Genomic DNA, 276,720 nt, shown 5'->3' with positions numbered 1-276,720 from the left:
TTCTACCTACACAAGTGTGTCAGGGAATAGTCTGGGGATTCTTTGGATGGGGTGTTCAGGAAGATAAAAAGCTGTTTCTATATTTTTAGAAATATCAGTGAAAACAAAGTTACACAAATGAATACCAGCAAGAATGTTCTGCAGGAATGTACAGGTGGTTCAGAAGAGCTGTTTCTCTGTGTGGTGGTGTGAGAGCACTAATTCAGTGAAAGCCAAGGTGTGCAGGAGCTGTCAAAGGCTGAAGGACAGAAAATCGGGACCAGGATCCCATGGGGGCAACATTTTTATCATCAATCTGCATTAAAGCTGCTTTTGCCACGCTATTCCTTAAAATCTGCAAGGGGACAGTGGTCCTTAGGCCCCAAGGATAAGATTCTTGATGTGCCTCCACACAGTAAGGATAATTCTGTCAGCTCCAGATTGAAAAAGAACTTAACTTTTTCGTAGGTAGAAGCCCCCAGCTTTGTTCCAATGCTTCACCCACTGCAGAGCTGCAATGCAAGGGTGCCTTTTAATGAGATTAGCTGAGAGAATTTCAGAGCTCCCTGCAGCCAAAAGGAAGAGGCTGTGCCTGCCCTTCCCCAGGGCCCTGCCAGCCGTCCCCTTTTGCTTCACCTTGCCCTGGAGTTTGCAGAGCCCCCCTGAGCTGATGGAGCATAGGGCTCATGCAGAAAGCTGCTTTTCCATTCCCTCTCCTTTCAACTGTGGGTTTTGGCTGAAGCAGTGGTTGTATGAATTCATGTGAAAGTTCAGGGGGCAAAGGGCAAGCAAGGATTGCATCAGCAAATTGTGCTGTATTTCCTTGGATTAGGCTGTTTATTCCTCATGCTTTGCTAAATCCGTGAACAATTCCCAAATATCTGAATGCCATCTGTAATGAGTGCATTCAGAAGAATTTAAAGTATTTAGACAATATGCTATTATTCAGCAAGGGTACCAAGAATGCACTTCACTTCTGGCAGCTAAATCTGCTTGAAGTGTCCTGATTTACTGATACTGTTGAACTCTCTGCAACCTGAGTGCATGCTGAACACAAGGATCACAGAAAAATTCCTAAATTGAGCCAAATCTAATTTACTGTGCACAGCTCTCCAAGTCTCTGCTGCAATATAGACTTTTATGGTCAATGAAGTGCAGAAATTATTTGCAAGTCTTAAAAATTTGCAAAGAGATAGTGACTGTGCACTACTGGGACCTTTTGAGTGCCTAACTTTGTATCATGTATTTACCAGCAATTCAGAAGTGAAGGTTTACAATTTACAAGAAGCAAATTATTCCAGATTTCAGAAAAAACATCATTTTCTGATCTTATTTCAAATAAATAAAGCAAATTATTTTTCTGGGCTTGTTACCTAATTTTCACTTTAGTTACTGATGTCTTTGTGTTTAATAAATCCTGATTAGATGATCCTGATATGTGAAAATATCCCTTGAAAACAAAGTACTGATTTTCTGAGCAAGTGATACAAAAATAATTCTGTCAGATTTTTAGACTTATTTTAAGAAAACCATAAGGTTATGTTGATCTTGCAGACTGTGAAACTCTTGTTCATCAACTGAAAAACCTAAGGCCAGCAATAAACCATTGAAAAGATGTGCTTTGAATGGTGTTTAAGGTGTGTGCCTTCAGTCACCCATCAGGAGCCCATTTCAGTGGGCACAATACAATAAACGGGATACCTGACTGTGTGTCCAGGAGGTGCCAGGGCCAGCTCTGTCTCTGCTGTCAAAACTTGCAAACGTCTCTGTGCACTTCTCCCATCACAAGGGGCTGAGCATCCATAGCCTGCACTTCCAAGGAGACACTGGGAAAAGAGACAAGACTTCAGTCCCAGCTACCCTGAGCAAATCACAGAATCGTGGGATGGTTTTGGGTTAGAAGGGACCTTAAAGCTCATCTCAATCCAGTTCCTCTGCCATGGGCAGAGAGAATTCCATGAGACCAGGTTGCACCAAGCCCCATCCAACCTGGCCTTGAACACTTCCAGGGGTTGGGATCTTTGAAGACCAAGCTCATGCCAGCTGCACATAATCCCTTTTTAGTTTTCTAAAACCATTCTGATTTCAGAAATCAAGGCGTTATCTGAGTTATTTAAGTGAATGCTACTTTTGTTTTTTCAGAAGTACTTTGTCAGGAACTCGTAGAGCATTCAATTTTACTTTCTAGATTTTCTAGCCTCTTGAAACTGAAACTACCACGTGCTATGCACTGGAGGTGATACTTTGAGCAAACACCCTGGAGAGGCTGCAGAAACCTGTATCTGACCGTCTGCCTTTTGGTCACAGATCCACCCTTCCAGGTGAAGCACACCCGGTGATTTGTACCAAAATACCGAGAGAGGGTAATTCAAACAGTGCTGTCAGCGTCTGAGGGCAGCACAAACACGGAGAGAATGAGCCGCACTGAGGGAAGCACCACCGGCAGCCGGGCCCGCAGCCATGTCCCGGTCATGGCCCCGCCAGAGCCAGCCGGGGCAACGGCGGATCCATCCCCGCCATTGCCGGGCCGCCTCATCCCTCACCCCGCGTTCTTCCTCATCCCGCCTCACACCGCTCCATCCATCCCGCCTCACCCCTCACACCGCTCCATCCATCCCGCCTCACCCCTCACACCGCTCCATCCATCCCGCCTCACACCGCTTCATCCCTCATCCCGTCTCATTCCGCTTTGTCTCTCATACTGCTTCCTCCCTCATCTCTCACAACCCTCTTCCCGCCTCATCCCGCTTTACTCCTCACACTCCTCACGCCGCCTCACCCCGCCCCCCGCCCGTTGCCATGGAGCCACCGTTGCCATGGGAGGCGGCGGCGCGCATGCGCCCGCCCGCGGGAGTGCCCGGATGCAGCGGGAGGAGGCGCTGCCGCCATATTTGCCCGGAGAGCAGCGAGCTGGTAGCTGCCGAGCCCCCCGGACCCATCGGCTGCCATCCGCCCCGCGCAGTCCCCGCTGCCGCCCCGCCCGTAGGACATGGACGATCGGGAAGACCTCGTCTATCAGGCCAAGTTGGCTGAGCAGGCTGAGCGCTACGATGGTGAGCGCGCGGGCTCGGGAGGCCGTGCACGGCCAAAGGGAGAGGGAGGGAGGGAGGGAGCGGCCACAAAATGGCGGCTGGGCGGGGGAGGGGGGCAGGGGCGGAGGAGGGGGCGCACACAAAATGGCGACGGGGAGCGCCTTGAGGGACCTCTGGAAGCGGGGATGGGGGGCCTGGGCGAGGGGGTGTCTCGGGCCGGGGCGGGGCCCGGGGCGGGGGGCGGTGGCGGCAGGAGCCGGGAATAAAATGGCGGCCGCGAAGGGCGAGTCCTGGAGGGGGGGCAGGGGAGCCGCCCCCGCCTCAGGGAGCCCCACAAAGAGACCCCGCTGCCCCTCACGGCGCCGCGAGGTCCGGCTGGTCCCGGCCCCGGCCCCGCGCTTCCTCCGGCTGCGAGGCGCGGGCGGCTCGCCGCAGACAACGCCCATGCCCAGCGCTCCGGAGGGGGGGCCCGGCCCTCGGCCCCTCGCCGGCCGTGCTCGTGGGGGCTCCCCGGGGACGGGGCTGCGCCTCTTTCTCTGCCTCTACTCCCGGCTGGAGATCCTTGCTTCTGGCAAAACCAGAGAGGGCGAGTTCTCACCCTGCAGGGAGCGAGTACATGATTCACTGCCCAAAGAAAACGCGTACGCTTTCATTATGTGGTAGAAATTATTACAGGTAGTTTTATTTTCCCAGCGTCTTCTTTTCATCCTTTTTCTCCTTTAAGTTTGTGTGTTATCCCTGAGTAATATCCGTGATAATTTAATATCTGGGGGAGAAATGGTAGAGGGGAGGAACTGGCAACCCGGGGTGGTGTCTCTTGCCCCAAAAATGTCTGTCTTGCAACTGTTCCTTTTAAACATGGTTCCCCTGCATATAATAGAAAGGGCCTTTAATTTTCTCGACTCTTCTGAGACTGTTACTTTGCCCTGAGAACTGTGATTACTCATTTGAAGTGAAATAAATATATGTATGTGGAATGTATGAATGCAGTAACACTTCATTTAGAGAGGTAAGAAGATACTCTGAATAATTTCTCTTTGTAGATTTTTATAGACACCATGACCAGGTTCTCACCAAATGACCAATTTTTACTGAGTTGTGTTAAAAAACATCCGATGGCACCATTGCAGAACATCTGAAAAATGCACGTCTTGGGGAGGAAAAGAGAAACTAAAACAAAAAGAAGGTCTAAGTAAGACTCCATTCAATTAAAGTTCTGATGGGAAAATAGTTTAGAATTAATAGTACCACTAAAGGAAGGCAGTCAGGCAGTTTCTACAATAACTGAAGGACTTGGATAAAGAAAAATGCCCCCCAGAAATCAGGTATTTGGGTACAATAATTACCTTGGCCAGAGGGACACATCCATATTCCACAGTAAGTTGCAACTTCTGCTGAGGAGAGAAGGGTTCTCCACCTGGTACGGATGACTCAGTGCCACTGAAAGTGTTGGCTTTGGTTTGAGTGGAAACCCAACATCCTGGAGGAATCATCCTTGGGAGCTCTTGAGGCATGACTGTCTCTGGGGTTTTCTGGAGTCAGCAGTAAATCACTTTGTTAGAAGGTAATAGGACTCTACCCCATGGCACAGATCTGCAATACAAACTTCCTGTCAACTAATAAAAATTGATTGGGAGGGATTATTGCCTTCGTGCAGCATTCCCCTTGGGTGGACTTTTGGTTCTCCCAGTATCATGAATGTTTGTAAGCAGCCCAGAGCAAAATGTGGAAGACTTGTGTTGCATTGCTTCTGAATGGGCATGAGACTTAATACAGTTTAGGAGGAAGCACTGAACCTAAAGTTGTCTTGTTTAAATCAGTGCTGTAGGTTTTGGACTTCCAGAACTTTTAGGAATCAAGTTGGGGGAACATAATTTAAGATGCATCCTCTAATTCTGCCATCTGCTCTAAATGCATCTTCACTTCTCTTGTGTCCATGGCCTGGAAGAAAATGTACTGTAGATACTGTTTTATCATTTAATTCTGTGTTCTTGTTTAGCTGAAACAATTAAAAATGATTGGCATAATTTGTTCTTGTTTATGTGAAATAATGCAGTTCTGCCAAGATCATAGCTGAGATTGCTGAATAATTCTGTGAACAAAGTGATTTGAGAAGCAATATAAGGAAAGAAAGAGTAAGCTAATCCTAATGTTGCTCCTCAGTTTGATCTTTGAGGTGCACAATTATAAGGCCACAGTTATTAATTGGCACATATAAAATGGGGTGATGGTAAGTACTGGCTACAAGATATGTTGGAATACAAGACCCTTGGGTAATTCAAATATAAGTTTGACAATTTTTTGTGTTTAACATTAGGATAAGTGTAAACTTCTGTCCCATCTTTCTCCTGGAGACTGGAAGAGTGGTGGGTTGCTATTTATGTATGGCTCATGGCATTTATAGCAGCACTTATGGTGGGCATCCAACTGTGGCTTCTTTGGTGTTACTTAGCTGACCCACTTAGGGAATTTCTGAAGTCTTGGGAGCTGCATTTGTGAGTGGTTGGGAATCTAGTCCTGTGTCTGTACTGTCCTCAGGATGATGGCCCAGATTAAGAGGACAACTTTCTAGGTACTTTTGCAGTGTAAGTAGCACTTAAACCCTGATCTCCAGAGATACTAAGAGATTTGGGTGTCTGGCTATCTTCACAGATCTGCTTAGGCATGTTATGGCAAATCTCAAAATGCCAGGAACTTACTGGCAGTACAGGAAGCTTGGTGAGAAATCTCACTTGCTGTTCCTTATTGGTAGAATAATACATGATTAAATGGACTCCTTTTTTTGGAAAACAATTGGAGTAAGTGATACTGTGGAGCTCTTTATATCAAGAGGATGTAGAGAATTCCTGTAAACTGCTGCTGAATATTGAAACCAATTCCTCTTTGTAGAAGCTGGGAACATCTTTGTTTCAGGTGGAGAACAAGCTATGTATGGTTCAAGGCAGACTGTGAGCAGATACTTCCAACAGCTGCTTTGTACAAGTCTTGATTTACATTACTTGGGTGAGGTGAAATAGGTGCAGTATTCTGTTTTTTGTGGGGTTTTCCCTCCCTAAACCAGAGAACAGGGGAAGGTACAGGTAAGGAGAACAAGAGCCCACCCACCACAGGTCTGTGCCTCCCAGTACAGCAAGCTAACAGCTGGCTCCCTTTGTCTTTAGAAATTGTCTGTCAGGGAAATGTGTCTTTATCATGAAGGCAGGAACGGGTGCAGCAGTGGGTTCAGTTCAAGATTTGAACCCTTTTTAGGAAGAACTGTCTCCTAGTAACAGGTCTTCAGCTTAGAGCCTGATGAGGAGTCAATAAGTCACAAATCAGAATTGAGGTTGCGTATTAATTTTGGTTTGCAGAGGATTGGTCTCTTTCAAGCAGATGTCAAGCATGCTTCAGTTTTTTTGGGTTCCTCTCCCCAGTAATGGCTACCACTTTACCTTGTCTAAGGTCTTACTGGTGTAGTAATACGGGGTGTGGCTGCTGTCTCTGAGCTCAAAGGCAGAAACATCTCAGCATATCCCTAGGAATTGGAGGAATCCAAGGGTTAAAATACTGGCAGGACGGTGCTAAAGGAGTAAGACTGTACATTTTTAAGTGGGAGTTGTACATACTGGGACATAAATTGGCTTGTGATTATAAGGAATTGAGTGGGAGACGTCCTTTGTCTGTAATGGCCTTCTTGAATTTCCTGAGGTACCAGGAGCAGACAAAGGAGGCAGAGTTCTACAATTGGATGGTGAGGTCCTCTGTAAGGAGCCAAGAAGCTGAACTGGTGTCCAGTATTAGAGGATTGCTCAGTAGCAGATCTCAGTTAAGGGGAGAGCTTTATGATGAGGCCTAGGCTTGAGATGTTTGCTTTCAAACTGAAATGTGTGTTAGAAGTAGTGGGGAAATCGTCTTGATTTAGAAAATTAAATGTCCACAGCTTGAAGAAATCACAGGAACTATTCAAAATGTTGCAAGAAGGGCTTGTGGTAGACCATACAATTGGTTATGCAGAAAATCCCACTGTTGCTTGGATAACTTGGCCCTAACCTGTGTTTCTCCAAGTGTGCAGAGGTACAGGACTGTTGATTGCAGAGTCATGCTGTCAGGTTTGGAAGGGTTTTGACTGCACCAACTGTTACAAACCTTACACAAGGAGTAGCAGTGTAACCCTCTGCTTTGTCCACAAAATCATCATCAAGCCACTGTGCAGCTTATTTGGTGGTTTTTTTTTCCTTCCTCTACCTGTTGGTTGTCTTAACTGGGATTCCACCTGTTTGGTTCTTTTATGCTCGTTTGTGTAAAACATACATCGTGGTAAGTGTGGGATGCTTCTCATTTGTGCTTGAATTCTGGTCTGACCCTTAGAATCAGTTCAGTTCTCTAAATTAGAAGCAAGATTAATTTTTTTTCCCTGTGGATTGTTGTCTGAGCTGGTGACCTGAATGAGCCAGTTGAGAGGTCAGAGGCAGGAGGGAATCCATGGGGGTGGGTTCAGCCATCCATGGAGTCCTCATTGCCAAATACAGGATTCCCTAAGAGAACAGTAAAACCTCATGCAGGCAGTGTCATAGTGTGTTCAGAGGAGTTCCTAATGGATGGAAAGAAGAGCTGAACTTCCACTTGGTTGAACTTGGAGCTCATCAGGGTAGTGAGTAGGGTGGTGCCCACTGATGCTAGGTGGAGGTCTGTAGCTGTGGGCATTAATCTGCACAGTTACTTTCATCTCTTCCTGAAGAAAATACACTGGCTCCCATTTCTTCAGTTTTTCCCATGTTTGTTCCTAGGAGTTTGCTGCTACTAAGCAAACTTTTGCTCTTTCTTTTTTACTTCTGCTCTCTCAATAATGTTAGCCTGCTTCTCAGCACCGATCCTTTGTGATTCCACTGGTGGGCTTTCTCTGTTCTCAACACTGGAGTCTCATTCATACCCTGTTTACTGTCTTTCAGCCAAGTGTTTATCCATGTGAGGACTTCCCTTCCTATCCCATGGCAGTTGAGTTCCTTAAAGAACCTTGGGTGAGGGACCTTGTCAAATGCCTTTGGGAAATCCAGGTAGACTATTCCAATTACGTCTTCCTTGTCCACGTGCTTCACTTGTTCAAAGCATTCCAGTAGATTTGTGAGGCATAATGGAAGGCCATGCTCTACAATATAATGTGTGTGTATATACCCACTCATTCCAGGGATTTTTTTAAATGTAATTGCCATTAACTTGACCACTAGTGGGTATTAGGTTCATGGCTTTGTAGGTCCCCTTGAGTGTCTGCTGGAACCCTTCTCAAATGAACAGTGTAAACCACTTTGTGTTTGCTGCTGCTGTTGAAGTCCTGACTGAGAGATTACAACAGTTTAGGGTCAGATACTTCAAGTTCTTGTGACCTGTTCCTGATCTTGTGTTCATTGCAAGAATGAGCAAGTACAAGACTTAACACTTGTACTGAGTCTTTGAATACTGTTATTGGTGTGTGATCATCTGTGGTGGACACAAGGAAAGACTTGTTTTTTCTTCTGTGTCCTCTACCCCCTCACAGCTCGCAGGATGCTCATTTGCATCTTTCAGCTCCTGAAACACTGAAGTAGGTATTGAGTAGCAGCTCAGAAGCTCGAAGATCTTGGTTTGCTTTATTGCCCTTATCTAAGGGCAATAGAAAAGATTAAACTTAAAGCACAACTTCGGTTTGCTGATGTTCTGCTGCTGCTAAACGGAGAGTTAAGACAGTGCTTCTGCTCTTCATTACATAATATGTAAGAATTCAACTTACTGGGTTCTCTTAAGGTTCATTTTGATTTGAGTATGATGACCATTTCATCATCTTCATCCCCCCTTTACTCAGTAAGTTCTTTTTCTGTTCTTAATTAGCTTTCCTTCTTAAGTAGTTCCCCTTTTGGAAGGGAGGCACACCACTGAGGGGTTTTCTAGCTCTTGTTTTTTCCTGTGGTAGCATTGAAATTCTTACAGTTTATGTATGTGTGTGGAGGCAAGGGGGAGTTACTTCAGCATTAAGGTTGAAGTAGATCCTGTGTATTGCTTAAAGTCACCAAAAAATCTGACCCTGTAGCATCCTGGTTAGTGAGACTCAGGCAGTGAACTACAAGTTCAGACGCTGTAGATTTCCCTTAACAAGCTTTCTTTAGTGCACCAACCTTTGTTTGTAACAGAAACCACTTGGCCTAATCACAAATTTTGACAGAACTGCCAGATACTGGCTATTCTCTTGCTAGGGTCTAATTTTTTTTTTTTCTTCTTTTGTAAACCTATATTGGGAAGGTTTTTAATATTTCCACTGAATTTGCTGTACATCACCCACTTCCTTATTTCCTTACCTAGGGATATTGCAGTTCCTCTGGGTTTTCTGGATTTCTAGAGTTTAAGAAGCAACAAATAACTAGCTTCTCATTTGTCTCTGGTCAAGAGGCAGTAATTATTTTGTGGCCTTGGCAGCTCTGACCTTTGTTCCGTGGCTTGGCTCCTAAGGATGCTTATCAAGCATGTTTCTCAACACTTGTAAACTTCCCCATGACTTCTTAGCTTAGACTAAGGTTTATTCTGTCTTTCACTTTAAACCCCAATCCCAACCATGCACCTTGCTGTTCCACAAACCTTTTGTAGGTGGCCACCTCTGTACCAGCCCTTTGTGCTTTCCAGTCTGTGCCTGTGTGTCCCTCCTGGTGGCTGGAGGTGACTCAGCAGGGTTTGCAATGGGGAACCAGCATTTTAATTGTAGTAGTAGAATATAGGAACCTAAAAAACAGTCTGGGCATCATTACAGATTTGTAGTATCTTAGGCAGTTGTTTGGAGTCTCAGCATTTCCTTAAGAATATACAAACCTGATCAGACAGTGGCTGTGTGTTGAGGTATTTCTTAACCAACAGCAGGTGCTTGGGAAGGATCCAAATCTAGGGCAAGCATGTCATTCTCCAGAATATTCCCCTCTCCATCCACAATTTACATTTTTGGGATTTCCTGCTCTGATAGTGGCATGATCTGACAGTAGCATAAGGTGACAGCCACAATCAGCTGAGAGGCTGGAACTTAACCACTTAAATACAGCCTGTGTGTCTCTGAATCTGCATGACACTGCTTTTTCCATAATGCAGTGAGCATCTCTAGGTTTTGTATGCAATGAGTTGTCATTACTGCAATAATCCTTCTTAATAAAGTGTAATCTCAGACTTGTGTTTCGTTTTGAGTGGTCTCTGACTGAACTTTCCACTTCCTTGTGGAAACTTCTAGTTAGGTCAGACTGCATTCAGAATAAAAAAATATTTGTTCTGTTGACAGGGAAAGATAGTTTTATTTTTGTTTTCTACTGGAGGAGATACAGATATGTTGTCCCCTTGCTTTTGTACTTAAGATTTTGCGTTCTTAAGATTTTTCATCAGGCTTCAGTTTTCAGGGCTGGATTATGGCTTTACCATGGAAGACCAAGGTAAGTGCATAATATTTTGTCTTGTTGAAGTACCAGCCCAGATTTTTGTATTTGTAAGTAAAACTGATTTCTTTAATAAACTAGAAAGCTTTTTCTCCAACAGCTTTGTGGATAGACTGATAAATGTTTTCTCTTTGGGTAAGACAGTTGTTTATGGGTGGGATTCTAATCTGTGGTTGTATGGTTACTCAGTGACAGGATGAGGATTTTGCAGAGGAGACCTTTCAGTTCCTGTTGTCAGGGTGTTGGGAGATTGTGTACCCGGTGTGAGGGGTGGTGAGGCTGAGGGTTTTGTGCTTCAGAACAAATGCAGGAACCTGAGGTGCTCCCCCATCCCCCAGCATCCTGTTCCCAGGGGCTGACACTTGTCAGGGAGTCTGTTTAACTTACTAACAACTCAGCCATAAAAATGTTGTGTGATAAGGGCTGTTTGCTGATGGGAGCAGTTGTGAGCAGGTGCCTGTTCTCCTTTGGCTCACTTGTTTCTGTGGTTGTGGCTCTGCAGGAGGGTGGTTAATGAGCTCCTTTGCCAGCAGACTGAAGAGATGCAACAAGGCTAAAAGACTGACAGAGGAGCTCCTTGTAGGGCAGGGTTTTGGGTTTGGCTTGGTACCAGCTATTGCGAAGCTAAATTGGGTTTATCCTCCAGTGCACAGAGGTGTTGAAACCTCTGTTTCAAGGGCTTGTAGCTCTTCAGACTGGTAATAGATAGATCAAGTCCTGCAGAAGCCAAGCAACTGATTAAATTGGTAATGATGTTTTTGAATGTACACTAAAAACAGCTACTCATTTACAGGGAACAGCAAGTCTTGTGTGTAGTTTATTTTAAATTGTCACACTAGACAGATGTGCTTCTAGGGAAGAGATGGTAAAGGAGACCTGTAGAACAGTTGGTAAAAGGTGCCCTTTTTGCCCCAGTTGTTGCAATTTCCTGATACAGGGCAGAAATCTTGGAAGCTGTTACTTTTTATGTTCCTCAACCTCCACACTTCTGGACTAATTATTCCATGTAGATCATTGTTCTGTGAGATAAGTGTGAATAGATTTCTGTTGTCTTCATTAAGAGGCAGGTTTTCTATAAAAGCGTTGCTTACATCCAGAAGTGTGGCTGAAGTGCTGTGTTCTTAATCCAGTGGATAAAGAAAAATAATACAAATTGTTAAAAAAAAAAGGCAGCATCTTCTGTAACCTGTGGGTTGCTGCTCTGAAGGCAATCAAATACTAGGCTTAAAAACAAGACCTGCGTTTTTTGCTGGAGCTTGACAAAGAGACCCAGGTCATAGAGACTGAAAGTCTCAATTCTTAATTGTCATTTTTGTCCACAAGAAATGTTAGAATATCTTATCTTGAGTGTAGCTCTGTTTTAATAAATTTAAAAATACTAGATGGTTTAATTTGCATGATTTTAAAAATTCACAGCTTTTAAGTAGATTCTTTGGGATGGTAGGGTCATTCTTCAGGAAATAAGTAACAGTACTTGATTTATTTAAGTAGTAAATTGTACCTCTGATTATATTGCCTGTAACTTAGGTGGCTTAAATGACTTAATTTTGTTTATGTTAATATTAATTGTGTGAACAGGGAGTGTTCTAGGGCAGCTCTCAGATTCTTGAGCAAAAGCTGCTCACCATTTTGCAGTTGCAGAGTGGTGTTTTCAATAAGTTTTTTATCAAATCCTTGGTGGATTTTTTTTGTTGCTTTCTGTGATTCGGAGAAGCAAAACCTGCTGATAAAAATAAAGCCACCCTAAAATTTTGGCCTCCACATATGGAGACCTGTTGGAAACTGATAAAACACTGTTCCTGCCAGGGAGCCTACAGTCTCCCTTGCTGAAGTAGCTGTTAAGGTTGTGATTTTGACATCTAAAGGGGAAGAAAAAGATAGGTGAGCTTCATTTGTATATTTAACACTGTTCTTCTAATGTGTCCTGAACAATCCCAGTGTGGTGGTTAGGTAATGAAAGGGTTATAGCCTCCCTTGAGTAGTTCAGTCTTTGCTTCCAGTGGAGTGTAGGAAAGCTGGTAATGGTTGTTTTAACCTCAGGTTTAGAAATACTTTTAAGTAAGCTTCAAATACAAATATACATTAATTCATATTTCATGTGTTACTTTTCAGTGTAAATGGTTGCTTGGCATGGTGTATGTGGTTGCTGTGGGTACACTCAGGATGACTTTTTTTGTTACTGCTCCAAGAACCAAATTTTTCTTTTGGCAGTTCATCTTGCAGCTTTGACTCAGTTTCCTAGTAACAGTACTCATACATCTCTACATGTACTCAAATCTGGATTTTGTATTTTTCCTAATTACCATATTACACTGTGTTCCAGTTGACAGATCAGTGGAGCATCCTTTAATTCCTCATTTTTATCCTGACTATGCCAAGAGCCACATCACGCTTGCTCATGTTTTCTCACTGTTCTCTGCCTTCTCCAAAGCACTCTGGAGAGCACACACTGCTGTAGGATTGTGCTCATAGCTGTTACCCACTGTAGGAGAATGTTCTTGCTGCTACATCCTTTTTGTCTGTTTAAAAAAAAAAAAAAACAAACAAACCAAAACCCAAAGCGAAAGCTAAAATACCTTCGAAGAATTTCTGGAATCCTTGTAAAAGACCAGATGAACATCAGATACTTTGTTTGTGTGTGTGCTGATTGATCTGTTTGGAACACTCCAGGGTGAAAGTGAGGAGTAGCTGGATTGAAGGAGGAGGGAGCCTAATTTCCTAAGCTCTCATTAGTGTACAGTTGTACTGAATTATTTGAAAGATGCTTCAGGTGTGAGAATAATTGCCTGACCTTTTCCTCCTAGAAATGGTTGAATCAATGAAGAAAGTGGCTGGAATGGATGTGGAGTTGACAGTGGAAGAAAGAAACCTGCTTTCTGTTGCATATAAAAACGTGATTGGAGCCAGGAGAGCTTCCTGGAGAATAATCAGCAGCATTGAACAGAAAGAAGAAAACAAAGGTGGAGAAGACAAATTAAAAATGATTCGGGAATATCGGCAAATGGTAAGGTGGAGTTGGTCTTGCAGCAAAATGTCATTTAGTCCTGGTCCCCTTGCCATAAACTGCCCTGGTGTTCCAGAGTGCCTGTGCTGTGCTGACCTGGCGTAGGGTGACAGCCTTGGAGGGCTGGAGCTTGTTCCTTATCTGGAGAGTAAATCTCTGGGTGAAGGGGAGGGCTGTGGTGTTGCTGTAAACACTCAGAAGGGCAGCAGGCTCAGGAGGGGGAAGGCTTTTCCCTCAGTGCATCAACAGCTCTGCCAAGCATTTGAACTGCACTGCCACTTCCCTGCTTACTCAGGTGTGAGGCTGCAGCTGCTCAGGAGGTCTCATTCCTTCCCCTCCAGCCTTCCTGACCCCAAGCAACTTCTTTTTTAATTAACCCTTTCAAAGGAGGTGTTTGGCTGTTAAGCTTCCACTTCCCATAGAAGTTGCTTTGTGTCATACAGTGACACTTTGTGTGATTCCTGTTCTCTGTCCTAGAGAGTTCAAAACGTGAACACTTGAAATGTCCCTGAGGGAGGCTCTTCTTGGCTCCTTGTCTTTTGTCACTCCATTTTCCTGGGCATGTCATGGTCATCCCAGCTGTGAAACTTGAGTGTGCAGCAACCTTGTTTTCTCTCTGAAGAGAGAGGGAAAAATTGATCCACATAACTTCATGCTGACTTAGTGTGGGCAGCTTTACCTAAAATGGAGAACTTGCAGCAAGCTCTGACTTTCATTGGTAAGGGCTAATGAAACCTCCAGCCCTTGGTGAGTTGTTGTTCCCCCTGCCCTAAATGATGGTTTAGCACAGAGCAGGCATGCTTCCATACTATTTAAATCCCACACATTTCTTCAGACACTTCATCTCCATTATTTGAGGACAAGTGACTCCACATGGCTCACATCTTCACTTCCAGAGAAACAGTGGAGTCAGTTATATCACCTGGCACTGATTCATATACCAGCAATGGAAATGATGTTGGCTTGGAAATCTTCTCCCAGGAATGGCTCTGGACTACTTTCAGTTGACTCGCAGGGTTTCTGTTGCTCCATGGAATTGTTAAAGTTGTGAGTTTCTAATTTTATGCTGGCATGCTGATGGGATGAGACTCTGCCAGTTACATACAGTCCCAAATAACCTATTATTGATGGGTGTCTACAATCTCCTAACAGAACATAGAAAACAAGACAACAGCCATGCAGTGATTAAATTTGCTTTATATTGTGTGCTTCCAGGTTCTTTTGTGGGTGGTTATCATCTTCTGCCAGAACATTTTTAATGATGAAAAGACTCTTTTCCTGATTTTGAAAGGACTCTAGAAATAGCCTTTATTCTGCATCTCTCTTTGTAAAGGACATGTGCCATTCTGGATGGACTGGGGTGCAAGAAGTACAAGTTTGAGTTGTGTGAAGACATGGAGAGGCCACATGAAGTCAGTGCCATGCCAAGAGGGTGCTCAGCTGTTAAATGCTGAGAGGAAGCAGTGCACTGAGTGCTGTCATTGGTTCCACACAGGAGGAAGGGTGGCTGTGTCTGCCCAGCTCCACAGGGAGTGTTAGCAGAGGTTCCTGAGCATCACCTGTAGCTGAAAGCCAGATCTGTTAGTAGCTGCTAGGAGACTTAAATATGGGTTGGCCTCTGCTCTGGAAGTGTGAATGGGTTTGGCAGGATGGCCTGGGAGCAGGAAGGGCCTGAGGAACATGGCAAAGGTTTGGATGCTGCTGCTCACTGTCACTGCTGAACAGTAGCACTCCTGCCCTGTTGTGCTCAGTGCTGCCCTGAAGAAACAGCTTCCAGCAGAATTCTGGTCATTATGATTCCCTTGTCAGCAAATTCTGCCTATTGTGGCATTTTCCAGAGTTGGGTTTTCCCAACACTGAACTTTGCTCAGTTGTGAAAGGGTCTGAAGAAGGAAGGAAAAAACCCTAACCAGACAAACCTTCTCCCTCAACCCCCAAACCATATATGGGACCAGCAAGGCCAAGTTTATAGCCCTGAGGAGTTGTAGAGAGCCAGCATCTCTAAAAGATAGATCTCTCACCTACCACCAGAAGCAGCTGTGACCTTGCTCAGCTGTGGAGTGCTGCTCCAGTAGAAATAGAAATTTTCTGTAGCAGTTTCTGTGAAAGTAATTCTTTGTTGGGTTTGGTGTATGTCAGTATTGACTATAGTTCAGCTCATGGCTCACGTTGGGTGTTTTGAGCTAGTGGCCAGCATGGCTTGGGGCAGAGCTCGAGGGATAGAGGCGTTTGGAGGGCAGGGCTGGGCTGGCTTTGTCTCAAGTGTGCACTGGGCAGTAGTGAGAGATGAAAGACACCAGACTGTGCCTCTTCCCAAACCACTTCAGCTGAATGGAGCCAAACACATCCATAGCCAAGAGGGAAAATGCCACTTGCGTGCTTCCTTTGTAGACAGGCTGCTCTCCTGGCTCCTGTGGCCATTTGGATACACAAAAGGCCCTGAATTTCTCATCTGGCTGCATCCCTGATGAGAGCACAGTGAGGCTTGTGCTGTGCACCCTTGAGAGGCTGAAGTGGTGTGTGGCTGCACACACAGTGCAGTTCCCTCCCTTGCAGTCAAACCAAATCATTTCCACAGCATAGCACAGGTATTGACCTTCCCCTTCCTGCTGTGCAGGTGTGGCACATGGAATGTGTGTTTCCAGGGCTCTGACTTCCAACCTGGGCTGTATTTTGGGGCAGCTGCCAGGCTCTCCTCCATCCTCCCTTCTTAGAAAGTGCTCACTGAGCCGCTCTGTCTGGAACAGATCTGTTTTGTACAAGAGCTTTTAGTTTAGTTGTGGGTTTTTTGTTTGTTTGTTTTAATCACCTTAATTTATATTAAATCTTTTTAAGCTAAGCTTGCTCAGGGCATTTCCATTGCCCCGGACAGCAGCTGATCTCTGATAACTGTGACTGATCCTTTAAGCAAGGCTGGAAAAGGTCTGTCTGAGATGAAATAAAAGTTTGTACATGTGTGGTTATTTAACTAAAGAGGATTAGAAACTGATTTAATTCTTTGCAGTTTTGCTGAAGATCTCTCTGCAAAAGAAGTCATTGAAAAAGAGGATCAAGAGGAAAGAAGTTTGCAGGAACTGACTGCTGGCCAAAGGTTTTATAGCTCTTGTAGCCCGAGAATATATCAAGTAGATTCTTCTCAAGTGACCATATTTCAGCACCTTTCTTAAGCATTTGTCACATAATTAAGTACAGCATCTTACTCTTCCTGTGAATGTCAGGGCATTCTGACATTTTACATGAAATTTGCTGTCAGTTAATTTCGCTAAAGGAATTTTTGCAAATCTGTTACTTTGTACAAGTCAGTATGTGTATGTATGTGCCAGTTTTATTTTGGATCTGTAATTTTAACACCTTTTGGGTATAACTGCTGTTGGTTACAAACCCTGATAGTTTGGGAGCATTGTGGTGATAAAAGGATTACATGGCAAGGAAAATGCTTAAAGAAAGGAGGAAAGCACATGCTTGGGTGGGAGGATAGCAAGGGATGGACTGAGTGGGGCTGCTCCTGTGATCCAACACCTGCAGTTCCTGCTTAGTTTCTTTAATGCCTTTGCTTGAAATCTCTTTCTGTGAAATTGGCTTGAGCCAGAGTTCTCTTCAGCTGTAGCTGTGCAAGTTCCTGTGAAATCATGAAAAAGCAGCTATGGATGGGTGACTGTGTGCATTAAACCAACCACTCCTGCTGCAGTGAGCTGGGAGGCTGAGAGCCAGTGTGGTTTGGGCAGTGCTGATGTCAGAGGAGGGGGTTCAGCTTTTCTGGGTGTGCTCAGTTTCTGTGCTTGCTGGTGTGAAACTCTTCTGTGGTAAACCCTGACCTCATAGACCTTGCTTTATGTTTGGAACTGTTAAAAATGAAGGTTCATGTGACTGTTTTCAGTTCAGATTATTCAAATGCAGTATCTGTTTTTAGATGAGGTTTTTCTATACTGTATTTTGGCCACGGATTTCACTGCTGGTGTTGATGGTTTCTCTTTTTTTGCTGAGTTGATGTGCTTTGTCTTTTTCACCTGCTTCTGGAGCTTGTGTTCATCTTGCATCTGACCTTTGTGTGGCACATTTTGATTCTGTTCTGATACTCCATGATATTTGTCTTAAGGCCTTATTTCTAGAGCTTTGCCTCCAAGGACTCACTAGAAACTGTTGTGAAGGTGCCATTTAACTCGGGGGTATAATGGAGTTGAGCTGATTTTTGTGTTAATTACCTTCAAATTGTCCCCTTTGCTGTTGCCACTTTTAAGGCAGCCTTCCAGGATCAAAAATTGAAGGAATTGAGTTGTGCAAGCCTTGCAGTAAGGAATTACATCCTGAGTCAAACTTATCTGTCAAGTTGTCTTCTAAGGAATTTACAGTTCCACTGTTCAGTTCCACATTTCATCATCCATCAGTCCCTGCCTCTTGTGTGTGCCAGCTAAATGTGCAGAGCTGTTTTGCTTAATGCACCTGTGGAGCAGCTGAATTTTGTTTATTTTTCCTCTGTCCTACCCCTCTTTAGAATTTCATTATGTTACCTGTTTGATATTTTGGAACAGCTTTTAGTCTTTTAAGTGCTCACCTCACTCCCTCTTCTATTTTTGTTTTTTTTTTCCTAGGTTGAGACTGAACTGAAGTTAATCTGTTGTGACATTCTGGATGTACTGGACAAACACCTCATTCCAGCAGCTAACACTGGCGAGTCCAAGGTTTTCTATTACAAAATGTAAGTACCTTCTTGAGAGGAAAGGCCTGAAATAGAAACAGAAGTTAAGTAGCTGTAATGAGAACTTAATATATTCTGTTGTGCAGCTCTTAGATGTAAGAAACAACAACTTAAATTGGGTTGCTGATGTAGAAATCCCAATCCCTGCTTGGGTTTTTTTTTATTTTGCATGAGCTGAGTAAAGAGAAGAAAGTAAGGTGCGTCCTGTAGTGCTGGTGTAAAATTCCCTCAGCTCCTGGTGCAGTGTTGTGTAGACAGTAACTGAGCAGCAGAGTGCTTAGTCTGTGAATGTCTAAACCCACTTTAATTGTATTTTTAATTTAATGGCTGGTGGGCAAACAAGGATTACTGACTGGCTACTGTTTCTGTTCTCAGGAAGGGGGACTACCATAGGTATCTGGCTGAGTTTGCCACAGGAAATGACAGGAAGGAGGCTGCAGAGAACAGCTTGGTGGCTTACAAAGCTGCTAGTGATATTGCAATGACAGAACTCCCACCAACACATCCCATCCGCTTAGGACTTGCGCTCAACTTCTCTGTATTCTACTATGAAATTCTTAATTCTCCTGATCGTGCCTGCAGGTAGGTGGTGACTGGCACAGTGGGAATATGGGAATGTTGTGTGAATACCAGACAAGCCAGAAGTCTTGCTCCTTGGGTAACTGCTTCTCCTGCTTTCTTCCTGCTGTTGTTTGCTCTGGTTGATGTCAAATTCACTGGGAAGATTTTCAGCATCACTGTTTTCTTTGGAGTCCAGAGCCATGTGTGGGGAGTAATGGTGGGAGAAGCAGGACAGTGATAACTTGAATTATCTAATGGTAGTTCAGCAGCTTGCCAGGTTAACTGTGTAAACTGCCCAAGGTGTGAGGTGATTTCACATCTCCTGCACAAGCTGGAAGGGATGGTGGCACTGATTTCTATGACATGTGAGCATTTACAGAGTGGCAGTGATTGAAGCAAATAGCATTTATCTTCTGTCACTGCAGGTTACACTTTAGTTTTTAGCAGCCCTTAATCAAGATGTAGAAATGTTTTTCATGAAATCAATATTCTTGAGTAAAAGATATCTTCAAGCACAAAATGACTGGTGTTAAATTATGCTTCTGGATTGTGTCAGCAATATTTGTTAAATATTTGTTGTGTCATTGCAGGTTGGCAAAAGCAGCTTTCGATGATGCTATTGCAGAACTGGATACACTGAGTGAAGAAAGCTATAAGGACTCTACACTTATCATGCAGTTGTTACGTGATAACCTGACACTATGGACTTCAGACATGCAGGGTGATGGTAAGTGAGTCCTGCTGGGAAAGCTCATCCTGATCCAGGGAACAGAGCGTGCAGATGGAGAGGCTTTGATGGTTTGCTTCTGTCTCTCTTGGTAATGACCCTCCTGTCCTACCTTAACACTGGGTCAGGTGATAAGGGTGCCACTGGTACCTTTTGAGCAGCCTCTCAGCAATCACTTGAAGGAAGGAGGTGTGGAATTAGCAGCACTTGGTTGTTCTTCCCTCCCCACGTGGCAGCTGTAATTGCTTTAAAAGCAGTGACTTAATTTATTTCATCTTTTCTTTCTTGCTGCTTGTCATGCTCTTCTCTGGCTCTCATTCCAACCAGATGTGAACCTCCAGTGCAGGAGGAAGCATTGCAAATGCTTTAGTTCCCTTTCATTCCGGGTCACTCCATGTTCTCATTGCCAGAGCAAATGCCAGATAAGTCCCCTGGTAGTGCCAGAGGGTGGGGCATGGATTGCTTCTGTTCACTAGCAAGGGAAAGTACAAATTTTTGAAGTGGTTTTGGCACACTGAATGGAGTTTACCAGCACTTAACTTTGACATACATATGAATCTACTCATTCTAGGGTTTCTCTTTTGGAGAGACAAGTGAAAAGAGCTGACTTTCTTTACTTTTAACTTGGAAAGGAAGAACTAATTCCTGTTCAGATTATTTTGGGTACCTACAAATGCCCAGAGTTTAGAAACAATACTGCTGAACTTCATATAAATCTGTGTGTGTGTTAAGTTTTTGGTAAGCTGTTTCTTGTAGTCACACAGCATTCCTGAGGATGCTTCATTGGTGGTGTGTCCATTTGAAAGTAAATGCAGAATCTTAACTTTTCCCCAGTTCCCTGTTTTTATGCAGGATCATGGGCTTATTTTGAGGTGGTGTTACTCCATAGCTTCTCACTCTGATCTTTGGGCTGCTGAGACTGGGAATGCTGTAAATGGGTGGGTCTTGGCTCCTGGTTTATTCCACATCCAAATGTTTAAAGCTCTTGCAACTCCCTTTTCAAGGATTATAATCTTGTGCAGGATGGACCCTGGATGGATGTGTAAACACTGCAGGTGTTGAATGCCTTTCCTTGCCATGGGTGGTAGGCATTGGAGAAGAGAAATGTGTTTCAAATTCCCACAATTTAGATACAACCTTTACTTTTTTTTGTTGGAGCCCAGTACTCTGGTGCTCTGTGGAAGGCATTTTAGTGGAGTAAAAAGATTGGGTCAGTGTGGGGTAGTACAAGTATGTTCTCAACATTGTCTTGTAAAAGTTCCTGATTTGCCCATAGCTGATGTCACTCATGGATCTTGTAGAAGTTCCACAGGATTATTTACAGGCTCTTTAGATTTTGAAAAAAGAAATGGAGATCTATAAATTTCTTGCTCCACAGCATGGAAAATAGACATTTTGATTCCTGAAGTATTTGAGATTATTGTGGTTACTGGTGCCAGAAAGATAATTATTACAGAATGGAAAATCCTGTAGGACTGCCTAAAACCGTGGTGGAATTCTTCAGATCCAGGAAGAAAAAGTGTTTATTTAGAATGTTTAGACACAGGTGCAAAGTTGAGTTTCCTCATACTTTGCCAATACTCTGAGTGCATTTCCAGCTGATGTGTCCAGAGCTCCATATTCCCAAATGAGCAAAGCCTTTGAACAAAAAGTCAGTAGTGGCACAATTAGCAGTTTCCAAGGGGTGGGAGAGGCTTGGAAAGGGCTTTTCTTTGGCACTCAGCTTTTCCCTGTTTCCAGTTCAGCCATGTAGGGGTGTAAAGCCAGCCATGAGCCAGCTGCTGCTCTTCCATCCCAATCCCTGTAGCTTTCCCATGGCCCAGACAAGTGCTGAGTTTTATTTCCACGCTTGTAATGTCATCTCTATATGATTCCTGTTCTCCCCTTCTTTCCTGCTGTATAGATTCCTAAAGGAAATCCAACTGTTCATTTCCTAAAAACTCTACTTTGTAAGTCTCTTGTGGCTCACTGGAGTTTTCAGTGTCAGTTTTCCTGTCACTAACAGTGCCTGCCTCTGTCACCTGCTGCTGACAAACGCTTGTGTCCCTGCTGCCACTCCTGTGGCACCTGTCCCTGCCCAGGGATGATGTGCTTGACTAAGATTCAGAGTAACTCACATGTTGGGGAGTTGAGCTGCAAACCTGGATGGAGAGAAGAATATTTGGGCATGGGAAGTACTTCACAGTAGCCTGGTAGAGGAGTATTTGCTTAAGTGTGTTGGTTAGAGCATGCTCAGATCTAATCTGGGTTAGGGCCTCTACTTTTCTCTCTTAAATAATCTGATCTGGAATTCTATCTATAAACTTCAGTTTTGTTGAATGTCCTGTGTTCCTAGGCCCCTCTTCTAAAATCTACTTCTGTTGAACCTGGTGGTCATCCTGAATCTGGATATGCTCTGAGCAGACATTCTGGTTATCTGCTGGAAGTTATCAATCTCATTTTGCAAATCCAGTTTTTACTTAGTTTATTACCCTTAAGAGAGTCCCATCTGATGTGGTTACAGATAATTGTAAGCAATTTTTTTAGCCTCAATTAAGTGACTTGTGCATGTGTGATGGCATCAGCTGAGGTACCTGGAATTTGGCCAATTGCAGCAGAATTTTGGAAAGCCTTGCAGAAGGTGTTGCATGGGGTTCTGTGGGGCAGCTGGAATGGAGCCAAAGTGCAGGAGTCCCATGGACAGACCCCATTCCACTGCATGGCACAGCCTGGTTGAACAGAGACATCAGTTTCCACAAGATGGTTTTTCTTTAATAACCTCAAGCCCAGGGTTTCCTGTCAGGTTGGAGTTGGAGTAGGTTGTTTTTCATACCTGTGGTAATTCCTGCCATCAGTGTAACTATATAAAATTGCCTGAAGTACTGTGCTGTTGAGGCTTGAGTGGGCTTGGACAGAAAAAGAGAGAACAGGGTTTGGGGAAGGGATTTCCTGATCCAAGGATGTTGATCCACAGCAGTTCCCATGGTTTCTGCCTGGGCTGTCCAACCCTGGCTCAGCAGACTGCTCACCTGTGTGGTGGCAGTTCTCAGGGCTGGGGTTGTTTGTGTCCTCACTGTTCTAATGGCCTGGCTTCAGTTGTGTGTGAGGGTGCAGGTGATTCCAAGACTTGATTTCCATGGGAACGCCTCACTCCGGAGCTGGCAGTGTGGAGTAGGAGAGTGAGCGTGTGTTGCATGAAAATATTAATCTCTAGGGGCTTGTGAAGCTGTTCTGCAGCTCTCAGTTTTTAATGGTAACGTTTTCCTTCCTTCTTCCCACTTCCACAGGTGAAGAACAGAATAAAGAAGCGTTGCAGGATGTGGAAGATGAAAACCAGTGAGACACAAAGGCCAACAAGAGAACCCATCTCTGACCACCCTCCCCCTTCCCCACAAAAACCCTCAGTGTCACTCTGAGAACCACCAAATCTGACTTTTACATTGGGTCTCAGAATTTAGGTTCCTGCCCTGTTGGGTTTCTTTATTTTTATTTTTTTTTACACAGTTTAAAAGTTCTTAAAGGCAAGAGTGAATTTCTGTGGATTTTACTGGTGCCAGCTTTTAGGTTCTTTAAGACACTAACAGGACTGCATAAAGGCTCTTTCAGCATTACTGTATTGTCTCTGCCAGCTGTGGTGACATTGCCATCAGACCTGGATGTGACACCTGAAGGCCGCGTAGGGAGAGATTGGTCCTGGCCAGGTAGTGCTCATGTGGTGGCATCTTTCTTTTTTTTTTTTTTTTTTTTTTTTTAATAACTGTTTAAACTGAATTTTATACCAATGTTTCAACTTAATTGGGTGTTTAGCTCGAAGTTGTGAGGTTGCATTTGGGACATTTATTGTAGTGGTTTTACTGTATAAAAACAAAAAGTTTCCAAACTGCTGAAATGTTGCTGAAAATCATGGTGCTGGTAACAGTTCAACAATCCGTGGCTGCTCATTCTTGCCTGTTCTTTACTTTCCCTCCAAGCAGGTTAGCATTGAAGGTGGCATTGATAAGCCTGCATGCGTGTTCAATATTTTTTCTTTTCTCCCTCCCCTCTCCCCATCTCCCTACGCTCGCTCAACCTCTTTTGTTCAGTATGTGTAACTTGAAGCTAATTTGTACTACTGGATATCTGACTGGAGCCACAGATACAGAATCTGTATTGTTCTTACTGAAACACAGCATGGAATTAACATTAAACTTAAATAAAACAAACCTAAATTAAAAATGCCAACCATCACTATGAGTTTCTGTTAGAAGAATAACTTTGCTTTGTTGCTTGTACTAGGAACAGTTGGAGGGGGAGAGAGCAGCAGGAACAGCCTTGTTCTTCAGACAGGAGCTAAGGAAGATTTGGTCTGAGCGTGAGTTGTGCTGCTGGGAGCAGCCCTTTTATCCTGTAGTCTTTTCATATATAAACCCCTGGGAAATGGTTGGTGAATCCTCTCACCTGCTGTTCCAGCACTTCTCATCCAGTGCAGTTCCCTAGGAGAGAAGGGACACAGGTTATCTGCTCTGCTGGGAATAACCTGCTCCTTGGAATGGACACCAGGCTGGGGCTGGGCTCAGCCTCCCCCTAAACCACGTAAAGAAACTGCACCAAAGACAAGGGGGGGGTTGTTTTTTTTTTTTTTTTTTTTTGTAAAAATTTATTCAGCGTAGTCTGGCAGAGGTTATACACCAACATCTGCAACGTGCTCTGCACACACTGAGCACATCTGGGGGATGCCTGCAGTTTATCCCACATTCCAGCCCAGAGCAGGGCTGGACAATGGCATCATGTCAGGAAACGGAGCAGAGGGTGAGAGGCAGCAGTGGGTGAGAATCATTCAGGGCTGGCTGTGGCTGCAGCAGGAGGGAGGGGAAGGATGTCTAAGGCAAGTAGAGCAGGATGCACAGGCTGGGCTGTGCAGCTGTGCCATGGATGCAGCAGCAATTCCCCATGGAGCCCTGCACCCTGCAGCTGTTGGGGTTAAAGGAAGGTGCCGAGGAAGAACCTGTGCTGCAGCCAGCACCCAAGCCCTGTGTCTCTGTGGGGCAGCAGCAGTGCCCAGCCCTCCCTGGAAAGGCAGCACAGAGGCACTGGTATAAATACTGTGGGAATCAGACTTCCAGTTATGCCTAGGAACAAGAGGAAAAGCCATTTTTTCTGAAGGTGCTGCTCTGAGCCTGCGGAGCTGTGTGAGGAAGGGGCAGTGGGGACTCCCAGACAGAGAAAGAAAGGTGGAGGGAGAAGCTCATGTTCATCCCATGGCCAGCCCAGAGCAGTAGTAACCTCTGCAGTTTGTATTACATTGTGTTTGTGTGGATATGAAAAAGTCCTAAGGTATAAAAATAGCAAGAAATGGGACAGCTGACTTTAAAAAAAGATAAAAGTCTCTGGCTCTGGATCAGTGAAGTTACATGATAGGTTTTTCAGTTTATACCTTGTAACCATAAACTAAAAACAACAAAAATTCCAAATCTAAAACAGAAGTTTCCACATCAACTCCATCTCTAGTAGTGCATCTCGTCCTTGGCTATAAAGTATTTACAGGTTTTACTCATTTACACGATATGGCTTCACTATATTTGTAACACAAAGCATTAAAACATCTCCGAGCAAAATTCTTCATAAAACATTCTGAATACAAAGTTTGGCATTTCAGTGATTTGGCTGAGAAAGCAGCAGAGTTACTTGTTTTCTGAATGTGCTTTTTTTTTTTTTGGTGATGATAAGCACAAGTTTTGGTCATTTCCATGAGGGCTTAAACTCTTCCCTCAAAGCCCAGCTGAAGGTCCTGAGCTGTGGTTGCAGGGATGCTGTGCTGGACCCCATGTTCAGTCAGGTAAGGAGGAGAGGAGAAGGCCTTTGTTTGGGACTTGGAGAGTAAGACAAGAGAGCAAGGATGTATTTTGTGGTGGTTCTGAAAGTGCAGGTCTTTGGTAATAACAGAAAAAGCAAAGCGAGGAGGGTGGGGTTGCTGGGAACAACGTTCAGCCAATTCCGTGGAGGGAAAGGTCCTGGAGCAGGGAATTTGTCATCATCGGGAATTCAACCGAGGAGCCACCTGCAGGAGAAGGACAGGTCTGAAATTGTGTTCAAAATGCTGCAAAAGTTTAAATTCCTGAACAGGCAGAGGCTGGGCAGCCTCTGGTCCTAATGGGAGCTCTGAGCTCTGCTGGAAGGGGAGTCAGTGCAGTCTGGATTTGTTCTGGATTTATTTCTGAATAAGCTGGGTGTGATAGTGCATAAATCAGCTGTGGGGCTGATCTTAACTGCCAGGATCACCTCAAACAAGCTGAGAAGGGGAGAGGATTTTGTCTTGGGTTTTTAAATGCATTTAAAATTTGATACACTATGGAGTACATGAATCTTAGGGGGTAGAAAAAAAAACAGGTGAGTGCTAGGACAGGCCCTTGGTGGGTGTGAGTTTGGCAGCCCCTCAGGGTTGCAGGAGCCTGGTGCCCAGCTCCAACTGGGGGAAAGGCTGGGATAGCAGGGCACTGCTGTTGGCAGGAACGTCCCATGGCATGTGTCCCATGTCAGAATGCTGGGTTGGATCCAGGGTAAGTGATCCCAGCCCACACTCACCACTGTTAGATGCCCGTTCTTGGCTTTGGCTATGAGCAGTTCTGATCCCGAGATGAAGTCAATGATCCCTTCTTTGCCTTGTCCCACTGTGAACTTTATGCTGTGAAGAGCAAAGGGTGAGAACAGTCCTGGTGACTCTCCAGGAGCTGGGAGGTACCAGAGCTGCAGATCTGCTCTGGAGCCTTGTTTGAGGTGGATTTGGTACATTGTGACGGGGTACAGAAGGAGCAGGGCCCTGGTGTCACTCACCTGCCCTGGTTGATGTTGACATTGTTGATTTTGTTGGCCAGAATGGCTGTTTTTGTCAGTGTCTCAATCACGTGGTCACTCTGCAGGACAACGTCTCCCTGGGAGGAGAGTCCATGCTTTAGGGTCATGGCTTTGGTGTCACTGTACCAAAACTGCCCTGCTGTAAGGGACAGGGACAGCACCAGAGGGGGCAAACAAGCACTGCTGATCCCCCTGTTCTCTGAGCTGAGAACACAGTGAAGAGCTGGCACAAAGTCGCATCCCTGTCACCTTGTCCCCCCCCTCCTCCCAGCTGGATGTGTTCCCTGTGCCTTTCACCCTTTCTCCAGAGAGGGCTGCAGGAGGATGGGCTGAGCCTCGGTACCTTCTGCTTGTTGTCCTCACAGTGCACGTGCAGCACAAACAAGTTGTCACTCAGGCTGCTGGCCGAGATGCCTGGGGGAGAGACCTGAGCGTCACTGGCACTGCCCCGACCTGGGGAGGGCTCAGCCTCTCCCAGGAATGCAGCAACTGTTCCACACAGCACAGCTGAGAGGCTGCAGGGGGCTCGGGGGAGAGGCTTCAGCCCAAGGCTCCCCTGACCCCACTGCAGGCTCGGCAGTTTCCCCCTCCCCAAGAATCTGGTCCCTGTCAGATGTTCCGAGGGCCAAAAGCTGCAGCAGTGGCCCAGGCAGCTGCTGTGCAGGAATGGTGCAACTCCCCTGTTGCCCTGCAACTGGGAAATCACTCTGGGAGGGTTGAGGCAGATGAATTGAGTCAGTTAGGTGACATTTTATACAGATTCATTTGAGAAAAATGCAATTTCACTAAACTGCTTGCCAGGATCAGCTCCTCCCCTTCTTGTCCAGGACAAAGTGCAGTGTGTAGTGGAACATATTACAGGGCAGCTGAGGTGCAGGGTGAGGGGGGTGCCCAGTCCCACCCCTGTGCCATTCCCACCTGTCAGGTTGGAGTAGTCGATGCGCTGCTTGATCTTGGACTCCTCCACGACGATGGCCGAGCTCTGGGTGAGCAGCAGCTGCCGAGCCCTCGCCTTGTAGCCCTTCCTGTCGTACTTGACCACAGGCACTGCATACTGAAACACGAGTGAGCAGGGCCAGATCCCACCTGGGGCACTGCCAGCCCCCAGCAGGCACCAACCAGGGCTTGGGAAACCAGGAATGTAGCAAATTCTCTGTGCCAGAACTTCCTCTGGACACAGCCTGGTGGCTGCACTGCCTAGGGACTGGGAAACCCAGGTTTGCTGTCAGTCTGGGGGTTTTCCCCTTCCCCTTTAGCTGTAACACATTCAGTTCTTAACTTTCTAATCCATCAACTCTTCCCAGACTGTCCTCAGAAGTATTACAAGCTTAATACAATGTAAAATTCTTGCTGTACTTTCTCCAGAAATCTACTCTTCCCCTCTGCTGAATAACTGGGAGCTTGACGAAAGTGTTGTGACACATCTCTCACCTTAAGTGCTTCATTTTCTAATGCCTGAAGGACTTTAGTATTTATTTCTTCTCTACCTGTATTAAAACCAAAGAGGTGGGGGGTCAGAAAGGAATTTCCAGCAAGAAAAGAGTTCATTAATTCCCCCCCTTCCTTCCTGCTGTTAAACTTGGCAACCCCCACTCACCCAGTCGAGTATTGATGAAGAGCCTGGGAACACTCTGAGGATAATTGTCTTTTTTACCCTTGAAAATCTCACTGGCAATTACTTTTTGTTCCAACTGCAAGGACAAAAGAAGTTCTCTTGTTTAGTATAAAATTTCTCCTTATTAAAAAGATACATTTCTGTTAGAAGAGATACTCCCTTCGTGGTTTTATTAGCACTCATCATTTAGTTCCTGTTTGGATGAGGAGTTACCCTAAACTTTCAGTCCCTGGAGGTGTTCCAGCCTCTGTCAGTGACCTGAGCCTTGGGCTCCTCTGCTCCACGAACAAAACAGGGACTGGGAAAGTGGGAAATCCTCATTGCTGTACTTGGGGCCAAGGCTATGACACAGGACAAGGCACCTGGGATGATTTACAAGGAAAAATGGGGATAAAAGAGGCTCCTTATCAGTGAGTCTGGTTTGCTGAGCTAATCCCATGTCCTTAATCACAGGCTCAGCCCCAGCCTTTCATTCCAGGTGTCCATGCACTGCAGGAGGTGAGAGATTGTGCAAAGAAAAACCTTCATGGCAGTTACAGCCAACGTCCCCTAATTATGTCTCTTTACTGAGTTTTTTTTAAATACAAAAACTCCCTCCCCCTACCTCAGTATAATTTTTATTATTTTTAGCTACAACAGAGCAGCTGAAACTGCTCCTGTAACTTCTCTGTTTGGAAAATGACTGGGTTTGTGTCTGCAGGATTCTTACTCCCTATTTTACATGGTACAGGCAGAATAAAGCAGCTTCTTATATTTTTAACTTCCATGGGCAGAGTAGCAGGGCCTTTCAATAGAGAAATTATGTGGGGGCTTGGCTCCACAGCCTGTCTAAATAGTACCTATTGAAATATGTATAGAATGGGGTCTCTTCTTATGCACATTCCAGGCTTTTAGTGTTTTGTGTCTAACCTAAACCCAAACCAGTGACGCTGTTCCTGTGGCACCCCAGAAAGCAGCAATTCACACCCTGAATGCCCTGAGTCCCTCCCATCCAGCTGCTCCTTTCCCCCATTCCCTGTGAGTTCTGTCCTTGGGAATGTCAGGGAAACCCTGCAGAGGTGCCCTGTACCTGCTGCTTCCACTCGGGGCTGATCCTCTTGCAGTAGGTCCAGACCATGTTCTGCATGCAGAGCCTGCGCAGGAGCTGCGACGCCTGCAGGGAGCCCAGGGGAGAGGGGATGGGTCAGAGCTGGGGACAAAAACCCACAGGGACAAAAACCCAACAGCCCAGAACCAGGGGCAAACCCACAGGGATAAAAACCCAACGACCCAGAATCACCAACAAACCCAACAGAGCAGCAGAAAATGCACTGCTGGGTTTAAAAAGCTGTTTCCTGAGCAAGAATTAAATAATAAGTAGTTTGTTTTTTTTTTTTTTGCCTTTCTCTCTGAGGGTTTGCCCTGGGACTTCTCTAGCTGCTTTAGAATGGGGAATAAACACCATATAATCCCTCCTCTGCACTGTTGTGCCCTTCCTTCCTTCCAGCTGTACCTTCAATCCAAACAATTCTTTGGATAGGGTAACTGGTTTTTTTTGCAATATTTTGTTTTGAGCAGATAAACCAAGCAGATGCAGAATAATAACAGCAAGAGAGGGAATTAAATTTGTTAAGAGAAAAATGGAAGGGAATTTCAGAACTGGATGAAAAGACAAAATGGTGCTGTAACAGCACCACGCTCCAAGAAGCTACAATCCTCTAGGCCTGGATTCCCCTCCCACATCCCAGGGCTCATTCCCACCTCACAGAGTGATGGGGGAGGAGTTGGCCACGATTTGTCCAAGACATTTTTTGGCAAGTTCCTTTTGAGGTTCATCAGGAAGGAGAATCGGATGTAATCCAGGAAATACTCGTTCTCTGGGCACCGCGGGTGGTTCCGGTAAATAAAACCTTTAATGAACCTGTGGGCATGGAAAATACTGTTAAAAAATTTAAAAAGTCATCAAAATTGCTGGTATTTAAAGGTTCTGTTTCCTGGGTTTTCTTAAATAGTTTTAATTTATTAAAACCCCCCCCCCCCCTTTGTCGTGACAAGAAAGTTTATTTTTAGCATCTTATTGTTAAGGAATGTGATGTTTGAGGGCTTGGGCTACTCTTCACACACCTCCTGATTGTCTCCACTGCCCATTTCCTCTTGGCAGCTTTTCGGCGTCCCAGGGTTCCCCTCCACCAGGACTGAATGGTGATGGCTAAAAACAACATAAAAATTTTTCATTAAGGGAGCTTCTTCATCCCCAAACTGACTCCACACAAAACTGGCACCAAAAACGCTCAGGAAAACCCATTCTGGAAATAACCAGCTTTCAGTTAGGCATGGGGGAAAGAATATGAGTTTTTAATAATATGATAGATTGGATAAATGTCAGTAAAAGGATGGGAATTGCTGTGGGAGCTGCTGAGGGAACATCTCTCCTCCCTCCTTTCTGTGTCTCTCATACCTGCATGTTTCATGGTCAGGAATTTCTTCCGGCGGTAGAAACCTCTCCACGTCGCCTGCATTTTTGTGGCTGGAATTGCAAGAAAAGCCAGCAATTTACAACTGTGACCAAGCACATTTTGGTAGAAAAAGACTCAACTTTTAAAATAGAAATCCACTGCAAGTGTGAGTGCCTCACCCAGACTCTGCTTCCTCACTTCCAGAGCATCTTCTGTCGCAAACAAGGTCTTGGGAAAGCGGATAAAAATCTTCGTTCTGGAAGTAGAAATAGAGAATTACATTTTACATGCTGGAGCAACTTGCTTTTGGCATCCCCTTTGGGCTCTGTAATCTTCCCCCATTAACTAGAGCAGCTTTATTTTATTTCAAAGGGACAACAGGGACATGCAGCAATTCACAACCTTAAATTGAGACCACAGAACTGACCGTCCCATTTTGTATTCTTCTGGTTTGTATCCAAGATGTTTCACCAGCACAGCCACCCCATCGTAGGGCCGCCCATCCCACGTGGGCCACGTCTCTGGACACAGGGATTTGTACCTGGGGAGTGGCAGGAGAGGAAATCTTAGGGAGAGAAGTGCAATCCAAGGAGGGAGAGAGGCCACGGGAAGGCCCAAGCTTCCCACCCCTCCAGGTGGGGTAAAGCTGCCCCTGTGCTGTTCAAAACAGCTCCCAGGCTCAACATCAATGGGAGGAAGCTCAGGGACAGGGAGCAGCAGAGGGAAGAATTCCAAAGTAGCTTCACCTCTGCAGGAAAACCTCGTATTTTCTGCGGTAGGCGAAGCCGGCCCTGCGCACCCGGAGGTTCTCCATCAGCCCCAGGTATTTGACCTGGTGTCGGATCAGGACTTCATCAAATCGATCTTGGCAGGGCATGGAAATGGAGAAACACAATCAGTGCACAGCTGCCCCCTGCTCCAGGGAAGGGCAGTGTTCAGCTCTTACTGTATCTCACACAATTCTCTTTAACCTCCAGTGAATCCTCACAGCACAAGTCCCACACAGCTTTGTGTCTCTTGCCTCCCATCCCTTTTTAATTATTCATATTTAGCTCCAAAATGAAGTTTTCCTTTGGGATGTTTATGCACAGAGGAACCAAAACGGAGGGAGAATGAGGACATTGTAATGAATTTACACAGGTCAGTAATTCTTGACTTTCACCATGTCCTTCCTCTAGCCAAGAGCAGTGCTCCCGTTGTGAATCCTGGCTACTGGCACTGCCACCCCCCTCCCTACAGGAGCTCAGGCACAGACCCAAAATGAACCCAGAATCGTGCAGGGCTTCATGTGGCTCCTCCCTGTGCCTCCCTGACTGGGATCAGTGCTCTGCCTCTGTCCCCAGGGCCATACCAGCCTGTTTGGCATCGTTGGGTTTCATGCAGCGGATGTAGGAGGGTTCTTTGGACATTAGGATTTCCATGAGTTTGGAAAGGCTGTTTTTGAACTGAGTTGCTGCCTAGGAGGAAAAAAAAAAAGAAAACTACACATAAAAGGATGACTTGGATCTGGCTATAAACCAGCAGAATACAATATGAGGGGTTTGCATTCAGATCATGTCAGAGATTTCATGTTTTAAAAAGAGGGAACAGCCACAGCCCCCTCCAGCTCTTGAGTTCTCACCGTTTCAGGTCTCTTTTTGTCTGTCAGCTCTGTCCTATCAAAGCACTGGTTTATGATGGGGTTCTCTGAGTTGCACATGGTCTGCAAAGAGAGAGATGTTTTCAGAGATGAAGTACAGAGAGCTACCAGAGAAACCTGAGGACAAAACTATTTAAAATAACCAAATGAACACTGGGATCTCAATCAGTCTTGCCAGAGCACAGCCCTATGGACACACAGCCTCCAGGTGGAGTCCAGAAGAATCCTTTCCCTCAGGTGCCACCTCATTTTAAACCCAACTCCTCATTCTCTCCTGGAAACCTCCTCTCTCCACACTCACCTCCTTCAGGTTCCGGAAGAGAAGGTCGTTGTTTTTATCTAGAAAACCTGCAAGAAAAACAAACCACTCAGGCTGCTCCACTGGAACTTCAAGGCAGGGATTTGAGATTTGAAATTCATCTGGTTGATCAAATGATGTGGGGATGTATTTTAGGCCCAGATTTTTGTTTTTTCTGTGTTACCTGCTACACTGTAGGTGACATCCCCAGCGTAGTGTGAGAGCCGGAACTCCTCCCGCCCCAGCGACTTGCGCGTCTTTTGGTCAGCGAGTTTGTGCCTGGGCAGGGAGCAAAAAACCTTCAGGAGAAACAAAATCCTGCAGGATTCACTTCTAAAAGCACCAGGACATTCAGTCCTGGAGTGGGACGGTACAAAGGTCAGCAAGGAATGTAAACTGAACTTGGTGATTTTCAGGTAAATAAAATTCCCAACCAGCACATCATAGAAGTGTCACTAAATGTATTTATTTTTAATTAAAAGGGGAGTTTCAGTGTTCCTTGCAGAGTGGTTCCGTGTGCACATAAGATTAGACATCCTAAACTGAGCATTCAGAATAAAAGCAGAACATTCAGAAGACACAGATACATGGAGCTCCAAAACTGAACTAAATAATCTGCAAGGTGAGAGGTGAATCAGTAACAAGAGTTTTGTTGCCACTATGGCATTCTGAAGCTCAGTCAGGCACTTAGTGTGGACAACCTATTTATTTTATATTATCTTAAATATCAATCAAATCTCTCTGCAAAAGAAACTTATCATCTTTTATGTGGGACCCAGCATGGTGAGGATGTTATTCACACACTGTAATCCCTCAGCTCAGGGAACACTCACGTGAGAAAATGAGGGTGGTTCTTCACAGTCTCCTCCAGTTTCTCCAAGAATGTCGTGTCTGTGGCATCCCCGGGTCTCAGACACTCCTCATCCTACAAACACACAAATTCCAGAGATTTCTGACTGGGTTCTGCTTCACTGAAACTCTGCCTCAGTTTGGCCCTTTGGCCTTTCCACTGGTGGCTCAATAAATGAAGAATTCTTGAGCTGGAAAAGATTTCCCTCCTTCCAGACTGCCTGGATTGGGAGCTGCTTTCCCCAGAGCCCATGGAGGTGATGCAATGACTTTTCATGGTGTCACTATTCAGTATATTATTGCTTTTCCCACCTACTCAAACACTTCCAACATTAACTGATTTTTTCCCATGTTTCCCTCCTTGTTTTCCACTACACTGCCCAAAATTTTTCATTCAAAAAGATGTCTTTAACTCACCAAAATAGAAATGATGCCTTTGAATTTCTCTTCCACCAAATCACAAATTATTTTGTTATTGAAATACTGAACTGGTTCCCACTGCAAAGACAAGAAACCACACTTAGGTGAAAACAACTCTAGACTGGAAAAGAAAATTTCACAACATTTCAGAGAGCACCTGATTTAATCTTTCTGTCAAAGGTTTTTCACTCATCACATTTGTTTTCCTAACATCTCCTATATTAAAATCAGGGTAAAAGCTTGAGATGGCATTACTCACTTCCAGCTGTCTCACACAGCTACCAGGGTTTCAAAAAGAAGGGAGAAAGGAAAGTTCTATAATTCCTTGACTGGGAGATGGTGCCAGGATCTCTGGGAGGAGAGGGAAGGGGGGATTTGGGCTCTTACCGCGATGCCCTCGGACTCGTACTCCTCCTGCTCTGACTTCAGGGTGAGCTCTATGAAGAGCTGCTGCAACTTTTCATTGCAATAGTTAATACAAAACTGCTCAAAGCTGCAAAGAAAAATCAGAAAAATAATCACTGTTTGTACAGAAGGAGGTACAAACAGTGGGAGCAGCTGGGATACAGTAAATCAAGAGAAACAGATTTTTGTGAAGTGTTTATTTACTGACTGTATTTATTATTTAGGGAAACTCAAAGAGTTCCAGAAGGAGGGAAAAATGAACATGAAGGATGGAACATGGAGGAACACAAAAACTTTGAATAAAGGCCCAATAACACTGCAAATCTGAGAGTCTTGGTTCAGTGCTACCTGCCTGGGAGGTTCCAGACTCTGCCAGTCCCATCCCCTGGTCCATCACCACCATGGGAAGATGCCACAACAGCCACCCCTGGGCTGGAGAGCTGGACAAAGGCACAGCTCAAGGTAAGGCATGAATACACCCAAAAAACACACTTTATTTAAAATACCAGGACCATTAATAGCTGTAAATGATAATTATTAGCTGGATGTCCTAAGTGTTAGATGCCCTGTGATTGTCAGTTTTTCACCTGATGTCCTGACACTTAAATGCCACCTCTTTTACTAAGAAATGGAATAAAACCTTGTTTCACAAGGGACAGAAAACACCATAATTGAATGATGTAATTCAGAATTTATCAAAACAAACCTGTTGTGCTGGAAAACCTCAAACCCATAGATATCCAGCAATCCTAGAACTGTTGTACTTCTCCAGCCTGGAAACTTCTCTTCCTGCAACAGAGCAAAAAACAAATGTAGGTATTTACTCACAGCTATGATCCACCCCTGGATCTCCATCACTGAATCACAGCGTTCAGTGCACAATTTGGAAAACAAATTAATTTAGAAATGACTAAAGGCACAGAACTCGCTTTGCAGCTGAAAGATTTGGGAATTGCTCTTCCATTAGGCTGGAAATGAACAAACAGAAGGTTCACTTGCCTTGTAAGCCAGGGATTTGTTGACCTTGTTGACCAGCCAGGAGAAGGTGCGGCCGTAGACGGCCTTGGCGAGGGCGTCCCTGGCGTAGGCTGCCTGCTCCAGGTTCAGGGGACTCACCAGCTGCAGGCAGGAGCACACAAAAAACCACTCAGCAGCCCCCCCAAACCAAGGGGTCCCCTTTTCCTGCTTCATCATCACTAAACAGCCACCCAAAAACAGAACAGTCACCAGTGGGACCCCTGCAGTGACAACCTCCTGTGAGAGGTGATGAGCTCTGCTGCCAGAGCTGATTCATCTCACCCCTTCTGCCCCCCCAAATCCCCAGGGATGTTCTTACCTCCTCCCCTTTTGCTATGATCTTCTTGTGGATCAGTGCCTCCCGAAGAACAGAGCCATCCACTGCCAGCAGCTGCAAGCAGGACATTCAATTCATTTATGGAGCTGTACATTCCTTTTTCCTAAAATGCCATCCCAGTGAAACAACCCTTCATTTCCTACTCACACTGAACAACTCTGCAGCATCGATCTCTCCCTCCCCTCCTTTCTGGCAGGGATATGAGCTAACAAATTAATTGGCTGAAAACTTCCAGAGTCCATTCCTACCTCACTGCCTAAAGGTGGAAACCTTAAGGCAGTGGTGGGTGAGGTGGTAAATACAGAAGTTGTCAATTAAATGGGTTTGATGACAACAATTGCATTCTATTTAGGTCAAATAAAAGTGAAATTTATGAGAACTTCTAAATCACAGTCTAAAATTACACAATGATATCAAGCTCAAAGTAAGGAATCCTCTACATTCACCTTCCCTGTAATATCTCCCCCATTGGTGATACTCACCCTGGCCAGGTATTTAATCTGATTCTCTGTAGTGACCTGAGCATTCCCCTGCTCATCAGCAGCAAACTGGACATTCCCCAGGTGTAGGACACTGGCTACAATGCTCAGCAAATCCTGCCAGGGAAGCAACAAACAAAAATCAGGATGATGGAATGAACACACGACAAGGTTTTTGTGTTAATTCACTTTTTAAGAGAATATTTTGTATCTTTTTCAGGATTTTTGTAGGGAATACATTCACTCTGAATTGATTCACTGATTTCAATCAGAAATCTTAAATCAAAGCAGAAAAGATCCTTAAAAGTAGAAAAATCTGTGCTGCTAAACCTCACCTCCACTTCACTGTCATTGAAGCCAATAACAGTCAGGGCTCTCCTCATCATCTTCCACTCATTTTTGTCATTTATGGAACTGACCCTTGCACAGTGACCCTAAAAAGACACAGTTTGATATAAATAAACAAATGATCATCAAAGATACATTATCCACGCTCAATGCATCATGTTTCTTTTTATAGCAGTCACCTCAGAGTTATTTCTGAAGTGAGGGAAAGAAATTACAAAGACAACTGGAGATATCCCAGTCCTGTAATATAGTATTTTAAGAATTATAATTAATGTTCACCTTTACTAAATAGTGATACTGCTGTGGGTTCTTCTCAAGGCCCAGCCTCCTCAGCAGATCCTCCTCCCCTCCTTCCAGCAGCTGGTAGAAGATGTGGAAGTTCCTCTCGCCGTGGTTCTGGTGCACAACTCGGGATTTCTCCAGGAGGTAGTTCAAGATGTGGCCCCCAACAGGAGCCCCCTAAACCAAACCAGACACGTGGAAAGAGTTCATCACCACAGAGGAAAATGTGTCCTGCTTCTCGGTTGTCTGTTCAAAGGCAAGATCTGAAGGAAAAGCCCACAAAACCACAGAAAATGATCTGTCATTGTGTGCCACAAACTCCATGTCAGCTCCAGCACGGGGGTGATTTGAGTGCTAAAATCCCTTCCAGGAATTCACCACAAAGAGAAAGCACCAAAATGGAGTGTGGAGGGATTAAAGGAGACCTAAAAGCCTGGAGGATGGCAGTGCTGAGCTCCCCAGCTCCTATACTGTGTCCACCTTGGGATCAGAGTGGACACAAACACTGTGCAAAGTTACACAGGACAGGGATTATCTTCAGATCTCCCAGCTGGTTTATGTGGATTTACTTGGGGAGTATCCATTGGCACAGAGCACTAGAAATAAAATACCCTGGAAATAAAAGGGTTTGATCTCTGTGTCCCCTTATAGAGAGAAATAAGGGAGCAATGGAAGGAAGGAGAGTGAATCCCATAAAACCCTCTGGACCCAAACTTTGCTACCACAGGCTCTGCTTATGCTGTCACCAAGGAAATGCAAATCACTCACTACACACAGAATAATACAAGAACACAGAGAACTCCTATAACTGGGACCAGTCCTGAAATATAAAGCAGATTCCAAGTTACCCTGTAATCAAACTGCACATCCATGTACTTCCCAAACCGACTGGAGTTGTCATTCCGAAGGGTTTTTGCATTTCCAAAGGCCTGAAATGAAAACAATCACGGAAAAATAAAATATTACCAAATCAGATTATTTATAAACACTTGGGTGAAGCTGCCAGTTACTTATTTACAGCCTAGGATTTTCCTTCCTGGAAACCCAGAAGGAAACAGATTGCTCCCTGAATTCTAATACTGATCTTCACAGCCCGTGCAGGCAGGGCAGATGGAGAATCCTCAGAAAACACTTCCCATCCCCCCTGCAAGCTGATTTGAATGCCACTCCACTGCTGACAGCATATGTCATGTCTGACAGCCTTTTCCTTCTCCTCTGGCACCACAGCTCCCTGCCAGAGGGGTTGCAGGGCTCTCCTGCTGCTGGGAACTCACCTTTCCTGGGATACAGGGCGTAGGGATATGGGGCACAGGGATACGGGGCACAGGGATACACAGGGAACAGGGATATGGGATACAAGACACAGGGATCTCTCTCTCAGGACACAGGGATCTCTCTCTCAGGACACAGGGATCTCTCTCAGGACACAGAGATCCCTCTCAGGACACAGGGATCTCTCTCTCAGGACACAGGGATCTCTCTCTCAGGACACAGGGATCTCTCTCTCAGGACACAGGGATCTCTCTCTCAGGGCCCAGGGATCCCTCTCAGGACACAGGGATCCCTCTCTCAGGACACAGGGATCTCTCTCAGGGACACAGGGATCTCTCTCTCAGGACACAGGGATCCCTCTCTCAGGACACAGGGATCCCTCTCTCAGGACACAGGGATCTCTCTCTCAGGGACACAGGGATCCCTCTCAGGGCACAGGGATCCCTCTCAGGACACAGGGATCCCTCTCAGGACACAGGGATCTCTCTCAGGGACACAGGGATCTCTCTCTCAGGACACAGGGATCTCTCTCTCAGGACACAGGGATCTCTCTCTCAGGACACAGGGATCTCTCTCTCAGGACACAGGGATCCCTCTCTCAGGACACAGGGATCCCTCTCTCAGGACACAGGGATCTCTCTCAGGGACACAGGGATCTCTCTCTCAGGACACAGGGATCCCTCTCTCAGGACACAGGGATCCCTCTCTCAGGACACAGGGATCTCTCTCTCAGGGACACAGGGATCCCTCTCAGGGCACAGGGATCCCTCTCAGGACACAGGGATCCCTCTCAGGACACAGGGATCTCTCTCAGGGACACAGGGATCTCTCTCTCAGGACACAGGGATCTCTCTCTCAGGACACAGGGATCTCTCTCTCAGGACACAGGGATCTCTCTCTCAGGACACAGGGATCTCTCTCTCAGGACACAGGGATCCCTCTCTCAGGACACAGGGATCCCTCTCTCAGGACACAGGGATCCCTCTCTCAGGACACAGGGATCCCTCTCTCAGGACACAGGGATCTCTCTCAGGACACAGGGATCCCTCTCAGGACACAGGGATCCCTCTCTCAGGACACAGGGATCCCTCTCTCAGGACACTGCACACAGCTGGGGCTGGACACTAGAGGACACCACAGCACCATAAAACGAGCCCAGCCTCACTGAGCTGCCCACTGGGACGTGCCCCATGGCAGAGCCCTGCAGTGATCCACAGCTCTTCCCACGCCAAATCCCCTCTTTCCCCGCACCCCCTCCATGCCCCAGCTGCTCCTGGCGGGCTGGAAAGGGCCAGGATCGCTTTGGCCGGGAATCAGAGCGGGATTCCCGGAGATGTGCCCACGCAGCATTCCCAGGACGCGCTGGGAAATGGAACCATCCCCGTGACTCGTGGGCAGGATCCCGTGGGAATTACCTCCAGGACGGGGTTGGACTGCAGCAGGCGGTCCTTGACGGTCTCGACCTGCTGGCTGGCAGGGCAGGTGACAGCGTAGTACTGCAGGATCTTCTTGGTGGCCTCGGTTTTGCCGGCGCCGCTCTCGCCGGAGATGAGGATGCACTGATCCTTCCTCTCGGTGCGCAGAGAGCGGTAGGAATTGTCTGCGATGGCATAGCTGGGAAGGGACAGCCGGGATCAGGTGGTTTGCCTGGGAAATCCCGGCAGAGACATCCCCTAAAACAGCCCCGGGCCGTGGGCTGGGTGAGATCACACACTGCTGACAACAAAGGACAGCCCTGGCACCTCTGGTCACACCTCAACCACCCAGCCAAGCTTCTGCAGGGTCAGGACACAAATCCTCAAATTCGTTGAGACTTTGAGACTCTTCTTCTGCCCCCTTTTTTTTTTTTTTCTGACGAAATTGTGCAGATCAATTGGCTTTTCTAAATATAAACGTCCTCTCAGCACTGGTCCCGTGGGACAGAAATGTTTTACACTCAGGAAACACCTTGTCCTCCACCGGTATTTTTTCACGCTTATCTTCTAAGTGATGACACATTCAGAAGGTCACAACAGAATTTTGCTGTCTGGGTGGCTCCAGAGCTTCTCTTGGGTGGTGGGAAGAGCTGGAAAAGCCACCAGAGATTAGGGAGCATCCTGCAGGTGCCCTCTGTCCCGAACACCAGGCACTTCCCCTGCCTGCACAGAGCCTGGCCCTGCCCTTCTGCTTCCTCCTTTGCTGCTTTTTCTTTCATTTCTGAGCCGTGAGCAGACAGGATCTCACACCCAGAGTCACACACACTCCTACAACTTCAGAGAGCTGCAGGGGATGAGTGACAATGGTGACAACTGCTCAGGGGGAGAGGAAAAGGACAACTCACATCAGACAGCCTCTCTAACATTTCCACCATACATGTGGTGAGCAACCAGGTATCCAATCTTTATACACCTGACAGCCCTTTAGAAGATTGGCTTTTTGAATTTTCATTTTTTTCTTTTTTTTTTTCCCTACTCTCCTGCTGTGCTATTAATTAGAAATAATCACACCAAAACAACATCCGTGGCCTTCTCAAGTCTATTAATACTTGGTGCTAAGGCAACACCAGTGAGCTCCCTTGGCAACACAACTCACCCCACAAAATACATCATGTCCCTCTTTTCCCATCCAGCTTCTGCCTCTGGAGTCTTTTGGAAAACAGCTGAATACATGCAAATTTAATTTGGATTTGAAGAAGTGCCTCTGGCCCCTGTGCCTCTGTGGGGTGGTTTATGGCCCCCAGAGCTCCAGGCAGGCACAGACAGAATCGCTGTAAATAAAGATGTTTATGGTCCCATTTGCAGGCCATAAACAGGACAGGATGTGACAGATTTCTGGGAATATGCTGGGTTCCAAGCCCATAGGGATAACTTTCCTCCTCTGAGTGTGATGCACTCCCCAGAAAACCCAGTGCTCAGGCCTACACTTGAACTACCTGACACTGGAATAGAGATCTTGAAGTGTTTTTGCTTTCTAGAGTTAGTTTAGAAGAGGAGAAAGAGGAAAAAAGACACCTGAGTTACTGGAAAAGGAGAAGCCCAGAGCACTACACTGCAGATGGAGCATTTTGATGCTCCTCAGAGGATTTTTAAATGCATATATAATCAAATAATGCAATAAAATAATCAAATAATGCAACGGAACAGCAAAAACAGTTAACAAAATTCTGTTTTCCCAGTGGGAGCAGCAGTACCCAGGATCACATTTCTCCAGGGGTCACTTATGAGCTGCACATTTTACAGCTTCTGAAGGGACTTGTTAAAAGGAGAAAGAAAGCCTAAGAAATAATCAGCTACACTGTGATTTAAGTGGAATTAAAGCACACCTGCTCAGTGCTTCATGCTATCCACGTGCATTGTCATCACCCTGTACCCACTGCACACTTAAAACCAGAGCCACAGTCCCAAGGATTTTCCACAGAGTCCCAAAATTCACATCAAAGGGCACAGAGGCCCCTCCCTGACCACAGGCAAAGTGATCTGAGCATGTTTGAATGCAGAGTTTTGCAGGTTTAATTCTGCCCCATCTGGATTCACAAAGTAAAAATCACATTTTTGTCCTAACAAATGCAAATTCAAGAGCTGAGACTTTCCCAACTAATGGTGTTTCTCCCTCTCTCTGTGCTTGCAGCACATTCTGGTTTGTTTACTCTCCTGGGCTATGTGCCAGCAATAAGAAACAACCCAAATCATTTGCTCATAAATAATATCATTTACTCTTCCAAGATCTCTTAAAAAAAAAAACCAACAAAAAAAACCAAAACACAACACAACATAAAAAACCCTCCAAGAGGTGCTCAGAATTTGGCTCTCAGTCCTGAGAAAAAAAAATAAAAATTGAAGCCTTGTGGCCTCAAGTCTCAGTCATCTTTTTCTTTCAGCCTGACAAAAAAAAAAAAAAAAATTCAATCACTTTCAAAAATAACTTTAAACCTCAAACTGTATTTTTTTTTAAATGGGAAATTGGGAATGCTCACCAAGCCAGACCATGTAAATAAATACATTCCTTGTTCCAACAGGCTGATGGTATCTTAGCAACAAGGGAAATACCAGATAAATATTGGTCAGGCAGGAACAGCAGAGGTAGGAAAGAAACCCCCACACACCAAAAGCTCTTTCCCCTACTTAGCCCCGGACACAGAGACCCCAAATAACCCTGGAACAATGAACTCCTGTCCTGCCAGGGCTGGGTAAGCAATTCTGTTCCTGCAGCCAGGAAGGAACCAACTCCCTTTCCAAATACTGCTCTTGCAAAGGCAACTCATCCTCTTTGGAGAGAGGAACAGGAATAGAAAGAGCCTCACACCACACCCTCCAGAGGATCCTCTCCAGACCTAGGATTCCCAGGGCTGCAACTGGGACAGGGAAAAGTCCTGTTTGCCTCTTTTCATGTGTCCCAGCTGTGTGGGAGTGACAAAACCTGCACTGGCACCCACTCACAGGTGAGGAGAAACTTCATAGAAGCTGACGCCACGGTACCGCTCCATGTTCTGCTTTGTGTAGATTTCCAGCTCCTTGTAGGGATTCACAGACACCAGCACCGAGCCTATGTAGGTCTGGAAAACAACAAAAAGCAGGAAGGTTACAGCAGGTCTGGAGGCAGAGTTCAGGTGTCTCTGGAGGCTGGACACCCATCCTGCTGTGCTGAGGATGCTGCTGAGGGGTGCAAACAGGCCGAGGGTGCTGAGGAAGAGACCTCAGCTCTGGGAGAGTGACACTGCTGGAGCTGTGCCAGCCATGTTATCCTTGCTGGGTAAAAAGCACCTCAAATGGTTTTAGGGTTCCCAACAAGCCACAATGCTAGGTTATTTCTGATACACATTTAGGATCGAGTTCAAGTCTGGCGGTGGTGGGAGTTCAGGGGATGGAAGAATGTGCTGAGAGCTGGATTTTCAGTGCTGTCAGTGCCACCAGATCTCTCAACAGGAGCTCTGCAGTGAGTCCCCACACCCACCAAATGACAGCACCCCAGAGTGGTGCTGGCACAAGCACCCATGGCTTGTGTGGCTGCCACCAGCACCTGCAAAGCCCAGTGCAGAACAAAGCCAGGTTTGTCCCGTGCAGCAGACACGCTCCAGGTCACCAAGGGACACCATGGTGGCTGTCCCCGAGCTACTCACATAGATCAGGTTCTCCTTGAAGCGTTTCCTCAGGTTTTCAATGAATGCAGCCTCACTGGTGAAGTTCTCCAGCAGGACAAAGTCCTGCACCCCCACACGGTCCCGCGCTGTCAGAGCGCTCTCCATGGTCAGCCGGATGCCGTTGGCTCCCAATCCCTGCAGCCAAAAGCACAGGGATGTTGGGGTGGCTGTGGGTCTGCAGGAACACTGGGATGTTGGAGTGGCTGTGGGTCTGCAGGAACACTGGGATCTTGGGGTGGCTGTGGGTCTGCAGGAACACTGGGATGTTGGGGTGGCTGTGGGTCTGCAGGAACACTGGGATGTTGGGGTGGCTGTGGGTCTGCAGGCATTTCCCCGAGTCCACAAGAACAACAGTTACCCTTGGATAACCATATTAAAATGAGATATTATAGTGGGATATTAAAATAATCCCGCTGCTGCCGAAAACTGATCACAACACTCCATCAGTTGTCTGCTCTAATTGCTTTGAGGGAAGACAAGCCATCATTGGGAAAAAATTACTGCTAAATTTCTAATAACCTCAAATCAAAGAAACAAACATTTGATAAAGAGAATAGAACTTGGATTTCCTTTCCCAGGCATCCATTAGGAGGGACACTGAAATGTGTTCTCTCCTCTCTCTCTGATTTCACAACGGGAAGCTGTTTCGAGGTAAGGCACCATTTATGACTAATGATGATTCATCCCAGAAGCAAACAGCTTCACACTGCTGACCAATTTAAAAGCTTTAGCAAGGCACCCAATGGGAAAATCCTGAGAAAATTGAGAAGAAATGAGAAATAGGCATTTCTGCATCCCACGCCACTGACTTCAGACCTGACACCGACGTGCATCGAGAGACTCCTACCCCTGCCCCTCTTTTAAAGGTTACATTTGCAACCTGACGTGGGTGAGACTCAACCATCTGTGGAAAGCACTGATCTGCTGACTCCTGACTTCATGGTAAAGCAGGGAGGGGAAATCTGCACCCAGGGGTGACTCAGTGGCTGCTGGCTGGGGAAATCTCTACTCAGGGGACAGAGATGGAGAAGATGAGAGGCACCATAGGAACTGGAGAAACAACATGTGAAGCCTTCTGCCTCACTCCTGAGTGCATTTTCTGTCTTCCTCAACCCTTCTTACCTTGCAAACTGTGCACAGCAGCACCCTTCCCATAAACCATCTCCCTAAAGCAATGAATGATATATTGGGATGTTGCACAAACACCAGAGGGGTCTGCTCCTAAAGCAGGCTCATGCACCACCAGCAATCCCAGACAGCCATCCCAAACTGGGAATGCCCTGCACAACGATGTAGATGACTTTTACTGACTCACAGAGTTCCTTTCTGCACCCTCCTGAGATATTGAAGTTGTCAAACCACAGGGACTGGTGATGTGCAGGGAGAAAATTAAACCCAGCCTTGGTCAGGAAGAAAATTTACCTGAAGTTCTGTTGAAGAGTAATAAAAGCAAGAGTCACTGAAGTATCAATCTGGGTCAAAACAGGTGCAAACCTCTTCAGTCTGCTGTTGTTTTGACTCACAGATTTCTTGGTAAATGGTTTTTTTTTTAATTTGGTAAATGATTAGTAAATGCAGTTTTGCCTATTTCTGCAAGTTCTAATTGGCTTCCTCCCTGTAAGCCAGGGCAGAGGTGATTGCCTGAACCCAGCAGTTTTCAGATAAGAAAATCAGTTCCTTCTGGAAATCTCAAATCCAGACCCACTCTAATGGCTCAAACACCACAGAGAAACATCATTTGATTTCCTGTTTTATTTTTTCCAATTAGTCTCATGGTCTGGAAGGCCTGAGTTCTAAGCTTGAAAAGACCCAGCCTGGGAGGAATTCTGCAGATACCATCATGAAGTAATCGTTCTAAAATGGCCAAAATTTTCCAAGCCAAGTCCTTCACAGCTTCAGCAAAATGCTCTGTTGTCTTCTACCTCCTTTTCCAGGGTGAGGAGAAAAGGGATAACCCTTGGAGAAAGAAGGTGGTGAGATAAGAAAAGGAAAACAAGAGATAAATCACAAAGAAATAAACTCTGCCTAGAAACTGGAATCTTTCTATCAGAGCAGTTCAATCCCAGAGCAGGTTTTGGCCAAGGTGATGAGAAAAAAGGCAAAACCAAAGGTAAAAGAACTCCTTTTCAAGTGGGTAAACAACTACAGTCCTAAAAACACAGCTGCCTCAACAAGGACGGAGGAGAAACTTCCACCCTCGCTCACTTAATCCCAGTTTATAGAATCCTGAAAACTTGCACAGAAAACGTCACTTCAGCAGCTCTTTCATCAGCCCCTCCCTGCAGGCCAGGACAAAGTGATCCCAGCTGTGCACATCCAGGAGAGGGAAGAGCCAATCCATCCTCCTCACAACACAGAAAATTCCACTCCCGCCGCCTCCTCTGGGACAGGCATTTAAGGCCAAGAACTTTCGGTTTCCTCCAGATTTTGTCTCCTCATTCAACTCCAACCTCTTGCAGTGAGAACAGAATAACAACCTCAAATCTGCAGTCATCTTGAAACAAAACAAAAGCCAAACCAACGTGACTGAAAGTGGCTTTTTGGAGATAATTAAATGTGCCCAGGGGATGTGATGCAGTCAGAGCCTCCAGAATATAAACTTCACTCAGTCTTTTAGCCTCCCAAGCCTAAGTTCAGCCCAAATATAAGCCAGAGCTGAGCAATAGGCACTGCTCCGTGCCAGCATTTTGCTTTATTGCATGTGTCCAAGTCTACCAGCAACTTCAAATGTCAGTGTTAACTGTTTCACTGCCACTGACATCAACAGACGGGCCATAAAAGGAGGTGAAAATAAACCCTTTTTGCAAAAATGGAAACAGAACAGTCCTGCAGAAGGAAGTGGGGAGGGAATACACTACTTAAGAAAAAATAACCACAGTGATGACCATATGCTCCTACTGAATGATGAATGTGACAGTAAGGCACTGAATAAATTAAAACAACCAAAATGTTGGTGATTTTCTGTCAGCAGGCAGACACCAGATCTGATGGCTGTAAATCAGTGCTAGAAAACCCAGTCTGGTACAGTGGAGCTAAGTAACCATTAAAGCAGTTTGTCTATGGACAACACTGACTCCCTTGTTGCCTTAGCAGGGGATGAATTTCTTTGTGCCAATCCACCTCTGACTGATACACATATACAACACCCTCTGCTCCAGGCAAGGGATCAGCTTGGACCACTCCAAAAGCCCTGTGGCAGGGAGAGTATTCCAAATAATTGGGAGAACACAGGCTGTGAGGGTCTGATCAGAGCCTTCCTTGTGGAAATGAGTTTTTCTGGAAGCTGCTCGGAGAGCACAGTGGGAGAAGAGCTGCTGTGACACTGAGGAAGGACCTCTGTGCAGCTGCACCCTAAAAAAGATTTGTTTAATAATGCAGATACTGCTGTTTTGAGAAGTATGGTGTGCCCTTTAACCTTAGGAACAAATTGGATATATATGAAATATTTAATCCTTTTCATAAAATCCTGAAAAGGATATATACTTAAAGGGTGTGATGAACTATTCAGTTCAGTTGCTAAAACTGATTTAAACTGTAAACTGCTGATACTGGTGGTCATGGTCTTATTGTAGGTGCAAATTTTTGGAAAATTATTTTTAAAATATTATTTTTTTCAAAATCTTTGGCTTTCCTAATGGCTTGTGCCATTACTGTGCTTGCAGAACACAAACCCGAAAGTTTGCACTGGCCCAGGACTTGGGCAATAAACCAGGCTGGAAATCTGACAGGGATTAAAGCTAACTCAGACTCTTTGACTGTTTTAATCCAGGTCATTTTCCCACCCTGGTCCCACGTGCAATGACGACAGCCAAGGACAGGGTAATGGGGAACCACAGCAGGCTCAGGGAGGAGCCAGGATTCAGCAGCAGGGCCAGTTCCTGCTGCCTTTAAATGCTTGGGAAACTTCTACCTAAGAGGCAAATTGGGTTTAGCCTAAAGCTCAGCATCAAATCCCTCCTCCAGGCTTTGCTGCCTCCCTGGCACTGGGTAACACCTCCAAACCAAACCAGTGCAACCCAATCAGCAAAACAAAGACCAGGAAAAAAGAGAATCTGGTGGTTTTCTCTCCAGGTTTTGAGCTAAATCAACTCCCTGTGGGAGCAGGAGAGTGCCAGAGCCAAGGAAATGAGAGAAGGGAGCACACTGAGCCAGGGATTTAGGGCTGCTCCACCACATCTACCTTATATCAAAAGGAGGACCTGGATGAGGATCATGACCTTGGTAGGATGGAGGCACCTAAACCCACACCCAGCACAGGCTGCAAACAGGGAATGGCAGAAATGTGAGCAACCTCCATGTGATGTTGGTGCCTGTGCCTCCCCCAGGCTCCCCTTCCACCCCAGGCTGCACCCCCTGTCCTGAGGGTCACTCCTCACTCCAGAGGGCCCAGAGTGACTTCTCATTTCCCAAAGCCACCCCACGGTGCAGCTTCCAGGGATTCATTCCCACACTTTCAACCCACTCTTTGCTTTTAATGTCTTCTCCAGAGCTGGGAGCACAACAGTGGCTCGAGGCCAGGAAGGGAGAAGTCCCTCTGGCATGGTGGGGACCAGGCCAGTGCAGTCACCACCGCTGCACTGCTTCCACACGGCTTTTTCTGCCCTGGGATTCAATCTGGGGAAAGACTTTCCACTGGTGTAAATTGGTTGCTGAATGCAGCCTGCAGAGCCAGGTTTACATTGGCTGGGGTTCCAGCTTTTCTTTGTGTTCATACAAGAGTCAACAAGACCAGAAAATACCTCCAAGCTCCTGGGAGTACAAAACCACTCAAGACTGTACCAAGGAGTTTCCTAAACTGGACTGGGAAATCGCTGACATGGGATTGTGAAGGTGTAAACACATATTTTTCCTTTAAACTCTGCTTAATGCCAAAGCATGATAAAGTTTTTCTTCTGCTTAGGACACAGAGAACTAACACACCTCAGCAATGAAAAACAGAACCTTTTGCTCCGCGCAGCAAAATCCAAAGGATTCGAGTCATCCAGGCTGAGCACTTGGGGCAATTTGTGCTGGAAGATGGGAAGGCAGCTCTGCCATGAGCACAGGGCTTTGGGGCTGATGTGAGCAGAGCAAGAAACTCCCCCTGGCTTTGTCCAGCAGCTGCTCCGTAACCATGGAACACCCAACATGGAGCAAGGACTCGTTCCCAGGCTTGGTTTTCCCAGAGGGGTAATGGAATGGTTTAGAACTCCATTCCAGACACACTGAGGGAACAGGCAGCACCAGCAACTTCCCACTCCTTTCCATGAGAAAACACCTGGAATTCTCAAAGTGAATGGTCTTGTATGGAGCAGGGAAAATCCACAACTGATTGAGAAAGGGAAGTCACAACATAAATAGAATTTCTGTTTCAACACCTAAAAATATATCTTGCAATATTTTCTCCTGGCAATGTATTTTTACAGATTGGGTTTTATCCGCTCAGGAGACTCACTGGAACAGCCCCAGGAAGTGGCTCCATCTGGGAAGAGGCAGGCACCTTTATCTTGGTATCAAGTGCAAGATGATTGATCTGCAGGCTCCAGAAATAGTTACAGAGCCGGGAACGGAAGAACAAGCCAGAACCAAATGTGAGTGGGAAGGGAAATTCAGATTAGATTCTGAAAGACAATGCAAGCCTGAACCAAGAACAAACTTCTCTCTGGTGGGTGGCAGCTAAAAAACATTTGTCTCATGGATAGTTGGACATTCTTCACTGTCATGCCAAAGATGCAGGAAAGAAAAAAGAATTCCTTTGATTTCTGTTTCATTCTACAGCCTGGGAAAGGGCTTGGACACAACGTGAGCCAGACAGCAGAGCAGACAAAAATCAAGTGTTGCATCCAAGGCCTTAATTCCCAAGGTGCAGAATGGGAAAGCTCCTCTTTCCTTCTGCATAGAGAGAGAAGTAATGAAGATGATGGAAGTGGACCAGAATCAGGGACTCTGCCAGCAAATCCCTGACAGACTGATGTGCAGCCACCCAGGATCCTCCTCCCTCCTGCTACACTGAAAATCAGCTGCTCATTTTGGACACAACTCTCTCTGTTAGTCAACAGCTGGATGGGAAAGAAGGTTCCCTGAGAGGCAGCTGTGTCTTCTATAAAAACCCCAGGAAGGAACCACGTGGATTTGTGTGCTCTTTCTGAAGCCACCTGAGCTGAGATAGTAATTGATAAGAGACACATTTGGCTTGTTTAGTTAAAAAATTAAATAATGAAAGGAAATGTTTTATATTTTGCTTTTAATTATGTAAGGCCAGTTAAGTGGTTTCCCAAGAGACAACTTGGGAAAATCAGAGCTGTCAGATGGATTGGGATCAGAACCAGGTAACAACTCTGGTGACCCAGACCAGTAGAATTAGAGGGAACAACTTGAACTTGCAGCTGCCACTCAAGGACCATTTCTTAAATTACTTTTTATTCTTGCTTCTTTTAGACCAATACATCACCAGCAATGGAATGTCTGGATTCAGGGAACTCAGAACTTGGTTGCCCCTCTGATACTTCCCATCCTAAGCAGATGGAGGGATGGAACTCCAGGATACACTACTAAAAAAATTATGTTAAAGAGATAGAAATCTACATCCTTGAACTAATTCTTGTAAAGTAATTGTTTTGAAATTTTCCACACTTTGCTTAGGGATAAGTTGAAATAATTAGTAGGCAATATTATTTGTTCAGTATTTATAATATAATAATACCTTCCAGATTTTACTTTGTGGGGGATGACTAAGGAAATAAGCAATTAGCAGTGAAAAGGAAAAGGCAGTTTTAAGAGCTGATTTGAAGGACAGGAAAAATGTTTACCCTTAAGAGGGGTAATGATATTTCAATCAACAGGCTAAATATAAAAGAGCACTAAGAAAAATGAACAAGGCAAACCAGAAAGATCACCAGGGTTGGAAAAGTAAATACACAGAATTTCTATATTTAGGGAGCTGACATTTTTGCTCCTGAACAGATGGCACAAGCTGCTGCTGGTTCAAAGATGCTGCTGGTGGCTCAGAAGACCTGTGCCCACAGGGCTGGGCATCCCACAGCAGCTTCAGAGGACAAACAGATTTTTAAAAGGCATTTAAAAAAAGGTGAGAAACATCAGCTTGCTGCCCCTTCAGGTGAGTTTTGCTGCTGATTTCCAGATCAGCTGAGCAGGTGAAGGGTGGCAGAAGCTCAAACACGAAGAGGCAGAGCCTGCCCTGTGCCTCATTCCCTGCTGCAGTGCCCTGGGAATGTCCCACTGGTGTCCCACTTCCAACCCTTCCCCACTGCATTCCACACTCCCCTCTCCCACCAGGAGAGAGTCAAACTTTCCAAAGAGGCCTCCAGAGCATTCCCGGGCCATGCCAAGGGCTCTTCCACACCCACAGCTCCCTCGGAGAACACTGGGCACACCCCAGACCCTTCCTGTGCTGTCACACTGCCACTGCCAACCTGTCCCCAGCTGTGCAGGGCTGCTGGCCCCAGCACACCAGGTGCCAGCACAAACACCCTGGCACCTCCACTTCCACAGGGAAGGGCTCAGCAGGTCCTCCAAAAGCTCTGCCCTTCCCTTCATCACTTTCTCAGTGGTCAGCACCAGAGTATTTGGGAAAACAGGCAAGGATCTCTGGAATGAGCAGGTATGGGATAACACCAGCCCCATGCTAACTCTTCTTTAACAGACAATTGCTCAAATCTACAGAAGTGACGTTTCCAAGCCTTCTCTTCCTAAATTTGGTCACTTTACCAATTAAAGCCTTAAGCATTCTTACCCAAGCAAAAGCCCACACACTTTTTTATAACACTCCCTCATTCTTGACCTCAGCATCTTCCAGACTCAGTCAATTCCACTGCCCAATTATTCATTGTATGAAAATAATCTTTGCATCTTTTTGGCAACTTCTAGCTTAACTCAGGGTCCCTATTCCCGTGCTACAACACAGGAAAAGGAGCTCTGTGTTCTCTATGGCACTATTACTTTTTTGCACCCCCCTCTCCTCCTCATCTCTTTTTCCAGGTAACAATCCCAGTGCTCTCAATGTTTTGCCACCAAACTCCTTTTCCCAGGCTCGGGGTTGTCCCATGAAGGATGCAGGGCCAGGCGTTCTGGCAGCTGCTAAAACATGGACCAAGTTTTCCTAAACTAAAACAGCCTAGAGGAACTGAGTGGTGATGAATCCTTAAGCAGGTAATTCCTGCCATTCCCTAGGAAGTTCCAGGATGGTCCCTTCATATCCTTGTGCCCAAGTGAAAGAAAGCTCCACCCTTTCTCCCCTCCTAAAGCAGAGCTCAGCTTTCCCTCTCTTTTCCCACTTTCTCAACTCCCACCTTGCCTTCCTCCTCCAAACAGCCATTCCCTGGGTTTTTAGCTGATTTCCCCCCTCTTCACATCGCTCTCCCATGAAGGGATCCTTCTCAAAGCGTTTTACTTCCCTACTGAAACCCTGAAAATGTTTCTTCTCTCTTCTTCTGAGAACAGCCACGCATCTGAGAGCTGCAGAGCCACCAAAGGAGTTAAATAAACCTTACCCCGCCTCTGAACTTCATCTCTGCCTCCCGGAGCCCTTGCAGAGCCTTCGCTTACGCTGCTGCTTTTTGCAGCAATCTCAGGACAAGTTCTCTCTTCTGTCAGTTGCCTTATTTTTTTTTTTTTTTATTTTTTTTCATGGCATTTTCAGTGCAGTCAGAACTCCCTCCCTCCCACCAGCTCCTACTGGAGCATCTGGAGAGGGCGTTTTTCAAGGAGAAGGAGAATTCTCCTCCCAAGGAGGAGCAGCCCAGGAGAGGCAGTCCCAGGGAAATCAGCTGCGCTCTGCCTGTGGAGTTCCCGCTGCCCAATGACAGGGAAAAACAGAAAGAAAAGTAATCCCAGGCACTGGAAAACCTGGGGCTGAGCCCAGCACACAAAGCACAGCCATCAGACAGGAAGAGATGAGCTCTGGGACAGTGAGTTATTGTCCTGGGATGGCAGCGTGGACAGGGCTCCCCAAACCTGCTCCCAACTCACCCCAAACACACAATCCCAACCCTGGGATTGGCGTTACACTTGGAATCACCCCCTCAGAAAACCAGAGGGCAAGAAAAGAGTCCAGGGCTGGATGAAGTTTGCCTTCATGAGGATTTAGAATCAGAGAATGGTTCGGACTGGAAGGGACCTTAAATTTCACCTGTTTCCAATTCCACCAAGTCCTGTCCAACGTCGCTCAGCAGTATTTTATTCCAGATTCCTTTGGGGTCATCCAGCACCAAAACACCCACTTCACCTGTAAGTTCTGAAGTCCTTATTACAAAATCACCTGCACTGCCAAGTAAGAGCCTTCTGGAGCACACAGTCAAGGCACTGCTGCCCTCAGACCCCAGCCCTTGCAAACACAAGTTGCACATTTTGCTGTCTCTGAGCTCATCAGTGCTCTGGACTCACACGGAATTATTTATGACCACAGCTACACCAAGAGTGTGAAAATCCCACCTCGTTTCCCACCCACCTGCCTGAGAGAAGAGCATTCTGACAAAAATACTGCACAGCCTTCACTAGCACTAGGGGAAAGTGAAAGAACAAGAGAAAATGGACACAAAATGGAAGAAGGGAAATTCCAACGAGTTATTGGGAAATTTTTTTCCCACTGAATGCTGTCAAATACTGGAACAGGGGTCCCAGAAAGTTGTGAAACTCCATCCTTGGAGATATTTAAAACTCAACCAGACAATGTCTGAGCAACTTTATCTAAATTTGTCCTGCCTGGAAGTGAGGTTGGACCAGAGATCTCCACAAGTTCTTTCCAATCTAAAATTATTCTATGATTTTATGAATTATTTTGTTCCTCAGTGGACTAAGCTGTGTATCCGTCCTAAAAGGAGTTATAGGTGGTCCAAGTAAAGATATAAATCTGCTAGAGAGGATGCCATTCCTCAGGTTTTTCAGGCAATTCATATTGTGAGCTGTCAAGCAGAGTCTCTAATCATTGTATATGCAGAGCCATGGAATGATTCCCAAGCTCAACTGCTGATGTTTCATGACTGGCACTATCTGCACTCAGCTCTGCTTAAAGGGTTTTTGTTTGTTTTGTTTTTTCCTTTCTTATCAAAATGAATGCTTCACAAATTCTGCTACATGAAGGGAAAAGTCAAGCTCTGAAGTACAAAGATTTGAAGCAAAAAGCTAAAAAGCTTCAACCTCCTCAGAGAAGAGGCTATTTAAAAGCAAACACACGTAGCAGATGCTGTCAGTGGTTGGGTGCAGCACTCCCCTGTAATTAGCTGTGCCCAAGGCAGCGATCCCAGAGATCCTGACTGGGGTGGATGTCAGAGGCAGAGTGTACCAAGGATTTGGGATGGAGCCTGGCTGCTGGGAGCACTGCAGTGCCACAGCTCCTGTGCCCTCTCACACTCCATTTTGAACACTATTCGTGGTTCTTGCACAACTCTGTTTGGCAGGACTGTCACTTGCTTCTTATCTCACTTGGGTGAATTTTTAACGGCAGCAGCTTCAGGATGTGGCTCAGAGGAGGGTTTAGCTTTGGGCTTTTTTAGCTTTTGGCACTGAAGGAAATGGACACGACTCCAAGCACCTCTCCTGTGCACAGGTAAGATCAGAGGTGATATAAACTCCATTTCCCAAACTGAAGCCACATTAGCCATTACTAAAACACAACAGTGAGCCCTGAGCCAGGAGTTTTCCAAGCATAATTAAAGCTGTGGCCTGGCAGCTCTAATTCTTCAGGAGGAAAATGTCAGAGCTCCACGAGCACTCCTCAAACCAGTCTAATTGTCACCAGACACAGCAAAACTCCTGTTACAATTCTAAGTATTACCAGACCTCACCTTTTCCCCAGTTTACGCCTCCGAACACTTCTCAGATCACATCTCATCACTGAAAATGTCACATAAGCACATAAACCCAACAATTACAAGTATATTTTTTTACACATTTCTCTTGGCTTTTTTTTTTGTTTTATTTTTTTTCATGCAGGAGAACCCTTTGATTTGTTTATTCACTGGAAAGACCTTTGTTCAAAATGCTTTTTATTCTGCAGCCAAACTACTGCCCAACATCTGCTGGCAAGGAAAACACTCCTGCATGTGGGTTACCCTAAATTAGGAGGGGAAAAAAAAAAAAAAAAGTTGGAAAGCAGAGATAATTTTTACTTTATAAGATCTTGATCCTGGATTATGAAGGTGATAAAACCAGACTCTTCCTTTCCAGCAGCAGAGCCCAGCCCTTGTCTGTGATTTCTGCTGAGGATGCCTGGCAAGGTCTGGCTCACTCCAACAGGCAACTACAGGCCAAGGGATGAATCAAGTTTTCCAGGCCTCACCAGTTAGAAGTGACTCATTTAAACCCTGGATTAGAGCACTGGGATTGCTCTGCTCGTTGCAGATAAGCAGCTGATTCCCTGCATACAAATTCACATTCAAAGCAAGGGGACTGGAAACCTTTCCTGTCAGCCCTGCTCCGGCAGGGCTCGCAGAGCCGAGCGTGACTTGCTAAGCTACACCCACAAGCAGTGGCTCTGCTGAAGAAATAAAAAGTTTGGCCCCATGAAAACATCCATCAGTGTTCCACTCTGCAGTGCAGATTCCACTGCAAAGTATAAATCTGGAGGTATGAGATGCTGCCTCGGGTTTATGCTGCTCAAAAAAAAATCAACGTGGATCACATCTATGTTGTTCCAAAAGGTGTCAAGTTTTATCTATCAGTGCTGGGTTTTTACAATAATCGTTATTTCTGCCTTGCAAAAGAGCCACAGAATAAGATACATTCCATAATTAGAAAGCACTTGGCAAAAATACCATGGGAAAGAAACCACCCTAAACAGGCCAGGAATTTGAGAGCCCTTCCTCTCACAGGTCAGAAGAACGTCTTAATCAAAAAATAGAAATGTCTTTAACCTGTCACATGTGTCCTGCTGTCCAAATCATCCTGATCTAAAACTGATTAAAATGCCTCACATTCCTAAAACACCCTATAGCAGAAAGGTTCTGCTGGTTCTAAGGGACATTTGTCCCACTGCTTAAGAAAAACACCTTGAGTCCAACAGAGGATGAGCTGCAGGATAAGGATAAATCAACACCCTTGCAAAGAACCAGTGCTAAGTATCATAACAGGCTTAATAAAAAGGCAAAACCTCCTCCCTATATTATTAGTTCTGCGATGATTTGTCTCTTTTCTACCCAGTCTTTGGATTAAAGCATCTCCTCTTCCCCTCTCTTGAGTGCTCCAAACAAGTAGTCAGGAACAGAGGTTTGAACACAGGACTTTGGCCCCTGGAGACACAACATTCCTGCTCAGTTATGAAACTGCACATCTAGAAAGGTTAAAGCAAAATCTCATTATACTCACTCAAAATGTGCCTCAGGATGATGAGAGTTCCTTCATTTTACTGCAAACTTCATGACATCACAAGCTGACTGAATTCCCCGATTCTTTGTAAAGGTGTTTGCAGGGTCACAGAAAAAAATCTTAAAAATAGTGAGGTGGGGCCAAAAGGGGTCAAAAACCAGAAGACAAAGAATATTTAGATCATTATTTTGGATTCTAATTTATGCTTTGTAATGCCTAAAACTGTCAATACTGGTTTTGTTTGCTCCCAGAAAGCTTCATCAGTGAGAACACCAAACTTCTTTTCTTCCCAAGCTCAGTCTTTCACAAATAAATACGAAAAAATAAAGAGTATTACTAAAAACGGAGATGCACACATCTCCTTGGATTCCTACACTTTCCCTACCAGTGCTGTTCCCTGTTTTGATGCCCCTGGTGATGGATTAAAAAGCACATATGACAGGCTTGTATTTAGTTATGGCTCCTGCACACACACAATAATTCTGGGTCTATGACGTGAGCGAAAACAGAAACTGGGTTAATCTAACAAATTAAGATAAATTTTCCTTGTTGTTGCTTTCTGCTGAAGCACTGAAACAGAAATGGCTGGCTGGTTTTGACAGTGGCCATCAGAACAAAGTCCCACTTTATAATTACCAGATGCCCTTCATGTGATGCCAGTTTGTCTCATGCCCGTGGCCGCTCCCGCTCACTGCCCTGTCAGGGTTTCCCTGATTTTACAAACACACTCAGATCCCAGCAGCAACTGTTGCACTGACTTCAACAACCAAGTTTAAACGCAGCAGTTAATTCCCTGTGATTGCTCTGACAGCATCACTGTCAGCAGCGGCCGTGGCAGGGATGGGGTTCGGAGGGAGCTGGGAACACAAACAGCCTGACTCAGTTCAGCTGATGCACATTCCTCCCGACTGACTTTCCAAACAGTCACTCCCAGTGGCAGGACCTACATCTTCCTTTTAAGGGGAAAAAATGTTTTCACAGGAAAAATTAAGTGTTCAAAGCCTGTGCATATCTCCGTGCTTCCAGTGACGAGTCTCGCCTTTAAAAACACGTTCTTGTCGCACGCAGAACAAAAACTTCTCCTTCCTTAATTTAAAGTTGTTCCTCTTTTTTAACACAGCCATTGGCTGTCTGCCCATCCCTGGCACTCTCAGGTGAAATATCCTAGCACACTATTTTTCACACCCAATCCAGCATTGAACAGAGGGTTGGTTTTCCAAAGGAAGGATTAAATCTGAGTGAGGAAAACACGATGAAAAATATACAGGCTGCAGACAAAACTTTACAGCTCACACTGCTGACTGACAATTCCTATTCCTTCACATTTCTTTTCCTGCATTTCTGAAAAGAGGCTCAGTGTTAGAAAGGGCTTAAGGCTGGAAAGCAGATCACAACAAAAACTTCTTGTTCCATCCACACGAGATAAGGAAAGAGTGAGCACTGGTGCTTCGCCTGCAAGTTAGATGAAGGAAACAGGATTTCCCTCTGCTACTCCCTGAGCAAGATCCCAAGGAAATGTTTCTAATAATAGGAAATTACTATATAAGGCCAGATCAGCACTAAACTGTTTGCAGTCTGGAGGAGAAGGATGGACAGGAATCCTGAGGAGGGACACACCAGGCTGCTCACACATCAGGGGAAGGCAGCACATCCAAGGCTCCCCTCCACTCACAGGGACAGAGTTTAACCTGGGACTCCTCTGTCGAGCAGGGTCCTGTCCTAAAGCCAGAAATAACAACTCAGTGGACAAATTAGAGCTGCTCTGTCCTTCTGTAACGCCCTTGCTTTTCTTCGTGGCAGGAAAAAGATAGAGTTTTAAATCCACAAAATAACACTTGCAAAGCAAAGCTGAGCAGGTCTCTGATTGGGAAAGGGCAGGAAAAAACACAACCGTGTCCTAAAGCATGACATGGGCAGTGCTGATGAGAGGGCAGGCTGAGAGCTCCCCTTCCTGGGCTGCAGATCTATGGAGCACAAATGTTTTATGAACTGGACACTTCTCTCACTCATCTTGGTTTAAACAGCAAAGGCACTGGGCACCATTTAAGTTCATTTTTGCAGCGTTCTCACAAAATTGCAGGAATTAATGTCTCCTAGGCCAAGAGTTTCAGCAGCTACAGGCAGCTGTGAACATCCCTGGAGCTCCAACCCCAACTTTTCACCATCCCTTCAGCAGACACCAGACCTGCAAGCCCAGTTAAAAGGACAGAATTTCCTCCTTCTTATACAAATGGAAGGGAGTTCCTACAACAATGCTCACAGAGGCCTCGTTGGGGTAAAGTGATAGAACTGGAAGGTTTCCCTGTGATTCCCATCTTTCCATCTCTGCTTTGTCTTTGGATAAGGCCAGGAGCTCCCAGTGCAGGGCAGCTTGCTGAGCAAACACAGAAATGAGCACAATAAAAACTGCTTGACAGATTTATCACCCAGAGTTTTGGTGTTTTGTTTGTTTGTTTTTCTCCCTGACAGCAAGAGATGTTTGTGACAAAATGTACAAACAATTCTGTATCTGCAGCCCTGCCACATCCTATGTCTCTTCTCTGCAAAATGACACAGCTTCCAGGGGAACACGAGGCTAAATCCCAGCCAACATTTTCCTGTCAGCTGGTGAGACCTCCTTGAGCTGCAGGGCCCAGTTTGCCACAGAAAATTAAAAAAAAAAAAAATTAAAGAGAGAGCCTTAAAAAAAAAAAAAAAAAAAAAAAAAACAACAAACAAAAAAACCCAACCATAACACAGGCCACCCCTGTGAAAGAGTCACTGATGAGAGATTAGAGTTTGACAGCAAAGTTCTCTCCCCATCACAGCATCAGGAGCTTCACAGTCCCCAGGAAAACAAGGCTGACATTCCCAATTATTCCCAATTCCCTACAGTGTTCCACAGGATTCCTCCAGTGTCACCAGGACTTCAGCAGCTGCTTGTACCTGGCCCTTGTCCCCACAACACCTGGCCAGAAAAGGGTGTGCACTCAAAGCCTTCCAGGGCATGCAGCAGTTCTGTGCCAAGAGGATGTTTCATATTGGGCTTTATCTCTAGGGACATCTTGATTTCTGAGGATTTTTAGACTGACCTTTAATTTTTGTCCTGTTAAATACTTCACATCCTTGACTGCACAGCAAGGGGGAAAAGGAGTGCAGGCAACGGGCAGGTTTTACAGAGCTGGGAAACACAAGTGGTTATGACTCAGAGAAAAACAGCGACAGAAAAGCTCTCATTTTAAATGCTCTTATGCCTCTTTTCCCATGTAAAACTTGCTCCATAACAATTATAAAGCAATTCAGCAAGATGGCCTCTGCTGGTATGGCTTGTGGTCAGTGGTATCTGAGAGTTAAATTTGGAAAAAAACATTTTTGGGAAGGAGCTCCCCTGTGGATTTGAGTCAGTACAAAGCCTCAGCTGTAAGGCTGGACCCTAACACTGTTGTATTCCCTGTTTGTTTTTCATACCAGCTCCAAGGATGCAGGCACTAAGTTGTTTGCTCAGTTTCAAAGTCAAGTCCTGGAGAAATAAGATATTTGTCTTGGCTCTAAAAAGTGAGAAGAATCACAGGTATGAGACTGGGAGTCTGAAAGCAGAGTTCATCCACCCCTATTAATGTTGTATTGACAAGGATTCTAAGCCTCCCCTGTGCCCCGAAAGATTGCAAAATTCTTCTCTAAATACAGGAATTGCCTGTTTAGAGCTGCCAGCACTAAAACAGAAAGTTTAAGTTGCTTTATTTTCTTTAGTAGGTTAAATCTGAAACTTAAGGAAGGCTACCTGAAAGACATCATTCTTAACTGTGTCAACACACATCATTTTACAGAAATCCAAATACCACATTTACCTACTATATCAGACTGCTTTATAGGAAACAAATGAACTTCACTGACCTCTCCTGTCCTTTTCTCTTTTAATTAACAATTTTCACCAATGTAGCTTTACATTAAAACAAACCACACCCAAAATCAGATCACTGGAACTGTGAAAAACAGTTTAAAAAGGAAATACCTCCTTCCAAAAGAGCCAAATGAATTTGTTTCTTTTAAGGCAGCATGGAGCTTTTTCCTTTTAATAAAGCTTGAATAAAGCCATAGTGGAATTCCTAATTTGTTTTCAAAGCCATGAACTTTTCTGTTATGTGGAAACTGAAGCACAGGTAATATCTACATTTTATGAGTATATTCAAGCTTCCAAAGTCAGAAGAATAAAGGTCAAATGACTAAAATTTTCCTGAAAAGCACAGGAGAGAGGCTCACATATGGAACATATTTGCTTAAATTTCGATTTTTTAAATAAAATAGTTTGCACATGAGTGATGCCCCCAACAAATAACTAACCTTACTCCTCTCTACTGTTACTGGAACAGCAAAATCCCTTCATAAGGACAGTTTATAGTAGGATAAAGATGTTTATATCAGTGTAATATCTGAGGATCTCAGTATCATTTATACCCAAAATAAGGGGATATGTTGCTGTGAGCAACATTTGGCATTGGTACAACTGCATTTGCCATAGGTTGGTTTCATGGCATATCCACAGGTTCCTTGGGGAAAAATAAACAAAAGTCAGCAACCTGCAAGTTTTGGGTGATACCTGGGAGCAACAAGTCCTTATTTTGCTTCTGAGTGTGACCCACCTTTAAAGCAAACCTAACAATTCTGTAGCAAACTCCAGGTTCCCAAGTGGAGTTAAATTCCGTGAGCACATTGGATGCTTTGGACATTCAAACAAGTGGAGCAGTTTTTAATCTGAAGATTTGTAAGTGAAGAGTTTACAGGCACGATTTGTACTTCCACCACTTCTTTATTTTTCCTCTCTCTCCTTTGTTCCAAACTGACTTTGTTGGCCTAAGGCAGGCAGTTATTTTGGGGCAGTGAAAAGCTATAAATAAGTTCTAATAAAACTATTAGTGACACACATGAGACTGAACTTCTTTCAAGCCCTTCTTTGTAAGGGAAACAAAGAGCACTTCAAGCTGATTGTGATGGCACAAGCCCCCTAAGAAAAGTTTAAGGAAAAGAGTTTCAACAACTAGATCATGAACCCAAAATAAGACTAGTGGATGAGCTGCAGGAATTCCTGATTGTGCTCAAAGGAAGGGCCTGAGCAAAGGCAGACAGGAGAGGAGCCAGGCAGTGAGGCTGGCCCTGGCAGAGTGTCAGGCTCAGGGCTGGCACTGAGCTGAGCACATGGACAGATGATATTGCAGCTGATGTCTGAGCTGCTTCCCTTTCCCCTGCCTGCCCTGCCCCTGCTGAAAATCAGGGGAAAAGCCACCAGATGAAGGGTATTGTCTGAGGTCATCTCCTCTGACTGCTCTGCCAGCACCCCAAGGAGCCTTGTGGTGAACAGGCTTTAATGCTTTGGTGAATCTTATTTTTTGTCCCAAAATAGATTTAGCATCACTTAACATCCACAGGGAATGGTGAGTTGCCATTAGTGTTCCTGGAAAATACAGCCATTATTTCAGAAGGATATCCCACATCCACCTGCATCAGCTTGCACTCAAACAATTCAGAATACTGTTTTCCAAGAGTTTAAAAACTGACATTCCTATTGGATCAAACCACCTTAAATCAAAATTATTATTTTTAATGCAAAAGAACCAGTGGTTACATTGATGTTAAAAAAGGAAATAAATTACTGGCCTGCAATTTAGCCCCCTTTGGATTGTAAGGAATATCTCATCTCTAAAGCAGTTTCAACTCCTTCCTAAGGAGAACTACACAGGCCTGCTCTCTGCATTTTCAAAACTTTCTGCATTATCAGAGACATCAGTTTAATCAGAAACAGAGACACTAAAGAACAATGAAGGAGTCCATCCCTTTGTGGTTCTCAGGAATGCATGTTGCACATCTGGATAAACATGGGTCTCTGCAGAGAATGGAAACATTCATTCCCCAGCTGTGGTTAGGTCCAAACCCTTTTTCTTTCTCTGTCTTATTTACTCCTAATCCTGCATTTGATGGCTGCAAAACTGCACAAATCCTGCTGAGGCTGACACAACAGGCCCAGGAATCTTCCTCACGACCCCTAACACCTCCTTGGTAAACAAAACCTTCTTCTGGGCTGTGAGCTCCAGCTGAAAGGAGAGATCCTGAAGGAACTGACAGTTGTGACATTAACAGAAATGCCAACTGTCCCACAGCATCTTGTTCTCCAGCAGGAGATGAGGACTGGCACGCCTCAGAGTAAGAGAGAGGAAAGGGATGCATCCCTTCTTTATTTTTCATGCCAAGTCCAAGGATGCAGGCACTAAGTCTGCTCAGTTTCAAAGGCAGGTCCAGGAGAAATAAGATATTTGTCTTGGCTCTAAAAAAGTGAGAAGAACCACAGGTATGAGACTGGGAGTCTGAAAGCAGAGTTCATCATCCTGCTAGAAATAAAAGGATTTGGGGATCTCATGGAAGTTGGGTGTCTTTAGATCTGTTCTGATGCTGAACCCCACGGTGCAGGACAGCCAGCACAACAGGAACTGTCTGAAGGCTCATCCCACTGGGAAGGAAACACCTTTTTCCCTCTGATTTGACAGGAATAGATCCTGTAGCTCCTCTTGGACAGATCAAGAACCTCCCCTTGGGGAGGTGCTGCAGGACCATGAGGGAATCTGAGCTCTAACCTGACAGAAGGATCCAACAGATTCCAGAACAGGCAATTCACATCGAAAAATCAACATTTGTTACCAAACCCCATCATGTAAGAAATACATGTAAACCACAGGCAGCACCTTTGCTTCATCAGCCCACATTTTCTGTTTTAACAACTCTCTAAAGCCAGGGCAGCAGCATCCACTGGTATGGCAACAACAGGAGCCCAGCCTTCATCACTCCAACAATGAGAGGAGGCTGCAAAAAGCTGAGAGCTGATACAAACATGCAGGGCAAGCCCTAAATTAACCCTGCCTTGCCAAGGTCAGTGCTCTGCCCTCAGCTTTAGCAGTGTTGGAGTGCACCTGTGGCAGGAAAAAAGGTTAAGTTCTTTTATATCACCTAAAGGAAAGCATCAATATTTGAGGGTTTGTTTCAGGAGCTGTTGTTTGCATGGCTGAAGCAGAAAAACAGACACACAGGGAAGTTCATCACTGTAAATTATTGATCTGCTGCTTTCTAGACACTGAAACTGGTAATTAAACAAATGGTAAAAAGATACCTCATCAATTATAGAGGTGCCACTTTAAATTACACTTGCTCCAGGATGAATAAAACACAGAGGTTAAATGCTTTGGGTACTTCATGTCTGCTCCTTGCTCAAAATCCTCACTGCAACAACAATTTTAATTCTCATATCCTGCTGCTCCAGAGCTGTGTGCTCTGTATCAAGCTTCACAAAGGGAAATTAGAGCTTTTGTTTCACAAGTCTTACTTCACACAATATCCAGGAAGCACAGTCCCATGGTCAGGAGAGAGCATTTGGAGCAGACGTGGGATCCCCTTTCTGCTCAGCAGGGTTGGTTATATGTCAATACACGGCCATAAGTCAAAGCCCTGTGATAACAGCCCTCCCTCAAAAATCAGACCAAAAAGAAGAGAGTTTTGTCTGCTGACAGCCACTTGTGCACTCTGTGAAGCACTGGGCAGACTTTTGACACTGGCCTGATGGTTTTTAGAAACCACAGACACATGCACACTCTCCCCAACCTAAAATAACACTAGCAAGCTGCTTCTGAAGCAATATGGTGATGACATCAAAGATGCCCTTTTAATCAGAAAACATGTCACAACCATGATGATGACTCAAATTTGATTTATGATAAATTTTTATATGAGGATGCACACCTTACTGCATCAAGCTTCAGGTTATCTCACTCCACATGTTAAACCTGTGAATGTAAAAGTACCCTTTCTCCAACAGTAATTTTGAAACAGAAACAGCAATCAAAGATGAGTCTGGCCATCTTGCAGAGGTTTCTCTAGAACCATTATTACATCTCAAATAGATTTCACCCTGGGAAAGCATTTAGTGGAGGCTGAGTTCATCAATTGATTGAGACAGGGAATATGAATATTGCAGGTTCCAGTTTGCAAATGCAGCAGAAGCAGCTGTCTTAAAGGCACATGGAAAACAACCCTAACAGGTGGACACAGCTGGCATCCCTCATGGAGCTGGGAGACAAGAGCAGGGAAACAGCGGCTGCTGCTGGAGCCAGAACAATCCTGGAAGTCAAAGAACTCATCGTGGAGCAGTGGGGCAGGAGTGAAGTGGGAGTTCAGAGAGGAAAGAGAGGGTGAAGTGGGAAACCATCAGAATATGGTGTGGAAGCTGGAGAAGATGGAAAGCTGCCAGCTTTCAGCTGATGGAAACAGTCCAAGTGGGAGATGGAGGCCGCACTGTAGGATTTTTGTGGGGGAAAGAACAGCAGTGCTTGGTAGGGGGACAGGGGAATCAAAGACTGAGCTGATTCTTCCTGCTGCTCCCCAGATAATGAGGCTGAAGCACAAGGAGAGTGAGCTCTGCCACGGGCCCAGTGCCAAGTGCTTGGTGAAGTGTTCCTTGCCTGTTCTGAGCAGAGTTACACAAGGTAAGGCTTTATTCATAAGTGCCTGATGGATCCTGTGTGTGCAACAGCTCCTGCCAGCAGAGCAGTGTTTGTGGGAAATGTTAGGAAGAGTGTCTAAGAGAGAGATAAAGCCTTTGAGCTGCAGACGAAGCTGCCAGCCCTCATTTCCAGCTTGTCAGAGCAAGTCCTCCTTGAAGTCAGCAGCCTGGAATGAAGAGAATCTGGCATTTGTGCATGGATGTATGGCTCAGACAGCCAGGGCGGAGCGGCTGGCTTTAATCAGACTTTCCACAAAGGAGGGGGAGTGGGAGTGGAAAGTGCAGTGAGTGATGGGTGTTATCTGCTGCACAGCCACCAATTCCTCTCCAACTCTGCATTTCAAGCCTGACCTTTCCTGCTTCCACTAGCCCCTAGAGCAGGAGGGGAAGGGCTGTACAGGGCTGGAATCTGAGAGTCCTTCTCATTCTCAGAATTCCGGGTGTGTGTGAGAGGCAGCACACACTTGTCTGGTGAGCTGACAAATTCCACAACAGCTGATGGGTCCCAGCAGTAGCTGCATGCAGGTAGCTGCAGGGCTAAACCCCACTATTCCAAAATTCATTTTTCCAAGTGCTAACCCACTCCAGCTCACCTGCTGGGTGACAGCTGGTTGTGAAGCCTCTTCACACACACTGCATCAAAAAGGAGCAAAGCTCCAAAACATTTTAATCCAGCTGCCCACTACAGCGTAAAGAATTCCAGTGCAAACCACTTTTGGTGTTTTTGTTTTCTACCCTCACAATGAGGCTACAGTGCACTACATCACACAGAGCTTCAATTCCATCTAGAAATAGCCTCTTGAGGTCTCTGTTGCAGGACGGCATTCTTAAATTTTGTTTCCTTATGTGCCACTGCTGGTGGTGACAGCAACAAATTGCAGGAACCTGCACGTCTGCCCGGAGTGGGCACAGAGCCAGATCCAACCTCTCGCACGGAAGGTTTTGGCAGCAAAATTAATTCCTTCTCCCTTACCCTTTCTGTGTCAGTCACATCATGCTCAGACACTACAACACAGTAATCTTGTCCTACAACACACCACAAATGCCTTGCTGGAGTCCCAAAGGTCTTAAAGGTTCTTTGGACCTTTATACCTGGTGAAAAGTAGGGCAAAAGTGGGAATCCCTGCATCCTCACCTGGATGGAGTAAGGTATCCCCCATCCTGACGCTCAGGGCACCAGCTCTCCCAAACTCCACCCATGGAAAGCAATGCTGTGGGAAGGGGAAGAGAGCAAAATATTCTGGATACCAATGCCCAACTGGACCCGTGTGCCTTGGGCTCTTCTCATTTTGGATCCCAGCCACTCTAAGATGCTTTGGCAAGAGGCAGAACAGACACCAGCTTTTCCTGGCTCTGTGTCCAAACGTGTGCAGCCTGGAAGGATTTATCAGTGCCTCTCTCTTCCTGATGTGACAGAACATTAAAGGGCACCAGCAGGGCAGGCAGAACTCCATGGGCAGGTGCTCCTGCACTGCTCAGGAGCTGGGACTGCTGGAGATTGGGAATGCTCATTATGAGCACTGGAGTGGAGATCGCCTGTTCTGTTTGTAAACCTTGATAAAAGCCAACACTTAGAAAACAACTAATTACCATTTATGTTCCAAACATCTGGCTTAGCTCCACATCCACATGCTGGGAGGTTTTAGTGCCTATCAGCCCACACATCAGAGCACAAAAGTCCCCCAGTGTGACTGCAGAACCTTCTAGCAAACAAACTTCTCACTAGCACTGACTTCAAGGATCAAAACATAGCAGTGTAAGAACAGAACAGCCACACAAGCCATCGTTCCCACATCATTACATTACAGACACCTTTCCAAGGTGAAAAGGGCACAGAAAGTGTCCTCTGAGAGGGCAGTCTCAGGCTGCTGTCAGCTGGCTTGGACAGCTGATGTTACTGTCACACATCCTCTGTCCCAGATGTGCCTGTCCTGGCCCTCTCCCCCTCTGCACTGGGACTAAGATCCATTCAGCTCTGACCAGACAGTTCAGGGACTTAAACAAATAGAAAATGTTGTTTTCTTCATCACTGCCCTCCCAACTTTGTTTCAAAGGGTTAATCAAAAGGTCAAATGGACGCAAGGACAAGGCAGGGAGTGGAGAACAACAGTGAAACCAGTTTAAATGGGTTTAGTGAAAGGTGGAACAAGATGATCTTTAAGGTCCCTTCCAACCCAGACCATTCTATGATTCTAAACAGAACTGGTATCAGGAGAAGCTTATCTTAGATCCTGGGAGAATACAAAAGAAAGGGCATTTCATGGAAGTGACGTGGATGAAGCTCCAAGACTCTCTGGCTGCTTGTTCATCCCCTCCCCTCTGCACACCCTCATGCCTTGAGCACTGAAATCCTGGGGAAGTGATGCAAGGACAGTATCACCCCCAGCAGCCCTGGGAACAAGCCCAGGAATGTCACCAGGGGTGCAGCCTGTCAGCTGCGGTGCTCCAGGAGCAGGGGAGCAGCACCATAAATCACCTAACCTGACAGGTGGGGATCCTGTCCCAGCACTGCTCTGCTACCCCAAAAAATTGCAAAAACTGACACTTCTTTTACCTTAGAAATGAGAGCTGGTGCTGGTGTGTTTTGGTTGCCAGCACACAGGAGAGGAGCAGCTCACTCCACATACTCATCACTGAGCCATTTATCGACCCAAATGAACCTCCCCATCCCCTATCAATCCAGAAATGTCAATCCAGTCCACACTAAACACTGATTGATTTTCTACTCTAACGAGCACAGTGTCACATTTGTGTTAACTACTCATCAGTTAAGATAAGTGGTTTGCAATTAAGATCATTTGAGACCAGTGGAAGTGTGGCCTGAAAAGCACTTTCAGGAGTTCAGCACAGAGAAACTCACTATTCAGAAGAGGCAGCCAGGTACCAAGCTGACAGCTACTTTCAGACCTTTATACCAGAATTTACCTTTCCAAAGGTAAATTAGGTTGTGACAAAAAGCTTTTTTTCACAACCTAATTCTTCCTTGGAAGGCAATAACTGGCTCATACAAATATTTCTTCCCAGAGGTGCACACTCACCCTGCAGCAACACTGCTTTCCTTCCTCTCAGGTGACACCACAATCCTTTCACAGGTGCTCCCTATTCTGATGGCAGGCAAGCAGCATTCCAGCAAAGCTGCACTCAGTGACAAACAGCCAACTTCACTGAAGCCTCCACTAAAAAACAAACAGTTACAGGAGCAGAGCTTGTGAGCTCCATGGCTGTGAGCCTGGACATTGCTCACATTCTCATCCTACACGGAGCCACTTGGTGGAATTTTCCTCCCAGTGCTCTGGACACCAGCAGCTGCCAGTTGAACACGTTCAGGTTTGCAGTTGGAACTCCCCTGTCCCCACCTAGATCCGGAAATTTCAGAGCAGACATTTGGCAACCGCTCAGGTTTCAGTTTGAAGAGAGAGAGATCAAACATCCTGCACAAGGCGAGGGTTCTTTTGCATAAAGAGAACACCACATCTCTTGCAACATTTCCTCTTCACATGGAGCCCTCATGACCAGTCTGCCAGAGCAGCAGGGAAATCCTCACTCCCTCCCAGAACTCACTACCTGCACCAGCCATGCCCTGCTTTTCTCCCCAGGAAATGCAGCTCATCATTCTTTTTTTTTTTTTTTTTTTTTTTTTTTACTCTCCTTTCTGCTACTTCCTTGTTTCAAGACACAAATACCTCAAATCGGATTAGTTTATATTTGAGTCAAATAATGCCTGAAAGCTTTATCCTAATATGTAAAAGGCTCATAACCATCAGCCCTTCTATTCTTTAATTACATCAGGCAAAGAGAAAAAGACACTGTGCTTCTTCATTATGTTGTTTTTCTTAAAAGTTCCAAGGGATTTTAACACACCTGGTTTGGAAATTCCTCTTGAATGTGTATAAATGATCCCAAATTCCTCCTAGCTTTCTGAAATCCCTGCAAAAGCAGTCATGAGAGTGCTGTTTCTTCTGTGGCTTGAGGAAACACCTCTCTGGTGATCTTAAAGGACAATATTTTAAGGTATTGAACTGACAGCACCAGAGCTCACCTGCACTACTCTTACAATCAAGACTCAATTTACAGAGCTGCTTTCTGCTGGAAACCAAATTTTTAAGTGCTGAAACTAAGCTCCAACTGAAGTAAAACAAGAGCCAAGACAATGGGCATTTGTCCCCAAGTTATTCCATAAAGATGAGCTTTCATTTTCTCCAGCTGAACGGTCTGTGAGTCCCCTTTTTCAGGAGGATGTGGAGGCCAACAGAGCAAAATGAGACTGATCAGATCTCTGATATGGGCTTATTTTAGCCTCACCACCTTTTCTGCCTCCCACACATCTTTATCTCTATCAAACTTTTCCAGCCTCCACTTTTTGGCCTCTACTTTCCCTGCTGACCTCCCACACCACTTGGGCCTCCCACTCCTTTTCAGTTTCTGCTTTTCTTATTGGTCTCCCACCCTTTCTCAGCCTCCACTTTTCCTTCTGGGTTTTCAGCCTCTGGTTTTCTCTCAGACTCCCATCCCTTCAGCCAGCACAAAATATTTAAACCCCCCTGAAGGTTATGAAATTGTAAATTCCCTTTCCAAACAACCACGTTTCACCTTGATATGTGCATCCATACTTTTTCTACACCCCAGCTGACCAGAAATAACCTGTGTCCATCCTGACACCTTGCAGTCAGAACAACTTGGGTTTATGCCCAAGGAAACCTGGGGGCTCTCTCAGTAATTCCAGCCATGCTAGGATTATCACAGCACTGCACAGATGTTTCAATGGAAGTATAAAAGTAAAACATGAGAATTTTTAGGATGGTAAAAGCAGATGCTCTAAGCTGATGGCTCCATAAACTGCTTTTCTCAGGTCCTATCCACCTGGACAGAAGATCAGCAAAATTAAATATAATCTGTGGTCCCACAGAGTGCTGTAGTTGGGCACACACAAAAACACACTCTTTACTTCTCTGCAGAACTTGCTTTTGATCCCCTCCCCCACTTATAAGAGCAAACAAATCCATGCACAAATAAAATGAGGATTTTGCAAGTCACGTATTTTGTACTCACCTTCATTTTCACATGAGACAAAGTTTTCCTTTCTAATTTCCAACTAATTGTGTCCAAAAAAGTTTGGGATTTGGGAAAAATCAAACTTTTTGAATACACTATTTAAAATGAAGCACTTGCTTTACTTGAGAAATGTAGTGGGTGCTCTGCTTGTTGTTTATTCAGAACCCAAAACCAACCAGGGACACAAACCCTGGCTGTTGTTAAAACCTTTACAGGTGTAATGGGTAGAGAGGGAAATTTCCTGTAATATCTGTGGGAGAGCCCCATGCTAACACAGAACAGCAGATAATGAATCAGGAAGAGGCAGAAAAGCTCACAACTGAACTCCAGTGCTCACTCAAGCAAAAGAAACATCTGTTTTGCTGTCTGAGTTCCAGTTCTGTCAGAGAGAGAATTCTTGGCTTTCTGGTACAAAGGTGTGGCTTTCCCTCCCAAGAAGCACAAGAAGTTCAAACAGACTCCAAAAGTCCTAAGAGTGGAAGACAACCTGTTATTTCAAACAACAAGATGTGTGGACACAGAACAAGGCTTCCTGGTCTCTAATTTGGAAGGTTCAATAAAACTCTAGAGAAGCCCAGCACTAATTTGTGCAATAAACTTCTGTCCCTCCAAACCACACTGCTGGACTCACCAGCTTTTACTGCAGATCAAAACCTGAGCTGCAGCAGCACCATCTGTAATGCAGTGCTGTGTGGTGTTGCAAATATGCACCAGGTTTTGTTCTCTCCAAAATGTAGGTTATAGTGTGCAGCCTTGTAAAGCACAGAACTGCATATTTTAGTTATTAAACTTTGCAAACAAGTCTGGCTGTTGAAAGTCATTTCCCTGAGTAAACAATGACTCAGTGTGGGCTGTATAATGTACAAGTTATTAGTTACTGTTAGTGAGTTTAAAAAAACTCAACTCTATACAAAGGCCTGCTTCAGGATGGAAAATAGTTTTCCTCCTACTTCTATAGTCCCAGTTATATTGTTTCAGTGGAATTTAATTTTCTAAAAAGCTAAACAGATCACTATCTCTCATTATATAATTGGACATTGACTTAACTGGACCCTTCAGCCATGAACAATATGTGCAGTGAGAATGCTGACTTTACCCTTTTTTCTGTTCTCAGTCATTATAATGCTGAAGTGAAGCTGATTCTTTCCTGGATAGGAATATCCCATCTAGACCAGGCAGCAGGTGGCAATGAAAACAGACATAAAGACAACCATAAAATATTGAGTATATGGTAACGAAGAAAAATGCAATTGCAAGCTCAATAAAATCCTCTGACAAACACTGCTCCCTAGTTGAATTACAGCTCCTTCCATAATCCTGCTCTTCATTAGCAAATTGGCCAAACACACCTGGTGATTGTCAGCTGGCAGAAGGCACTGGGATCACTCTGCCTAATGAAACTCAGCTGCTAAGGCACCAGGGTTCCCCTGCAGCCTCAAAGCCTCTCCAAAGGCTGTTTCTGTTCCAGGTTAGGAGCACATCTCTGAGTTACCTTTTGTAAGGGTGAAATCTCTGGTCAGACACCAGAACACTAAAAGAAAATATAGAGAATATCACAGAATACACTGAGCAGGAAGGGATCCACAAGGATCATCCCTTCCAGCTCCTGGCCCTGCACAAACACCCCAACAATCCCACCCTGTGCATCCCTGGGAGTGTTGTCCAAATTCTCCTGGAGCTCTGGCAGCCTTGGGGCAGTGCCCATTCCCTGGAGAGCCTGGGCAGTGCCCAGCACCCTCTGGGGAAGAACCTTTTCCTAAAATCCAACTTAACTCTCCCCTGGCACAGCTCCTGCTGTCACAGAGCAGAGGTTGGTGCTGCTGCTCAGGAGGAAGCTGCAGCCCCCAGTGTGATCTGACCTCAGTCTCTTCTTCTCCAGGCTGAACAAGCCAAGTGACCTCATCTGCTCTTTATAGGACTTCCCCTCTAGACTTTCCATCATCTTCGTGGCAAACTGTGGTGAAATTTTACTAGAAAAATGCCTTTAAAAGTAATTACCAAAATAAATTTGAAGGTGCAACTCCAGCTTATAGAGCCCAGCCTGCAGGCTGAGTGCCATCCCAGCTGTGTCACAGAGGACTTTTTAGTCATTCATGGACTCTCCATTTCCTGGCAAATATCACAACGCATTTTGACACGACATTCATCACCGCCAACAATGACACTGCCCGTTCAGTGACAAAGCTTTCAGTGACTGCAGCCTGCTGTACCTCCCAGCCCTGGGACCTCACTGCCCAGAAGGCAAACACTGCAGCACTCCAAAGGTACTGCCAAAATGTCAAATTCTACGTCCATTTATTATCAGCTGCTGAACTGAATCACAGGAAGGGCGGTGGCCAGGCTGGCCCAAGGTCACTGTACTGGTTAAAGGTCTGAGAGTATCCCAGGAAAGCTGGACATTGGCACACGACCAAATGTTTTCCTAAAGAAACAAAGCTGCCAGGGAAAGCTATCCAAGCATGCATGAATGCCACAGGAGTTCTAAATACTAACCTTTACTGCCTTGCAGTACAGGAATTTAATATAGAACAGACTACACTGGAGAGAAATAGCAACAGTAAAGGTACTGGCCCTGCTGCTCCTTGCTGTATTTAAATGTTTAAATATTTAAATAAGGCAGGGCAGGGCTGTAAGGAACACTTCCACCCCCACAGAATATGACTCAGTTACAACAAATTACTTGAGATTTGTCCACTCCAAACCTTCTGCCATAACAAGCTTTGTTAGCCTTTCACAATGACTTGTGCTGCCTGCTTACATCTTTATTAATGATTCCTGGGAAGAGCTGGCCACCCACCCCACTGATACATCAACAAGAAATATGCAGAGGAGGGCACAAAATACAGAGCAGGATATTTTCCAGCAAAGAGATCCCTGAATCCAGGCACAGAAAGGCACAGCACAAGTGGCTCCCTCCGGGCAGGAAAAGAACTGCGCTACAATCTCAGAGGAAGACAAGGCATGCAAACCTCACCCACTAGAGCTGACAGCAGGTTGGATGGATGGTTTCTGCAGAAGCCAGGGATAGCAATCCTAGGCAGAGACAACCACATCACTCAGGAGCTGGTTCCACAGCAGTAAAGCAGCATTTAACACAGGAAAAGCCCTGACAGGAGACACACACGCATGCCATAATTGCAATCACTTTATGCCAGCACAAAGGGCCCACCTGATCCCAGCCTTTCCTGCCTCTGTGCAATGTTGCTGTGCTCACACAGAGCACAGGGGCTGGGAGACTGCTCCTCACAAATCACCTGTTTGACCTGCTCACTTCTGATTTGGATCACACATTAACCACTTTTGGCTGCTGCTGATAGAGGTAACCCAAAGCATAACACAGATGGTATTCCCCACAGTAACACTTTAGAAGCACACAAATCAGCCTTTATAAATGGTTCTTTAGCTTGTGTGAAAGGACAAGTGATTGAGTTACACTCACATCTCTTACAAAGGGCTGTGGGATAGACCAGCCCCAGGAAAATCTGCTGCACTTTGAGTTCCCTCCACCTGCTTTTCTGCAGCACCTGTAACACATCAGCTTTTCCCAAACACACATCCCAAACACTCCAGAAGGCACTACTGGTTATCTGAGAACAGTGCTCACTCATCAGTCCTTTGAACCGGGAGGCAAAGTGCTGCAGCCCAGTGCTCCTCAATATTTTTCATGCTGGAACCATTCACACCTGCCAGGTAAAAGCCAAGGGAAGGGGCAGTGAGAGCTCTATTTTATACACTGCCCTGGGACTGTGGCAGCTGCTGCAGTTTGTTTTTCCTGCATTTGGAGCAGACTGTTCCTTTGGACAAGGGTAGAGGAATTTGTCCAGTTCCTAGAAAGCATGTGGTTCCCAATGCAGTAATAAACAACATGACACTACAAACAGAAAAACCCCAAATATCTGAACAAGACTATCTTAGATTTTCATAAAGGCATCCATAGAGTTTGAGCTTATTCATAGAAAGAAACACCATATTTAATGTTATAAAGAATTCTTAGCCTCCAGTTTTTTACCAGCCTTCCTTCAGTGGGTTTGGATCAAATAAAAAAAAATAAATTATTTGACTCATTTTGTCAGCAGCTATATAAGTTCTCTTACAGTTATTACAAATCCTGACAATGTACTGTAAATCACAAGTTTTTTCACTATTAATTATGAAGAAGAGAACAGAAATTACACACTGTGGATCCTGACTCACACGGGATCTCTCACTCAGCGTGTTATGATTCACACCTTTTTTTTTTCTCACTTTAAAAATAATTCTATCATTTATACCATGATAAATTAGGACAACATGTGTTCAGTGTAGCACTCCATTGGTCCTTGCCAGGCAGAACACAAAATTCACATTTACACAGCCCCTCCCTAAAACACATTATCAAAACTAAAACCCCTGAAGTGTTATGACAGTGGTTGCCCTATCAGGCCTTTCTGTGAAAATTAAGAACTCATCAGTTCCATAAGCCTTAGGCAGTTTCTAAAACTTTTGAAAAGGTGCTGACAACTGGCAATTGCCTACTGCTCCAAAAGGGGATGAAAGAAAAATGCCTTTCTTCCCAAGTACTCTAAGATGTGGTTCTGTTTTCATGGCTTGTCCCACCAACCAAGCAGATTCACTCATTTGTCACTTTTAAAACCTAAGCAGCTGCCATCCACAAGTAGTTATGGAGGAGCCTTCTGCCCCAAGCAACTGTCAGAGAGAGATTAAATACCAGAATAATCTCCGTATTGTATCTCAGAATCACTTTTCCGATGTAATCCTCCCAACGACAAGAATGCAGCTCAAACCATCTTATTTGGAAAATTCAAGTTACTAGAATGAGGTGCTCATTCAGGCAGAGTCAGATTCCTCCCATGAGTCACTGTCACTTAAAGCAATTAACTCCAAGTATATTAAAACTGAGCTAAAACTGGCATGGAAAGCAGCACAAGAAATGAGGTCCCCTGAGTCTCAATGGGGACGCAGACGTGTGGTTTAAATTGGAGAAGTTAAGGAGTTTGACCACCTCCACCTGTGAGAGAGGGCTAAACACAGCGTGCTCTGAGGCACCTGTGCAAGCACCGGCAAAGAAAGGAAGAATTCCTCCCAGGTGAACGTCGGTGCTGTGCACAGCAGGGCGGATCACACGCAGCAGCGCTCGGAGCCGTAACACAAGTTCGGGATGTACATACAGGAAACCTGTCTTGACAAGGGCAAACCAAGCCAAGCCGCCTGCAGCCCCGGCCGTGCCACGGCCACGTCTACGAGCCGGGAGCAGCCCCGCCACACCACACCCCGCCCGGCTCCGGCTGCGGCTCCGCTGGGGCTCCCCGCGAGCAGCCCGGCCCCGGGCAGGGCAGGGCGTGCGGGATGCGCGCACGGGATCGTTACCGGAGAGCAGCCCCGGGACCCGGGCGGCGAGAAACTGCTCCGGACAGCCACGGCCACGCCGGGATGCCGCCCGCTCTACCCCGCTCACTCGTTTGTTCCGTGGAGAACGTTTCGAGTTTCCGGCGAGGTCGGCGGCCGCGGGAGAACGGCCGAGCCTCGGCCGCCCGGGGCGCTGCCCCCGCGTACCCCGCGGCCATGTGCCCGAGCCCCGCCGGGCGGGCAGGAGGCGGCCGCGCACACCGACCTCTCATTCACTCGTTCGCCCCGCACCCCCTCCCCGGCCCCGCTCACCTGCGCTCGGTGCCCGGGGACGCGCGGCTCGGGGCCCTGCGGCGGCTCCGCGAGCGCCTCGGTACCGACCGCCGGCCCGCACCGACCGCCGGCCCGCGGGAGCCCGCGCCGCGCCGCTAGTGAGCATGTCCGAGCGCCGGGCATGCGGGCTGCGGGCCGCTGCTCCGCCCTCACCTGCACCGGCACCGGAGCTCCGCCGGCACCGCGCCTCGCCCCTCGACCCGACCCAACCCGACCCGACCCGGCCCGCGGTGGTTACGCTGTCCGCGGCAGCAGCATCCTGCCCAGCAGCTTCTGCACACGGCTATCGCTGTTGCCTCCGAGGGCAGACGCACCTGGCTGCTCCAGACGGGCGATATCAATTAAACTTCGAGCGCTGATGGTAATTCTACCGGCCCCTCTTGGCTGTGAGAGTCATCAAAAGTGCATGTTCCTGGGAAGGACGCTGGGTGAAGCTCGCTCGGGAGTGATTGCACGGAGCTCGGGTAACCATCCGCTGTGAGCAGCAGGTTGGTTCATCCCACGCAGGTGTGAAATACCCGAGGCAGTCTCGTCAGGACCCACGGGAAATTCTACACATTGAACTCTAACAGCCTGAACTACACTGAGCTGAAGCAGTAAAGCTCTGCTCTTGCCACTCCTGCAGCAGTTTAAAACATCTTAAAGTTTTTCTAAAACCACCCCTCTCTGATCATTCCTGCAGCGCCAACACTGCTTGACACACGCTTCTCCAAGTAGAAAGTTCATTGAATGTTTAAAACTTTAAGAAAAGTTGAACCCGTACATTTTCTTTCTTTGATGTCACATGCTCAGGTTTAAAGGAAAGTTTCCCCCGGGAACAACAATTCAGTCCTGCCTGCGTCCCCTGCTCTCACTACAAATAAATCAGTAACACTACTGCAAACCAAACACCGGAATTGCCACTGTCTCCTCTCCCAACAAGGCAGAGGGAGCTCTCGGTTTTTTTTCTTAAGTAAAATGACTCTACCTGACAATTGTGTAACCACACAGTAAATGTCTCAACTCATTTTCAGATTGAGTTTCAGATTAGTCACTAGAAAGACAATGCTAGGAAACGGCAGCAATGTGCACAGATGTGCACTTTAGTACAAGATGGCTCTACCAGAGCTGAAGATCTGTTAAACAGGTTTTAAATAGCTATGACAGAGAGAGAGAAATTCACAGTTTCATTTAGGTACTTCCAAACATTTTAAATTTTACAGTTAATTTTCTTTAGACTCCTTTAATTAAAAAATATACCAATGCAGATAGAAAATATTCTGAAGCAAAACACACAGAACTGCCATTCATTCCAAGAAAACTGAAATTATTCTCAGAGAAGTAGCATCTTTCTCAGCTGTGTCAAACCAGATAATATCAGCTCATGGATTTCTATTTATTTACACACAAACCCTGAACACAAGTCAATAAAATCCCAAGTCAACAGAATAGTCAGTTCCCTGAGATATTAATAAGTTTGTTATAATTTTCCATATGTGAACCTTCCTGTAACATTCAGGGCATGAACCCCATGACAGCACAATCAACACAAGAGGAACAAAATAACTGTTTTAAAGCTCTTCCCCTTCCTCTGCAGTCTCAAAGTGCTCCCAGAATTCTTAAAACACCTGACAGAATTCATACAGCCAGGCCAAACACCAACTTCGGTTCACTGCAGTATTTCTGGAAATAAAGTTTAACGATTTTCTAAACTCCCACTCACTTCACTACTACTAATTCCATCCCAGAAAGAAAAAAAAATGCTCCCAACAAGCTCCAGTCACTCCAGTGACCAACCAGCTCTGCAAACCCTCCAGTTCTTGCCCTGGCGTTGCTCAGCTCAGATCTAAGGTGGTTATTGTGTAACAAACAGTACCAGAGGGGATGGAGAACAATAAAAGCCAGGCTTACAGTCCTACGCTCTGCCTTGCGCCCGACCACGCGGATGATTTCTCCTGTAGGAACACGTTCAATGTGCAGTTCCATTTTCTCAAGGAAAGTCAGTAAATCCCTCTATTCTTTATGGACAGCTCTGATTTCAGTGTGCAGCAGCCAACTTCGACTGAGTGCAGTCTTTGGTTCCGAGCCCTGTTGCGAGAGGAAAAGATGAACCTCGGTATTTATAACAAGTGTTAGGTGGGAGCTGAAACAATGAAGTTCAAGACTGGTTTCCACTCATTCCAGCATGCCACGACAGTTCCAAGAAGCCTAAATTTATGTTTGTGTTTATTGCCTCCAACTTTGTTGCTGTTCCATTTCTGTCCCCCCGGGCTCAGTAAAGTCAGGTCGCTGCGGATGCTGTTTCAGAGGTGCTGGCACGAAACAATCCCATGGTGGACTTCAAAAACCTACCAAGAGATTTTGTGCAGAAAAAAATCCTTCATCTTTGCCTCCAAGAGCAAGCAATAGAAAACCCTGATTGCTCCCATGGTAACTACAGGAAGTTCTGCAAAATGCTGCAGAATGGAATCATTATTAATTGAGTCCTTGAGTAGCTAACTAATCATGGCAAAGGAAACTAATTGGCACGTTACAGCATGAAAATTCCGACAAATAGGAGAAAAATAATCTGGTGAATGCTGGTTTAAGTGCAATTACAGAGCTTTACAATGATCATGCCATACATTAATGGAGTGGCTGGACCTATCACCCTTCAAAAAAGATATCAGATATCCTGCCTGTGACTGGGGGAGAAAAAGAAATCAGTCTAAATTTCAGGTATTTTAAAATTTGCTGAGGAGATAAATTCCTATCTCCTTGGAAGAGCCAAATTTGAATTTTCAACTCCACTACAAACCAACTGCAGTTGATAATGCTTGCCAAGAAAGCATTAACAAGACTACTTAATGGGATTAACAAGCACTGGCCACACCAGAGCAGATACAGGTAACACAGTTCTGTTCAGCAACTACAAAGAAAAGGCCTGTGACTGTTCTGTGGTTTTGGAATTATTATTATGCTTCCTTAGCTGTTATACACAAGATTGCTCCAGTTCAACAATTTGTTTCCTTGAGCACTTCCCAATATGGAGTTCTACTAAAAAAAACTATTTTATCACATTTAAAAACCCAACACTGTCACCTCCCCAAAGAAACCCACCCTATTCTCAGTAATAAGGAGCAATACCCAGCTTGATTTATCTCCCCTTTCTATGGAGAGAAATCACAAAGGTCAGAACACCAAAGCTGTGTCAGTGGAATGGCTCCTGTGATGCAGATACCAGAATTATGTGCAAAAAAACCTTCTGAAAATGGGCTACAAGTGAGTGGTAAGATAGGAAAACGGGTAAAGACAGCATAAAGAAGTTGGAAAAAAATTTTAAAGATAGAACAAAATAAAGAAGGTCACAGAGCATAGTGTGGTCTCTCTTTTGAGCCTGGGCTGAAAATCACAGTTACAGTGCAATTGGAATTGGACAAATGATGCTGAAACATTCCCTACCAGAGCAGATGTCTGTACTTGAGAACTGGCAGTTTCAAAGCATGGCTAGCAGGCTAAAACATTTGTTCTATTTTCATCCTTTTGTGGTGCCTATATTCATATTTGCTATTCTATTTTCCATCCTTTTGTGGTGCCTATATTCATATTTTCTGATTTTTCCTGCACCTCTGCATTTCCTCTCATCAGTTTGCATCCCCAGATCTCCCACTTCACTGTTTACCTTGAGTAATTCTCCCAACAACTACTCAGATTCTACACAGATTTCTCCTGCTGCTTTCTAGGCTGCACAATGTTCTTTTTAATTTCAGAGACCCTGTAAGTGGAAGATGACAGTTCCACTGCAATAGAGGGAGGTGGGATGTACAAATCATGTACATCACACAGATCCATGATGTTCCTCAAATTGAAGCAATTAAACAAGTTCAGGGCAGTCCCTGAGCAGATAATTTTCCAGAGTAACTGTGTATTAAATAGAAATTGCTTTGTCAATCACATTCGAACAACAATCCCTAAATCCAGGGACAGAAAGGGCCACAGGAAACTTCCTGTTAGCAGCACAGAGCTCTCAAAAAAGGTATCATTTCCTCTCTCAAGGAAAACCTAATTCCAGCTTTGTTCAACTGGCCTTTCCACTGCAGTATATTAATTCAGACAAGTTCATCTGAGTGTCACTCAGTGTCCAAGAGCAGAGAAGGAAGCAGTGGTAGTAGAAACAATGGTCTTTATCAGAAGGTATTTTTAGGGTCTCACAAACACGCAAGACATCTTAGAAATATTTCCTGTTTACACAGAGCTGTACTATCTGTGTGCAATGATACACTGCACATCCTGAGGTTAGCCAGCAATCAGAAATATATGGAAGTTCAATGAGGCTGGACTGGACAACATTTCTTGGGATATACAGTTCCCATTTGAAAATTAATTCTCCAACAGCAGAGAGTTACGAAGAGTTATCCTTAGATGGAAATCGAGTGCAAATTTATATGAAAATGTACTAAATTTAAAACACGAAGCATAATTTAGCAGATCGTTCATAAAGGCAAGAGAGACACTTCAAATCACACCATAAAAAATTCACTGTGAAAAAGTGAAAGTAGAAGAACCTGTTCTCAAAAATTAGGAAACAATGTCAAGTGGTCTGGGCGTTTTTACAAGGAAATGTCGAAACCTCCTCAGTGGGGAAGAGGGACAGAAAATGCAAAACCACAAGAGCATTTAATACTGGATTCATTGAAATAGGGAAAAAAGTAAGATGAATCTGCTGTGTCCAAAGGAAAAACAGCCTTTGTACTTGCCCTTCTTTTGCAGCCCAAGTCCTGCCATAGGTTGTTACTGATTTCCTTCTAAAATGCTTTTATCTGTGCATTAAACATAACCAAACCAAGCTCCTTGAAGAAAAATTACAAACCAAATCCTCCCCACCCAAACCAATCTGTACCTTCTCAAATAAACAGAGGCCATGCACAATACTTCACTGCCAGGATTTATTTCAGAGGTACGTGAAAAGAAAAACACATGAGTATAAAAACATTTCCAGTGATTATAACATCCAATTAAAGGCGTTTTAAGAAAAGATAAATTTCATCAGAAATTACATCATTACAGGTCATGGAATAGTTTGAAAAGCTACCATAGGTAACAGTAGTAAACAAAAGTGCCTCTGTGTGCATAATACTGAGGAAAGAAGTGCAGAGTTCTGTGCAGCATCCTCCTTACACACAAGCAGTTCCAATCCCAGCTGCTGGGGGCATTTTCTGGGAAGTCCCGTGGTTCAAAGGATCAGTTTACAAAATGCAGCTTCTGTGTCCAGTGACAGAGGGTTCTCAGCTCCCACAAGCACAAAGGATCTCGAGTGTCTCGCCCCTGCAAAGAGGCTGCATGGCACCCTGCTTAGAAGAAACTGGATCTTGGTCCACAGTAAATCTCCAGCTGTGGTCCAGAATTCAAAGCCCACTGTTCTTTGGGCTCTCCACAGAATATCCTTGCATGGAGAATGGTCAGAGTTATACGAGTGAAACCAGAGACAGAGCACAACTCAGGAACTGCAGAAGGTACTGCAGTTCAGAGCAGGGATTTGTCTGATGCCCTAAGTGCCATGAGAAGTCACATATCTGGAAGACTCAGTGCAAAACAAATCCTTGGGGGACCAGTATAAATGGGAAAACTGTTTCTAATATGGTTCCAAAGTGTATCAGGAATGTACAAACTGTAAACCTCAAGGCAGTGTTAACCCATGCAATGAACACAGTATCCTCTGAACCTGCCCTCACTACTCACAACTGGGAACAACACCAAGCATCAAGTTGAGATACGACTAAGACCCACAGAGGCCAAGTGCTCCTAAAGCCCACTGCAACTACCTAACCAGAAACCTATGTCAGAGCTTCAACAGGACACAAAGACACCTGGACCTCAAAAGATTTTATACAGTGAATGATAAAAGCAAAACAAATATCCTATCAAGCTGTTAACTTTCTATCTCAAAACGACCCTGAAAAAAATAAGGCTTCAAGAAAAAGAGCAAAAAGGAATCCACTCAGTTCATAAGCAGAATTCCAGCATGAACATCCCAACACCCCTTGCTCTTCCACTTGATCCAAATCTGCTCTTTTCTGTCCCTGTGCCAGTGAGGAGTGACTAACTCTGCTCACCACACCTGGGAGGGAGCTGTGGATACAGAGCATGGGAGACTCAAAGTGCTCTGTCCCAGCACTGCAGCCTGAGATTCTGTGGAATGTTGGTGCCCTTGCCCATCCTTTCCACAGATCTCTATTTTTCCTCACCAAGAAACAAGACCCTTTCAGAAGCTAACTACCTTTCAGGTTCCTAAAGGTACAGGAAATTTCTTATTCCGTCTCCACCCTCAAGTGCACAGGATACAGAAAGGTCTGAGTGCTTCCAGAAAAAAACAGAAAGTTTGCAGACTGATTGCTATCAACTGAAGAGATTTTAAATTTTCAAGTATTATGCCAAGTCATCAACCATGGGCTGCTCATCTATGCTAAAGCATTTCTCTGCAACTTCCCTCAGAAGCTGTGGGATCCTGGCTCACTCCAAGCCAGGGAGTGGTATAAAAATGGGTTTATTTTACATTTTTTAATGAGGGGGAGAAAGGCAATAAGCAAATTGCTTATTCTTTTTTTATAAAAGAAGAATTTAAAAAATCAGGAATAGTGCATTTTGATAAATATATTTCAATTTGGAAGAATAAGAAATGGAAAATCCTACAAGGAGTTCTTAGTAAGGCATGAAAGATCTACCAAAGGAGACTTGACACACGCCAAAGATTTTGTTTTTCATGTGACCTGTTGTCACTGGTATTTCCCAAAAGGTAATTAGCTTACATTTGAAAGTCAAATAAAATTTCAAAACAAGCTAACTAGCTGTATCTAATAAATAATTTCTTTAAAATAACTTCATTTAAACTCAAAATTTGGAAATCAGTTATTAAGTGGTTATAGTATAGTAAATATCGCATCTTAAATAAAATATCCTCTACAAAAAAAAGGAACAGACCTAAAAATCTATTAAACACTGCAACTTCCTTAGCTTAAATCGTTGCATTAGAAATGTCTACCACCTTAAAACACACAGCATTCCTTAAGTGCTATTTTACAGTTCTCATCCAGTGCAAGAGAGTTACTCTCCCCAGAATAAAAATATCTATTTCCACAATAAATTATCCTCTACGAGCCTCCAAAGTTTCTGAACAATCCTACCTGTCTTACTCCATCCTCTAAGAGCAAAAGCTTACAATCACTAAGACAAAAAGAACATCTGACTGCTGAACCAGGACCATTATGTGCCCCTTCTTTTTTCAGAAGCACCACCTCATTCTGCGTTGTCATGTTTCTGCAGCCAAGTGCTCTCTTCCTCTGGCAGATCCTTTTCTACTGGTGCTTGACTAGGCTGAATCTAGGAGAAAAACAGGATAAAAAACAAATTAACAATTCAAAAGCACTGTGTTGCTCTGTATTATTCAAACCATTATATAAAATAGTCTGTCATGCTTGCTAAAAACTGAGAAGATTAAAAAAAATCTATTAAAAATCCATTACAGTGATATCAAAACATTAAATGTCATGCAAGAAGAAAGGCAACAATCCTGCAGAATCTCTGATAGACACTGAGCTCAGAGAAAACACAAATATTCCACTCTGCCATTTTTCTCACTCCTACAAAGAAAAACAGGAACAGAACACCTAAAAATGATATAATAGTATAAAACAGGAATGAGATACCAGCCAGCCCAGGAACTTTAATTATTATATCCCCTAAAGCACTGAGGTTTCAGTCTTCTACAACCCCTTCATCCTCATCATGAAAAATGCAGAACTGCTATTTCAGTGATTCCCCAGCACAAGAGCACAGCCATGGCAGCATGGAAAATTATGCACAAACAAAATTATTCTGGGAAAAAAACAGTGCTTGTGTAGAAGCAGCAATGCTTGGTCACTTCATCTTGTTTGGGCAGGTTAAGTCATCCTTGCAGAAATTAAACAAAGCCTGTTAATCAAATAACTTGAGTCCAGCTGTCTCATCCTTCACAAATTCAAGTGACAATTTACAGGAAACATTTGGGTGCAAATCACAGAATGGAGGACAAAGAGCTCACTTACAATCTGCCAGAAATTTGGTATCACTTGATTTGTCATCTTTACAGAAACTGGGGACCTAACTGGGAGCCTGAAGTTCCAAAGGTGAACAGTGAGGGAGAGAAACCTGTCTTGTTTCACTGCTCTGTAATCCTGTAACAGTTACTCAGAGTCTTTCAGCACATTAGCAAATTCTTTTTAGTCAGGACATATCCTCATATCCTTTGTAAAATTCCTTCTGCTGCCACCTTGCCAAGGATTTAACACAGCTGTGTTCAGATGCATCTTAAAACAAAAGAATAATAAAAAAAAAAAATCACATCAACATTAATGAATGCTTTCTAATATATTACCTGAAAAGGTTCACTGATGCCAACTATTGACTGCAAGTTATTGCTATAATAACAAAGCAAAAATTCTCCTCCCATCCTAGGTATTTCTGAAGCACTCATGTAAACCTGGCAAGAATAAGAACAGCAATGAGCAATTTCCACAGAAAAAAAAAAATTACAAAAAAGCCACTCAGAAATACCATCAAAATCAGTATTTGCTACTTATAAGCACGTTTCAAAAAGTAAGCTAAAACAGATGGGGACAGAAATAACTCAGGAAACCATCTGAAAATTAAATCAGGGAGGAGAAGGAAGATCCTTTACCATGTCAGCAAGCTGACTTGGTTCAGTGACAAGGGAGGAGAGACCCAGAGTGGTTGGAAGAGAAGGGACAAACCACAGAACAGCAAAGGGAGTGGAGCTGCCTCCTGGTGGCAACAGCAGAGCAATCCACAAGCTTGGTTTGCTCCTGCCACAAGGAGCCACCTTTCCCAATTTCTATTTGTTCAGATCAGTATCTTTGGATATTTATCATTTGCACCAAAATAAGTTTTATTTGTTTGGCTTAAATCACTTAGGTAATCACTACTACAAAGCTTTGTAGCAGACAGTGGTTTTTAAAGAGGGACCAAAACATTCAACAGGAAGAACTAGGAAGAGGCATTTTAAACAGTAATATTGTTCCCAATTAGCTTCAACTGGGAAGAGGATACAGAACCCCTGAGGGGATATGGAACAGAACTCCAGTGCTACTCTATAGGGAACTACATTATAAAGAAATACATCTGATTTACTTGTTTGCTGTCTCTGTTGGAAGAAATTTCAGCATCTTCCACCCAAGCATAAGTAACATAATCCTTCACATGCCTGAAAGTCACCTGCACAGAAAGATATAAACTTTCAGCTTCCTGATGGAAACAAAAAACATACTACATGAAAAACATACTACATGAAAAACATACTACATGAAAAACAAAGCTGTGAGAGATGTTTACTGTTTCACTGAAGTAATTAAAACACTCTTAGGATCAAAACATTTTGGGAGCCTGCACCGCATCTTTTGTTTCTGAGAGGGTGGGACTGCTCTGTTCTTTCACCCTTCTATTGCCTTTAACTTTTGGTTTTTTTTGTAGCATAAACTCCTTTCCACAGCTTCTGCAGCATTTTACTTCAATAAACACCCAGATTATTTTAGCAGAGAATTTAAGGGGTGTGGAAGAGCTCTCATGCTCTAGAGCTGAACTGTCAGCACAAAGAAACTAATGGCAAGCAAGGACACAACTACTTCCCAGAGTTCTGCACTAGCAGGAATCAGCAATCTAAAATTCTCAACGACCTCCTGGAGTCACATTCCCCATCTTTGCTGAAGGGCCATGATGAGGTAGCATTACCTGGAAGAGCCCAATCCAGTCCCAAGCACTGCTGGGGAAGTCAGGCACCGCAGAGTAGCGGATGAGAACATCGTGCTCTGCACTCCACTCACCCTCAGGATTCAGCACCACCAAGGGATCTGAGACAAGAGGCTTCATCTACACAAAAAAAAACAAACGGAGTTTAAGCCCAGTCAAGCCTGTTATTCTTACAGTTATTCTTTACAAGTTATTCTCTGCTACAACTGCCCACCTGTGGGACTCTTTAACTGCAAATAACCTGAAAGCAATTTGCTGCCTTCACTATGACCAGAATGAAACAGAGATTATGCTTTAGGAAATCAGCTGTTCTAAGGCAACACTGAGTAAAACAAAACTTTTTTTTAACAACATAACTGGGGCACCACCTCAAGCTTGAAAGTTGCTGTGACAGGTTTGTGATCACTGATGCCATAGCTCATGTGACTGACATAGTTATTCAGAGTAACAGAAATCAGGTTCTCTTCTTCAGGGAATTCGCCTTCTTTTGATGCAACCTCACTGAGATTTTTCACTTTCCATAGAATTCTATCAGTCCACGCTGGCTTTCTTTTCTTCTCACTGCAAAAATGTAAGATAAAAAGTGAAATGAGCAGAGAAGCAAGTTGCCAAAAGCAAAGAATGCTGTGCAAAATCTACTGAGAGTTCAAAGACTGTGAGATACATATTAATAAAAGAAGGCAATCATATCCAAGCTTCATTTTACAGCTCTGTTTGATGTGTTTTACTACCAACGTTTCCTTAATTTGGACTCCATTCAGCACAGATCAGTTTCATGGCTTTCTGAAAGAGGAGTAAAATGAAGGGGAGAAGGATGTTTCAGTGGGTTAGTTGGCTTCATACAGGAAATGATACTTTCTCCTAAAACCCTGTAAAAACATGCATGAACACTGAGATAATACGGCAACTGCCCCATGCTCCAAATGTAGAGATATTCTGAGAAATGAGGCCATAAACATAAGGATTATGTAGGAAGAGTCTGAATGACATTTGAAATTATTCAGAATATTTGAGAGCAAGTTTCTCTTAACAACAAAAGCCAGGACAAAATTGGGTAGTTTATGGTAATCACAGGTACCACAGCAATGCTTTATTTACAAGTTCCTATAAACAAGTTCCAGCCTGCATTTCAGATCTGCAAGCTACTGCTGTCTCATACCAACAGGCTTTCAAAATTCCATAATCAAGGAAATTGTGCCTGCAACTATGCTACACATCAAACTGTTATCAGAATGCAGAGTTTCCTTTTATACCATATAAATTACACCAGAAGACATGAGCCCTCTCTGGTTCTCTCTGTAGTGGGAGGAAGGCTTAACAACAACTTTCAGGATGGGTGGATCACTTCAAACTGAAATGGAGAAAAGATCATACCCTATGGAAGAGGAATTAAAATGGATTGGATTGGATTATAGAAGTTAAAAGTAGGATGTGTAAGGAAAACTGTCAGTTTATTAACTTTAAATATTGAAACCAAGGCCATTCTGTTCAATACTCAACATCATTTTGTTTTACCCCTTCCCACCTTTAATAAAGTGGAAAGATTTGAAATGACCAAGGGCCATTATCCCACTTAGTGCAGCAATTCTACAGACAAAAATCTTTAGGAGGTGCCAGATGTCTGCTCTGCTGTGCAGGAAAATACCAAAAGAACAGCTTAAGGTAAATCACTCACTGTTTTAGGGAAAATGGAGTACTAGATGGGAAACAAACCCTCAGAATGCACATTGAAGGTGTATCAAATATAAAATCCTGTGGGTTTCAGTAAAAGCAAGTTCTGCAGGGTGCTTGCCTTGAGGTCTGCTGGTCACCCCCATGTGAGCAAAGTCTGGTAGCTTGAACAGCAGCAGGATGCACACAGAATGTGCAGCCACACTTTTTGTTCTCAACATCAGCCAATACAGACAAGCAGGCTATGAACTGTTTGTAAAATATTCAGGTTTGGATTACTTTAAGTCTTTTTTGTTAGATGGATTTACTGCTGGTCCCATCACATCTCTTTATATTCAGTTAGGAAGCAAAATGTCTTTGGGTCCACATGATGAAACTTCCTATATTAAGTGCAACAGCAGAGTAGATAACATTGCAGCTTTTAGACAGGTTAAGAAAATCCCTGGAGAAAATCAGCTGTCATCTGATTTTCAAATATTTCACAAAAACCAAAGCAAAAGCTCAGATGGAGCCTTGTTTTGATTATGAAATATTAAAAAAAAAAAAATCTACAAAATTCAGAAAGTTCTCTTCTTACTTAAACCAAAACAGGGACTTCTGTTCTCTGGAAGTAAAGAAAAAGATCAGTACAAAACCCTATTTGGACAGGAACTTATCCTTCTGTGGAAACATAAGACTAGTACTTAACAAACAGACTTTAATATCACAGAAAAACTTCGAAAATTTAAGATACTCCAACTTAAAATAATCGATAAAGACAAATATATATTAATTTGCAAATACCAGCATATCAAATTAAATGCTTATACAGAGAAGGGAAGCAAAAAGGACAGACCATTATTCTTTTGCTCCTTTTTGACAACCAGTGAGCACTTTTAGTAGGAAAGAACAAAACAAAAGCATCTTAAAAAGTGCCCATTTATTTTGTTAATCTGGTCTTTGCAAAAAGGCAGCTGGGCTGTTTCATTACTTCCCTCATACAATCAGCAGAACCCAGCTTCTTCAGCCAAAAATATTCATTTATTCAGATTTGATCAACCCAAGCCAAACACAACAGCTCAACAGCCCCAGTACACCCAGGAAATTCATGTTTGCTGATTACTAAAGAGATATTTAACCAAACACCACATTCACTCTCATATTCCATGTCTAAATTCATTTTATCTTTTACCTTGTGTCATAGACCTCAGAGTAAAGGTCAAACTTGTAGGTGGGCTTAAACTGCAGAGGGCCCTCTTTGAATTCTTTCAGAAATGCTTCCTTCTTTTTTGCCATATTTAACTGCAGAAATAGAAAGTAACTTTAAAAGATTATGTTTAAAAAATCAGAGATTAAAGGTTTATTGGGAAAGCATCTTCCAAGAATTCAACACTGGAATCAGTACAACATTGGAAAGGTAAATTCAGAAGAGCCTCTTTGTTATACCCCGAACTCTTGACATGATCCATCTAAAAGTTGAGAGGCAATTCTACTTAAAATCCAGGATAAGGTTATCTTAAAAAGAATTCTTGGGAGAAGAGGAGAGATAAAGGCGAGGAACAACTGACAAGACATGAAGTTCAAAGAAATTTCCAGTCAAACATGAGAATTGTAAATGAGCAAGAAACTGCATAAAACCACAAAAAGTTTGCAACTAACTGGGGCTTATGACCACCTCATGTTCCACCTCGTGACTGAGTTTGTGTTCTTTAACAGAAATGAGAAGCTCAAGGTGTAATTTAACTACCACGTCGTGTTTGCGTGCTTTAAAACCAAAACCCAGCTCCCAAAGAAACTGAGCCAACCAACCTGATCCTTTTCCCAGAGCAGATTGAAACGCTTGTTATTGATTGATTCTCTGACAAAGTGTATCCCATAATCTGCTATCCGGAAGTTCAGATCTCCAAACCAGAAGAGAACCCTTAAAACCAAACCAAAATGCATCAAACAAGGAAGATTTATATGAAACTATTAATTCAAGGGAAGAATTTGACAGATTATTAGCCATTACACTAATTAGGTGCTCTAATCACTTTTATTACTTAATGCAAACAGCTTAAACACAAACATTAAGCAGTTATAGATAAGCTTACACAGGGACAACCTGCTGCTAAACAAAAAAACCCCTGAAGTAATTGAAACAGTAAATTAAGTCCCTTGCATTCTTTCTGCTTGCTTATTACTGCCTCAATATTAACTTCTCCTGAGTCTTACATCTCTGAATATTTAACAGTAACCTAAAGGATTTTTGGTATAAACAGGCTTTAGCTTCTAAAGCTTTTCTGTATGACATGTACAGTCTATATGCTATCAAATGAATGTAATTAGAGACTGGAAGAAAACAGACATCTGTCTTTCAGGTTATCTTCTCCTCCCAGGGTTCAGGGTCAAGGCTGAAGAGACACTTAAAATAAAAACGATGGATGAAAAATCCAAACCCAAAATTCTTCAGTGCAACAGTTCATTCTATAATAGATAAAAACAACACAGAACTGAGTGAACAACTCACTCATGATCCAAGGGACTTGGAATATCCTCTCCTTCAAACTGCATTTCCAGAATTTTCTCAAAGTCATCCAGTCGCTGCTCTGTGTTCTCCATGTGAGCTGGCAAGTGGCAGTTCATGAAACAGAGCGTGTGCCCGAAGAGGGACATGCGGACGCTGACTCCTCCTTTGTTCCCCTGGCATGGAAGGTGAACAACATTCCCTGAAACTGCAGTCAATGCCTGCAAATGTAACTAACAGCATCTGTGACTTTTTAAATCTTGCAATTAAGATTTAAACCAGTATAATTTCTTCCTACACAACTTGTTGTATATCAGCAAATCAACTGAAATCTGAAATCACGGTCTGTGCTGCACAAGAGGTTCAAATAAATGAGTTTTTCTGCTTGTCAGGTTATGAATTTTTAATTAAACCACATCTCCTGGAGCCATGGAGAGGCATAGAGCAGCATCAGTAAGCAGCTGAGCACAGCTGAGGCAGTCCTTACCCAGTAGCCATAGAGGCCTGTGCGGGTGTAGTGGGTGTGGATGTCCCGGATGAAGGGAAGGTGCACGTGCTTCACAAAGATCAGAAGTAGCAAACCCTGCATGCGAACTGAGGAGAGCTGGAGGAGATAGAAAAGAAGGAATGGTCGTTTCCAGGAGCTCCTTGGATTTGTTTCACAGGAGCTCTTAAGTGAAGAAGGTCACAGCACAAGTCATGCAACTCCCTCGCCAAGCCTGGCCTCAGTACCGTGACACAATAAGTGTACACTCATTTCAGTGCTGTGAAAAACATATTCCATATTAACACATCTGATCAATTCCTCAGCTAATTAACACAGTTCTAACATAATATTTGAATCTGCAGTCGACCTCAAAACATGCACCTGCCCAAACCTCTTTAAAGACTTTTCTTCTGCCTCACTAGCCTCTTGTTTCTGTCTTTAAGAATCCTGTTCATGAAGGACCAAATCCTTCACTTTTCACCTAAAAGCTTTATAACTCACACCTAAAAGTCCTTCAAGAGCAGCAGGTTTTTCAAACTGAAGCATCCTTGAGCAGATCATCAAATATTCTAAATGCCATTAAATGCCTGAAAAGCACAGCAGGCAATTCCAGGCATCTGCAAAAACAATGAGCTGCAAACAGCAGAAACTCCTGCCTGCAGTGCCTGTAAAAACTGATTTACCAAACACTTACAGAGCACATAAGACATGGGGGTTTTGTGGCTTGGGCTTTTTTTTTCGGTTTGTGTGTGTGGAAATAGTGCAATAAAGATGTCCTTCACTGAATATTTATGGACTTTACAATGTTCCTAGCATGAAACACAAAATTCATTGTGTTTGTTTTAATGATATTGATTCCATTTAAAATACAGACATTAAAATACAATAACTGCAGTTGAAATTTATGCTGGATTAATTTAGAAACAGACTACATTAGAATAAAATTGACTATACAACTGCTGGAGAAGCACAAGAATTCAGCCCAAAATTTAAAAGAAAATTCCTCCGTTCATGACCTCCACATCCATAAAATTAAATTACTTCAGAATATATATTTTAATGTTTTCATTGTCTTTGAACCCAACAGAACACCAAAACAATGGACTGCAATTACTAATGATGCATAAATACTCTAGTAGTCAGCATTCTCCTTTCCATAATTACATTCATAAGGTACCAAGATCTTCCAGTCCTTTTGTTATTTGTTTGCTTTATTTCACTCTGCTGTGGCCAGTCCCCAGACATTTCTCAAGATCATCCACAGGTCCTGAACACCACAAGGCACTGAGCCCTCCCCTGCTGGAACCAGCACCAGTCCTCAGAGCCAAATCAAGCAAAGCTCTTCCAAAAGAGGGAATACAATCCTCTGGATGGTGGAAGAATTGACTGTCACCAGTTGAACACCCTGAAAACAGACCCTGTCGCTGAGGGGACAGAATGTCCCAAGGATGACACCTCTCCATCTACACCCAACTTCATCACAGGTCAGCCAAGGGGTAACTGCTCCTCTCCTGCTCAGCCAAATTCCTAAGTCCTGGGATAACCTTTCCTTGCTGCCTGGTTTGATTTTGACCCCGCCTGACAGCTCCCCGTTATTATTAGAGCTAATCAAGTCCTGCTGAAAGCCATTAGGTGGCAGCATCCATTCATTAGTGTGCTCCAAACTGCCTCAGTTATAAATTAGAATTCAAAATCAGCCAGGCATACCAGCAGGAATTCTTTTAACTGTGTGTATACAGGGCCTGAATGTCAGCCCACGGCCAGATTTTGAATTTTTATCAGCAATGACTTAGGCCAGAGTGAACGAACAATGTGGTATTTTTCCTTTTTGTAATTCCCAATGGGTCCTTTGTTTTGTTTAATTACAATTAAAAGAACAGTACAACTACTGATTAGCATGCAGACAATGCAAACACATCAGCAAAATCAGTCTAAAATTGTGCCTGGTTTAGAAAATCACTACAAAAAGCTTTTAATTTCTCTTTACTAGAGAAATTCAGGATACCTTCCTACATTTATTGCTGGCATTATTAAAACAGCCAATACTTTAGCTGATCTTATGTCCCTGTTATTACCCCAAAATCTTATCATTTAAATTCCCATATAATGTTATAGGTCTTCAACCAAAAATTAAGTCCTCACATAAATATATACATCCATTAAAATCCTGTTTTACACATACGCAATTTATTTTCACCTGCAAAAAAACTGGGAAAAAAAAAACAAGATAAAGGAGCCTTACCAATCTTAACAAAAATCACTGCCATTGCTTGGGATATTTATAGTGCAAGGTACATTAGAAGCATCACAATACAGTTTCCCAATACTACACAGAGAAAAAAAAAAACCAACAAAACTTTTCTACAAACAAGGGAGAGATAACGATATGGTGGCCACAAGAACGATGTTGTTCAGTATGAGTTCACATCACATAAAACCAGGAAAACACAGGTATGAGGAAGAATCACTTCTAACATATGTGTCACTATGGAAGTGACAGACCTACAGAAACACCATCAACTTATCTTTTATGGGTATCTGAGGGGAAAAAAAAAAGATACTTTCCTTCAGTGCTGTGACACTTAAGAGAGAGGTAAATAATTACCTTCATATATCCCAAGGGAGACAAGACAGTCATGAAAAAAATGCTCCATGGATCATCAAATGCCAAGTCAGACAGAAAATTTGGGATTCTTGAATTCACCTCCTGTAAACTGAACAGATCACAATTATTCACATTGCACCAGTTGGTTTGGAAACAAGTCATAGGAACTTTGCAGAACACGGACCCCAGAAATTTCTTGCTGTTCAATTTCTTATTCAAGCAGTTTAACCCACACACAGATCTAACATACCCGACACTGAGGAAAACAAAATTAAAGGAGGTTATATACACCTGAAGATAGAGTTTAAGACAATGCCAGACTCATGATGTGTTATAATAAATAACCTGAGTGTCAGGACTTCAAAACTTCAGCACAGTTTGGAAAACACAGTGGCAGATTGTGCCTACCAAACTTGCACTAATTCCCTTAAAACACTCTGAATTTCCAATAACTTTCATATCAAAATGAACACACCAACAAAGAAAACAGCAGCCTAAACTTTTTGTGTGTTTAGAAAAAAAGATATTCTGCTTTCTGTCACCACACAGCAGCAGCTAACTGCTATAAATAATCTCTGTTCTAAGTTAGTCCTCTGCTAATTACGACTGTTAGTCTTCACCCTCTGGTAACAATAGTGTTTAACTACCTCACATCACACAGTCCTCCCAAAACAGACCATGCTGAGATCCAGGAGTTTTGCAATAAACTCACAGAGCAAGTTCTTTGATATCACTCACCCTATAATGTACATATCCGTGGTCGGGCCCAGCGAGTTGAGCTGAAGTAAACTTGTGACATCGGGAGGGGGAGAAGCTGTGCCCACATTCCAGGTAACTAAATGTAATCTGAAAACAAACAGAAACCACACAAAACCAATGCTAAAACTGAAACGTGGACAGGCAACCAACTCTAAGAACATTCTAATTTCCCCACAAAATTTCCTATCAGAAATCTATTCGCCAGCCCCAAAATCAAGCAAGCGGAGGGAGCATAAACCTGAATTCTTGCCACTTATCCTTCATCTTTTTCCCCCAGATGAGGAAAGCTTCATCCAGAGTGCGAGACACTTCTTCGTGGATCTCATCATCCGAGCTGATGTCCTCCACACACGCCATCAGCTGGGCCACCCTGTTCCGGAGCTGTACGCGGCCGCTGGAGCCGGTGCTGCTGATGCTGGCGGAGCGGCTGCGAAGGCTGCCCTGGCTCTCCAAATCGTTCAGCGACAACCCCTCGGAATGCTGAAACGCATCCTCGCCGCTCAGCGATGCCATCTGCTCCAAATTAAAGCTATACCCTGAAGGACTGGCCCGTTATAATCAAAAGATTGATAAGGGTCTTCCAGACCCTGTGGAATTCAGCATTGCTCCCAACACAAAAGGATAAATGCAGGTGCAGCAATGCTGGGGGGGGGGGGGGGGGGGGGGGAAAAACAATCTGTGCCGTTCCCAATGCACTCGCTGGGTTGTTACAAAAGCTGCAGTCACGTCCTACCACACACAGTGAATTGTTTTTTTCATAATAGATTTAACGTGGTTAATTCGACGAGCTCAAGGTTTAAAAGAATTTATTGTTGATCGGAATCGATCATGTGCCTGTCTGCAGGCAAGGAGAAATATAATCTCCAGCTCCCAAACATTCGAAGTTCTGATCAGAACCAAGCAAAGCCACTGCTCCTCTCAACATTCACATCATAGCATTCATCTGCTGCTACTTTACAAAATGGTAACTTCAGCACCAGAGCTTCTAAAAAGAGATTCACTTTACTGTCAGTTTTGTTACATGACAGATAGGCTTAAAAAATAAGAAATTGTTAAAATTCCACCCATCTTAGGGTTCTATAATATCCTTCTAAACACTGATAATTAGTGAATCCCACCAATACACCCATTATTAAGGCTGTGCTTTTATCCCACAGTCAACTGCCTGCTCAAGGTGACACCCAATGTATGTAGAAAATCTGGAAAATTACCTTAGCAACAAATTAAAATGATCCCTCATTTCCCTCACTAATAGTGTATCTTTGTAAGACTATGCTGAAGTCACCCAAAAGCTGCTCCAAAACAAATTTATAGGGGAAAAAAAAAAAAGTAGGTAGGCTCCAGATCTAACTCTGCCACGGGAGATGTATCACTGGGGAACCCAGTTACTAATTTTGTAAGACAATTACCTGATTAAACAAAACTGAAATAATGTTGAAACCATCAGTCATTACTGACAGAAACTCGATTCCTCAAGGTGCCCAGTGACCACAGTACTGATAAAAACACTGACTTCAGTGCTAGAAACAAACACTGTCCTAAACACAAGCAACCTACTGAGGCCATTATTTAGCATCACCGCTGCTAATCCTCAAATGACTCAACAGCAGAGAATTTCTCAGGGTCACAGCGCTCATAATAAATCCTTCGAAGGATTTTTGAGTTATTTAAGCTCCTGACAGCTTGCTGGTTTGTTTTTAAAAATTTTCCTGTCACAGGCTGTTACCCAAATCCCTTCTAAGCAGGTTTCTGTAGGGAACCGAGCCAAGACAGGACATAGACACAGAGTGAGGACACTTGTCAAAACACCGTAAAAGCAGAAGCTCAATATTTACTTAAGCTTCTTCTTCCTCCCAGAAAATGACAGGTTCGAGACACCCGGTCTATTAAAAGCTGCAGATGCTCGTGCCTTCATTACACATTAACAGATCTCCGGGAATTCCCAAGCACCCAGAACTGCCCCGTAAACCTCCCTGAACCCCCTCCAATACCGACTTTCCAAACCACAAAATCAGCTTTTCTCCTCTATTTCATATAACTACGCAACACCGCCAATTAGTGTAACCCCCCCCCCCCCCCCTTCGCTAATGAGCGCACCAAGTTTCGCTGATTCTCGCCGATTTACGTAACCGCCCGGGGCCGCTTTTCGGATCCGCCCTCAGACCCGCGCCCACCGCTCACCTCAAGTCCTTGGTGGGATGGCTCGCGGTCTCCATGCCCGGCGTTCCCGCAGGGAAGCGCTGCCCGAGGGGCGGGAAAGGGCCCGGCGGAGCCCCCCGAGCTCCCCTCACTCGGCCCGGTCCGGCCCGGCCCGGCCGCGGCCTCCGCGCCGCCCTCAGCGCTCCACCTTACGGGGGCGGGAACGGCCCCCCGCGCTGTAGCGCCCCCTGGCGGCCGGGAGGACCCACAGCAGCCCCAAGAACGCCCCGTCCTCAAAAAGGAGAAAAAAACCCCTCAAAAACAAAGGAGGCGGAGGCGAAAGGCTCTGTCTAGTATTTTATTAGATTTCGTTTCCAATATGCCTGTATTGGAAGATTTGGGAGACAAAAAAGGCACAAACTCACATTGAAAGAAACGACGAGATAATCTAACCCATTCTACAAAGTGTGTGTCGCCAAAGGAAAGAGCACGGAGAACGCGCCGGGACGCGGCGGGTTCCAGCGGGAGGAACCCAGAGGGCTGTGGGATAACGAGGGGCGAGCAAACCCATCACCAAACCAGCCTGAAGCAGGCTGGGGCGAGGGGGTTGCCCCCAGACCCCCAAACCCACGCGGCGTGGGCGGGAGTGGCGATCCCAGCGCATCCCGCTCCTCTGGATGGAGCCGATCCCGCCGGGAGCCCGCAGGTCCAGGGGGTCTCGCCAAAGCTGATGGAAGATACGGCACGGGAACGCTGCGTGATCTTTGCTATGCTCACTAGCGGGAACCAAGCGTCGAGACTGAAGGGTCTTTACAGGATTTGTCCATCCAAAGGCTGAGGGATGCTTTCACTTAGGATCAAATTGGAAGGACAGAAAACAAAGGGCAGGGAGCAGAGGGGGAATATTCAGGCTGAAGTTCCTGCAGGTTCCCCCCCTCCAAGTTTTTCCACTAATCAGGAAAGCTTTGTGTAAAAGCTCTTACTCTGAAATCAGAGGATCAAAAAAGGATTGCAATGGTGGAATGTTACAATCTGCTTCCACGGCGATTAGTGTCATCAGATGGAAAGCCTCTTGGATAACACAAACTGAAAGAACAAGTGTGCTGTGTGTATTCTCAGGTCGCCCTCAAGTGTAAGAATCCCTCAAAACGTAACCAACGAACATGAAGTCAGTGCATAAATTCTCTGTTAAAAATACTTCAAACTGAAAGAACTCTAACTGGGGCCTACACTCCTAGAATATTTCTGGAACAGCTATACAACATGTCATGAGACAGCCTGGTCCCAAATAGCCTCAAAGATTAAAATTCAGTTTCTTTACTATTTTACAATAAACTTGTTTTATTTCTGCCTGGTGAGATTGCTAAAACCCCTCAAACCCCACCCCAACCCCACAGAACCATCTGAGGTCACTAAGAAGAGCCTGCCAGAGTTACTGGTACAATTCAGAGCTTATTGCACTTAGACATGAGTAAGGCAAAATAACAAACTAATAATAAAGGGATAAACTGCCCCCTCCCCACAAACCAAATGCCATCCTCTCCCTCCAGAGCATTCCCATCTTCCTTCACACTGAAAACAGCTTTGATCCCAGCACAGCCTTGTTCAGCAGGGCATGCAATCATTTCAGGATCTCCTGCTTGCAGGAGTGGGAAGGGCTGGAGGAGTCAGTGTAGTACAGAATGCTAAAATCACTCCTCAAAAGTAGTGATACACCCACAACTGTTTGGCATACAAGATTTCATGTTAGTGCTGCCAAACACAGAAGTGGAAAATAAAGTTATTACTACTAGGTAAGGGGAAAAAAAAAAATCAAACATTGGGCCTTAGGGATAAGCAAAGTAGGATTTTTTTTTCTCATATGTATTGAAGAAAGCAGCATTTCCTTGATTCTGTTCTGCTGAGTTGATTGTCTAAAGCTGATATCAACATAAGGACAGTTACAGTAAATATTTGAGTTCATCAAATAATAAGAGCTCTTTACATTAACAGTATCCTCTATGATTTATAATAACCAACAGATATCCTAGACAACTGCAGGTCTTTAAGTTGCTTTTCTTACAGCACAAAAAGAGATATTTTAGTCAGTCTTGCAATGGGAAGAATATTATTGCTGAGCAGAACCATCACTCCAGGCACCTGGATGTAACCAGATGCCAAGACCTCACTTGCACACCAGCCTTTGCAACATTCCAATTTGTCCAGGGAGAATTACATTGTCATTAGTCAAAACCATTCCAGCTTTGTAAGTTATGGGAAGTCTTAATGAATAAAGAACCAGGAAGTTGCAACATATGTCAAGAAAGATTTTGTAAGACTGATGTGTACAGCTGGAGGACAACAGAGATACAAGGGCCAGAGAGACCCTAAAATGGAAACTCAACAGGTAAGTGCTGAAGGTCCCAGTACAGGGCCTGGCTGCAGCTTCTGGGCAGTCTTTAATTCATGTTTGTTAAGACAGAACAAAGTAATGCCCTGCAGAAGCCACAAATCACAACTCATCTCAAACCAAGAACTCTCTGGCTGTTCTTCATTTTGTACTCTGGTTACCTGCCATTAAATATCTCCCTGCGGGAGCAAGGGTGAGAACAGAACATTTTCAGAAAAATTTTACACTTTTAAATATGGACAATTTCCCTCTCCAAACAGACATTTAAAGAACAGTGAAGGGCTGGGCATAAACAAAGGTGGCAGTTTATCCCACTTGGGAAAAAAAAAACAAAACAAAAAACTAAAACAAAACAAAAAAACTCTAAGTCACCACATCACAAGACTATTTGAGCTAAAAATGTCACTTGGAAATCAAACAGGGCCACATGGAAATTGGTCTGAACACAATGAAAAAAAGAGAAGGGAGGAGTCATAAATACAGCGATCTCTAAGTCACACGGCTCCCAGGAGGAAACTCCTGGGGACACACGTGCTAACACTGGAGTGCTTAGTACCAGACTGTCTATTTGCTCACAATATTAAGGGGCATCTAGAATTAGCTATGGGAGGTTTAAAATCGCCTGCCGGTGTGACAGAGAAAGGCTTGATCCAGAGATGGTCCGTCAGTCAAGGGTGTGGATTCCCTGGGCCTTCCCGACGACTGTCTTGCAAACTGAAACAAAGAGACAACAGGGAAACGTTTCAGGATGACTTTGGAAGAGCAGCGTGCCAAGGGAAGTGTCAGACAACCTTGAGAACAAATGTGAGGCACTCTGTCGCCAGGCAGACAATGCACTGTTACACTGCAGCACTGATCCACAGGAAATGGGACAGCAGAAAATCAAGTGGTTGAAGCTTCATTCAAAAATTAAAATATTTCTATCAAAAACAGCCCTTCGGATACTTCGTCACCTGTGTTACCCACTTAAAGCAAGCAACCAGCAGATAACAGAGGACAAACAGAGGTCAACAGTCAGTACTCCAGGAGGATGTGGCTCTGCCCCACCCTGTTCCTTCCAAGGATAACTAGGATGGCATTTTACTGCCCTAATTAACGTGCTCTTCCCAACATAAATTAATTTCTCATTGCCTTCTTACTTCTCTAACACCATACCACATTTTTGCAGTGTCTAAGAAAAATCTGGCAAAACCAGCCCCCAAATTGATGACATATTTAACAGAATAGAAAGAAAACAAGTCAAAAGCTTTAAAACTGTAATTGCTGCTTCTCCTGAAATGCCCGAGTGTTACTCCAAACCTTGGCCCATTAGTAAATACTGCTAACAAGCAATTGAAAAAATAAATTCGTCACAAATATGCTTGTAATGTTCAATTTCCAACTGTATTCTAAGCATTTGCATGTCTAACTTACTTTGAGACTGACAAAAGTTTCTCTGCAAGTCATAGAAAGTAACATAAGCATTACAGAAATAACAATAGCAGTAAAATCCACAGAATATTCTAACACATTTTTCTTACACTTTTCACTCAGACTTTTCTTTAGAATAGTTCTGAAAGGAAGGCAGCAAACCTCGCTCATCAACCTGTCAGTGAAATGGGTTCACTATAAAAACAATCAATAGCACAGATCTGCCTGTCAGAAACTATGAACAAGATCATTTCTCACACAAATGTTGGGGTTTTTAAACCAAATAGAGCAATACAGAGTATTGTCAAATCTCTTGATACCTACAGTGCACAAGGAAGGAGTCATATTAGTCATCTGCAGCTGACATTCCTTTCACTGGATCTTTTTCTCTCATCTGAAAGAGGAAACAAGTGTTCAAGTACTGATTCTCACGTGTTTTATCTAAAAATTTATCAGTATGGAACACCTCCTGGGTGTAAGACATCGATTATATCTCAGCACCTCAAATCAATGATTGTGAAATGCACATGCAGGCATCATTTCTGGTTAAGCTGTGGGTTGGCAACAGATTTGGAACCATTATCCAAGGGGCAAGAGTGTACATGCAACTATAATGAAATATCCTGAGACATTAAGGGAGAGAAGGGTGCAGGGCAGGACACAAACCATGGAACAAGGTTCTCTTTATTACCAAACTTGTGTTTCTCAGAGTAAGAATCCTGTTATATACCCCCACTACCTGCTTATGGTACTTAGAGCTAAAAAACCTTTTACTCAACAGGTTTCTGGCAACTAATGAGGACAAAATCGACCATTCAACTTTGAGTAAAAGCAAACAGAAGATATTGAGGCAGTAAATGAATCACTGCCACTCAGCCCCTCATTACCTGTAGTTCAATACATTTACTGGCTCAACAACAAACAGAAGGAGAATTCCATAACGATTAGGAGGAGATGCCAGCATGATGGACTCATGGCCAATCATTCAAAGCACACACAGCATGACCTAAATAGCACAATTCACACCATGCCCTGACAAAGAAACAGCCTTTCCTCTCGGCTGTGCAGAACAGCAGCTTCTCACACAACCCACACCTGCCCTGCTTTGCCACCGACCTCATCCAGCTGTCTCTTGGTCTCCTCCTCCATCCTACGGATGTCCTCCATAGTCAGATCAACCCACTTATCAAGCCAGCAAAAGAGCTGCCGGTGGAAGTTTGTGAAGAGCCGCCTTTCTTGCTGCAAAAGGAGGAATAAAATACAAACCAGCTTAGTCACAGGGCAATTATCACGGAGCCCACAGCATTGTAACAATTTTCAGAGATGTGTACACTGAAAGATCAGCTCCTTCGCCCACATTTCCATCTAGCTGCCACAATTGGAAACTGGAGATAGCTAATTTTTATTCTTTTATCAGAATATCTTATCTACAGCCCTCAATCCCCAGAGAAATGCCTTTTTTTCCCCCCCTCAAACCTAGACAGCAGTCTGCACACTGCACTGAAAGAATTAGTGAATTTCCTTTGATTTGACAGTATTGTTCTGACTAAATAAAGTGCTCCAAGTTGGGTTTACTTAGAGCATGAAAGTTGGCCTGGAAGTGCAGAAAAAAGGAGAAACAGGTATTTTTAAAAACCTTAACTTGCTAAAAACTGGAAGTTATGAAGTATAAAGGGCTGACATACACCTATCTTGCTTTGTTTTTTTCTTTTGTAGTGACCTAAAAAAATGCCTGAACTTGTTTTCCACAGCTAAAAACCCTCCAGCAGAGGTGACTAATGTGCACAAGCTACTCCAGGTTTGGAGCAATTTATTTCCTTTTTATAAGGGATAAGCTAGGCAAAACCATTATATTAAACAGGGATATACAATGCCTCTTGGAAAGACCTCATTAAAGAAGGACACTTCACTTTTACCAATTATGGTTTCATATCTCATCAAAAGCAGCTTGAATGCAATCCTGTGGATACTCATAAACAGAAAGGGATTGAAGACACTGTTTATTCAGGGCTTTTGTTGAGGTATTTGAAATCCTGACCATGGTCATTCCCCCTTGGAGCAGTCTTCAGATTGCATCACCAGAGAATTGCTTTTGCAGAAGCAGCTCTGTGGTTTATCAATATTAACCACTGAGAAGTCTCTGTGATCTGAAGGCACAGGAGTTTTATGAACACAGCACTGCCTGGAAAACCATATACAACCATTCTCAGGTGTAGCATCCTGCTGCAGCTCATGGGTTATAGACTCTGCCACAAAAAAAAGCTCTTTTCAATATACCATTTGTGTTTTAAATTAATCAACTTTCCCACCATCTGCTTATTTTTTAACACAAGTTTTTCAAGCAGCAGACTAAGAGAAGAAAATGTGACTGAAGCTCTAGGACTTGTCAGAAAGATCCTTAGCTGATCAGGATCAAATAGCTGGAGCCATCTCACCACAAAATGTTTTACCCCTACACAGTGTAATTCCAGTATAAATGTATCATCTCATCACTCACATACCAACAACCAAGCGACTGCAATTCTGATCTACTAAACAACACAAAACAGCCAATTTACCTTCACACATTAGAGTGAAAACGTTCAACAGCCAATTCACAGAACAATCAGCCAGCCCTGCCCTTGCATTAGCAGCAAATTGAACCCAGCTTTGACTGAAGAATTTCAGGCAGAGGCATTGCCTGTACAGCAGGTGGGTGATGAAACGTGCCCCACTCCCATCTCTCCCCATCACAGAACTTACCTTCTGTATAAAGTTCTCCACTTTATTTTGCAGACCCCACCACTTGAACTTGACTGTTACCAGCTTGTAAGCACACATGTATGGACAATCTGACTGCTTCCCCAGGTCCTTCTGCAAAAACATAAAGATACTCACATTAAGCCTCTAGCCACGTTTCTCCAGGAAAGCAGTTCCTTCAGTCCTAACTATGAAATCTTGCCCCAATTCCCCATAATCCTCCTGCGTCCTTACACCTTTCTTATATTTTACTGACAAGTTTTGTCCCACCTTTGCTCACCCTTTTTTCAAGGCATGATGAAACTAGACCCTGGTTTCCTTCACAGGTGGCTTTCCCTCCGTTCTGAAAACAGACTATTCCTTCCTCTGCTCTGTTGTCCACTTTTTCTTCCAGTAAAATTGTCTTTCAGTATCTTCACTGTTATATCACGGCTACTTTGCTTCCTCAAAGTCTCTTGGTAAAGTCTCTATCTAAAACATTTTGGAATTAGATTATATCATCTGACTAGATCATTGGTTATACATGATACGTGATTAGAAAGCTTCCATATTATAAAGAAAACTCCATAACGTTTCCTATTCCCTATTACAGGAGCCATAACCACTCTTCCCAAGTGAATCATATCTGCCTCAGTTTCTGCCAAGTTTGCCTGCTAGAAATCAGACCTGCACACCAGTAGTTCCCCAAATCCCACTCAGAATCCCCTTCAAAGACTGGTATTGTATCTGCACTTGTAATGTCTTCAGATTCCAAGAATTTCAGTGAAAGGTTACACACTGCTGGTCATTACTCAGCTATCTCATATTTGAATTCTCTTGAGTGAACCCTTGGGCTGAGCACCAGACAGCTCTGGAGATTTCCTGGAACTCATTCTCTTTGTACCAAGCTCTTTCATTTCTTTTAAAATTAGAACAGACTCAGTGCTGAGTTTTGCATTTCCTTCTGCAGAAGGGATTCCAGTGTTTTCCAGATGTATCTTTGGCTCCAAACCCCAGTATCTGTCCTGATCCAGTTACTGAACTCATCAATACAAACCTTCCAGTTGGGACCCAGAGGTCCACGGCCAGTCTTGACAGATCTAAACCTTGCTGGATCTTCTTCTGCCTTGTAATCCTATTGGACAGACACAAAGATTGAACACAAGTTATCTTACTGTTATCCAGCTGTTCTCTCACAAAAAGATTTATTTTCCTGGGCCAAGACTAACCTCTGCCTTCTCAAGAGCTACTGTGTTCAGACCTTAACATAAGGTCAGACACTCTTCAAGGAAATATTTCTCCCCACTATGCTGTATTCTAGACCTATGAAGAAGTGGGAACAAACTGATATGACCTTTGTAAGGCTATCAGAAGGTCTGTAGGGTATGTTTCCTGTTGCTCTTCAGAGCTCAACACTGCTGTTACAGAGAACAGCTGCACTATTTAGGATTTTTCACAGCACTGTACCAGTGTGATGCTCACATGCTGCTCTCTAGAAGAAAAGTACAGTCAGACTCACAGTACGACCATGAAAATTATATCAAATATTGTTTGAAAGTCAGGAAACTCAATCAACATTCCATTTTTATACAGTTGATTCTTCTTCCCAGTAAAGAAACACCCCTTTCTTTCTCACAGTAACTGGAGTGATTCTTAGAACCAAGTGTTGGCTCCATCATTTCCAGATACACTTGTGAAACCATGGGTCAGTATAAAAAGGGGGAAGTTTAGGAGAGATCCTGTATGGGAAGGGGAGTGCCACTTCCTGCTATTCAAGCACTTCGGTCAGCTGCACTGCTGCAGAAATACACTGTTACATGAACAGGCAACATTTTACAGGCAGTGCTGACACAGTTTTTAAAAGAGCTTTTCCTCTGGCTTGCATGAGCAGTTTTAAGGAATTTCTTTCCTCCTCTGTCCATCCTCTCAATGCCCTGCTGCTTGTGACCATCCCTGGAAGCACAGTTTGTCCATGACCCCCTCTTTTAGCACAAGGCCACCCCCCCAGGGAGCTGTTACCCACCTACCATACCTTGGGGAGTACTTGGCTCCGATCAGCAATGTCTATATAAATGGCTTCTACACTCTTCCATACCTCTGGCTCCAGTTTATGGACCTGCAGAGAAACAACACTCAAGGAGCTGCTTCACTGGCAGAACACTCCCAAGTCTAAGAAAATACAAAGCCAGATGGAAATGCAGACACCCAGTGCTCTCCTTCCCACCTACAGAGAGATAAAGGCACAACGGGAGAGTTTCTAAAGAAGCAAAGGTGCTCACGCAGAACAAGTGTTTGGGGGTCAATTTTATTCCATTTATGTGAGAAGCCAAGAGAAGGCAGCCTGCCTTGGTAGTGAGACAAACATCTGAAATGCAGGAACACAGTGCATAGACATCTCCACACAGCACTTCTCTAACCCAGCACAGAAAGCAGCACTGTGACATTAAAGAGATGAGTAAAACACACGACACAAGTACTTACATTCTCTTGCGTTCCAAGATCTGATTTATGCCAGGTTTCAATTTTGATCAGGAAGTCATCCTTCATATACTCATTCTGTCATCAAAATAAAGCTTCTTATTATTCTAAGATATATAATTTGTCTTCTTATTGCACAGATAATTAGGATTAGATTAGGAGAGTCAACTCAAAGAACTGAGTAATTCAAAGAATGGACTCTCCATTTGACTGGGGTCTGACTTAGGGAATTTCAGAATTATTTGTAACCAGATCATTGCTTTCAGCAAAATTGATTGATCATTAATTACTTAAGATTAAATAAACCACAAGCTGTTCACAAAAAAAACCCCTAAGTTCTATTGTTTGAGTGAAACATTTGGAGTTTATAAACAGCTTTTTCCTTAAAGGATAATATTTGCCACTCTATTTAGAGTTTAGAAAGGGTAACATAAGCTAGCTAGGCAGAAACTGTCTTTCCACAGAGATTATTGATCTAGCACTGAGTACATGTTTTGATGCAACTCTTCAAATTAATAACAATATTAAACTGATGTGCTGAGAGCTTTTGACACTGAAAGGGAAGGGGTAAGAAGCACAGTTCTGCTAAGTAAGCAAAAAACTTTCCATTTCTCACTATTACTGTGAGTAGCAAAGGACTCCCAAAGGTAACCCTATCCTCCCTCAGGGGAGCAGAAATAAAAGCACAAGCCAGTGAAACACTCAGCATGTAGAAAGGAAACATCAGCTTCAGAAGAGATTAATCAAGAGGACAGCATGGCTCCATGGAGCTAACTGGCTTTTACTCAGTTTAGCCAGTCAAGGGCTTGTTCCCATTTTTAAAGCTGAGCTTTGCTAAGTACAGACAGATCTCTGTCCATGGATACACCACACTTGGTGGTAAGGGCAGTTCATCTATGAGCTCTGACAACAATAAAAGCCAAAGTGCCTTTAGCTCAGGTTAAAGAGCTTTTTATACCCAGAACACTTAATTTCAGACATTATTCCACAGAATATCAGTAAAAGCAATACTTACTGTAATAACTGCTCCAAGAAATCAACACATGGAAAGAAAGAGACACAGTACTTTAGTGAGAAAAGACTGCACAGCAACCACTGCCCTCCTCCCACCCTCAGCCAAACAGGGACAGCTTCAGCTTCCCAGCTACCTCTGAGGGAAAAGACATGGAAGTTGATAAAACCCAGCTAACTTCACCCCTTTCTCCCCTGGAAATTCTCAGACTTGAAGAAACCCAGAGGAGCAGCAATTAATTATGCACTGCCACTTGTGCTCCTGGCCTGCAGCCAGCTGGATGAGAAGATGGAATAAGTATGTTCAGCTGACAGCATTTTACCAATCCTTTCTCAGCTTGCAGATAAGGAGCTTCTCCGTGGTTCCAAAGGAAACCCATGCTGGATTTCAGGCCAGTGCAGCCTTGCCTGGAGAAACCAGACCCTCTGCATCTTTGCTGCTCGTGGTAACTGAACTCCCTGGATGCTGAGGCTCAATTATTCAACACAGAAAAACAATTAAAGATCCTGTAACAGTCAGTATCTGCCCTACCTGAGTAATTCTACTCAAGCAGAAGGAAGTCTGAAGCTGGAGGTGAAGTTCTCTGCTCTGTTCTGAAGGTTAATATCAGGGTTTGATTAAGCAGCAATTTGGTTTTGAAGGTATTTCAATAATTTTTGAGTTTCTAAGCCAGCATCCTGGAGACAGTTACCATCCCAAATCACCTATCATGCACATCCAGCTGCCTTAATTACCCACTGCTGGGCTTGGACTGTTCTAAACTCCTAGCATGTGGAAATTGCTTTTTACAGCAGTTTTACAGAAAGCCAATCATTTAGACTGACATGTTGGACTGGAGGGAGAGAACAAGAAAGCAGAGCTGAGGCTAATTTTTCAAAGGCTGAACTTCATCTCATTATTCTCATTTCAGAACATTTCATTATTTCTGCAAGAAGGAAATGGCTTTTTTTCCTGCTAGTCCCAACAAAATACTGAATAAACCAGCAATAATTATAAAGCAGGGCCTTCCCACTTTGCCATGACTGTGTGCTGTGACAATGCAGCTGCCTCAAAACAGGTTTCTTCACCTCCTTAACTTCTTCCCTGTGGAGAAGACTCTTCATTTGTAAAGAAACAAATTAATCTCTTCAGAAATGTCCACTCAAACTTCAGGGCTCAGCTTACTACAAATTAGGACCTGTTTCTTGAGGCATTACAGCAACTCCTACATGTTTCAACTGCAGTTATAACTTCTCAGTTTCTTGACATTTGGCCACAGGCCATGGTTACACTCAGAGTGGAACACACATCAAATTGCTTTTCTAAAAACATTTAAGCAACATTAATATTTAAATCAGACTGCAGAGAAGAACACTGTTCCCCTTGGCACCAGCCCGCAGGTACAGCTACTAGACAATCCTCACTTCATTTTTACTGCAGAAGTTGTGAAACCATACAATAACAACAACCTCACAGGTTATACTCTCAAAGGAGCTAAGCAAGGCTTCCACTCAAAGTACATAAAACAACATATTACAGTACAAACAAGTGTGCAGAACTGCAGAAAGTTATAAGCTAGGCATTTAAATTCCCTCAATCCCCAGAACTACTTTGATAATGGCCCATAATATGCATATAAAATGAGTTTCTCAGAGGAGATATAGGGAAATGTAAGAAGGATGAACTCATATAATTTAAAAAAATACCACGAGGCACAATTAAGTAAAAACACTGCTTTATTCTAGTTTAGAAGGCTCTGTGAACAGCTGCTGTGCAAGCAAGCAGTGCCTCAGGGAGAGCACAGCAACACCACCTCAGACAGGAGAGCACAGGCAGGAAACACCAGCAACTCCTGCACTCAGGTTTAGTTCCCGCTGGGTCCCCGGTTTTTAAATTTTATACTCTAGTGAGAGGGCTGAAAGCCTGGCTGCTCTAAGCCAGCACAGCATTTTCTGCTGCCCAAAGATTCATAACAGGGCATCCAAGTCTCCTCACATCCCACCAAAACACTCGAGTGCATCCAAAGGAAAATCATAACACCCAAGGCAGCCCCACAACACAGCCCTGGGCTCCCTCTCATATCCCTGGGTTCTCCCCTCCTGCCCAATCCCAGCCAAGGGAAGGTTTCAGCAACTTTTCCAAGCTCCTCTTGCTTCATGTCAGGCTGGCAGATTCTCTAAACAGATTTATCAGCCTCCACATCCAAACTGCCTTCTGCTCCAACCCCCACAACAAAGCACTTTTTATCTCATATTATGTTGCTGTTTATTACAGTTGAGGGGGTTTTTTTTTGGCTTCGCTATCATTTCTAGCATATCAAAACCTAAAATTTCTTTGATTGTGTTGAAAAGTCTTGTCCTTGATTTTAGTATTCCATGTTTTCCACTTCAGTAGAATTTTATTAGTGTGTAATTGAAGGATAAGCAGCTTAAGAAAAACAAAAGAAGTAACTTCATACCTTTGTTTCAGAAATTGGTGGAGAAGGAAAAGAGGAGGTGGAGGATACAGCCAGGCATTTAAATCAGCTCAGTGGGCTTAACATGGAAATAAACTAGACATTTACTAATTAAAGTAACATGAAGCAAGAAAACTGCATAAGACTTAGAAAGGTTGCAAATAACTTTGTTTCCACCTCTTCTGTGAGACATTAAAAATTTATTCTAAGGTTGATGGCAGTATCTGAATTTTATATTTGATATATCCATTCCACTAGACTGTAATTCCACGGACTGAAGTAACACTGTTCTCTCCCACTATAGAGCTTTTTCCTTCCTTTAAAACACTTCATTTAAAATTCACTTAATTTTTTAAAAAAAGGTTTTTCTATATACTGAGTTTCAAGAACAGTTGGAATTTTTAAGTGTCTTGTTTCCATAGCAACTATACCACTACCAACTAGCAGAAAATATATTCTTCAGAGATCCAAACAGCACAAAATGCTGCTAAAACACTACATAAGTTTGGAGGCAAAGTCAAATTTTCAGTTCACAGCAGTGAAGACCAGAGAAGCTGTAGTGGTTAAACACCATGGCTGGTAATTTCAGTAAGTAAATACTAAGCACTCCTGTAGAAAATAGGTTTGACAAGATTTCAGCACTTCACACAGATCCCAGAGCCTCACCCCTGCCTTTACAGATGGATTCACTTCAACTGCAGCATTCTCTGTCCAACCCTCACTGACCTCAGATCCTGCAAGTGAGCAAATACCCATCACTTAACACTTGTTCCCTTCACCTGCACGGAGCAAGAGGCAGCTGAGATCTGCCCTCTTTCCCTCTTGCCTTTTCCACTTGCTCCCACTTGGCTATGCTGCACTTGAGCACATAAAATCACCCCTCGTGTATTTACTTCATCACTTTTACACAGCTATTCCTTCAGGAAGACTAACAGATATTTCTTTTCCTCTCATAAAGGAAGGTCACTAATTAGCAGCACATCAGACAAGGGTAGTTCTTTTAACTCCTCAGCACTGTATTTTGCTTTTCCTGACCACACAAAGGGCTCAGAGAACAGAAATCCAAGATTTATGGGCTGAAACAGCTTCTCTACTGGTTGCATGTTCCCTAATACCCTCTCCTACCTTCTTCCCCCTGCCCCCAGAAAACAAAAAGGGGGAATCCAGAGTCCTTCCTCAGGTACTCACCAGTTCTGCAGTAGGGATAGGCATTCCATGCTTTTTCATGTATATTCAGAGCTCCTTCAGGGGCCAGCATTCTCACAAATGTTGGCACTTTGCTGCAGAATTTGGCAATAGGAAGAAAGGCATTGATAAGGACTACATGGAATGAGAACTGAGACAGGCAGGACATCACCTGGAATGCAAACACTAGAGATTTGCACAGTTCTGGAATTGCTAGGGCTCTCTCCAACCCCATTATGATGTTTTCCAGAGATGCTAAATCAGACATATTAAGATAAATGTTCTTTACATAACAAAAGATGAAACTAATAAAAAAAAAAAAAAAGAGGCTGAAAGCAGGTTGAAATCTAGGAGGTGTTTTGCTCTTTAGCCAAATTCATATATGCAATACTGGGTGGCAGGATCAGACTTGCTTTGAGAAAACTCAAAGCCAGATTTTCTTGGGACAACAGCCACATTTACAGGGGTGGGTGGGTGTCCCAGTGATGCTCACTTCCAGGTGCTGTTATACTCCTGCCTTACCTCTGCATCTTACAGCCTTTACAGAATCTGTGATTTACAGTTGCTGCAACCCTATTTGCATCTTCCTCAGGCTCCCCTTGCCCAACTCTGGCAATGAAGTGATTCCCATACCTCTGTAAATGGTAGATCTTGTGTGTGTACTGCCCACGCTCTCCGTCTCTCTCGTAGGGTTCATTCACCAGGACTTCCACTCCTTCACCTCCACCAGTTTCATTTTTACTGGCTTCTGCCACCGAATACAGCTGCCCCACTTGATACTGGAGAAGTTAAAGATACATTATTACCATGGCTATAATTTAGCTGAAGCAACAACTTTGCCAGAAGAAGCCAAGAACAAATTTATTACTCGGGGAGAGGGCAGAGAAAAGGACATCCACTTGTATGGGCAGATAAGAAGCTCATTTAATTTCATTTGAGATAGAAAGCTTGAGTGGTAGTTAGGAAGAAAGCACTGCCAATAGGAGAGTTACCTTTAACCCTTCAATCTGAAGCTCCAAACCAATACAGAATCAGGAGAAAGCAGAAAAGATTAAAGGAGCATCAGAAAGAAATAAAACACAGATGATCCCAGCCATACTAGAGCAAAATCCATTTGGTTTGATTTTTTTTTTGCAAACAGGTGTCCCCCAAAAAATTGAGAATAAGTCACTGCCAGTCCTGAATCAATAAACACCCAGTGCTTAAACACTCCAGAAGAGTCCCAAAGAAATTCACATCAAGCTTTTTTACAAAATGCAGGGGAAGGGGGAAGGAAGTGAAAAACTTCATTAGGGAAACAAGATAAATCAGGTGGTGCAAGTACCCTTTAAGTGCTCCAAGAGACAAACTTGTTAAATGTGCACAGCTCAGGAGCCCCTGAGGGTCAAAGGTGAGCATCCCACACATGCAGTTCAAACAACTGAGTATGAAGCCTGAAGTTAAGAGGGTATTTTCATTCTGAAAACTTCATCTAATGAAATAACTGAGCCAGTGTCCCAAATGACCAGTAGATCTATGTTGTCACTGCTCCCACTATTATTTTTCCTATTATCTTTGGTTTGGGTTGTGTTGTTTTTCCTCTGTATCACACTTCCTCCTAGCCACAAGCTTAAACCACAACCAGGGAAAGCACAGAATTCCAACATACAGTAAAATTCTTACCCTAAAATAATTTCTCAGAAATCACTTAAAGTACTTGATACTACACAATTTTTTTCATAAGAGGCATTCACAAATGTTTCCCAGGGCAGAGCAGAGGAAAAATCAAGAAAATGAACAAAAGGGAACATTCTCCCCTGCAGAAGATCTAAAGATTACTTTACACTTGTAAACTCTGTAGCTGAAAAAGAGGATGCAGAGCTCAAAAGAAACAAGATCAAATGAAGAAAATTCACACGGGTCCCTCTGAGCCAAAGTTAGATGAGCAAAGTTTGAGGATGAAGAAGCTAAACCACTGAGTTAAAAGGAAGAGTTCTAACTTAGCAGAGTTAAGTCTCCAGGACTCTTAAGTGAGCAAAACAGCAACTGTTGCCAAAGGCAACAGCACAGGCAGGCAATCTGAAAGGGTAAACCACAAAGTGTTTGGCACCAGAAGTGCAGTGATTAAAAAAAAAAAAAAAAAAACCAAACCCCCCCCCCTCAAAGTTCCATAACATAACTACAAAGCAATGCAACACTGTTCAGGCCATCTTCCTTTTCCATAGCATAAGACTGCATCAGAAACAGGAATAACACTTCTGAAAGTCAGCCTGGAAAAGTGGAATAGTGCTCAGAGCTGAGAACCCAGAAATACCTCACTGGGCTGGAACATCTTCTGCAAGGAAGGAAGATTTCTACAGTCGTTAAATTTTGTTGTCAGAGCATCCAAAATAACAACAGTACCCAAAGCTCTCTGGTACTTTGTGCCATTTGGTGCCAACAAAGGCCAAGGAAATATTTATTCCTGCTGGAAGAATAGATGGAAACCAGAGTAACAAGGCTAGGTATCCTGGCCTCAGCTAATGTGGGGCAGAACAAAACTCAGATCATTTTCAAGTTAAGAGCAGCAGTTCTGCTGGATCTGTTCAGAAGGTCCTGGCCCAGGTTACATGAACAGACCTCTCTTGGCTGGACACTTCCTGCACTGTCACAGCAGGCTGGGTTTCAGTCTGGATTTTGGGCTGCAATACAAGTCTCTGACTTCTGACATTTCATACATCACACTGCCTTCCTTATGACTCCCTACATATGACCCACACAGCAGAACACTCACCTCCCTCCAAAAGAGCAAGACACGAGAGTTGTGAAACCTTAGAAGCAAAGTTGCTTTAGCAGAGTAAGAGCCACACAAATACTCATAGAACAGAGTTTATTATGAGTTTGGTAACTACAGGATTAGAGGGGAGGACTGAATGGCCTTGACTGCTTTGCAGCATGTCCCAGGACAGAGCTCCAGGAGCACAAACTAATTCCTCTTAGTAACAGCCTCTTATTCATTCCTTCTCCCTTTCAAATACTTGGGTCAAAGCTCAGACACTAAGAAGATAAACCCTTTGGTTTAACATCTTCACCGTTTAAACTTCCCTGTTATTTCTGAGCCTTTAATCGCATTGATAAGAGAGGAAAAGGCCCAAATAGAACTGTCCCAATGAGCAAACCCCACATCATCCTCCCTGCAAAGGCAAACAGAGAAACACATTTTGGCTCTATGAATCTCGACTCCAGACAGACCTGAGAGCTCCAAAAAACTCCTGTTGTCTTCTGCAGGAATTCATCCCTCTTGCTCTGTGCCAAACACCTCTTATACAGCTGAAAGAACATCTTCATTGCACCAAGTTTCCTCCAGCAGGCCTGATCTCAACACAACCGTCTTCAAGAGCAGTTGTTTTCCTGAAAGCTGCTTTGAAAGCAATTAATAAGATTCCTGTGTGTTTGGCAAGCTCCTTGCCATGTGAAAGGAACAAAGAGGCAGCACAGAATGTGTACACACAGCTCCAACCCATAGCAGCTTTTCAGTGGCAGCTGGCAGAGACACCCACATGAGTCCAGGCTCCCCAAGCTGGCACCTGATGCTGGTCAGGGAATAGGAGCAAAGCCTGGCACCCAACACTCATCAAGGAGATTCCCTCTACTCCCCACAGTGGGACAAGGGATAAATCAACACAGCAGTGCAGCTTGCTGCCTGCACTTGAGCAGGACCACGTTTTGGCAGGGTTTCCATGCAGAAGACAGACTGCTACAGTCTAACTCCTACATGCCAGCTTTTGAGCTTTAGTCATCGCCAGGGCTTCTCTTGCACTGTTTGGTTCCCATCTTGGCTAACTAAGCAGCACTGAGCTATGTGTTGATTAAGTCACAGCTCCCTAATGTCTTCCTGATCCCTGGTTTTCTCTTCAATTCCATACTATTGGTTAAGATCCATTTGCTAAGGGTGGAGACTGAACACAGAATCCCTGGAACATCACAGAACCTCACAGAAGACTCCCTCAACCCTTTCATGATGTCTCAAAGTTAAAATTAATTTAATTCCATATCTTACACACTGGCACCAGACTTTTGCCAACAATTTGCACACAGAAGGTGTGAACTCTTAAGTCTTTTCAGTAAAAGGCAACCATACAAAAATGAAATCAGAAGTTCTCCTGCTAGCCAGAGATGCTTCATGAGCAGCTACACAGTCAAGAGGAATAACAAGTCTCCAGAGCCCTATTTAAGAATTTTGTACACAAGGAAATCCTTGAAAGCAATGAAGGTTTAACAGCTGGTTTGTAGAACAGCAGTGCAGTGACCAAGTGATGCACAGATGTGTCAGCATCTTTGCACACAGGAACGGGGATGAGGCAATAAACAGCAGCAACCATCCTCTGAGTCAATACTGGAAATAACCTTTCTTCTGAAGCACACCCTGGTACACAGTCAAAACTAAGTGAACTTTAGAACCCACTCTGCTCAGGGAACTGACTCCTGAAATCTGCCCTGCCACAGGAAAAACACCAGACCTGGGAAAGGGACATCACTCATGGGACACGGTGACAATGTGCAAGTTTGGGGAGAAATTCGATTTGGTCAGGCTGGGGGATTCTCCACAAGGCAAGCACTGGACCCAGAGTACAGCAATACACCTCCTGAAACAGCTAATCCCAGGACACTGTCACACAAGGAGGTTGCTAGAGACTGACAGATTAATTTACAGCCCAAACCCTCAGTTTTCCACACAGGCTCTGAAGAGCCAGGGAGGGACGAGAGCACAGCCAGGGACTCGCTTTAACTGGATGAAGGCTAATCCCAGTATCAGAGAACTTAGGAAAACCTCGGGTTGGGTTCCATCCAGTCCAACCCCCTCAAAGAAACAATCTGTATGCTGATGCTTTGCCTTTCTATTTACACAGCTTGATACCAAGGATATCACTACAAGGCAGGGTTCCCATTATTCAGGAAGGTCCTTTCTGTCCACTGAGCTCGAGTAACTTGCCTTTTACCCACAGCTTTCTCTAACCTGCAAGGTTGCATCCTTTGCTTACTTGATAAAGCTGATCATGTTACTCCTTTCTTTGTCAAGAACTTGCTCTTGTAACGGCACTCAGACACCATAAAAGATCCAAAGTTCCCTACTCTAATACTTCAGTCTGATTTGTGAAACAGACTCATGCAGAAAGCATAAAAGCTACAGGTAGGGAGCAAGCAACAGCCAAAACTGCTGGCATTAACAGCCTTGTTCTTGCACTAACACAGAACACAGATCTAAACCCACTCTGATCAGAGGTCTGGGCTTTCTGTCAGCATCTGATAGCTGTCAGCAGACTGAGCCACAGGAACAAGAAACTCAGCTTAGACACTGCTTTTGTTTTACTAGCCAGTCTGATGGCTGCAGGGATGCACTACATGAAGTTCTAAACTGTGTTCTGTCAAAAGAGTGAGAGTTATAAAAGGGACGTGCTTAAAAAAGTGCTGCCATGAGCCAGCCCACCACTGTCTACGCCACAGTAACTGCTATATTCAGAGGAAACAAAAATGAACAAGAGTGATGTTATCACAGCTCTCCCTAAGAGTTAGGACAAGGCCTTGATCAGAGTTCACAAACACAAGGCTTTCAGCCAAGGATCACAAGGGGAAAATAAAACACATCCAGAAGAAGGCATCAGCTGTAGAAGTGCTACAGACTCAGCCATTTAAATTTCTATCTTGTTAGTATAAAGATTAAAAAATTCAAAACATTTATATGATTAGATTCTCTGCAAGAGTGGTGTTCAGTGCAGGAGGGAGGAAGGAAAGGCAAGCTGCAAGTCAGAGGAAACAGGAGGGAAACAGCCACTGAGTCTGCACAGCTATTCCATGGTTGGTTTGGTGATGAAAATCACCCTGTCCAACAGAAACAACATTTATTCTCTCAGTTCAGCTTTATCTAAACGATAAGAAAATTTTCTGTATGCAAGAGCTAAATAGCACAGATCTTAAGAAGTCCTTTTGCTATATGAGCCTCCTAAGTCTCAAGTAATTCTTGATTTTTGCCTAAGAGTTTAAAACAAAAGAGTTCCAGCAAAACACAGTTTAAAAGGTTACTTAAATTGTACTAAAGCTTCCCCTTCACGTGAAAAAAATAGAAAAGAACAATAATACTAATCAAAAGTAAACTGCACTTGAAAACAGCCTGATAACTCAAGATGTATAATCAGCATATCTGAAAGTATTTTATAAGAGAGATGATTGGCACCCTCAGACTTAATACAATTATTTGGTCAAAATGATGGTGAATGAGTAACAGCTCACAGGGGCTCCTGAATACAGCTTGCATTTTCCAGTTTTTGTTCATGCTTTGATCACAGGTTTATTTACAGTCCTAAAGCAAGAAAGCAAGAAGCAAAGAACTCACCTCCTCCACAGACACGGGCAGGATAACACGGCTGAAAGGGAACACAGAGACAGAAATTAGCAAATATCCCTGCAGTCCCAAAATTCCCACATTCCTCACAGCAATGACTGCACAGCTCTCCTCTTCCCCCCCCCCCCCCACCCCCCAACTCAGAATTCCAGCATCCACCCAGTACTCCTCAGGCCAAAGACTATTTATATAACAACCTCAAAAGGAACCAATACAAGATAAAGCATAATTGCAAACCTCTCCTAAAACTCTGTAAGTCAAGTGGTGATACCTCACTGGCCTACAAACCTACACAGCATCAACACAGTGGTGATCCCTCTCACTCCATCCTTTCAGCAATCCCATCTTATTCCTCACCAAGCTGCTGGGAAGGTTTCTGTGGGCCTCAGCAATTCTGCAGAGATCTGCAATGGCCACAAGGCACCGCACGATTTGCTCACATGTCCCAAAGCAGAGGAAACAGCAGAGGAAAGGTTTTCCCAGAGCTTGCTGCAAAGGAAGGTGCTGTCACTGCTTTAAATGAGTCTTTTCTTTTTTTTTTTAATTGTGGTTTCCTGAATGCTTTTGAGAATCAATTGACTGGACAACACAGCAAAAACTGCCTGAAGTCACACAGATTTTTTGGGAAAGAATCAATTTAAAGCTGACAGAAATAAGTGTTTGTTAAGGTCTTTGCCAAAACTGGATTTGTGTTTGACTTCTGCTTTCAGCAAGGATGATGTTGAACAAGGGACCATAGCAAGAGACAGACAGGAAATGGATACGGCTACCATGTGCAGAAGAATTCCCAATTCTTTGGGAATTAGTCTCAAAGAAACTAGGACACAATCAGGAAAGAAGTCCTCTGTATTGATAAACAGATTTTGAAAAAGCAATAGTGGTGAAAACAGAATTTTTTTTACACTTCGCCAAAAAACCAAACTGCAGTAGGGGTAAAAGATTAAAGATTATGCAAAATTACTCGCGACAGCAACACTTTATGCTGACTACAAAGTACTGCAGAAAGAACTAATGAGAACTGCAAATGAAGTTCAGTGTCAATAAAAAATAATAAAGCACTATAGGTACTTGTTTTCACCAAACACATGGGGTTAATGAGCCCTAAGTTAGTTACTGCCAATACCTTGTGCCTTTATGGAAAAGCAGCAGGAAACATCAGCTCAGTGGCAGTTCAAAAGTAAATCCAATATTAGAAACTGGAACAGCACACAGACACACACATAAAAAAGACAATTATGTCACCAGAATCTGCCAAGTATCAACACCTTGAATATTGCACATAGTCCTGGTCACCTTATCTCAAAGAGGATACAGAACAAGTGAAGAAGTTAAAAAAATATGACAGGAGATGGGAAAAAGCTTCTGTGTAAGAAGAAAGCAGTTAAGATCTGGCCTTTCAGCTTGGGAGAAAAACCAGCTAAAAGACTCATGTATGGAAGAGTTTTAGAGATCATGCAAATGATGAAAAAAAAGTGAATGGAGAAGGAACAGTGACCAACAGAACAACCACTAGGCAACAAATTTTAGACCAAATCACTGCTTCTTTACATCACATCTACCGAAGACATTGGCATTCCTTGCCAAACACAGGAAGTAAAAGCAATTTTTAAATGGGATTTGATCAATTCATGGAAATCTACGTCCCACTTGCTGGTGGGATGCACTGAACTATAATTGTTTTACTCACTGTTACATATTGCTTCCTGAAAATACCTGCTGAAAGGCAAGAGGGAAGAGGACCAACAGTAGTATGGTGTAAATGAAGATAAAAAAAGGAAAGGGATTTTCACGGGTAGACTTTGCCATTAAGAATTATGTGTTTGTCAACTGGATAAAAGTGCAGTAAGAATGAAAAGAGGGGCTAGGTGATAAAGTAAAAGACCAAGAAGAAGCAATTTATTTGGAATGGAGTTAAAACATTTTTCTTCAGAAAACCTGGTGTAAAACATCGCTGTAAGCAAATGAAATTCCATTTAGGAAACTGGAAGACACTAAATCTGAATTATTATCTTGGAGTTCAGTGGGGAAACAGAAACACAAACAAGACCAATGGTTTACAGTTCATTCAGCCCAGCAAACCAAGAAATTGGGGGTACAAACCACTTACAGGTATTAAGTGGTAAAGAGGAAGAAGGAAGACTTCTCAAGAGGATCTTGAGGAAAAGCTTTGGCGGAGCAGCAATGGGAACAAACTTTAGGACAGAACTTGCTCAATTCATGAGAAATTCTATGATGTGGTTTGCCTGAAAATAGTGAGGAACATTTAAGATCCTTGTTAGATTAAAATCTGCCTCAAATGACTGCAAAGGGAAGTACAGCTGCAGGGAAGGTCAGTGACATTATCATCACTTCACAGGAAAGGGAAGTGAGTCTCCACACTCTGATTCTCCTCAAGGTCTTCTGAGGCAGTTTAAAATCAAAATAAAGACAGCAAGAAAGACTCCAGCCAGCACTTACAAACCCTGACACCAAAAAAATGCAAACAAGTGAATGAAATCCATGCATCTTATCTGCAGCACAGATGGATAGAAATGCAAGGTAAGTCTGAAAGGACATGAATGAAAACATTAAAGTCATGACTGTATAACCATCAGGACAAGAAGCTGTAGAGAAATGATGATACAGACTTGTCTGATAATAAAATGTGACATCAGGTTTTTGTTATATTGCTCTATTTCTGTATCAGCTCCTAAAATACTTACAGGGCACATAATAAAACCCACCTGATTTACTAAGGAGAGTGTGACAAGGGGTCACAGAGATGGAAGAATAATCTGCTCAGATGAGATGAAGTTACAGAACATTTAGATTTTTATCACCTATGGTAGGAAGGCAGTAATGACCTGCATGTAACCAGAACTAACAAAAGTAACAGCAAAACAGCAATGGCAAAGCATTTCAAATAGCCAGCTCACACCAAAACAAGTGGTTTCAACATGCCTTAAACTGCTGGTTCCTGGAACATGAGATTTCATCAAAAACCATCTCAAATAGGATGTAAATTGGGCAACTTCAACATACAATGTCAAGAATATTTAAATCTGAGCCAACACAGTGACACAACTCAGAATGTGCAACTGTCAGGGGTGGCTGGGAATCTCAAGAAGTCAAAAATGAATGTTCATTTGGAAAGTCCAGTAGCAACTTGGATTGTCCTTAGAGCCACATATGTCTTACTAAGGGCAAAACAAAGGGAAGAAAGTAAACAGTGTAATGGCAACACTAAAAAGGTTTTGTGACCCTTTTGAAAATACAAATGGAAACTTGTAAAAGGAAACCAATGTAGTAATTCTCTTTTAACCTTTACTCTTAACAATTGCACTTTGCATCTTGTTTCTGAAACAGGCAGTGTGAAAGACCAGTAAGCATGCTGATATGGTGAGGTAAATAATGTTGAGTCAAACAACTTTTGGAAGTGATAGTCATGAAAATGAACTGCTCACACTGTCAGAAATCAGAAAATTTAAAGTATATATGTTCTCACCTTTACGGCTCACTGATAATGAGTTTTACTGTGGTACAGGGCAAGGGACTGTGAGCAGAAGCATGAAAAAGATACACAATAACCCAGCCAATGTGCTGTAAGAGGGAAAGTAGTAAATTCATAGGAAAGTATCAACAAAACAGAAGTTGTAGAAGGAGTTAATTATCTTTTAATCCACCTGAAACTAAGCACTTACCCAGGTTTCTGCCTGCTGTCCAGTTTAACACTACAGAATGTAATGGTGTTTTTGTGTTACAAATAGCAGCTCTGCTGCTGCTCCTGAATTCTACACTCCTATTGTTTGGATAAAAATAGCAAGGGTTTAAGGACTGGGAGGGGAAAATAAGTTAATTAAGGTTAAAGAGAACTACAAGGATCAGTACAACCCTCAACATAGTTTTAATATTTAAATCTGCACCATGGTCCATAATCTTGCAAGGAGGACACAGTCATGCAGGTAAATGTGTCTAAGAGAAGACCTGAAAACCCACTTTTATCACTGGGATCACAGGTATCTTCTATAAAGGGAGAAAGAGACAATACACAGAAAGCCTCTTCCATCAGCCAAAAGAAGTTTAAAATGATCGAATGCACTTAACTTGGGAATGTACTTGAGTTAACCTTAAGAATTCAGGAGAGAACAATGTACAGAGTACACACAGCTTTGAAGACACCCAGCCAAAGTGCACCGGTGCAAGAGTGTATTCCACATTAGCAAGCACAAAGCTGCTGAACCAAGGACCGTGACAAGCAACGTGTGACTAATAGCTACACACCCTCATGTCCAGCCAGTTTTCCACCCTTCATCCCCATCACGGGGCGGGACAACCGCAGCAGCCTCAGGGTCAGCGAAGAACTCCAAGGTGAGGCTTCCACACACACAGAAATATTTCGGAACTGACAATTTTGTGAATCTCTCCTTGGAGATTACAAAGCCAAAGGAGGGAGGGGATCCAAACCGTGCTTGACACTCGGCTCTGCTACAACGAGAGGGAGGCAAAACGCCCCTGCCTCCCCCTCAGACCTCCCACAGAAACCGCCGGGACCGAGCCGGCTCGGCCCTGGGCACCCGGGCACCGGCAACACCCACCCCGCACAGCCGGGTGCGGGGCCGGCCGCCCGCCGAGGCCGTGTGGGCTCCGGCGGGGCCCCGCGGAGCGGCCGAGCGGTCCCGGTGCCCGCCGGCAGCCGCGGCCCCCGCCCCGCCGTGACCTTCACTGCCGCCCCCACCGCCGCCGCGGCCCTCACGGCGCTCCCCGTTCCCCCCCCTCCCCGCGGCCGCAGTGCGGGGCAAGCCCGGGCCGCCCACCCGCGGCCGTCACCGCGCCAGGCCCCGAGCTCGGACGGAGGTGACCGGAGGTGCTCAAGGGGGCCGGCGTGAAGGAGCTGCCCGCACTCACTATTCCTTGATGAGCACCATGGCGGCGCCGCCGCGCGCCTCCCGCCCGGGCCAGCGCCGCTGAAGGTGACAGGAGGCGCGTCCCGGAGCCGCTGCGCGGGATGGGATGAGCCGAGCCGAGCCGAGCAGAACCGAGCAGAACCGAACCGAGCCGAGCCGAGCCGAGCCGCACCGGGACGGGGGGGGCCGGGCCGGCGGGGGGCCGGGGCGGTTCGTCTCTGCGGCAACGGCTGCGTCACCTCCGCGGGGCGGGGCGGGGCCCGCCTCCCTCACGGGCTTGTGCCTGGAGCGCCGCTGGCGTTTTAAGCTCGAACGCCTGGGATTTTGGTGCTCATTTTGGTTTTTTTTTGTTCTCTCGTGAGGTGTAAACCGTGCGGTGCTGTTTCAGCTTTAAGGTTGGGCTTGCCAGAGCAGTGCCGCAGTCTTTCCAGCAGCGCCGCTGGCAAGCCTTCAGGTTGTTCCGGATCAACTCATTTTAAACTATAGCTCCTTCTTTAGGTTCTCCCAAGAGGTGTAGACTGCATGGGTGTTACTTGTTCCAGCTCCAGACTGGGGTTCCCGAGAAGTCTCCTCACAGTGCTGCCAGAAGTCTCCCTCCTGCCACCAGCAGATTTTCCTTAAATCACAGGATTGTTTGGCTTGGGAGAGACCCCAAGGACCGTCTTGTCCCACCCCTGCCATGGGCAAGGACACCTTCCACTATCCCAGGTTGCTCCAAGCCCTGTCCAACCTGGCCTTGGACACTTGCAGGGATGGGGCAGCCACAGCTTCTCTGGGCAACCCATGCCAGGGCCTGCCCACCCTCAAAGAGAATAATTTCTTCCCAATATCTAACCTAAATTTCCCCTCTTCCAGCGTGAACCCATTACTCCTCGTCCTGTCACTACAGTGCCTGACGAGAAGTCCCTTTCTGGCTCCCCTGTGGCTCCTTCAGGTACTGGAAGGTGCTGTATGGTTTCCACACAACCTTCTTCTCTTCTCCAGGCTGAGCTGACCTAAATTTCTCAGCCTGTCTCAATAAGGGATACGCTCCAGTATTTTTGTCAACTTCGTGGTCTCGCTCTTTTGGGAGGGTGGGGAAGGGGAAGGATGAGTGACCAGGGTATTAATGCAAAGAGCCAGGGGACGAGTCAGTGCTACAGTCAGACAGGGTGAGTGGCTTCAGGTCATGAGCTTCACTTTGTGACTAGTCGTGATTTATGCCATTTTTAATCATTGTCATTATTGGAGTGGAAAAGTGAACCACCCCAGATTTGGCATCGCCATGCTAAGGCATGGATAACCAAGATGTGCAGCTTTGCTGTTGATACTTGCCTTCCCGTCTAAGGCCACACTTGTTACTTTTTCACTATTTGACAGCAATTCACACTATAGCTGAGCTCAATCTCATTCTCAACCTGCCACCTACAGGGTTTGTTTGTTTTTTTTTTCTCAGAGATTAAACTCAATAGGAGAATAAAAGATGAATTGGCAGTGGCTATTAGCTCCTAACCTAGAGAAGAGTCAGGGAAATATTCAATCTGTATCCTGCATGCCACCCTATAAAGCATTCATGGTTCCTTAATCTCCTTAGGAAGCAACCAATGCTTTTATTATGTTCACCCCCAGAAGGAAAACTAATGATTAACTTACTATCATTTTATTTTGAGATAGTACTGCAAGAGTGCACATCACCTTACAAACACAGAGAAAATGACATGGGCCTGCCCCGAGGTGTTTACAATTCCACTTCAAACAAACACTACAAAAAATTCTGTGGACAGGAAAAGGTGGGAGAAGTAATGCTGGCAGGTTAAAGAGTTTTCTGAAAGAGGGGATTGTCTCCAGAATAAAAAGCGGGTGACAGAGGGTCAGGCACAAGGAAGTGACAAACAGCAGTAGGATGACAACGTGGAGCACAGGATACCTGGTAAAAACAGATTGTGCACAGAGAGGCTGGCAGCACATGGAGGAAAAAAAGAACCTGTAGGGTTTATAATTAACATATAAGACTGCAGATACATAACACATCATTGTTTCAGCTGTTCCAGAGAAGATAACATTGCGAATTATAAATCAGAAGTGGCCTTTTTATTTTTAATTAAAAAAAAACAACCCAAACCAGTCCATTCCCATCAGGAATCCTACTGTAATACTATTTTCCATTATGAGCACTTTGCATTTCTAAACTGGGGTGTAGGGAGTACCAAAAAGCTCTACAGATGCAGTAAAAAAATCAAAGAGGGGAAAAAAGAATTCATTCCATTTACCCTATAGTATCTGCCTTAAATTTTGTAGCATATTTTCCAAATTCATCAGCCTGTCAAGAGGGAAATCTCCTACTTGAAGACATTGTAGTGATTTACAGACTTAGTTAAAATCTCATTATCCTGCAACTTTCCTTTGCAGACAGAGCATGAAGAGGCCAGGCTTTGCTGTGGGAGTTGAACATTTCAGTTGCTGTAGCAGCATTGCAGTTAAGTTGGTGTCTCAGCAAGATTTGCCCCCTTTTTTTCTTCCCAGACATCTGTGTCCAGTTTCATCTCAAGGATCCAGATATAGCTTTACTCAGTGACTGTCATAGTGTGAGTGTCCTATTCAGCAGAACAGCACAGATTTTCTCTGCTACTTCTGACATCGTGTCATTGCATTAGTGCTATAAAGGCTGTGTCAACAGGGCTTAGGTTCTGACAGATTAGTGAAAGCAAAAAGCTGCCACCCTCCCTTCCCCACTCTGTGAATTCCATTTTTTTAAATACAAATGCAGATTAAATGTATGTGAGAGGCTGGTAGCAGTGTCTCCAGAAACACCTCTGACTCTGAGGTACTCACAGGTCAGTTTTCTGCTTCCTAACATTCAGTGGGGTCTTTCCCATGGCCACCCTCCTTGCCCTTCCCATATGGGTCAGGATAAGGAGGTACAAAAGGACATAAAAAACCCCAAATCCTACAAATTAATCCTTTAGGAATTATGAGAGCAGTTAAACACATTGACCTATATTTGAGTTACACAGATAAATGCATTTTTGATGCTAACTGCTGTGACTCTCTAATCTTTGGTGGCCTGTTTATTTTTCCCACAAGGTGGCTCATGCACACGAGGAGTGCACCAGGAATTGTCTTGGTCCTGAAACACTCAGCTGGGAAGCAGCAATGCTGTTTTCCACTCCAAATGTCTATAACCAATAATTCACATCAAAGGACAAGGCCAACTGCGCCGATCAACTACACATGACACAACCATCCCAGTTGTGTTTCTGCATTGTGCCAGACAATGTTTAGAAGAATCTGAAGACAGAATCTTACCCTCCATTGACCCCCTCTGCTGCAGGTGCAGCTCTGAAGCAGTTATGCCACAATCAGTAGAGTGTTTGCACATCTTGCAGGCAGATGCAGGTTTTTGATAGATAAATTTGAGCCTGCTCTTGAAATTAGCTTGTTTCACAACTGTCAAAATAAATTTCACCCCAATAGAGCAGACCAGTGTTTCACTTTGGCCCAGTGTGTTCTCTCCAGCTTTGACTAATTCTTATAAGACAGAACATGCAGACAAGCATCTTTCCTTGGCATAACTTTCTTATTTACAGCAACTTAAAATCTCCCTGAGTTAGTGGATTCATCAGACCATTGTTTAACCAGCCCATTTAAAAAAAAAAAATTGCCACTTCTGTTCCCCACTAGATTCTGCAGCAAAGAATTTCACAGTTTGTTTTTACATGGTCCCAGAACATGATCCCATTTGTCTGTTCCAACCTGAACAGTTAAAACCAGGACATGAGCTCTACTTCTCACAGCTGACCAGCAGCGTCTGACCAGCATGGCACATCAGCAGAGACATTATGCACACACATTCACCAGTTTATCAGATGACACTGGATTGGAAGATATCCCTAATAAAGGGCAGGATCTGGGAACTGTGGTAGGGAGGTAGATGGCAGAAATAAAAGTGTGTTCTTTGATGTATGTGCAGCTAAATTAAAAGGCAGCAGCATCTCCACTAAGCCTTCATTAAAATATGCCACTCTATTCCACTATTTTCTTTTGCTGAGACACTTGTAACAGCCATTTAAGTGACATAAGAGTGGAAGAAATCACATTCAATGCTGAAACTGAGGTGGAAGTAACGCAGGGCTAGCACACAAAACTCTGCTCTAGAACACTGAGACTACGGATGGAGGCTCACACACCTGATACTTAATCTATCATGGTCATGTTACAAGTAGCTCTAAGCAGGACTTTTCTCAAAATATTTAGAAGTATAGTAATATAAAATGCAGAAATCTGCAGAAAGCCCTCTGGCAGTCTAGGCAGGCTGTACCACTGCTGGTGTGTCTCTTAACATGTACTTAAGACGAGATAGATGATTATGAAAATTAACCAAAACTCTACCTTCTTAATTATTGCTCAAAGAAAAGATAGAAAGCTCACTAAATCATCACCAAAAGACAAAAACTTCCAGAATACAGTGTTGACGGCAGGCAGTAAGGCTGCCTTGAAACAAACACATTTAATAAAGGCAACACATTTAAAAAAAAAAAAAAAAAAAAAAATCACAAATGTGTCAAGTCCTTTCTGCATTAAGTGACCGCAGACGGAAAGGTACGAAGGAGTGCACAGCAGCAGCGACTGGAGATGGCGCTGCTGGCCCAGGGAGCGCTGGCACTGCCACCAGCCAGGGACCCGCAGGGCTCCCTGCCCCGCTGCACGGCTCCGGGCGCTTCAGGAAAAGCTCGAGCCCTGCCCGTGCTGAGGTTCTGTCTCCTTGACACCCCCAGTGAAGGAGTTAACACCCCGCTGCCAGGTAATTTCTCCCAGGAAGGTCGCAGCACCGTGTTGTTTTCTAGTACTTTTCCAACCAGACGCCCCTGCGGGGCTTTGCAGTAAAACACCACCACTAGGTCTCCGTAATTGTTTTATTTCTGCCCCAACCTTCCCGCAGCCACCAGCTCAGCCCAGTGCACCCGCCGGGGATGCTCATCCTCACCCCTGCACAGTCCTGCTCCCAGCATCTCCACTCAGTGCAGTGCTTCACACAGGGTTACAGAGCCTGAGCTACTGACCTAACAAGAAGGTTAAGGGCAGAAAAGTCCGCTTTAGACAAGGAAAACCTCTATAAAAATAAGCAGGTTTAAAATTCCCTTTGTATTCCCTCCCTGGTGTGAACAAGCCTGAGGCACCTTTACCCACATGTATTGCTCTGACAGGCAGCTTCACCATCCAATCAATCACCAGGTGCTCTGTCCAGACAGAGCATCAACATTGTAGAAGTTTCCTAGAACGGCCAAACTGGCAGCATTTTGGTCAGTCACAGTAACCTGGCGTTCAGCAGCTTGGTGACCATTATCCTAGCAAGGTAAATAAGCTAAAGGAAAAATAACATCACCACATCACCCTGCCATATGTCCACAGGATCCAGTTACCAGACACAAAGGAGTGTTCTGCACTCTTGGTTCTTTTCACCAGCAGGTCACCAAGGTATCTGAAGCCCCAGAACTCAGCTTCAAGAAGTTTCTCCACTTAACTGAATACACATTGCTGCTCCCCTCCCAGGGTCATGTCAGAGGGAAGAGGAAAAAGGCAACAAGTCTCAAAGCACTTCATCAGTAAACAAGATCCAGTTCTTATCTCAGAGGCTCCAGGACTGCACACAGTTTAAAACACACACAGGTGACTGGGAAAAAGAGGAATTCCAGGCCTCTCAAGGCTTTGTCTAGGACCAGCAGTCCACTATAGGCTCTTCGTTTCAGTGTGGAAAGCAGATCCATTGCTCACAGTCTGTGTCATTCGCAGTAATAAAAGGTTTGGGAGCCCTCAGTGCTAGAAGCCAACATTTAGCAATACACTGAAGCTGTGCTCATACACATAGGAATAAAAACCCCTTCCCTGCCTCAGAAACAGGGATATATCTGGAAGAGACAGTAAAACCACTGGGTCCAGCTACACATCAAGCAGAAAGACCATTACAGAGCCTTGGGGAAGGAAGAGAGTGCAGCTTGCATCTGAGACTGTGTCAGCCAAGTTTAGGGGAAGAGGGGAAGAAAATGGACTGCAGCGTGTGACATTTGCATACTCAAATTGTGGTCTGTATTCCCTCTTCCCCCATCCCTCTGTTCCTTCTCTCCCCAGTTTCCTATGCAACTCTCTGCTGCTGGAGAATGTGATCAGGGGATAATTTAAGACACAATATCTGTGTGGCCTTTATAAAAAGGAAAAGTGTCCCATGTTTTGGAGTAAGGAGTGGGAAGTCTCCTCCTGCCATATATCTGAGGAAATCTCAGTCATGATGTCCAGCCCTCACTCCAGTGATGAGCAAAGACAGGCAGAGCCAGGGGAGAAAAGTCCTGGCTTACACCACAGGTAGAACCCAGAGATGTGGTAAGAACTCGTACAGGGGAGGTTGTACGTGGAGCACCAGTTTAGACAAAGGCTTCCTCAGTGGGAGTGCCATTAATTTTGAAGAAAAGTTTGGCATCTTCCATCTTCTGCTTTTTTTCTCTCTCTAGCCTGCGCCTGTAGCAGACCAGGTAGATTGGGAGGCAGAAACCCAGGAGGCTCAGACCAAGCAAGCCAACATTCACCTGCAGGAGGAAAGCAAACCAAAATTGGGCTGGTTAGGAAAACACAACAACCCAGTCATGTATGCAAGCAGTGTCAGAACCCAGCCCACATCACCCAGCTGTGGGCAAACCAGGAAACGCCCTGCTCTGTGTGCTGGCAACATCCTCCACTGTTTTTGTATTTATGTGCCCAGAGCACCTTGTGTGTACAAGCTAAATGCTGCAAGAGTTTGTCACTCTGGATTATGGCTGTGGGAGTCTTGTTCCACAGAACAGACAGGGCCGTTTGAGCTGCAGGTGTTTCACACCAAGTTTGCTGCTTGAAGAGCAACAGGCATGGGTACATGTAGCCTAGAGACCAGAATTCTCCCCCACCTAAGTCATGATTTTATTCAGCTGCCCAGACTCTCAGCAAGACACCACATTAGCCCTGCCCTCAACAGCCATTTGGCTTTTTTGATATTAGCATCAGCAATCCAAAATTTACTGGTGACTGTAGCTCGTAGCTCTCAAGAGTGTTTTTCCTGAATTTTGAGGTCTGCTCACACTCACCCATTTTAACCTGACAGGTTCTGACTCACCACATTAACTGTTAGTGCAAAGCATTCCCTCCCTTTCCATACACCAAAAGGGTTACTGGCTTTCCTGCCCAAGGAGTCATTACTCACACTGGGAAAGGTCTCCTGGACAGCACCAAGGTAGCAGCACACTGAAGGACATGTAAAATTACAGCTGTTTTTAACCTTGGTCCATGCACAGGAGTCCTTTCGTGTTTCCTAAGAAATGAGCCAAAAATCATCTTAACCCCCAAACTTTCACATCAAAACTGAGAAGAACTTGCCCAGAGGGGGTCTCCTTTCAAAGGTCCTGTCAGTGCCATGAAGAGAGGCTGCTGCAGAAGGGCAAAGAGGGCACTGATCAACGACTGCAGCCCTGTCAAGCTGCCAAACTGAGTCGAGGGGTATCTGTCAACAAAGAAAGCAACAGCATTATTATGTGTCACCTTGACTATTCACATCACCCAGGTCAGATTGCATTCCCAGCCCAGTAACAACAGAGACCAACGTGAGAGCACAGTCCCAAGACAGCCATCATGTGCAGAACTCCCTCCTGCACTTTAATATCAGATCCAGCACTTGTTTTGTTTTGCAGCTCTACTGTGGGCAGGTGGAAGTGCTTATACAGCTCCTGTTTCTATTGCACAGGGAGCAGAGTGTTGGTATTTACAAGTTAAAAGGAGGGCCTCTTTATCCAGATGACAACACCTGTGGCTGGGCAATCATTTTCATCTGGTCATAACAATTTGCTCCCTTTGGAAGTGAGTGAAACCTGCACAACAGGTTAGTGTTTTCCTTTTTAGAGGACAAGTCTGATCCTATGTCAAACTAAACAACATTGTCGACTGGCAAGTGCTAGTATCAGATACTACTAATGGAAAAATAAATTTCAGGAATCATCTAACATCTTTCTCTTTCAATGACCGACCAGTATTTTTAAAGGGTCATCTTAAACAAAACTTGGAAAGAAAGAAGAAATCAAAACCTTAAAATATTTTTAAAAAGTCATATTCTAAGCAAAAATACCTCAACTCCAGGAAGTTCCAGAGTTGCAATGGTTAAATACAAGTAGTTTACAAGTAAGGTGACAGGTACTGCAACATACATTTATTTACCTTGCCCAAGGCAAAAATATTTTGCTTCTGTCTGCCAGGGAACCAAAAGTTTATACATTTCTGAAGCAGAGTCTTAGATGTGTTTCTAGCCTGGATTCTCCAAACACTGATCTAAACCTTTGACAGAAAGAGTCTGTGGAGCTGTGGAATCTCCATCCACAGAGATATTCAAAACAGAATCAGCTACACTCCTGGACATCCTGCACTAGCTGACCTTGGTCTTAAGAGGTCCCCTCTCACCTCAACAAATCTCTGATTCCCTGAAAGAGAACAACTCCTCTTTGTTCCTCTGTCCAACCTCTCAGCACTAAGGGACAGATCTGTTTTCAAGGCCAAAAACATTGCTTAACGAGGAAGAGAGTATTTAGATTCAGCTATTGATAACTTGCTAAGTTGGCAACAGGATGGGTGATCTATCCTGGGAAAGGGAGGAGGGATCACTAATGGTATCTTGAGCAATGTTTTACCAATGTCAACTTCAGACGAGAGCAGCAGCCATGTTTTCAATCATGTTAATGTTTCACCTGGGCACATGCACACATCTGCTCATTACAAGACAAAACAAAAGCCTTGAGTTTTTACTATATAACCTGAGTGTCAATAGTTTAGTCTCACGTGAGGCTCACACAAGGCTGTGCCTATCTCTGTTGCCAAACAAGGAAAACACTGGGATTTCAGTCCAGCTACTGTTATGTCTAGAGGTAACTGAGGAAACAAGTTGCATCATTTTTCCCCTCTGACCATGAAGACCTCATTCCTGATCTCCCTCTCCCCTGGACAGCCTATCATCCAAAACCAGTTTATCCATTTTGTAGGGAACCAGAGACTTACACAGCTGCATAGAGGCCTCCCACAGCTGAGTGGATGAATCCTCTCACAATTGTGTGCAAAATGAAGGACAGAATCTGAAAAAAAAGCAGAAAAATGTCACATCCCACACCCCCACTCAGTGTGCCAGACTCCAACACCAGCCATTCCTAAAAGCTCTTCTTTTTAGGTAGGATTGGGAAACTCAGACCCAAGCCCTGAAGCATCAGCACAAGGGAAGAAATTTGTACTTGTCCCCAGGCACTGCTTTTATTTACTTTGCACACACACAAGACCTTTCTCATTTGTAGGTGGCACTGCTGCAAGGCCATGTCCCCAGCAACCCGTGGCCAGGATCACAATGCTTTTCCATGGCCACCAATTTAGTTAATTTTCCACAAGTTATTGCAGACAACACGCAGCCATGAGCAAACTGCAGCTGTTTGCCTACATCATCAAGGCGTGTTTAAGTATAGCATAAAATCACTAAACTGCTCTGCCAAAAATAGGTGGTGCCACAGAATAAATATTTTAAGAGGTTTATAATCCCACAGGTACCATTGGGCACAGCATTTGACGTAGGAATAACCTGCTGTACACATCACTGTGTTATGCTTTTTGCAGTAAGTTTCTCCAACTTACAGCAGCTTAAATCAAGCCCAGTTTAAATGGACAGGCACTACTGAGAGGATCTTGGTGTGCAAGAATTTGTTGTCACACAGGCCAGCTGCAGAAACCTTTAAGTGCAAATAAATTCTGAATCCACTGGCATTTTAACTACAGCTGCTTGTTCAGGTTTTCCCAAGAGATCTAAACTGCACAGTGTTGTTTGTTTCAGCTCTAAAAATGGGGCTTCCAAAGCAGGATGGAAGTTTCCCTGCAGTGCCAGTCCCAGCCCTCCTGCCACCACCAGCAGGTTCTCCTGGCACTGTCCTGTCATTCACCCATTTCACCTACTCACCTGCAAGGGCAGGTTAGGAATAAGACAGGTGATTCCAAATCCAACCAGCAGGAAGTTGGTGAATACAAAGGCATTGGTGGCATTGGTGATTTTCTGGATCTGACGGTCACGCTTTTTCTTTTTCTTGTCACCTCTGGAAGGAGACAGCAAAACCTGTGTTACAAACACATTGCAGCAGCTGCTGGAACTCACAGCAACATTCTGCACACATCACATCAGCTCTACTCTACACCAATTTGGCTACAGATCTGCCTATGGAGGTGCTGGGATCTCCACCAATGGAAGCTGAGGAACATCTGGGTGATTATTTCAGTGCTGTTACTCTTACTCTTGGGCTAGGAGGGAAGTCTGAGCCTCTCCTGCTACAACTTAAATTTGCTCTTCTTGACTGATCTTAGTGGACATGGAAGATAGTCTGCTCCTTTCCTCTGCAATTATCAAGTCTTCCTTCAGGCTTCCTTTTCTATACTGAAGAGCAAATATTCTTTTCAGTCTTTCATCCCACAACACATAAGGCAGAGCAGAGGGGGCCTGCCAGGTGGCTGCATGTCCCGTGTGGCACACACTACGCACTGCTCAGCGTTGCTCTCCTCATTCTCTTCTGAGCCATCATCACACTCTTTCATTCTCCAGTCCATGATGCACCCGATCACAGGCGCTGTCAGCAGGCACAGCAGCTGCAGGACCCCAAAAATGGAAGTGTAGAGAGCCACTGCAGGGAAGAATAAAATTTTAATAGTTTTCAATCCAAGCATTATTAAAAAATATGACAAACCTTCCCACTGATCACCTCTCTTATTAAAAGCCCAGCCATTCATCAACCTTCCAGACATCAGAATGGTCATACTGGGCACATTTCTTTTAGCCATTCTGATCCTGCACTGGAATTCTCTGGGCAGCAGCAGGTAGGCTCCAAAACTGGACACACGGCACCCACTTAGTGCCATTGAGGTTTATTCTGGGCACAACAGGCAGGAAAGGTTTTTATAAGCTTTGTGTGCTGCACAGCCAGACCTGCTTTAGTTATCTCCTCTTCTGCCTTGCTGGGAAACTGCAGCTACAGCATCTCCAGCTGGGATGCTCCAGTGAGGACAATCAAGCTGGGAAGGTGAGGACTAACCCAGTTTGTGCTAAATGGACAAGTTTGGAAGAAAGGGGACAGGAGATCCACATTAAAGAAAAAAAAAAAAAAAAATCACAGCATTTTCAAGCACCTGTTAAAAAGCTCAAAGTGACGAAAATTTCGTGCTGACAATGAGAGAAGTGTCTCCATGGTTTGCTAAGGGAAAGCTGATGCCAGCAGACTCAAAAGAAATTGTCCCCTCCTGTTACTGAGCAGTTCCCCCACCCTGCAAGGCTTTTTTCCACTTCCTCTCAGCAGCCCATGTGATGGTTGAGGCACCACACAGAAGGTCTGGTGAGTCATGGTGTGCCACAACTCCGAAATAAGAATGCAGTTCTGAAACTTCCTGTCTCAGCACAGAGCACAAGTTACAGCTCTGGAAGCAAAACAGCTCAAATTTTAATTTATCCCTCCCATTTTTAAGTCTAGCCAAAACAGTCCAACCAGGATTTCTACCAAAACCCACTTGGTAATGGAGAGAATTTTTCCAACAAGCCTCTCTCTCCCATAGATAGCTGCAGCAAACCCCAGCATGGCTGCTCTGCTGTGCCCAAGCATGGCACCTGGTGAGCTTTTCCTGGCTCCAGCTGCTGGCAAAGGAGCTGAGAGGAACTTCCAACCTCCAAACTCACATTCATGGCCCCGTTCCTCCCACAAAGGCAAGCCCTGAAGTGACCCCACATCCCCTCTCATTATAGCAACTGCTGCAGCCAAGAGAAACAGGTGGCATCACTCTCTATGAACACTGCAGGAGCTGATTTACTGTTGTCTGGTTATTTTTTAATAGAGGGTAAGGAGCAAGCCATGCTGTCATGTTTTCCCTCTTTATGCTACTCTGAACACTTAATCTTAGGCTCTAAACAGCAAGGGCAGAGGCCAGCTTGAATTAGGGAGTGAAATTGATGGGATCAGCAAGAGAAGGGGAGGAAAGACAGTAGCTGCTGCAAAACAGGGCCCCCTCAGCTTCTCTGTCATCTTAAACATTCTTTCCCAAGGAGAAAAAGCAAGGATATCTAGCATAGGAAACACACATGGGCACAAGCCTTTACATTCTTTAGGTGCTTTTAGGTCCTTTTCCCTCAAAACTACTCAGAGCAAGCAGCTGAGTTTTCCAGCCCTGATTCTCCCCAAGGTTTCTCAGTATCACCACATTTGAGAGCAAGGTGACAATTTATGAAAGATAGAGACAAATTTCAGATCAAGGCAAAACAGGTCTACTCTCCTCTACCTTCACCTACAACACAATTACACAGTTATTTACAGAATAAACCCTTAAGCTTCTTTCTCATCTTTTGGGGGAGTTTCAACAGATAAGTAGCCACAGGCTGACTGCTCTCTCTACCTTTTGGTTTCCTGACAGGTCTAAGTCACCATAACCTGCACAGAAAAAACTTCCAAGGACACTGCACCTCACTGCAATTAAAGACTTCACTACTTATCAACATGTTTTCCCTCACATCCTTCTCTCCCGTTGTAATTCCAGGAATATTTAACTTTTCTTTGACCACAACACTTGCAGGGTTTCACTCAGCTCTCCTCTTCCCTTGCTCAATGCTCCCAAGAGCAGCTGCAGGTAGAAAGAGCTCTCTGAGCAAATCCCACCCAAGAGAAGAAATGCAGGGAGAACGAGGAATGTGAGGGAGCAGCATCCCATCCTCTCCTGATGCACACACAGATTACATTTCTAGAGAGCTGCACGTGCCTTGGAACTGCTCTTACAGCAGAGCCTGACACTGCTGAGACCAGACAATACCACTGTTTTGCTGATGCCATGGAAACACCAAGACAGCAACTGCACTGCAATGAGCCCAGGCTACATTCAGGGGGAGGAGGGGAAAAAAATAAGAAGAAATCTTAAAGATGGTACAGAAAAATTGCAGTACACTCAAGGGGCACAATCCCTGTTTTAGCAAGGAGCTTGAGCCAAGCAGAATTGGCAGCTTATATAGTTAATATTGATTCTGAAATTCCAAGGAGGGGAAGAAAAGGAAAGAAATGAAAATTAAATTAGTACAGCAAGCCAGGGTAAAAGTAAGTAATTTTTTTTTTTAAAAGTAGTGTCAGAGTTACAAGGTAAGCAGAAAAGGAAGCAGTGTTGGGAAAGGCAGGCAGTGTGAAGTTTGTCCTGTTTTACTGTTTAATGTCTAAGCTGGCTTCTGTGCCAGTAGATAAAGAGCTGAATGTTGCAGGATGTCCGAGGCTCAAGAAACAAAGCAATTCAGGGAATGCCAGGGCACTTGGAGTTTCCCGAGTTTCCTTCCCTCCCCCAGAGCTCACTCCTGTTTTCAGAGGAGTGCCTCTTGATTTATCAGCTTCATGCAATCCAGATTTAACAAGTTCAAACTGGATCTTACTACTGAGGACAAAAACAAAACCAAAAAAAAATGCTAAGTTCTGTTTTGCAATCCGGGGTGTTTTTGACAGTAAACTAAATGTACTCTTTCCTGTTTGCTCCATGAACTTCATCAGAACTATAAATGCAGGGAGTACCCCTGAGCCCCCCCAGAACCCACCAAGCTGCACAAAACCCAGCTCTGACTTCACTCCTCCCACTGCTGGGTGCTGGGCTGAGGCACCAAGTCCAATCATTACTCATGAGAGTCAGCTGTTCTGCATTCTCTGCTTGCTTGGGATAAGTTAAGCAAATACCTGATGAAATAGGTTTTCCAGTTAAAATGAAAATTATCACAGTCCACCCCCAGAGGTTACTTGCAACAGCCTCTGTTGGGGAATAACATGGGACAGTATTTGACAGACACAGGGCTAAAATTAGCATGACATTCAAGTGTCTACCTCGCTGCCCCTCTGTGCTGGGCTGGTTCCAGCCCTTCCCTGGACCCTCCCAGCAGCTGTCAGTGCACTTGGACACTATGGATTGCCCTACACAGAGTATCTGCTGAGTAATCAGCTGCTCTGCCTTCACTGACCCAGTCTGGGTCAGCTCCCAGCCCCATGGAAGCAGGTAAAGGTCTTCAGAAGTTCCCCTACCTTGACTTTCATCTCCAGACAGAAACTCAAGGATGGTGTTCATGGCTCCCATGTAGAAGATGAGCCTCAGCTGGGTGACACACATGGTGATAAGGCTGAGCAACAGGATGGGACTGAAGACACTCTTCATGAAGGAGGGAGTAGCTGCAGAAGGAATAACAGAGCCTCTGAAAGAGGCAGCACACCCTGGCAAACATCTACAATTTTGCCTCTGGCCAAGTAGATCCTCTCCTGGCTAGAAGTGCCAGTGGAAGCTCCAAGGAGTTGCTGGTGCCTTACAAACTCCCATAATCAACAGCTGCAGATGCTTGGAGTTTAGCTACCAGTAACTGGGGCAAGGAAACAGGAAAGAAGCTTGCCTGATTAGGTGGATTACGACAAAAAGAAGCCTCAAACCATTTGTTTTCACCATCAGGGCCAGGCTGGACAGGGCTTTGAGCAAGGAATTAAATTATCTTTAAGGTCCCTTCCAAGTCAAACCATTCTATGATGCCCCTGAGTAAAGAAGGCTTGGTCATGATGGCAACAACCCACCTAAGAGCCAGCAGTGACCACCTGCCCTGTCCCCCTGCAGCCACATCATTTCCCACGTGTTGTTCCCACCACTGGCTACACCATTTATATTCAGGGAAGGACACCAGGACAGGACTCCTTAGTTAACTCAGCTCGTGTTCCAATCCTGGTGGCTGGCACGAGGCCCTGGCAACACCTGGATCACCTACTGCTCCCTTCCAGACAGATCTGGAACAGAGCAGGGAGGCCAACAGGCCTGTGCCAGCACCTTGGGGCATCCCCAGAACCACACCTGCACTGTCAGGCTGGCACTTCACTTCCAGGTCCACTGTGGACAGACAGAGCTTGTTGTTCTCCTGCAAAGTTGCTGGCTCCTTGGGGCCCTTCATGGAGCTCCCCACACTGAGACGGCGCCCCACGGTCGTCACTTGCTTGTAGAACTGCTTCCCAGTGATTTTGTGGTCAAATCCCAGCCAGCTGAACTTTATTTTCACCCTGTTGGGTTGCAAAGAGTGTGAGAGCTGCAGCACAGAGTGAGGAGTCAGGCTGTTTGTGGATTTAAGGCACTGGTTTCCATTACAGACCCACAAATGGTTTCGATCCAGAGCACACAGATACTTTCCCTGGGCCAATTTGGCATAAGTCAACATAAAAATACTTAAAACCAGGAACAGATAATTTTTCTTTCATAATTCCCACAGTTTGGAAAGTTCCACTTCCCACATGTGTTCACATGCTAGTGGCAGGCAAAAATCCTCAGCCTAAGAGGTGGCAGCAATAAGCAACATGCAAGGGGTTCCCTGTCTACTCTAAATCTCTTGTGCTAACTCTTCCTAGAAGATTAGGAATAGGATTAGCCCTGGAGACTTACGAGTAGTCCATGTCTTCTGGTCCTGGGAAAGGCTCCAGGGGCCAGTTGAAGAAGCAGTTGAGGAAAACGAGTCCTGCACAGCTTGCCCAGACCAGCAGAATAAGGATGAAGGAGACCCCAAAGTCATATATAACCTGGAAATCACAAGGGAATATGGTTTTGGCTATAGGAGCAAAAAGATGCTTCAATATTACTGGAATGAAGTCTGAGAGGAACATCTACTTAAAATGGGTTAAACCCAAGTGGTAACAAAAGAATTTTGTGACAAGGACCTTGTTGCAAAACCAGCAAGAATTTCCCTGCACACCTGAGACTGCAATGAAACATCCCTGGTTCAGAACCAGGTGATCTATCCTGGCAGCCCAGGCAACCATCTCATGTCCCTTCAATGCCATTTGCCTGAAATAAATAATGTTCAAAGCCAACCATTGGTGAGAATCACACAGATAAAATATACATCTGTATTTTAAAATATTTATATATACATATATACACAAGTTAGATATCAACAAAGGAACCTTTCCAAAAAAAAAAAAAAAGTCTTCAGTTTTTCACTTCTACTTAGCACTTCTAAAATTTTCTATGTCCTGCATTTTTGAGGCAGTCACTTGGGAAGTCTCTAATACAGACAGGAACTGAATCTTACAAATGCACATCCCTCAAAAAGTACTTAAGCAAAAAGTCCCTCTTCCTTGCCACATTATTACTAAATGGGGCAAGACACCAGTACACCATCACCAGTCACAAGCCCTGATCCTAACATCCTCACCTTGATTCCTGGAAATGTCACAGCAGAGGAAGCATAGGAACCAATCATCAGAGCAATGAATGTGGAACGAAGGTCACCAAACATGTTGGGCAGCTGGGGAGAGAGAAATGAAAAAAAAAAAAAAAAAAAAAAAATCAGTCAAAACAGGTTGCTGCCAAGGGAACAAGGCTTTCTCAAGAAGATCTTGGCATTTAGGATTAATTCTCCTGGATACCAGAATGTGAAGCAGCCAGTTTTACTTAGGCATGACTTAGCTCTTCAAGATATTACTCTGCAGGTTGTACTGGTGTCTCCAGAGATAGGGAATGTCTACAGTCCAAGATTTATGTACTTACTGATGCTGTTTCTTTCCAGACTGACAGCATATTTTGCATCATTCACCTTTAGCACAGGAGCATTTATTCCAGCTCTTGTGCTTTAAGAATTCCTTACCCTAAACCCATAGCCACCACTTTTCCTCTCTCACAAACATGTGCCCAAATTCTCTATTTAATCACCCTTTTTCTAGTCAAGGGTTGTTAGACACAACAGGCTACAGTCTTTAACACACCCTGCAACACCTTGAATTGCCAGCTTTGTTTATGCACCTTGGGTCAGCACCCAAATCCTTTGCAGCAGACCAGAAAGTTCCTGTTGAAGGAACAGAGACAGGCACAAACAGTGCTGTTGTTTGCATTTCCATTTCTAGCCATCTCCACAGCTCCTTCTGTGGCAGCAGACTCTCTCTGCTGATCATTTCTGCATCACTGGGATGGCTCAGATGCCTCAGCACACTACCCCAGAGCTAGGTGCAAGGAAGGAATCACAAACACCAGATATCCAAGGATTTACTGCTCAGTACAGCTACACCTGACACTGCTACTCCTGCCACCCACTTCACTTCACTGCCTGGGCTCCCATCAGGTGTGCTGGCACTGCTGAGAGCAGACCAGGCTGGTTCTGCAAGGATCTGTTGGGAAAGCAAAGCTCTCAGTAAGGACAGCCAGCAGCAGTTCACAGCAACCATTTCTGCCACCTGAACAATAAAATCAGTCCCAAGGTGGCTCACCAGCCCCTGCTTCCACTCAAGATCCAAAGGCAGAAAAAGCTGAGAGACCTTCTTGCTCTCCTGGGAAAGGAAGAATTCCCTGTTTTCCTAAACAACCAGAGGTGAACAAGTTTCCATCACTCACTAATGCTGGCTTGGAAGCTGGAAATTACAGGGAGAAGTTGTCAGGCAATGGAGAACTGGGCTGATACCTCCTGAAGCTGGTCAATGGGCAGAGATCCTGCTGCAGGTTGGCATATTTCCCTCCCACCACCTTTTTTTTTTTTTTTTTTTTTTGGGTCACTTAACTCCCCAAATTCACTTGAGCATCACTACCACGTCAGCCTCAGAGGACCTCAAAGCAGGACACTGCAGATGCCTTCTAGGACTGAAAGCACAAGCAGCCCTTCCTCCGTGCAAAGAGCCTGCTGAACAAAATGATTCAGAAAATATCAGCCAAGTGCTGCCATCTCACTCCCCTTGCACGGTTGAAAAACAAACCCATCTTTCCCAGGAGCAGCATATAAGGCAAGCAAATCTGGCTTGTGTCACGGTGTGTTTACAAGGCAAGTATTCCTGTGCAGGACCCATCTGGCTGTTTATCATCCCCCTGCCTCACTGCAGAGCTTCCTATGCACTGCAGCTTCCAGGTCCTCACATAACCCCGGGCTGGGGAGCAGCAGCAATGATGTGCTGAGCTCGATGCTGCCCCTGAAGCCAGGAGGAGGAGGAGGCTGCGCTGCTCTGCAGAGCATCCCCACACCCATCGCCCATCCCGCATGCGGGAGAGCTGCCAGCAGGCTGCTCCCGGGAGCTGCAGACAGGAAACAGCTCAAGGATCCAAAGGTCTGTTACCAGGCACTGAAAAAAATCTCCTCTTGGAAGCACTGGCCTCAATTTATACACTCCCAGAAAGCAGCATCTGCGGAGTGGAATATCTGAGGGTTGCAAAAAAAAAAAAAAAAAAAAAAAAAAAGGCTGGGCGCTGTCACCAGGATGGGCATTTGCTTCATCCCAAACACTCCAAACCTAAAATAATGTCCAGAAATTACAACAAAACTGCTGTTCCTGCTGGGGAGCGCAGGGCAGGGCAAGAGCTGCACAAACACAGCTGCTTCTTGGCTTGGGCTGGTTTTCCCTAGAGATCCAGAATCCACAAACAGCCTTTTTTATACAGCAGGCAAGGAACTTCCAGGTGGATCCTCCTGCTCTGAGGACTACTAGAGACACAGAACAGGCAGCCATGACCAGGAGAACCCAAGGCTGCTTCTGCCTTGATTGGGACAAAAGTCCTAGAAAGGCTAAAGACTTCCTAAAATCCAATTTGGCACCAAGCAAGCAGCCAGATTAAAAAAATTGGACAGAAGAGGTTTAATGTCTTATCCAGCCCAATCAAAGCAGAAACTGCAAACACTGGGCACTTGGAAGGGAGAGAAATGTAGGACTACCTGGAGGGGCAGAGAGGAGATGAAGGGGGGGGGGGGAAAAAAAAAAAAAATCAATCCCTTCAAGGCCAGAAAATTTATCAGACTGTGCCAGCACTGGCAGTGTCTGTGCAGGTCTCATCTAAAGACCAGCTACAAAAATAACATGCAATATTTACCAAGTCATTTTTCATGCCGTCTTTATAGTAGCAAGCATTGGAAAAAATGAACCACAGAGAGGGAAAGAAAAGAAAAACACAAAAAACCCACAACACAACAGAAAACACAAGCCACAGAGCAAGTGAGCTCTGTTTTTCTGCCACCAAAAAGGATTTAATCTTCATTCTGATCTCATCCCTGCAGGCCAGAAGTGACTCCTCCACTAAATTCTGCCCATTCTGGTATGACAGCTTCAATTCTGCAAGACCTATGACGACAGAAACTCTTAAGCCTTTTGTTTAAAGTTCACTAATACTCAATGTACTATTAACTTTATGCCCTGTCACAAAGACATTCAGTGAATGTTGCCACATGTAACTGTTTTTTACTGGAGTCCTTTACTGCAGGTCTGTAATCCTAAACTGATAAATCATTTCCTCTTGCAGATGTTTTTTTTTTTCCTCATCTGCCCTAAAGTGAGTTTATAATAACTTATATTGTTTTCCAGCTCTTCCCTGGAGAAATTCCATATACAGAAGATAGCACAGTATTGCCACCAAACCCTGTTTCCCTCTTCTTGCAAGGACTGTTTGAAAGAAGAGTAGGAAAAAAAAAATCAAGGCATTGAGAACTAGACTACTGAAAAATAGTATTTTTGTTCAATTAAACTTTGTTTTCCCTATTGGGGGTGTATTTGGAAGTTACACAAACGCTAAAAATACATTCTGCAGGAAAACCTCAAACTGCCCCCTTTGCCCAAAGCATATGGAAACTCCTGTTCCCATTCTCCAACAAACAAAAGCTCACAGAGCCCTAAGTTTTCCTAATATTTCCAAGCAAAGATTCTCTACACAGAGATGTCCCCCCCCCAACACTGATTAAAGGGGGCTGTTTGTAGCAGAAAAATCAGAGCAAAGCAGCTGTAATTCTTTGAAAGGAAAATAGGACAGAGAACAATCTATAAAAGGCTCTTTGTGGTAATTTATCACACATGTTTATTTCTTTGCATGAAATAGCTTCGGAGCAGAACCAACGCCAGATTCCTGTGTTGCTGTCAGAGCCACCAGCACAGATCTGTTTCCATTTCAAATCTTCACTTATATTGGCCAAGAGCAAGTCACGAGGCAGAAATCTCCTGCATTTTAACAACAGGCACAGCCTGACCTTGTTCCCAGAACTGGGATCTGTTTGCTGGCTGCCCCCTCCTCCCCAAGCCACAGGCCAGCACCCAGGAACAGCAGCTTGTTTTGGCTCCACAGCTTGCCATGTGCTTTCATGATACCCTGGGGACTTGTTGCTGAAAAAGGCTTTAAACTCAAGAGGCAAAAGCTTTGTGCAGCACTGTCCCAGGCTCTAATCCTCAGAGATCCCCTTTATCCCTGTCTCAGGGTCCCTGCCACCAGATCACACCATGTCCTGGGAGGTGTCAACACCTGAAGCCCCACAAGCTGAGTTTCAGGGACACCCTGCCATCAAGCAGCAACCAAAAACCTGCCTGGGGTGGCCGAGGACCATTGCAGCAGTGGGTGTGACCCATTTCCTGGAGCACCTCAGGTCACCTGCAGCTGGCAGGAGCTAGGAGTCACCTTGCTGTGACTTGTGTGCACTCAGCAGCCAGCACCAGTGGCAGCCAGACCGAGCTCCCCAGGACCAGCAGGGCTCATCTCCTCAGTAATGAAGGTCCTTACAAAGCTCTTTTGACTGTCCCCAAAGCTCTTTTGAGTGTCCCCTTTCAGCGTTCCCAAGCACAAGGAGGAGCACAGCATGTTCAGGCCACGTCATCCACAGCCCACAAGCCACGGGCTTGTCCCTATGTCCCTCCCTTGCCTGTCTCCAGGGGCCACAGCTGGAAGGAATCCACAAGACATCACCCTGTGACAGCAGAAGATTGCTCTTGACACACCAAGTGCAGCTTGCAAGCAGAATGGTAAAGCTGTAAGCTGCCAGCAACCAAAACACAGCTGGTTCTAACAGGCAGCAGCACAGCCAGGCTGTGCTGCAGGTGAAGAAGTGCTTCCCTCCCACTTCAGGCTATTTTTAATCACATTCACATGCCTCAGGTACTCAAATGCTTCTGTGCACCTGCACAAGCAGCTACAACTGCCTGTGGATTGGAGAAGTCAGGCCTGAAGTCACCCCAGCTCTGTGTGCAGAACAGGCAGAAGGGGTGGGCTCCACCTGAGGTATCTGTGTGACCTCACAATATCACTGCCTCCTTCAGACCTCCTCAAGGCTTGGTTCTCCTCTTGGAAGGTCTGACCTTGTTCCTGCTGCTGTTCTTCCTTGGCACTGCAGAACTGGCTCACTAATGAGGGCACTAATAAGTGGCTTTGCTTACTCCTGCTGCTAAAAGCCACAGCACAGCACACCCAATCTATTCCTACCCTATCCTGCCCTCACTCCTATCATCACCAGTAGTTCTAAAATAATCTGTGACCCCTTAATAATCACCAGAGAGACAATAATCAATGCTGGCAGCAGCAGGATGGGAATCCTTTCCTCTCCCATGGCACTACTGACGTGCTCCTCTCTTCCTTGCTTTTATCTGAAGCAGGATGGCATTTGCCCCACAGCTCCTTGGGTTCACAGCCAAGGTTTCCAGTGAACACCACATATGAAAGAGAGAACAACATCTGCAGAGTTCTGAAAGCTTTGAATGTAAGAAAGCAACAGCAGCAGCAAAACCACAGTACACAGAGTGCTCTCTAAAGCCAGCCTCTGCCAAACTTAGGTCTCAGGACTTCAGCCAGTGTCTAAGCCCTGTTAAATTAGAGGTAACTTTAACAGGAAGTTTTACTTTAACGGCAAGTGCAAGGTAGTGCAGTCCAAATCTGAAAGTTTTCAACTACAGCTCGGGGAAAAAAAGAAAAAAAAAAAAAAAAGAAAAAAAAAAAAAATCAGTGCTTCCCAGGCTTGTTTTCTGGGCGACTTTCCACCCAGCCCTGTTTGAGCCACACTGACAACAATCAGGGTAATGAGGCAGAAAATAAAGCAGTTATTTGGAGAATGATACTGCTTGTGCCTCCAGGCAGAAAGAACCCCAAAACATAGAGAGCCAGCTGATAGTTGTTAACCAAAGCTTTCCATACAAACCTGGACATATCCAAGTGGGCTGTGCACACCCAACAACACAGTGTTCCTAAGGAAGTCTGTGAGGGACTCTCACCCTTCTGAAAAGCAAAACCTTTTTTTGATCAAGAAGAACCACGTTCCTGGGGCAAGATGCAAACTGTGCTTGCAGAAAGCTGGTCATACCCAGCTGCAATGGTTTGTGTCCTGCTGATTCTTCCTGCACTATGTCAATGCTAAATCCAGTGCAAACACATGTCCAGCCTGTGCCAAGTAGCTGAGCACTGCATGTACAGGCACATTTAGAGTCCTCGACAAAAACACTTCCTTTTTTTCTTCCCACCTTCACCTGAGATATAAAGGGCAGGTGAAAAAAAAAAAAAAACATTGGGGAAAACAAGTTTTAGAATAACAACCAAGGACTCTCTCCCAAGGGTGACTGACCCTTTGTACCAAACACAAACACGTGCTATTCAAGCCACAGGCAGAAGATCCACTTTGTTCCTGCCTGCCAGCCCAGCTTGCAGCCACAGTGAGGGATTAAAAAAGTCAGGTAGTAACTCTTCACTTACCGTGAGTGATGTGAAGGTCATGCACATCCCACCAAAGCCATTCAGAGCCAGGGCAATGAATATCAGCACAGACAGAGCTGTAACAATAAAAAACCTGCCCTCAGCTCCCACTGGGGTAAAGAGGGAAAGGAGACAGAGCCCTGAGGGCTTTAGTCTGACGCGTGAAAACCTCAGTGGATCAACATCCTCAGGACATATCATGCTGCTCCTGACCCAGCACCCATCTCCCCAGCCACACAGAGTGGGAGGGACAGGGCTCTCCTCCAAGACAGAGCTCAGACAGGATGGAAGGGCTCCCTTCCTCAAATGCACAGAGTTGATGATGCAGCTTGTCTGATGGGTGGCAAAAAATATTTACTTGAACAAACAATCCAAAGTGTCATCTCACTATCTGCTCTTGTGAAGCAAGCTCTGCCTACCTCTGGCAAAAAAAGCCCATTGCACATTGTATGCTATCACCTATTCCCCAGCCCTGAAAAAGCCATGAACTTGTTTGGAACTGCTCCTTAAGAGGACCTGGCCCTGCCCAAACACAAAACTAAGAGACCTGGGTATCTCAGACGTTTGGCCTTTGCTACACTCTCCACTTGGTGTTGTGGAACACCAGCCCTTCCCAGAGCCACTTGGCTCCCTCAGGCTGGCAGATTGCTTGGCTTGTGTCCCCAGCAAGACCCCAGCACAGCACTGTGAGGTGACAGTTTGAACTTTGCTTCCCCAAAAGCCCCAAACCACAGCCCTGAAATGCTCCCAGCTCAGCAGAAAGATACCAACTTACAGTCTGGGTTACTGGCACCGTAAGCGATCAGCACACAGGACACGGCAAAGCAGGCACTGAAAGGGAACCAGAGCCATGAGATTCTCACCAACAGCCTCACCCACAAATAATTACAGCTGCTCCCACCTCCTCAGCACCTCGCAGGGCAATTTCTATAAGAGGGAGTGAAGCTGGTAATTTGGAAAGAAAAATCCAGGGAAATACCCAAATATTACTGGCAAACAAGTATTACAGGCAAGCCTTGCACAAGGGCTGGGGCAGGAACCTTTCCTCCCAGCACTGACACACCTCTGCCTGGACCCAAGTTTCCACTGGTTTTCCAGCATAGAATTTTTCCAGCCCTCACCTTAGGGTGACCAAAGGCAGCAGCACCAGCCCCTGTCCTGAGCCCCAGCACTCAACTCCTCTCTGGTAACGTCTGACTCAAGAGACTTGCCCTGGTTTTCTGCCCACAGGCCATTTTGGTTTCTAATCAAGTTCACTGCATTAAAATTGTGACAGTTAAAACAGTGCTGGGGTCCAACTTATCCCAAAAGTCACTAATCCCTACGTGCAACAACAGAAGCAGTTGACAACCTCACTGTTTGAGGCAGAAAGCAACACACCACATGGAAGAGAAGGGCCCTGGGAAATGCAGCAGGACATGTTTATCCCCAAGTTAACTTCCCAGCCTGCAAACAATGATGTAACATCTTGGTTTTGTGCCTCTCAGGACATAGCTCCCAGCCTAAGGAGAAAGCTTCCCTCCCTGACTCACAAACGACTCTGCTCTTCCTCCAGGCTCCATCTGGACAGGGATCACAGAGCAGCACTGGAGAGAGCTGAAGTGTGGACATGGAGTTCCAGGCCCTTCCCTTATGGAGCAATTCACTGTGCTGGCTGAAATCACCCCAGAGCTGCTCTGCTGTCCTCCGCAGATCCCAGCCCCATCCCTCAAGACTTTTCCCAAGGCTGCAGGGATCCCACAGCACCCAGCCAGGGTGGGAACAAGCCCTGAGCCCAGCCCTGGGGCCCTGCACACCCACCTGCCCAGCAGCCGCAGCTTGCGGGGGCCGTACTTGTCCATGACAATTCCCAAGGGCAGTGTGATGGCACTGAGCAGGAAGGAGCCGATGGTGAAGGCCAAGTTCAGCATTTCATCCTGGGCGTTGCAGGAAGGCCATTTGTGCTCTGAAGCTGTGCTGTTCTCCAGCTCAGAGCTGTTGGTGGTGGTCTCTACACAGGGTGAGAGAGGACAGTGTGTCAGGATGAGGCTTGAAGCGCTGCAGGAAGGAGGGAGGGGAAAAGCCATGCTGGGCATTCATCCTCCACAGTCCAGTTTTTATTTTAATCTGTGAGAAATGGAGAAGCAGAGCAGCAGAAGGACGAGGGAAACCTGATGAGCTCTGCTTTGAGCAGGAAAAAGCACTCAAGAGACAGGTATCCCATGCAGCAGCAGGGTAAAAAAATAAAAATCTAAGGATGGAGATTCATTAATTCATTAAAACAACTATACAGCAAGAGCCTGGCAATTACAGGAGACTAAGCCCAGCCAAACTCAAAGGGATACAAAAATAAGGTCCTCCTAATCTACAGCTGTCATGTTCTCAGAGATCTTTTCCCTAACAAAACTAACAACAGCTACAGCCAAATCAGTTATTTTGGCTCCAGACACCAGGCTGACAAGACCTGGCACTGAGCAACAGCCTGCTCAAATGAAAAGCTTCCTACCCTCACTGCAGGCATCAGGATGAACAATGGCTTTGCAGTAGCCACCCTGCTTTGACTGCCTTAGCTCTGAAAAATCCTTCCTGGATTTAACTACCCTGTTCCCAGGGGGGCTGGCAGCTCACCTGCCTTCTCTGTTTTTTTAAAGGATTGATGCATCTTTAACTCCTGCCCCGTAATTAGCATTTTCTATTCTTTCAAAATGGGTTTGTCACACAGATCAATTATATCCCCAGCTTTCTGTTCTTGCCCTTACATGAGGAACTCTGCATGCAAACTCCCACGCTGAACAGAGCCCACGTTGTGTAACCGAGAGAGAAACAGGACAGTTTAAAAAAAAAAAAAAAAAAAAAAAACACAAAACCAAGAAAAGTTCCCTTTTACTGCTTCATGTCAACTCTTCTCCTGTTACACGGCTATCCCAAGGCTGCTTACAACTCCTCGAGCGAGCTGTGTGCCTTCAGACTTCCATTAACTCACAGCTCCAGTGCACTCCAGCTCTCCTCCTCCCAACACTTATCTGGAGCCTTTGCTGCTATGACAAAGCACTTGCTCTCTTGCTGCTCAAGCCACTGATATAAAACACTCTCCTTCTTATTTAATAATTGATCTGACAAAGTTCAGTACTGAAGGAGGAACAGAGAGAGAAGTCACCGACATAACCACCAGCATGAAGTGAGGCTGGAGATTCCCAGAGAGCCCTGGTTGGTTTAGTTAATTAGCAGGAATCCCTCACGTGCAAGTGGCTTCCCATTCACTGCCTGCTGTGGCTGGTGGGGGAGATCCCCATGGCTGCTCTGTGTTATCTCTGCAGGTAGCACAGCCTCACCTTGCACTTCCCTCACTTCTTACCCAAGCCTCAGCCCCTCTGCCGTGACTGGTTTCACCCTGGCTCTCCCAGCTGCCCTAAACCACCCTCCCAGCTTTATGTCCACTGCAAACAAACCCCGCTCCACCTTCTTGCCATCAGGTATCAGCAGGAATTCAGGCACTGATATCTGAGGCCTTGGAGCAGCCTCTGTCCCCTCCCAGCACTCCAGGGAAGGCAGGGGCATTTCTCCTCATTTACATTGCTGCCACCGGCATCTTTGCTAAAATGGTTTCAGACTGCCAGTGTTCCTTTCCACTGCCATGTGCTCCAGATTGATAACTTAATCTGCCCCTTCTCTTGCCCTGTGAGTCATGGATAACAAATATCCCCAAAAATGTCACACGTGCCACCAGCAGCACCTCCTCTGCAGGGAAGGCAGCACTGAAGCCTGAGGCACACAAGTCACATCCTTAGAAGTCAATCCTGGACAGACTTTGGGAGGCTCTCTGCAGTTTTCACCCACAGCATCAAGGCTTTTGGGCTCTCCACAAAGATAAATTCATAGGAAACAGATGTGGGTGAGAGGTGAAACTCGGGAAAACAAGGAGAGGAGGGGGGAATTGACAAAGTAGTGGCAGTTTCCCTGTGTCAGCACTCTCCAGAGATAGCTCAGCTGATGAGTGGAAGAAGGGTGGAGGGACACGAACAGTGCAGTGACCTTAAAACTTCTGGTGCACGTGCTAAAGCCTCAGTAACCCTCCCCACAAAGAGCTCTCCAAACAGAAATACTCAGCCTTTAAAGCTGGAGAACACGAATTCCTGTTCATGTTTTGATGTGTTCAGCTGCTGCAGTCCCCAAGGAGCTCGCACAGAACGCACCTGCTGGCCCTCCCATGATGAGTATACAGGAGGTGATGAGGACACAGCAAGGAAAATTGCCCCTCTCTGAACACTGGAAGGCTGGGAATGGGACACCAAACTTCACTCCTTGCCTGTACCAACCACCTTGTTTACAGCTGCTCGGTGCCAGCTCCAAGGAGGGGCCAGGCAACAGCTCTATGTGGAAATACAAATTGTTTGTGAAAATAGAAGCAGCCCCTGAGCAACAAGAGAAGATCCACTGAGGCGTAATGGAAATGATTCCAGCACCCCTTGGCACCCTGACATCCCCTGATCCTTTGAGCCACCTCCATAAATAGAACATTTCGGAGGGACTGCAGGTGTGTGCAACAGACACGAGGTCCAGCCAAGAGCCATCCCCTCTGTGAGCATGGATTTGGATGCCAGCAGCTTGTTGGCACAGGACAGCGAGTGGCAGCACAGGACATGCAGCTAAGAGGTGTTTAATGGGCAAAAAACCTGCCTAACTACTCACGTACCTAAAGCACCTGGTTACAGCAAACAGCAGCTTCCCCTCAATCACAGCTCAGATCCTGTTCCAGATCGGTGGATGCCACACTCCTGGGAAAATCTCCTACGTGCCTGGCTCCATCTGGAAAACTGCTCTGGGGAAGGGCTGGCTCTGTGCCCACTGAGGTGCCCTCCCCAAATCCTTTTGCCAAGTCCACCTGCACGCAGCACTCGAGGTGTGACACCCGGGCAAGGCAGCAGCACAGAGGCTGTGCTCGCTCACTGCTGCCTCACTGACGAGCCAGCAGAAGCTACAAGTCTTTACCAGCAATTACAAGAACATTGCTGCCTATTTTTATAGCACTCCCCACACAAGCAGCAGGATTTCTACTGCCCAATTAGTAGTTCAAGTTACTATTTAAAGAATGACAGCTTAGGTGAGGAGAAGGCTGCCTGGGTAATCATTTATGTCAAGATCTTCGCTGGGATTTGTTCAGGCTGGAACATTCAAAGCCATCCTTGCTCCCAAATTAAGTGCTGCAGGTTCCATGCCAGGGTCAATCATTAACTGCTCTTTACTGACCTCTTCAAATCCCAGGCACACACAGACACCACATCACCAGAGGAACAACGAGTCTGGCTTTTCCAGGAGTGAGTGCCATCTCAGATGGCAGAAAGCAGCTTTTCTTTCATCTTATTTCATGGATCAGACCGAGTTGAACAGGCAAGACACCCCCAGCCACCCTGACAATAGCCCTGTCACAGCCTGCACACCCTCATCTTCCTCATCTATTTTTTATAGGAAGACAAAAAGAAAAAAAAAAAAAAAAAAAAAAAAAAAAAAAAAAAAAAGAGAGGGAAAGAAAGGCAGAAATCAAGGGCAAAGAACCGGGAATATTGGTTTAAAAAATAGCACACTGAAAGACATGTGCAAACAACTGATTCTGCAGTCTGCCCACATAAGAACATGTTTTCTCTTTTCAGGATGGTGTCATACTTCTGGGAACTGGGAGGAGATGTTCTTGCTTTGTACCACTGCAAAAGCAAATTATTCAGGTTTCGCTGTCCTTCCACTTGCACTTCTAGGATCCCCTCTCTGGGATGAAGCCTGAAAGCTTCATATGACCAAGGCAGAGTTTAACTCAAACTCCCCTTCTCTCCCCAGCTGTGGTTTCATTTTGCAGTAGTTCTCAGCCAGCACCTTCCCACCACAGCTGCTGCTCAGCACAGTGTGTTTCCTGTACAAATTGAGTATTTACCACCTTTATTCTTTTCCTGTTTACAGCCTCACGTGTGCAGCCCTTCCACAAATCTTTGTCGTCACATCTCCCCAGATTGCAGGGACCTTCAGACTCCAAGTTCCCCACCCCAGAGCTCAGATAAATAAGGGAAAAGAGCTGTAAGGCAGCACCTTCCCCCTATGACCACATCACGGCTTGTTAACTGGCTGTAAGTGAATTAGCTTATCATCCCTTTGGTATTCTGCAGCCCTGTCTTAGAGGAAAGCCCTCTGTGCCCCTTATCTCTGCTCTTTGTGAGCAGATTATCAAGTTCAGGACATTTTTTTTTTTTAAGCATGTTTCAGACCCAAGCGTTCAGCTTCCCAATCCCAGAAACATCATAGCAAGGCAAGGCCCTGGACTGATCAAATTCCCCAAGAGCTGATAAGGCCCAGAACCGTGATAAAGACTGTGGAGTCAGCGCTTGCACCGAATAAAAGATGCTGCTTCAGTTGGTTAAAGGCCAAGTAGTAGTGTAGTAAAATTAAAATGGGAACAAAGTGCTACTACCAGGCTCCTTGTCAGCGAATTTCAAACATACCTCTCAGGAGGTGGCCCAACGGGTACAACCCCCAACTCCAGCCCTGTTGCACAACTGCTCTAAAAATATTTTGTTCTTTCGGATTTTTTTTTCCCCCCTCAGGTGTCCATCTCCACCCTCGTGTTCCTGAGTTAAGAGTCCATTGGACCCACACTGGCTGAGTAAAATCCAACACGAGGAGCCAAGGGCAAGCAAGGAAAGTGAGGGGTTCAATAGGGAGGCGAAGAGTTCTTCATGAACTGCAGCACTTTCTGGGCAGCTGCTGTTACCTTCAGAGAAGAGGCTGCAGAAGGGACAAGGTCTAATTTTGCCTTTCATTGGAAAGCATCACAAAGTGCAAGAGCTTCTGCTGACAAACCAAAAGCCCTGCCAAGAACCTTTGGCTCATTACGAAAATTCTATTTTTTTTTTCCCTTTGCAATACTTACATGCCCACAGCAGCATTAGGAACAACAAGTGCCCAAAGGCTACTAGTCATGATTTGTTTGCACCAAGCTTCCAGCCAAGTTGGCTGCAGGACACAATAGGTTATACTGAAAAAAAGGCAACCATTGGGTCACCCTAATGCCAGCAAAGGGAAAACTCATTTTGGGGCTGTTCACTGAGAGTCTCCATACACTTGGAGCCAAGAGTCTTCCCCACAAAACTCTTACAGGGAGGACAAAACCAGAGAAAGGAAAATGAGTCAGCATAGATCAATGTCCCCATGCTCATCACAAGCCATCACCGAGTTCAGAAGGGGATGACCAGATATTTGAGGACAATGAGAACATTTGACTACACGAATTTCTTCTCAGGAATTAAGCTTTACTGCCTCAGGGTACAGGTTGGCCACTGGGAGGGAGCAGTTGCCCCCAGGGCAGCAATTTCACAGCAGTCCAAACATTTGCATCTTCCCTGTGGTCTGTGGGAATGGGCACTCCCATGGGAAGAGCCAGAAAACCCACAGGAGTGAGAAACCAAGGTGAACCTCACCGATTTGGGACAACCTGAAAGCAATCAGACAAACTGAAAGCAGTCAAGGCAAAGAGCACGAGGTAGGCCCCAAGTGAAGTTGTTGTCAGCAGATCACATCTCGGGAAGCAGACAGGCAAATGCCTGCTCACAGAGACAGTCAGCATTTGTTTATCAGCTCCTGGGTGCTTTATCTGGGTGGCAGAAAGTCTCCACCTGATGGGTTTAATGTGATCTCTCACACAGGCCTGTGACAAAGTCTCCAGGATGTGCAGAGAACACAGCAGCCTTGAACAGAAGCCCTGCAAAGTCTCCAAGCACTAGGACTCTCCCTCACACACACAGGAATGCTCCTGGGGACCCCAGTGACACGGAGGACAGGCCTGGGAGCACAGGATGGAGATGGACTGCCCTGAGAGCAGAGCACAGGATGGAGATGGAGCTGCCAAACTGCAGCTGATAAAAGACTAAAACACGTGTGTGTTTGCCAGGTGCATCAACCCAGGCCCCGGTACACAAAGTAGGGGAGATAACAAGCAGCTGATGAATGAGCAAAACCCAAAGCATCATCACAGCAATTCACAGGTACCTTGGTCTGGACTTTGTTTCCCCACACCTCAGTTTTCCCCATTGTTCTTAGCCATCACTCACTGACGGTCCATGAGCTGATTCCCAGCTCTTTCTACAAACTGTTTCCTCCACCAGCCCCAAACGGGCTGATCCAGTCTCAGCCTCCATCACACATCTCTGGACAGAGCCCAAACTGCCTCTCTTCACTCTGCCCTTCCCTTCTCTGAGCACACGCAAACCCTCAGTCACCACAGCAGCTTTCCAAATCCGCACCACACCTTTACCCTCGGGTTCCTTTTAACCCCACTGACCACCCAAACACACTGTGGGATGCACAGTTCTCTCCATGCCCAGGCTGGGGATACACATCCACCTCCAGGCTGTTTTCCCAAGATCACCAGTCTCACAGCACAAAATCTTCTCTCCCTTTCCAGACTGTGCCCAGAACAGGGACAGCCACTTCTGGCTGGGGCAGAGGGTAAATCTCAAGCCCTCACAGAAACACGGCCTTGTTTGAGCATATTCCAGGCGCTCGAAGAAGGGAAGGAATTATCAGTAGTATTTAATTCTGCAAATTCTCCTCAACAGCAGGACTGGACTGCCCTGGTATTATTGCCACCCATGCTCCTTGTTTTCTTACAACTGAAGACAAAGTTTCTCTTATAAACTCAGGACACCCTCCCCACAAATCATGATCCTCCAGAACCCATCCAGCCTTCCCTTGCAGAGGAGGAACTCATGGCCAAGCAGAAAAAGCCATTCAGAAAAGCTCTACCCCATCATTAAAGCTCCTTTTTCCAATCACCCTACAAAGCAACAGCACCTACAGGCACACTGCACCATCACATGGATGCCACTGGTTTTAGGAAGGAGCACAAATCCCTTCCTTCTCTCCTGGGACTGATATGGAGGTCAACCCTCCTCCAGCAGCTCCACATCACCTTAAAAGAGAGAACCACACCAGCAAACCTCAGCAGCAATTTATCCATATATGAGCCCAGGGCATCCTTACCTGACTCGTAGCACAGGTAGGAATAAAACCCTTCTGCCTTGAGCATGATGAGCAGGGACCCCCAGCCCAGCAGCACAGCAGAGAAGAGCAGGTTCTCGATGATGGCTGTGAACGCCATCCACCAGCGCCGCCGGTGTGCCGTGGCCAGCGTGGGGGCCATGGCTGCCTTCGGGGGGTGGCCGCCTTCAGAGCCTCAACCTGCAGGGAACAACATCCAGTCAGTCCACGCAGACAGCACACGCTGCTCAAATAGCATGAAAAAGCCCCCGTGGTTTAAGGAAATCTCCCCACTAGCACCTAGGCAAAGCTACCTGCTGAATGCCAGGCACTCGGGTACAGAACTGGTTTTTGCAGGAGCCAGCTTGCCAAGTGACCTGGAGGGATGGGGGAGACACAGGTGCCCTTGGAAGATCCCCTCAGGTGCTCACTCTGAATGACACAGGGCTCTGCTCAAGGACTCTGTTCCACTACCCCGAGCAACAGGTATGAAAATGCAGCAAACAGCCTGGAGCCCACTGCCCCTGCCCAGGGCAGGCAGCTCACTGGTGAGGCACTGGGGGATAAATGCCAGGGCAGGGGGGCTGCAGGCAGCACCGTGGACGTCCTCACTGCCATCAGGCAGGGACTGAGACAGGGGACACAGCCCCACATGCCCAGAGATGGCTTCAGCGACCCACCAGCTCTACTCTGCCCCACGCAAAAGCACAGACCTGCTCTGGAAAGTGTACAAGGGCTCTATAAATGCAGTTTATGCCTCCAATGGCTCACTGAGGAGCCCCAACCATCTGGGAGACACCGCAGCTCAACAGCATCTCCGGGCTGCCCCAGATGCTGGAGCTGCATTAACTGTGTCCAGCTCCACTTATCCCAGTCCCTGGGGCCCATGGGGGAAGCGAGCAAATTTGGGAACACACCTGTCCAAGAGGCACCCCTGGGGAGCCCCGAGTGTCACTTTGAGCCAAGCTGAGGCTTTTCCCAGCCCAGGCACACCTCAGGCTGTGCTGTGGGGAAAGCAGCTGGCCACACACCCAGCCAGGACAGCTCCCCTTCTTGGGGAAGACCCCAGCACCAGGTGCTTTGGCAGGTCTGACCCAGCTCCCTGCAGTGATGCCTGGAGGTCAAGACCCCCTTCCAGCCACAGCACCGGTTCAGATCCCCTGCCCTGCAAGCCAGCCTGCAGCCCCCCCAAACCTTCCCCCCACAGCGTAGGCCCGCTGCCCCAGCACAGCCCACAACGCATTTCCTCCATCACCTCCTCCTCTTCCTCATCCCTGCACTCGCAGCCCCCTCCCCAGCCCTGGTAGCGATTCTCTCTGCGACAAGAACTGCAGCCCCGCTGTCCCCACTGCCATCAGCCCTCCAGTGTTCCCCCAGCACAGCCCACTCCCCACATCACCCCCGCCGCATCCCATTTCCCCCAAACATCCCCGCAGCATCCCCCTCCCTCCTCCCCATACAGCCCCCCACCCACGCTCCCCCTCTCCATCCCCTCTTCCTCCGCCGCCAGCCACTCCCACGCGTGAATCCCCCGGTGCCCCCCCACTCACTGCCTCCCTCCCCACTGTCCCCGTGCCGTGCAAACCCCACGGCGCTCCGCCAGCCCCCGCAATCCCCGTGCGGTTTCCCCCTACGCCGTGCCCGGTGCCGTGCCCCGCTCACCGTCGGTGCCGCGCCCGCTCCGCTCCGCCGCGATCCCACACGGGCTTTTTATCCGCCCTCCGAGGCAAAACAGGCGCCTACGCTGATTGGCCGCCGCCTCAGCCAATGGCCACGCGCGCCGCTGCCGCTGGGGCACGTGCCGGTTCGTGAGCCCCCCCCCCTCCCCTCACGGGACCCCCCCCAAATCCAAGGGACCCCCTCACGGGACCCCCAAATCCACAAGGGACCCCCTCACGGGACCCCCAAATCCACAAGGGATCCCTTCACGAGACCCCCCACCCCCCCAAATCCAAGGGATCCCCTCACGGGACACCCCCATATCCCCACGGGATACCCCCGGTATCTTTTCCCGGGATCACTCCCCTCCGGGATTCCCGATATCTCCTCACGGGATCCTCCCGATATCATCCCTCGGGGTACTGCCGGTATCCCCCCGGTATCTCCTCACGGGACCCCCCGTAATCTTCCCCTGAGATCCCACGGGATTCCCCGCTCTCTCCTACCGCTACCCCCGGGTACCTTCTCCCGGTCGTCCCCGATATCTACTCCCCGGTACCCCCAGATATCTCCCCCAAGTACCTCCCACCCCCAGGTATCCCCTGCTATTTTTCTCCTCCGGGATTCCCCCGGTACTCCTGCGGGTACCCCGGGATACCCCTCCCGGTGTGCAGGTACCCCCCAGTACCCTCCCGGATCCCCTGGTACATCCGCCCCGGGCTGCACCTGGGCTCTCCTGGGGACAGCCGCACACACCGGGCGGGACAACCTGGGCTGGGCTCCGGGCCGAGCGGGACAAACACACACACACACAAACAAACACGGACCATCCGCGGGGACAGCGGCGCTCGCCGCCTTCCAGGGAAAAGCGACAAAAGCGGGATCGCCGGCGGGAGGTGATGCGGCTCCCCCGCCCGGCACGGCTCGGGGACAGCGCGGAACGCCCCGCGGGGTTCGCTGCCGCTCTCCGCCGGTCTCCGCCGGCCCCGGGCGGCGGCAGCGGGAGCCGCACCGCGCTTACCGCGGGACTGCCTCTGTGAGCACAGCCCCGCCGAGCGTGGGGAGCCGTGTCGGCAACAGCACCCGCGGCATTGCTCAACCCCTGTGGGTACAGGCACCGGGTCCGTCCTGCCAGTCTGGCTGTCCCGCTCAAGGAGAGAGAACAGGGAAGCTGCTCCACACCATTAAAAGGGCATTTTGGGAGCAGGCATCCAGCACAGCCCGGGGCTGACCACCCTCACGGCATAGCTGGACAGAAGCAATGAGTCCTCGAGACACCCCAGCCCATGACACAGCTCATTCAAAGAAATGTTTGGGTTGGAAGGAACGTAAAAACATCATTTCATTCCACCCCCTGCCATGAGCGGGGGGACACCTTCCACCAGCTCAGGTTGCTCCAATCCCCATCCAACCTGGCTTTGGACACTTCCAGGTGTGGGTCAGCCACAGCTTCTCTGGGTAACCTGTGCCAGGGCCTTGCCGTGAACAATTTCTTCCCAATATCCCATTTAACCCTGCTCTCTGTCAGCCATTCCTCCTTGTCCTGTCACTCCAGCCCTTGTCCAAAGTCCCTCTCCAGCTCCCTTGGATCCCCTTTAGGCACTGGAAGTGCTGTTAAGTCTTCCTCCACCCTTCCCTTCTCCAGGCTGAGCACCCCTAGCTCTCTCAGCTTGTCCATAGCAGAGCTGCTCCAGCCTCTGATCATCATTGTGGTTTCCTTTGGACTCAGTACTGCAGGTGAGGTCACAGGTGAGCAGAGTAAAGAGGGAAAATCCCCTCACTAAACCTGTCAGTCACACTGCTGGGGATGCAGCCCAGTTTCACCAAATAAAATATTACATATATTAATATGTATATATAATACATATATTAATATTATATAATATTACAAGCCAGTTTCACACCTGACTGCACACCTGCTCTGCCATCTTTTTTTTTCTGTTAAATTATTTGTCAGAGCATTCCTCTGAGGTATTTCCAGACCTTCCATAAATCCATCCCTCATTAGGGAGGTCCTGGGTCAAGAAGACGTGGCTATGAATCCCTAGAAACTTTATAGGGGATATCTTCTCAGCCAAAGGAGATGAAAACAGCATTTGTGGCAGGTAAACACCCCAGAGGAAGCAGAGGGCCCCAGACAAACGGACGTGTCCCCACCATTCCATCCCTGTGGTGGGTGGGAAGAGGAAACTCCTCAGCCTTGGCTGTGGGACAGGGATCAAACGTTTCAACAGCTGGAAGGTGGATTTAAGCCAATGCAAACAAACAAACAAAAAGCCCAAAGAAAACAAGGCAGCCTGGATCAGAGCCAGGTGTTTAACAGAGGTAGAGGAAGGCTGAGACAGCACAAGACCCAGGAGACCTCAGCACCCAGATCTGGCTGCTGTGTCCAAGAAACACAAACTGTGACAGGGAGGAGCATGAGGAGGGTTCAGAGGCTGTTTGGGGTCACACGCACCCTTTGCCACAGCAAGAGAAGGGGGGACTCAGTTTTCCTATCCTAGAAGGAGAAAAAAGCTATCAGGTGATCCATGGCCAGCTATAAATACCCCAGGGATTGAGTAAACAGCATGGGGAGAAAAAAAATAAAGTGAAGCCGAAGAACAGCATTGACACAGAGACATGTTTTTAGAAACTGGCCAGGAATGAGTTTAGGCTGGAAGGGAGGTGACAGCTCCTGCTCTGGCACAGACACTGGCGTAAACGATGTGGTGCTTTCCAAAGACTTGGGCAGTTCGGAAAAGGAGATGACAAGGCTGATAGGATGACAAGGACAGACCACCGTGGGACAGACCCCAGGAACAGCTCCAGCCTCTGTTCCTGCCCCAGCAGAGCACACAGACACCTCTCTGCCTACAGACAGCACCTGCACAAGGTGCACATGGATTCCTTCCCACTGCCTGCCTTCCAAACACTGCAGCAGCTTTGCGAAGTCAGAGATCCACCGCAGGAAGAGATTCCCCCCTCCTTCACCCGCCAGCTCCGCCTTGCAGACCTCCCGAATCCAGAGCTAAACCCCTGGCACAGCCAATGGAAGCATCCCCAGAAATCAGACACCAGCACAGCCATGCTGCAGGAGTGTGCATGGGCAGCCACACACTGGAAATGTGCAGCTCCTTTCCCTTTCACTGCCAAGACATGGCCAAGATGCTTCATCTTCAAGCAGGGGAAACATCCTGGCTCCATGGACATGGAAGGTTCTCCCAGCAGCAGCGTTTTCTCAAACCAGGCGCTGGTTTGAGCGGGGTGCGAAGGCTGTCAGGTTGCTGTCAGCTATTTACATGCTGCACCCAGAGTGAACTGGCTCACGTGACGTTCACTTCTGGCACAGCACTGCTCAGCTCACAGGCTCAAAATATCCACCCCATCAGGGAAAAAATGGCTGCTTATAAATCAAATGTGGGACTGTCCCTGCCGCTGTCATGAAACGGTGTCAAAACAAAAGCAAGCCTGTGCAGAACAGGCTGCTGCTCCAGTCCTGCCAGGATGAGCAGTTTTATTTGGATGCCAGAATATTTGGTGTTATAATCACAGCAGCAGATAATTCCACTGAAGGAAAGGATGCTTCGTGCTGGCTGCAAAACTGGAAGCTTCAGCCACGTCAGACTGTGGGGAATTTAGTGCCTTGTGCTGTGGAGAAGCACCCATGAAAAGCAAAAGGGGAAAAGCAAAACCCACTGTGTTTTCTCAAATACCCCAAACCCTGAATCTCTGACCCCCAGACCAATAGGATTCACGTGGAGCTCTGTACATGATGTGTGAGGTGGAGGCTGCAGCAGAGGGGCTCTGGACACTCACAGCCCACTCATATTCCTCCTGCACTCTAGTCCTGGGCTCTGCACAGGGCTCTCAGCTCAGTGAGTGGGAATTCAGAATTCAACAGAGCCAGAATTTTTTTTTTTTTTTAATCCAAAACGGAAAGCCTAAGGCTGATGACAGTTTCTACACTCTGGAGAATATTCCTGGTTGTGTCTTGGACTCAAAGGGTGGCTAGGAAACCATCTCCTGCAGGGCATTTAATTTTCATTCCAAGGCTTTCACACCACATGGAATAACAGAAAAAATAGACAAAAACCTTCCACTACTTAGATACATCTAAACCCAGATCACTCTGCAAATTATCTTTGGCATCTTAACAGCCTTTGCAGCAGGAATGAGGCATGGGAGGTGGCAGGATCTTAGGGTACCTATGGAAATCCCATTTTCTGGCAACTTCCACCCTTATCAACACAGCACCAGGTACGAAGGTTGATGGTCACTGTCCAACTGACACATTTGCACAACTGCAGCTTGGAACTGTTTGAAGTTTAAAAGGCTGTCACTACAGCCTGTGTCCTGCCATGAGCTTTTCCACATGGAAGCAAAGGCACAAGAAGCCAGAGCCACACAGATAAACCCCCACAGACCCAGATACCCTTTGAGATAAGCAGCTAAAATTAATTTTCACTGAAGCTGCTTGTGACAGCCCATCATCTCAGCCCAGCTCCACAAAATAATCCCCTTCAGCGAGAAGCACCTTTACAGCAAGAGGCTCTGAGCTGCACCACTGGAACTGGGACAAGGAAAGGTGAAAACCAATGGGGTGAGCCTGGATTTTGTGCACGCATTTCCCAGCTGAGCACTCAGCAGCCCTGCATTGGGTACTCGAGGATGCCACCACAGCATCCAGAGCATCGCTCCCCCCCGGGGCTGTGCAGACACAAATGGGGCTGGCAGGGCAGAGAGGAGCAGAACACAGCCCCCAAGCACCAGGACCCCACAGGATGTCCCCGCTGTGGCCCCAGCGAGGCTCCAGAGCAGCCGCACGGCACGGAGGAAAGGGAAGGAGTCCCCAGGAAGGCTCGATGCTTCTACAGTTCACAGCTCGGAGCGGACCCTCGGCTCCCCCAGGCTGGGATTGGAGGAGCCCCGTGGCTCCCCGGCCCCAGCCCGTGCGGGGGTGGCTCAGGTGGCCGGAGGGGTGGCCAGCAGCTCTTTGCCGGGGCCGGAGGGCGAATCAGCCCCGCTGCTGGCCACGTTCTCGTATTTCGGCTCTTCCTCCGCGGCAGCCTGTCCCTTCCTTTCGAGGCTGCCAACTAACTGCGGGCTTTTGCCCTTCTCTGTGCCACCTACGGTTTCGCTGGCCCCGTCCTGGGCACCGGTGTTTTTTGACGAGAGAGATGCAAGGAGGAGGGACAGTCTCTTTGCAGCGGGATGCTGCTGCTTGCCAGGGGCTGACTCGGCAAGAGATCCCGGCACACTCTCCCTCTGCTTGCAGCTGTTCTCCGAGTCCCTGCGCTGTGCCAGGGCCCGCCGAGGAGGTTTCTGGATGGCCTCCATGCTCCTCCTCACCTTGGGCTCCTCCTTCGCAGCCCACTTGCCCTTCTGCAAACTGCCCAGACGCTTCAGTACAGCCTGGACCGGTCCCTCGCCAGTCCCCTCCACTTTGGGGTCCTCCCCGGCCGTTCCCACCACCATGTAGATGGTGGTGACATTGGGTTCTTTCCCCTTCGCCTCCCAGCTGCCAGATTTCGCAGCTGCTTCCAGCGCCTCCACTCTCTGGGCCACATGCCTGGTGCTGGACACCACCCTGCGCCGTCCCCCCGGGGTGGCCCGAGGCGATGGCCGGTGGCTTTCGTCCCCCTTGCTCAGGGGCTCAGGGTTCTCGTAGCAATCGCTGGCCGGGCGTTCACCGGGGGGCTCAGCTGCCGCATCCCCCAGAGGTGGGGTCAGCCTGGATGAGCTCCACGGGGCCTTGGGCTTCCTGCTGGGACTGGGGGTCTCGGCCGCCCCGAATTTTGTCCCCTCGGCGAAGGACACAGAGGGTCGCTTGGCCTTGGCGATGCTGGAGGTGCGGGGGATGGCAAAGGGCTGTGAGACATCCTCGGAGTCGAAGGCGGACGGGTCCGGGAGCACCTCGCCAAGGCGGGATGCTCCATCCTGCAGCTCAGCCCCACCCAGCAGAGGGATGCCTGTGGGACAAGGTGACACGTGTTACAGCTGCCACAGATGCCACCCTGCCCGGGGACATAACTGAGGACACTGGGACAGGAGCTGATGCAACAGGATTGGCCCTGGGATCGTTTCCCAGGGAGGAGGTTGTGAAATGGGGTTGCCCCACTAGGCACGTCCCATTGCACATGGCCAAACACAGCCCTGCAGACAGGAAAACAAGGGCAAGGAAATAAACACCGTCTGTGCCAAGCACATCTCCCTGGGACAGCCAGGATTGACCCCGGCGGCCAAGAGGTGATCAGAGAGGAGGAAGAGGAGGAGGAGGAGCCATGGGCGTCACCTTCTCTGGGAGGGACGGAGTACTCGGGTCCCTCGTTGTCAGTGTCGAAAGAGGAGAAGGAGCTGTCTGAAACCCACGCAGAAGATGGTGGCTCGATGAAGCTCGGGTTGTAGGGGATTTCCACATCGTGATGGGAAACTGGGAAGGAGAAGACACCCAGCTGAACTTGAGCATCCCAGGGTGCTCAGGAGAGAGGGGTTTCAGGCTTCCCCCCAGGCAGAGAGTGAGTGCAGCACTTCTGGCAGTGCTGTCGGCAGTTCTGCTTTGCTTACCTGTGACTTTGGGAAGTTTTGAGGCACCCAGGTTAAAGCAGGGCACAAGAGCACTGAGGTTGGCCAGCACCCCCCGCACGTGGTGCTTCATCCTGGCCACCACATCATCGTCAGGCACAGCTGCCCTGCAGAGCAGAGGTGGACATCAAGGGACACGGGAGATAGGGTTTTGTGTCGATGGTTGAAAAATATGAAAAAAATACCTGTCTCTGGCATCTGCTGAGCCAGCACCACAGCAGCAGCAGGCGACACAGAGCAGCAGCAGCAGGAGAGGGATGAGGATGGCAGCTGCAAGGGCTCCGTGGTCCTTCAAACCTGTGTGAGGAGATGGGCTGAGTCTGGCACGTTCTGTGCCTGTGATGCCTATAGAACGGCCCTGCATGGAAAGAGCAGGAGCTGACAACTCCTGGTGGGGCCAGGAGGCACCAGTGTGCATCCCAGCACCTTCCCCACTGAGGATGTGACTGTCCCTTTCCCAGTGCCAGGAGTAAATGTGAGGTTAATCTTACTCAGCACACAGTCACCCTGCACAGGGTCGCAGGTCCCTCGGGAGCACTGGCAGGGTGAGGAACAATTCACTCCAAAATACCCCTCGGGACAGGTGTCATTGCAGCTGGTAGAGAGAAGAAAGGAGGGAAATGCCACCAGAGAGAGCAAGGCTCCAGCCCAGGCCCACTCCCAGCATTATCCCAGAATTTTTCTGGCATTACCTGTCACCCCAGTAGCCTGCCTGGCAGATGCAAACTCCTGTCACGGGGTCACAGCTCCCTGAAACACACTCGGGGCAGAGGAACTGGCAGCCATCACCGAAGGTGCCCATGGGGCAGGAGCTGTTGCAGCTGCCAAAACACAGCGAAGCATCAACGACTGCACCCCAGAGCAGAGACACCCCTGGGAGGAGTGACCTCACCCTGGGCATACCTGGGACCTGTCCAGCCAGGATCACAGCGCAGGCAGAACCCGGTCTGGGGGTCACAGGGCTCCCCGTGCTGGCAGCGGGGACACGACTGGAGGCAGCCCTCGCCATGGAATCCAGGAGCACAGGGATCCTTGCAGAGGGTCCCGTTCCAGCCGGGCTGGCAGGCCAGGCAGAAACCATCCACGGGTGAGCAGGGCTGGCTGCGCTTGCAGCTCCCACAGCTGCATGGGCAGAGAAGCAGAGGTTACAATACCCACCCTTGTACCCCTAAAAAGCAGGTTTCACCCCACAAAATGCAGGTTTTATCTCACAAAAAGCAGGTTTCACCCCACAAAATCACTGAGCGTCATTTTGGACCAAGGGGAAATACACAGTGGTGCCTAATGCTCTGTGGTATCAAGAGGGTGGGAGGGAAGCAGAATTAGAGAGTATTCTGAGTTGGGAGCTGCTGCTTTATCACTACGGGGAGCAGCACTAAGGATGACCACATGTTAGGGTGAAATTTTCTGCTGCCATTAGCAAGGTGTTTCTTTGGGGGCAACGCTGATGCTGCATCCAACCTGGCATACTCAACCCCCCAGGACAGGTCTCCCTGCCCAGCCAAAGGGACGGACACAGGCACGGTTCCTTCCCCCAAGAGCTGACTGCAGCCCCACTGGATTCCCCCCAGCTTCCCCATCTCACCTGTGCACGCACTGAGATCCGTATTTCCCTGCTGGACAGCGGTCCCGGCAGCTCCTGCCTTGGTAGCCGGGCTCGCAGGTGCAGTGGCCAGTGACGGGACTACAGGAGCCGTGCTCGCAGTCACAGCGCCGCTGGCACGCCGGTCCCCAGTAGCCAGCCAGGCACTCGCACTTGCCCGTCTCCTGCGCGCAGGGCGAGACGTTGCAGGAGCATTTGAAGCTGCACCTCCTGCCCCACCAGCCCGGCAGGCAGCGGCACAGCCCGCTCAGGGGGTCGCAGTGAGAGGTGGAGGGGCTGCACTGGCATTGCTTCCTGCAGTTGGGTGCCCACCAGCCCGGCTCGCAGTGGCAGGCTCCGGTCAGGGGGTCGCAGCGGCCGCGGGGGCCGCACTGGCAGGGGAACTGGCACAGCCCTCCCCAGTGGTTGGGGTCGCAGGTGCAGTGGCCGCTCACGGGGTCGCAGCGCCCGTTGGGGTGGCACGGGCAGCTCCGCTTGCAGTCGTGACCCCAGTACTGCTCGGGGCAGCCTGCGAGGGGAAAGGACACAGGAAGGATGGGGAGAAGCCCGGCAGCCACCCGAGGATCCGGCTGGCTTTAAAGGGGGATGGCAGGGGCTGGGCGCGGGGAAGGCACTCACGGGAGCTGCAGTCTGCTCCGAAGAAGCCTGGTTTGCAGCGGCACAGCCCGGGTTTCACGCACACCTCGCCCTCCCTGCAGGCATCCTCCCCCTCGCACACGGCTGTCGTGGCAGGAAAGGCACTCAGCACTCGCTACCCCCCCCCAAAACTGGGCTCACACCCCACCTGCCACCCCGTCCACCTCCTCCCGCAGGGACAGCATTCCCAGGAAAACCACCATCCCGCTTCCCTCTCCATCCCTCCGGCTCAGCTGCAGCACCAGCAGCAGCTGGGGTTGTCCCCACGGGGCAGGACCCCAATGGAACAGAGCCGCAGGGCTTCCCCCAACACTCAGAGGATCCGCCTTGGATGAGCGTGGGCACCACGCTTTGGGATTCATCCCCATCCATCACTCACCGACCGTGCACGCTCTCCCGTCCTGCTTCCAGCCGGGACAGCACGCGGGGCCGGCCGGGAACCTGCGGGAGAGACCGGGGGGTGTCAGCCAGGGCCGGGGGGCCAGGGTGACCTCATGGCCTCGGCCAAGGCGAAGCGATCCTTGCCCCAGTGCTGAGAAGGCGGTGCGGCCTCCAGGGCAACGCTCAGGAAGGAAACCAGAAAAATAGAAGGAAATTTAGGAGGCAGCAGCCCGAGTGGGCGGTGAGGCTGGCCTGCCCCAATTGCTGGGAATGTCCCCATGGAGCCCGTGCCGGGTGTCCCATGCCCTGGGAGAGGTTCAAAGCTTCGCCAGCAGTGCAGAAATGAGGCAACGAAGTGAAGGCTGTGAAAGGTGTCACCGTTGATGGGAGACAAGAGGAGGCATCTTAGTGACAAATTCAGGGGACATCATCTCCCAAAGCTCTTTGGGGTTTGCTGCGCTGACATTTCCCCACAATGAGTTTTGCCAAGGGTCCCATGTTGCCCCGTTGCCCTGTGCTCAGAGGGTGAATGAGAAATAAACCCCGGAGAAGGGATTGATGCTCCAAATGCCCAGACATGCCCCAACCACGCTCCCCAGCATCACCCCAGTCTCTGCACCCACCCCATGCCAGGCTGCACACCTCTGTCCATGGGAGGAAGGATGAACAACAACCCTCTGGGGCTGCTGAGAGGCTCCAGAGATGGAGTGGCACAAGTGGGGACCCCCGTGGCACCTACCTGCAGACGTTCCTGCCCTCAGGGTCGAGCTCCTGGGCAGAGCTCTGTACCCACAGCCACAGCTGGAGGCAGAGGATGGGCCGGGCGCTCTCCATTCCAGCAGGGCACCAGGGCCCCAGTCCTGGTGGCTCCCCAGCCCCACACTGGTGTCCCTCTGTCCCGTCCCACCCGTGGTGCGGCCTCTTCCTCCCTCCAGCCTTGGGTTTCTTCCTGAGGAAACGCGGGAGGAGGCGCCCGATCCAGACGTCAGGGGTGCGGCGGGGAGAGGGAGCGGGGAATGCTGCTGCTGTCTGAGCTATTTTTGGCCCTGGCTGCCACCCTACCACAGAAGGGGGTACCTAGGGCCTCGACACAGCCACACAGGGGCTGGTACCTCCTGAACATCTCACCTGTGCTACCTCATTCCCTCCGTGTCACCCTCCATCACCCCAAACCTGCTTTAGCCAACATTCCCCCAAACCCAAACAAGGCGTCCAGTGCCACCCCCTGCCTCAATCCCCATGAGCCACCCCATGGCATTGCAGCCCCTGGGCTGAGAGGAGGGGTCCCCATGTCCCCATGGCAACACAGCCCGACCTATGTTAGCCTCTGAAGGGCTGCTGGCCACTGTCCCACCTGGCAGTGTCCCCAGGAGCTTTGTGTCAGCAGATGCACAGGAAACACCTTTTTCCTACCCAAGGCCAGCTCAGCCTGGGGCAGGGGGGGCTTCGGGTTGGAAGCACAGTGCTCCCCTTGGACATGCAGGAATTAACTCTTCCATGCCCAGCACTGTGGGATCACCCCCCTGGAGCCTCTCCCCATCACAGCTGACCCAACAGAAGGGGCTCGGGGGGCACAGGCATTAGGAGAAGGGTAAGGGAAACCTGGGAGCATCACCCAGCCCTTCCCAAGCAGAGAGCAGAGGTTGTAGCCAGAACCTCAGAAGAGAAACAAGAGACTGATTTATTTCCAAATTAAAGGTAGAAAGTACCTGATCTGAGGGGACTGACTCACCCCCATGAACACAAGGATTGTTCCAGTCTGCCAGGTCCCAGAGGTGGCAGGAAGAGGTCCCAGTACAAAAATGATTCACCTCATGCCTGAGAAGTGCAAGAGTGGCTGTGGTGGTGCTGATCCTGATGGCTCCCAGCCACAGGAGAACCTGGACACCCAGTGCAGTGTGCTCAGCCCCTCCCAGCTGTGTGGTGACCCCAACTGGACCTTCACATTGCAGGGACTGGGGAGGTACAGACAGAACGGGGTGAGGTAAAACATCCCCACAGAGCAGGATAGGGCAACGAAATCCTGAGCTGTAAGCAGAGGGGTTTGCAAAGAGCCACCAGGGGATGGGAAGATCCCTTTTGGGGTGTGAAGCAGCAAGAGAGTGCAGAGCCCCACCATGCTGAGCTGCAAGCAAGGAGCAGTGGGGAGGGGGCACAGCTGTAAGGGCCCCTCTGTAATTAAGAGGTGGGCACAGTGAAAGGGTGGCTGGTGGGCAGAGAGGCCCAGAAGTGCTGAGCTGTCCCATGTCAGGCCTGGCAGCCCACATCCAGGTGTCCCAGTGGGTTTGCAGGAATCTGTCCATGCTGTGGCTTTGCCACCACCATGGCACGGGGAAGTGCCAGGGCTGCCATGCTGCTCTTGAAGCCACTGGAAGAAGAAGATCCAGGAAGTTCTGCTGTGAGGACAGATCCTGCTCCCGTTCCAGTGGGGTCAGAGTGGTGCCATGGCTCTGTCAGGGGAGCTGGACCCTGCCTTGCTCTCTCCCTCTGGCTCCAGTTGTGTGTCCAGTGAGTCAATGATTTCCCAGGTTCCGGAGCAGCTGGATGTGGGGGGGTCTTTGCTGCTGCCCTGATACCACAGCCCAAAACTGCAGAGAGAGCAGATGAGAGCTGTAGGGTTGAAAAGAACTTCCCCACAGGGGATGTGGAACCCCAACTTCCCTCTGTGGTGGTGGCAGCAGGACACAGCCCGGTTGCAAGCCCTAGGAGCGTATGGCACCCAAGATAAGGCAGATCCCCCTAAAGCAGCAACCCTGCCAGCCCTGAAACAGCCTGCTGACTCCGTTCCCAACATATCCAAGCTCTACAGGTGCCAGCTGAGCCCCAAACCTCTCCACTAGCAGAGCCTCCCATCCCTACCAGCCCAGGGGCAAACTTACAAGCTCCTAATTTTGGATTCTGGAGGCTGAGCATCCATGCATTCTGTGCCATGACCTGGGAGCCAGGAACCCTCCTCTTCTTCACTGCAGTACAAAGAAAAGGGGGTAAACCTGCACTGAGCCACAGCAGTAAGTGCTGGAGCCACTCTGGAGTTTGTCCAGAGCTCCCAGTGCCACCACCTTGCCTCCCTTTTGTCACATGCATGCAGGGACAAGTGGCATTTGGTAGCCATGCCTGATTGGTGACAGAGACACACGAGTTGCAGCACAAAGCCCAGCCCCTGTGGCACAGCTAGGCTAGAGCAACACATCAACTGCAGACATCAAACCTTTGATCTCTGCAGGGAGGAGGCAGCTCTGGGCTTGAGGAAGCTCCAATCCAGGGCATCACACACATGGAAATACTGGAGCAGGCCAGCCAGCACCCACCCTGCACGGGAGGATCCCAGCACCCAGCCTGACTCACCTGCTTGCCGACTCCTCCATTGTTCCCAGCATTTTGGCTCTGATTTTTTTCCTCTGTTTTTTGATATTTGACTTCATTGCATCCAAGAAGAAGCTGGGAATTCTCTCCTCATTCAGTAGCTCCCTGGCAAAAAGCAGCCAGATGGCTAACCAAGAGCCTGGGGAAGATTCTGTCCTGACTGTGGTGGGAGCAGCCTCTGATGGGCCAGGGGTGGCTGCAGGGACAGGACTCACCTCTGGTAATAGGCCAGCTCCTCCTGCACCAAGAACAGGTTGGTCTTGAGCTCATTCCTCTCTTGCAGGATCTGCTGCAGCTCTTCCTTGGAGAAGCAGCAGTGAGCAGAGCTCCTGTCCCCATCCTGGTGCTGTGACTTCCCTGAAGGTGACAGGGCTCCCTCCTAGAGAATCAGCAGGCAAGCAGAGACCTCAAAACCCCCACCCAAAGGCTGGGTGCACATGCAGGCAAAAATGGAAGAGTCCCAGGGATGTTCCCATCTCAGCCCATCACCACGTGGCAAACCCCCCTCATCGTCTGTGTCCCATCCAGTTTTAACTCCTGTCACCTCATCTTGCTCCACCCTCAACAACTTCCACAGAGAAGGCATTACTGGCATTGCAGACACTACACTGTTCAGTTTTCAGCTGAGGGGTTTCCTTCAGTAGCCACATCTAAGTGTGCCAAAAGCTCCACACCAGGCTGGGAATGCAGGGTCAGTGTTGGCGATGCCCAGCAGCAGCGAGGCCACAGCTCAGACTCACCACACCAGGCTCTGGCCTCCGGCTCTCCAGGGCTGTCCTGCTCCTCCTGCTCATTTCCCTCTGGCTTTGCAGCATCGCAGCCTCCAGGTCTGACTTGTGCTCCAGAGCACTCTTGAGCTGGGCCTGCACCACGGCCACCTTGTGCCGCAGCTCCTCGTTCATGGCCATGAAGCGATGGAGCTGTTCCTGCAGCTAGAGGACAAGGGCAGCCAAAGGTGAGGCAGTGCCCCCACCCAGGGACATCGGTGCCACCTGGCGCAGCAGGCTCAGCAGCTGTGACAGCCCCGGGGGAGGGGATGTGACATGAAAGCAGGTCCCCGGGCCCTGGGCACACCACACCCCTGAGCTCCCCCGCCCTCACCGCCTCTGTGTCCCGGCTCTTGCAGACGATCTCGTGGGCCTGGGCACGAAGCTCATCCCTCTGCCTGTCCACCACCTCCTTCAGCCGCAGCATCACCTCCCGCTCCTTCCGAGCCGTGCTATCTGAGACCAGACAGGGGTGGAAAGGAGTGAGAGTCCCCAGGGACTCCCGAAGCCCACAGCGTTACCCAGTTCCTCAGTGCTTCTACAAAGTCTGACTTGTTCCTGGTAATCTCACAGTGAGACCAGTGGAAAGAAGGGAACTGAGAGTTGTAGATCATTCCTGACACATCCTTGTGTTGGCACAGCAGCCCACACTCTGTGTGCCTGCCTCCACCACCCTCCTGAGGGCTTCCGAGGCGCTCTGGAGGTTTGGGATGCCTGGGATTTGCAGAACACAAGGTAACGTCTGTGCTCCCTGCTAGGGCAGGTCTCCAAGGTGAGGGAAAGGAGAGCAGCATTCCAGGCTCCAGCAGAACAGGTTCAGCCCTGCACTCAGCCTACCACTCCACAGGGACACCCTGTGGCATCAGGGGACCCCAAACCCCCGGGACACCCACCTTCCTGGGACTGGCTCTCCGCAAGCTGCCCCAGGAGCTGCCGGTTCTGCTCCTCCAGGCAGGCCAGGCGGCCGTGCAGGGCTCGCTCCCGGCATTCCGCCTCCCACAGCCTCTGCTCCGGGTCCTGGGGATGGGGACAGCCGGGTCAGAGCCACCCCCGGGAGGCAGTGACAGCCAGGTCAGCCAGGCATCAGCCAGGTCAGGGCTGTCCCAGTGGACGGTGACAGCCAGGTCAGAGGCTTTCCAGAGGATGGTGGGCCAGCGGGATCAGTGCCACCACCCCGGAAAGGGGGACAGCTGGGCAAAACAGGTGGGAATTATCCCAGCGGATGCGGGACAGCCGGGTCAGATCCATACCAGAGGACAGGGATAACGAGATCAGAGCCGTCCCAGAGGATGGGGGACAGCCATCCCAGGGGAGAACGGCACAGCCACATCAGAGCTGTCCCAGGGGATGCAAGGCAGCGGGGTCAGAGCCATCCCAAAGGGAACAGGAACAACGGGGTCAGAGCCGTCTCACAAAATGTGGGACACCCGCGTCAGCCCCATTCCCTGGGAAAAGCGAACAGCCGGCTCGGCGCCGTCCCCAAGGCCACTCCAGCGGGGACACGCGTGGCTCGGCGCAGGTCCCCGCTCTCTCCCCGCTCACCTTCGCCTCCTGCGGCCCGAGCGGCGCTACCGGCGCCTCCCCCTCCGCACTCGCCGGGGCCACCAGCGCCTCCAGCAGCTCCAGCAGCCGCACCACGGGCGGTACCAGCCCGGTCACGGCGTCGGGCCCGAAGCGGGCGGAGAGGCGGCACAGCTCGGCGCCCAGAGCGCTCGCCATACGATAGACGTGCGGCGGGGCCAGCCGGCCCGGCGGCGTTCGCCACAGCGGCTCCGCCATCGCCCCGCACCCGCGCACGCCCCGCCCGCCCCGTCCCGGACCGCCCCGTCCCGGACCGCCCCCCGAGGCGGGACCGACCTCACCGCCCGCGCTCCCGTTCGTACAAAATTTATTGAGCGGAAAAGTGGGGGAAAACAACAATGCGCGGGGTGAGGGGGGCGAGCGGGGGATAGCGGAGGCGGGGGTGGGCACACGAACACGCTGTTGAATATCAACAGTACTAAGAGGGGCACGGGAAGGATTAGGCGTAGAGATCCTCGCGGTCGGCGGAGTAAACCTCCCCCTCCTGCAGCAGGGCGAAGTTGAGGAAGTGAGAGGGGCGATGGACCTCGTGGTAAAATTCCTTGGGGTTGGCGAGCTGCAGCTCGTACTTCATGTTGGGGTCGTGGCGGACACCTGGAAAAGAAGGAGTGTCACCCACCTGAGCTCCCCCATCTGCCTCTTCCATCCTTCAGGAGCCTAGCAAAGCCTTTAACCCTTCTACAACAATTTCCATGCCAGGAAAGCAAGTTTTAAACCCACAAAACCATCCCTCTTTGGGTTCCTCCCCTCAAGAGATTTATAGTTCTTTTATAGTAGTTGAGTGTTCTGCCACTCATTTCCTGACCCCTTCTTCAGCTGCCCCTGTTGCTCAAGATACCAGGACCTCTCTACTGGGAACAGCTTCTCTCCTGCATTTTCCATTATCTCTTCTGCCTGACAGGGATTAATTATTCAGTGGCGATACAGCATGCACTATAATCCACACAGACATGGGATCGATTTTTCTTCTCTAGCCACCAAAAAACTCATTGAACAGATAGCAGCAGTTCTGGCACCAAGAAAGGTTCAGGGCACAGTGCTATCCCTGCCAGCCACTCTGAGGAAGCTTTGGAGTGGGTAAGGAGCTATTCCCTCCTCCCCAAGCTCCTCACACTGCCTCCTTTCCCCTCCTCTCCCTTCCCCAGGCCAGCTCACCCATGAAGTTGTAGTTCCAGGAGCCCTGTGCTGGGACCATGAAGAAGCCGAGGAAGCGGTCGGACAGGAGCATCTGCACCCTCTCGTAGTGGGAGGGGAGGTAACCCTTGGGATTGTTCCCTTTGTCCGTGTTCTGCCGGCCCCACTCGTACCCACTCGGGGTCAGTTTGTAGGCTGTCAACGTGCAGGAGCCAGGGGTGAAACTGAAAAGAAGACACGAGTCAAGTCAGAGTAACCTGGTGTAAAAGGAGAGAAACCAGGAATGAGCCAACACCCCCTTTCTGCCAATTTTATTGTGAGTTCCCCAGCTCTGAAGCAACATGCCTCAGAGAGAGGCACCAGAAGCCTCCCGGCCCCCTCACCTGCAGGTGATGATGATAGTCTTCTCCCCATCCCAGGAAGGGTTGTCAGCCATGACTTTGGCATGGGTGGTGACATCCTGTGGTGAGAGCTGAGGGGACTCGTTTGGTTGGGTGTGAATCCATCCCAGAGGTTCCATTTCCTGACAAAACGAGAGTGGTTCAGAGAAAAATCAAGACCATTTAAAATGAGACCACTTCAAGCCTGGCAAAAAGGATACAGAGATCACAGGCTTCCCCCTCACTTGATCTCAATCACGTCTGGCTTCAGACTGAGCCCTTTCAGTACCACAAATACAAAAGACCAAGGGAAGCTGTTCCACCACCTCAGGTCCTTGTTACTCATCTTCCACCCACCCTGGAAGCTGAACCCAGCTCACCTTGAGGTACTCGTGCTGTGGCAGCTGCCCTGGCAGGTGAACGGTCTGGTGTGTCCCCCACTGAGGCACCATCACAATGCACCGGATCTCCTTCACCTGGGGGTTGTCTGGAGGGCTCACTCCATACAGGTAACCTGCAATCTAAAACACATACACCTGCTTTAGAAGGCCAGAAGAGATCTCTGTGTTACTGTGAAAGTGGGAACTCCTTAATTCCCAAGGAGAGCATCAGAGGCATCCTCGTGGACAAACCACAGCAGGCTCCCAGCCCTTCACCACGAGTTCCCCCCTTCAACAAACCCCCTTCACATTCACCTGGGCCCGCAGGTCTGAGATGCAGATGAACTTCTTCAACACATTTTTGGGAAGAATGTAGGTGTAACCTGTCTCCTTTATGTCATCTGATGAGACATAGATGTGGTTTGTCCGCAGGTGGAGGTTGGCAGCAGAAATTGCTCTGTGGAGGAGACCATGGTCAGAGGGGGCACAGATCCTCCCTGAGCATTCCAAACCTTCCCACCACCCCTGCCTGCCTTCCTACCTGACCCTCCACTCAGTCTTGGAGGAGAAGGTCTGGGTTTCGTAGTTGCTGGTAGTGGAGGTGATGATTTCATCCCCGTGTTTGTTCACTGTGCGGGTCTGTGTGGCCGTCAGCTGTGACTGCTCCTTGGTTTGCTTCTCAATTTCTGCAATCTGCTGCCTCTGCTGAGATGGGGCTGAGATTTCCATGCCCAGGATGATGTCTCGGATCTCTGACTGGGTCAGGGATGCGACGTTCACGCTGGAAGAGAAAATTCACTCAAGTCAGGCATTTCAAAATACATTCTGGAGCCTTCTCACCTTCAGGCACAAGATTAGAACATCCACTCTGGGCACTATGAAACAATTAAACTTTTTAAACAAAAGAGGAGCCACAATCACACAATGCTCAAAGATTTGGTGCAGACATTTTTATCTGTCTTACCAGAAAGTTATTAATAATAACCAGATTCCCTACAAAGCTGAGAGGCTTTAGGGCAGGAAGGAAAGGCTAACAGGATTATGGCAGCTGCCCAGTGGCTTACTTGTTCTTCTTGCCATAGTCAGCAAGGATGAGATCCTTCAGCTGAACCTCCACTTTGATCCACTCCTCATCTGTCAGGGTTGGCCAGATGTGGTGAGGCTCAGTGATGGTTGTCTTGTCTGGCTTCAGGATAACTTTAGCTCGATCGTTATTCACGTGTAGTGCCCGGAGAATCAGGATCAGACGGGAGAATGCCTTGGAGATGAAAAGAAGATGGAGTTAGAAAGAAGAAAATTAAATGTACAAGGATCTAGTACAGCATTCCTCTGTTTGAGCACACGGGAACTTCCAGTGAAATCCTTCTAAAAGAAAATCCAGGCAGATTCAGAGCCAAGTGCTCCTAAATAAATCATCAGGGATATCTGAGGCCTTGGTTCCTGCCTCATTTATCAGCAGCAAAATGCAAAGCAGACACATCTGTGCTTACTGTATAGGAAGAGATGGTTTTCAGCCAGTCATCATAGAGATTGAAGAGAACCATCTGGGGTTCAGTGGCCTTCAGGATGAGATCACCAAATTTCTCCACTTTCAGACAGGCCTGGAAGGGTAGCTGCAACTCCGAGCCTTTGATCACAATATTGGGGAAATCCAGCAAGTGCACCTGGAGTTTATCAAGAGGAATTAGCTCACAGCTACTGAAACATCACAGGACACAGAACTGTCCTGTTATCTCACAGATTTTACACATCCTAACAGAGCTGCATCCTTACCTCAAGTGGGTCCAGCATGCCCTTCCGTGTCACTATGATCTGCTTTGGCTGCTCCTCCACGGGAAGGGATCGGATCAAGGCAGCCACCTCTTCAGCAGTCTTCCATTTGGCCAGCTACAGACAGACAGCAGGGTTAGAGAAATATCCCCCTGCCCTCCAGCAATGTCTCCATGTCTCTGGGAACCAGAGGGATGCAAACCACATTCTAAAAATACAACTGGAATTTACGGCTTGTTCCAGATCAGTGACAGATCCTCCAGATCCTTCTTACTGATCACAGAGGGCAGTTCCCATTCCTGGAGCTCAGTTACTCCTGAGTGGCTCAAAAAAAAAAACAAAAAAAAAAACCAAAAAAAACAGCTGGCTTCTCCACCTCCCTGGACCTGCCACCTGAGTTTTCTCACTGCACTGGATGTACAGCCAAGTGCAGAATGATTTGTGGAGCAAGGAGCACAGGACTGTTACTCAAGCTCTGCTTGATGATGTGGGGTTTTTACACCTCAGAATCCTTGCAGCAGCAATGCCTGTGTTCTTCCACTTTTATATCCCATGCTCCTGCCTGCCTGACCACTTGGACTTTGGAGCTCCAAACTCATTAAGAGGCAGGAAGATGAAGATCTTTGTGATGTTTTCTGCTCAAGGGAATGTCCCAAGCTGTCAGAACCCATCCCCCAAGGCACAGCCAGGCCCTACCTGTCCCAGACGCTTCTGTCCTGCCCACACAGATGTGTGGATGATCTTCAGGAAGAGCTGTCCAGTTCTAGGATTGAAGATGAAAATGGCTCCATTGATGGGTTTTGTGGTCAAATTCCCTTCAAAAGTCTAAGGAAACAAGTGAGAGTGAGAAGTGCAGGGAGATATAAATGGAGCCCACCCATACCTTTACACAAGGGCCAATTCTCTGTGTGCTTTGAGCTGGAGCTGCTCTGTACACACTGCAAAAATCTGGGTCCATGTGCTGACTCCCAGTTTTCCATCATGCATGGAAACCTCAACCCCATTCAGTCCTTTCCCTGAGACACCCCTCTGGCCTCACCTTGTGGATGGTGACTCTGTACACATTGGTGTCATCCACAAACCAGATGATCTGGTTGGAGAAGAGCTCCCCATAGTTCTGGGAGGACAGGTAGGGTTCTGTGGGCTCTGAGGAGTAGAGCTGCAGACCTTTGCGGATTCGTTCCCTCAACACATACAGGGCAGGGTTTGCTTTCATGATTTTGGCCATGGCCTGCTGGATCAGAGGTTTGCTCCCAGGGAACCAGTTCCCATAAGCACTGAAGAAGGAAACAAACAGAAATTGTTACCATTAGACCTGAAAAGGCAACAGCCCCACTCCATGCAGCAGCCAGGCTGAAAATACAACTTTGTACTGCAGTGTGACTTCTGCAATGTCCCTGGGAGTTGGTCACCTACACCCCCTCAATGGGAAGCCACAGCTCACATATGCAGCAGTCCCAAAAAAGCTGCACCTTATCTAACAAACACACTGGAGATCTGATTTCTGATTTTCCTCCTAGTTTCCAGTGAGAAATAGCTGTCCCCACTTTTAGGGGCTTTGAAACAAGGCTTGTCCTTCAGCTCCAACAACAGTGTGACAGAAATATCCTAAGAAACAAATTATTAATGAACTGGAGGAACTGAACCACTACTATTGAGCAGGACTGGGCAACCTGAGATGCTTTATCCCACCCACTGCACATCTCCAGCTTCTGCTTTCTCCCCTCATCCTCCTGCCTAGAATACAACCCAGACTGGAGATGCACTGAGACAATACCCACAAACCCCAACCCTACAAGTGAAACTACAGAAGGTGCAGCTCTCACCTGTGCAAGTTGTAGGCCAGATCAATGGCAATGAGCACCCCAGTGGGAGAGGGGTAGATGCTCATGTTGTCTGTGGTGTAGTCCAGGAACTTGGCCCTGGCGTAGCGCTCGATGTCGTGGGAGTCGTAGTCACCCCAGCGCAGCTGGATGTCAATCCAGTACTTCTGGGTGGTGGTGCTGTCCATCACATCCCTGAGGAGAAAACAACCCACAACAAGTTCATCTTGTACAAAATCCTCCTGTAGTAATTGTCACCCAGCACGGACACTGCAGCCAGCTCATATCCACACTCCACCCTGGAAAGGGACTCTACTGTTCTCAGCACACAGCAGGGAATGCAGAGGCTGCTGAAAGGTTTAAACAAAGCAGCGGTGAGTCCACTGTTGTGTAGTCACGAGGGTCATCTCCCCCAGGGGCTGTCTAGTGAGGATTTACCCCAGATTCTGGCCCTGGGCCAGCTCAACTTTCTGGGGTTTCCAGAACCTCCAAAAGCTCGGGGAAAAATTCACCCAGAGAGAAGAGGAGCAAAGGCAGTGTTGGTGTTTTCAGAAAGCAGTGCCAGGAGGCCGAATGAGGTGCTGCAACCACCTACCCAAACAAGCCCTGTGCTTTGCTGGACACAATCTCCAGTGTCCCCAGATGCCCAAGAGACACTGAGGCTCTGGATGACAGGCTCAGCAGCTCTGCTCTGCAGGGAGTCTGAGGAGAGGGAAAAGGGAAACTCACTTGGAATCTGCCAGCAAGGATGGACGTGACACATTCCACTTGTAGGAAGCAAAGAGAAGTATATCTGCACATGAGGAATTCATCTTGTAGGACTTCCTGGGGTGGATTGTCTCTTTCTGTACTGTCTCAATCTCCAGAGCATCCAGCTCTTGATCAAACACCTGGGGAAAAGGCAGTCAAGGATGAGATGTATTCAAGCAACCCAGATAAGGAATCTATCCTCAACACTGAGGCAGTCAGGAAAATTCCATTTTCCACCTTTTTCTCTGCCAAATTTCTGGAGGAAGACTGGTCCTGCTCCAAAAGGGCATAGAAACAAACCAAGCCAACACTACTCACCTGACACAAATCCATAACAATGCTCTCATGGATCTTCTGCCACAAGTGAGCTCGGAAAATCTGGATAAGGGAAATCTTCAGCGTGGGGATCTTGCCATGCATGAAGATCCCTGTCAAATCCAGCTGCACCTGGAACCCAACATACACCTGCAAAAGAAAAGCAGCTGTGAGAAAACACAACAGCACAACTCAGGAAATTTTTAAAATGGAGCATGTCCTGTTAAGGAGGTTTAGTAGGTCTGTAAGAGATGTTTTGAGAATTAATTGGATCAATTAACTGCTCTAATTTCAGTGGAAAAGTGGTGTCTGCTCCTAGAGGGACAAACACCAGGTACATACATTGGCTCTGTTAATGGTAGGAGACCACCAGAGAGTGAATCTTCTGTTTGGAATTTGGTTCAAACCCGATCTCTGGGCATTTGTCAGCTTCTTCCACTTCATGGACTCCTCAAAGCCACTGGCCTTCTCCCTAGAAAGGGCAGACCATCAACTGCATTAGATCAAATGGTATGAGATGTCCCTCATCTCTGCTGCCATGTGTCACTTTTAACAGAGACAGGGATCAGCCACGAGCTGGGAGAGTTGTTTCACACTAAGAAATTTCTATGGATTTGCAGGAAGTTCAGCTGTAGCCCCCTCCCAAGCACCCTCACAACTGAACTACACAATGATCTCAAGTGACCACTGAAAACCAGGAGAAACTCAACAAAATCAGCACAGCCTGAGCCCAGATCAAAGTTCCTCTTACCAGAAGAGACCCTCCCATGTGGGGAAGTAGGTGCCCTTGAAGAGTGTGTGCTCCAGGATCCCTTCCACCCCACCCAGGGCCTGGATCATGTCCGTGCGGTAATTGTTCAGGTTCCAGAGTTTGCCATCGTGCCGCTGGTGTGTCCACCAGAACGGGTTCTGCTTCAGCACCTGGAGACAACAGCGAGCACATTGTTCACCTGGCTGCACTGACTGTGGCAACCAACATCATGATGATGGTCAGTGAGCAGGTAAAAAGCCTCATGCCTTCATTGCTGGAGGACACAGCTTGGTGTGTCCTCTGCAACACGGGTTGTGTCAGTACTACTGCACAAATCACACTGGATGGAACCTCAGGTGATACTTTTGTCTTTCAGGGACTGGCCTTCTACAAAGCTGCCATTAAAGGCTTGAAATAAATTATTCCACTGTTATGAAAACATAGTATTTCGGAATGTTTGTTTTGGGATAGGTATTTTTCCCTCTCCAGAACTGATTCTGTAATATATAGTTGTGTTTATTGTGGTTTTCTCCAATAAACTGCAATCTATCCAAATGCTTCTAGAGGGAATAACTATGAATTCTGGAGCATTTGTTTGCAAACAGCCTCTACCAGTCCCAACACAAGGCTGTAAATTCTTTCTGCAGCAGAGAGACAGAAGTGCACCTGCAATAATGCAAGGTAAAAGGACTTTGTGTGGAACAGGTATCTGAACTTCATATTCAGGTGAAGAGAAATCCCCTGTCAGTACCTGATACTGTTTGAAGTCAGTCCTGACTCTCCATCCTTTATCATAAGCCAGAGTATGCCGGTCCTTCTGGAAAAGGGTGTTAATCCTAGGAATTCCCCTGTCCCACGAGTCCTCCAGATCCTCCAGTGTCAGACGCCTGAAGAAAAAATAAAAAACACCACTTTGTTACCTCTCAATTTACAGCAATGCATTAATGAGTAGTTCAGCTGATGAGATCACAGAAACAACACAGGGCTCCGCAGAGGACACTAAAATGCCAAACCTCCTCCAGAGGTAAGGGAACAGCATTGCAGCTAGCACAGGGCCAGCGAGGTCTCCAAAATCCCCAGACAGCACAAAACTTCCCACTGCTGCCTGTCCTCCCACACACAGACACACACCTGTTCTGGGCTATAGCCTCCTGTCGTTTCAGGGCATACTCTGCCCACACCCTCTGAGAGTCAATGAATTCACTCTCCCAGGGCTGGATGTAACGATACAGGTTTGGGATGAGCTGGTCCTCCTCATGACTCATTCCTGAGCGGAAGTGAGTGATGCCAACATCTGTCTGCTTGGACCACCTGGAGCAAAGAGACAAGAATGAGGTATGAGGAACTGGGACTTCCCTGATCACTGCCATGAACTACTGTAAAGGCAACACAGCTCTGTACCATGGCATGGTTTAGCGTTCTTGGAATATTTTTAGGTGAAAGAGCATCTAAGAGAACACTCAAGTCATGCAGGAATTAGAACAGCACAACTCACCTCAGGTCAGACTGAGGGATGAGAACGTGGCCCATGGAGAGCATGCCCAGCCCCCCCAGCTCCTTAGGGGTATAGAACACCACAGGAGGAAAACGGCTGGGCATTTTGGAATTCAAGCCGATCTTGATGCGAGTCTGGATTTTATTCTCACACTTCACCAGCAAATCAAGCAGCTCCTGAGTATTTACAACAGCTTCCCGGAAATAAGTCATCAAGCCAATCAGAGCTGTGTTCCATTTATTGACAATCTAGGAAGGGAAGGAAAGGATCAGCTCCTGGCTCATTCCCCAAGAATCTACAGAACGCTGTCACAGATCTCCCTCTCCCCTTACCTTAGTGAAGGTTGTGGAGCCAGAGGCCATGAGGATCTGCCTCACTCTGTTGTGAAACCTCTGCATAGACTCATCATCCACACGCAGGAAGCACTGAGCAGTGCGCTCCTTGGTGACCTAGAGAGCACAGACCCATCAGCTCCCTCCTGGGAGCCCCTCTCCCACCCAGGGATTGCTCTCCCAACCCACCTCATTCTGCAGGTTCCAGACCCCATCCTTGTGGGTGAACTCCTCGTAGCTGGTGCGGCACTTGGGCAGGATGCGGCACTCGAAGCCGCACATGTTGAACAGCAGGTTGGGGTTGTCCTTGCTGTACACGGACACGAAGCTGTTCTCCCACTGCACCGTGGTCACCGAGCGGGGCAAACGGTTCTTGATATCCCAGAACACAGCACGGCCGCTGGAAAACAGCGTGCGCACAGCGACACGTCATCATCTGCCCGAGTAACGGCCGGGCAAGTTCTCTGAGCACAGACCCCTCACTTCTCACATCTCACCCTGAGCACTGCTCCGTCTCCAACAGTTATTTATCACTGATTCTTCCCTTTTTCCTACCATTTCCTTCCCAGCTGCTGCACTTACAGGTTCACGTCGTGCTTCATGAGACGCATGCGAGCGTCCCGGGGCCAGCACTTCTTGTTGTTGTAGCCCACGATGTTCTCGTTGTTGGGGTCTGGGTGCTCTGTCAGGTACCGCTGGATCAGGTCTCTTGCCTCATCAGCTGTGAACCTGGAAAAGCACAGAAAAATATCTGGATTTAGCAACACCAGCCTGGACAGAAAGATAAGGATTTCATTAGGAAAAGTTGTCTGTCAGCCTGTCTTAAGGTAGCTATCCCACTTTTGTGTCCTTCCAATGAATGGGGGAATTTCATTAGCAGAGAGCAACTCAAGGTTTGGATTATCTTTCCAGGAAGAGACAGAAAAGGCTTATTTTACCAGTCTCTAATTTACCAAATCCCTAACAACTGAGCATTTTTGCAATCCTATTGGTCATATGTGTTTCTTGACATTATTGTGTTTCTATTGGTCCAGTGAAGCTGCAGAAAAGCAAACTGAGAAAGCAAGAGGAGGCATGTGGGCATCCAGTTATCCAGGAAACAATTCAAATATTCCTGATCTTCAACAGCAAAGGGAACTAAAGCCAGGAACAGGAGCATAGTAAATCTCCCTTGCCTTTGTGCTGACCTGAGGAAAGCAGGGTCCCAGAGATCTCACCTGAAGAAGATGTGAATCCTGTCAATGTATCTGCAGAAGAGGCGAATGGGATGGGCCACCTCCGTGGCAATGTCCTGGAAGCTGAGGAAGTCATTTGGCATCTGGGGAGGCCCAGCCATCTCACTGGCCCGGTGCAGGCCCAGTACCAGCAGGTCCATCACAAGCCCATAGTACTGGACAATGAAGGAAGCAAACTGCAGCCCACGAATAATCCCATAGGAGTTTGTGTGATTCATGTCCTGTGGAGGTGAAGGGGAATTGTGAGAAAACACATCCCAGAACATCAGAATCCTTTCACCTGAGCAGCTCTTCTTCAGCAGGACTCAGGACGGTTTTTTTACTCCCTCACCACTTTTCTTTGACAAGTCTTGTGCTCCTTCTTTGCCAGAGGTCCAAAACTTCCTTCCACATGGGTCCTTTTCACCCCAAACCCCCTTTCCTGACAACAACCATCACCTTGTAGTTGATCACCACGTTGTTCTTGGCTGTCATGTAGTCAGCAATGTTGTGATCAACGATGAGACGTAGCAGCCTGTTGAGCAAGGTCAGGTCAATCTTCTCATACATCTTCTCAAACCGAGACTCCAGCATCACGTTGCATTCACCTTCACTTGTTTCCCAAACATCCTGCAGGTTATTAATGCCTGAGAGAACAAACAGTGTTGTGTTATCTGACACATCAGAGCACAGACACAACCACTAGGCACAGGAACTCAACAGAAATCCTGCAATGCCCGATTTTTCAGACTCTGGATTTTCCAGTCTATCCAGAAATGGGAGGAAAGCTATGTAATCAACCATAAATGCTGTGCAAGTTGTCTTCCTCCAGTATATACACATGTAATAACCTACAAAATCTCTGATTGTAATTATTGACTGCAAACTGCAAAACCAAAATTCAGCTCCTAAGCAAACTCATAGGACACAAGTTCCCCCATAGGAAAAATCATCTTTGCATGGAATCCAAGAGCCCACTGACCTTGGCACCACTTGTACACCAGCAGTGGGGGTGGTTCAGTGTCAGCAGGTTTGATCCAAGGAGGGAAGAGCCTTCGTTTATCAGCCTCATACCACAAGTACTGATCCAGATAAGCATCTGTGATCTTCTCCAGGGGTTCAACATCATAAACAGGGACCAAGTGGCTGTAGAGATCCATGAACTCAATTCCCACCTTTAAAAAACAAACAAACAAACAAACAAACAAAAAAAAAAAAAGCAGGGAAAAACTGAGGCTGGTAGTTGAGAGAAAACACAAAGTTTTTGTGCCATTCAGCTTCTGAATGCAGCATAACATGCCTGGGCTTTCACCAGGCTTTTACTCACCTCTTTGAAGGCTCTCTGAGTCAACAGATGTCGCTTGATTCTGGACAGAGCTTCGTGGGGATTATCATAAGCCTGCTCAATCAAGCCCAGCTCCTCTCTCTGTGACTGATTCAGGCGTGATTTCACACTGAAAACAAGGGAGAACAGCTCAGCACCTGCACAAGAACAGCCTAACGGTCACTGCAATTAACTGATGAATGATAATGTTCAACCTTTCAGTTTTCACAATCCACATCCCCAAACTTATAAGCATGGCAGTGGTTTTGCCCAAGTCACAGAGTCAGTAAGAACTCCCAGCTAAACTGGCAGTATCAAAACCAACAGTTTTACCAGTCCACCAGGGACAATTTTACATCATACTTCACCACAGGAATAACTGATAACAAAACAGAAGCCTTTCACAGTGCCCCTGAAGATCAAGATTATTTCCCTCTGCTTACCTGTAAGCTTCCTTCAGCCTCTCAAGGGCTAAGATCAGCAACTTGGTGTCATGCTTGTAGGACAGTGGGGGGAAGGGGATAGGGGAGAACCTCCTGCTCTCCAGCCAGTGCACTGTGGTTGTGTACACAGCAACAGCCTCTTCTGCAGTAATGTAAGGACCATCCTACAGAACCATACCACAATTAATCAGTTAAAGCTTCCCAATGGAAACAGCATTAATTTGAGCAATTTCAGGGAGGACAGAAGTACCTTCAGGTAATTATGCTGCCGTTCCTGCTCAGCTTTCAGGTAGAGTCTGGTCAGCCTGCCCAGGTTCTTCTTACACACAGTTTTGTCGACGGTGGCTCCCCGGCGGATCCGCTCCCGGTTGTAGTGAGCTGTGTTTGTCCACCAGTCAGCTTTGGCCTTCACGTACCTCAGGATCATGTTCTCAATAGGAGTTGGCAGCCCTGGCACCTGGGGAGGGACAGGAACTTGAGGGAAGAAGGAGTGAGAGCCTTCCAAGAGCAGCTCTACTTGGGTGATGTTAGAACTGAACTCAAAAGGTCAAGCAAGAGATTTACCTTCCAGGGAATATTGGCCTTCCAGCAGCGCCAAGCCTCGCTCAGGTGCTGCAGGATGGTTCTGGCTTTGTTCTGCTTGATCCCTTCTGGCATCATGTCCAGGATGTCGTGCATCACAGCTGCCCTGAGCTCCAGGTCAAAGTGAGACTCCACGCGCTGCTTCGTGACAGTCTTTGCGACACCCTTTGAGTGACGGCCTGCAGAAAGCAAAATCCTTCAGGAATTCTGATACCACCAGGCAGTGATTCTCCTTCCTCATTCAGGAGTGCATGGAGGTGCAGGATGTCTGGAGAAATTACACTGCCAGCAGTCTGGAGAAGATGATTAAGTGGCTATGGAGCAGGAGATCCCACCTCCATTTAGAATCTCTTCTAGGGGCACATATCTTGAAAGAGCTCTCAACTGGTCAGTGAAGCATGGATAAAGACCACCAGTATGAACACAAAACTGGCTGGCAAGCAAACAGTATTAATCTTCACCACACATTCCTCCCACATGCAGGATTTACAGGGTGCTGACCTTCAAACTGCCTGGCCAGCAGATTCCCCAGCCAGCGTTCCAGCAGCGGGGTGATGCCCCTCATGAAGAACAGCCACACTCTCCAGCCTGGAGCCCAGAAACCACAGCCAGGACCTTTGCCCACAGGCCCCTGGAAGAACAGAGACGTGGTAAGAGCACGTCATTTATTGGCATTCCAGGATCCCTCCCTTGTTCCTCAGTTCACCTGGGGTTGGTATCATGTGGAAAGGTGGAACTTACTGTGTTAAACCTGTAGTAGATGAGATGTTTCAGGTCCTTGCACATTCGAATTTGCCTCATCAGTTTGTATTTGTACCGGTACATCCCCGTGAGCTGACCCACATGGGCAAAGATGTACTGCAGGCCATCTGCCAGCTGAGACATGGAATACAGTCAGGGATATCAATCAACACCTCAGACATCATCTCCAGCAGCCAGTTTTATGGGACAGAGTATATCAAGCCATACAAAACTCCTAATGCTGGCTCAGACCATCATCAATTCTTATAAACTACTATAAAAGCAGAATTTCAAACAATGCTGCTTATTTTCATTGTTTCCTCTCTTCTCTGTAACACTGCAACATTCAGCCACTTTGTACATCCCACAGAAGTTATTTCCCATATAAAATATTCTAATCCTCCTCTCACTACATTTAAAAGCAAAAAAACAAAAAGCCTACCTGAAATGCATCCACATTTCCCAGTCTGTACTGGACGTGGCTGTCCACCACCAGCTTAGTCAGCCGCAGGACCTCTCGGCACAGATGGAAAGCATTCCCAAAACGGGATTTTTTTCTTTCCTGGATAAGACAATATATTCAGAATTTATGTAACGATGTCACAGATGAGTGAAACAAACTCCCATTTGGTCAATAACTGAGCAGCTGAGGCACTGTGGCTTCTCTTTCCTCACTGGCTACACTTCATGTAAACTCTGGTCTTGTGTACAACATGGACTGATACCTTTGTGGTGAGGGTCTTCACAGGCTTCAGGTTGAAGTTGTAATCCAAGTGAAGGTAATTCAGGTTCTTTCTGTGGATCAGCAAGTTCAGCATGTTGTAGCCCTGGCGACACACTTGCAGGCCAACTTCCACCCAGTCCAGCTTGGTTGACTGGAAAAACTTGGTAGCCTTGAAGGAGCGGAACAGGTACCTGGAGAGAGCAGAGACCACAATCAGCTCTCAATTCCCTGCACAGATCAGCAGTTCCCCACTGAACGGAGACCACTCACCTCTTCTTCTGGGCCTTGGGAGGTCTGTGTTTGAGTGCATTCAGGACATAGTATTTCAGGAGCTTCTGGTAGGAGACTCTCACTTTGACTGGCTGTCCTGCTGGGCAGTGCTCACGGTACCTATGGATAAATCACACTCCAAAGCTTCAGCTAACTCACATTCCTTGCAGGAAAGTCTCCAGAAACTCTCCTAAAATCTCTAGAAACCAGTCACCATTCCATTTTTAATTTTCATTATAACAAGGTAATAATGTAATGATCACTACATCAGCCCTTTCCCCAGGACAGAACTCACCAGTTCTTGACCAGTGGGATGTCAAGAGCTCTCCGGGTCCTGCCAGACCTCAGGTTGAAGGGTCGTGGGGCCCACAGCAAAGCAATGCCATTGGCTGTGTTATCAGTGTAAAGTGGGGTATCCTTCAGGAAAGGCTCCACAAACTCTGGCAGCTCAAACTCTTCATCGTCATCAGGCAGTGGCTCCTGGCTCTGAAATACAGAAGACAACACAAGGTGTTTCCTGGTTGCTTCAGCTCAGTTTCTGAGTTAAGCAAGTTAAAAAAACAGCTCTTTGCTCTCATGGAAGAAGTGTGGCTGTACTGAGCATGAGAGAAGAAACAAGGCAAAGTGTGGCTACCAGACCTTGAGTTAGGTGTTTCGGAGGTAACTTCAGAGAGATGTCAGCTCCATGAATACACCAAGGGCAACCACAAAGATAAATAATCTGTCAGGAGACTCTAAAACTAGTAATTAGACATTGGGCTTTATCCTACAGTAACCAAAGGTGACAACTTTGTGCGACTCCTGAAGTAGAAGACTAAAATGACAAGTATGGATTTTTTGGCCAAAGGGCTGCTGCCTTCTCCTGAACTATCTATGTTTGTGGGCTCCTATCAGAAGCAAGATACTAAAGCCCCCTACTTCCACACATAAGGTTTATCACAGGAAACCCAGTGACTCACCTTGACAGAATGCCTGTGTGAAATGGGGTTGATCAGAGGATCGAAGTAAAAAGCTGGGAGGTCAGGATCTTCTGTTTTAATGAAAACAACGTTTGGAGTATGATACCTGAAGCAAAAAAATGTGCATTAGAGCCTCTGACAGCCTTTCCCCCCCTCTCTTGGCTCTGGAGGCTGCTGCACTTACCAGGTGAGGTGGACATGATGTGGCAGGTTGTTGTACAAGTATGGGAAAGCGATTTTGTACTCTGTCCTGATGGGCTGCCTGATGATGATTTTATTGATGTCATTAAATTCATTCCAGTCTTCGTCCCTTAAAACAAGACAAGAAATTGTTATGCAGGCATTCAGGGTGGGAAAAACAAATATCTGTGACTGAAAACAAGCTATCAGCCCTTTCCTAGATAACCACTCATCTCTCTCCTAAACCCAACACTTACTGAAGATTGATGTCTCTGACAAGGGGCTCGAACTTAGGACCTCCAGGAATGGCCATGTTCAGTGCCTTGGAGGTGAAGAATGCTTTCAGGTCAAACAGGTAGAAGTAGTTGTCATCCACCAGGTCAGTGAGCAGCTGGTTGGCCAGGCGGTACAGGGTGGACATCATGGGGAGGGTGAACTGCCAGCGCTGGTACGTGGAGCCATTGACATACCTGGGAAAGCAGAGCATGGACACTCCAGATACAGCCACAGCACAACCAAAGCACCAGAATAACCAAACACCTTTTGCCATGCAGCATTCATCAAGGACAGGTAACATATGGGTGTCTCTAGCCTGTAGAAAAGGCTGCAGCACTGTTAAATGCCACTCTGGACTTCTTCTGCTCAGAAAATGCTGGCTGCTCCAGTTCCTCTCCTCTGTGTCCAAACTGGCACAGAATATCTGTGCACCTTTAGCAAATATCACTTTCAAATTCCAGCTAGATAATGCAGGCTGTGAGCTTTACAGCATGGTCAGAAACATCAGTTTTAGCAGGTAAGTGGATAACAGGACTCCTGGATAGAGAGAGGCTTTGCTGGATGTTGAATCATAGAAACCCAGAATAGCTTGGGTTGGAAGGAACCTTAAAGCTCATCTTGTTCCAGCCCTTCCACCATCTACTATCCCAGGTTGCTCAGAGCTCCATCCAACCTGACTTTGACCACTTCTAGGGATGGGGCAGTCACAGCTTCTCTGAGCAACGTGCAAGCAAATTATGCCACTTTCCCACAGTCAGGCTTTCCCTCCCACCCTTGAGGCTTTTCTCTCCCCACCAACAGCACACAAAGGTTACACACAGCTCTGTACAGGTAATTCATGCATTGTTTTCTCCCCCCCTCTCCCACTGAATTGTGCTACTACAGGTACGTACTTCCTGTTGTCCTTCAGAGGCTGGTGGTCATAGAACCAGTCCAGCACAGGGGCATCTTCCTCTGGATCCAGCTCCAGCTGAATGGCTTCCAGGGGCTCCACATCCAGAATGTTATCAGCATAATCCAGAGGGGGTTCTTCATCATCAAATGGGGGGAATCTCATCCTCTTGAAGTGACGCCTGTCCCTCTTCTCCCGCCTCATCATAATCCACATGGAGCTGCAGGAAATCAGGGCAAGATTAAAATCAGGGGGATTTTATGGTGGATGCAAAAAGGTTTGCCTCCCCTCGATGAAGCAGAAGGCACCTACCCCCACTGGGCAATGTAGACAGGCTCGATGACCCAGGGGATCTCGTTGACAAAGGAGATGGCACCAGTGATGTGGTACAGGACGGGAACGTCTCGGATCTGCTCCCAGGGCATGGGCATGTTCTCCAAGAGCTTCAGCACAGCATGGGGCATGTACTTCAGAGCTCTGCAAACACAAACCAAGGAAAACCACACTGGAGTGGATCTCAAAGACAGCCAACCACCTGCCACACACCCAACAACCTCCCAGTTTTCCCTCCTGTGAGCTGCTCATCTGACTCATTCAAAAAACAAATCCATTAGTTTCCCACTTTACCCTTGTACTGTCTTGGCTTTCAAGAATGCTGCAAACAAAAACTGAAGTTTTTAAGTTGTCTGAGTTTCTGGAGTTATTATGGGTAATGGTAAGCTACTGCAGCAGACCACAACATGCACTAGACAGCTCTCTACACCCAGACAGTAAAGAAGCACTCAGGATGCTTTTCAAGCTTGCAAAAAAACATTTCATACTCTCCTCAACTTCTTCTAATACACTGTGTTACGCAGGGTCATGTTTTTTCTCACAAATTCAAAGCAACAATTCCCTTTGCTGATGCTCTTTTGCACTGACACCTCACAGCAACAGACTGAGCTGTAACTGACACTGAAAGCCCTTAAACGATGCATTATCCAGGCTAATGTTTTTCTCATAAATTCAAAGCAACAACTCCTTTTGCTGATCCTCCTCTGCACTGATACCTCAGGACATCCTCACCGAGCTACAAAGGACACGAAGAAGCCTTTGGAGAAGAATCTCTCCCTTCAACAATTATCAAGGCAGCAGCGGCAGATGCCCTGAGCTTCTTGTCTGTCACACATCGGGAGCCCTTACCCCAGGTAGACGCGCTTGTCGTGCCGGAACTTCCTATTGGTCATGTCGCCGTGGTCGCGGATGATTTTGCGGACATGCTCGGGGGGCATGTCCTCCTTCTGCGCGTCCACGAAGCCGAATTTCCTCTTCTCCGCATAGCGCTTGGCCTGCAGCTGCTGCCATTTGCGGGCTGCGGGGACACAGAGGCGGCGGGTCAGGCCTTGTCCCCCGCGGAGGATCTGGGGTGCCGGGGCTGTACCCACCTTTCTCCTGCAGCTTCTCCTCGGACATGTAGTCGGGCAGCGGCGCCAGCGGGTTGGGCACCGGGGCGCAGCCGCCGCGGTACGGGAACACGGCGGCCATGGCGACGCAACTGCGGAGAAGGTGGAGAGGAGCTCAGGGCGAGGTACAGGACCACGACGAAGCCACCGCCGGTTGCACCGCCGCCACTCCCGCCCTCCCCGGGCCCAACCCGGACCCGCCGCTCCCCCTTCGCCCTCACCAGCAGCCGCGACCCCCGCGCTCCCCACCACAATGGCGGCCCCGCGCTGCCGCTACGGCGCCCGCGAGACCCGGATGTAGGCGGGCCTCTCGGCACGGTCTGTCCAGTCAGCTTTCAGGAAGTGTGACAGACAGCAGGTATATCCTATCAGTGCGGAGAGGGGGCGGGGGCCTGGGGCGGAAGAGGGGAGGAAGTTGTGACTGGCGCACACTTCCGGTAAGGTGTCCCGCTTTTCCCGGTCCCACCCTTCGCTGCTTCCGATTGGCGGAGAGAAGCAGCGGTGACAGCGCGGCGCCGCATCTGATTGGACAGCGCCTGGCGCAGCTCACTCCTCGCTGTTGTAGGGGCCCCCCCCACCCCCAAGAGTGTTAGGGTCGGGGTTACCCCTCAGGGGGACATCGCGGGCACATCCCCGCGGTGTTCCCTGTGGAGCAGCGCGGCGACATCCCCACAGGGCCTGGACATCCCCTCAGTGGAGCTGAGCCCATCTCAGCCAGCCCCAGTGCCCCAAGCAGGCAGGAGGATGTTGCAGCCAAGCGACGCCTCACCCCTAGCACTAACCCCATGGTCACACTACGGCCCCTAATCCCCCAACAAGTAGCCATCCACCTCGTAGCCCCCTTCCTGCCTCTCTCCCAGAACACAGGTGCCCCCAGCCCTTAGTGCTTGCCCAGCATCTGTGAAAACGTGAGGTCCAGCTCGCTGTAAGTGGGTTCAATGTGTTGTCAGGGCTGCTCAGCAGCCGGGAAGGCTCTTTCCTTAGAGTTTTGCCAGGATAGGGGCTCCCATGGGGAGAGGAGTTTGTTCTGGAGGAATTTTGGATTGGGCTGGAGCAGGGGTGATAAGGTGGCAGGCTGGGGCGTTGTTCCCCAGCAATTAATTCTCTGATGGAGATACCACTTCTAGCCCCATGGTCCCCCATACGGTGGGAATAGAGAGGTGAGTCCTTCCCAAAACATTTCAAGCCAAGGCTGTGTCACTTTCCATTGGGATGTACAAGCACAGGGCATTCTCACCTCTGACCTCAGTGACCTGCAAAGCCACTGCTTATCCCACCTTAGCCCTGTGGGAAAATCACGGCGGATTAAGAGGCGCCCAAACCAGGCTCCCCTGGCCCCCAGCCCCACGTGCCTGGGGTACAGGACATCCATGTGACAGCAGGAATGTGGGAACACAATTCAGGCCTTGAGAAACATCCTGGGTGTGGGCAGAGGCTGGAGAGCAGAGGCAGCGTTTTCAGCGGATGCAGAGGCTGTGCTAAGGGCAAGGATCAGTGGAGCAGCTCCTGGAAAACTTGGAATAGATAGGTCAGACCAAAGAGAAAGCCCTGGGTGACAGTTCTGCTCCAGCTGGGAGCTGTGAGGGGCACACAGGCACCTCAACGCTGCTTGAGGTGACATACCCAAACCTGGAGTAGTTGTGCCCAGCACCTGGAAGCTTCCCTGCTCTCTACAAATAGAAACCTAAGAGGCTTTGGCCACGCATTGTCTCCAGCCTCACACTGCCCATGGATCACTCATCTTTCCCTGCCCAGCAGGAATGTGTCTCCTTCCTCAAAACACGTGCTACCCTCTCCAAGCAGTGCCTTGCTCCAGCCTGTCCCCAAGCTCTTCAAACCAACTGAGAGGTTTTGTGTTAAAGCTTATTTGCCACACAAAGGAAACGTGACTGACGCAGTGGATTTCTCCAGACAGGATCACGTAACTGCAAGTGGGATGATCCTGTTACATACACAGTGCTGGTCTGCTGGGAAACAGTCCAGTGCGTGAGAATCGGTGAGGAAAAGGAAATGTGGAGTAGAAAAACATTTGAAAACCTTCATCTTCCTTCAGAGAAAGGAGAGGGGTGTGGGAGAAAAAAACAACAAAAGAGGTAGAGTGTGCCAGTGCACAGTGTATTTTCATTTAATGGCAGGGAGACACAGGGTAAGGACTGTGCTAAGCAGTGACACCCCCAGAGTGGGCTGGGATGCCAAGTCCTTTTGTCCCCTCTCAGTCCTTTCCCCTCAAGCCACTTCATTTGCAGCCATTTATTAAAAGCTCGTGTTAGTAAGAGCCTTTGCTGCTGGGTGAGAGCGTTATACCGGGCTCCGCAGCACAATTTGGCATTCCTAACAGATGTCTGAATCCTAAAAGGTGCCTGAAAACCCCACATCTGTGGGAAGTGACCATCACACAGCATCCTCCTGCCAGCCATTCATGCTCTCCCACGCTCATTTATGGGCACTTAAATTATCTGGGGACAAAACAACACGGGAAAAGCTCCAGTTGTCAGGAGAGGTTGGGGCTGCCCCCGACCTGCACCCCACAGTGGGCAGCAGCCCCCCAGCCAGGTCTCAGCCTTGGACAATCGCCTCATGGAGGGCTCATTAGTGCAGGGATTGGTTTTTACTGACCATCACCTCAAAGACAAAGCCTTGGAGCCTGTCTTGCTGGTGCTGTTCCCATAGGAGATAGCACAGAGGACTCAGTGTCCTGGGGCTGATGGGATTCTGGGGGCTGCAGCACCAAAGGGGTTGGAAACACCCTGTGGTGTCGGGATGTCTGGAAGAGCAGTGCTACTCTGCTCCCTTCTCGTCTCAGTGGTGCCTCAGGGAGCTGTGAGAGCTGTTGAGGCTTCTCTGAGCAGCTCCCAATTGTCCAACCACATCATCCAAAAGCGTTTGGGGAGCAGAGCCACAGTGCCTGGTACATGAGCACCTCCTCTCCTGTGCAGGGCCCAGGACCTTGAGCCACAAGAAAAGCCTGGATGCTCTGTTAGTGCAGCCCCTCCCTGAAGGTACTGAAACAGCCACGTTCACCCTCCACTTGCTCCATGGGCTTGGAACTGCCCCCCTCACAGGGGAGGGGGCTATTCCTCCTTCTCCCGCCGCACGTCCCGTCTGCATTTGAAGAAATCACTCCGCAGCAGGCGGTAGAAGAGGATGATGTTCATGGGTGTCATGATTGCCATGCCCATCGTGCCCACAGCGTAGGTGGCTGGGGGCACGTTGTGGCGATTGAGGAAGAGCCAGCGGGTCATCCAGGCCAGCGTGGCGATGCGGAACACCACGTAGGTGCCCAGGTTGATGAGGCTGTTGAGGCGGTAGCAGGTGGTGTGCACCAGGTTGGCCATGAGCAGGATCTGCCGCAGGTGGAGGAAAATGGAGTTGATCTCCACCAGTAAAGCCACCAGGGCAAAGCCAACATACTGGTGGAGCAGCACGGCAATACCAAAGCAGATGATCACCTGGGAAGGAGGGAGAAGAGAGGCTGAGCCCAGGGGCTGGTTGGTCTCAGCTGCTGCAAGCTGGAATCCTCCACGCTTGGGCACAGCATGGAGAAGAGGTGGAAAGGATCATCACAGCAGTGCTAAAGCACCGGTCATCCCTGCAGCACTGCAGCCTCTGGCACCTCCTCACCATTGCATGAAACCTGAGTGGGGTTTTTTGTTCCAGTGGGAAGAGAAGGAAACAACTTTCTAAGCCCCAGGTTGGCTGAGGAGATAAAGCAGCCTGACCTAGCCCTGCTGTTGTGGCCTGGGGAGTCCAGCTGGTTGTGGCCCAGCAAGTTTTTCCACACACAATGAATGGACAGGAAGGGAGACTGCAGCCCAGGGTTACGGCTGCTCTTGGCTCTGGGATTCTCCCCAGCAGGCACCCTGCAGAGATTAGGTGGCTTTGGTGTATCAGAGAGCCCCCTGGAGCACCCTGGGGCTGCTGGGTGCTGCAGCAGAGGATGGGGCTGTTTGGGACAGGATTCCTGCCCCGCACCCTCCCTGCCAGGCAGGGGGACAGGCTCTGCCTGCCCACGCTTCAGCACACTCAGTCCTTTCTTCGGTTTATGCCATTAATGCTGTTCTCTGTATGGGCTGTGTAATGAGATTATCTGTTCCCCGCTCGTTAAGTCACTGTCTTGGCTTGAATTAGCTCTATTGTGGAGATGAACTTTTGGCTTACCAGCAGCAGCCAGCAGAGCCCCAGGGCTCACTGACAAGAGCAGGTCCGCCTACCCCATCTCATCCCAGGTGAATGCCAGCACTGTCCCTGTCCCCCTCCCCAGGCCCTGTACACCCCTGAGCCTCCCCTGAACCCTGCAGCATCTCTGCTGCTCAGCTCCAGGCTGTGCCACACCCCTGCCCTGCAGCATCCAGACTCTCAGCAGCACAGAATTGTTTTGGTTGGGAAAAACACTCCAGCACCTGGACATCAGAAGTGATCAGAGAGAAACCCAAACAGGGCACAGCAAGACAGGCAGAAGGCACTGGAGTGTGGGGGTCCTGCATCACAGCTGCTCCAGCCACACCAGCCTCAGGTGAGAGGAGAGCACCCTGGGGAGTGGGAGGTGGATGGAGGGGGTGTGCAGCCCTTCCTGGCAGGTTTCAAGAAAGCAAGAGCCACAGGAGGCGAACTGCTCACCTGTACCAGAGGGGACAGCTGGGTCACTGCTGGCAGTGACACTGTTGTGGATCAGCCCAGCCCTTTGCTCCCACACTCTGTGTACATAAGTTTTTTTTCCTACCCCATTTTTGGGTGCCTTTCTGCAGACCCTCTAAGAGTAGAGTCCTGCAGGACCAGAAGGAACTCCAGGCCCTGCTGTCTGGGCTCGTCTCCCGAGGAAATAAAATCAGACTTTGTAGCAGGCAGCAAACACCAACACAAACAACAGCAGGAGCCCCACTCATGTCCCCCATCCCCAGCCTCCCTGGTGGTACCTGTGCTGGTACACTCACCACAGAGTGATGAAAGAGCAGCTCCCAGGACTGATGAAGTTTCTGATTGCACAACATGTCCACAAAGTCTTCGAGGAAATAGCCTGGGATTGGAGAATCCATGAACAAAATGGGGGTCAGGAAGGGTTGTGCCAATGAATCCCCCCTGCCCCAGTGGGCTCTGCAGCTGACTGGGAAGTGATGGTCACATCTGTGTGGGTGGGGAGTCACACACAGCAGAAGGAAATTGGTGTGGTTTGGGTCTCTCTTGCAATCACTCTGTAGGATGTGCTCCCAGGAAGAGGCACCAATTAACTCCACCAACCCCATGTGTGCACTTTTGGGACTCTCCAGGGCCAGGCTCCCCCCGAGGACGGTGGAGGGCAGCCCGGTGCCCAGTACCTCCTGGCTGCGGGTGCCGTGGGACAGAAAGGAGCCACTGTCCTTTGTCAAGAATAGAGCGATTGTTTGAGGTGCCTGAGACATCACGACATGGCTCGAGGGGCTGGTGTCAGGCACCGACGAGCCCGTGAAGACCCCTCGGGGGACAGAACAGGGAGACAGCCCATGGCCACACCTCACCTACAGACACGGCGACCAGGCTGTGAGCCCCGGGTGGGTGTGTGCCCACCAAGTCGTTGGACAGCTCGGGGTGGAGGTAGAACCTGCAGGGAGAGAGGTTGTGAGTGTCGGGCAGTGCCACCGGTTTCCCATTTCCCTCCCGATGGCCTCAGTACCCACCTGGTGCTGCCGACCCTCCCCGGAGACCTCCTGTTGCCCTGCTCCACTCACAGCCACCCCTCTCCTCCCGTTTTTCCTGAAGTCTCCCCATCCCCTGGTGCCTCCCTGTCCCTCGGACCTTGTCCCTCAGTCTGCAGGTCCTCACACTCCCCAGGGACCCCAACACCCCCATTTCCTTTAGAGCACCCTTGGCCGCACGTTCCCGTCGGGTTCCCTCCACGTCCCCCTTTCCTCCCAATGTCCCGGTCCCCCCTGCATCCCTATGTCCTTGCGGGGCCCCGCGGTGCCGCTCACCCGGCCAGCGCCCCGCCGCCGCTGAGCACGCTGTGTGCCAGCGATGTCCAGATGTTGCGCCACTTCCAGCGGTTGCGTCGGGCCGAGGGCGGCGGCGGCACGAGCCGCTCCAGCCCCCGGTTCAACAGGCGGAAAGCGGCGAAGGAACCTGCCACCACCAGCAGCCCCGGGCTGAAAGCCATGGGCATCCAGCGGCCCGCCGGGCTCCCATGGGACCGGCCTCGCTGCCCGACGGGCTCCGCCTCGCCCAGCCCCGGGACCCGCCCTGGGCACCGGCACCGCCCCGCCCTGCCCTGCTCCGACCGCGGTGCGCATCGCCCGGGCGGGGGTACAGCGAGCATCACCCCCGAGGGGAAGGGCCGGGGGCCGCCCCGCTGCTGGCGCTGGCAATTTCCTCATCCCCCCGCGCAGGGGTGCGGACACGCAGCGGCAGCGCTTCCCGTCGGGGCGTGGGACACGGGGAGCGGAAGAACGGGAATGGAGCCCCCGGGGACGTGTCCGCCTTCCCAGGCATCGCACGGCAGAAGCGGCGCCAGCCCGGAGCCGGCTGAGAGCGTGGCACGGAGCAGGGAACGCGTGTCCCGTAGCTGTGCGGGAACTGGGGGCACTTCACTCGTTCCCCGGAGGTTCCTCCTCCACCGGGTGGCCGAACGCCTTTCCCATGAGTGCTGCGGCCGGTGGTTCTTCACCCCAAAGCATCCCCGGCAGGTGATACCAGTTACTGTCATTGTTTCCTTAAGCAGGAGCTTTCCAAGCCGCCGTTCACCCCGGGTCACCACCCCCCCCCCCCCGACCACACCACCGGGGCTAATCTTACATCAAGGACGGAAAAGATCTGATTGCCTTGCCTAAAAATGCTCTGCCCACAGCACTGCTATCCCTCATCCCCCTGTCCCATGCCCTGGTCCCGAGAGGAGCTCCCCGATGCCTGGGATACCCCAGCTCTGCTGTCTGGAGGTTGTGGAAATTCACAATCCCGTAGCCACAATTTTAGTTCTACCCTACAACTGCGCTGCTTTTCCAGCTTCCCGTAATTTGATCGCTCCCTTGCTGCTTTTTGAAGTCTCCAGCAGAAGCTGCTGCATAGCCCTCGCTTCCCCTTCTGCCGCCGGGCTGAGTCACCGTGTACACACCGATTAATGTCAAACTCCACGTCTCCTTTGAGGTATTAATTTTGGATGAAATCTTCTACTTCGCTGAAACAGAAACGTGTGGAGCCTGAGCGCGTAGTTGATGTCCTGGCTTTGGGGCAATGGACACAAAAACATCAAATACACACTGATGGAAGGGACGCTGAGTGATTTAATCAAATTGGGAGGCGGGTGAGGTTCTTTTCCAACCTAAACGATTCTCTGTTTCTATGATAGTCCCAGCTGGTAGAAAAGCATCTGTTCATGCTGCACAAATTTGCTTAAAAGCCAGGCAAGACAATGTACTTTCATAACAGTTACGTGGCAGGGAGACACCGCCTGAAGTAATAGGCAGCCCTGAGTGCTCAGGGGATTTAAAATAATCTCATGTATTAGGACTGAAAGGATCACACAGGCTAATCTGTTACTGAGAAGACCAAATGCAAAGACATTTTTGTTCAGCATAAGATGTGCTGGGGAAAGAGAGATATGCCTTGGAGACGTGCTGGGCTGCTCTGGGCACCGAGGAGAAAAATCATTTAACAATTAATTGAGTATAAAATTGCACAGAGCAAGTTTCCGAATGAGAAGTCATCTGTGGTATTTTAGCCTCAAAAAAAATCTTGACTGCCCCGTTTCTTAGTGACAACTCTGCCCTTCACCTGCCTGCAGGGAAAACCCCAGACCGTGGAATGTCTGCAAGTCCAGCCCCGTTTCCCCAGGGGCTCCTCCATTTGTGTTTATCCCAAAGATGAACACTCAGCCGGGCTCGGGGACAGGAATAGTTAAAATGTTTCTGGAGGCTAGAGAGCTTTTACCTACCACTCCTGCATGGGAGGAATTTAAGCTGTGATTAATTGAGCCTCTGGTTCAAGGACTTTGATCCCATTGCTAGAGCAGTACCAACAGTTACATATAAACTACTTTTTGGGTCATTTTAGCCCCCCCCTTTTTTTTTTTAATTTAACCAGGACTTCTCAATGAGCAAGTAGCTTCTTAAAATCCTAATTCCAGCCTTTTCTCCTTGTCTTCCTTCCTCTGCAGCAATGGCATTAACCGGGGGCGGTTTTGGAACTGGAGACTTCCAAGCCCAGTTACAAACAAGTCCCCTGACACCAGATCAGGCCAAATATTCAACCACACGCCAAAGCCTTGTGGGGGCCAGGCTTGTCCCTAAAGAACCCGAACGTAAGAGCAGGGACAGGAGCTCTGGGGCGCAGCTGCCACAAGAGGTCCCTGCACACCCGCTGGAGAGCTGGCAGCCCGATCCGATGGGATTCCTCATTCCCACCTTATTTGGAGATACTGCCTTTTTCACCCAGATTTCCAGAAGTTTTTCGACTGTCCCCAAACGACCTCATTTTCAGCAGAGAGGCAGCTCAGCCTGGTGCCGGGTGGCTGCCGGTGCCTGCTCCCAGCAGGGCAGGGGACTCCTTGCAGATACCAGCAAGGACGTGCCCAGGTCCATCCCATAATGCCACGGGCACCACAGTTAATCCCATAGTGGGGGCTCTCTCCAGCAGCAGCCGGGGTGTAAATCGAGAGTACAGAGTTTTATTCAATAGCGAGACAATCGTTTTTGTCTCCCTTCCCCGGGCTGGAGTTTCTCTGCAGCACATCTGAGAGATACAACCCATTTTCCACAATAAAAAGCCGGCAGTTTAGTGATAATCCACCACAGGAATTCTGCCATCTGAGCTCTGTCCTCCCCAGGTGCTCCCCAGCTACTCCTGGGTGGGGATTTGGGTGTACTTTACACTTCCACCATCCCTTACTTTAGGAGGAACCCACTGTGCTCCCAAATGCCACAGAGGATTCACTGGAGCCAACAGATGTGGGAGCCAGGCACAAGTCATGCTCCTGTTTTTGCAAAGTTTCCCTCCCTTAATCTGCCTTTCTGCATCCAGGGAGTCATAAAACCCATCTGCTCACCTTATTCCAGACCTGGCTCACACCTGAAGTAATCTGAGGAGTCCAAGGGCTCAAAACAAATCAAGCAGCTTGGCTTCCAAATTTTAATTAGCTGATGTCTCCATCCCTCTCTAAACTGTGTCACCACTCTGTCTGCTTTAGGCCATAAGAAGTCAGATGATGTAGGAATGCTTTGTATGTCCACATCTCCATTCAGGAAGTCTGGAACTCCACACTTATGAAAGGATCTACTGTGCAAAATGCAGGTTCTGCATGGCAAAGCATGCCCAGGCATTGCAGAGGCAGCTGTGGAGAGAGTTGAAATCAATTCAAACTTGAGCATCTACCCTTTCCAGCCAGGAACACCTTCTTGATGTGGAAGTTGGATATGCTCCGGGTAGAACTTGCTGTGGACAGGGGAGAAAGGGATTTCAGTCTCTGTGAGTGTGGTGAGCAGCTTTAATTTAAGGCAAGAAATACCAATATGTGCAGCACTTTACCACCGACCTCAGGACCTGAACTCGTCTGGCAGAGGATGAGCCAGATGTGCTTTCAGCCTTCCCATTTACCCTGGCCAGGTCTGCAAGCTCTCACTTCTGAGGGAAGGGTTTTCCTTCCACACCACAGTGTTTTGACCAGCCCTGTAGGTGTTCTGCTGCCCAGGCTGCTCATCCTTCCTGAGATTGTTTCTGGAATACAATATCTCCTGGGAGCTTCCTAGAACCAGCATGTTCTGGTGCCAGTTATCAGTTGCAGACTGGGCACAGGAGTTGCTTTCTGCAGCCTGGCATGTGGCAATGTTCCCAAACCACCCAGGCAGAGCCTGCTTTGCCCATGTGAAAAATGACCCCAAGGCAGATTGAAATGGATGCTCTTCTTTTTGCCTTTTTCCTTTTTTTCCAGGATTGGAAGAATAGTTTTCCCCCTCAGGACTTGGCATAAGGGACTTGTTGAAGAAACCTGTGTTGACAGCAGAGTGTCCCAAAGGATGCTGCAGGGTCAGCTGTTTCTCAAGGGCTTGGGCTGGACCATCTACCATGAGCCAGAAGGATGAGAGCACGAAGGATGTGCTTTCTCCTCACTCCAACTGCACAGGTATGCCATGGGATAAACAAAATTCCATTGACTGGCAAATCCCCTTGAAGCACAGCAGCATGGGCAGGTCTCCTCTGCTTTCAGCAGCTGCCACACCCCAAATATTTTGACTTTCTGAACTGTTAATGTGCTGCTATTTGTAAGGTTTCAGGTTCCTTCTTTCCTTTCCCAGTGTTCACTGTGAAGTGGTGCCAGGTGTCTGCCAGGCCTGTATCACATCTCTCACCATCACCAGACATGAATGCTTAGGAAGAAAATGTGAAACACCACATATAATTATTCTTACCCTGTAAGCAAATTCATTTCCACTAAGTATTTCTTTTTCCTCATCTTCTTCCCTTGTGGGATAAACACTTTTTTTCCCTATTTAATTCACCAGTCTCAAGCTTAAGTAATTTTGGATGAATATGCATGTGCTTTATGATGACATTATGATGCATTTGTGACTGCATGGGGTTTTTTGCATTTCAGACAGGTCCTCCAAGGTGGAAGCGCGTCTCAGCCCCTATAACAGTTCAGCATCACACCCTCTGAGCCCACTCAATTCCTCCTGTTTTACAAATACAAGCACAGGAGCTTCCCCACTGCACCTCCTGCTGCTGCCAGCTCTGCAGCTTGGAACACGTTAGGTTCCCTCCTGAATTCTCTCATTATTAATATCACAAACCAAGCTGTTCTGAGAGCAGTGCCCCATTAATCACTTCAGCTCCGCTGCAGGTTTCACCTCACTTCCTCTTCCTGCAGCTGAGCAGTTTTCCTATGATTTGACTCCGTGGGGGCTTCATGTTAAAATCAGTGGATCTGGTAGAGCAGGGAAGGGCCCTGAGCTGGGTGAACTGAGAAAAAGATGAATCCACACAGCCATGCATGAAAAAAATGTGTTACTCCAGCTGATGGTGGTGGGAACTTGAAGGCAAGGAAGTTACACCCCTTAAATCCTTGCCTCTAAACTTGAGTTTTCTGGAGGGCCAGCAGCACTGAGGAGACACAGCAGGAGTGAAGGTGTCTAATAAATCCAAGGTCAGGTTAACAGCTCGTGTGAGTCAGCACCAACGTGGGTGGCAGATCTGCTCAGAGATGTCTGATGCCCACCTGGGCTCTGTGGTTGAGGGCACCACTTCCTTTTCCTCCCTTCCTATGTTTAATCCTGACTTGTGCTACAAGCAAAGGTCTAAAACCCTCTGAGTAACCACCTCTGGTTTACCTAAAAAGGGCCAGAAGATGTTTACACAGCATCTTCCTGAAAATCTGCCTCCAATCCTATCCCAGTCTCTTGAGGGCATAATGTGTGTTACTGACACACACTAACATCCCTGCAGCCAACCCCGACCTTCTCTCTGACATCCAATGTCCTTTTCCACTTTGTATTCTTTGTCTTTCACCTTTTAAATATCCATTCTATAATCTTTGCCTCTGTCAAGCATTTTGTTTTGTCCTTTCCTTTCCACTTTACAGAAGCCTTTCCTGCTCGGCTGCATCCACCAACATCCAACAGCTAAATCTGCTGCTCAGCCCGGCAATGCAAATGTCCCCGCACAGGATCAAGCTCCACCTGCCTCATCCCAGAGCTGCACACCTCTGTGCCTGCCCCTTCGCCTGTTCACTGCAGGTTTCCATCCTTGAGCAAACATTTTCCAGCGATTTCTGCTGAGTCAGAGAACGCTCGGCGAGGGCTGCTGCTGCTCCACGTGGGAATGAGCTTCTGGGGAATAATTATAGAGAGTTTAAATACGGACGTTTGGCAGCCAAATTGCTTCACATTCCGGCTCCTGGCCAGGAGGGCAGAGCCCAGAAGCTGCTCACTGGTGCTGTGAGAAAATCCCTCGTTCCTGTGCCCATCATGGGTGTGCAGAGCCCGTGGGCCAGGATTGTCCGGACAAGGCAGTGTCCCGGTATCCTGCTCTGAAGGAAGGGGTGCTCGTGGCTTGGAGGGTCCCATGAATTGAACTGCTTCCCAAATAATTCAGCCTGCACTTATCCAGCATCCTGCACGTGCCTTCTTCTCCAGATCATACCGACCAGAGGATTTTTATTCCCCCTGCTGCTGGATTTGGGAATATGCTGCTGGCAGGGAGCTGATCCCTGTGGATCTCTTGTTCTGCAAGGGAGATGATGGAAGCAGGCTGTAGGGAACTTTTCCCCCCTTAATTTTTGAGGCATATATTAAATTATGAAACATATTGACTGTGAAAATAGAGATAAGAGCAAGAGGAGACACAAACAGTGTAGGTGTTACTCCTGGTTTTTTGCAACTCCCACTTTGTTGTAAAAATAGCCCAGCAAGCAGCACCATGCTCCATGCCATCTTTCATGGGCCAAGGGATGATGGGATCATGTCCCTGGACATCAGTGACTGAACCAGGAGCAGAGCTGGGATGTAAGGCACATGCAGAGCTGCTGAAAACTTCACATTCCATTTTAAATGTTGTTAAAATATATAAAAAGTAGCAATATCATTCCAAAGTGCTGCAAAAATACCTTGTGTTGAGCTGGAGTGTTTTCCATCAGGAAAAGGGGCAGTGGGAAAGGCCCATGGGACATCACTGAATCCTGTTGAGTTTCTGGTAACACTGCCTATAATGCAGAACACCTGTATGGCACCACACCTGTGCCATAATTCCTATGTACCCTCAGTTCTTTTGCAACTCTAAACCCCAGCAAAATACCATTAATTAGGCTCAGGTCAGTTGCAGAAATCAGATAAAACTCCCTGGCAGGCAGCCGTTTCCAGGAGCTGCATCTCTTGATGGATGGGAACGTTGTGCAATTTGGGGAGAGCATCATCAGCCGTGGGCTGGCAGCAGGCAGGGCACCTGTGGTGAGACACCAGGGTGTCACCTCACAGCAGAAAGTCACAGACAGAAGCAGTGGTGGCTCTCTGACCTGGGGGACAGGTGCCTGGACCCTTCTAGTAGGACCAGGTGAGTACCCACCAATGCTTCTCCTAAAGAACCTGGGATTAGCAAAGCGATACAGGCATGATTTGCAGGAGCAAGTCACCACCCTGCACCGAAACCTGCCTCGAATTACCTTCCTCTGCTCCATTTCTTGCTGTTTTCCCCTCCAAAATAGAGAGGGAGATTCCTAATCAGCCTCTCAATGAGTGCTAAGGCAGGGAGAGCACTAAGGACCAAGGGGATTGGCTGTTTTCTAGCCTAGGAGGCATTTTGGGCAGGGATTAGTGTTTTCAGGGTAATTTTCATTAATAACATCTCTGCACAAATGTTGGAGAGGCTGAACCATCTCTTTAGACCAGTTTGAGGGAGATATGGGCTGTGGCGGCAGCACCTCCCCATAAATAATTGTATTTGTTTACAAGAGCCATTAATCACATTTGCTCACTCACCCTGAGATGCAGTTGAATTTAGTGGGACACAGGGCTGGAAACGAGAAGTGGGTTAATTCAGAGGATAAAAGGGCAGAGGAATGGGTGTTTGGTTTGGACACAAAGTTTAAAAATGTGTGTTTTCCACCAGCTGAAGGTCATTTTGCTGCTTCATAAGAAATCTGGGACCCTTTGAGTGCCCAACATTGATCAGCTCCCAGCATGGACAGCGATGACACCATCACTGAAGAGGTCTGCAGGGAGGACGACGTCGGGGATGGACAGTGAGTGCCTGGGGGTGATGGTGGGGATTTGGCAGGTTCTGTGCCCACCTCTGCACCTCTCCCTCAGGCTCCTGGAGGTGATGCTGGGGATTTGGGTGGTTCAGTTCCCACCTCTGCACTTCTCCCTCAGGCTCCTGGAGGTGATGGTGGCCGGATACCCAGTGCTGCTGGTGAGGAACAGGAAGGAATTTCGTGCTCTAGGCAGTAAATGTCCCCACTATGGTGCCCCACTGAGCAAAGGTAACCCCAACTTGGGGCAGGGGAAAAAAAATCCACCTTGGGGAGGTTGGTTCTCACTGCCCAGCTGGCGGGGGGGGTTCTCTTGCAGGGGTCTTGAGAGGGGAGAGGCTGCGCTGCCCCTGGCATGGGGCCTGCTTTAACATCAGGACTGGAGACATTGAGGAATACCCTGCTCTGGACTGTATCTCCTGCTTTAAGGTGACTTCTTGTCCTCCCATCTGGGTGCCTCTCACATTCATTCTTTCTCACAAGCCCCCTGCCCTGACCACAGCTCTATCACACAGAGCTTCAGCACAAGGGATGATCCTTGGGATGATTTCTTGGGATTATGTAACTCCCTGCCCTAAAGCTCCTTTCAATCAAAGGTGATGCCATAGATCCTGGTATTCCTCAGAGCCAGCACAAGTGCTTTTGGAAAGAAAAAGAGGATTTACAGCTCTTCCTCAGTGCTCTTAGGATGAGGAGAAAAGCTCGTGAGCTCCTCAGCATCATGTGACATCCAAGATCAGAGTCAGAGACAGATCACTGGACCACGATCTCCCAGGAGAGCTCCTACCACAACCTCATGGATACAGCACTTAAAAAACCTCTCCTTTCCCTCCTTCAGGTAACAGTGGAAGATGGGAAGGTGTTTATTACAGCCAAAAAGAAGGTACTGACCTTACCTGCTGTCACTGAGCACAGGCAGTGCCTTGGGTTGTGTGTGACTTGAGCATTTCCATTTTGTTGCAGGACCTGGAAAGCAGCCTGAGGGTAAAGGACACAAGCAGGAGGTGCCTCCTCAACAGGAACACGACGCTGCTGCTGGGGGGAGGTCAGTGAAGGGATTTGAGCTCTGCCCCCTCCACACACACTGGGAGCTGCCACTCTCCTCTCCAGGGAGGACAGACCTGCTCCTCCTCCTCCACAGTGACGTGTCAGAGGGCTGAGATGAGCATCTCTTGTAGGTGTGGCTGCCCTGGTGTGTGCAGAGACTCTTCGCCAAGAGGGATTCACTGGCAGGATCATCATGGCCACCAATGAGAAACACATTCCCTATGACAAGTCCAAACTCAGCAAGGTTTGTGTGTGACAAGGGCAGGACTGTGTCTGGGCACCAGGTGTTCCACAGGCCACACTCAGGGCCAGGAGCAATGGAGTGAGCAAAGCAGGAGTGTTGAGGCATCCAAAAGGATTTGGGGTGTTATTTTCAGGAAAACATCTTTTTTCTCCCTTTGATCAGAGTCAACAGAAGCTGATGCCTGTATCTCCTGTTATTGAATTCTTCCCACTAAATGTTGGTGGTTTTTCTGAGGCGGGTACAAGGTGATAGGGGTGGGGCAGTCTGGGGAGCTGTGATTCACTAATGAAAAATTCACCTCTTTTACAAACAGACTCCACAAGAAACACTTCAGAAGAATTGCTGCCTCATTTCATATTTTTACTGTGTTTCCAGGAAATGAACTTGAAAGCTGAGGACATCTACTTCAGGAAACCTGAATTCCTTGAGGCTAGGGGCATAGAGTTCTGGACAGAGAAGGAGGTACCAGAGCAGCTGAGCTCAGTCCTCAGTGGGTGATCCTGCTCCTGCCATGGGGAGGGTGTAACACTGCTCTGTGCATCCATGGGTGGACCTGTGGGAAGTGGGAGAGAGGACCCCAGCACCTCTCATCTCACCTGAGTGCCCAGAAACAAGGCACACAGGCAAGACAGAGAGTGGATCAGAGCTACCTGTCTGATCTGTGTCCTCTCTCTCCTGCAGGCAGTGTCGGTGGATTTCCAGAAGCAAAAAGTTCACTTCATGGATGGGTCCTCTCAGAAGTACCACCAGCTGCTCATTGCAACAGGCAGCCAGTAAGTGCACAAAGTGTTTGCAACACACAGGGTTTTAGGCAGGACAGCACTGGGATGTAGAGGTGGAGGTGAGAAATGAGATGAAAGGGCAGAATGGAATGACACAGCTGTAGGTTTGTGCTCCCTTCTCATTCTTTCTGTTTAATTTATACAATGAAATTTGGATTCTCTCTCTTTCAGCTCTGGTTTCCTCAAAGTCCCAGGTGCAGACCTGCAGAACATATGCACACTCCAAACCCCAGAAGAGTCCAGCAAGATCTTGGAGCTGGCAACTGGGAAGAATCTGGTGATTGTAGGAGCATCATTCATAGGTACCAGGCTGGAGTGGGTGTCAAACCATCAGTGAGAGCTTTCAAACCCCTTTCTGTTGCATGTGCACATTAATTAGAGGCCCTCAGGGAAGGGATGTTCCTTTTCTACCCAGCTGGGATCCTCCCTGGAGCCCTGGAGCTGCTGGGGGTGTGTATTACACAGCACACACTCATTCTTTTCTCTGATAGCCAGAAACTTTAAGAGCTATAAACAATTGCTACACATGGACAGAGGGAAATGTGCCTTACAAAAAGGTCACTGTCCTCCAGAGGAGCTGGATTGCCCAGAAGCATTGGGAAAGCAAGGGGCTAAGGAACAGAAAGGGAATTATTTTGTACATAACCAGGAGCTATTCTTTGCATCTCCTAATATCCAGGTCTGTGTGCATGAGAACAAAGAATGGGGGGAGCTAAATACCTCAGCCCAGAAATGCATAGCAAAGCAGCTCAGCACTGGCAGCACATCAGATTTGTCCTCCTGGAAGGGGAAAAGGTTCCAAGGGTGCAGGTTCATGCTTGCAGCAGGCTTACCTTGGACATGTCTCTTCCTTGCAGGAATGGAGGTGGCTGCCTTCCTCTCTGACAAGGCTAGAACCATCTCAGTGGTGGAAAGAGAGGAGTTCCCTTACCAGCATGCCCTGGGTCCTCAGGTTGGAGGTGTCGCCATGAAGGTTAGAAAAACCTGGGGCTAATTTCTAGGATGGAGAACACACAATATTCAAGCAGCCCAGGGATCCACACTCAGCCCAGGAAACCTCTCCCTAGTGCTGAGTCATAACTCTGCATGCCCAGCCTCTGTCCTCACCCACGAGCTCTGCACACACGGCTGGTCCCAATCTTCCCCTCCACACACATCAATTCTTCATTCCAAACCCACCTCACACACCAGTCCTGACCAGGACTGCAGAGAAAAGCCAGGCTTCCAGGCTGCCTGCACCAGCCAGGGACACAAATGGAACCTCCCTGCAGCCTGGAGTAGCAGCAGAGCTGCCTGCCTGGGTTTTGGCTGGGTACAGCTGTTTTTATAGCCTGGAATTTCCTAATGAATACTAAAACCAGTCCTTTTCAGATGCTGCAAAATAAAGGGGTGAAGTTCCACATGAAAACAGAACTCTGTGAGCTGAAAGGAAAGGATGGAAAGGTCAGTCATGCCTTTGTGATCCCTGAACTGCTAATTTTAGGGGAAAAAAAGCCCAAGCTGAGATATAACCCAGCCCTACATCAGGCTTTCCTCTCTCATGTCTAGACCCTCCCTTCCTTTTCACTGAACATAGCTCTGGGCTCAAAGGACACCAGTAAGTGTTCCTACCCCAGGGACAACAGCATCACTTTCTTTTACATTCCCAGCAACACATTAGTTGGACAAGGTGATCCAAACCTGGGGAAGAAAAAAGACAGCAAAGAGCAAAGCAGCAGGGAGGCTGTGAGAATTAGGGCGGAGGTTTTAACTCTTTATTAATGATCCTTCCTTCTTTCCTAGGTGACAGAGGCTGTTCTTGCCAATGGAGAGAATCTCCCTGCAGATGTGGTAGTGGTGGGAATAGGTAAGAGACCCCAGCCAGGAGAGGGGGGGCAGCTTTGGGAACAGAGAGAACATCCAGCAAGCCCAGGACATCACAGTTCATTTCCAGGACACCATTCCCTGAAGTCTCTTTCCCACTCTGTTATCATCCAGTCCTTCTTCTTGGCCCCAAACACCTGAAAAAGTCAGCAGCCCATGAGCATACACTTGGCAGGAGGAAAGGAGCTGGTAAAGCTCTCGCTGTGCATTTGGCTCTTGCTGAGCTCCACAGGTCCCTGCTGTGTTACCAGAGCATGCTGTGTCCTGGGCCCTGGCTTTATTGCTCCTGCACTGGCTCAGCACCAGCCCAAGCACAGGTCACTGCTCCAAGTGCACTGCTCCAAGCAGGAACAGGAGCTGTGAGGCCAAATTTCCTCCCTGTCCCTCCCTGCTGCATTTCATCCCTCCTCCTCTCCCCATAGGGTCAACCCCCAACTCAGTGTTTCTGAAGGGCACCTCCATTGCCAGAGATGACAAAGGTGCCATCCTGGTGAACCTGGTGAGTGTCAGCTGAGTATCCCAGCTCACACCCCATCCTTTCCCTCTCATCACTGCACTAATTGCCTTTTATCCCATTAGCACATGCAAACCAACATCCCAAATGTCTTCGCTGCGGGGGATGTGGTCACCTTCCCCGTGGCACTGCTCGATGGGGACAGGTCCAGCATCCGTCACCAACAAATCGCTGAGGCCCATGGTGAGGCACAGCCACGTCACCTTCCAGCTCCTTTAGAGATGGGAATGGGACAGAAGGGACACCAGCAGGCACAGGGAACATTTTTTAAGGACTTGCAAGAAAAATATTCTCAGTGTTGGTTCATCACAGGTCACTGTGCTGCTTTAAACATGCTGAAGAGAGGGAAGGAGTTGCACACTGTTCCTTACTTCTGGACCACATTGCTTGGGAAAAGCATCCGCTATGCAGGTAGGAAGGGGCAGAGAGAGGGAAGCAGAAAAACTTCCCACCAGCTAAATCTGGAGCTTGTAAACACACTGTGGTTGCAGAGTTCACCTGAAGCAGCTCAAGCTCTGGACTGGCTGCCACGGTGAATTGGAGTCCTGGGCCTGCAGGTCACCCAGAGCTCTTGTTCTTTGCTGATCTCCAGTGACTTACAGGTCACAGAGGAAGAACTTCCTTCTCCAAACCAAGGAGAGGCTCCAAGTCAGTTCTGCTTGTCCAGGGCCTTCAAGTCTGCTCCCCTGCCCCAGTCACTGTCCCCTCTGTCCCTCCCCACACTGGCTCTGAGGTGGGATGGGTGGCAACTGCTGTGCCAGGGCTCCCTGAACAGGGTCTCTCTCACAGGTTGTGGGAAGGGATACACGGACACTGTTGTGAAAGGCAGCCTGGAGCAACAGAAATTCCTGATCTTTTACATCAGGTGAGCGAATCCATGGCCAATCCATGCCCTGAAAACAGGGCACAGTCCTCTCTCCTACAGCCTGCAGAGATCCCACAGAGGCTCCACATCTCCTGGTTGGGCACTAAAAGCAGCTGCTGGGAACCAGAGAAAACCAAAGCTGGGCAGGGAAGGAGAAGAGAATGAACTCAAATGATGACACCAGCTGGGCAGGGAGCCTGGGACACATCTCTCCCTCTGCCCCACTGCTCCAGGCTCAGTGCCCAGCTCCCAGCAGTGCCAGGCAATCTGCCACGAGTCCCTGTGCATCCTGCAGCATCAGCCACCCTGCCCTGAACCCTCTGAAATACAGCTGCTCCCTGGCCACTGTGCCACGGGGATGTTGCTGTGCTGAGCTATGTACACTGATAAGATCCACATTCTTCCTCTTTCTGTTTCAGGGATGGCCATGTGACTGCAGCTGCCAGCCTGAACTGCGACCCCATGGTGTCTCTGATTGCAGAAGTTTTGTACTTGGGGAAACAAATCTCCAAAGAAGAAGCAGAGTAAGTGACATCCTGACTGAGCTGGTGGGTGGCTCTGTGCTGTTCCCCATGTTAGCAGAGCCCACTGAGAGACACAAAACCAAGAGGAGTCACTCATTGTAAATCCCCAACCTATCTCTTGTTTCCAGGGCCTGTGACATTGGCAACATCCCCTCACTGGCACAAAGCTAAGCTTGGTGTGTGCCCCTTGTGAGGGGCTCACAACCAAGTATTAACAGCAACACATCCTCACAACCTGGAGCAATAAAACCATCAGCAAAGCTGAACCCAGCATCTGCATTTTGTGTTTTCAGACAGCCCTTGGTTGTCCACTTGTGCTGGGCAAAACTCAGCAGAGCTGGTGTTCTGCTGTGCTGGATGAGAGGAGGATGCCCATGGCCTGGGACTCGGCTGAAGGTCTGAGCTGGCAGCAGCCACCACACATGCACAGATGCACCAGCCAGAGATACACCAGCTCCTCCTGCTCTTTCCCTGTCGGCAGAGAGCTCTCATTTAGCACACCGGTCACGCTGACCTTCTCCTTTGCAAAAACACATTTTCCCAGCAAGGGGAGCTGTGACCGAGACAAGCTGCTCTCCCAGCAGGGAACGAGGTGGGCTGTGTGCAGGAACTTGCACAGACTACCCTGCCCCTAAGGACAGAGGGATGCCACCCGACCTCTGAGCCAGCAGCAACTGCTAGCAGTGTCACTGCTGTCTTGAATATTGCATTAGCTGTCGCAGCGAGCAGCCAGCCTCTGGCAGAGAAATCCCAGATCCAGCCTTTCCTGCTGTGTCCCTGGATGCTTGGAGGAGGTGGCCAGATGCTAGAGGAAAGAGTTAGTAGATTTTTGCAAGGCAAGAGCAAGCAATGCTGTGCTTTCTACAGGAAACCTTGCACTTACTCACCAGTCACATGGGGCTGTGCTGAAGGAAGGGTAAGTCCCAGGATCTGGGCAAGTTCCCATAGGGACACTCACTGACAGCCCAAATCCCCTCTGGCTTGACATGAAGTGCAGGAGAGCCACAGCCTGAGCCCTCTGCTCAGCAGGTGAGATACTGCAGTGCTGTTTTGGTGTTAAACACCTAAACTTGTCCTCTGGCCTGTCACACATGACTTTGACCTGAAATTCAATGTTTTGCAGTTGCTGACCCCAGAGGTTTGGTGCTTCTGCTCAGGGCAACCCTTTGCTCAGAAAGAGCCACATCTTACCCAGTAAAGAGCTGGGTTTCAGCAGTACAGGTTGCTCCTTCATGTCAGGGAACATGTAGATTTGTGATGCACATACTGCACACAGCTCTCATACAGACCAATCTGTGCTGCAGAAGAGGGGGAGCATGGCCCAGGAGTTGCTCCTCCCTGCCCTCAAGCACCCTCTACCCCTCCACCATGACTTTCTGCCCCTCAGTGCACTCCAGGATATGTTGGGCACTGAGCAGGTGCCAGCTGTTTGGCACGGACTTGCAGTAGGGCAGCCGTGGTGGAAAAGACAGGTTCTGCCTCATGCTGGAAGAACTGATCCAAGGGCATTCAGCAGTCCCACTCCCTCTGGGTGACAACCAGCCCAAAGAAGCTCAGCTTCTTGTGACCATCAGCAAGACAACACCAAGCACAGCAGCTTTATGTAAGAAGTAAAGACCTAAGGACAACAGACTTATTCTACTTCTACCACTTAATGGACACCAGGCCACTTTCTGTGCTTTGCTGGGTGCCAAAGTTTGGGAGCAGCCCTGCCTTGGGCAGCTGGAGCCTGGGCAGGGAGATTAAGTTGAGATTGTGCAGACATTTCAGCACAGGGCTGTTCCTCCCTGCCCGCCCTCGGAGCTGGGATGAGCTGTGCTCTTCCTGGCAGGCCCTGAGCAGCAATGCCTGGACACTCCCCTGATTCCCATTCACCAAGGCAGTCTGGAAGCTGGTGGTCCCAGCAGTCCTGTGGGAAAGCCTGGGGTGCAGAGGCTCCCTGCAGCCCCTTGCTGGGCCCGTGGAGCTTCCCCTCTTATTCAGTGCAAGGCAGGGGATTCTCCAGCCCTGGAGAGAAGCTTCCAAGTTCCTTCCAGTGCAGTCTTTTGCTTCTGTTCACCAACGAGCCAGAGCCTGGACTGTGGAAAAACTAAATAAAGCTCAGCAAGGCCCCTCTGAGTGCTGCTAGCTCCAAAATACCTGGAGTCCTGGCACTGCTGCGTGGCCTCCCAGGGACAGAGGTTCCAGGAACAGCCATCCAGAGCTGTGGGTGACTCGGCCCTGAGTCACCCTGGCCCAGTGGCCCGGCCCCACCGCAGCAGGGCAGTGTGGGTGTGGAGCCAGCCCTCTCCCCAGGCTCCATCCCACTGCCTGGCATGTTGCAGGATTAATCCAGCTCCTGAGCTCAGCAGCAGGTCAGACCTGTGGGCTACACCCAGCCTTTGGCTCAGGACAAACCCAAGGCACCTGAAGGATCAGCCCTCAGTTGGGGGCACAGCTCTGGTGATGTGTTTTCCCCCTGCCAGGGTCTGCAGCCCCCACCATCTTCCCACAGGTAACAAACTTCCTAAAACTGAACAGTTGAGCAAAACAACATTTAATGCTTCTCTCAGTCTCCTCTAGTGACCTTCCAGCTCAGTGCCACACCACTGAAGGGGGGACACAGTTTCACAGCCCTGCTGGCACAGCAGCCTGGCAATCCTCCAGCCAAGGCTCTGTCTGGAGGCTTCGAGGAGACTTTCTTCATCCTGGTTGGACTCATCCTCAGCCCTCCAATCCACAGGACGCTCCAGAGTGGCTCATCCCAGTTGCTCAGGGCATGGCTCTGGCTGTCATCCAAGGTCCCAGTGACGAGAAGAGAGTGGCTACATTCAACAGTTCTTCAACTGGCAGCTTTAGCTACTGGAGAAGGACATAAAGCTTGCCACTGAAGAACTGGTGCTGGTTAGCCAGGAGCAGGGTGGCACGGCAGCACCTGGGTAGGGAACACACATTTCAGAGCCAGGATTGAACTGTGCCAAGCTGAGCTGTCACCCACAGCAGCTTCTCTCCCTCATCCCAACACTGATCTATTGCTCTGTCTTCTCCCCAGGGACATCCCCCATCGAAAGAAATCCCGAGACAGCTCTGACCTCAACTCTCCCCATCCATCCCCGCTCCCAAAACAGGTGCTGCACAAGCTCCAGCACTTGCAGCCAACCCTAAACCACAAGTGCCAGGCAGGGAAACCCAAGGCCACTTCTGCTGGAAAATAAGAGATAAGGCAAACTGCTCCAGCAGAGCCTCGTGGCTGCAGCAGGGAGGCCACTGCAGGTAGGGGTTACAGCGTTCCCAGGGCTCACCTCGGGCATCCATCAGCGCTGGCAGGGTCCCACCTGGACAGGAGCCAGCTGCTTCCTGACGGGGAAGATACTTTGTCAGGTGGCTGCTGCCAAGCCACCAGTGGGGGAATTTCGGGCAGTTCAGCCCCTTTCCGAGTCGTTTTGTTGGAGGGTAAGGATGCCAACCCAAGGGCTGGTGTGGAACCCCACCGCTTCCTGCTTGGAAAGGGGAAAATCCCTTTTCTACAACACCCAACGCTCTGGCTGCTGGGGATCGAGTTTTGGGAACCTCCCGGGAAACCGGGCATGGCAGGGGACAGATGGCAACGGGAAACACAGGAAACCCCCGGAGGAGCCATCACAGCATCCTCCCACCAGCGTCACCCCAAAGGCACTGGGGACCCCGGCTGGCCCCAAGCCTGAGCAGGCAGCAGGGGGAGGCCGGACCCCGGTGGGTGCTGCGGCGAGGGCTGCGGGGCTTTCGGTGCGGGGCCGGTGGCCGGGGTGCAGCGGCGGCGGCGGGGCCCGGCGGGGATGCCGAGCATTCCTGGCGTGCCGGGTACATCTGGTCCGGATTCCAGGGAGCTGGTCCCGGCCCTGCTCCACCCCCGCCGGCCCGTGAATCAGCACCCGCCGCTGAAGCCACCGGCCCCGCCGGCACCGGGGGCCCCGCCAGCACCGGGGGCCGACTGGGGGGGGCCGTGTCGGTAGCAGGGTTCCTACCCAGCCCTTCTCAGCACCGACAGACGCCAGCGGCTCTGGGAATAGCCCCGGTGGGAGCTCACCCCGCTAATAAAAAACGCTGTGCCCCAGCTGGTGCCCCTCTCCCGCTATAACCGGGTCACCCCCCCTCCCCCAGTGTCTCTCCTCTCGGTAAAACCAACTCCCTCCTACCCCCTAACGGAGGTAGCACCCCCCCCCCACCCCCCAAAGCCGCTCCCTCCACTACCCCCGGGGCACCCCGCCGTCGTCCCGGCCCTCCGCTGCCTGGGATGCTTCACTTCGTACCCACGGCGGGGAACGGGCGCGGGTCAAAGTCTGCCCAGTTCGGTCCCGGAGTGAAGGTCACCCCCGGGGCGGCCACCGCCCGTCGCGGGGAGGCCCCGGCCACAGCCCCGCCCGCCCCACCGGGATCCCCCAGCGCGGGAGCCGCGTACGGGCCCCGGTCCCAACCCCCCGTCCCCGCCCCACCGACACCGGGGGCGAGGCCGCCCGGCCCAGGCGACGCCGCGAAGCCCGGCCAAGGACGCGTCGCGCCGCACCCCCCGTGGCCGCCCTGCCCCGGGGAAAGGTGACCTTCCCTAACGGGGCACGGTGGGGGCCCTTAACCCCCGGAGCACCGAGGGTGCCGTCCGGGGCTCCGCCACCCTTACCGCCCGTCCCATCGCGGTACCGGCGGACCCACCTGCGCGGCTCGGCTGGGCCCGACTTGGCCCGGCACCGGCGCCCTACCGGTGACCGCCCCGGCCGTGCCCGGTGCCGGTGCCGCCGCCTCCCCCCGCCGCTCGCCGGCTCCGTCCCGGATCAGCTGGCGGAGTCATGACGCAGCCGCCCCCGGCCACGCCCCCTGGCCACGCCCCCGGGCCAATCACCGGCCGGCACCGCCGGCTCGCGCCGCGCCCGCCCCCACGCCGCGATTGCCGCCCGCTCCCGCCAATGGAGACCCGGCGCGACCCGCGGCTCAGCCAATGGGAAGACGGGGGGAGCTCCCTGCCCCGCCCACCCCTCCGAGGGGCAGTTGGGCTCCCTCCCGGACGGGTGGCGGTTGCCCTGGGAACGGACGGGGCCACCCTGCCGAAGGGCACACCGGGAGTTGTAGTGAGGCGCGGCTCTCCCGGCGTGCCCCGCGTGCTGTGAGTTGGCATTTTCAAGCGGGTGAAGGGGCGGAGGGGGCAGGGCGGCTCCAAAGGGCTCGACCCTTCCGCGGGCCCCGGGCGGGGCGTGGCGCTGCCGCGGGCACAGCCCGGCCGCCCCCGCCCGCCCTCGGGCGGTGCCTCCCTGTACCGGGGCTGGTGACACGGCCCCGATTCCGAGAAGTTGCTCTAAGTCTTCGACCAATCAGAAGTGAGCACTCGCCGCGCTCACCAATGGGAAGGCTCGGGGGCGTGGCCGCGAGAACTCGGCTGACCCCGATGACTTGGCAGCGCCGCGCGATGACTGGACAACTTCTTTAAAGGGGCCGCGCCCGCCGCGGGTGCCGGTGGGGCAGAGCGCAGAGCAGCCCGGCCCGGCCCGGCGTGACCAGAAGCGCTCTTTCCCTGCCCCACCACCAGTCCCAGGGCTGCCCCTTTCAAGGGAGCTGTGGTGCTCCTTTAAGGCCGTTTCCTGCCCTTCGTCCCAGTAACAGCTGATTGCAGCGGCACAGGGCCGGGGGGCCAATCGGCGGCCGCCACGTCCCACCCCACGTGACTCCCACACGCCGCCGCGCCATGCGGCGCTGCCCGGCGGGAGCCCCCGGCGCCCTTAAGGGGGCCGTCCATGGCTATTGAGACTGTGTGCCCTGTGGGTACAGCCGCACCCACCGCTCTCGGAGGCCCGGTACCATCTGGGCGGCGGGGGGAGTACCTGGCCCAGGTCATGAGCACCAGGGCCGGGCAGCTCCCGTAGCTTGCAGTGCCTCGCAGGGCAGAGGGCGGCAGGGTCGGACTGGCCGGCTCCCCCAGGCACTCACCTGCCGCCGGTGGGGTCCGCCCGAGGCGGGGGGGGCGACCCCTTTAAGACCGGCTGCCTCGTCAGCGCGGCTCCCCTGGCTCCAGCTGACAGCCCGGGGCGCCTTTGACGTCACAGTGACGTCACGCCCAGCCGCTGCCCATGCACAGCCCCGGTCCCGCGGGGGCCCCGGCCCTGCGCACCCGCCCCGGCCCCCCCCGCCCCGCGGCCGCTGGAGGGAGCCCGGGCCCGGCCCCGCGGGGCCTGGCGGGGAGCGCGGCCCGGCTCCCCCCGCGCACATGGCGGCGCGGCGGCCGCATGTGACCGCCGTCACCTGACCAACATGGCCGGGGCCGCCCCCGCCGCCGCCCGCCGCGGCTGAGCCGCCGCCGCCAGGTAACGCGGGGCCGCCGGGGCGGTGAGGGACCCCACGGGGGGTTGAGGGCTCCCCGGGCATGCCCGCGGGGCTCAACCCGGCTCTGTCGTCCTCCTCCCGCCGGTAGTGACGGCCCTGAGCGGCCGAGGCCGCCTGACCGGCCGGGGCCGTGACTCGGTGTTGGGTCCGTGGTTCTTGCTGTCAGCATCCTGTGTGTCGCCCCCGTGGCCGCTCTCCGGGGCCCTGGGACTGCAGAGGTCCCTTTGTGTCCCCAGTATGGGGGTTATGCTGCAGAGATCCCATCCCTCCACCTGCGAAGGTGCTGCTGTGCCCCCACCACCAAGCCTGGGGCTGCAGAGGTTCCCCTCTACATCCCATCATATTCCTTTTGAGTTTGTGCGGCTGTGAACATCGCATTGTGTCCCTCAAGCCTAGGGCTGAAGAGGTGCTATCACATCCCACTCCCTGGCTGTGGATGTTTTGTGTGTCCCTGCTCCACCCCTGGGCCTGCAGAGGTTCTATCGTGTCCCTTCCCCCAGCACTTGGATGTGCAAGTCCTCATCGTGTCCCCATCGTGTTCCCCTGCTCTCTGGCTGCAGAGGTCCCATCTTGTCCCTCACAGCCAGAGCTGGTCCCTTCTCAACCCCCACACACAGGCACAGTGATCAAGCTCCTCAAACCAGCCTTTTTTTGAACTCGGGTGCCAATGGGGAAGTGAGACTGGCTGCTTGCTGGGGAGGGCAGGGTGGTTCTGCACCGCTCCACTCGCTCACAGCCTGTCTTGGCCTCTTTTCTCCCAGCAGAATCCAGCATGGAAGGCTTCCTGCAGAGCGTGGAGAAGGACCTGAACATCGACCGCCGGCAGCTGGCCCCCGAGAGGACCCACGTCACCGCCTTTGTGCCAGCAAAATGGCTGCAGAGCCTCAAGGAGCGCCGGGTGCTGCCAGCAGCCTGCCCGCGGCCCGAGGGGCTGAGCGAGGTGGAGGTCAGGACGTTCCTGCAGCACTCGGTGCAGAAACTCCCAACGGGCTGGGCACGGGTTGAGATCCACGGGCTGCGGAAGGCCCGGCTGGGCTACCCACTGCGGGCACAGCCCCCTGAGCAGCGCTGTGGTGGCAGCATGGACACCCTGCACGGCTTCATGCAGAGCGTGGCCACCCAGAACTACCACAACCTGTGGGGTCGTGCTCACGGGCTGTACGCGCGGCCCTACAGGCGCCCGGACGCGCCGCCCACGGTGCCGGCGCTGGATGCACTGAGGGCTGCTCTGCACAGAGCCTATGGCTGCCCCGTCCTCCAGGTGGGCAGGAATGTGCCTGGAACGTCCCCTGCCAAGGAGAGCGTGGCCAAAGGGGTGCCCTTGTGCCCCAACGTGCTGCAGGCTGAGGCGCTGCTGGAGTCGGCCGATATGCTGTACATCATCTACCCCTATGTGCAGTACTGCCTGCACGACGTTGTGACCTTCAGCCCGGCCAAGCTCACCAACAGCCATGCCAAAATCCTCTTCCTCCTCTTCCACGTGCTGCAGGCCATGAAGGCTTGTCACCAGGTGGGTCTGGCTTGTGGAGATTTCTCCCTTCGGGACGTGGCTGTGGATGAGAAGCTGTGCAGCCGGCTGCGTGTGAACTTCAGAGGGTATGAGGGACTGGGGGGAGAGGAGGAGGAGAATCTGGAGGATGCTCTGCAACGAAAGAGCGTGCAAAGCTGCATTCAAAGGCAGGAGGTGATATGCAGTGCCTGCCAGAAGGACCTCCGAGACCTGGTGTTGCAGTGGGTACACGGGCAAGTCAGCAACTTCGACTACCTTATGCGTCTGAACAGCTTGGCTGGGAGGAGAATGGGAGACCCCAATTACCACCCTGTTCTTCCGTGGGTGGTGGACTTTACTACCAAAAATGGCAAGTTCAGGGACCTAAGGAAATCCAAGTTCCGTCTCAACAAGGGGGACAAGCAGCTGGACTTCACCTACGAGATGACCAAGCAGGCGTTTGTTGCGGGGGGGTCGAGTGGGGAGCAGCTCCACGTCCCCCATCACATCTCAGACGTCCTCTCAGACATCACCTACTACGTGTACACAGCCCGCAGGACACCCAAGGCAGTGCTGTGCTGCCACGTGAGGTCCCAGTGGGAGCCCAATGAGTACCCAGCCAGCATGGAGCGCATGCAGAGCTGGACACCGGACGAGTGCATCCCAGAATTTTACACAGACCCCTCCATCTTCCGCTCCATCCACCCTGACATGCCTGACCTGGATGTGCCGTCGTGGTGCAGCTCCTATGAGGAGTTCATCGAAGTTCACCGCATGCTGCTGGAGAGCCGGGAGGTCTCCCAGGACCTGCACCACTGGATTGACCTCACGTTTGGCTACAAGCTGCTGGGGAAGGATGCAGTCAAGGAGAAGAATGTCTGCCTCCACTTGGTTGATAACCACACGCACCTGACAACCTACGGGGTGGTGCAGCTCTTTGACCAGCCCCACCCCAGGCGCATGGTGGGACCTGCCTACACTCCTGCTGAAGCTCCAGCCATTGCCCGGCCTCTGCTCCAGAACGTCCGGGAGACTGTGGTTTTGGAGGACATCCAAGGCCAGGTGACAGATGCAGTCAATGGGCTGGTCCTGGAGGCTACTCCCAGTGAAACCACCTGGTCTGGGGAGAAACCCATTGCTGGTGAGGATGATTTGGAGCAAGGCACAGAAGCCCTGGATTCCATTTCTACTCCTGGGAGAGCTCCTGACCAGCCCTGTGCTGCTGTGCCTCCAGCACAGCCCTCCACCCTCCCTGCTTATGTCACTGATGGCAAATCCTCGGGGGTCCGACCGCTCCGTCGGAGCAAGGCAGGGGCTGTGGATCAGCTCGACATGAAGATCACACTTCCTGAAGGCTTCAATCCACTCCAGGCCCTAGAGGAACTGGAGAAATTGGACAATTTCTTGGTTAAAGGCTTAAGCAGCGAGATGCAGCTGATGGAGCAGCCATGGGAAGAGCCACCCTTGGGTCTCTCAGACCTCTTCCAGAGGGACATGCAAGCTCTGGGCATTCTGGTAGCTGAGATTATATTTGCACCAAGGCTTCGTCCTTCAAAGCCTGACGCCTCCCTGTCGGAGCGGTTCCTGATGGTGAGGAACCTCTGCCGTTACCACCCCAAGGAGATCCCAGCCCCACTGCAGCACGTGCTGCATGTCCTGTTGCAGCTGAGTGTGCCCGTGGAGAAGCTGCTGAAGAACAGGCTGGGCAAGGGTGCAGTGCAGTTGTTTGAATACAAACCTATCTCCCAGGGCCTTCCCCCCCCCTGTCCCACACAACTCCTCAGCCCCTTCAGCTCCATTGTCCCCTTCCCCACGTACTTCCCAGCTCTGCACAAGTTCATTTTCACCTATCAGGCGAAGAAGATTGAGGATGAAGGGCAAGGCCGGGAGCTTGTTTTCCAGCTGTGGCAGCAGCTGGAGGGGATCCTTTCTGAAATCACTCCTGAGGGCCTGGAGATTCTTCTGCCTTTCATATTATCTCTGATGTCCGAGGAAAACACCGCTGTCTACGCAGCGTGGTACCTCTTTGAGCCCATAGCCAAATCCCTCGGGCCCAAGAATGCCAATAAATACCTGCTGAAGCCCCTGATTGGAGCCTATGAGACCCCCTGCTCCCGCCACGGCAGGTTCTACCTGTACACAGACTGCTTTGTGGCCCAGCTGATCGTGCGCCTGGGGCTGCAGTCCTTCCTCCTGAACCTGCTGCCCCACATCCTGCAGATCCTCGTGGGCATCGAGAGCTCACGGGAGGAGAGCAAATCCTTCCTTGGTACCACTGAGGACGATGAGAGCGGAGGGGAGAGCCCGGTGTCATGTGTGTTTGGGGAGGAGATGAAGATGGACGTGGAGCACAGCTCTGCTGCACTCGACCTCCTGGATTACACCTCTGGGGTCAGCTTCCACGATCAGGCCTACCTGCCTGAGGGTGAGGACTTCCAGAGTGGCCTCTACGTTGGGGAATCCCTGCAGCCCCAGGAGCAGGAATCGCTCAGCCTCGGCCGGCTGAGTGACAAGAGCAGCGCCAGTGAGGTGTCCCTGGGCGAGGACAGACCTGCAGATGGGGACTCTCAGAAGGACAAAAGCAGCTTGAAGTCAATGGACAGCAGCCAGGACCTGAAGCAGAGCGAGGACTCTGAGGAGGAGGAAGAGGAGCACGAGGAAGAGGAGCACGAGGATGCGGCAGTCGATGCGGAGCTGACGGTGGTCGTGGATGCTGCTGGGGCCTCTGTGGATGTCACCCTGGCTGATGACAGCAGCGAGCCAGAGGATGGGGAGGGAGAGGAGCTGCCAGATCACTCTGATGACAAAGAGCAGACCATACTGCTGGGTAAGACCCTGGCAGCATCCAGGCTGTTGGGCAGAGCTTCGGGAGAAGCAGGTCCAGATTTGGGAGTGTCTGTGGTCCCAGCTTGGGGACAATAATGAAACTGGGGTAAGAGGCCAGGACTGCAAGTGGCTCTGAGAGTCAGGGTTGGGGCAGCAGGGGCTGATAGCTAATCTGTGCCGTGCTGGGCACTGTCCTTGTGACTGCTGTTGTTTTGCAGACACAGCCTGTAAGATGGTGAGGTGGCTCTCGGCCAAGCTGGGCCCGACTGTCACATCCCGCTTCATCGCCAGGAACCTGCTCCGGCTGCTCACCTCCTGCTACATTGGTAATGCCTCTTCCCTGGGTCCCAGGGTGGGCTGTGCCCCCAGTCTGTCTGCTGGAGGCTTGGGTGTGGCTGCTGCTTCAGCTCATGATGTGTTGTTCCCTGGGCAGGCCCGACCAGGCAGCAGTTTGTACCGAGCAGTGATGAGAACAGTCCCCTGAGTACAGGAAATATCTACCAAAAGCGGCCCGTGCTGGGAGATCAGGTGTCCAAGCCAGTGCTGGCCTGCCTTGTGCACGTGGCATATTTGTATGGAGAGCCTGTCCTCACCTACCAGTACCTGCCCTACATCAGCTACCTGGTCAGTATTGTCTTTTTCTCCTCTCTGTTGGGGCAGGAGCTGTGTACAGGCACAAAGGGAAGATATGAAAAAATAGTCCAGCCTCACCAGGAGACTCTTGTATAAAAACTGAGCTTGGCTGGGCTCTGTCTGGGCCAGTGTGGGCTGAGCAGCTCTGGCTGTGTTGGCTGAGGAGAACAGGAGAGGCACTTTGACCTCCTGCCACAAGCTCCAGACTGCTCCCAGCAAAGCACACAGCTATGTTCATACCCCTCTTTCCCTGCCAGACCTTGGGAAAGCAGAGAAAAAGCATTTCTTCTGCTTTTCTGTGCCCAAACAGAGCTGGCGCAAGGGTGGGATTGTGATAACAGGCAGGAGGAGCAGCTTGTGCTGCTGTGAGATTGCTGGAGTGAGTGTTCACAGAGGTCTGTGTGGGTAGATAGGGGTGAAGACCAACGGGTTTTCAACTGAACAAAAAGCACTGGCAAGGCTCACCAACTTTTCAGCTTGGAGTTCATAGCAAGAAGGAAATGTATAATGCAGCTGGTTGAAAAACTTAATTTTTCATTAAAAAGAAAAAGGTTTTGAATGTTTTAAACAGGCTTATTTTTCATATTGCTCCCTCTTTAGAGGTTGTAAACGCTTTGGTTGTGGATTTTTGTTTAAATGGAAAACTTCAGTAGCTTTCTGATAATTTAAACATAGAGGAAAAGAGGCCACAGCTGTTCATTTAAAGAAAACAAAAAGGTATTGTCAGTTTTTCCAGTGTTGAAGGGGATATTTTTCAGAGGAAAAAATCCCATTTTTCAGCAAAAATCATTCTCCACCCAGTTGCAATCATAGCTCCAGCTGTTCTGCTTTGCTTTCCTAAGCTCATTGCTTGGGGGCACAGAGGGGATTAATACCCCTGTGAAACAGCATTTGGCAACCTGATACTGGAGCGATGGAACTTGCAGGTCACAAATAGGATAAAGTCAATCCTTCTTGCAGGATTTGGCAGGGTGGCTATTTTGTGAGAGGAAGAGCCTCTGTGATGAGCTGGAAGATGGCAGGTGTACAAGAAATATAGCAGGAACTGAGAATTGTCTGTGGGTTTTGTTACTGGCTTTCTTTTCTCGGGTGTTTGATTTGTCTAGGAGTTAGGAAATAGGACAATCTAGAAAGAAGTATTTTAGTGTTGCTGCTGATGTTATTAACTCTTTGGCACTGCCATAACAGCAGCAGTACATTGTCAGCAGAAAAAAGGATGTGCAGTTCTGCCTCATGAAATTATTTAGCAGCTGGATTTCTAGAAGTCAGCAGCGGGTTTGCCCGTAATTTCTGCTTGGATATTTCATGCAAGGACTGTTCCTCTGCAAACTGTGGGATGAAGACAATGATTTTTGCTTTTAAATTGTGTGTATGTAAGAGTTTCCCCTCTCTCTGTGCTGGCAAATGATGGTCTGGGGTGTCCAGGATGGTTTGGGCCAGTGTGGTGTTGTTGGTCTTGCTACTGAGCTTCCCACTTGTGGGGGTGTTGTACTCTGCAGAGGAAATCTGTGAGTTTAGGGATGTAATTCCCCATTTTCTCCAGACTCATTTCTTGTACTGATAGGTGCCTGTCAGTTTTTGAACTCATCCCTGGAGTGTTTTGCTGTTGAGACTGGGTGCTCGGGTTCCTCTTCCAGGAGCTGTGACCAGCAGTGCGTGTTGGGTTTGGGGCTGGGCTCAGGTGACCCTGGGGTCACCTTTGCTGTGTCCTGCTGGGGAGGTGGTGGCCCTGGCACTGAAAGAGTCCCCTTCACAGGCTGTAGCCCTGGCACTGAAGGAGTTCCTTTCACAGGTGGCACCCGGCGCCGGCTCCAGCAGTGTCCGGCTGAACAGTCGGAAGGAGGCCGGGCTCCTGGCTGCTGTGACACTGACACAGAAAATCGTGGTGTGTCTCTCTGATACCACACTGATGGACATCCTCCCCAAGATCAGTCAGGAGGTGCTGCTCCCAGTGTTGGGCTTCCTCACTTCTCCAGCTGTCGGGTAAGCGCTGCAGGATTGGCACAAAATCAGGGATTTGGGAATGGTTCTGTGGGGGCTGGGGGAGTGTTTCTGCTCTGATGTGCGTCTCCTTGCACTGGCACAGTGCTGAAAGCATTCTGATAACACAGAAAAGGCAGGAAGCAGGACGCAGAGGATGGAAAAAAGGGATATGTGGAGGGCAGGCTGGTCACGGGTGTCTTCTTCAGTTTCCCCAGTGGAGCCCAGGCCCGTGTTGTCCTGTGTGTGAAGACAGTCAGCCTCATTGCCTTGATCTGCCTGCGGATCGGGCAGGAGATGGTGCAGCAGCACCTGAGTGACACCGTGAGAAACTTCTTCGGGGCATTCTCACTGCTGCAGGAGCTGCAGGACCAGGTCAGTGGTGTGGGAGAGGTCTCCCTGCACTTCCCCAGATGTAGGAATGTGGTGGGCCTACCTGGCTATGTTTGTGTGGAAAGAGCATCTGATCCTGGGGTTTATCTGACCTTGTTTCTCTTGTCCAGGGCTTGACAGCAGAGTCGCTGAGCACCTGTGAGATGCCAGTGATGGAGGTGCCCCTTTCAGATGGGAAGTTGCTGTCCCTGGATCCATCTGTGCTGGTGGAGTTACAGAAGGTGTTCAACCCTGAGATGGCCTACATCACCTACATCCCCTTCTCCTGCTTGCTGGGTACGCCTTGGCCACCTAGCTCCAGGGATCTGTGAGGGAGCTCTGTGTTCTGGGCATGCATGCTGGGCTTGGACTGCAGGGCAATCATAGCTCACATGGCTGCTGGGGGAAACCCACAGCTTCCACAGCATGCCTTGGACTGATTCTTGGGGCTGGGAACCCACTGGGCTTCAGGCTGCTTCAGCTGGGAGTGGATGTAGCTGACTTGGGGGGATCTGTGTTCCCATCCCTGTGTATGGAGTGGGATGATGATGCTGATGAAATGTTGCTTCCCTTGCAGCCACGGTGTCTCTGTCTCCTCAGGTGATGTTATCCGGACAGTTGTGCCCAACCATGCGCTGGTTGAAAAGCTGGCCAGCCTCCACGTGGAGAATGTGAACCCCCAGAACCTGCAGGTCGTTGGCCTGGAACAAACACCGAGCGTGGTGGGCTTAGACCAAGACCCTCGAGGGGCCGAGCCTTTCTCCAGCCCCCAGGAGGACACTCACTCTGGCACTTTTGGGAGCATCCTGGTGGGGAACCGCATCCAGGTTCCCGTGGACACGCAGCGGGAGGGTCTTGGCTTGCTCCGCCTCAGCGCTGGCACCGATGGATTCGCTGCCAGCTCCTCCAGCGAGGACAACGCCCTGAAGCACGACCTGCCCCGCAGCACCCACATGCTGTGTGGGAACTGGCTGGCCTACTGGCAGTACGAGATCGGGGTGAGCCAGCACGACCCCCGCTTCCACTTCCACCAGATCAAGCTGCAGAGCTTCTCAGGGCATTCCGGGGCCATCAAGTGCGTGGCACCGCTGGGCAGCGAGGATTTCTTCCTGAGTGGCAGCAAGGACAAGACCGTGCGGCTTTGGCCGCTGTACAACTACGGGGATGGCACCAGCGAGGTGCCACCACGCTTCACCTACGCCGAGCACAAGAAGTCTGTGTTCTACGTGAGCCAGCTGGAGGCACCACAGCACGTGGTGAGCTGTGATGGCACCGTGCACATCTGGGACCAGTTCACAGGTAAGAAGGGAAAGGGTGAGGAGCTGGAGTGAACTGGTCCAGCCCTCACGGGCAGGGGCTATGCTGAGTTTGGATGGCTCCTGTTAAAAACCAGCACAGAACTGGATCTTTGCTGTATGACTTGTTCAGCCCTAATACCTGTTGTCTTTTCACAGGCAAACTTCTGCGGACTTTTGATGAGTTAGACAGCAAAGTCCCCATCACAGCTGTGACCACCATGCCACCACCCTATCACAGCATCTCTGTGGCCAGTGCAGACTCCGTGCTGAGGTTCATCGACCACAGGAAGCCGGGACTACAGGTAGGGATGTGGTGCTCTCTGAGTCACCTTCCTGCAGCCCTGTGCTTAATGATGGGATCACAGCTGGCCCAAAGCCCAAATCCCAAAGCCAGCTGTGATTGCTCCGTGGAAACCAGCTTGTCCCTTAAATGCCAGCTCCCCTGAGCTTCTCCCCCAGCTGGACTGTCTGTCTTGCAGCACGAGTTCCGCCTGGCCAGTGGCGTGAGCGCGGGGCTCATCCGCTGCCTGGCCGTGAGCCCGAGCGGCCGCAGCGTCATGGCTGGATTCTCCTCGGGCTTCATCGTGCTGCTGGACACCAGGACGGGGCTCATCATGCGGGGCTGGCCTGCCCATGAGGGAGACATCCTGCAGATCAAGGTGAGAGGCTCAGTTGGGATCAGGGCATGGCCTCATTGATGCTCTGAGACTGTGTGGAGCATCCTTCTTTCAGGGCTAGTATGCTCCATCCTTGCTCCATCCCTTGCAGTGTCCCTAAGAGGCTGCCCAAGCTCTCCTGCCCCATGGTTAGTGCTGCTGCCAGCTGTTCTTGGTCCAACTCATGCTGCCAGAGTTCAGCCCTCCTGGGTTTCAATCCCTGCCAGGCAGGTCTGCAGCAGGGGCAGGGAGGAGTTGTGGCTCTTTTGAAGGAGTAAATGTGTTGCTTTCTCCACGGGGCTCTCAGCTTCCCTGGGAGAGTGTTGCTCTAATGAGTAACTCTTGTCCATATTTACCCACCCCAGGGAGCAGTGCTGGGTCTCCAGTGTCCTCGACCCAAACGTGGGTTAAACAAAGTTCAGCAGTGTGGGTTGTTTACCCTCTCACTAGCTCTGCTAATAACAAGCTCCAGGCTTCTCCTACCCTCAGCAGTATTTTCAACTGTGAGAGAGCTTCCCAATTCCTTCTCCTGAGAAGGAAAATAGTTTGGCAGGTGATTTAGTGGAGAGGGAGACTGCATAGTAATCCCTGTACCCACTGTAGTGGGTAAAATGAGTTGTGTGGGGTGTCAGGGTGTTGTTGAGAAGAGGCCCAGCCCATCTCTTGGAAGAGATGGCCAGCTATCAGAGCATCCTTTAGCTTGCAGTGTCCACCCAAGGCCTTGCTAACATGCACAGTACCATCAGCTGCTTGGAAATGGCTCAGACTGTCCTGAGGGATTGCACTGTGACCACTGCATCACTGGCAGCCACCTGCTGCTCTCATGTGCAGCACCAGATTGTGAGATTTTACAAAAATGTCTGTTAACTGGCCTTCCCTCTCCTGCAGGCTGCAGAGGGTAACGTGCTGATCAGCTCCTCTTCAGATCATTCCTTGACTGTCTGGAAGGAGCTGGAGCAGAAACCTTTGCACCACTACAAATCTGCCTCCGAACCCATCCACGCGTTCGACCTCTACGGTAACGAAGTGGTCACTGGCACTGTGGCCAACAAGATCGGGGTCTACTCCATGCTGGAGTCCTCAGCCCTGCCCACCAGCACGACCAAGCTGAGCTCAGAGAACTTTCGGGGTACATTGACCAGCCTGGCAGTGCTGCCCACAAAGTGCCACCTCCTGCTGGGCTCGGACAACGGCATCATCCGGCTCCTGGCGTAGTGACCCCAACCTGGCAGCCTGTGGCTGTCCCACAGTGGAGCTGGAAGCCAGAAGCATGGCTTTAGGAGGAGGCAGAGTCAGACGTTTCTCAGTAGAGGATGCAGGGGGATGTGTGCTTGTTACGTCTCTAACCTCTTCCTGTATCTCGAAAAAGAAAAAAAAAAGCCATAACTGAGAAACCTCCGCTGCTGCTGGGAGAGATATTGGGCGTTGTAGGTCACTGTCACCCCTGCAGAGAAGCCTGGAGCTTTCCTTACCATGTGTGCCTGATCCCCAGGGGACTGTGAGCTGCCCTCCACAGGAATAGGGACTACAGGTACCCTCCCCGCTTCAGTTAATGGGTGAGAGGTGCCCCTTGGCAATTCACAACCGTTTAGCTACTGCCACCTGCACTTCCCCTTCCCTTCCTCTCCTGAACCACTGAACAGCCCAACTGGGATGGCAGGAGCTGGGCCTGGGAACTGCTGCCTTTGGAGCTGCCTCTCCTCCTTCTGGTGCTCAAAGTCCAGAGGAGGTGCTCTGTGAACTTTAGGTTCTGCCAGCTGAGTTAGAGCCTACATAGGAGGAGGAGAAGGTTCACCAGAGCCCTTCTGCTGCCGTGCTGGTTCCAGGGCAAGGACTGGAAGCCAGCCAAGGCACAAACCCCGTCTGCTCTGCCAGTTCCTGTAGGAATGGGCTGCTGCACAGGGGCAGATTGGGATGGGAATGTGACTCTTAAGGACGCCAGAACTAGATGCTTCCATTGGGATTTTGGCTTTTGGAGCAGTGGGGTAGGGCTTGGTTCCTGCCCCAGCATCCCATGATGATGCAAGGGGTGAGGAATGCTCTGTGTGCCATCCTGGCAGTGATCCTCAATAAATCCTTCTAATCCTCTCCTTCGTGCTGGACAGGCTCCTGGGGAAGACAGGACAGTAAAAAGGTCCTCAGTTTTGTGCCCTCCTGCCCTTTTGGAGTGAGAGGCAGGGGGCAAGAATCCAGCATAGTCTCTCTCTTTGACCTTTCCTTTGGGACAGCACTGTCTGTTCCCACCCCAAAGGCACGGAGGGTGCTCTTTGCCCCACCAGTAGAAGCAGTTTCTTCCCTTCTATTGCAGACCTTTTCCCACCCATCCTTCAGCCTAGCCAGAGCCAGTATTGGGGGAGCAGCAAGCTCTTACCTTGGGCAGAGGAGGAGCCAGCTGTGGGTGTCCTGGGTGGGGAAAGGGCTTCCATCCTGCAGCTGGGGAGGTGAGTGGTTCGCCAGTGTTGTCCTTCCCTACCCAAGGGGAGCTCTCAGTCCCGTGTTGCCTATTAACCATTTGCAATAGATGTAAATATTTACTTCTAATAAACTCTTTGAAAGAGCTGCAGAGCTGGGGGTGTGTGTGGAAGCTCTGTGCTGGAGGGGCTGGGTGTGTTGGCTGCAGCTCTGCTGCTCAGCCCAAGTGCCACCTCCTCCTTCAGGCTCCTCTTGTGTTCTGAGGGAGCCCTGCTGCACAGGATTTGCTTTCCAAGGAGAAGTAGCTCCCTGTGTTGCAGCAGTACATGCCAAATGTGGTTGCAGAGCTCAGATCTGTCACTCACTGTCTGGGGCGAGCTTGGGAACCAAGAGTTCCTGCAAGGAATAGATGAGTGGAAGATGCTGTTGGTGCTCCCTGCTGGTCCTCAGTGACTCCTCTCCCACTGAGGACATGGGCAGAGGCAGGAAGGATCACCATCACTTCTGCTTATGGCACAAATCCACCCAGGGCAGGTGTGCTGGAGTTCTGCCCGTTCCCCAAGACTTCTCTGTGCCCCAGCAGTGTGTGCATGCCCTGGACACTGGGACCAGCTGCCCCGGGAGAGCTCTGGAGCGTGCTGTGCCCCAAGGGAGGGATCAGCTGCTCTTGGCTCAGCCCAGCCTGGCCATCAGAGCCTGCTGTGTGCAGCCACAGGGCCCTTGGGCATCTGTCCTCTGGTGCAGCAGCAGCAGCTGGGACTCCAGAAGGGAAGAGCTGGGGATTTCAGCAAAGAAAATTTCCAAACCAGAGACCCTGTGGCAATAAACACCAAACCCTGTGTTTTCACAGAAGTTTATTAATAAAAGAGAATATTCCTAGCACAGGGAGTGTGTGCAAAGTGCAGCCACTTGCAAATTACTTCTGCTGGTGGGAGCTTTGGATCTGGTAAACTTGGTGTTAAGGTTGTCTTGAAGGTACAGCAGCCCAAAAGTGTGTCCCCATTTCCAAATGTACCACAAATTCACTCTTCTCCCCCAAACAAATGTTTAACCGGATGCTGTAGGTCAATATTTGCCTGCCAAATTCTCAAACAGGGGGTGGTGCTGAAGGTCGCTGCTGGGAAGAGGGGCTGGACAAGAGCTGTGTGTGCCCATGCAGAGCTGCTGCACAGGCTGAAGCAGGTGTCAGCTCCAACGAGGACATGAACAACCTCAGGTAAGGGACAAACCAAAGGATTTGAGAAAAATGAGGGCTCCTCCCGTGACCCTCTGGGAGAGAGGGGTGAATTTGGCAGAGGGGCACCACCAGGGAGGAAAAGGGGCATTAAGGGGTGTATGTGACTGCAGGATTTGGGGTGAAGGAAGGGGAGGAGTGAAATGGCCTCAAGTTATTTTCTGCCTGTGGGATCTCAGCCCAGCAGCTCTGGGTGAAGTAAGGACTGCTGTAGTAAGTAAGTAGTAAGTAAGGAGAAGTAAGGAGTAAGTAAGTAAGAAGAGTGGAAAGTGAAGTAAGGAGAGTGGAAAGCAGCCCCAGGAATTCCATGTGGACACCATGCAGGGGGCTGGGCTTTGGCGTGGAGGTTTTATGAGAAAGAGAAGTTATTTTATTTTTGTCTGAAAATGAAAAGTGGCTGGGTGAAGCGTTGGCCAGGGAATGGGTGGGGTTTTGTCCGTGACCCTGGAAGCCCTGCTCCCACTGTCCCACACTGGAACTGGGGCACGGAAGGGCGAGAGGCGGGGTTTGCCAGAAACGGAGGAAGATGAGTGCTGGGAAGGGGAGGTCTCCCCCTTCCAGGACATAATGTTGGGAAATTGCTCTGGTATTTCAGTTCTACCTGCAAATGCCCTCCCAGACAGCACTTGCTGAGCACCTGCAGGTCAGTAGCCCTTCTCCCAAGAGCCAGGGGCACAGCTGAGGATGCTGTGCCTGTATCTCGTTGGTTTCCATGGGAAAGGAGCAGAAAGGCTCTTGTCTCCTTCCAGAGGCACAGTGTGTGCAGCACTGATTAGGGGAATACCATTTGCAATCCAGAGAAACCAGGGCAGCAGGGTCAGACAGGCAGGATCCAAGTGGAGCCTGGCTGTAGCTGCAGCTCTGCTGCGGGCCCCTGCTCCTCTCTGATTTCCCTGCCTTGGCACCAGACCCTGGAGCCCTGTGTTGTTTTTTTTGCAGCATTGTTCATCTCCCTATTGCTTTCCACGAGCTCCTGTGCCAACCTGTTTGGCCAGGTTGATAATTTTCTCCCTGTAGACCTGAATAGGCTGAGCTCGCAGCTGGAAATAACTCCTCTCTCGGCTGGTCCTTCTGTTCCAGGAAAATGGGATTCCTCTGGGGGCTGCTCTGCCTGGCTGCTCTACACAGACTCCCAAAGGTAAGTTGTTACCCCAGCAAAGAGCAAGGGATGTGTGGTGGCTCCCTGAACCAGACCATGGGGCAAATATCACCCAGAGAAGCCCTGGAAGGCAGATAGGTGGAGGACACTGCTGGGGGGGGGTTACCAGCAAGTTTTCTAATCTTTTACCCAGCTAAAATGGTTGTAGATGTTCTTATTGTTCATATTTATGTAGAAACTTTTCTTTTGGAACTTGATCTCAACTGTATTTAGTGACCGTGACCTTTAGGAGGTTTTTGAAAAGCAAGTTTTTCCTCCCCCACTCCTTTTAAATCTGGATCCCAGTCAGAACTGAGATTGCAAAACCCCACAGGTCACTCTCAAAAGGATCCATTATTTTGTGCCAGACTGGTCTAAACAAGCCCAGTGTTTGCAGTGTCTCCCATCTGCTCCTCACTTCCACCTCCCCATGTCGATCCCCACTGCCCCTCGGTTGCATCCCAAAATCCTGCCCATGCTGTTGCCTTGTGGGGACTGCTGCAGCCAGGATTGCAGTGGGAGCAGGGAAGACAAACTCTGGAAATTCAGAGAGACCTGATTTTGTTTCTTTGTTGACTTGTTTTCCCCCCACAGCTGGCAGAGGCCACTGACCAGCAGCGTCTCTTCCTGGACAAAGATGGGAACCTGAGGGTAAGCACTGATGGGTTCCACCCAAGGGGGCTGCAGTTGTGCTGTGGGATTTGCAGTTTTTCCTGAGAAAGGATGAGCCCAGGCAGTGCCAGGAGAAAGTCCATCTTTCTGTAGGCTTTACTCCCAGCTGCTGCCAATGCTGTGCTCCTTCAAGTTGGAAGCTCCACCCTAAATAACTGAGCAGAGTATGGAGTTAACATCAGTGTTGGTGTGCACAGGGGCTGGCAGGTGGATGATTTGATTTCTGATTGATAAGGAAAGGTGAGGGAAACCACCAGCTGTGAGGATGATAAGGGAGAAAGACCTGGGGCTGATCCAACCCATTGAGCCTGGGATGTTTCAGACTATGCAAATGTGAAGAGGGTAGTGGCAGTGCTAAAGGCTAAAGCTTAGGAGAGTGGAAAATGAGGACATTTAGAGAGAAGAAGGATGGAATAGAACACACAGGTCAAGAAGACACAGATGCCTAGAGGAGGAATTGAGCAAAACTGGATCAGGGCTGTGACAGGAGCAGAAGGGGCTGACCAGTAAGAGGCAGGTGGGCACTGCTAAAATGTGAGGGGAGGAGATGAAATCAAGGCTGAGGATCTGTAAATGCTGAAGGCACAGGACATGTGCTGAACTGGTGCTGAGTCTTGCCCTCAAGCTTTCCTGAGAGCAATTGGAGGACCACTTCCAGACCCTCGCTGGGTCCATTTTCACAGGACTCAAGACCTTCTCTTTTCCAAAGCCATTCCCTCAAATCATTATCCTCAGGGTTAAAGGGAAACTGAAGCAAAACGACCACCAGAGCAGAGGAGTCCAGCTCTGTCCAGTTTTCTCAGCCCATTTAGATGTGCAGTGAAAGCCATGAGGGTGTCACTGTGCTCTTGCTTTCCCAGTGCTATCATTGTTTTTCCCCAGGATGTGAAAAGTGCTGGAATTGTACAGTCGGATGTGCTGGGAACCATCCCAACCCTGCCAAAGGGAAAGCTGGTAGAATTTACTTATGACAGCTTCCAGGAGAACAATGGACCCATGTCAGCATCCACCACCACTCTGCCAGACATGAGTGATGATTGGAACTCAGAAGGTGAAGCTGTGGCTGAGGCTGGGGGTTGTCGTGGGAAGAAATCACCTGGGGAAAATGCTTCTTCAGAAGAGGAAGGAGAGGTTGGAGATAAAAGCTGTAAGATGACTTGGAAGAAGAGCCAGAGGCTGGCAGATGGCTTGATGAGATTCAGCATTGATCTCCTGAGAAAGGTGCAGCTGGAGTCCAACAAAACCAACGTGATCCTGTCCCCTCTCAGCATCGCCCTCGCCTTGTCTCACCTGGCACTGGGTAACTCTTAGTGGCAAAACCACCATTCCCTGCCCTTCCCTGTTTCCTCTCCCAGAGGCACAAGCAACCAGTGTGCCAGATGCAAATGAAATACAGTCCCTTCCACTTATCCTTGCTCCTGCAGCTTTAATTAGGCATGATTACAATTGAAGCTGCCCTCTGAGGCTCCGACTCTCAGATTTCTGCAGGCTCTTCTGTGAGGCACAGCATGTTTCTAACAAGAGGCAGCCAGAGTAACATCCCTGTTTTCCACTCTGTGGGCATGAACCTAACAGGAATTTGATTTTTAGGAGCAGCAAATCAGACAGAGAAGCATTTGCTGGAGGTGATGCACCTGGAGTCCATGCCCTGCCTCCACCACATGCTGGGCACCCTTCGCAGGAGGCTCACAGAGTCCACCCTCAGCCTTGGGTCACGTTTGTACCTGCAGAAAGGTGAGAGGTAGCCTGGGGGGGTGTGGACTGGTGTAGGATAAACCTCCCAGAAACAGAGAGTGATGGAAGCACATTGGAGACATTAATTTTCCCTATTTCCTCCTCTTGGGGAGTGTCATACCACGCTGAGCAAACCTTTTCCATCATTCCTCCCCTTTGCCAGGGTTTGAGGTGAAAGAGAAATTCCTGGAGGAATCAGAGAAATTCTATGGAGCAAAGCCCATGACTCTTTCTGGGATCAGTCAGGATGACCTCGTGGCCATAAACAACTGGGTAAAGGAAGCCACTCATGGGCAAATCCCCTCCTTCCTCCAGCAGCTCCCTGAAGACACAGTGATGCTCCTGCTCAATGCCATCTATTTCCACGGTGAGCTCCACAGGCCTTCTTTATTTTTTCAAGAGGAAATAGTTAGAAATCCAGTCTTCTGCAAGCCCTGTAGCTGAACAGCATCTCCTCTCCTCACTTCCTGCTAGGCAATCTGCTTGTTCTTGTGCATCTGCTGTTCCTCTTGCTTAGATTTCTTTACAGTAATGATTCCAAACTGCTTCACATGTACTAAAAATGTTACTTGACAGCAGAGCCAGGACACAGCAGGTGGGACCTGCAGTATCTTTGCCTCCTGGTTCAGGATCCCAGGCAGTGGCACATCCCTGCTTATCTACTCAGTGATCTTAAAGGTCTTTTCTAACCTCAATGATGAACCAGGTCGTTTGCAGCTCACTGCACACCCACCACAGAGCTCAGAGGCAGCTTCTGTGGATTTCTCTCTGACTACAGCACAGTGGTCGGCCACATCTTCCTTTTTGAATTCCCTGAGGGCTGTGCACAGACCAAACACTTCCAGTGTAAATCTACAAATGTTTTACCTTGGTCTTGGAGCAGTGTTTCCCCCTCTGCAGCACAGAGGCAATACTCCCCATTTTTCAAAGCACAAACATAGTTTCTTTTATCTCCACAGCCTTCAGTAGTCTCCCACGCTGAGGCATGAGGATTCATCCATGTTCTTTTTGTTATTCCATAGTTTCTCTCTGGATGATAAGAGTTTCCTGCTGTAAGGGCTCTTCCAGCCTTGATAGTGACTTCTCTTTGCTGTATTTTCACTTCCCTGGTCACTGTTTGCCTTGTTAGAGAACTCAAGATAGGAGGAGTGTCAGCTCAGCAGTTTCTGGTTTTCTTCCCAAATTTAACTTCATCACTTTCAAAACCTGTATTTTTACAGGGTTTTGGAGGAATAAGTTTAATCCAAGCTTCACTGGGCCAGGTATATTCCACCTTGACAATGAGTTTGTGGTCCCAGTTGAGATGATGAAAGCTGAAGAGTACCCCCTGAGCTGGTTTACACTGGAGTCCCAGCATATTCAGGTAGGAGTCTCTCAGGAGCACTGCAAATTTTCATTGGAATTTCCTCTTGCTGTGGTATTTTACTAACTGCAAGCATTCTCTCCTAAAAATCAAATGGTTTTTTTTTAACAGTACACAAAAATTTAATAATCATTCTTTGTCCTTGCTTCCAGCAAGAATGTTGAATCTTCACTTTTAATCTCTAGGAAAAACCACAAAGAAATATTCCTACTGACTGGGAATTAATAGAGTTTTAAAGCCCTGAGTTAAAGATAAATGAGGAAATATGGAAAGGAATTTCCTTGGACGATGTGCTGTTGGAGTTTCTCAGAATCCAGAGTGGGGCAGGCTTGTGACTGTGGGTTTTCACTTTGCCATGTGCTCAATCTTTACCAGCCAGTGGCTAATACTAAAATCTAAAGCTGTTATTTGAACAGATTCTCCTCTGGAGAAATCAGATCCCTCCTTCTCACCAGCCAGTTTTCATCCAAGAGCAAGAGTGGTCCTGCAGACCAATTTTAAAAAAAAGACTAAATTAAAAGCATTACTTTCTGGACTTCCCTTCATTTTCTCTAAATTCTTCTCTGGTTGGTTTTATTTCCAGGTGGCCAAGTTTCCCTTTAAGAGTAATGTGAGTTTTGTGGTCATCGTACCAGACCAGATCCCCTGGAACAGCTCTCACGTGCTGGAGAACTTCCCTTACAAACAACTCTGCAGGCTTTTCCCCAGAGAGGTGCCCACCACAGTGAAGATCCCCAAAATAAAGTTGGACTACAAGCTGGAACTCAACCAGGTTCTCAGCCAAATGGGTAAGGCCTGTAGCAGGGTTTGCAGAGAACAAGAGGAGCTGATCAATCTGTTCACTGCCGCCCTTGTTTCTAAAGCTGTGCCTCACAGCTTGCTCCAGAACTCCAAACTCTCCCAGCTCTTCTTCCTCTCCTCCTCCTTACTCCTTGCTTGCCTGTCACCAAATGTTTTGCTCCAACAAGATCATACTACAGAGAAGGCAGTGTTCACAGCTTCTCACAGTCTTTACGAGTTCTTCCTATTGTAGCCAAGTCCAACTTCCCCCATGCATCAATCTCAGTCTCTTTGTGATTTAATTCAGTGTCCAGGACATGGAAATTGCCAACAGAGAAAATGCAGATCACAAAACCTGGAGCTGAAATAAAATACCAGGTGCTGCCTTTCTAGATGAGAATAATTTAAGAGTTCACTTAGTTTTTTAAGCAATTCTTTGCAAAACAATCTCTGTGGAAGTGTTTCTAGCTTTGCTGGAAAGAGTTTTCAGACTTGCTGCTGCTTTTTACAGATGACTTCAAGTTCTTACAGTACTATTCTTAAAGAGGTAGAATTTTTATTTCTCTTGGCTGTCAGCTCTCCAGTCTTCCATGGTGGGCAGCACATGGAGCAACAGATCAGGGAATTGCTTTCTTCAGCCAGCTTTGAGAAAACTCAGAACTTGTGGCACCAACCTGGTCTCATTTCTCTGCAGGCCTCCAGGAGCTGTTCACGAGCCCAAATCTCCAGAAGATCACAGAGGAGCCTCTCTTTGTGTCCAGTGTACAGCACCAGGCCACGCTGGAGCTTAAAGAAGATGGCGTGGAAGCCTCTGCTGCCACCAGTGTCATGCTGTCACGCTCATTCCATGCCTTCAGCATTGACAGACCCTTTGTCTTCATCATCTTTGAGGATGAAACAGAGATCCCACTTTTTATTGGCAGTGTCCAGAACCCCAGCCCAGATGCTGCTCCCCAGAGCCGAGAACCATTGGATTCACACGAAGCCAAGGACGCCAAAGAGCACCGTGTGCCCAAATAACAGGGCAGAGCCTGAATGTTCTGGGACTCCTGCCTGACCCTCTGCGCCAGCTGAGAGAGGCCTTCTGCCTCTCTGAGGCCACAGGGGGCAATTCCTTGCTGTTTTCCTTTACAGATCCCTAGACCAGCCCTGGGATAGCCCATTCCAGCCCTGACGAGCTTTTCCAGGCTGAGGCTCCTCTCCATTGAACCTGAAAAGCTTGTTCTGCCTGGATTTCCCTTCCAGGGCTCTCAGTCATGGAAGGGAGACTTTCTTGTCCCCAGACTGTTATTAGAGTCTTCATTAAGATCTTATTAGAGTCCCCTGTAGCCTGGAATCATCATTAGCATCTGGCAGCTTGGACATCAGCCAGGGCTGTACGAATGTGGCTCTTCCTTCCGCAGTTCCTGGGAACACGAATCCCTCAGTGTTCCTCTGAAAACCATCTGTGCCCACCTAGACAACGACCTCCAGAGCAACTGGACTAGAAACCAGTTCTCTAGGATGAGTCACAGCCACTTCCAAGCATGGGCTCTTTTCAAAGATTCCCTTTACCCACTCCTTGCCTATTTGGATCTGATGTAGGAGGCTCTGCAGTAGGAAACCCCTCACTTTGGATCCTTCTCTCCAGCCCTTCCTCTAGAGGCTGGGTAATGCTAGATTTTTCAAGGCATATTTTATAAAGTGTTTTTTAGTAATTTTTATGTTGGCAGAATAATAAAGAATAAAGCAGAATACATTTTCCTGAAAGTGTTGCATTGAAGGACCCGGCAGAGAAAGGAAATGTTGCAGAAATTTAGTAATTGCAAAGATTGGGAGGAAAAAAATCTGGGGATGACAGAAGAAAAGAAAGGATGGGCTCTGACAAAGGATCTGCTTTTTGCTACACCTTGTCACAGGGAACAGCAGGGGCCATGAGGTGAATTACAAATCTGTAGACTCTCCAAGGACCGAGTCCAACAAGTTATGGGTATCTCCCCTGCCAAGTGTGCAGGGGGTGGATGCTCTCTGGATCAGAGATGTGAGATGGCAGAATCCCCTGAATTAGGGCATGAGCTCAGAGGCACAGGGTCAGGAGGGTGTTTGGCCTGTGAGCAGCAATGCAGGGATAAGCAAGGATGTAACAGCCCTTAACCTTTCTCTTGGGTAAAACCTGACAAATGCTGGGATCTGCTCAGAGGGTCAAAGGTGCTGATCTGGCATCTGTTATCTGTGATTTGTTCTTCTCTGGGATACTCCTGGCTCCACAGTATCCATGGCTGTGGATGGCTGGGACAGCTTCCAGGGAAAGGAGGAGAGATTTTGACACCTGTAGCTGAATGTCACTGCTTTTGTTTTGGCAAAAGACAATGTCCTGTTATAGCTTCCCTTTGGTTGAGGGGAGCAGAAGCCATCATTGTCCCTGAGATGGGTTCTTGTTCCAATGCAGCAGTGCCCTAAAAGCCCATGAGGCCCTGGCACAGATTGTCCAGAGCAGCTGTGGCTACCCCATCCCTGGAAATGTCCAAGGACAGCGTGGACAAGGCTTGGAGCAACCTGGGATAGTGGAAAGTGTCTCTACCCATGGCAGGGGGGGTTGGAACAAGATAATCTTTAATATTCCTTCCAAATTAAACCATTTTATGATTCTATCAAGGAATTTTGGGGTCCATCTACCCAACCAAGCCATCCTACCACTTAAAAATACGTGCCTAACACGAGTGCTTCTGTACAAAGCACCTCCTTTCTGTAGTAATTTCTGCTTCCAAACCCCCTCAGCTGCTGGATTGAAGGATAGTGCTCTGTTCTTGCAGAGCAGGAGTTAGAGAGCCCAAGGGCCACCCTTCTGGTAGTGTTTTCCTCACTTGGGAAGGCTGCCTTCCCTCAAAGGAAGGAGCAGAATGCTTCTGGGAGCCTCGGTCCCTGAATAGTCTGCACCATCTGCTGGCATAAGAGCAGGACTGACTCACTAGCCATGAATTTCAGGGATGCAGGCGACTTTGGGGAATAAAAAGTCCTGGCTCCAACCTCCAATTATGCATTTCTTCCAGTCTAAAAGGAGAAGAATGGCCGAAGATAATGCCTACCCCTCTAACCAAGGTAATGACACAAACCCTTCAGAGAGAGGCTGTAATTACAGGGCCCTGCAATTTTAACAAGTAAACCCACAAGAATTCAGCCTTTCTTACTAGAGGGCACAGCTCTAGCCCACAGGGAACATTTTAGCTTATTTATTTATACAGATTCATTCCTAGCATTCAGAAATACCATTCCATGCCTTAGGTAAGTCTTTGGCTACTGTAACCTCCCTGAATGCCACCCTGTTGCACTGCAACCGCTGCAAAATTTGAAGCTCAAGTTTTCCTTTTCACGCCTCTGCTCTCCAGCTCCCGCTTTTATAAAGTTCTTTCCCTTGTTCTTAGTTTCCTGAACAGCTTGGTTCTTATTTCCTATTTTCTGTCTTGCTGCCATCACTCCTCCTCCAAGCTATTCTTGTCAAACTATTAATTTCATCTTATTTGACAGTACAGCAGCCCTCCATGACTGTGCTTCGCTCAACAAATTATCAGTTACACCAACCATAAGACTCTTTTTCACTCCACTGACTTTCCAGAAGAGGCAGTTTGTAAAATGCAAAGTAATATTAATGTTTCTGCTCAGGAGTTTCCACTTTGCATTGCTAAAGCTTTCATTTTGACGGAGCTGTATTCTGAAAAGGCATGACTAGCACAGGGTGTCTGCTCTATCCATCTGCACCACTGGCTCAGAATATCAAATAAGTCCCAGTTTCTTTAATATTAGATGTACTTTTTTCCTTACCTAGAGCAAATTCAAATCACCACTACTTCCACAGCAGAGGTGAACCCTGTCAGAGAACATACTGAAACCAAACCAGAACAACAGGAAAATGTTTGTATTGATTTAACAAAACTGATTTTGTTAGATGAGTTTAATGCACCATTTCAGGGATGCCCTTCACCTACAAGAATAAAGCTGGCTTTGGTCTGTAATAACATTCTATGAAACTACCACTCTGATTTAAATGGTTTTAAAACCAAACCTGTATTTAAACAGATGGATTTTCATTTGAAGAGAGAGACAAACCATAAAAACTTCTCCAGTGGTCCTTTCATAAAGAGCATTTTAACACCACAAACAAGGCATCACAAAGAGATGAAAAACCACCAGAAAACATCTCCACAGCCAACACCCCCATTCCTGGGCTGAGAATGGAAGAATAACAAGTACAGTTTTTTTTCTCTGCAGATGATTTTGCACAGAGCAAGCTGAGAAGCAGCTGAAAGCAGAGCTGCTACACCTCTTGTTAGGAGGGGTGGCCTTTGAAGCACTGACTAATCACAGGGCACACCTGATCTGCTTTCCTGGCTCACAAAACCAGCAGCTAATGCATCTCTGAGCCCATCCTTCCCCCTTTGCTGAGGGATTGGATGAGCTCAGTGCTCACACGGGAGGAGCTCCTCATTACCTGCTGGCAGCGAGCCCAAAGACATGTCCCAGACTGGGGGCCCTGACATCACTGCCTTTCCAGCATTTCCAAATGGAAAAACAGCTGGATCTGGTTAGCTGCATGTCCAGTTAGCCCAGTATGCTGGTCCTTCCAGTAACCATGGCTGAGGGAAAAAAAAAATAAATAAAAGGGACAAAGGAAAACCCACTGTTCTATGGCTGTATTGCCCAGCTGGCCATTGGTAGCCTGCAGGGGACCTTTCTTCCACTAATTTGGTTTGGGTTGGGTTTTTTACCCTCAAATCTATTTATCTTTAATCTTCTGCAGTATCTAGTTATAGATGTAACTCATATAGATAAAACTCATTAGTTTGACAATTTAATACTTGTTTAAAAATACACTCCCTTGATTTAAATGTGCACGGGTAGGTGCTCCCCTTGAACCTTCTGTGGAAAGTAATAATGGAATTCCTCTGTCCCTTTCCTTTCTCCATGTCATTTATTATTCTGAAAGCTTCTACAAGATTCTCTTAATTCATCTTCTTTTTTAACAAGTCCTAGGCTTTCTAGCCTCTTTCTTTTCAGCCAAAAAACTTTAAGCCAGTTAATGATTTCTTGTTAACTAGTAACTACCCCTGGATACAAGCAGTTCCCAGCATCTTAACTGCCTCAAACAACAGAATCCTGTTTCCACAGTCTCTCCATTAAATCTTGGACATAAATCTATAAATCCATTAAACACTACTGCATTAACCATACCTCTGAGACAGATGGAATTCCCTGATGTGACCTAAGGCAGAACTGCTGGGATAAAAGACTTGCTCAAACAGGGCAGGGAGGGTTTGCCTTTCCTCCTACCTGTGCTTTACCCACCAGACTGTCCTTAGCACGGGCTTTGTTTTGGGAGGGGGGAAAAAGGGTAGAAAAATTTTTGCAATTCAGGGCGAGGGTGGCAGCGGCAGAAAATTGGAGCAGAGCACTTTAAGAGAGCCCTGGGAAGCTGTAACCTGAAGCCTGCCGAAGGCTGGGCTGGGGGAAGCAGCAAAAAGCAGATGTGGCTGCACCAAACCCGCACTGTCCTCGCCTCGCACCCGCTGGGAGCCCGGACAGCAGCGGCCGAGAGGAGCCCCAGGTAAGGGACAGCTCAGGGACAGCTCGCCTGTGCCACTGCCAGCGGCCAGGGGAGCACAGGGCAGGGGCTGAGGCTGGGTAGCTCTCAGAGGACATGGGAAATGGGAAGAACGGTTCTCCTGCAGGTGGGATTCCCACCAAGAGACCTCACCTGGGATCCGGAGCCATCAGCATCAGCTTTGCCCCCGAGGCTGAGCTGTGCTCGGGAACTGGGGTGGGTTTTCTGCCTTTCAAACATCTGCCTTGCAGCTGGGAACACGTTTTTAGTCTGTGATGGTGTGGTAGTCAAGTCCTCTGGAGCTGGTGGTTGCAGGATGCTCCAGGAGCTGGTGCTGTGCAACAAGCAGAGCAGTCTGCACTCATGGGTCTTGTTTCACAGCACCTCTAAAGTCAGAAGTGTTTAAAAATTATGTGAGAGACTTATACCACTGTATGTGGATAGTAAAATATTTCCTTTGCACCTGCAGGCCTTCACAAATCAACAAGTCCCAGACACAAAGTTCCTTCTCAGCTCATTTCTCAAGGTTTTCTTCCTATACCTTTTGACTGTGCCATTACTCGCTGTTACTCCTCTCCTCCTTCAAGGCAGCCACAGGTTTTAATATCATGCCTGAAACCATCCCACCTCTGATCCAACCAAATTCTTTTCTCTGCATTTCTGGCTGTGTGCTAAGAGAAATACAAATAGAATCCAGATGTTCAGGCCAATTCAAACGCAAAAGGCTTTGTCTTTTTAAAATGGAAATTGCTTTTTGGCGAAGCCTGAGAAATATGAAGCTGGTGACAGTACTGGCAAAAACAATACAATCTGCAAAACCATTCTCTGCTCCCATGCTCCCAGGAGCTCAGTGTAGCTGGAAGCAGAGGTTGTGTTGAGATTATTTTCTTTTTCTTCAGAGAAAAGGTTATGCTCCATGGAAAAGCTTCAGCTCTAAGCTAGACTGGGCCAAACTTCTTCCTCTCAGCATGCAGGAGTGCAGCTTGGTACAGGCATCTTCACAGAGCCCTTGCTAAGGCCTGTCAGATTTAGACTCATGCAGGACTTCTGTCATCTCTCTTCCAGTGTGGTGCCTGGTCATTGTAAATCTCTGGAATGATAGGAGCAATCCCAGCATCATATCCACTATCACACCACCAGACACACCAAACAGTAAATCCTCTTGATGCACATCTTCTGCAGCAGAAACCTCACCTATTCTGCAGCTGGGATGGCAGCAGGTCGCAGGATGCAAGGGGGAAAGAAGGGGAAAGAGGGTACCACTTCTGTTACACTGGCTGAACACTGATGAGAGCTTAAAACCTCCCCTGTGATGCTTTTTTCTCCAAGGGGGAGCTGCCTCCAGAAGAAAAGGCAGGGAACAGAAACAGCAAACTGCCTCTTACTCTGCCTGAACAGGGGCTTGAGCTGGGGCTGTTGTAGCCACGTGTATTTCTAGCAGCAGGCGTGTTTTCTTTGTAGCTGAAGTTAATGTGAAACACATGTTCTTCCTCTGATTTCTCTAGTTGCCTGGATGACAGGGGTTAGTTAAATACAACCCTCTTCCTTTAATTTCTGGGAATCTATCTAAACATTGCTTCAGACCAGCCTCAGTGGCGTCTGTTCTCGGGGGCAGGACGTTTCAGTAGCTCTGGTTTACCCACAGCAAAGCCCTGGGTTACTCAGTGCCCTCTGGACCAGACAGATCTGTCTGGAAGGGCCACTCATCCCAGTACTGGAGTGATAAAAAGTGGATTCCACAGAAAGAGCAGACTTGGGGAGTTTGGAGCTTTTCTCCCACCTCCATTAAAAATGTCAAATAAGCCAAGCTCTGCCTTTCACTTCTCTAGGTTTCCTTATTGTCTTTTAAGAAAGCTCTTCTATTTTACTTCATCAGATTGCAAATATGAAGCAAAGGATGGACGCAGGTACATGTAGACACAAGAAACAGCAAACTGCTGCCTGAGGCAGGTAATTTGTATATCAAAGCAGCAACCAGTCAGTGTTGCCTTCTGCCCTATTCAACAATATGGATTTGGTACTTTTTATAAATGAAGCCTAAGACTCAAAAGTAATCATTTGGTGCTTTTCTGGACCTTGGCACTCAGTAACTGCCAGCAGCAGTGTGGCTGGGGCCACACACATCTGCTTTTGTGCTCAGGCACACCCACAACGTGTGCTTGCCCAATTTTAAAGTCACTGGGGCCATTCTGGTTGAATATTTCCAACTAGAGAAGGAAACCTGGCTCAGATCAGGTGTGTGTCTCACAACTGGAAGGACAAGCAGCAGCATCTGTCACTGCAGCTTCTGTCACAGCCAGGTACAGTGAATAGATGTGGTAGAAATGTATTTTCCTGATTGCTCTAACTCTCTCTGTCATGTTCTTACCCTGTAGGTCCAGGCATGCAGATTGCAGTGGTTCTCCTTTTCCTGGGTCTCTTAACTGTCCCAACCAGAACCCAGAACTCAGCTACTGAGCAGGTGAGTAGGAGACAATATGCTGAGAATGAGGGGGAGAGGTGTGGAGCAGGTAATTTAATTTTAGAGATTCTTACCAAAGGATTAAACACTACCCTTCTAAATTACTGGGATTTTATTTAGCAACATAATGAGACTAACTCCTGCTGTACCTGGATAAAACCACAGTAGTTACATCAGGGGATGACCAGGAGGCAGAATTTTAAACTCAGTGCTGTCTTTGGCATTAAAATAACTGTTCCTACACTCTCTATAAAATTAAGTCGATATTTCTGTAGGTCAGAGAAGAGTATCTGTAGTTGTTTGCCTATGAAGTGTTTACCACACCTGCAAATCTAACCAAAGCACTCCCTGGACCTGCCAGAACTCTGCCACAGCTGATGGAGCCACTGGTGAGGAAGAGGAAGATCCATTCTACAAGAGCCCTGTGAACAAGCTGGCAGCTGCAGTCTCCAACTTTGGCTATGACCTGTACCGCCAGCAGTCCAGCCGGACAGCCACGGCCAACGTGCTGCTGTCTCCCTTCAGCCTGGCTACTGCACTTTCTGGTCTCTCACTTGGTGAGTTCTTTGCCCCATTTCCACACTCACCCTCTGGCTTGGCAGCCCTTCCCTCATGTTTTCCTGGTCGTTGGCAGGGGCTGGAGAACGAACTGAAAATGTGATTTCTCGTGCCCTCTTCTACGATCTGCTCAACAAGGCTGAGGTGCACGACACCTACAAGGACCTCCTGAGCAGTGTGACTGGGCCAGAGAAGAGCATGAAAAGTGCCTCCCGGATCATCCTGGAGAAAAGTAAAAGTCCTTCTTCCCCTCTATAAAATTTTACCTAAAAAGCTGTCAGGAGTAGTTATTTTGGGGTGTGTATATATATCAAAACACACCAAGTAACACAGCACTAACAGCTCTGGCTCTGACATCCTGCTGAGCCAGGATGCAGACAGGGCATGGAATGCTCTTGCTGTTCCAGAAAAAGCCTGGAAAGTCTGTGTGCACTTAAATAAAAGACCAGACATGCACACAATGATATTGGGGACAGAACAGTTAACTCACGGAAGACCTAAAAGAAACTTGCTGATAATTTTGCCTTCACTCCAGGCTGTCTGGCAGGTGTTGCTGGCTTCCAGGAACCACAGATCATATTTTCTATTTGTGATAACACTCAGCCATATTCCTTTGTTTAATTCCTTGCAGAACTATTTGAAATGTCGGCTTCTGGCATGCAATAAACATCTGCTGAGAATGCTAAGAGCTATCTTTTGGAACCTGCTGGTTCCAAGAATCCAATAGGTTGAGTAAGCTGTACTCAGAAAGCAAGCTGGGGAAAGAAGAAAGGCTGATGTAGGAATGGCTGTGTCCAAGCCTTCAGTTCTTATCTCCTTTTTTCAGTTTTCAGAAGAGACTTATCCCATGTTCCAGCACAGGTGGCTGTAGGATTTGGATCAGTTTCCTTAATGTGCTTTCAGATATTCCTCTTCAAAGCAGGTTTCTGTAGACAAACAGGCACAGATATTTTATGAGAGACCCGCTGCTGGGCTTTGGATTGCCACCTGCTGCCTTGAGATTGTTTGGATAAGGGAGCTAGCTGCAATATCCATGTTTTTATTCCCCAGGACTCAGGGCAAGGCCTGGATTTCACAGCCAGCTCGAGAAGTCCTACAAGATGAGACTGAGGGCACTGAGTGGCAACACCCAGCTGGACCTCCAAGAAATCAACAACTGGGTCCGACAGCAGACAAAGGGAAGGATTATGAGGTTCATGAAGGACATGCCCACAGATGTCAGCATTCTCCTTGCTGGGGCTGCCTTCTTCAAGGGTAAGAGGGTTGTGTGCTTGGACATAAACAAAGTCCATTAAGCACATGTTAGATGTGAAGGAAATGTGAAGGAATGCTCTCACTTCCAATAAAGCAAACAGATTGTCAAACAGAGACCGTGAGAAGAAAGTGTTTGAGAATGTTTAGTAAATAAGGAAAAAAAGAAAAAACAAAAAACCCCACCTGAACAAGACTAGTCCTGAGGGAGGAATTATTACTCTTGGGAAGCTGAATCTTGACCTGTTTGCAGTAAGAGTCAGAGAAGGAAGTTTAAGCTCACAAAACCCATTCAGAGATGGGATATTACCATTTAGGGAAGGAGCAGCTTAGAATGTTCTGAGCCTTCTTACCACTGTAGAAGGAACAGTATGATACTAGAGAGCTGTTCTTAAACACTCTGTAAGCCAGTGTCCTGGAGAATTATTGCTTAGAGACAAGGAGCAAAATAAAGGGTGGGGATAGAAGCACTTTATATCCATTGACACAACTGTTACCCTTTAAAATAGTTTTGTAATTACATAAGTAGACATCAACTTCCCAATGGCTACTCCACCCACACACTGGCTTGATTATTTATTTGCCATTTAGCCAATTCTCAGATGAAAAGGAGGGGCCAAGGATGGCAGTAAATCAGTAGCTCCAATCAATCTATTTCTATCCCTGTTATGCCTCAATTCCTTAATGCACAAATACTGTATATTAAAGCAGGAAATTATTCAGCACCAGGCATAAGCTTGGTTTCATATGCTATTATTCCAGAAAAATCCTCCATTTTCTCTCTTAAAAAACAGGGACGTGGAAAACCAAGTTTGACACCAAGAAGACTGCCCTGAAGGACTTCCACCTGGATGAGGACAGAACTGTGAAGGTGTCCATGATGTCAGAACCCAAAGCCATCCTGAGATATGGTTTTGACTCAGAACTCAACTGCAAGGTCCGACAGCAAATATTGCCTAAGATCTCCTAAACCTACTGAGGAGCAGGTTCAGCTACACCTACCTGTTAACCCATTCCAGCATTGCTCCTCTCATCAGCTACTTTTGCAATCCCTATTTTGAAAGGTGGTGTGTTGATTCTTAGGATATCCTGCTTCTACCCAGGCTATGTCACAAGCGATCCAAAATTTAAATTATGCCCAGGGCCTACCAGCTTGTATTGCTTGACTTGAAGTTGAGCAAGAAGGGCAGGGCACACCTCTCAAAACTTTTCCATCTCTACCTCTTTCAACCAGTCTTTCCCTGGAGCATGAGCTCAAAGGTGTTCCAATGAGAATTCTCCAAAGCAGTGATGCAGGATTCAGCAGGCGAGAGAGCACTTCCATAGCAGAAAGAGTGCAGCAAGGATGGATGAAAGCCTGGTGAAAAAGCCAGAAGTGTCAGGAAGCATCATGTCAGATAAAAGCAAACAGGGATAAAGATCAAATGTTCACTGAAAAGGTTGATATTCCAACCTGAGAATCAGGCACAGGGTGGGTAAAACTGTTTATTATTGATGTGACCCTTTCTTATCTCTCTCTTATTTCTGGCCTTGCAGATTGCCCAGCTGCCCCTGACAGAGGGAATCAGTGCCATGTTCTTCCTGCCCACAAAGGTGACCCAGAACATGACTCTGATTGAGGAAAGCCTCACTTCTGAGTTTGTCCACGATGTGGACAAGGAGCTGAAGACAGTCCATGCTGTGCTAAGCCTGCCAAAACTAAAGCTGAACCACGAAGAGGCACTTGACAGCACACTAAAGGAGACAAGTATGTGCATCACACCCCCTTTGCAGGCTGCCAGGGCTTAAAGCAGTGGTCAATTTGCTTCCTGCTCTTAGAATATGAAGCTGGTGTGTTGGTAGTTATGGTTGTGGAGATTTCACCAGCAACCAAATCACCTTAATCCAGGACCTCTCAGCTTTTTATCACATCCCTCCACCAAGCTCATACAGTGCTGCTGAGATTGTGGATGAAGCTCAGTACCAGGAGATGGAAGCTGCTTCTCCCCATTCCCCCAAAAACTCTGCCCAAGCAGCTCCCTGCCCCCATGGATCACACCTTGGTGCTGCTCCCCCTTCTGCAATCCATGCCTTCAGCTAATGGAACTTTCTCTCTTTTCTCCAGGGCTCCAATCACTTTTCACATCACCTGATTTCTCCAAGATTTCTGCCAAACCTCTGAGATTATCTCATGTGCAACACAAGGCAATGCTGGAGCTTAGTGAGGATGGGGAAAGATCCACACCAAACCCTGGGGCCAATGCTGCTCGTCTGACCTTCCCCATAGAATACCATGTGGACAGACCTTTCCTTCTTGTGCTGAGGGATGATACCACTGGAACCCTCCTCTTCATTGGCAAGATCCTGGATCCCAGGGCTGTTTAGATCCCTTCACAATAATCTGCAATGGTAGGGCCCAAATGGAAAGGGTGATATTGGGAGGGATACTGGCTCCCTGCTCTGCTGCACAAAGACACAACTTGCAAATCTTATGCCTTCATGCTGCAATAAAAGAGCTTTTGCTATTAATCTCAGCAAGCCCAAGTATTCTCCCTTGAAAAGTTGTCTGCCTACACTCCTAATTTCCCCAGAGGAGGAATGCAGTTCTGGGTCCTGAAAGCAAACATTATCTGGTGTATGCTGAATTGTTCCCCATCCTGTTTTCCACCCTGACACCAGTTGTTGATTCTGAATCCCTCATCACTGACAGACCTGTGCTGGAGCCCTCCAAGTTCTGCAGTGCCCCCTTTAATAGACTGTAAGTTTGCACCTCCCAGGCTCTTGCCTCACCCCTTCCAACCATTTCTACTTCACGCTGGCAAGAAGGAGAATGCCTCACAGTATTAAAAATAGAAGGCAACGTGCTCTGGATGACTGTATGTTCATAATGCTCAGGGCAGCACACAGGGGAGAGTCACATCTCACACAAAAGCAACTCAAACATTTGCTTCCATCCCACACACAGAACTTACACAACAGCCTCTGTTCCCACCATACCACACACACACCTCTCACGTTAGAACTGGTCATTTTATTTACAACAGGCTCACCAAAGAACATTTTAAAACTTCATTCAAGTTGCTGTTACACATGATTTTCCAGCTTGTACTACATGACTACCTTACCACATGACACTTAGCTTTGATGAAAGATCACATTGCAGCTTCCTTTGACAGGGAAATTAAGTCCTCTGAAGGATGTTTCTGGGAAGCTGTGACAGGCAGGCCTTCATCTCTTGTAGTTCCTGGATCTGAGCACTCTGAGGACCAAAGTGCACTGACAAAATCCCCTCTGCTCTTTGAATTGTGCTCAGAGCTTCAGAAACTGCAAATCTGAAATAGGAAGATAATAAGAACACAGCATACAAAACACTTAATTCAGCTTTTTGACTTACACAACCTTTAAGCCCTCCCTAACAAAAACCTAAACCTGTTCATGGCTAGAGATCCCACCCTCCCCTGCCTTCCAGCAGCAGGAAAATTGTGTCTGCTTCAGTTGCAAAGGGAGGATAAGGGGGGTGGAAAGGTAAGGAGAGGGACAAAACCTGAAAGCATTATCTTTGAGTATATAGGAACCCACAACTTCATCACTGCAGCTCCTGCTAAAATTAATTTGGTTAAAGAGAGTTGTTGTGAGGAGATTTTCAGAAGCAGTCAGGGGATTTCCTTGCCAATAAAGCAAGAGGATTTTGTTCCCTCCTTTGAGAATTTGTCAGCAACATTATACAACTGAGGTATAAACACCATGGGTGATGAGTTGACGGAATAAAACAATTGGACAGGGAATAAATTGAGCCAGGGAGAAGAAGACAGGCAGGAAGGAAACAGATTTCTAAGAGAGTACCTGTGCTACACTGCCCTGTGTCCTGTGAGACACCCTCAAGGTGCCTTAATATTGTGTCAGACACACAGGAGTGGTGCAGGGCAGGGACAGAGGATGAAACCAAACTCACCCATTGAAGAGGATTTGTGCCAGCTTGAAAAGTTCTTGGCCTGTTTCTACACTTGATGGCCCATGGTGCATTTCTACAATCTCAATACTCTTCTTCAGGTGTCTGGCTGCTTTCTGCCACTTCCCTGATGGAAAAACAAAGCAAAACAAAACAATGAGAAATGGATAAATACTTCCTAGAGCTACTGCCATCCAAAGAATCTGACATAATTAATCAAAATGTGGTGAACTCTGTCCACAGAACCAGGTCAGGGAATCTAAAAGAACATGAGAGCACAGTATTGTTCACTGGCTGCTGGGAACACAGGTTTGGTCTCTCTGAGAGCCCTGCTGACAAAACCAGGGAAAAAAATGAGAAGGCCAGTCCAAGAAAAAGCTAGTCACGTTACATTCAAAGCTCAGGAAACATGGGATAGTGAAAAGACAATGCCATACCAAGAGTAGCATAGACCTGTGCCAGATGATCCTCCATCTCTCCCATCAACAAATGCTCTGGAGACAAGAAGGTTCCAGCATCCATCTGACACCTCAGGAGCATTTTGATAGCCTGATCTATTAAAAAAACAAAGGTTATAAAATTCACCCTGTGGCCAGTCCCCACGTTTCCACGATCCATGAAATAAAATCAATCCAATCTCATCTTTGCATGTTACACAGCTGATTGGGGTTTGGTTAGGATTCAACACTGACTTCACCTGCACCTCTGCTTATTCTACCCCAGCGTTGGCCCAACTCCCTCCAGGAAAACAAGGCCTGGGAATGCTCAACTCAAATGTTACCCTGATTTCTTTTTATTTGATTACTTGACTATGGAATAGTATGTGACTTAGATTAAAACCCAGATCAGGGGTATAAAAAAAATCTAAACCTGAAGTCCCCAGGGACACCAGGCCACATGTCACAGGACCTCAACGGCATGAGCAACAGTGCCATCTCATGGTTCCTGTCCCGACCTGGGCTCCTCAGCTCCTGACCTTAGGACACAAAGCTGAGCCTTACCAGCCTCCCCAACTCTGAGCAAGTCTAAAGCTTTCTTGATTTGTTGCTGAAGGTCCTGTAAACGGCCAGACAGGTGATCTCTGCTGGCTGAGGTTGCACAAGCTTCATTTGAACAGCAAAGTGTGTCTTCTTCCCCCTGTGGAAATCACCCTTGTGATCATTGCTGCTCACGTTCAGCTCAAAGCTTACTCTCCATCTGCATTAGCTCTGGGTTATAGAGATGCTAAATTGTTTCTCACCTGTATTCATTGAACAAAGTGATTTTAAAATAAATTGTTATCAGCTTATTTGATTTTATAAGAAACAGTGTGATACTGTCTTGACTCAACAGGGGCTTTTGGCTTCTGAGCAGGGATCAAAGTGACATCTTCACCTCTTGGCTTTCCCAGACCCAAACCTTACACACCCCAGTAAGTTGCACAATCACAACTATGGATAATTACCTGCATTTGGGCCTGGCATTTGGGACAGCAGAATGAATTTCTGATGGACACCACACTCCTGACACCGGACTCTAACTCCTCAAGGCACGCCTGGCAGCGACACTCGAAGAAATACTGACTGAGAAGCTGCTGTCTCTCAGCAACCCTCATCCTACACCAGTGAGGCCCTGCAAAGGATGGCAAGGGTGGAGATCTCTCAGTTCTTAATATCAGAATCAATGGATTTCTATTACAATTGAGACTAGGGGTATTTTGGGGAGGACACAACTGGAGACTGAAAATCTAACAGTGGGCTTAAGAGATGAAATGTTGATCAAGGCTGCTAAACAAAGATTCTGGCAACATTAGATGAGAATTATGATATAACTAGCCATCAGCATGATGAGGAGAGGTGAATGATGTCTGTGCCTTGGGACAGACACAGAATTAGGGCTTACCATAGCAATGTAAAACCTCTTGGCCACTTGAGATTGGCTGTGATGCCCTGACAATGGCAGCTGTCCCACTGAATGACATGCTGGTATTGGGGCAGCAGGAGTGGTTCAGGAGGCTGAGGACAGGGAAGAAGGCTGTTGCAAGCCTCACAGGCTTCTTATCTACAACAGCCCCATCTCCAGGCCCTGAAGACAAAGGAAAACCAAGCAAGTTGAGATTGAATGCTCACAAACCCACACAATTTCTGCAATGAGCAGCATGACCGATGGCAGGCAGCAGCAGAAAGGTTCCTGGTATATTGTTGCAATAAATAATAGCTAAACACACTCTGCATGTGCAACAAGAAACAGGCTAGCATGGGACAGGCCATGAAATTTTAAACAAGCCATTTCCATCTGCAATGGGAGCTTTTTCCAGCTGAGAATTCAATCTCGTCGCTGCACACAAGGAAGATGAGCAAGGAGAGGACAGTCCTGGGCACCTCAGGATAGGAAAGAGGAGCTACTGGAGAGGACCCAGTGGAGGCCACAGAGATGATGAGGGGTCTGGAACATCTCTCTTATGAGGAGAGACTGAGGAAGCTGAGCTTGGTTAGTCTGGAGAAGACTGAGAAGGGATCTCACCAATACATACACAAATACAAGTGTCAGAGAATGGTGATGGACTCTCTTCTGTGCTGCCAGGATGAGGAATAATGGCCACAAATTAAACAGGAAGCTCCACCTCAACATGAGGAAAAAACTTCTTTCCACTGAGGGTAGCAGAGCACTGGAAAAGGCTGCCCAGGGAGGTCTGGAGACATTCCAAATCCACCTGGACATGTTCCTGTGTCATCTGCTCCAGGTGACCCTGCCTGGGCAGGGGATTTGGACTGAATCATCTTCAGAGGTCCCTTCCAACCCCAACCATTCTGTGACAACACAGTAGGGCTTAAGTATTTTTTATCTTACCCAGCTCCTGCATTACAGTGATTGCTTGTGCATTACACTGCAGCTGCAACATGTGTCTCAGCATTGCTTCTGCCACAGTCTTCAGCGCTGGGGACAAGTCATCTGAGGTTTTTTCACACATTTTTGGTTTGGACCACTGATGAGGTGATTCCTGATTCAACACAGCAGTCTCCAGGCCAGCTGCTTGCAGCTGTTTGCATATAGCTACCACACTGAGCGTGCAGAGGAACTTGTGCTCAGGGCTGTGCTGCTCAGTGTGGGGCAAAAGGTGGAACAGAGCTTGGTAAGAACTCTGGTACCGACCATTGCTGTCACACCCAGGGATACCTCTGCTACCAGCTTCTGCAGCTGGTGCCTCACTGAGGGGTTTGCATCTTGCCTCAGGGTTCTGAAAGTTCTTGTCCCCACGGTGGGACCAGGCCACCAGCCTGCTAACCTCTGCAAATCCTGCCAGCAGGACAGTCCTCAAGGCCACGTGGCAGAAGACACCCAGCGTGAGGAGCAGTGCTCCCAGGGAACACTCTGTCCTGTGGTACTGCTGCCATGCCATGTCTGCACAGTCCTGGCTGCAGTACTTGGCATAACTGCAGCCCTGACAAGGCACCGAGGCCAGAAGCTGCCTCAGACAGTGGTGGCAGTAAAGATCTGCGTTGCTGGCTCGAGTGTCCCATGCTGTGTCACCATCCTGCAGAGGAAGGCTCTCCCCAGGGCACAGCACACTCACAAAGGCCTCCTCTTTCACCAGGCTCTGTCCTGGCACGATGTCCTGGGAGGCCACCAAGTGACGTCCTCTCTCTGCATCAAAACTCAAGCTCAGAGATGAAGATGCACCTGAAATGCTGTTGTTCTCTTCCCAGATCTCTGGTTCCCCTTGAATGCCACCACGTCCTTCCTGTGCAGGCTCTGGACACCTCTTTTTCTCACCTAATTTAACCTTCAGCTGACTTAACTTTTTTAGCCGTGTCAGGTGTGTAGTCATGACCCCATCCAGAGCAATTTTACTCTCCAGCACTCCAAGGATATCCTGTGCATCCTGCAACCTCTCCAGGCACAGCAGACACTCAGCTTTCCGCAGCAGGACCTTGGGCAGCAGCCTGTCTGGATAGCCATGCCTTTCAGCCCTGGCAATATCTTCCAAACAAACCTAGGAACAAAGATAAGGCCTTTTAAGTGGGGTTGAAAACCAGCTTGTGCTCTTTCATTCCACCTAAGGCAGTCTCATGGAAGAATTCTATGTGTTAATCAGCAAATTCCATGTACATAACCAACCTCCTGCCCAAATAAAGCATCCTGACACAGAAACGAAGTAAGAGCCCTTCAGAAAGTCGAGTTATGGATGTTTTAAGCACAGCTTGGGAAGCACATCTGATCTGCTGCCTCTTGTTCCTCAGGGGCACCCAGGACCTTGTGGGCTGGGTGCTGCCCTGGCCCCACTTACCTCAAAGTGCCCCAGGTGGAGGAGAGCGGCCGAGCGGTTGGCAAAGCACACGGACACCTCAGGGCTCCCAGGGAGCTCGTGGGATGCTGCCTGCAAAGACCAGAGAACTGCTGCAGCCTCGGGAGATCCCTCACAGGACCCTCTCAGTAGGGCCTGCAGGATCCCCTCTTTGGGGATCCCCTCATGGGAGCTGCTCCTCTCCCTTCACAGGAGCCTTCCAACCATGAGGGGCTGCGGGACCCTTTCCTGGGGATCCCCTCAGGGGACCTCTTTGGCTGTGAGGTGTGGTGGGACCCCTTCCCTGGGATCCTCTCATGCCACACCTACCTTAGAGTAGAGCCTCAGGGCAGCCTGGTACTGGCCCCGCTTGAATTCTTGGTTTCCCTGCTCCCGGTACCAGCTCGCAGCCTCCGGCTTCTTGTCCGTGGGTGCCTGGAGACACAACTGCACCAGGGCTACCTCCTCCTCCTGCTCAGTCCTGTGGGACACAGGGGCAGCACCGAAGAATCAGCTTGGAATCATCTGGTCCAGCCTCCCTACTCAGGGAGGATGATCCCTGTGGCACAGGATTGTGTCCAGAGAGTTCTGGAATATCTCCAGCGAGGGAGACTCCATGCTGTCAATCTGGGTGGAGGAGAACAGGGAAGTTCTTCATCCTCACAGAATCACGGGATCAATTAGGTTGGAAAAGACCTCTGAGGTCATCGGGTCCAGCCTGTGACGGATCCCAGTTTGTGAGCTAGACCATGGCAGTGAATGCCACGTCCAGTCTTTCCTTAGACACCTCCAGGGACTTCACCACCTCCCCGGGCAGCCCATTCCAGCGTCTGATCACCCTTCCTATAAAGAAATTCTCACTTGCGTCCAACCTAAACCTTCCCAAGTGAAGTTTAAGCCTATGTCTTCTCGTCCTATCGCCAGCAGCCCGGGAGACGAGGCCGATCTCCAACCTCCTGCCAGGTAGAAATGTGGGACTTTATCCAGAGGGGTCTCCCCGGTGCCACTTTCTGCACAGTGCACCGTGTTCTATTGGTAAGTGGAACACCTCGTGTTCCACCGAGCAGAGCCCCGTCCATCCTTTGACATCCTCCCCTTATTTATAGGCATTAAGAGAGATGCTCCCGTCTCCCACTCCCCCTCGTTGCCCTGCGCAGGACCCGCCCCGCCCGAGGCTCACCGGAGCAGGTCACAACCCAGCAGCACCGCGTCGTGAAGCGAAGCCGCTGCCAGCCGCTCCCGCAGCGCCGGGTCCAGCGCGGCCCAGAGTCGGGCGGTGCGGCCTTGCCACTCCGCCACCGGCAGCGCCATCACCGCCACCGCTCCATGGCGGCGCCCAGAAGCATCCCTGTGCGGAACACAGAGGCACTTCCGCCGTACGGCGCCGGACGGCCAATAGAAGCGCCGTGCTGGTGGGGACGCGTGGCGTGACGTAAGTCGGTGCCGGAAGAGGGTGGTGGCGGCCGTGGCGGCGGGAGGATTTGGCGGTATCGGCGGGAGGAATTGGCGGCAGTGGTGAACGCGGCATCATGAGCGCGCGGCTGAGCGAGGGGGCCATCGCGGTGAGCGGCTCGGGGTGGGCTGGGATGCATCTGGTCCTGGTCAGGGTGGGAGGTGACAGCCGGGCCTTGGCACCGGGTCTGGCCCGGTCCCGAGGGGAGAGGCAGGCCCGGAGCGGGGCCTGGTCCCGGGGGGCGGCCCTGGTCCAGCGGTGACGGCCGCACCCGCGTCCCTGGCTCTTCCACGGCAGTTCCTCCTCAACTCCGTGGCTGCAGCCCTTCACGCATTGGGCCCGGTGATCTCAGGCGACCAAGCTCCTTGATTCTGTGGTTCTGTCACTATGGGGGGCGAGGCGTTCCCGAGCGAGGCGGTGGCACATTTCTGAGCGTCTCTTTCATTTCTCCAGGCCATAATGCAAGGGGAGGACATCTCCAGGCCCGTGCTGCAAGTCGTCGTGAGTACTGTCCCTTCCTTCCTCTGCCAGTCCCTCGATGGCTGCACGTGGGGTCCTGGGTGTAACCTCTGCAGACAAGCAAGGCTGCTCTACTTTTAGTTCTCTTAATTTTGTTTTACAAAATTTTGCTTGGGCTATGCCGTTGATACTGTGTTCAAAAAAGCCGAATAGGTACGTCACTTGTTATTGATGTCACTTTCTGTTTTGAAAAAGTTTCTGAACAAATGTGAACTGCCAGCCTGGGGGTGTTTTTCTTCCTGCAGAATACACGGGCTATTGCCACAGGAACTGGGCCCCCACGTTACCGAGTGCTGATGAGTGATGGGGTGAACACCCTTTCCTGTGAGTATGACAAGCTGCAGTGAGGTTTTTCTAAGTGTGGAGATGCTAAGGGTGATAAAGTTCTTGCTCTGGTGACTGGATGCAAAGTGCTAAAATAAATATTAAAGGAGGAGAACGTGGTTTTTTACTGGGCCACAGACTCTGAAGTGTGCAACTGCATTTTGTCATGTAGGTGAAATCTTTGACTTTTGCAACTTTGTAAAATATAAGCAATCAACTTGTTGCAGGTTATAATGAAAATACAGAAACCTATACATGTCACATTGATTCTAAAGTAATTTAGCTTAATCTTCCTCTCAGTTCTTTGACATACAATCATTCTAGCTATCACTGCACACTGAAGTGTGGGGAATAAATATAGCATTGTTTATGGTCAGTTTTGGTGATTTCTTAGCAGTTGCACTGTTTTCTTTGTCAAATTGTAGACCCAGTGCAATACTTGACTGGCTACCAGTCAATACCCTGCCCTGGCCAGCCAGGGCAACCCCTTTTAAAGCTGGCATTGTGATTTGTTTCAGTATTTTCCTTCTGTTCCTGCAGCATTCATGTTGGCCACACAGCTGAACTCCCTGGTGGAAGAGGAACGCTTGTCAGCTTGGTGTATCTGCCAGGTTAACAGATTCATTGTCAACAGCCTGAAAGATGGAAGGTATTTGTGTTAATCTTTAACTTCAGCCTTACAGAGAGGCAGCTGCCCTAGTGGGGGCTCTGTGCTTTGTGACTTAGCAGAGGCCAAGTGATTTTGGTTGGGATTATCTGGAAATACTCAGGCTTTAGGGTGCGAGAGGGAAAGTCCAGGGCAGCAGTAACAGAAGAAATAAATTGCAGAATGTTACTCTGGTGGGATCAGATGTATCTGGTACAGTGATTTAGTAATACAAAGTTTCCAGTTGCAGTGCTCCAACTCCAGCTGGAATACTCCAAGTGCTTGTACAAAGCTTCCTTAAAATTATCTGCTGTTGAAAAGAAACAATAAAAATATCTTGTTACTTAGGTGTTGAGGAATCTGGTCTTTTATTAAAGTTTGAGGAAATATGATAGGTGGAAAATTTGAGGGGATGGGATACTGCAAAATGAGAAGGGTTCCGGGTGAAACTATTACAGGAAAACCATGTATATGTCTAGCAAGATATCAAATAAGGACTGTATTCTTTTTATTCAGTGTTTTTTCTGGGGCGAAGACAGCAACTTTTGAGGCAGGGAATAAAAATCTGGTATAGTTTTGCTGCTTTTAAAACACAGTGGTTTCCCAAGCTATTTTTGGTACCTGTTCAGCCTGCCATCACCTGTCCTTGATGCAGTGTGATATTGTTTCAAGCTTGCTTGTCCCTCAAGAGAGGGCTTAGTTGACAGTGGAGAGCTTTTTTCTCCCAGATCCTTCATCCAAAGAATCAGCCTCTTAATGCTTGGTTTTCTCACCTGCTGCAAAGGATATTCAGAGATGGGAGTTGCAGAGGGAGTGAAAGTCTTTATTTGCTGTCTGTTCTCTGTTGTAGGAGAGTGGTTATCCTGATGGATGTAAATGTCCTGCAAACTGCTGATCAGGTTGGTGGGCCTATTGGCAATCCCCAGCCGTACAATGAAGGTGAGTATCTGTAAGCAAATACTTTTCTGTCAGCTCAGAGAGCCTTTCAGCTTCCCTCTTTCACTTGAAAAAAGCAGTCAGACATGTTCAGGTTTTATTTATGCCTGGAATAGTGATGTCCAGATCTTGAAAATCCTTTTTGTTTGTGTCACACAAACTGGGGTTTGTTTCTATTTTAATAAACTCTGCACCATGGCTGAATGCTTGAGCCTCTCCATGGTATTTGGTACATACCTTATAACCTTGACAGGCTTTTATTGTAGTGAGTGGTCTCTATTTCGAGTTCCAGTAAGTAATCGGAAGCTATTTTATGTCTCCTCATAACGAGTAATCAAATAGGTTGTAAATTTCTCCTGTCTGGAAAGAAAACAGGAGGAGGAAGATGGAATAATGATCTGTAAAAGTCTAAGATGGTGGAGGGGATGAATAAAGAATGATGAATCTCTCTCTCTCTTTTCTATGTTCATTTGATGCTCTTTAGCTCTCATGTTGTCAGGCTGTGGTTGTAAAACAAAGGCTGCACCACACCCCTAAACTGCATAGTGAAATTATGGAATTTGTGGAGGTAGGTGCCAAAAATTGGCACAGGTTCAAAAAGCAATTAGATGTGAAAGAGAAATCCATTAAAGGCTGTTAAACATAACAATACATCCTCTGCATGAATGTTAGGTGCAGGAAGCACTAAAACTTCGATTGTTCCAAGTACATAGACTAGAGACTGGTATGAAAAAAAGGAGAGCACAGAATTCCCTAAGCACCCATTCCTACCATGCCCATCTGAAAAAGGATTGAGGCACTGGGTGAACCTTAATCCGACCTGCCATGAATCTCTTTGGATCTGTTATGTTGCATAAATAACTGTGTTCTTCACTTTTGTGTGCTGAGCTTGCAGTTCTCATGCAAATGGTTTTTAAAATTAAAACATTTTTCCCTCCGAGAATGTTCAAAAGTCTGTTCTGCTCTTCCAATTCTGATCTTTTAAAAAGGAGGGAGAATAATAAGCACTTAAAGAAAATATTTGAACAGCTCTGTCAGCAACGTATACACAGATAATGGCTGGAATTTAACAGCAAGCAGCTCTTCCTGAAGATTTTTTTTTATACTGAGAGAAGTGAACTAATGTATTTTTATTACTGAGGGACCTCACATTAGTGGCAAGAGTTTTCTGTAGAATAGTTTGGACAAACAGTGGTGGTAGGTACATTGCTCTTCTGGTTAAAAATCTATTCTGTTGCAAAGGCAAAGACATCTTTCTTCATTAACTTTTTCCAAGGGAATTAAGAGGGGCGTTTGTTAAATGAGCCTAAAGAATCCTTTGTTCCTTTGATAGTTACTTAGCTAATTGCTGTTTAAAAAATGTGTTGACATCTCAGATTTTATGGTTTAATCCCACAGTTGCTGTAGAGACCAAGACTTTCAGAATAGCTACTGAGCAGACTGTTTTGTGCCTTTCTCCCATTTCCCTGCTTATGTGATACAAGAGCTTGTGAACTATAGTGTTTTTCAGTTATGTTGTTGCTTAGAAACCACTGAGAACGTGGTATCTGACAGAACTGAGCTGAAAATATACCTTTAGCTATAAATTCTGGTAAAATTACCATTACTTTGATCAAAGTTGTGTTCTTCATTTGGACTTACAAAAATACTCTGCGGTGAAGGTTTCAAATCTAAACTCTTTTGGAGATGTTACAGGTCTGTGGTCATAATATGTGTGGGCTTGCACAAGATAAAAGATGCCAAATAGGATGTGATGTGTATTTCATTTTAACACTGATCTTATTCTGACAACTTCATACCCTTTTATTTGATACTAAATTAGGTTTTTGATACAGAAGATGGTAATAGTTTAGATTAGGTAAGTTTAACCCAGCCTTGCTGCTCTGCAGGATGCAAGATTTGTCATGGAGGCCTTAATGAAATGGCAGAGGTGTGTCTTTCAAGTTCCATATTCTCCAAGTTCCTGTGTATATTAAGAAATTGTATTTTTGAGGGACACTCAGCTAGTGCAAAATGAGTATTTTAAATGTACTTCATGGTTTCCATTAAAAAAAGAGTTCTGGTATTTTAAAAATGTATCTTTTTAGCCCTAGTTTTGGTTTTCCTTGAAATACAGATCTAGGATTAAGGAATATTCTTTCTCAGGCTGTAATAGCACAGTGGGACCCAGGGGGGTGAGAAGCTGGCGTTTGGCCACTTTACATGGCAGCAGTAGGTGGTTAATCTGCCTAACAAGGAAGCTGGAGACCCAATCTTCTTATTACAAATCATAAAAACTTTTCAGACAGCCTCTCATAATAGTATTGAAAATTAAGTCTGAGCAGTTTAGTTCTTGTTGAAGACTGGTTGTGTCATTACTGTCATTAATCTCATTCAAATTACTCTGGTGCTGGACTTTCTTTTCACTATGACAATGACTTGCTACTTATGTTTAACTTCTGTCATTAATCTTTCCATGTTGAAATGTTTATGTGCTTACACAGTCACTTGAACTCCTTATTCTTGCCCTTCCTACTGCTGTGATTTAGGTGTGTGTTGTTTCCAAGTGCATTTTTTTTTTTCTTTTTTTCTCCCTTCCCTGCTGCTCAGTTCTGGGGCAGGTCTTGTGTCATAGCACTGTGGCAAAACCTCTTGGTGACAAATTATTGGAAGCTGAGGGTTCCTGTTACAAGTTACTGCCCTTGAGTGGGCTGTGGGGCAGCTGCAGGCAAAGGTCTTGGGTTTGCCTAACCCTCCACATACAGCAGAAATGTGAGCAGGTATTTCAGCTGCTTTTTTCACCTCCTGCTAATAAAAACTAACAGCAAAAACCGGGCAGCCTCCTCAGTTTTCTGAGCACTTTAAGTGATCTGTAGGCCACCAGCCACCAAAAATCACAGTTTAGGAGTCCCTAGGCTCTCCAAGCGAGAAAATTGGAGAGATATTTCTGCTACTTCTGTATTTGAACACATGCACAGATGTGTGAATTTATTCTTACTCTGTTGAGAAACACTCGGCTGTGGGTAGGCAGCCATTAAAATGTGAATTTGCGTTTCATAACGCACACGTGTTCCAATGGATGTGGTGGTCTTTGGTTTTCAGTGGGCTTTTTTTTTTTTTAATCACAAATTCCTACAGAAAAAAACATATTTGGAACAAAAGTAATAAGAAAACCTCTTGCTGCTTCATACCCACATTCTGTTCTTCCTGAATATTCCTCCCCTGACCAGACATATTTTTCTCTTAATGCATCCTGTTGGGTTTTCTTCTACCTTCCCTTGCACGAAATGAATTTGGGTGTGGAGTGCTGACCCTCTGAGCACCTGAGGCCACAGAGCAAGGGGGAGACCTGGCTCCTCCATCTAGTGGAACCTGCAGTAAATACACATTTTGCTGTTTGACGTCACACTGTTGCCAGGGAGACTGTCACCAGTTCACCGATGTGACTCTACTGCGGCAAGTTAGAGGAGCAGATTGGGGTTTGTGCAAGGACCTGGAATTTGGATTAAAAGTAACCAGAGGGTTACCTCTGGAGAGAGTACCACATCAGGCAACACCACACTGGGCTCTCCTTGTGTTGCTTCTGCTCCTTTCCCATAGTTTGGTGCCATCCCTTTGTCCTGGGATTCTCTGCTCTTGTTCTTCGTGGTGCTCTGCAGGCTTGGTCTGACCTTCTTTTTCACTTTCTCTGATCATCTTCTTCCTCACATCCCGAATCTGCCTGCTCAGTCCTAGGTCTCCCTGCAAAGCAAGACCTTAAGGATTAGTTGAGTCCAAAAGGACGAAAATGTTGGATATTTTCTCATCTAGAGGCAAATTATATTGTAAAGGAATTCAAATTTTTGGGTGGTGAATTAGTCTTTTAATGGACTTTTACTTTAGATATGCCTGTCTGCTCTTTCCCTTGTAATTTATCATTAATTTAAAGCAAGTAAAAGTCCTGAAATCTAAAAAAAAATGGACACTGTGTTCTTACTGTGGCTTCATCTTGCTCCCTAAGCAATTTACTGCTGTGTGCCAAGAGGGCCCTGGGGAATTCTGAAGTGATGACTCCATCACCTCCACATTAAATATCTTCATATTTCGGAAATAAAATGCAGCAGGTGTTTTCTTTGTCTTGGGTTAACTTCAGATTTGACTTTACCCAGTGGATTTTTGGCCCTTTCTGAGTGATGAGACAGAATTCTCTACAGTTTATCTTTGCTGTTAGGTAGGAGCAGAAACTTCCTGTCAGAGCAATAGCAGCTGATAAACACTGAAAAGTTGTCAAGATTACTTCAGGGCTGTCCTTTTAAATCACCATCAGCCCTGAGTTCTTTCCAAGTAGAAAGCACTTGCTTGAGGAAAAGAATCTGACTGGAATTCCTTCATGGAAATGTTCAGATAGTTTGCTGCTCCTGTGGCTTAAATACCTGGATTTTAGCATGTTCTCTGTGGTTTTAGTTTGGGGTTTGTTTTTCATGCAAGTCTTACTTCCTAAAAGGATACTTTTAATTACTGTGCTCCCTACTCCATGGTCTCTTTCCATTTTAATTACCAGGACAAGGGCAACGTTCTGCAGCTCCAGCAGTAAACCCAGCACCCAGCAAACCACAGCAACAAAATGGAAATTTGTCTGGTGCAGGTAAGAGTCATCCTGGGCAGAAATTCTGATATGTTATCAGAGAGAAGCTACAACTTCAGTTTAAATAAAATCCTTTCTGTAGTGGTGTTGCACAGGAAACTCCACTGGGGAGTAACCCATAGCTTGACAAGGTGAATTCTCTCAAGAGAACTTTGTACTTGGTTATAGAAGGGGGGAAAAATTGTCCCTTTTCTTCCACTAGGGAAAAAAAGCCCAAAAAACCCAACTTTGTTCAGTTTACACTGCATTCTTGAAACAGTGCTCTGTGGAAACCCAAATTAGGCTACAGTTTGGCCACCAACTGTGTGTGTTAGCAATGCTGAGATAGAGGCCAAACATTTTAGGCAGTAGAGAACTGAAATTATTTGATAGTAGATCTAGAAATGTGTTTTCTTGATCAAGATTACAGTGAGATACTGAAAGATGCAGTCAATTTAAATGTCAGCCTGTAGACTTTTTTTTTTTTTTTTGAGCTAAAAAGTTGTCAATCCTAATTCTTGGTGCTGCTTTAACTTGCCTGTGTTCTTTACCCCTGTGTTTAGGAAGGATTTTTAAATAGTAAAATTTTGACATTTGCTTAAAAACTTGCAGCAAAAAACAAGCTTCTCCTTCCTTGCTTGAAGCTGATCACAAGAGTTTTTTGCATATACATTGACAAGATTGAGTTTAGAATTAGCAGTATCACTTTATGTCAAAAAAACATTGGTGGGGTGTTTTTCCTTAGTTGTTCCCCCAAATGGTGTCTTGATCAAACACTTCCCATCTCTGGAAGTGTTCAAGGCTGGGTTGGATGGGGTTCTGGTGGTGAGGTTGTTTGTGGAAGGTGTCCCTGTCCTTGGCAGGGGGTTGGAATGAGTCCCTTCCATCCCAAACCACCCTGTGATTCTGTTATTTTAGAGAATTTACTACTAAACAGTTGTTTACCACTTAAACTGTGTTCAAGTAGTTGACTCTGGACACATCTCCACTTCAGTGCAAGCACTCTAAAAGGTCTGAAAGTGTCTCTTCTGCAGCATTTTGCAGCCTAGAAAACACTTGTGACCAAGAGCAGAAACAGTGCAACAAACTTTGAGCCCCTCTGTGGTGCCCACATGGCACAGGGAGCCCCAGTGTTCCCTGGAGCTTTGCCTGTGTGGCTCCCCATGGCTTGGTGGCAAAGTTCTGCACTCTGAGTTTGTTTTAACCTGATTTTTGTGTGCAAGGCTGAAATCCTCTCTGCTCTGTTGTGGTTTTTGGAAGGTCCTGCTGCTCCTAAGTACCACGCTCCCTCTAACCAGTTTGGAAAAGCCAGTGCTCCCAGTGCTCCCAGTGCTCCCAGTGCTCCCAGTGCCCTGAAGACACCTGGGGGTACTCAGGCCAAAGTGGTGCCGATTGCCAGTTTGAATCCATACCAGTCCAAGTGAGTTCTTGTGGTTTGTCAGGCCTTGTTCATGTCACAGGCATGAAGGAACAATAGCTTTGGTTTGTTTTTCTGTGTGTGAGTCTCTGTCAAATAATTTGTTGAGTTCTTTAAACTTTATTGGTTAAGTTCAAGCAAACCAACCCAACAACAACCACAAATCCACCCAGAGAAACAAGCAAAAAACCTTCAATAGGAACACTGGTGGGCTTTGTTTGGGTTTTTTGGGGTTTTGTTTTGTTTTGTTGTTTTGGGTTTTAGTTTGGGGTTTTGTTTTTTTCTTTTTTTTTTTTTTTTTTCTGTGGGGAAGAGTGTTCTTTTCTCTTTGCTTTTTCTCTTTTAAATTGCATCAACACTCTTAACAATCTGAGATTTGCCTTGCCATTGTCTTGGTGCAGCTGCCCTGCTGAGCTTGATAGGTTTTTAATATTTTAGTTGAAAATCGATTGACTTGTCTGTTTTGTTTTTTTTTTTCCTAAAGCAACCTTCTTTTTGGTAACTTAATGACAAAACAGCTCAGTAAGCTATTCACTTTGGCTACTGAGCTGTTGAAAAGCATGAGGACGTAATTATTTAGTGAATGACATTTTTAAGTTATGCAAACTGATTTGATTACCCAAGTTAAATGCGAATCCTATAATTGAGCTCTTGAGTTCTGGCGTGGCTTTTCAGAGCAGGCAAACTGCTGTGTGAGAAATGTACCCTAGAAGAGTAAAAGATTTGAGGCCTGCTTCTGTGCAGAAGGATTATTCACTATTATTATCATACTGGATGCTTTATGGCTGCTTTGTTGCCTTCTCTACAACTTTCTGTCTTTAATGGTCTAGGCCATTAAAACAGAAAGCAGTGGAAAGAGTTGCTGAGGTGCACTGGGAAGATTCAGGCTTTTAAGTAGTCACATTCCAGTTCCAAAGGTTTGTCAAGTCAATCTCTTCTTTAAAAAGATGCAAAGAGATGCAGAACAGTGATTTCTTGCATGATTTCAGGTGGACCATTTGTGCTCGTGTTACCCAAAAAGGTCAGATCCGCACGTGGAGCAACTCCCGTGGTGAAGGAAAGCTCTTTTCCATAGAGCTGGTTGATGAAAGTGTAAGTGTCATATGTTGAGACAAAGATAATGTATGCCAGATGCTGATGAACCCTTCATAAAGACAGAATAGAGGAAATAAAGTGCATTTTTCGGAAATGATTTTTTTTATTACAACTGAAACTTGTATCCCCGCGTTCATTAAGCTGCGCATCAACGTGCCAGTTTTTATCCAGAATGAAGTCTTAAGTGTGCAGCATTGCTGATTATTTTTCATCAAAGTCTATAGTGTGTGACTGGATTTTTGCAGCTTCAAAATAGAGTTGTTTATGCAAACTGACAACCTAATACTGAGGGTTGTGGTGGTTTCCTGTAGATTGGGAGTGACATCTCCTCCTGGCTGAGCTACACCTTACAAAACAGGGAGTGAGAGGAGCATTACCTCCAAGTTACAAGCTTTCAATTTTCATGAGGAAATTGGAGTACAAATTATTGTTACACTGAGAAATTTCCTCTGTGGTTTGTTTGGGGAATGGTATCTGGTTAATCTAACTGAACTTGCAGTTTGTCAAACCTCTTATCAAATTACAGCCTTCTGTCGTGAAAACAAACAAGATTCTGCTAGATTATATTGAGTGTAAAATGTGAGGTTAATAATGTAACCATGTTGTCACCAGACATTTGTTTTCTCTGCATAGTGTCTGTATTTTTTTAAAAAAAAACAGTGTTTATATCTAGTGAGGGTATAATTGTTATTAATTCTTACTTATAGACATATCTGAGTGGGAGCCATTACAATATACTGTGTGCTAACTTGTGGAGCTGCGGGGTCTATTTGAATTTTATTTCATCACTGCCAGTTTTGCTGGCATTTTCAGAGGTGTCTCTATGATGGATGTAGTTCTTATGCCTTTTATTCTGAAGCTGTAGATGTACTAATGAGACTTGAATATGAGGTTTGATTGTCAGGTGTAGAATATATCATTTTAGCTCTAACTACAGATGTGAAGAGAATGTTGTTTGTTTCTCACATGCCTGGAGCTACCCTGGCAGACCCCACTGTCTCTGCAGGACTGCTGCCACTTAACATTGCAAAGATATATATATTTTTTAATCTTTTTCCATGCTATAGTTCACTTCTGACCAGCTCCCCTGTTTTCCTGCAGGGTGAGATTAGAGCTACTGCATTCAACGATCAAGCAGACAAGTTTTTTCCACTCATTGAATTGAACAAGGTATGGTAGCTTTGTGCTTTCTTAGACTGACAGGAGCTGGAAAAGAGGAACTTGAGCCTAGCAAGGATTTTTAAAGGTGAACACAATCTATTTTCCCTGACTACTGATAATATCCCCTGTTTCATTGCTTTCTCCTGTAGGTATATTATTTTACCAAAGGCAATTTGAAGACTGCTAACAAGCAATATACAGCTGTTAAGAATGACTATGAGATTACATTCACTAATGAGACTTCAGTTGTGCCCTGTGATGATGCCCCGCATCTTCCATCTGTTCAGTTTGATTTTGTATCCATCTCTGACTTGGAGAACACGCCCAAAGACTCAATTGTTGGTCAGTCAAAGTAGAAAAATGGCAAATTCTAAAGCTTTGAAGTTTCATTTTTGTGTCCTGAATTCTGGGCAGGTAGTGAGCATAGGATGCTTCGAGTGTTGTGATCTCTTAATTGAAGTCATCCAGTGATGGGTGCCATTAAAAATACCTTAGGCAATTTTCCTGTTAAGATGATTTTTCCCTGTTTTCTGACAATGTATAACAATTATTCCTCAAACTAAAGACAGTAGGTGATAGTTGTTTATTGTACTGTGATCACTGTTTTCCACAGAAAAAGGCTGAAAGAAAAAATGCCCTTGCTCAGCACGTGTGCATTTCATACCTTCTGTGGTCTTGCTTTCTTTCACTATCTAATTATCTCTGTAGTGATTTTGGCATAATTCATTGCATTCAAGTCCAAGTTGCATGACTGTTTTGGCTTGCTTTGTGGAGGTTTGTTTTTCTGTAATTCGCTGGGCAGAGTACTCCGGAAAAATCAGAGGCTTGGGTGGGGGCGAGGGTTCTCAGGTTTCAGAGGCACAAGATGCCTGTGATTCAGACACATTCAGCTGGGGATTTTAAAGGTAGATGGGTAATATTACAAGCGGTGTATTTTTGGGGATTGCTCTAGCTCTTATCACCTGAACATGCAGACTTGTTAAAGTTGCAACTTATGGTTGCAGAGTTATGTGCAGGCAGGAGCCAGTTGTTTCATTGTGTTACAGTCACTTTGAAGGCTCTTGCTTGTGCTTTAACAGCAAGTGTGTGTTACATGATCAGGACTGAAGTCCTTTGACAGATTGTGATGGGAAAAGATAGTACAATGCCTTGATCTCTCTAATGTGGTGAGGCTTGCATTCATGAATATCTTAATGACTGCGTCAACAAAATTAAAGCACTGAAGAGTTCTGTAGTGGAACATTCCTACCATAATGCACTTAATTTCCATATCAGATTTCATTTCAATAGGGAGCTGGGATACAAGGTAAAAATCTGACAGTAGGTTTGAATTCTTCTCTTGTGATCTTGTATTCCCCAATTGTGACCCTTGAGTAACTCTAAATTGTAACTGTTTCTCAGATGTAATTGGAATTTGCAAGAGCTACGAAGATGTCACTAAAATTATAGTGAAAGCTAACAATAGAGAGGTTTCAAAGAGGAACGTGCATCTGATGGATACATCAGGGAAACTGGTGACAGCTACGCTGTGGGGAAATGAGGTATGTGCTCTCTTACCTGTTCTTAACAAAGCTTCCTTGGTGCAGGGCGAGGAAGTGCTGTTGTCACCTGAGATGGGCACAGCACTGTCACAGTCCTGGGTGTTCAAGGACCAGGGGCCAAGAGGAGGTGAAAGACTGTCTGGTTGCATTCAGGTGTGATGTTCTTAACCTTTCCCTGACAAACTGCTGACATGATCTGACTAATGTGTTCTGAACAACTGCAGACATTATGTCTCAAGCCAAAATACTGAAGGTAAGGGGCTCCTAGTTTAGAAAAGGGTATGAGCTGCTGTTTAGCTGTGGAAAAGCCTGGTGGCTATGGCTGTCTCAAATGAGACAAATTTTATTTGTAGGGTGGAATACATGATACCCCTAATGAGCAGGTTGTGAGGCTCTGTCTCAGTCTGGGAGTTTAAAGCATCAGAGCCATGGAAGTGAAAGTTTGAACAGTTGCAGTAAACTGCTTCTTTATCTTTTTAACAGGCTACTTTGTTTTCCATTGTTGTTATAGATACTTAGGGATTTATGTGCCAGTCTATAAAAATGGGAGTGATCCTGCCAGCTTGACAGTGATGCTTTATGGCTAAATGATCAAGTGCACTGATACTGTAGGTACCTAAATACCATTAACCATCTGCTGATACAAATGAAGTAAACTGAAGTTCAGTATCTCAAAGCCTTAAGATTCAACTAGGTTATAATTGGAGAGACTACTGGTATACAATTCCTGGCATAACTCTTCCAACACAGATCAGGGTCTGCATTTTGCAAAGTTAAATCTGTTTGCTTGCTCGTAGAATAGAAATATCAGTAAGCATTGAGGGGGAGGGATGTATGGCTGTTAGGGTTAGAATCTGTATGTCCTTTACAACAGTCACTGCCATGACTGCTGGGATGTGTGTTTTCTGTTCTTTTTGCATCTCATGGGTACAGTGAGTACTACTGCAACTTCAGCTCGTTTGTTATTTTTGAGCTCATGATCCTCCCCTTGCTTGCTGAGTGGTGTGGGGTCCATAAAATCTATACCTTTCAAACCCTCTCTCATGCCATGAGATTCTTTGTTAGTGTCAAGACTACTTTGGTGATGGCAGTTGAGCAGCATTAGAGCAGCTTTATGAGATAAAAAACAGAAGATGGAAAGTTGAGTAAAAATGTTTGGTCAGCATAGCTGCACTTCTGTGTAAGTGCTGGTAAGATAGACATGATTGGCTCAGTAAAGCTGAGTGAGTTGTTTCATCTCCTGAGGAGTCTGATATGAACAATTAATTTTGTTTCCATTCCCATAACACATCTCCCTTCCTTAAATCCTGGTGTAAAGCTGCTGACAGAGGGGACCAGTTCTTGCTAACAAAACTGTGGTGTGACTTGAGGATTCTCTGGTTCCCCAGGAAACGGGGTGTTAGAATTGCACAGAAAATTGTCACCTACCTTTGCTTAAACTCCTAATGACACCATTCAAAACCTTACCTTTTAGATACAGAGGGGCAGTTTGATTCTGGTTTGGTCACCTGTCATGATCTGTGAGTTATGACCACAAGTTCAGTACCTTTCCTGTAACATGCTGCTGCTGCTCTCTGGTTTTTCACACATGTAGGCTGAACAGTTTGATGGTTCCAGACAACCTGTGATTGCCATCAAAGGAGCCCGTGTCTCTGACTTTGGTGGCAGAAGCCTGTCTGTCCTGTCTTCCAGCACAGTTGTCATCAACCCTGATAGCCCAGAGGCTTTCAAGCTCCGAGGATGGTATGAGTGTGTTTATGTTGCTTCGTTTCAACCTCCTGCAGAGTGTTTGTTTTCTTTTGTATCTCTATACTTGAGCAATGTATGTAGGGAAGGTGGCAAAGGGTATGGCTTCCAGGGCTGTACAAGCTTCTCTGGCTTGCAAGCCCTAGAGCCTTGGAAGGCTGTTCTTCTTAAGTTGTTCAGCTCAAAAAACTTTTAATTCCATGACAGACCTTGAAAAATTGAAATTGGGGTAGCGCATGCTGACCCAAAGCCTTGGGAGGCAGCATGAAATCAGGCTTGACCAGCTCTACTTTCTGAGGCTTGATCTGAGAGAACAGTATTTTTTTCCACAGGCTTTTCCATTGTGTGGAATCTGATACGCACTCAGTTGGTGTGGAGGGACTGTTTGACATCTCTCAGTGTCTAGTTCTTGCCAGATATTTTTCAGATAGCAAAATAACTCTTTTATTGTCAGGAAAACAAAACGATTTCATTGTTGCTTCTCCTGTAAGTAGTTGTTAAATTGTCTGTTGTAAGTATGAATGTGGTGAGATGTGGTGTATGTGTGAAGAGGGTTAAGTGCCAACAGCATCAGACTTGTGAATCCTGAGTCTTCAGATTCCAGTTACATCACCCAAATGTGGAAGAAATAAATGGCATCCTCCATTTGTCATTGAGCTGTGGCTCTCCCATACTTCAGAGGCTTGTTGGAGATAAAATTGATTGTGGGTCTGAGCTATTACTGTCACGCTTTAATTAAGCTCAATCTTTGAGCCTCGTTGGTGTGTTTGTGAAATCACAAAGCCCATCACAACGGGAATGCAGTGCAACCTTTTGCTGAAGAGCTGTGCTTTCTTATTTTAACAGAGGAAGCATAATCTTTTCAATGCTATTTGCTTTTTCTTTCAAAGCTACTGCGAAGATAATGGTACCATGTAATTTAATTTTAATTATGGAAATATCTTGATGCCCTTAAATCTTGTTATCTGCCTGCCTCTAAGAAGTGTGCAGTGCATGGTTTGACCACTAGCTGGCAAACAAATTGCAGTTATATAGAACAAAGCTGTCCTCCTTTTGTGGGTTTATAAAATACTGTGCTAATTAAGTCAGACTATTAACTTATTCTGAAATGCTATTTCTGTTTGCAATATACACATATTACTGTAATTGTTTCCTTTGCAATCATTGATAAAAAATCCCTCATGTATTGAGCACATGAAAATAAACATAAGCTTTTGATAAGTCTGTATGGTCTGCTCTCCAAAAATAGAAGTGCATCTCTGTGGTTGCAGGTTTGACTCCGAGGGGCAGCTTCTGGAATGTGCCTCCATCTCTGATGTGAGGGGTGGGCCAGCAGCTGGAGCAAATACCAACTGGAAAACTTTGTTTGAAGCCAAATCTGAGAACTTGGGACAAGGAGATAAGGTAAGGCATTGGCCACTTAGTGCAAGCTTTGTGTATTGGGGAGAAAATAAAAAGCAAAGCTTTGTGCAGGTACTCTTCTTTTTGAAGTAGTCCAAGTGTTGAGCAATATATGTTTACTGTCTTGGAATTTATGCTATTAATTAATATTATTGTTTTTCAAATAAATCCAAGTTTGTTGCTGATGTTGCAACATGATACTTTGTTTGCAAGAGAATCCCAAGCCTGGTGTCAATGAAGGGGGGATGTTTTTACCCCAAAGATGTTCACATAAGCAGCACAAAGTGTTCCAGGAGAAACAGGTGCATTAGGAGGAAGTGGTTTTCAAGGGTGTGCACTTGGTCAATAGAAAAGCTGTTAATAAAGCCCAGGTCTTTTCATTCCAGAAACCTCTCTGGGCTTATACTGCTTTTTATTTTATTTTTTTTTTTTGTCTCAGACCTAAGTTCTAAGATGTTTGGGATATACAGGAGATTCTATCCATGGAAAAAAAACCCTTTAAAAGCATAGAATGGTTTGGGTTGGAAGGAACCTTAAAGATCACCTCTTTCCAAACCCCTTATCATGGGCAGGGATGCCACCCCCTTAGGTAAGGTTGCTCAGGGTCTCCCATCCAACCTGGCCCTGAACACTTTCACTTTACCTGTAATTCAGCTATTTTCTGTGACAATTTTTTGCCCATGCTTCTTAAGCAACCTCTATTTTTCTGCTAAAAGACTTGACCGTGGTCTTAAACCATTATGATGATTATTTTAGTGTGGTGAGTGGGTATTTTGTTCTGTAGGCTATAGTTTAATCAAATGCTTATCTGTAACACTACACAATAGGCTTTCTGTTTTTTGTATTGGTTCCTGAAAGAAGCGTAGGAAAGTGCAGAATCTTAATCCTGTGAAAAAGTGCAGATTTGAAAAGACACAATGGAGAATCAAATATGCTTTATCTAAAGAAGACCTAGCAATTGGAGTTTCCTGCAATGGAAACACAAAATAATCTTGCTGTAGGGGCTTTATTAACATAATGGAAGCCTAAAAATTATTGCAACTGAGGGGTTGATTTGCAGCTTCCCAGTAATCCATAGCTGTTAAGCTTTCTAATCCTAAATATCCAAGCATAGGTGCCTTGCTTTTGTAGTTAATTCAGAATGGGGAAAACATTGAGTATTTTGAGGCTAATGTTGCACACTCACTCTCCCAGGCAGATTATTTTAGCTGTGTGGGCACAATTGTACATCTGCGCAAAGAGAACTGCATGTACCAGGCATGTCCCTCCCAGGATTGCAACAAGAAAGTGATAGACCAGCAAAATGGACTTTACCGCTGTGAGAAGTGTGACCGAGAATTCCCCAACTTCAAGTACCGCCTGATGCTCCTGGTGAGTACCCGGATCCGATTTCAGGGCGTTTCCTGCCACGTTCCCAGCACAACCCAAACACAGAATCTTTTTGAGGGAACTGTTGAGTCGGTGCTGTTTGTCTGTCTGTGAGTTAGAGGCTATTTAGCTGGTTCGTGTGCTGTACCTGAGTGAGGGATGTTTCATTGAGCTGATTAGCAGTTTGTTTTCCTAGTGCTCCAATTAAAAGCTTTTCTCCTTGCCAAAAAGTTGCTGCTAGCTCAGTTGATTTCTGGTTTCCAAGTGTACTATGCAGTGCAGAGTACAGATGGCCCCCGCCTCTTCAGTAGTGAAGATAAACTGAAGTAAAATGGCATTTCTGGAGAGCAGTAATTGCACTTTTACAGCTGCTACCTATATTTAGTACAGTTTTTTTTGGTAGGTATTGTTCTGCCTTGTGCTTTAATGGAGCCTGCTTCAGAAAGTTGTCTGGGGATTATTACTGTGATGCCCACTTACACCATAAGCATTGAACCTTCTTCTGTTTTACATTATAAATTAAGAGTTGTATCTGCTCCTTAGAAGTGCTGTGCCAGGTGGGCATGCAGAGAGAAGGGAACCATCCCTGCAGCCTCTCTAAAACACGAAGTGCTGCTGAATAATTTTTATCAGGTAACTTCTAGGAGCACATGAACTGCTTTACATAGCAGGGTCATTCTTGTAGAATATAAAGGAGATGCTGAGGATGCACTCAAGGCCTTCAGAGCACTGTCTCCCATTTCCTCATTCCTAATTGTCAAAGCAGCCAGGAAATGCATGTGAGGCTGGAAATTGATCTTTTAACTGTCTGGTCCTTTGATAGTTTCCTCATAACATGAATTTATGCTCAAGTACCTCAGGGATGTGCTAAGTAAATTCAGTTTGCAGAGTTGCTGCTGTCCCCCTTGGTGGTGGTTGTTCTGGGATACCTGTTCCTGCTCACAGCTCATCAGTGGCAGCAGGACACAGCTGAGCATCCATCAGTGTTGTCCTGCTATGATCTTGTTGCCTTTTCCTGTGGTTCAATCTACTGCCAATATTAACTTCTGATAAGTTATGGACATTGTGAGGCTTAAAAAAGGTAGGAAGTCACTGCTTTCCACCCTCAGTGTTTGAAAGGACATACAGGTCAGGCTCTGAGAGTTACTGGAAATTTTAAACTCTCTGTAGCTCTATTTTTTTCTTTTGTGTTGTCTTCTGTCTTTCTAGAGGAAAAGGCAAGCGGATGAAATAGCCTTTTGGGCTTTGTTGTTGTGTTCTAGGTGACCATTGCAGACTGTCTGGAATATCAGTGGGTGACTTGTTTTCAAGACACAGCAGAATTAATTCTTGGGCAAAATGCAGCTTTACTGGGAGAACTGAAGGAAAAGGTCAGTCAATTAGCTTATTGTACTTTTACTGTTTGCCTTGAAGTTGATCTATGTTTCACTCATCTTGTATTGGGCATCCCTCAGGTTTCTTGGGGGTTTCTTTGATCTTTCTGGTAAGGAAATATTCTTGTAATGTTTTGAAGGCAGTTCTGGCAGAGATGTAAGGTTTGTGTGGAACATCAGTGCAGATCCACCAGAGAGCATGGTCTGATATTTGTATGTGAATGTACAGCAGATATGGCAAAGGCACGGGGGCATGTTCATGTACTTGCTGTGGGAATTAACAGCATTGAAAATACATGAAATAATGCCATATAAAAGAAAGACATGTTCTGTTTCATTTGTCAAGGATTTGATTTGCCCTTTCTCTGGGTGATAGGCCAGCTCAGCTCAGCCCAAGGTTGTCCTCCAGATGTTGGCCTTTGGTATCTTTTACAAGTTCACAAATCACTGCTTCTCCTTAGCCTGAAGCTCTTGGCAGGGACTTGTTTACTCTCCTCGGGATTATTTTCCACAGGCCATCTGCCTGAAGAACAGAGATTTGCCTGCTTTCCCCCATAGTTTGCTCCCACAATCAGTCTGTCTACCCCTGAGCTCTTTTGGCTGCTGAAAGCTGGAGATCAGCCTATCCTCATCACCTGGACCTGGAGAGGCAGCTGATCACTCCAGGGTTGTGCCATAGCCTTTGGGGGACTGACAGTGTTGGCTGCAGTTGAAAAGACAGCCTGTTTTATCATTGTACCTAGATTGGAAGAATCTGAGAAAAAAAAAAAAAGCAAACCAAAAACCCTAGTTTAGCAACAAATGCTGACAACATTATCCCTAATGTGTTCCAAAAATTTGTTTACAAAATCAAAAAGTTCTAGAACACTTTGTATGTATCTTTGTTAAGTAGGCAGGAAGCTTTTTGAACTAATGTGTGTGAGCCCACTTTTGAAGGCTCTTTTTTCCCCCCCACCAAATATCATCAGAACTTTGTGTGTCTCATGAAAACCACAATTTGTGAAACAGGTAATTGGCAGAGATGGTGAAGTGATCATTCTGTGACAGATTGGAACAATTTTTAAGGTTGTAAGTCATTAGATACTAACAGGCAGTATTATCTTCCCTTTGTCACTCTGTGCTTTTCTGCTGCATTTGCCTTTCTTCGAACCAAAATAATATTTTCCTGATTTTTTTTTTTAACTTGTGTACTGTATAAAAACTGTGTGGCTTTGTTTTGTTTCTAAATGATGATGTGGAATGCATGAGAAGTTCTTGAATTGCATATGAGCCTTGCTGTGCTCCTAGACTAAGGCTGGTTGATTCCAGGACTCCACAGATATCCCAGTTGTTGGTTAACCCATTGCTTGGCTGTGGGAGGGAAATGAAGCAGGTGGGATTGTTGAGGCTGTTGTCTTGAGACACTGTTGTAGACCTTTCTACAAAGTTTCTGCAAAGCAGGGCTATTTTTCCTGTAATGTGGAATGCTTTTTGGAAGTTTTCTGCACTCTGGCTGCCAGAGGTGAAGGGTACAAAGGTTGTGGTTCTGGGATGCTGAGTTTTTGTGGTACTACAAAGGCTGGACACCTCTGTTCTGAGGGAAGATGTCTAGCTGGGGGGATTCTAATTAGATGTGCTTGTACTTTTGCATTTCCATTTTCAGACATTCTTAACTTGTCAATATTTTCTTACTTCAGCCATGCTTAATCTCTGCTAGAGTTTAAACAAAATTTCTTAGTCTCTTTTAATGCTGAAGAGAGCTGGGTGGGGAAGGAGAGACAGCAGATCCTATGTACCAGTACAAACATGTAATGTCTTTTGAAGAGCTGCCTAATGGAAATGGCTGAGGATAGAAAATGGAACATAATATGGAGTGAGCCCTTGAGCAGGAATGCTTTGTGTTCCAGGAGAAATTGGTTTTGATTTGACACTTTTATGAGCCTTTAAAAATGGTACTCGATGCATTTGCAGTAAGCTTTTCTTAGTGGTTTTTCTCTGATAGAGCTGATGCAGTGTCTTGTGAAGCTGGTGGGAGTCTTTTCACTGCTCACAGTATGGATGGAGTTCATGTACAGCCTGTGACCACGCTAAGCAGAGATACATGTGCAAGGTTTTTCATCTGCCTTTTGCCTGTGCTTGTTAGATACCAAAGGAGGTAATGTGGGGTAGCAGTGACTGCTATGCTGAGGGCATTTTCAACTCACTAATGGTTAGCACAGTTTGTGACAAAGCTGCAGAGAGGAGCTAAATGCTTTATTAAGTGTGTTTTCTTATCCTCTAATCCATAAGATGGCCAAAGGAAGGGGTTTTAATATTCAGGAGGGATATGCCTAAATTCTGTAATCTGTGAACCTAGCTGCTCCTGTTCACCTCCATTTGTTGTGCTTTTCTAAACCCTAGGAGAATCACTGTGTAGTGTAAAATAGTGCTGCACACAGTAAAAAACAGCAGATGTAACATTTGGAATGTGAGTGGAACTGGGGTGGATTCAATTCCAGATCAGATGCTCTGTCTGCTGCTGGAGTGACTGATCAAGTCAAGTGCATCTGGTAGATAAATGCATTAATAATTACTTGTCAGTATCATCAGGGAGATGCAGGATTTTTTTAATGTCAGCAAAGGTTTTTACGACTCATATTTTTACAAAAATAAACTTTTTTTTTTTTACAGTCTCCACGACTCGCCTGCTCCTTTTCTACTGTTTTGACAAATTGTCTGTTATAAATGATGATGATGATGTTTAGTGTTCATATGGTAATTAGAAGCAGCTTATGTTATAAATATGACACAGTCTTCTCATGGTTATTAAAACACGTTCAAAACATGGATCTGCTTTTTTTTAATAGAACATTCTCTTAAATAGGTCTGTGTCAGGATGGAAAAGATACATGCAGCTTTGATGGATAAGCAGAAAACCAGAATGCCTAATAAGGCAATTAATAAGGAAATAGTTAACTCTGTCAGTGTTTGTGATCACAGCACATCAGAATTAGCCAGTTTGGCAGCTCCTGAAGATTTGTAGTATTTTTATTCCTTATACCTGGTTGCAGGTGCAGTGCAATTGCATGTTCCTTTGTTTATGCAGCTAAAAAGTTGTCGCTTTTTTATTTTAAAAACTTCTGAGTTATGGGTTTGGCATTTAAAATTCTAAAATGTGATGATGGAATACTCAGCTCTGCCTGTGTGGGCCGGGTAGTTCCAGTGTTTTGCCAGCCTCCCCAAAAGCTGAGCTGTTCTCAAAGTTCATGGCACTACTGGGAACCTGGAGTGTCTGCAGCTGATCCCTGTCTTTGTCCTTCCCTCAGAACGAGCAGGCTTTTGAAGAAGTGTTCCAAAATGCAAACTTCAACACCTACGAGTTCAGGATCCGGGTGAAACTGGAGACTTACAATGTAAGTGTTGCCCAGAAGGCAAATAATGTAACTTGTGGCTTTTGTAGTTCAACTTGTCTCCATAGGAGGTGACTTCCTCCTCTTATGTTTGTGGGGAGAGGTTTCCCTTGCTCACAGAGAACAGAAGATTCCAAAGATCACACAAATACTGTCAATCTTGAGCACTGAAGGAGGGATCCTTGCTGCTCCCTCTCAGGCTCATCAAGAGTGGCTGATTTCACATGAAAACAACAGATCAGCTCTGGGAGTCGTGTTGGCACTCCCAGCTAACCCAGATACCATGAGCAGTAAGTTACTGGGGCAGAAGGAGGTTGAAACCAAATGCCTGGAGTGCTTCATGTTCTTTTACACACAAAAATTTCTCTTTTGCAGGATGAATCTCGTATTAAGGCCACAGCAGTCGACGTCAAACCCGTGAACTACAGAGAATACAGCAAGAGGTTGATTGCCAACATCAGGAGAAATGCTCAGTTGGGGTGAGGAGGCCAGTGCTGCCTGCTTGAGCCTAGAACTTCCAGGAAAAGCTCAACAGATAGTGTTACATTGACTTCTTCCCCACCCTGTGTGTGACCATTGCTGCATAGCAGCCCAGAGTAGTGGGCTGAGTGATTTGCTGCATTTCTCTGGAGATGTGCCCTGGGAGGTAAGAGTGCTCTCTGATGGCCACGACTTTGTAGCCTGTTGTGGTCTGTTAAACTCTGTCAGAGCTGAAGGGGAATCTCTAGACAGATTGCCAAGGTCTTTAGACAAACCACTCAGAATGTCTGAAGTAACTTTGCTCTCTTCCTGTATGTAAAACTGAATTACAGAACCATTTTGTCTTCTTTGCAAGGAACTAGTGACAACCTTGACACTTTGACTTGTTCAGCAGAGGGTTAGGAGGAACAGTGTCATAGAGCTTTCAGATCTGGACAAAAGAGAACAGGTCTATTAGTACAAGTTAGTTCCCTTCCATAGAATTCAAAGGCTTTCACTTTCCACAGGTGCCATGCAGTTGTTAATGCTTGGAATGGCAATATGGTAGAATTATTAATCAAAGACATATCTCTTATATCTGAAGAATATCCTTCCTTCAGGGTTTAATAGACTGAGTCAGATGGGTCTGATATTAATCAAAATTGTCTCTTCTGAGGAAGGCAGATAAGCATTGACTCTCCATCCCCCAGGGAAATCCAGGCAACTACAAAGCATTGCTTTAGTTTTCTCTTCAATTAATACTATGGATTTCTGACTGATTTTTTTTTGGTTCACAGTTGCTGCCTATACATGTTTTGTATGTTTGTATGTTGACTTTCTTTGGTTTTATTTGTAACAATGTTAATCAGAAAGAGGTGTCTTTAAATGGGGGGAGCTCTGTTTCAATAAACACTGTTTAATTCCTGTGTAGTGAATTTTGCTTTCTTTGAACACCAAAGACTTCTCAATACTGGAAAGCAATTAATTAGCTTTCATAATAAGCATTCACTTGGGGGAGATGTTACCTTATTACAAACTCTAAGGTTAGACTGAAGAATGGAGACTTCTTTTCCTGATGTTAACAGCATGGAAATGCAGTGATATTTTCACCATTTCTGTGCCTGAGAATGCTGATGAGCTGGCACTTCTGGGATTTTTATTGACGTTTACACAGCAGTCTAAAACTAACCAGGCTTTGAGATTTGTTCAGACATAGAGCTAGTACAGAAAACAGTAATTATGCTACTGGGCTTTTCAGTCAGCAGAGCATGCTAGCTCTGTGTGCTCCTAATCACATTAATTATGTGTTCCCTGGCTGCAGCTCACAGCTTGGCATTTGCTGCACAGCTCCAAGCATCCAGGCAATGCTGCAGTGGGTCTCTGGTAGCAGAAGTGAGATTTATTTATTTATTTTGCTCTGTGGAGCACAGTTTCTTCATGTATTCAGTTGGTGCCCTTTATTCCCTGTGATTTCCTGTTTGTCATCTCAGGTCTGGGTGTTTAAGTACTGTAAATGTCATTTTCATTGATGGACATGAAGCACATTATTCTGGGCCCATTAATTGCAAACACAACCTCTTCCTTTTTGGATTCTGAGGATCACGACTGGGTTCTTCTGCTGATGTCTTGCATTTTTTTATTGAAGTATTTGTTCCCTCTGACCTTGCTTATAGAGCATTGACTAGAAAATTACAGTCTTCAGCACAGTTGTGGATTGACAAATGGTAGGTTAGTGGTGATAATCCATCTTTCCACTCTGCTAACCAGTCTTTTTAGTACTGCTCCCTTCCTATCCCTCCTACCCAATTTTAGGAAACTGGGAACAAGTGGTAATGCACAATGTTCCTTGAGGCTCATTTCCAATTCCTGGGCCCATCCATGTACACCAGGAAGTTTTTATGGGTGTTGTTTTTGGCAGGTGTTTGCTACTCTGAGTGTTGCACACCTGCCTTGGCTGGGGCAGCTCTTTCTCCCAGGGGGAATTGCTGCACATCCATATTGCTGGGTTTACTGTGCCATCACCAAGAGCACTAGAGATGGAGGGTATCAATACTCAAAAGCATTAAGATATCTTAGAGGATCAGCTGAATGACCTTGAGAACTAGAACAGAAAATCAACTTAAAGCAGTTTGTGTGAAAAGCCATTTATTTGAGGACTAATAAAAAACAACCTTCTGCTCTAAAGTGGATGCTCATTAGTGACTGAAGAGTTGGAGGGTTTTAATCATGCTTTAATCAGCTAGTATATGATAAAAACATCAAGCTATGTGAGGCAAGGTATTTCTAGTGTAGCTATGCAAGTGCCACAGCATTATATAAGCCTCTGCTGTGAGATCTCATCTCGAATGCTATGTACAGCTCTGGCCTGCAATGTGGAGAGGCAAAAAAGAAACTCAGCTGGGGCGAGTACAGAGGAGGACTACACTGCTGAGTAGGAGAATGAGGATCTTTTTTAGGAGGGGCCTAGAAGAGCTAATATAGCAGAATGAATCCTGAGAGGGGCATATGATTTCCTACTTATATAAAAGATAAATGTCTCTATCTGTCTTGCCTTCCTTCCCCAGATCATGGGCTAGAACTGTTGAAGGTAACTGGTTAATCAATTGTTTGTTAATCCCAGGAAAGTGAGGAGTGAGGGCAAGGCAGTTGTGGAGGAGTGTCCATTCTCCCCCCACCTCACTGCCAACTGACCATAGCCATCCAAACCCTGGTAGATCCCTGCAGCCCCTGGCACAAGCCATGGAAAACTTCACAAAGGCTCTGGGCTCTTCTGACTGTGCTAATTAAGTGGACTCACAATGCTAATTTGGATTATTGGCAAACTAGCCTGTGCCTCCCTTCCCCTCATCATAAATCTCCCCTGCTACCATCCAGGTTATTTTGGATGGCTTCAGCCATTACCTGGCCTGAATATGTATTTGCTCAATTGAAAAGATTCTGGAATTGTTCATAACTAGATCTCCATGAGGCGAGGATTCCTGTGGCTGCTCGTGTTTTGCTTTAAATTAAATGTACACAGCAGAGGTGAAATTGGGAGGCTGCTGGTTTGGAAACAGGCACGTGCCAAGGCAATTACACAAGAACATCAAGTTCTGCATGGCCAGGGAAGATCTGGAGCGTGCTCTGCCCAGCCATGTTCGGGTAGTTTGCTGTTTGTCTGAATTCCCTCTGGTGGGATTGAACTGTGTTTTCACTGGACATGAATTTGAAATGAGTTGTTAGTGACCCTTTACGAGTCCCTGGAGGGCAGATTCTGTTAGAGCCAGACCGAGTTTTTAAGTTGCATCAGGTGGTTTGTTGGTTTTTTTTTTTTTGGGGGGGGGGGGGGGGGGGTTTCTGTCCATGAAGTAAAGCTTTGAGGAATAATCCATTGTCAGAGTCGTTGTAAGGAATAAATGGTGGTTTTAGATGGATCAGGAGTGACTGTGAGTGCTCTGCCTGGGATGAGTTTGTGTGTGTGTGGGCTCTGTGTTCCAGCACCGTGGGATTGTCCTTTCGGTGCCACGGGTGTGAGAGTGGAAGCTGCTGAGTCTGGTGTTTTGATTCCTAATTCTTGGTGATATTTACATTTGCTGCCCAAGGTGCAGCATAACATCTCAAGGAAGGAATAGTGACTTTCCTTCTGTTTTTTTTTTTTTTTTTTTCTATCTTTCCTTTGGCCTCCTTGTTTTCTAGCCCTTGAAGAAGTGGCCACTTTGGAGAAGAGTGGCCACCCCACAGGGTTTATCCCACAGCCTTCAGGCAGCTGGGGAGGTTCAGAGGGGAAAAAAGGGGAAATTTCACATCACTTTGATATAAAAGGCTTAGGAAAAACGTGAAATGGAGTGGGCTGCCTACTTCCAAAGCCTGTGTTCATGGAAAGGAGTGGTCTGCAGCATATTAGGCATTATAAATACTGGAGTAGTGCAGTAAATATCAGTAATCTTATTAGAGGGAGTGGAAATTCTCTTTAATATATTATCTGTGAGGATGCAAGAGGCCCACAGACCTTCTCGCAGTTTTTTAAGTCTGTTTTTCATGTTTACATTTTTGCATTTCAATCATATGCATATTTAAAAAAAAAAAAAAAGTAGTTTGGATCGCCAGATGGATTTTTCATGAGGCCTGTTACGCATTTTTCTGTGTATTTTATTTGGATATTTAGGTGTCTGTGTTTGGGGGGTAGGGTGTTGTTTGTTTTTAGTTTTTTTTCCTGTTTATATTGCATTGATTTGTTGTTAAATTCAGCCTCTGTGCCATGCCAAAAGCGTGCCTTTGGGAATGTTCCTCGACTGTTTGTTGTGCTTTTCTTTTATCCCATCCTTGTAAGTTATTTAAAATAAACTGGACATTTGCAAAGGCTTTTTTTTTTTTTTAATTTGTCCCAGACATTTTGCCCTTTAATGGGTGACTTTTAACAACAACAACAACAGCAGCAACAAATTAAAAATCAACCAAACCAACCAAAAAAAAAAAAAAATCACCCTCCTGAGCTCGTTTTGTGTTGCCTGATGAAATTTTTCTTTACGGTCCCATGTGAGGATTTTACCTCTCATAGGGATGTAATTCCCAGGGATTAGCCCAGGTCAGGAAAAAGGCACTTGGGAAGCTGCACTGCAGAGGATGCACCAGAAATGGGCTCTTTGCACTGAGAGTTTATCCTCAGGAAAGTTGGCAGAGCAGAGCTGGTTGCTAGTTTATCTGATGGAGAAATGAAAGATGTGAACATTTGTCATGTCCACTCTGACATCACCGCTGAGCAATTAAGAGGAAGAAATCTAATTTTTTTTGCCATCAGTTTAGCTCTTGGAATTCCCTCATGGCTTATTGTACAAAAGGCTGAAAAATAAGAGTAATAATCCGATTTTTGTCTGTTTCTAGTGTTTTATGTTTTCCATTAAAACCTTGCTGCTATGCTGCACTGACTTTTTGAACTGCAGGATCAAAAAATACTCCTGCTTTTGTTTTTGGTGAAGACCGACTCTGAAAAGGATAAATATTATTGATTGAGGTATTTAATACACTAATGAAACCCACGATTATTGACTGGGTAATTAATATACTGTCTAAAAGTAAAGTTTGACAGCGCATATAGAAAAGCAATATTGACTTGGGCTTCTTTGGCAAGGAGCCTCGCAGGTTTTTATTTATAGACACTGAAACACGTTCTTCAAGTAATGATTCAATCCCACTTTGTGCTTGCCACAAGCTAGAAGGCTGCCCTTCTTCTTGCTGACTGTAAGGCTTTCACATTAGCTGTGGGGAAGGAAAATTTTCAGCCTCCACCTTCACTGCTCCTGCATTAGGTTTTGGGGCTGGAGCTGCCCTGTGCTGGTTTCTGCAGACTTTTCCAAGGAGCTTTCTGGTTTTTTTTTGTAAGCGAGTTTAGGGGCTTTTTTTATGACTTGTTTTTGGGGTTGTTAACTTTGGTGAGTGATGAAAACCTGAGGGAGCCAAGGGACAGCTTTGGTGGAGCTGGGAGGGTTTTGCATTGCACAGAGGTTTCCTGAGCATAGCTGCGTTTTTGTTCTCAAAGCATCTTGTGGGGCAAATGCTTTTCTTTAGGCTCAAGGTGGTACATGGTTTTGCTTTC

At 47.4% G+C, this 276,720-nt stretch overlaps 15 protein-coding genes across 25 annotated transcripts; 6 read left to right on the top strand and 9 right to left on the bottom strand.

Moving 5' to 3' along the window:
* Window positions 1-2,905: 2,905 nt before the first annotated feature.
* YWHAE (tyrosine 3-monooxygenase/tryptophan 5-monooxygenase activation protein epsilon) lies at window positions 2,906-24,390 on the top strand. 2 transcript variants are annotated; one of them, XM_062507122.1, is made up of 6 exons: window positions 2,906-3,032; window positions 13,231-13,430; window positions 18,020-18,126; window positions 18,502-18,708; window positions 19,278-19,414; window positions 22,681-24,390. In XM_062507122.1, the coding sequence occupies exons 1-6, from the start codon at window positions 2,969-2,971 to the stop codon at window positions 22,731-22,733; spliced, it is 768 nt and encodes a 255-aa protein (XP_062363106.1). In that variant the 5' UTR covers window positions 2,906-2,968; the 3' UTR covers window positions 22,734-24,390. The 2 variants fall into 2 exon arrangements, with proteins under 2 accessions (XP_062363106.1, XP_062363108.1); XM_062507124.1 differs by lacking the exon at window positions 2,906-3,032 and adding an exon at window positions 8,026-8,044.
* A 1,013-nt stretch (window positions 24,391-25,403) lies between these two features.
* MYO1C (myosin IC) lies at window positions 25,404-42,862 on the bottom strand. Its single transcript, XM_062506812.1, has 31 exons — window positions 42,716-42,862; window positions 42,036-42,151; window positions 39,036-39,234; window positions 37,197-37,277; window positions 36,346-36,525; window positions 36,054-36,152; window positions 35,722-35,835; window positions 35,222-35,293; window positions 34,881-35,004; window positions 34,592-34,670; window positions 33,868-33,973; window positions 33,478-33,558; window positions 33,045-33,136; window positions 32,396-32,490; window positions 32,215-32,261; window positions 31,896-31,976; window positions 31,626-31,731; window positions 31,021-31,138; window positions 30,702-30,815; window positions 30,454-30,530; window positions 30,277-30,345; window positions 29,943-30,027; window positions 29,580-29,739; window positions 28,909-28,992; window positions 27,822-27,915; window positions 27,656-27,711; window positions 27,143-27,278; window positions 26,568-26,638; window positions 26,204-26,301; window positions 25,955-26,054; window positions 25,404-25,430 (listed from the first exon to the last, which is right to left on the bottom strand). The coding sequence occupies exons 1-31, from the start codon at window positions 42,839-42,841 to the stop codon at window positions 25,404-25,406; spliced, it is 3,087 nt and encodes a 1,028-aa protein (XP_062362796.1). The 5' UTR covers window positions 42,842-42,862.
* Window positions 42,863-79,175: 36,313 nt separating this feature from the next.
* Window positions 79,176-94,376, bottom strand: INPP5K (inositol polyphosphate-5-phosphatase K). Of its 3 annotated transcripts, XM_062506791.1 has the most exons (13): window positions 94,230-94,259; window positions 92,287-92,561; window positions 92,028-92,135; window positions 91,290-91,398; window positions 88,685-88,801; window positions 88,201-88,373; window positions 87,501-87,612; window positions 86,884-86,993; window positions 84,410-84,602; window positions 84,024-84,161; window positions 83,427-83,510; window positions 82,654-82,758; window positions 79,176-81,620 (listed from the first exon to the last, which is right to left on the bottom strand). In XM_062506791.1, the coding sequence occupies exons 2-13, from the start codon at window positions 92,559-92,561 to the stop codon at window positions 81,537-81,539; spliced, it is 1,608 nt and encodes a 535-aa protein (XP_062362775.1). In that variant the 5' UTR covers window positions 94,230-94,259; the 3' UTR covers window positions 79,176-81,536. The 3 variants fall into 3 exon arrangements, with proteins under 3 accessions (XP_062362775.1, XP_062362777.1, XP_062362776.1); XM_062506793.1 differs by lacking the exon at window positions 92,287-92,561 and having other exon boundaries at window positions 94,230-94,376; XM_062506792.1 differs by lacking the exons at window positions 83,427-83,510; window positions 94,230-94,259 and having other exon boundaries at window positions 92,287-92,664.
* Window positions 94,377-95,695: 1,319 nt separating this feature from the next.
* Window positions 95,696-119,084, bottom strand: PITPNA (phosphatidylinositol transfer protein alpha). Its single transcript, XM_062506839.1, has 12 exons — window positions 119,056-119,084; window positions 114,163-114,193; window positions 108,447-108,592; window positions 107,817-107,908; window positions 104,198-104,205; window positions 103,186-103,260; window positions 102,737-102,820; window positions 101,762-101,839; window positions 100,729-100,839; window positions 99,103-99,225; window positions 98,311-98,380; window positions 95,696-97,290 (listed from the first exon to the last, which is right to left on the bottom strand). Exons 1-11 carry the CDS (start codon window positions 119,073-119,075, stop codon window positions 98,333-98,335), a joined length of 816 nt encoding a protein of 271 aa, XP_062362823.1. The 5' UTR covers window positions 119,076-119,084; the 3' UTR covers window positions 95,696-97,290; window positions 98,311-98,332.
* Window positions 119,085-120,758: 1,674 nt separating this feature from the next.
* SLC43A2 (solute carrier family 43 member 2) lies at window positions 120,759-152,231 on the bottom strand. 3 transcript variants are annotated; one of them, XM_062506787.1, is made up of 14 exons: window positions 152,205-152,231; window positions 150,546-150,743; window positions 143,346-143,535; window positions 142,321-142,376; window positions 141,546-141,622; window positions 135,295-135,387; window positions 134,526-134,659; window positions 133,947-134,149; window positions 133,142-133,285; window positions 129,604-129,742; window positions 129,031-129,163; window positions 128,094-128,167; window positions 126,432-126,555; window positions 120,759-125,611 (listed from the first exon to the last, which is right to left on the bottom strand). In XM_062506787.1, the coding sequence occupies exons 2-14, from the start codon at window positions 150,703-150,705 to the stop codon at window positions 125,450-125,452; spliced, it is 1,689 nt and encodes a 562-aa protein (XP_062362771.1). In that variant the 5' UTR covers window positions 150,706-150,743; window positions 152,205-152,231; the 3' UTR covers window positions 120,759-125,449. The 3 variants fall into 3 exon arrangements, with proteins under 3 accessions (XP_062362771.1, XP_062362770.1, XP_062362772.1); XM_062506786.1 differs by lacking the exon at window positions 152,205-152,231 and adding an exon at window positions 151,460-151,565; XM_062506788.1 differs by lacking the exon at window positions 152,205-152,231 and adding an exon at window positions 150,857-150,933.
* Window positions 152,232-155,562: 3,331 nt separating this feature from the next.
* On the bottom strand, window positions 155,563-162,473 carry SCARF1 (scavenger receptor class F member 1). Its single transcript, XM_062507189.1, has 11 exons — window positions 162,125-162,473; window positions 161,384-161,445; window positions 160,987-161,088; window positions 160,351-160,876; window positions 159,669-159,887; window positions 159,458-159,586; window positions 159,257-159,360; window positions 158,951-159,062; window positions 158,748-158,872; window positions 158,476-158,613; window positions 155,563-158,152 (listed from the first exon to the last, which is right to left on the bottom strand). The coding sequence occupies exons 1-11, from the start codon at window positions 162,217-162,219 to the stop codon at window positions 157,146-157,148; spliced, it is 2,619 nt and encodes an 872-aa protein (XP_062363173.1). The 5' UTR covers window positions 162,220-162,473; the 3' UTR covers window positions 155,563-157,145.
* Window positions 162,474-162,692: 219 nt separating this feature from the next.
* Window positions 162,693-167,294, bottom strand: RILP (Rab interacting lysosomal protein). Its single transcript, XM_062507200.1, has 8 exons — window positions 167,058-167,294; window positions 166,409-166,532; window positions 165,850-165,971; window positions 165,489-165,680; window positions 164,964-165,127; window positions 164,731-164,853; window positions 164,265-164,348; window positions 162,693-163,973 (listed from the first exon to the last, which is right to left on the bottom strand). The coding sequence occupies exons 1-8, from the start codon at window positions 167,292-167,294 to the stop codon at window positions 163,817-163,819; spliced, it is 1,203 nt and encodes a 400-aa protein (XP_062363184.1). The 3' UTR covers window positions 162,693-163,816.
* Window positions 167,295-167,393: 99 nt separating this feature from the next.
* On the bottom strand, window positions 167,394-185,541 carry PRPF8 (pre-mRNA processing factor 8). The gene is made up of 43 exons (XM_062507186.1): window positions 185,495-185,541; window positions 185,256-185,365; window positions 185,014-185,182; window positions 184,144-184,308; window positions 183,833-184,051; window positions 182,921-183,133; window positions 182,668-182,793; window positions 182,484-182,589; window positions 181,820-182,010; window positions 181,525-181,644; window positions 181,256-181,445; window positions 180,973-181,092; window positions 180,531-180,665; window positions 180,291-180,420; window positions 179,772-179,968; window positions 179,458-179,664; window positions 179,208-179,371; window positions 178,768-178,894; window positions 178,423-178,615; window positions 177,900-178,087; window positions 177,444-177,682; window positions 176,809-176,955; window positions 176,416-176,626; window positions 176,227-176,343; window positions 175,895-176,142; window positions 175,531-175,710; window positions 175,151-175,286; window positions 174,400-174,569; window positions 173,991-174,120; window positions 173,652-173,798; window positions 173,313-173,473; window positions 172,587-172,778; window positions 171,800-172,037; window positions 171,457-171,585; window positions 170,764-170,877; window positions 170,481-170,654; window positions 170,055-170,248; window positions 169,532-169,771; window positions 169,306-169,447; window positions 168,991-169,131; window positions 168,614-168,753; window positions 168,252-168,454; window positions 167,394-167,690 (listed from the first exon to the last, which is right to left on the bottom strand). The coding sequence occupies exons 2-43, from the start codon at window positions 185,353-185,355 to the stop codon at window positions 167,536-167,538; spliced, it is 7,008 nt and encodes a 2,335-aa protein (XP_062363170.1). The 5' UTR covers window positions 185,356-185,365; window positions 185,495-185,541; the 3' UTR covers window positions 167,394-167,535.
* A 2,449-nt stretch (window positions 185,542-187,990) lies between these two features.
* TLCD2 (TLC domain containing 2) lies at window positions 187,991-191,732 on the bottom strand. Its single transcript, XM_062507201.1, is given in 5 exon segments — window positions 187,991-188,722; window positions 190,205-190,287; window positions 190,766-190,848; window positions 191,219-191,504; window positions 191,507-191,732. Coding segments are annotated over 5 exon segments (1,056 nt in total). The 3' UTR covers window positions 187,991-188,344.
* A 7,169-nt stretch (window positions 191,733-198,901) lies between these two features.
* On the top strand, window positions 198,902-205,022 carry LOC134052646 (apoptosis-inducing factor 3-like). The gene is made up of 18 exons (XM_062507198.1): window positions 198,902-198,963; window positions 199,094-199,203; window positions 199,292-199,401; window positions 199,811-199,855; window positions 199,936-200,017; window positions 200,151-200,263; window positions 200,639-200,725; window positions 200,945-201,036; window positions 201,217-201,347; window positions 201,903-202,018; window positions 202,417-202,488; window positions 202,828-202,891; window positions 203,331-203,407; window positions 203,488-203,605; window positions 203,735-203,833; window positions 204,212-204,287; window positions 204,707-204,811; window positions 204,940-205,022. The coding sequence occupies exons 1-18, from the start codon at window positions 198,902-198,904 to the stop codon at window positions 204,980-204,982; spliced, it is 1,602 nt and encodes a 533-aa protein (XP_062363182.1). The 3' UTR covers window positions 204,983-205,022.
* Window positions 205,023-211,024: 6,002 nt separating this feature from the next.
* WDR81 (WD repeat domain 81) lies at window positions 211,025-222,954 on the top strand. 2 transcript variants are annotated; one of them, XM_062507187.1, is made up of 11 exons: window positions 211,025-211,116; window positions 211,897-215,451; window positions 215,669-215,776; window positions 215,884-216,074; window positions 217,876-218,066; window positions 218,273-218,438; window positions 218,567-218,732; window positions 219,036-219,734; window positions 219,890-220,035; window positions 220,213-220,392; window positions 221,278-222,954. In XM_062507187.1, exons 2-11 carry the CDS (start codon window positions 211,908-211,910, stop codon window positions 221,602-221,604), a joined length of 5,718 nt encoding a protein of 1,905 aa, XP_062363171.1. In that variant the 5' UTR covers window positions 211,025-211,116; window positions 211,897-211,907; the 3' UTR covers window positions 221,605-222,954. The 2 variants fall into 2 exon arrangements, with proteins under 2 accessions (XP_062363171.1, XP_062363172.1); XM_062507188.1 differs by having other exon boundaries at window positions 211,085-211,116; window positions 211,900-215,451.
* A 162-nt stretch (window positions 222,955-223,116) lies between these two features.
* On the top strand, window positions 223,117-231,956 carry SERPINF2 (serpin family F member 2). Of its 3 annotated transcripts, none has more exons than XM_062507195.1 (9): window positions 223,117-224,017; window positions 225,116-225,173; window positions 225,768-225,824; window positions 226,728-227,145; window positions 227,436-227,579; window positions 227,743-227,946; window positions 228,800-228,942; window positions 229,526-229,730; window positions 230,417-231,956. In XM_062507195.1, exons 1-9 carry the CDS (start codon window positions 224,004-224,006, stop codon window positions 230,740-230,742), a joined length of 1,569 nt encoding a protein of 522 aa, XP_062363179.1. In that variant the 5' UTR covers window positions 223,117-224,003; the 3' UTR covers window positions 230,743-231,956. The 3 variants fall into 3 exon arrangements, with proteins under 3 accessions (XP_062363179.1, XP_062363180.1, XP_062363181.1); XM_062507196.1 differs by having other exon boundaries at window positions 223,117-224,678; XM_062507197.1 differs by lacking the exon at window positions 227,743-227,946.
* A 1,058-nt stretch (window positions 231,957-233,014) lies between these two features.
* On the top strand, window positions 233,015-241,942 carry SERPINF1 (serpin family F member 1). Its single transcript, XM_062507199.1, has 7 exons — window positions 233,015-237,758; window positions 238,120-238,315; window positions 238,393-238,548; window positions 239,367-239,570; window positions 240,362-240,504; window positions 241,104-241,314; window positions 241,672-241,942. Exons 1-7 carry the CDS (start codon window positions 237,681-237,683, stop codon window positions 241,929-241,931), a joined length of 1,248 nt encoding a protein of 415 aa, XP_062363183.1. The 5' UTR covers window positions 233,015-237,680; the 3' UTR covers window positions 241,932-241,942.
* Window positions 241,943-242,704: 762 nt separating this feature from the next.
* Window positions 242,705-249,070, bottom strand: SMYD4 (SET and MYND domain containing 4). The gene is made up of 10 exons (XM_062507191.1): window positions 248,940-249,070; window positions 248,090-248,240; window positions 247,763-247,852; window positions 246,325-247,468; window positions 245,377-245,559; window positions 244,940-245,106; window positions 244,497-244,632; window positions 243,933-244,049; window positions 243,499-243,622; window positions 242,705-242,878 (listed from the first exon to the last, which is right to left on the bottom strand). The coding sequence occupies exons 1-10, from the start codon at window positions 249,068-249,070 to the stop codon at window positions 242,728-242,730; spliced, it is 2,394 nt and encodes a 797-aa protein (XP_062363175.1). The 3' UTR covers window positions 242,705-242,727.
* A 197-nt stretch (window positions 249,071-249,267) lies between these two features.
* Window positions 249,268-272,075, top strand: RPA1 (replication protein A1). 3 transcript variants are annotated; one of them, XM_062507192.1, is made up of 17 exons: window positions 249,268-249,321; window positions 249,666-249,713; window positions 249,977-250,055; window positions 250,596-250,704; window positions 251,552-251,640; window positions 256,157-256,240; window positions 257,480-257,639; window positions 258,626-258,728; window positions 259,833-259,901; window positions 260,042-260,234; window positions 261,294-261,433; window positions 263,028-263,176; window positions 264,451-264,583; window positions 265,775-265,951; window positions 267,211-267,318; window positions 270,606-270,692; window positions 271,065-272,075. In XM_062507192.1, exons 1-17 carry the CDS (start codon window positions 249,289-249,291, stop codon window positions 271,170-271,172), a joined length of 1,869 nt encoding a protein of 622 aa, XP_062363176.1. In that variant the 5' UTR covers window positions 249,268-249,288; the 3' UTR covers window positions 271,173-272,075. The 3 variants fall into 3 exon arrangements, with proteins under 3 accessions (XP_062363176.1, XP_062363178.1, XP_062363177.1); XM_062507194.1 differs by lacking the exon at window positions 265,775-265,951; XM_062507193.1 differs by lacking the exon at window positions 267,211-267,318.
* Window positions 272,076-276,720: the final 4,645 nt, after the last annotated feature.

The sequence above is a fragment of the Cinclus cinclus genome, chromosome 22, assembly GCF_963662255.1.
Source record: "Cinclus cinclus chromosome 22, bCinCin1.1, whole genome shotgun sequence".
Taxonomy (NCBI): Eukaryota; Metazoa; Chordata; class Aves; order Passeriformes; family Cinclidae; genus Cinclus; species Cinclus cinclus.
The sequence above is the reverse complement of the archived record's forward strand: the minus strand, read 5'-3'. Positions and strand labels throughout refer to the sequence as shown.

Coding starts and splice junctions, on each gene's coding strand:
- RILP (XM_062507200.1), bottom strand. CDS start 167,294: ATGGCGGAGCCGCTGTGGCGAACGCCGCCGGGCCGGCTGGCCCCGCCG. Junction 165,972..166,408: donor GGAGAGCCAGTCCCAGGAAG/GTGGGTGTCCCG, acceptor GTCTGGTCTCAG/ATAGCACGGCTCGGAAGGAG. Junction 164,349..164,730: donor ATGGAGGAGTCGGCAAGCAG/GTGAGTCAGGCT, acceptor TTTGTACTGCAG/TGAAGAAGAGGAGGGTTCCT.
- PITPNA (XM_062506839.1), bottom strand. CDS start 119,075: ATGGTGCTCATCAAGGAATA. Junction 108,593..114,162: donor TGCCCGTGTCTGTGGAGGAG/GTGAGTTCTTTG, acceptor TAACTTCTCCAG/TATCAAGTGGGGCAGCTGTA. Junction 107,909..108,446: donor AAGATCTACCATTTACAGAG/GTATGGGAATCA, acceptor CAAATTCTGCAG/CAAAGTGCCAACATTTGTGA.
- WDR81 (XM_062507187.1), top strand. CDS start 211,908: ATGGAAGGCTTCCTGCAGAGCGTGGAGAAGGACCTGAACATCGACCGC. Junction 218,733..219,035: donor CCCCTTCTCCTGCTTGCTGG/GTACGCCTTGGC, acceptor CTGTCTCCTCAG/GTGATGTTATCCGGACAGTT. Junction 220,393..221,277: donor GAGACATCCTGCAGATCAAG/GTGAGAGGCTCA, acceptor CCTCTCCTGCAG/GCTGCAGAGGGTAACGTGCT.
- MYO1C (XM_062506812.1), bottom strand. CDS start 42,841: ATGGAGAGCGCTCTGACAGCGCGGGACCGTGTGGGGGTGCAGGACTTT. Junction 39,235..42,035: donor TATGAAGTTTCTCCTCACCT/GTGAGTGGGTGC, acceptor GTCCCTTCCCAG/CTATGCCATCGCAGACAATT. Junction 32,491..33,044: donor AACCACCCTCATTTTCTCAC/GTGAGTGTTCCC, acceptor CTCCCTGCCCAG/GCACAAACTCGCTGACCAAA.
- RPA1 (XM_062507192.1), top strand. CDS start 249,289: ATGAGCGCGCGGCTGAGCGAGGGGGCCATCGCG. Junction 256,241..257,479: donor TGGAAATTTGTCTGGTGCAG/GTAAGAGTCATC, acceptor GGTTTTTGGAAG/GTCCTGCTGCTCCTAAGTAC. Junction 260,235..261,293: donor GCCCAAAGACTCAATTGTTG/GTCAGTCAAAGT, acceptor ACTGTTTCTCAG/ATGTAATTGGAATTTGCAAG.
- SCARF1 (XM_062507189.1), bottom strand. CDS start 162,219: ATGGAGAGCGCCCGGCCCATCCTCTGCCTCCAGCTGTGGCTGTGGGTA. Junction 161,446..162,124: donor GAGGGCAGGAACGTCTGCAG/GTAGGTGCCACG, acceptor TCTCTCCCGCAG/GTTCCCGGCCGGCCCCGCGT. Junction 159,888..160,350: donor GGATCTCAGTGCGTGCACAG/GTGAGATGGGGA, acceptor CTGCCCATGCAG/CTGTGGGAGCTGCAAGCGCA.
- LOC134052646 (XM_062507198.1), top strand. CDS start 198,902: ATGGACAGCGATGACACCATCACTGAAGAGGTCTGCAGGGAGGACGAC. Junction 200,018..200,150: donor GACGCTGCTGCTGGGGGGAG/GTCAGTGAAGGG, acceptor CATCTCTTGTAG/GTGTGGCTGCCCTGGTGTGT. Junction 203,408..203,487: donor GTGCCATCCTGGTGAACCTG/GTGAGTGTCAGC, acceptor TTATCCCATTAG/CACATGCAAACCAACATCCC.
- SERPINF1 (XM_062507199.1), top strand. CDS start 237,681: ATGCAGATTGCAGTGGTTCTCCTTTTCCTGGGTCTCTTAACTGTCCCA. Junction 237,759..238,119: donor AGAACTCAGCTACTGAGCAG/GTGAGTAGGAGA, acceptor TGGACCTGCCAG/AACTCTGCCACAGCTGATGG. Junction 238,549..239,366: donor CCGGATCATCCTGGAGAAAA/GTAAAAGTCCTT, acceptor TTTATTCCCCAG/GACTCAGGGCAAGGCCTGGA.
- SMYD4 (XM_062507191.1), bottom strand. CDS start 249,070: ATGGCGCTGCCGGTGGCGGAGTGGCAAGGCCGCACCGCCCGACTCTGG. Junction 244,633..244,939: donor AATGCCAGGCCCAAATGCAG/GTAATTATCCAT, acceptor TGATTTCCACAG/GGGGAAGAAGACACACTTTG. Junction 242,879..243,498: donor GCACAAATCCTCTTCAATGG/GTGAGTTTGGTT, acceptor TTCCTATTTCAG/ATTTGCAGTTTCTGAAGCTC.
- SLC43A2 (XM_062506787.1), bottom strand. CDS start 150,705: ATGGCCCCCACGCTGGCCACGGCACACCGGCGGCGCTGGTGGATGGCG. Junction 134,660..135,294: donor TGACATTTCCAGGAATCAAG/GTGAGGATGTTA, acceptor TGTGATTTCCAG/GTTATATATGACTTTGGGGT. Junction 133,286..133,946: donor GTGCCAGCCTGACAGTGCAG/GTGTGGTTCTGG, acceptor TTCCTTCTGCAG/CTACTCCCTCCTTCATGAAG.
- SERPINF2 (XM_062507195.1), top strand. Junction 225,174..225,767: donor CTCTACACAGACTCCCAAAG/GTAAGTTGTTAC, acceptor TTCCCCCCACAG/CTGGCAGAGGCCACTGACCA. Junction 227,146..227,435: donor CTTGTCTCACCTGGCACTGG/GTAACTCTTAGT, acceptor TTTGATTTTTAG/GAGCAGCAAATCAGACAGAG.
- INPP5K (XM_062506791.1), bottom strand. CDS start 92,561: ATGGCATCGCTGAGCGGCGAGGATGCGTTTCAGCATTCCGAGGGGTTG. Junction 87,613..88,200: donor CCAAGTCCCTTGGATCATGA/GTGAGTTGTTCA, acceptor TTTGGTTTTAAG/GGTTCTCTTCTGGTTTGGAG. Junction 84,603..86,883: donor TCTGAGGTCTATGACACAAG/GTAAAAGATAAA, acceptor ACATTTTTGCAG/TGAGAAGAAAAGAAAGCCAG.
- YWHAE (XM_062507122.1), top strand. CDS start 2,969: ATGGACGATCGGGAAGACCTCGTCTATCAGGCCAAGTTGGCTGAGCAG. Junction 13,431..18,019: donor TTCGGGAATATCGGCAAATG/GTAAGGTGGAGT, acceptor TTTTTTTCCTAG/GTTGAGACTGAACTGAAGTT. Junction 19,415..22,680: donor TTCAGACATGCAGGGTGATG/GTAAGTGAGTCC, acceptor CCACTTCCACAG/GTGAAGAACAGAATAAAGAA.
- PRPF8 (XM_062507186.1), bottom strand. CDS start 185,355: ATGGCCGCCGTGTTCCCGTACCGCGGCGGCTGCGCCCCGGTGCCCAAC. Junction 182,590..182,667: donor CATCATGTCCACCTCACCTG/GTAAGTGCAGCA, acceptor TTTTTGCTTCAG/GTATCATACTCCAAACGTTG. Junction 179,969..180,290: donor GCTGGCCAGGCAGTTTGAAG/GTCAGCACCCTG, acceptor TGCTTTCTGCAG/GCCGTCACTCAAAGGGTGTC.